At 44.3% G+C, this 263101-nt stretch overlaps 7 protein-coding genes across 16 annotated transcripts; 5 read left to right on the forward strand and 2 right to left on the reverse strand.

Annotated features, from left to right (window-relative positions):
- The first annotated feature begins 15336 nt into the window (after positions 1-15336).
- DNAAF5 (dynein axonemal assembly factor 5) lies at positions 15337-44513 on the forward strand. The gene is made up of 13 exons (XM_063143485.1): positions 15337-15895; positions 17796-17980; positions 18901-19025; positions 20888-21003; positions 23839-24071; positions 28098-28310; positions 28552-28695; positions 31251-31419; positions 33319-33466; positions 39003-39153; positions 41844-41991; positions 42650-42841; positions 43383-44513. The coding sequence occupies exons 1-13, from the start codon at positions 15337-15339 to the stop codon at positions 43526-43528; spliced, it is 2529 nt and encodes an 842-aa protein (XP_062999555.1). The 3' UTR covers positions 43529-44513.
- Positions 44514-55326: 10813 nt separating this feature from the next.
- SUN1 (Sad1 and UNC84 domain containing 1) lies at positions 55327-96081 on the forward strand. Of its 8 annotated transcripts, none has more exons than XM_063143299.1 (23): positions 55327-55570; positions 62588-62684; positions 66784-66984; positions 68485-68675; positions 72082-72108; positions 72196-72390; positions 74233-74355; positions 75993-76076; positions 76976-77086; positions 79288-79386; positions 80840-80933; positions 81421-81479; positions 82793-82938; positions 84297-84533; positions 85437-85523; positions 86834-86874; positions 87952-88090; positions 88684-88938; positions 90268-90352; positions 90853-90968; positions 92204-92371; positions 93260-93352; positions 93897-96081. In XM_063143299.1, the coding sequence occupies exons 2-23, from the start codon at positions 62608-62610 to the stop codon at positions 94008-94010; spliced, it is 2742 nt and encodes a 913-aa protein (XP_062999369.1). In that variant the 5' UTR covers positions 55327-55570; positions 62588-62607; the 3' UTR covers positions 94011-96081. The 8 variants fall into 8 exon arrangements, with proteins under 8 accessions (XP_062999369.1, XP_062999367.1, XP_062999370.1 ...); XM_063143297.1 differs by having other exon boundaries at positions 55327-55537; XM_063143300.1 differs by having other exon boundaries at positions 55327-55529; positions 62488-62684.
- A 3052-nt stretch (positions 96082-99133) lies between these two features.
- On the forward strand, positions 99134-121247 carry GET4 (guided entry of tail-anchored proteins factor 4). Its single transcript, XM_063143587.1, has 9 exons — positions 99134-99322; positions 110394-110472; positions 111925-112006; positions 113577-113726; positions 115225-115363; positions 116675-116815; positions 116908-116983; positions 118978-119050; positions 119864-121247. The coding sequence occupies exons 1-9, from the start codon at positions 99171-99173 to the stop codon at positions 119950-119952; spliced, it is 981 nt and encodes a 326-aa protein (XP_062999657.1). The 5' UTR covers positions 99134-99170; the 3' UTR covers positions 119953-121247.
- Positions 121248-129994: 8747 nt separating this feature from the next.
- Positions 129995-186147, reverse strand: ADAP1 (ArfGAP with dual PH domains 1). Of its 3 annotated transcripts, XM_063142915.1 has the most exons (11): positions 186055-186147; positions 176480-176610; positions 174031-174122; positions 169848-169930; positions 152469-152581; positions 148708-148854; positions 144092-144175; positions 141337-141399; positions 136636-136707; positions 135180-135408; positions 129995-133357 (listed from the first exon to the last, which is right to left on the reverse strand). In XM_063142915.1, the coding sequence occupies exons 1-11, from the start codon at positions 186137-186139 to the stop codon at positions 133329-133331; spliced, it is 1128 nt and encodes a 375-aa protein (XP_062998985.1). In that variant the 5' UTR covers positions 186140-186147; the 3' UTR covers positions 129995-133328. The 3 variants fall into 3 exon arrangements, with proteins under 3 accessions (XP_062998985.1, XP_062998987.1, XP_062998986.1); XM_063142916.1 differs by lacking the exon at positions 129995-133357 and having other exon boundaries at positions 135241-135408; positions 141303-141399; XM_063142917.1 differs by lacking the exons at positions 174031-174122; positions 186055-186147 and having other exon boundaries at positions 176480-176548.
- An 8604-nt stretch (positions 186148-194751) lies between these two features.
- LOC134409998 (cytochrome c oxidase assembly protein COX19) lies at positions 194752-199068 on the reverse strand. Its single transcript, XM_063143032.1, has 3 exons — positions 198945-199068; positions 197328-197439; positions 194752-195641 (listed from the first exon to the last, which is right to left on the reverse strand). Exons 1-3 carry the CDS (start codon positions 199024-199026, stop codon positions 195554-195556), a joined length of 282 nt encoding a protein of 93 aa, XP_062999102.1. The 5' UTR covers positions 199027-199068; the 3' UTR covers positions 194752-195553.
- A 21935-nt stretch (positions 199069-221003) lies between these two features.
- Positions 221004-236455, forward strand: LOC134410366 (cytochrome P450 2W1-like). Its single transcript, XM_063143596.1, has 9 exons — positions 221004-221213; positions 227504-227666; positions 228955-229104; positions 229658-229815; positions 231096-231269; positions 231978-232119; positions 232665-232849; positions 234550-234691; positions 235816-236455. The coding sequence occupies exons 1-9, from the start codon at positions 221016-221018 to the stop codon at positions 236004-236006; spliced, it is 1503 nt and encodes a 500-aa protein (XP_062999666.1). The 5' UTR covers positions 221004-221015; the 3' UTR covers positions 236007-236455.
- A 17674-nt stretch (positions 236456-254129) lies between these two features.
- TNFRSF13B (TNF receptor superfamily member 13B) lies at positions 254130-258050 on the forward strand. The gene is made up of 3 exons (XM_063143486.1): positions 254130-254241; positions 256089-256316; positions 257714-258050. Exons 1-3 carry the CDS (start codon positions 254130-254132, stop codon positions 257959-257961), a joined length of 588 nt encoding a protein of 195 aa, XP_062999556.1. The 3' UTR covers positions 257962-258050.
- Positions 258051-263101: the final 5051 nt, after the last annotated feature.

The following is a 263101-nucleotide window of genomic DNA, read 5'->3' on the forward strand; positions in this document are numbered from 1 at the left end:
GTTTCAGTTTTATAATAGCAACTTAGATTAGTTTTAGTTTTAGTTCTATCAAAAAATAATAATAATACTGATTTGGTTATACTATTAGAAACACATCATAGATAATTATGAAATTACTGTGAGGTGAACTATCTCCAGTTTAATAAGTTAATCATTCATATTTGGACAGTGGTGTACTTTATTGGAAGGAGAAAAATAATCTTACAGAAACCACTGGAAGAGCATGACATTGTGAATGGATTAATGGAATTTATTTACCAAAAAAATTAAACAGCCTCATGCTACATAGTTAAAAACTAATCCTTATTTCATGATGAATAACTTTTGGGAATAACTTTTGGGCTTTAATGTATCTTAAATAGAAAACTATCTTTAGAAAGATTCTTCCTCAAAAAGCATTTTATCCAAAAAAAAAATCCAATTTAAAAAATCCAATTTTTAAATTATTTTTTAAAAAAACCATTGATTTTTATCCACCCTGTTTGAAAACCCCAAAGTAAATGTTAGAGTCCCCTCAGGTCTGGAGGCCTTGCTGTCTCCCTCCCACTCCACTCTTCAGTCCTTAATCTCTCTCAGGGACCCCCAAAACTTCCATGTCCCCTTTTAAGACAAATCACCCATTCAAAATCACACACTCCAGAGCAAAGGTGTTGTTGTTGTTGTTTTTAAACTTTTGGTGGTTTAAAATTTTGTATATCTGTTTTTAATGTTCATTGTGCTTAACTTTTGTAAGCCACCCAGAGAGCTTTGGCTATGGGGCTGTATAGAAATGAAATGAAGCACAAGTCCTGGGTTCCCTCAGAAAAGAAGCACAAGTCCTGGGTTCCCTCAGTCTAAAGCCTTCAGCTACAGAAGGGGCCCAATTCCCCCCCCCTTCCCAAACACAGAAGTAAAGGGGTTTAAGGACCAGGGGCATTGCTTCAGTAGTAAAAGCACCTAGTTTGTGTGAGAAAATCAGCTTTGGAAAAACCAGTTCCAAATATATATATATATATATATATATATATATATATATATATATATATGCCACTTTGTAGCATTACAGACCACACAAAGACTCAAGGCTGAACATTTCTACTCAAGAGCAAACGCCTGCTCATGAGGAGAAAGAACCAGTCCTTTTAAAGTTTTTTTCCCCCTTCTTTTTTTAATAGCTGCTTTCAGTGCTGCAAAGCATGGAACAGGAAGAGACTGGAGGGGTCTACTCAAGAGAAGGAAGGACCAGCTGTGAATGCTAATGAGCCAGGCTCCGTTCAGCTGCAGCAACAGAGCCAGAGCACGCATAATCTCTCCGTCTTCCCCAGGACCTCAGTTAGGTGGAGAGTTTGCGCAGGGGAGAGACTCAAACGAAGAACCAGCCCTGCCGTGGCCTGCCTTCCCAGGAGCAGCGCAAAGGCCCAGCTGGCCCTGTGGGGCTGACTGGGCCACAGGAAACACCCAGCCCTGGGCCTCACCTGCATTTTACCTGCCTTCTCGCTCAGCCTGCCTGCTGACCTGGACTGTTTCAATCTGCAACTTTGCAAGTAAAGGTTTTCTGTTAGGGACTGTGTGGTGGCTGGATTGGGCCAGAGCCTCACCTGGAAGTGACACTTCAAAAAAAAAAAAAACTATCCCTGTGTTGTGAGCAGAGCCGCCTCGTGGGGGCACAGCTGGGCATAGCCACCTCATGGGGCACAGCTGGGCATAGCCGCCTCGTGGGGGCACAGCTGGGCATAACCACCTCGTGGGGGCATAGCCACCTTGTGGGGGGCATAGCCGAGCATAGAGAGCAGAATTACAAAAACTCAACTTTGTTTTGTTGCTTCTTTATTCATAATAGTTATATTGCCCAGTCATGTTTAATTGGGTTGCTTCAGGCAGCAAAATACCTTGGGCCAGACCTGGACTTAGAACTGTGTTACACACAGCCTGCATCCCCTACACGGGGATATCCCAGGCCAGTGAAGGTGCCCTAGGAAGCAGAGCAAGACCCTCCTTTGTGCGTTTTGAGGGTTTTAGTTGTGTATTGTGTTTTATTTCATGGCTCACTGTGAGGAATACTAAGTGTGGTGGTATTGCGTGAAACTACATGTGAGCACAGTTGTGGTCTTGATCACTCTTGATTCCTCTACTGAGGATGTGCTCAGGGGCGCCCGATTCCTAAATTCTTAGTGTAACTCTACTGGCGTCCTACTGGAAGTCCCACAAAGCCCTTAAAGGACTGGATTTCCTGATAACCCACATCCCTAGCCAGGAAGCGTACATCTAACAAGGGGATGTACGGCTGGGTCCAGGCGTTTGAAAATGCCTGAGAGAAGGGTGGGTCGCACTTAGGTTGACCTGTGCCAGGAGGAGGACAGAGGACCTGCAACCCCATGGGCTCCCTTGGACCTCTCATGCCACCCTTCTGGGAAGGCTGCCTTGAGTCGGGATGTGAAGCCATTATTGCGATGGTCCCGCTCCTGCCAAGAATCCTGAAGGTGGTGGTGTTCGGGGATGATGGGTCTGTCCTATGGCAGTCTTACTACGGAGTGTCTCAGGGCTTGATTTGACCCCCAAGCTTTTCAACATCTACACGAAACCGCTGGGAGACGTTTACCAGGGGTGCGGGCTGAGGCATCACCCATGACACCCAGCTTCACCTCCCCTTCTCAGCTAACAGAGGTGGGGCAGTTGGAGCTCTGAACCAGCGTGCGGGCAGGAGAATGGACTGGATGAGGACCCAATAAACTGAGATTCAATCCAGACGAGACAGAAATACTGTTTGCGGGTGGTTCATCATTCCTGTTTAGTGACATTCACCCTGTTCTGGCGGGGGGTTACAGACTTCCCATTCGGTGACGTCTGTAGTTTGGGGATGGTCATGGATCCGTCGTTGCCCGTAGAGGCACAGGCTCCCTCTGTGGCTCAGAGTAGCTTTCCATCAGCTTAGGCCAGGGAGGAACAGCTGCAGTTGTTTTGGCCTAAAACTTCCCTGATCCCCTGCCATCAGCGACGCTGGCTGGAGCTGATGGGGGTTGTAGTCCAAAACAACTGAAGTCACCATTTTTTTTAATTTCCATTTGTATTTTACTTGTGTTTTATTTTACTTTAGTTAATTTTTTTCTTTATTGCACCCAATCCCAAAGTTCTTCAAGCATTTAAAATAATAAAAAATTAAAATAGAATAAAACTAGCCGAGATTCAAACCATAGAAATAATTATACTAAACTTAAAACCAGCGAGATAGAAAATCACTAAAATTACTGTATAATAATATTTAAAATAACTAAAAAGAACTAAAAAAAACCCCTTTAAACAGGAGGTACTCTCAGCCCTGAGGGAGCCTGTGCCTCTACGGACGATGACGGATCCGTCATTGTCCCCAACCTGCAGACCTCACCCTTTAGGAAGTCTGTAACTCCCTTCCAGAACAGGGTGACTGACACTTAACCGGATAGATGAGCCACCCACAAACAGTATTTCTGTCTTGTCTCAATTGAATCTCAGTTTATTGGGCCCTCATCCAGCCCACTCCTCTGCCCATGCGCTGCTTCAGAGCTTCAACTGCCTCACCTCTGTTTAGCTGAGAAGGAGAGGTGGAGCTAGGTGCCATGGGTCATGCCTCAGCCCGTGCTCCTGGTTAACATCTCTCGGCGGTTTCATGCAGCTGTTGAGAAGCTTGGGGGTCAACTACAGCCCTGAGGCACCCTGTAGCAAGACCGCCATAGGACAGACCCATTATCCCCTGCCACCACCTTCTCTAAGGGGCATTCTAGGCCGGAGCGGAACGGTTGCAATACGCGACTTCACATCCCAACCCAAGGCAGCCTTCCCAGAAGGATAGCCTAAGAGGTCCAAGAGAGGCCATGGGGTTGCAGGTCCTTCTCCCAGCAAAGGACACAAGCAACAAGCAGACTTGCACGTCCCTCACCTGGCACAGGTCAACCTAATTGTTTCATAGCCTAGTCATGTTTTATTGGGTTGTGCCAGGTGGCACAATTTGGGGGATTGCTTCTGGCAGCAAAATACTTGGGCCAGACCTGGACTTAGAACTGTGTTACACACAGCCAGGTTCCCTTCATGGGATGTCTGAGGTTAGCCATGGTGCCCTTCCAAGTGCAAGGACTTAGCTGACTGCTTGCCTCCCCTTCCCCTTCATGGGGTTGTCTGACTTAGAGGGCTGTGTTTCACACAGCCAGCGTCCCCTTTATGGGAATGCCTCAGGTCATCGAAGTTGCCCTAGAAAGCATGGCCAGCTCCGCCTTCATGCATTTTGTGGTTTTAACTGTTAAGAAATGCCCAAAGTGCTTCCCTGTAAAGAGTTGGTTTGTGCCCTTTTTTAGGGTTTATCACACAACCCTACGTGTGTTTAATTAGAAGTAAATCCCAGTGTGTTTAACGGTGAAATGGAAGGGCACCAGGTTGGGGAAGGGTGGTTTAGAGGAGCAACGGTTGGCAGTGATTGGGTTAACCACTGCTTAACAAGATTCCTTCCTAGCTTCCTGGCTTGCAGATTTTGAGGACCAGGCCCACTCCCATCAATCCTGACCAAGTAAGACATGGTTAGTTCTCTTGCTTCTTTACTAGTAATTGTTTCAATATCTAGTCATGCTTTATTGGGTTGTGTGGGGTGGCACAGGTCAGCCCGGTGCCCTTCCAAGCCCGGCCAGCCCCTCCTTTATGGAGAACGTTGCGCTCTAAGTGGAGGAAGTTAGCGGACGTCTTTGCCCCCTCTTCATGAGGATGGCTGACTTAGAGGGCTATGTTACACAGAGCCAGCGTCCCCTTTATGGGAATGCCTCAGATCAGTGAAAGTGCCCTAGCAAACATGGCCAGCTCTTCCTTCATGCATTATGAGGGTTTTAAATGATGGCTCACTGTGAAGAATACTAAGAATGGTATTCTTGCGTAAAACTACATGTGAGCACAGTTGTGGTCTTGATCACTCTTGATTCCTCTACTGAGGATGTGCTCAGGGGCGCCCGATTCCTAAATTCTTAGTGTAACTCTACTGGCGTCCTATTGGAAGTCCCACAAGCCCTTAAAGGACTGGATTTCCTGATAACCCACATCCCTAGCCAGGAAGCGTACATCTAACAAGGGGATGTACGGCTGGGTCCAGGCGTTTGAAAATGCCTGAGAGAAGGGTGGGTCGCACTTAGGTTGACCTGTGCCAGGAGGAGGACAGAGGACCTGCAACCCCATGGGCTCCCTTAGACCTCTCATGCCACCCTTCTGGGAAGGCTGCCTTGAGTCGGGATGGGAAGCCATTATTGCGATGGTCCCGCTCCTGCCAAGAATCCTGAAGGAGGTGGTGTTCGGGGATGATGGGTCTGTCCTACGGCAGTCTTACTACGGAGTGTCTCAGGGCTTGATTTGATCCCCAAGCTTTTCAACATCTACACGAAACCGCTGGGAGACGTTTACCAGGGGTGTGGGCTGAGGCATCACCCATGACATCCAGCTTCACCTCCCCTTCTCAGCTAACAGAGGTGGGGCAGTTGGAGCTCTGAACCAGCGTGCGGGCAGGAGAATGGACTGGATGAGGACCCAATAAACTGAGATTCAATCCAGACGAGACAGAAATACTGTTTGCGGGTGGTTTATCATTCCAGTTTAGTGACATTCACCCTGTTCTGGCGGGGGGTTACAGACTTCCCATTCGGTGACTTCTGTAGTTTGGGGATGGTCATGGATCCGTTGTTGCCCGTAGAGGCACAGGCTCCCTCCGTGGCTCAGAGTAGCTTTCCATCAGCTTAGGCCAGGGAGGAACAGCTGCAGTTGTTTTGGCCTAAAACTTCCCTGATCCCCTGCCATCAGTGACACTGGCTGGAACTGATGGGTGTTGTAGTCCAAAACAACTGAGGTCAACGTTTTTTTAATTTCCATTTGTATTTTACTTTTAAATACTTTTTACTTTTAAAAAGTTTTATTTTACTTTAGTTCATTTTTTTCTTTACTGCACCCAATCCCAAAGTTCTTCAAGCATTTAAAATAATAAAAAAATTAAAACAGAATAAAACTAGCTGAGATTCAAACCATAGAAATAAATATACGAAACTTAAAACCAGCAGGATAGAAAATCACTAAAATCACTGAGTGTCTAATAATATTTAAAGTAACTAAAAAGAAGAACTAAAACATCCCTTTAACAGGAGGTGCTCTGAGCCCCCGAGGGAGCCTGTGCCTCTGTGGACGATGACGGATCCATCATTGTCCCCAACCTGCAGACCTCACCCTTTAGGAAGTCTGTAACTCCCTTCCAGAACAGGGTGACTGACACTTAACCGGATAGATGAGCCACCCACAAACAGTATTTCTGTCTTGTCTCAATTGAATCTCAGTTTATTGGGCCCTCATCCAGCCCACTCCTCTGCCCCTGCGCTGGTTCAGAGCTTCAACTGCCCCACCTCCGTTTAGCTGAGAAGGAGAGGTGGAGCTAGGTGCCATGGGTCATGCCTCAGCCCGTGCTCCTGGTTAATATCTCTCGGCGGTTTCATGCAGATGTTGAGAAGCTTGGGGGTCAACTACAGCCCTGAGGCACCCTGTAGCAAGACCGCCATAGGACAGACCCATTATCCCCTGCCACCACCTTCTCTAAGGGGTATTCTAGGCCAGAGCGGAACGGTTGCAATATGTGACTTCACATCCCAACCCAAGGCAGCCTTCCCAAAAGGATAGCCTAAGAGGTCCAAGAGAGGCCACGGGGTTGCAAGTCCTTCTCCCAGCAAAGGACGCAAGCAACAAGCAGACTTGCACGTCCCTCACCTGGCACAGGTCAACCTAATTGTTTCATAGCCTAGTCATGTTTTATTGGGTTGTGCCAGGTGGCACAATTTGGGGGATTGCTTCTGGCAGCAAAATACTTGGGCCAGACCTGGACTTAGAACTGTGTTACACACAGCCAGGATTCCCTTCATGGGATGTCTGAGGATAGCCATGGTGCCCTCCCAAGTGCAAGGACTTAGCTGACTGCTTGCCTGCCATTCATGGGGTTGTCTGACTTAGAGGGCTGTGTTTCACACAGCCAGCGTCCCCTTTATGGGAATGCCTCAGGTCATCGAAGTTGCCCTAGAAAGCATGGCCAGGTCCGCATTCATGTATTTTGTGGTTTTAACTGTTAAGAAATGCCCAAAGTGCTTCCCTGTAAAGAGAATGCTACACTTGAAGTTCAGGGATTTAGCTGTCTGGCCTACCTCTTCATGGGGACGGCTGACTTAACTGTCAGGCACGTTCACAAACATGTTATTTGGAATTAACAGGACACAGGCTTCTAATATGGAAGTCTGAGTTCAGAATGTATTTAAATAGTTCTCACAGAAAAGAGACATTTGCACTGAGATTGTTTAGTTGGCGGTTTAAAAAGGCTGTGGTAACTGTTCTCTGGGCGTTCCCTCTCCTGTTGGGGTCCAGCCCACTGCTGTGCTAACTGTCTTTTGCTGTGGGAAATAATTCTGTTGCTAGTGTCTCACTGGTCTCTTTGTCCATGTCTTTCAAATCCACAATACCTGGGGGAGCCTTGTCTGGGATTTGACTGTGCTTGTCAGAACCACACCGGCAGAAGCTCTCTGGGGACCACCATTCCAGCGTGCACCCAAGGTAAGAGACCTTTTGAAATCCCTATTGGTTTAGCCTCCTGTTTCAGATTACAGCGTGGGTCTGGATCACACTGGACTCCCAGCCCAAGACTTCTGTGAGACCCAGCAAAACAGACTTAGAAAAGTGGGCCTGGTCCATTGGAGGGGCAGATGAGGTTTGACATGGCTGGGCCCAGCGCAAAAGACAGGTCAGTAAAACAGGTACCTGAGGAAGCAAGTGAGCAGAGCTGTTGCTGACACCCATAGTGTATATGTACAAAACTTATGGGCCAGGACCTGCAAATTCCAGAATGTTTAAAATGTTCAGATTCTGTTTAAGATAACTAGGAAGAAGTTGAATGATTTGTGGCTTAGAGACAGGTAGAAGAAGAGTTTAAATCTGGCACATAGCAAAAGGTGTTGTGGAGCCTAGAGACAAGAACTGCGAAAGAAAGGGGAGGGAGTTTTCTCCTGCCAAAGAAAGAAAGAATTTTTAGGCTGTTGTATATTTAAGCTTCCAACATGATTATTTTTAATGCATCACTAGTATTGAATTGTAGGAGGAGTAGAAATGTCCGTCTCTGAAGAGTTAAATTGCATTTAGAGTTCAAGCAATTAAGAAAGAAACATTTTTTTAAAAGCCCACAAAGCAATAACAATGCAGAATCCATGGTAGATTCAAGGGCAGAGGCAATGGATGAGAACATGGTGTGAGCAAAAAGCAAAATCACCCTAGAATATGCCACTATTGTGGTCAAATTTGTCACTAGAAAATGAGTGTCCTAATAAGCCTGGCCAGCTTATGCAGACACCTCATAAAGCTAGCTGATCTACACTAAAGTTTCAAGATTTTCTAACAGCTACACTGTCTGCTAAAAAAATTACAACTGTTGTAGGCATGTTTCTTAACTAACTGCCTCACTATCCAGACCAACATGCTTTGGTTAAGTCCTTCCTCTTTAAGCAGAAAGCTATTTTGTAATAAAGATTTACTCACCACATGAAGCATTTCTTGATGCCCTAAATACGTTGTGACCTTGCTGCAAAGCATGGTGTGTGTGTTCTCCTGATTCCTCTTCATGAAATCCAACCTTCCAGCCTGATCACCTGGGTGTCTTGGAATTTGATGAAATCCCTTTTTTGCAATTAAGAAAAGGAGTATCAAGGATATCAGGGCACACCATGTTTCCAGGGAAGGGCAAGCTCATACCTTGTGTATGGTCTGAGCTATATGCAGTTGATAATGCATAATTACTCTAGTTAGCAATCTTTATGACATGTGGCCGGCCTCTGGCACTTATGAACAAGAGTTTAGTCCTTATGGAATCCTCATGGGTAAAGCAGTGACTCTCCCCTTAATAAAATTCAGGCCACTAACTAAACTCCAACTAACAGATGATCAAGTGTTAAGACTATGGCCATGCATTAATGAGGTAGTTTAAGGTTTTCATTCACAGATTAAAGACACCCGGACGAGCCCTGCCACGACTACCGGCCAAAGTCTGCATCTGCATCAAGGTTCTTCAGTGGACAAGAGGACCCTGGCACCCAGGTGGAAAGGTCCCTACCAGATCTTCCAGGATCCACACATCACGCTGCAAGAGGGCCGTTGACCCAGACTTCGCCAGTCAAGTGTAGACAGCAACCGAGGCGGCGCTCTCAAGGACAACACAGGCGATTTCTCCCCAAAGCAGCCAACAGCAGGTGTTGACTGCTTCTCCCAAGACCCAGCAGATCATGCCCCTCTACAAATACTTAAGAGCCATAATAATGCCCAGCCACTCGCCAGAAACCAAAAAGGTTTCATCCTACTGGTAGAGTTGGCAAAAGTCCAGTAAGAGCCAAATGCCAGCTGCACGAAGACAGACTTAGCCAGGCAGCCAACGATGACTGAGATGGCCGCCCTGTTCCAGTACTGTGGTTTTGTTCTTTTTGAACTAAGCTTTATGGGGGGGAAAGGAGGGTATAGTACAACTAAGTTTAACTGTAGCAGAAATAGATAAATTTACCAAACTATGTGCTTTAATTGTTTTAAACGTTAGCTGTTTTTATGCTGCACCCCCAGAACTCACCCCTTGCACCCCCGTTACACCTCTGCAACCCTAACATGCCCCCCATTCCGGCCCCAGAACCTGTTTTCAACCCCAGCAAACGTGTGGTGTAGAAGTAACGATGAGAGTGCTTCTGAGCATCTGCAGAGTGCTTTCAACACCCGCCCTGTATACACTTGGGAAGCAGCATTCCTCGGCTGACTTCACTTCTCAGTGCCTTTGCAGGGGACTGAGCGGCTCCCTTCCTCAACTATAGGCAGCCTTAGCTCAGCTGCAGAGCATAACCTTTGTCCGCACAAGGTCCCAAGTTCGATTCCTGTCCGGTCCAATTCAAAGGGTCTGGTAGCAAGCCAGAGGAAAGATGAGAACTTGCCAGTCAAAACAGATGGCACTGTGCTAAAGGGACCAGCGGATGGACTAAAAAGGCAATTTCATATGCCTGCATGTTCATTTATTTAGGGTGACCATCTGAAAAGGAGGACAGGGCACCTGTAGCTTTAACAGCTGTATTGAAAAGGAAATTTCAGCAGGTGACTTAGAACTGTGTTACACACAGCCTGCATCCCCTACACAGGGATATCCCAGGTCAGTGAAGGTGCCCTAGGAAGCAGAGCAAGCCCCTCCTTTGTGCGTTTTGAGGGTTTTAGTTGTGTATTGCGTTTTATTTCATGGCTCACTGTGAGAAATACTAAGAGTGGTGGTACTGCATGAAACTGCATGTGAGCACAGTTGTGATCTTGATCACACTTGATTCCTGTACTGAGGATGTGCTCAGGGATGCCCTATTCCTAAATTCTTAGTGTATGTCCAGGATTCCTATTGTAAATCCCATGAGCCCTTAAAGGACTGGATTTCCTGATAACCCACATCCCTAGCCAAGAAGCGTACCTCTAACGAGAGGATGTACAGCTGGGTCCAGGTGTTCAGAAATCCCTGTTTGAGAGGAGGGTGGGTCACTCTTGGGTTGACCTGTGCCAGGAGAAGGACAGAGGACCTGCAACCCTGTGGACATCTCATGCCATCCTTCTGGGAAGGCTGCCTTGAGTTGGGATGTGAAGTCATTATTGTGATGGTCCCGCTCCTGCCAAGAATTTTGAAGGTGGTGGTAGGGGATGGTGGATCTGTCCTACGGCAGTCTTACTATGGAGTGTCTCAGGGCTTTATTTAACCCCCAAGCTTTTCAACATCTACACGAAACCACCGGGAGACGTTTACCAGGGGTGCGGGCTGAGGCATCACGAATGGCACCTAGCTTCGCCTCTCCTTCTCAGCTAACAGAGGTGGGGCAGTTGGAGCCCTGAACCAGCACACGGGCAGGAGAATGGACTGGATGAGGGCCAATAAACTGAGATTCAATCCAGCCAAGACAGACATGCTGTTTGTGGGTGGTTCATCATTCCAGCTTAGTGACATTGACCCTGTTCTGTTGGGGGGGGTTTCAGACTTCCCAATCGGTGACGTCTGTAGTTTGGGGATGGTCATGGATCCATCATTGTCCATAAAGCCACAGGCTCCCTCAGTGGCTCAGAGTAGCTTTCCATTAGCTTAGGCCAGGGAGGAGCAGCTCCAGTTGTTTTGGCCTAAAACTCCCATAATCCCCTGCCATTGGCTATGCTGGCTGGAGCTGATGGGGATTGTAGTCCAAAACAACTGAGGTCACCATTTTTTGTTATTTCCATTTGTATTTTAGTTGTGTTTTACTTTATTTTAGTTCATTTTTTCTTTTTATTTACTGCACCCAATCCCAAAGTTTTTCAAGCATTTAAAATAATAAGAAATTAAAACAGAATAAAACTAGCCAATATTCAAACAATAGAAATAAATATACTAAACTAAAAAATGCAGGAGAGAAAATCACTAAAATCACTGAGTGTCTAATAATATTTAAAATAACTAAAAAGAAGCAAAAACATCCCTTTAACAGGTGGTGCTCTGAGTCACCGAGGGAGCCTGCGCCTCTGCGGATGATGACGGATCCATCATCGTCCCCAACCTGCAGACCTCACCCATTAGGAAGTCTGAAACCCCCTTCCAGAACAGGGTGACTGACACTTAACCGGATAGATGAGCCACCCACAAACAGTACTTCTGTCTTGTCTCGATTGAATCTCAGTTTATTGGGCCCTCATCCAGCCCACTCCTCTGCCCATGCGCTGCTTCAGAGCTTCAACTGCCTCACCTCTGTTTAGCTGAGAAGGAGAGGTGGAGCTACATGTCATTGGTGATGCCTCAGCCCGCACCCCTGGTTAACATCTCCCGGCAGTTTCATGTAGATGCTGGAAAGCATGGGGGTCAACTACAGCCCTGAGGCACCCTGTAGCAAGACCGCCATAGGACAGACCCGTTATCCCCTTGCCACCATCTTCTCTAAGCGGCATTCTAAGCAGGAGTGGAACGGTTGCAATATGTGACTTCACATCCCAACCCAAGGCAGCCTTCCCAGAAGGATAGCCTAAGAGGTCCAAGGGAGTCCACAGGGTTGCAGGTCCTTCTCCTGGCAAAGGACACAAGCAGGCTTGCACGTCCCTTACCTGGCTCAGGTCGATCTAATTGTTTCATGACCTAGTCATGTTTTATTGGGTTGTGTGGGGTGGCACAGTTTTGGAGATTGCTTCAGGCAGCAAAATACCTTGGGCCAGACCTGGACTTAGAACTGTGTTAGACACAGCCTGTATCCCCTTTATGGGATGCCTCAGGTTAGCCATGGTGCCCTTCCAAGCGTGGGCAGCCCCTCCTTTATGGAGAACGTTATGGTCTAAGTGCAGTAACTTAGCGGACTTCTTTGCCTCCTCTTCACGAGGACCGCTGACTTTGGACTGTGTTACAAAGTCATCACAAGAAGATGCCCCAGGAAGCATGGAGCTCCTCCTCCATGGAGAATGCTACGCTTGAAGTTCAGGGATTTAGCTGTCTGGCCTACCTCTTCATGGGGATGGCTGACTTAACTGACAGACACGTTCACAAACATGTTATTTGGAATTAACAGGACACAGGCTTCTAATATGGAAGGCTGAGTTCAGAATGTATTTAAATGTCTCTTTTCTCGTAGAAAAGAGACATTTGCACTGAGATTGTTTACTTGGCGGTATAAAAAGGCTGCTGTCACTGTTCTCTTGACAGGGCTCCTGTAGCTTTAACAGTTGCATAGAAAAGGAAATTTCAGCAGGTGTCATTTGTAGGTTTGGGGAACCTCGGGAAATTCCCTCTTCATCACAACAGTTAAAGTTGCAGGTGCCCTGCCTGCTTTTAAATCTAGTATAGCTCCTACACCTTTAACTGTGGTGATGAAGAGGGAATCTCACCAGGTCCTCCTTTTCATATGATCACCCTAAAATAGTACATAATCATAGAATCATAGAATAGCAGAGTTGGAAGGGGCCTACAAGGCCATCGAGTCCAACCCCCCCTGCTCAATGCAGAAATCCACCCTAAAGCATCCCTGACAGATGGTTGTCCAGCTGGTCATTTTAGGGTGGCCATATGCTACGGGGTTTGGCAGTGCTAAACGATATTACCCCCATATCCCTGGATTAAACTGGGAAATGGGTCAGTTTAGGAATCCTAAACAAGGCATTATTAAAAGAAAAACTTTTACATTATTATGGACAACAGAACAGTGGAAAAAATCAGATTCACTTTGAATACGACAGCAATGGTTGAGTTAGTTGGTTATACTGCTGGTTGATAACTTATATTTTTACTTTATTGTAATTATCAGTTTATCTTTATTGTTACATTGTCAGTGTTTTTATTTATTGAGATATCAAGATGTATTCTATTCAAATAATGTGACCAGGCCCCAGTGAAAACTGTTCTAATCTCACCACTAAGGCCATATTGTGGTTGCTCTCCAAATAGTGTACACATAAAAATCTGCAAACGGCTATGCCCGGAGTAAGACCTTCAATAGAAATTGACTTGTGAAAATGTAGTTTTATTTATTATTTATTGCAATTCTATACCGCCCAATAGCCGAAGCTCTCTGGGTGTTTACAAATTTAAGACAATTCAAAGCAAAACAATAGTATAAAGCCATAATATAAAATACAATATAAAAGCACAACCAAGATAAAAACAGCAGCAATGCAAAAATACAAATTTAAAAGAGCAAAGTTAAAATTAATTTATAGACACTTAAAATACCGGTAGAATAAAGAGGTCTTCACCTGGCGTCCAAAAGCATATAATGGAGGTGCCAAGCGAACCTCCTTAGGGAGCTCATTCCACAGCCGGGGTGCCACACCAGAAAAGGCCCTGCTCCTGGTAGCCACCTTATATTACATCTCAAGTGTTACAATGTTTTAAAGAGAGCTGCATTTTCTTGCTTAATATTAAATCACACTGAATAGGCCTGAGAAAAGATTGCTTCAGTAACCCAATCATTCCTCTCTTCTTTCTCCACCCTTACCTGGGAGTAACCCCTATTATTAAAAGATGCCTTTTTTAATGGTCCCTCCTCCTCCCTCCCAATCCCCTTTCCTTTTGTGTCGTGTCTTTTAGATTGTAAGCCTGTGGGCAGGGACTGTCAAGAAATACTTCTGTAAGCCGCCATGAGAGCCTTTTTTGGCTGAATGGCGGCATAAAAATGCTTAAATAAATAAATAAATAATGGTGTGCTGCTTTTAATGATGTACTAGTTTTAAATGTTTGAATTAGTTGTATGTATTTTAATGGTGTTTTTGGGTGGTGCCCCGCCTCGATCCAGAAGGAGAGGCGGGTAAATAATAATAATCTCAGTGAGGCTTGCTTCTGGTTAGGGCACAATCCTATGCTGGCAGTTGTAGGACTTTTTTCTGGTTAGAGAATTGCACCTTTTGCCTCCCTGTCTAATCTTTCTTTACTGCATATTTCCCATTTTCTGTTTAGTCTAGCACTAAACATTTGGATAGGAGCATTTCCCCTCCTATCTACAGTGTTCTTTAGCCATTTGTTTTTAACTGTGTATATTTATTGTTTTATACTGCATGTTTTTATCTGTACACCGCCCTGACATCTCAGTGATATAGAGCGGGATGTAAATATTTTAAATAAATAAATAAAATATTTCTTTTTCTAATCCAGGACCTTTTCCTTTTAAAACAATGGAAAATAATAATTGTCTTTTCTACTGGTCTTGTATTTCTACCATAAAGAAATTTGTACAGCAACTAAAAATACATGTTGATTTCAGATACAATGAATGTCTCACTTGTTCTTTATTTCAGCGATTTTAACATTAATGTATTTTGTAGAACAGGTTGGTGTTACTTGTGAGCTGTAGAAACAGACATGTGACCAAGGCCACGCCCCCTTGGGGGCAGATGGGGCCACCCCTTTGGGGGGCGGGCATGTCTCCTTGAGAGCAGCCGTATCGTCCTCCTTTTTCGTTTCCAAAATATGGTCAGCCTACCCCTAGTGCCCTCCAGATGTCTGGACTTCAACTCCCAGCAGCCCCAGTCAGTACAGCAAATGGCCCTGAATGCTGGGATTTGTAGCCAAAATATCTGGAGGGCACCAGGTTGGAGAAGGCTATTGTACTGTGTAGGGATTACTCTCATGTAAGGCTGCATAGGTGCAGCTGTAAAGATCATTCCTCTAACCAGCCCAACAGCTGGTTCCTTTGAGCCACTTCCTCGCTTTCCGGCGCTGCCGTAAAGCACCTCGCACGCCGTCGTAAACCCGCCCCCGGCGGCCGCCGCGAAGCCCCGAGCGAGTCCTTAGCAACGGGCCTAGCGGCTTTCCCTCCCTTAGTAACGCGGCCTAAAAGCATGGCGGACGAGGAAGGGGCCATCGGCGACCACCACCCCCGCTTGGCCGAAGTCAACCAGGCGCTGGCCCGGCACCTGAGCGGCCTGCAGGACGAGTCGCGGCAGGCCCGGCTGCGGGCCTTGGCCGGCATCCGGCAGACGGTGCTGGAGCAGCGCCTCTCGCCGCCCGTGCTGCAGGAGGTCTTCGGCAAGATGCTGCTCGGGCCGCTGACGCGCTGCCTGGCGGCCGACCCGGCCGAGCGCTGCCGGGAGCTGGCGCTGGAGCTGACCCGCCACGGGCTGAGCAGCGGGAACCGGCCGGGCAAGGCGCTGCCCTTCTTGATGCCGGCGCTGGCGCGGCGCCTCTGCCTGCCGCGGGGCGACGGCGAGCCGTGCGAAGAGCTCCGCCTCGGCCTCCTGCAGCTCCTCGGCCTCCTGCTCGAGGTGTGCGACGGCGACGCGCTGGCGCCTTTCCTGCCCGAGGTGGTGCGCATCCTGCACAGCGCCCTGCTCGACCCCTACCCGCAGGCCAAGCGCGAGGGCTGCGCGGGCCTCTCCGCCTGCGCCAAGGCCGTGCCAGGTGCGCCCCGGGGAAGGGGCTCCGAGGCCCGCAGGGACAGCCACCTCTCTCTCTCCCTCTCTCTCTCTCTCTAAATACTAGAAGCCATGAAACGGATGGGTGGGAGATCCAGGACAAACAAAAGGAAGGACTTCTTCACGCAGCGCAGAGTTAAATTACGGAACTCACTGCCACAAGATGAAGTGATGGCCACCAATCTGGATGGCTTTAAAAGGGGGTTGGATAAATACAACCGTGGCTACTAGCCCTGATGGTTGTGTGCTACCTCCAGTATTCGAGGCAGTAAGCCTGTGTGCACCAGTTGCTGGGGAACATGGGCGGGAGGGTGCTGTTGCACCATGTTGCTTGTTCATCCCTGGCGGATGGCTGGTTGGCCACTGTGTAGGTTGACCATATGGAAAGGAGGACAGGGCTCCTGTATCTTTAACAGTTGCATAGAAAAGGGAATTTCAGAACCTGGTGAAATTCCCTCTTCATCACAACAGTTAAAGCTGCAGGAGCTATACTAGAGTGACCAGATTCAAAAGAGGGCAGGGCACCTGCAGCTTTAACTGTTGTGATGAAGACGAAATTTCACCAGGTTCCCCATATATACAAATGACACCTGCTGAAATTCCCTTTTCTATGCAACTGTTAAAGATACAAGAGCCCTGTCCTCCTTTCCGTATGGTCACCCTGCCACTGTGCGAACAGAGTGCTGGACTAGATGGACCCTTGGTCTGTTCCAGCAGGGCTCTTCTTATGTTCTAACTGAGCAGCAACTGAAAAAGCCTGACCAGAAAGAAAATTTGGCCCTCAGCACTGGAGCCAAAGCCCAGGAGTCCCGAGGGTAAAATCCAACCTAAGCCCTTCTCAGAGTAGATCTACTGAGTTGCATGATTAACTTAAGCCCTATTCTTTTCAGTGGGGCCACTCGAAGTTGGACTCAGGTTGGATTTTGCCCCAGGTGACCACCCAGACAGTGACAGGTGTTAAGGGTAATAGGACAGCGGAAGCAGCCTCTCATGGTGCATAATTGTGCTATGAGTGAAGTGAGTTTAAAGTACAAAACTACACATGCTCAGAGTATATATCTAGAGAGAAGGGGCAGGTGTAAAGCGGCACAATACAAAGCCACAAGGAGGCTCTGGATTGAGTTTAACATATGAAATTTCACATGCTCTGTGTGTGTGTGTGTGTCTGTAAATCAGAGTTGGTGGACAATTTTGTTGCTCTAACATATCAGGAATGTTGAAGCTCTTTTAAAGCATGGAATGGTGGTGAAGAGAAATACAGGCTGTGTGCTTTACAACTGAAGTAATACATATGGCTGTCTAAAGAGGGGCCCATTAGACCATGAAGGCCATGGTCTAAAATGATGTAGACGCACTGCTGCCCCTAATCCCACTAACAAGGGCAGTAGCTCAGTGGCTGACTACACCCAGATTTACTGAGCTTCATTCGAAAAAGTGGTTGCATCCTGTGCCTTTTAACCATACTAGTCTTGAAAGCTTTCATGGACGCAGTCCGCTTCATCCGGTCCATGAAGTGTTATCGTCATTTGGCAGATTTATATAAGTGAGGTCAAAGGGAATTTGAAATGCCGAAAGTACAGACAGTGATAATTACCTTAACAGTGCCCATTCACAAAACAGTTGTTGGGCGATAACGCAGACATCCGTGCATTGGTGAGCTGATTAACACATAGTGTGATGATAAATCTTTATCCCTGTTCAAAGCACAGGAAATAGAGTTGAATCTTTTGATGAGTTCAGCAGATTTGTGTTGAAATCTGACTTTGAAGATTTTCTTCAAGAATGGCCACTTTAATGTCAGTGACGGAGTGTCCAGGAGATTGAAGTGTTCCCCTACAAGTTTTATATAGTGTGTAACTGATTTTTTCTTTATTTTCCCCTACCAGAACATTTTCACATGCAGTCGGAAAGCTTGATCAATCCCTTAATGCAAGCAATTTCCCATCCACACTATAGAGTCCGTGTTGCTGTCATTCAGGCCACGGGAGCAGCGATACAATTTGGCAATGCGAAGTCTTTGGATGATGTGCTTTCTCACCTAGCCCAGCGGTGTTTTGATGACATCCCACAGGTAACGTTACCTGATTGGGTTTTAATTTAGACAGGCCTTCCTTTACAGAGATATCTGAGAGACTGCATTTAATATTAGCATTGGATTCTTGAACAGCAAAGTTTAAACTCCCCCGTTTACTTACTAGAGACAATCACAAGAATATGACTTTTAAAGTGTCTCTCTCTTTTTGCAGGAAGAACAGCCAAGATTTATTTGCAAATCTTGAGCAATGGGTAGAGGTGACTGTAGAGGTGATGAATATAGTTGACATGTTAGTCTTATATGTGATATGGATGGTATAGTATTCTTGTGAATCTGTTAGGTTCCCTGTTACATGTTGTAAGATGATACTTTTGCTGTATAATGAAGGAATGGTTTGATTTGATAGAAATGCAATAAATCAAAAGCACAGGGCCCTGGCTCTTGCTTGAAAGAAAACCACTTTGACTTCAGTAGAACATACTTCCAAGTTTAGGGCGTTGATGGGACTAACCAAGCTTTGGTGCAGGTATGTTACATTAATATGGTAATAGATGACAGACATAGCCCTGTAATAGATTGTTGAATGAACGTCTGTGTGAGCCAACCCGAAACGTTAAAAAAAAAATCAGGGAGATTTTAGTCTATTCTAACAACAGCAGCATTCAATATCTGTTGAAATGATTGACACAATTCCTGTCCATTGAGCAATATAAGATCCACTAGTATGCTTGAACTCTGAACAGCTAATTGTTAGAAATTCCACCTTTGTAAGATTCAGCTCCCATATTAGATGGGAGCCCCCATTTTTCATATGCGTTCATGCTTTGCTTTTATTTTTTAGGCTGCATGATTCACTTTTCTCATGGGTTTGTTGAACAATAGCATGTCCTCACATTTTATGGGAGCAGAATATGTAAAACAGCCTTTTTTGTTGTTGTTTGTTTGTTTGTTTTTAGGTTAGGGAGGCTCTTATCAGTGTCGTTGGGGAGTGGCTGTTGCATCTGCGAGATCGATATTCTTATTTTCACAAGTTAATCCCTCTGCTACTCAGCGGCCTTACTGACGAAATACATGAGAACAAGTAAGCAAAACTCAGAATCCACAGTTTACACCATTTATGTGAGACCATATCCCTCTGTAAATGATAGGCTTCACGCATCTGGGTGGAGAGTAGAGACACGCTAGCTAGCTAACTCCGTCTCTGGCCTTAGCTAGACCTAAGGTTTATCCCAGGATCGTCCTGGGGTCATCCCTGCCTGCTCCCAGGATATCCTCTGTGTCATTTACATAAACAGGGATGACCCCGGGACGATCCCGGGATAAACCTTAGGTCTAGCTAAGGCCTCTGACTTCGCATGCTCCTCCAGACCAAATATATGTATGCATTGATGTGAACATCAGCAAAGGGGAAGGCTTTCTTTATACAGATGCATGTGGGAAGGCTTCTGCCCAGCCAGAAAACATGTGCGGAAGCTAATGTGAAAGCTTTGTGCATACGAAAGTTTCTCTTCTGCATTGGCGTCAGAGCATGGGTGTCTGAAGGCAGTGCTGTCGAGTTGCATGGTGGTGGGAGCAGGCTAGCTGGTGTGGCCCCACGCATTCAGCGAACGCATGAGCGCTGACATCTGTATGTGGCTATAAATGTTATTTATTTCTGAACAACAAGCTCAAATAAAATGTAGATTCTTAAACTTTACAGAAGGCGCTCTAACCTTCTGAATGCTATTGAATATCTCTGAGTGTAATAGGGACAAGAATGAAGCAAAATCCTTTTCATGCCCAGTACTAACATTTTATCCTGGGTTGGGACATACAGTTTGCACTACTGGTAAAATTTAGGGGGAAATATGACATTCTTTTCCCAGTCAAAAGCTACAATTTCCTGCACCCGATTGAGACAAAGACCTGGAAGGATCAGGGAGGGGTTTGCCCCAATCCTAGCAAGGCCCCACAGTATGCTAATGGGGCTTTATTCCTATTTTGGACTAGTTTACACCTGCATCTACATCATGATCGCTCATCGATGTCTCTCACCTGAATGCATAAACTGAAATGTTTGTTTATTAATTATTTATTTAATAGATTTGTATACCGCTTTCTGTATCTAAAAATTCTAAGTGGTTTACAAAGGAAAGATTAAAATGCATTAAAATACATAATTCAGAAACATGTATATAAAACTTTTATAAAAACATTAAAACTCATAAAAATAAACTGGGTAGCACAATCAGTCAAGGAAGGCCTGGGTAAAGAGATGGGTCTTTGATTGGTGCCTAAAAGAGGCACATTTGGCACCTCCCAAGTACCGGGTGGGTGGGTGAGTGGGGGGCATTCCATCACATTGACATCAGGCTGTGCCGAAGTGTTCTGTCTGTGGTGGGTGAACCCCTTTTGGCTCACTCACGCACAAGCTCACTTGATGAGTGTCACACCATGCAGTCATGATCTTGGGAAATGCTGTTGTGGTTAGAGATTGCCTCAAAGCTGTGCTTCCAGGTGAATTCAAAAAGAATATAGGAATCTGTCATATACTGAGTCAGACCCTCAGTCCATGCAGTCTAGTATTGTCGGCCCTGATCGGCAGCAGCTCTCCAAGGTTTCCGACAGGAGTTATTCCAGCCATACCTGGATTTGCCACGGATTGAACCTGGGACTTTCTGCATGCAATGCAGGTGCTGTGCCACTGAGGCCTTAGTTAGACCTAAGGTTTATCCCAGGATCATCCCGGGGTCGTCCCTGCTTGCTCCTGGGATCCCCTGTGTGTCATCTACATGAACAGGGATGACCCCGGGACAATCCCAGGATAAACCTTAGGTCTAGCTAAGGCCTGAGCCACAGTCCCTCCCTCTTAGGGTTCTAGGTTTTTAAAGTAACCTTTAAAAACATCTTTACATACGTTGATTATGACAGGCAGCGTTTGTGATGCTTTTGTTTTACACTTAGGGAACTGGCTTTAACTTACTGGAAGAAAGTAGGTTTGCAGTGGGAAAAAGAAAACGAAGACGATATTAAGGATAAGCTTGATTTCTATGCTGTGCCATCTTATTATCCTCCAGGATGTGAGTATAATGGAAAATGCTCAGGATTCAATTTGACTGTCTCAAAGTTATCTTCCCAAGTCTCTAATGTGTAACTGTTTGTTACAGCACATGTGAAGCTCTGTGTCTTAAAAAAAAAAAAACTGGAATAGAATACAAACTGAAATACTCTAAAACATTAATACTTTTAACATTATATTTTTTTTAAAAAACACTCTCTTCATTGCTTGTTTTTGTTATGTAGGTTTACTGGGGAAATTAATGGGTTTTATGCTATATTTCTGCCATTATTTATTATTTATACCCCACTTTTTTGGCTCCTAAAAAGGACCTCTTACCAGCCTTATGGCTAAACAGCAGATTTGATTGATTTAATCAGTCTCTTTGTAGTTCGAGGACATGCAATACTGTCCTCAAGGTACTTATTGTAAAGTAGGCATAGTAAGATGTAATAAAAGCCAAGAGGGTGATAGACGATAAATGGTTATACAGAAGAAATAGCCAGAGAGGAATACCAAGCATTCTGGGAGCTGCGTGAGATGATACTCTTTTCAAAACAAGTATAGATCACAAGGTTGGGCAGCACCCCAACTGCCTAGCTGGACTGGGTTTTCATGCATCGTGCCTTCTAATATCTTGTAATTGCATCTCCTATAAAAAAAGAAAAGATTAATAGCATGCCATGTAGCCTTTTAGACATTTGACCTAGTAAATTTGCCCCGTATCTCTTAAGAAGCTTAAAATTGTTTTGTTTTGTTTTTTTGGTATCGTTCTCGCTGTCTCCATTGACTGCAAAATTGTGTGGGTTAAGCTCTTATCCAGTTGCATGCAACTCAAAAGTAGCCAACCGTTTTGGCAAATGTGCCGCAAAACCAGGCCAAAGTATGAGAGAAGGCTGCTCCTGTATATAAACAGTGCTCTGGTGTTTTTTGTGTTTTGTTTTTAGTTTACTGAAATTAGAGAGTTTGTGTTACCCACATTAAGAAACAAACATAAAGGTTATTGACTAACCTTTATGTTTGTTTCAACAGCAATAGAAAAAACACCTTTGGGGCTCAATGCAGAGTAAGCTGATTGCTTCAAAGTCAGGTTCAGTAGGACTTAAGTCAGTTGCAACTTATTTGATCCATTGATATCAGTAGGATTAACTTTTCTGTACTAGGGCCCCCATTTTACTTTATCCAGCATTTGGATAATGTGTGTATTTCAATATCTGCTTGTCTTCTTTTTAAAAACAATGCGAACGATTTGAGAGGAATTGACTACTTCGCCTTTCAAATGCACACCCATCAGTTCTCTTCCCCACCCCTTCCTCCAAGGATTCTCTTTAACCCCAGTCCTTCTAGCTGCAAGCTAATGAACCTGACACCTCTGCCTCCCTGTGCTTTGATCTCACCTTGACAGAGATTGCAGGTGGAGTGGGTGGGGAGTAAAGAAAAAACTCAATGCCATCCTAACTTTCAGGTGACTTTTTACAGAGAAGTGGGGAGAAAATATTGCCTTAGGAAATGGGGGAAGACAGGTTAGGGGAAGGTGCATGGAGAGAAGCCTTTGACAGCAGCGAGATATGCGGATGAAATAGTTGTATTTGTGCCTTAGAAATGAAGGGAACTGTTGAAAAGGACCAGTCAAAATCTTTTTTAAAACTACGCCTCTGGTCAAATAGGATGCCACTCTCTATCTTTGTCTTCTCAGGCAAGATTTCTGCATTTGACCTCTTTGTTGTTTGCTGTCAATTTCCATAATCCAAGTGCTTTCTTCCATGACAAAAAGAAAACTATAGTTCAGAATGTCTTTGAAGATCCTTTCCTTTAAGTAGGTGCTTCACAAACGCTTCTGTGTTCTATATCCTGTTTAACTTTTACTTCAACTTAAAACATAAAATTATAGCCACACAAGCAGAGAATCATATGCAAGATGCTTCAGGGTTTTCTTTTGTGAGAGTTGGCGTTTTCAGTCAAGAACGCTTTCTCAAGAATGCTGCTATTATTAGAGTTGTATTTATTTTCGTTTCAAAAATGTATATCCTGCTTTTACATTTCTTTTAAAAAATATATCCAAAGTGACGCACAATGAATACTAATAAAAATTGGAACACATTTTAAAATACAGTAGATTTAAACAGTTAAATAGCAGCCAGACATAAAAATAAGAGAAAGCATCAAGAGTAAAAAAAAACCACATCAGAAGTGTTCGGCCATGGAGCTTGAAATTTGGAAATCTACATCATGGGCTAAATTTTGGTAGGTGTAACATTTTTCCTTTGCCTCGGAGATACGTTCTTGGAAACATACTGATACCACAAGGTTATAAAAATTAAGCCAGGAACATCAGAAGGTAACAGTGAGAACCTTCCTAGAAGGAATAAAATGGACTAGATCATTTTTGATTTTGCAATGCAAAAAGCCAGGAACAGTAATAAGGGGCATTTGGGCCATGCCACATATAGGTCACATTATGGGAAGTTTGTGGATCAGTTCGCACATGCAGAGGTGCTGTTAAAGAGCCATGCTTGTCCACTTCTATGTGCAGAAAGTAGCGTTTGAATTTAGAGAGAGAGACATTTACTATGATTCCCATTACCATGGCAGTTCTAAAAAGGGCTGTTGTGTTTATGACATAAAAAATGGTTCCCACATAAAACCATTTTTTACCCTGCTTCATCCATGCACATAAGTCCATTTTGCAGGTAGAAAGTTTGGCAGCAGCAAATAAAATGTGCATTGTGTGCACTGACGATGCTTTAGGAGCGTTTGTTGTAAATCAAGAACTTAAAAAACAATTCAAACATTTCTGTAAGCCCTTCCTTCTCATTGAATTCTGACTTATTTTCCTTGTTGAATTTCCCCAACCTAGTGGCTCGTCCAGAACTAGGATGTCGGGAGCTGGTGACCAGAAACATCTTCAAAATACTTCCAGGCCTCTGCCATGATATAACTGACTGGGTTGAAGGCACTAGAATAAAGGCTTCTCAGCTTCTCCTTATATTATTGCAGCATGTGGAGGACCACATTACACAACACATGGAGCTCCTCCTCAGGACCTTGTACCGTGTGTGCTCAGATGAGGAAAATGCCGTGGTTACGAATGTAAGTATGCCCATTTCATAGAATCATAGAATAGCAGAGTTGGAAGGGGCCTACAAGGCCATCGAGTCCAACCTTCCGCTCAATGCAGGAATCCACCCTAAAGCATCCCTGACAGATGGTTGTCCAGCTGCCTCTTGAAGGCCTCTAGGGTGGGAGAGCCCACAACCTCCCTAGGTAACTGATTCCATTGTCGTACTGCTCTAACAGTCAGGAAGTTTTTCCTGATGTCCAGCTGGAATCTGGCTTCCTTTAACTTGAGCCCGTTATTCCGTGTCCTGCACTCTGGGAGGATCAAGAAGAGATCCTGGCCCTCCTCTGTGTGAAAACCTTTCAAGTATTTGAAGAGTGCTATCATGTCTCCCCTCAATGTGACATGAGTTTTCCTGTGATATGGATTTTCCAGAAAGTTTTCTGCTGCTTTAAATTGATGGAGATCTGATTGAGCATGTTTATTTGGCGTATCTAGTAAATAAAACTTTTTAAAAGGCATATTCATTTTACATGCTGTATAAATATCTTAAAATGTTTATCCATAACTAAAAGGTAGGTAAACTGAGATATTTGATTTTGGGGTGGAGGGAATCGATAAAGTACACTTAGTGACCTGGTTTGTACATAATGACAACCCAAAATATGGATTTCATTGAATCTTGGCTTGTTGATATATGTGAAACCTGCACTATAGGTTGTCAACCACAAATAACCCAGAGTTCACAACCCAACAAGAAACCATGGATTTTCTTCTTGGTTTGTTTGTAGTTAACAAACCTATAGGTTGTAGTTAACAACCTATATTTAAATCATAGTGCAGGGTTCACATGTAACAGCAACCCATGATTCAACCCACAGATTGTTGTTCAGTTATTTGAGGTTGTTTCCCCCTCCCATGGTTTGTTTAACCCACAGTGATTGTGTGAACTGGTCTATATTCTGGGTTGTCATTACATGCAAACCAGGCCACTGTGTTATAAACGTTATATACAAACAAATTTGAAGATGTATTTGGAATTTTATTGGAATGCATTGTGTAAAATGCAACATATATCCTACTTAGAGTATACCGATTGAAATGAATGGGACAAGTCATTTTCTTACCATTCATTTCAATAGGTCTACTCTAAGTTGGATGTATGTTGCATTTTACTCCATGTAAATATTTAAGACATGACAAGTCGTTTTCTTACACATCCCTTATATTAATTAAGAAGAAGAAAAATGAAGGCCTCGAAAACAGTTCATTCTCATTTTAGCATGCCTGAATAAATGTGAGCATAAATATACAGTATATCGATGGTCACCTGAAAAAAGTTAATTGCAGCTTTGATTTTAGATTTTACTAATATTGTATGCGTTGCAATTTTAAGTGCATTATGTTGTTTGTCATTTTTATGATACAGTGCATTTTTAAAGTGATTTTTCCCCCCAATGAAAAAATATAGTAATGGGCAATTTTCTGAGAAATTTTCCATTTAGGAATACTTTCCACCTTTCATCTCTGTGCTCCATGACTGTTAACCTTAGTGAACTTGATGCATCTAGATCCTAGATGTCTTTCTTCCTGCTTACTTTTTGAATATGTGAGAGCTGATCCAGCAGGGCAGGCTGCTTCTGGATCATCCTTGCTGGATCAGGAAACTTACAGAGGCACCATTAAGCTAAATCTGTTTCTGTTCAATTTTTATACAGATCAATGATGAGGTTGTTCAAATTACACTTCACCTGTGGTGCTGGCCAAGCAAAGCATTAATAGCCTCTTAAAAATCATAAGCAGGAGATTAAAGTGTAAATGCCTTGGGGGGATAAATTCCATTTTCAAACTATGTGCAGTTCATGCCCTTTCTAGTTAATTTCACATGTTATCTCTTTCTCCCTCTCTCTCCGCTGCGTAATCCTCCCACAATATTAAAGTATGTGTATTCCATGTGATACCCTTAATCAGTGTTCAGACAAGGCAAGTTTATGTTTCCTTCCTGCTGTTTTCCTTTGTCTGTGGGGAAGAAATAATTAGTCCACTTTGTTATTTGCAATGGATGCCTTTTAAAACACAGCCTTAAAAAGTTGCATATGTTTGTTTTACAACACAGCATGTGGACAGTAAGAGGGACGTTGCTATGGAGAAAAAACGGTTTAAGGAACAGAGAAGACCTTATTTCCCATTTTATAACATTAAGGAAACTGAAGATGTTGTGTGTCCTTATTATGCAAAACTATAAAGTGTAAAATTGACAAAAAAGAGAAACTTGCATTTTTGACCATTTCTGAAAATTCATGATTGAGTTGGATGTTAATGGATATTTAACTAATTTGTGGTGATCCAGAGCCTATATGTGCAGGGACCATGAAAGAAAATTCCTGTCTGAAACTCTGGAGAAATGCTGCCAGTCAGTGTAGACAATTCTGAGGTGGTAGCCCAATGGTCTTGACTCAGTATAAGGCAGCTTCCTATGTTCCTATTGGCTGCGGTTGCACATAATGGTAAGCCGGCATTCCTAGTTTATCCCAGCTTACTGAGAACAAGCAGCATACTGGTGCATGTAGCCCATTTGCTCCCACTCCAATCCTCCCTTTGCACAAGTGGATAAAACTAACCAGAAAAAGATAACCTATCATGACTTCTGAACCTGGGATTCTGGTTTGTGGCTCCAAAAGAACCCAGGATTGTAAGCCAGCAACAACCCACGGTTTATTGTTGGTTTATCAATCGTGGCTTGCTTGGGAGCAACAAATCAGGATGCTGTGTTTGAATGTCACAGTAGGTTATCCATTTCTGGTTTGGTTTACTTACTTGTGTGAAGGGAGTAGTGAACAGCCTGCATGCCCTAGCATGCTGCTTGTTTGTAGTCAGTTTGGATAAGCCTGGAATCCTAGCTTATTGTTATGTGTGAACACAGCCATTGTGCATCTTCATACTTAGGCTTCCACTAGGGTGACCATATGAAAAGGAGGACAGGACTCCTGTATCTTTAACAGTTGCATAGAAAAGGGAATTTCAGCAGGTATCATTTGTATATATGGGGAACCTAGTGAAATTTCCTCTTCATCACACCAGTTAAAGCTGCAGGTGTCCTGCCCTCTTTTAAATCTGGTCACTCTAGTATAGCTCCTGCAGCTTTAACTATTGTGATGAAGAGGGAATTTCACCAGGTTCTCCATATATACAAACGACACCTGCTGAAATTTCCTTTTCTGTGTAACTGTTAAAGACACAGGAGCCCTGTCCTCCTTTTCGTAGGGTCACCCTAGCTCCCACCGACTAGTGTAGGAAAGAAGCAGCTTTCCAAAGGCTCCAGTTATTTACAGCACAAGTAGGAGATCCACAAGTACTTCTTATAAAATGCATAATGCTCAGCATTCACATTAACAGCAAGGATGGGGGAAAAAAGCTGTTCTCTGCTGAGAAGGCTTATGCTGCAATGCACAAGCAGATTTGAATGGCTTTCAGTCATGCTCCACCACTTCTCTTCTTCTCCGGCAGAGACGGAGATAAGGCTTTTTCTCCAAACGCAGTTCATAGCTTTTAAAATATTAACTACATTAAGGGAGGCTCGCTTCTTCCTTTTTGTCTCCTTTGGTAGAGTTTTAAATTTGGTGGAGAAAAGAGTTGCTTCAAAGGAACGCTTCTTTTAAAAAAAAGAAAGGAAAGAAAACCGAACCAGTAAATCCTGTGCAGACGTCTGCCTGATAGCAGGCTAAAAGATTCTGTTAACACTGGATGTTGCATACCTCATTTCTGTGTCTTCACAATTTTCTCGGGGAAGTTTGAGAGGCTGGTGTTGAAAGAAGGCATGTGAGCACTCATTCTGAGCTCTCCCAGTGCATGTCAGGGAAACGTTGTCATGCATATAATCGTGAGTGAGTGAAGGAGTGGCAAGGCCTACAAGGCAATTTCTGAGCCATTAAAAAAGAAAGAAAACAGCTGGTACCCTCCAGTGTGTGTGTGTGTGTGTTTTTAATGGCCATGTTGAGCTTGATTGGTCTTTTGCATCGTACAATCTGGCCAACTTGTGTGTGTGTTCCCTTTTATAGTGTGTGCAAGCGTCAGAGCTGATTGGAGCCTTTGTCAGCCCAGCAGTGTCTCTGAAGTTAATTGTCTCTGACCTCGAAAAAGCGCCCATGCCTTCTTATCTCATGATTCTAGCAGCGGTTCTACGAGGCTCTCCAAGGAAAGTCCTGCAGCCTCACTTGGTGTTCCTGGCCAACACGCTCTCCCGCCCTGAAATAAGTCAACGGTCTGAAGAGGTAAGGAGAATGTGAAATAAGCTACAACTAAAGAGTGCCCAAATCGTGGGAGGTCCTTGTACGTATTATCCCAAATAGGTCCTTAGGCATGCACGATCGGGGTTTTTTTGGCACCAATGGACTGTGTTCAATTGGGAATGTTTACATGACCAATCACCAGAGCACTGATTAGTTGCAAAACGGAGCGGGAATGACAACCAAGGCCTTGTAAAAACATTCGCTTTCTTTCCACGTTTGGTAGGTCTTTTACGTGGAGCAGTTGCTTCGCTGTGTGGAAGCCCTCATTGACGTGTGCCAAGCAGACTGTAAAGAAATAAGCCTCCAGCTAACAAAGGTTTTGGTAACAATTACAGCAATACCAAGTGCTGGACACTTCCACGTGAAGGTAATCTTGACAGAAGTGTCACTACGTAGGGTTCTTTGTTTCGTTTGATTAAGTGTGGCTCTTTCTAGGTGTCTTATCTTCAGATTTTCACACTTCGGACTGGAGCAGCAAAGAAAATGGTCTCCAAGATGCAGCAAATGCAGGGTCAGCAACTCTAGTCCCATGTGCTGTATCTGGCCTGCCAAAGCATTTCCTTTAGCCCACACAGCTCTGATGATTTATCTAGATCACCCAAAAGACAGAACTGAACCAAATCAAATCAGTGTCCAGTCCAGTCTTGTCTAAGTGACAACAGCTCTCCAGGGTGCTCAGCAGATGCATTTCCCTATTTGGCTACCTGAAATCTTCATAGTGTATGGGCCAAAGATTTGAATTTGGGGATTTTCTACATGTGAGGCATGGCTTCTACCACTGAGCTATGCCCGTTCCTATAAGCTGCCAGATGAAAAGCTGAAAACCGAGACTTACTTATCATCCCTAATTATGCACTGTACCATGTTTTCACGGCAGGATTTCAGAATACTATCTGGGCTTCATTATAAAACCTTTATTTGCAGCTTCCCTGAAGGGAAAAGATTATCCATAAAGAAGTGGTCTCAAAGGATGGATTTGTTTTAATCTGGAGCTAGCATTGTTGAGAAAAAACCTAAGAGGTTTTTCCAAAACTGTTTGCAGGGGGGAGAAGTAAAAAACCCAAATCAACCTCCCAACATCAGAGCAACCCTAAAAATACCTTGTATGGACAATATGCTAGGTTCAGGGTTATGTGTTATTAAAAAAATCATAAAGAAATCTGCTGCAGATTGTACTGGTATTTTTCATGCTGGTTGTGGCAACTCAGATTTTTTTTTCCATTTTCTTTCTGTGCTTAAAGGATGCAGGAGTGTTTTTTCAGTAGCTGCCCTTTTCACCTCAACGCCCATCCTAAACTTTAAAATGTTTCAGTCATTATTTAAAATCAGGCAACAGCCAAAGATGGCTTTGATAAAGACCGGCCTTCATTTTTCTGATTACTATCACACCCCCATAAATCACTTTCTTCCCAAGTCAAATGCCAAATAAATCAGGCGGCCATCTTTTTATAGTACTCTTTGGTGGCCTGAGCAAGCTTTGTTGCTGACATACTCTTTCGTTTAATGGCCATTTTACTTCCTGTTCTGTTGCTTCTAGGCATGATCATCTAAGCTGGTATTTATGGCCCTTGTCACACTGACAGGCAATTTCCAAAAAGTCGTAGTTTTGGAAGTTAAATCTAAAACTAACTTTAATGCAGGTTAGTTTTGCACATATATTTAGGAAGCTAGCAGAATACGTTGACATATGGAATGGGACTGTCTAGGCTTGTACAAAGCGATCCCGTCTTTTAGTCTGAGGATGTTTGGTTATTTGAAAGAATACATTCCTGATGGAACATGATTATGGAGAAACGTAGGGTAATTAGTCAGGTCTTAAATAGCTGTTCAGTGCTGATAGCATTCAAATAGACATCTTCTGAGAGTTCAAAGGCTTTATCCAGGTGATCAAAACATTTATTAGAATCCTGAGAATCCCTCTCTCTCTCTCTCCCCACCCCTTATGAATAGGTTAAGGCTGTTTTTTCTTAGTATGTTTTTTGTGGTTTTATGAATTATTGTTTCCTTGTTGTAGTCATGTTTTCTGAGGTTTTAATGCATTTTGTAGGTTCTGTTTTATTGTATTAATATTTTCTTGCAAGCACTTTGAGATTCTTCCTGAGTTTCTTCCTGGGTTAGCATGTTTGAATGCAGCTCGTTTCCCACAGAGTGGGTTATATTGTCAGAATGTAGCCAGGGTGGCATAATAATAATAATAATAATAATAATAATAATAATAATAATAATAATAATAATAATAATAAATTATTTCTTGCCCGCCTCTCCATTTTGATCGAGGTGAGGAACAACACTAAACGATAAAATACATAATACTCAATTAAAACATAATATACATTGTTAAAAACATCCTAAAAACATCCTAATCATGCCGTGTGGCTTGTTAACCACCCTGAACAACCCAACAACAAACAATGGGTTCTCAAGGTGGCTTGTTCGAGAAAATAAGCCACACTGCATGGTTAACAAGACACCCTGGTTGCATACAGAGAACACAATAATTCGCAGTTCAACGAACAACGCACAGTTCAAAACAACCCACACTCAACCACTGAGTGTGACTTCATAGGTTGTGTTAACAGCCCTTTAATGTATATTGGGCTAAAACAAGATTGACAGAGCATATTAAAGGGTGCAGTCAAAGAAGCCTAGATTCCTAGACAAGGATGCTTGTGCCTTGAAGGCAGAGGATTCAACTGCTATAAAAAGTGGCCATATAAAGGGACATTTGGTGCATGGCATAATCTGAAAATACAGCCAGCCGACTGTAATGTTATTAGTCAGCTAGTAAAAACACAACAACCTATGTTTGTAAGGTGTCGGTGTGTGAACAGCTCATTATGTAAGGAGTTGTTGTTGTTGTTGTTGTTGTTGTGCAAGTGTTTCTAAACATTGTTGTCCTTTTTGTCTTTCTACACCCAACAGTTAGAAGAGGCAATGGATGCATTGGCTGAGGTGCAGAACTTGGGAGGTGTTGTTGACCTGTACCGGCAACATATCACTCAGCTTATGGAATGGGTGTCCTTAACTTATCACAATTGGAGCTGCTACTCCCCAGAATTACTGCAGTTGGATGTAATCGCCACTCATTCAGGTAATGTGGACTGAGCAAGGTTATATTTACTCTTAAATTCATTGGCCAGTCTTCATTATTCAAATTAAGGCATGTTAGAAAATATTCCAGAATATCGTGATTCACTACCCTCCCAGCCCCCCAGTGGACAAAAAGTCTTGAAATGAACGCACTTTACTGGAATCTCTTAAATCTACAGCTTGGATATTGATATTGTTGCTTCTTCCTCTTTTTTCTGCTGTGGGATTATAGATAACAGATCTCTTTTATTCATCCAGGCTGCAATTCTATGCACATTTACCTGAGAGTAAGCCCTGTTAGCACATTAGGACTTACCTCTAAGCATGCATAAAACTGGTGGCACCACATTTTCATGCTTAAAACGTAAGCATGAAAACATTACCCTGCCCGATTCTATGCATTTTCTATGTTCACTTAATGTCAATACCATATAGCTAACAGAAACATTTGGATTTGTAAAACTGGGCGTGTCTGTTTAAGGCGTGCCCTTTAAATGTTGTATTTTACAACTGAGTGTTTTACATTGGAGCGGCTACATCACACTGGCTATGTGGGGTTTATATGGGCCAACTAGATCAAGCAGGCAGTGCAGGCAGCAGCAATGGAAAAATCATCTAAAGGCTCTCATAGGCCACATCTGGGCGATCATGCCTCATCTTTATAAGCTGAAATATGAACAAACTTTTTGCTGCAAGTGCAGCCCCTTATTCCTCTCTTTCCATGAGTGAGTGAACAAATCAGGAAGTGTTCCGTTAACTATAGTTTCCTGTTTCATCCAAACTGAGAAACTGTGGTTAACAACGATGGTACAAGCCAAGATAGGAAGCCATGGTTTGAAATTGGCTTAATATCCTAGTTTGTTCCAAACCCATTAACCATAATTTCCAGATTTGGGTAACATTGGAAACTATAGTTAAGAGACAATTCCTGGTTTGTTCATTCGTGCACAAAGGAGTTGCATGTGCACCCTCAAGCCTTGATACCTTGACTTATTAAGCTGGGCTATGATTGTCCGAAACAGCCCAGTTTGTGTCTTGCCCTCTTCCTCTTGTTGAGTCTCCTCCATTTCAAAAGCAAAGTAGTTTAATTCAGGGTGGATTTGATTTAAATCAATTTGATTTCAATCATGATTTAAATCACGATTTAAATCACTACTCAGAAAGACTCGATTTAATCATGTGACTCCCCCCCCCCCCAAAAAAAGTGCACTCTTCCTCGCTATATTTTACACAACTCAGAGTTACCAAAGACTCATTCTTGCTGGTATATTCTTAATATTTACAATCAGATGAAGATTTCATTTTTAGAATAGCAATTTTTCAGATTAGTTTTACAGTTATATCAAAAAAATATTGATTTGGTTATACTATTACAAACACGTCATAGATATAGATAGTTATGAAATTATTGCGAGGTGAACTATCTCCAGTTTAATAGGTTAATCATTCATATTTGGACAACTTTTCTGCTGTACTTTATTGGAAGGAGAAAAATAATCTTACAGAAACCTCTGGAAGAGCATGACATTGTGAATGGATTAGTGGAATTCGTTTACCAAAAAATTTAAACAGCCTCAAGCTACATAATTAAAAACTAATCCTTATTTCATGATGAATAACCTTTGGACTATAATGTATCTTAAATAGAAAACTATCTTTAGATAGATTTTTCCTCAAAAAGCATTTTATTAAAAAAAATCCGATTTAAATAAAAAAATCCAATTTAAATCAAAAAGTCTGTTGTTGTTGTTGTTGTTTTAAAAAAGTCATTGATTTTTATCTGCCCTGGTTTAATTTATTGTACTGGTTGTGCTTGTCTCTAGCGCTAAGCTTTTTGATGCAAATATACTGACTAATACCAGTTAGTACAAAACCCAGTGTTTCCACTTTTATTTCCTAGGCCCTGTAATAGGTGAAGCTCTTCAGGATTTTATTACCATTCTTAAAACATGCCTGCAGCCATCCAGAGACCCCCGGATGCGTCTGAAGCTGTTCACGTGTTTAGGCCAGTTGCTTCAGAAACCCAGCAAGACCATCAATTCTCAAGGGTAAGCACCATTTCATATTATTCAGATGCTTTGCTTCTTGGTCTTTCCACTTTCCACAAAGAGAAGGTGTGGTTTGGTTCTCTCGCAGTAACACCAGTTCTCAGATGTTTCTCTTCTGAAACTGTCTGATATAGAGACCCAGTCAGAGAATGTAAGCCTATGCGGCAGGGTCTTGCTATTTTATTGTTTTACTCTGTACAGCACCATGTACATTGATGGCACTATATAAATAAATAAATAAATAAATAATAATAATAATAATAATAATAATAATAATAATAATAAAGAAGGCTGCCAACGTTCACCAGCAGCAGTGTGGAAACTGTATGAAAATAATTGGTAACAGCACCAAGAGACCGAATACAAAAATGGAGAAACCCAAAGGCAGAATTCAGAGCTTACTGTAGACAGTTCTCCAATTGTGTCTAAATTCCCTCCCAAATTTTGCGTTATGGTTTTAGAGCTTTGCTCATAATTGTCTCTCCTGACCTGAACATACCTGGACATTGCGATCAACATCTGCCCCCCCCCTCCAAGTGCCACCTCCAAGGGAGGGTTGGAAAGCGGCTACAAAGGAGAGGACCTTTGCAGTGGTGGCCCCCCACTGTGGAAGACAGAGGCCTGCCTGGTGCCAATATTGTCGATCTTTCGGCACCAGGTCAAGACAGCCCTCTTGTCCCAGGGGTTGAATGATATATGATGGGGCATTTATGCCAGTTGTCTAAACAGGTCTAGTATTTTATTGAAACTGGTTTTAGCTGTCTGACTTGTTTTCAATTTTGGATATTTAAATTTTTATGCTGTATTTTTAATGCGGTATCTTATGAATAGTTGTAAGCTGCCCAGAGAGCTTCGGCTATTGGACAGTATAGAAATCATCATCATCATCATCATCATCTATGAAGCTAGAAGCTTCTTGTAGAAAAGGAGCTCATAAATTTTCAGGAGCTTAGCTGGAGATTTTCTAGTCACAGACATTCCCTGGATGGGGAACATGTGGCCCTCCAGATGTTTATTTATTATTATTAGGTATGCTGGCTAGGGCTGGCGGAAGTTGCAATCATAGAATAGCAGAGTTGGAAGGGGCCTACAAGGCCATCGAGTCCAACCCCCTGCTCAATGCAGGAATCCACCCTAAAGCATCCCTGACAGAGGGTTGTCCAGCTGCCTCTTGAAGGCCTCTAGTGTGGGAGAGCCCACAACCTGTTTGGATGAAACAGTCCAACAGCATCTGCTCTAGACACTCCAGAACAGCGTCTGTACCCCAGCTCTAGATTGCAGAAAGCTGATTTGACTGCAGAGCGATGTCCCTCTCCTGATCCATAAATCCTGACAGCGTACGGCAACAACATGTTGAAATATTATTGCATAGTGAGATTTGATTTATTTCTGGCAGGGAATTAAATGTGCACTGGATGTATGATGAGGAAATAAGGGGAAGCCCCCGAGGTAGATCAGTATTGCGAGGGGTGGGGCTGGCTTTGGGGGGAGGCACGGGAGGGTATTTTCAGAAGCTGCTGCTCCCAGCCTTATGCCGAGCTTTGGACACTAACTAAATCCCCAAGCGCTTGGGCTGGAGCCAGCCAGCAAGTCCCAACACCTGCCTAATCCCCTGGCAAGCAGCCATTTTTGTATTGTAACCCTTGACATTCTACAGCCTCAGGTAGGGTTTTTTGGGTTGGTGGTAGGGGGAGGAATTCTGTGGGGGGGGACTCGAATTACAGTGATGTCAGCGATTGCAAATCAGTCTTAGTAGCTATGTTGGCCCTAAGAACAAAAAGAGCAGGCATACTTTTTTTTTAAAAAAAAAAAAAACACCTCCTAAGGCTAATGTTAAGCTAGTAATGTTGAGCCTAGCAAAATTTGAACAGGAGCGGTGTTGATTGGATTACAAACTGTGGCTTTATTAGAAGGATCAGTGTCTTTTGCCCTACCCCCGAAATAGAATTCATATACCTGACTTGCTACCAAAATAAAATAAAATAAATAATTCCTTTAAACAGCATGTTTTTCAGAACATTTTAAAAGGCCAGGTGAGCAACAATTTCATGTAGGATTGGCACCTTTTCTCTGTCAGAGGCTCTGCGCCTTCAGCAGCTGCATGACGGACAGAAAACCATCAGGTGTAGCTATATCCATCACTTAACTCCTTGCTGGGAGAAGCTGTACCTGTTGATTTTCTGCCTATCTTGCAGCTGTTGTAGGTGCGATGCCTCTGTTGAGAAGAGCAATGTCGCAGGCTTCTTGGCGCAAAAAGTTGTCTTGAAGTCAACGGGAGCACCTGTGCAGGTTAAGAAATGAATAGCCTTAGGAGCCAATCCATTGAGTCATAAGGGCTCCTTTTAAAAAGCAATTTGTGATGCGACGATCGTCCAGCTCATTTCAGTTTCTTACTCAGGAGCAAAGGGTTTTCATGTGTCTTATGCTGGTATCCCAGGAAAAGTTCCAAAATTTGCTACCAATCTTCAAGAACTAGCTTTTCGGGGGTTTTTGTTTGTTTGTTTTGTGCCGAACCCTTTCACTCCTTCATTTTAAAAAGGACAATTTAAAATCATGTGCTGCTCTATTACGAGTAAACTATTCTTGAGGTCAAGTTTTTGCTGTTGCAAACCCAATAATAGTGCTTTATCAATGATTACTAATATGGGGTGCAATCCAGGTGCCCAGTGGGGAATGAAGGGTGCAATTTAAATCGCATTCTGAGCAACAGCCGTATTTAAACAACTAGGTTATCTTTTTAAGCAGGTGTGCAGTTTCTTTTAACCCTACAATAAACCTTATTTGACAGCTCTGTGTGTGTGTGTGTGTGTGTGTGTGTGTGTGTGTGTGTGTGTGTTTTAATGGTTCAAATTGATGGGCTCCAATGTACCATGTTAAACAGTTCATGAGCAGACATCCCATTTTGCTGAACAATTTGCCAATGTTAGTCCTGTTTTGCTTCAAGGATATTAAAAATAACCTGCTTTTAAATGTTATTCATCTTCACTGAGAGCATTCCATCGCAGGCGAGTAAGTGGCTCTGCTAAAGCCCACCCTTTGTGGGTTTGACACATTTTATTTAAGGGATTAAAAGAAGCTATTACCAAAAATGTGAGCTCTCCTAAGGGTCATTTAACATAGACCACCTGGGAGCTAAATGTAGGCTTGAAACAATTCCATCGTCGTTTCTTCAGTGTAGCTTTTAATAAGTATTATTAATAACGATGATGCAATGTGTGAATAAATGCAGTTAAATAATATCAAGTTTTAAAAGGTAAACGCAAGTTGGTCACATGACCATCAAGATTTTTTGCGGTTTTTTTTTTTTTTAGAAATTGCAGAGGGTAGCGGCTCTCTGCCTGTGGCCAGCTGCTATCCCTTGTTTTGTGTATGTGTGTCTATGTATTTTGCATGCAATGTAAATGTAATACGTGGGAGTGTTGGTAGCAGGTAAGAACATAATCCAACACTTTGTGGTGATTGCACAAAACCAGCTGTCCACGTCCAGGCGGCTGATACGCACAATGATTTCAAACGACCACCAAATGCCCAATTAGACATTAAATTGATTTGGATTTGAAAGCATAAATACCTTTATGTAGCTAAAGAGAACTGTGCACGTATTACTTGCCTGAGGAAATCAGATAATGCATTGGAATGTGCATCCACAGAGGGATGCCATTTATCCACACTGCTAGGATTTTGATAGGATGCAAATTTGAATGCGAATCCATGTTTTTGCTCAATTAAATCTCTCCGATATACCTTTTTTTTTTAAGCACTAATGTTAGATTGGGGCGAACGCTTGTTGAGTGGTTAGTTTTTATTTAAGCTTAGAGCTGTTCCTCTCCTCACTACTGATTCTTAAATGCCACCTGCTGGAGGAAAAACAGTACAGAGGATTGGGAAATCAATGTCGTAAAGGCCAAATCACAAGACCGTTGGTAGCGGCTTGGGATGATTGCACACGTGGACTCCCAGCCTGTGTGCAGTGGGTTGTGGGCATAATTCATGCTGCGTGAATCGCTGCAAAAGTGCTTTTTCAGGAATTGCCAAGACATTGTTCAATCATGGGTGACAGGCCAGACGTTAACCTGCAGCTGCATAATTGCCTAAAACAAATCTATTCGAAACTAAAATGGTTTGATATTGGAGGGTTTCGGGGCCCTGTACGTATTTAGATACTGCATTCTAAACCCTATGTAATACGTGGCCAGTAAAAACCCTTGCTTCGCAGACCAGTCTCAAAATAAGGCTGCTTAGGGAATCTGCCATTCCCATTATCTAAGTTTTTGAGGATTAACTTTTTTCTTTGAGATTGAGTAAAACATTATAGACATAGAATTCTGTATTGCATTGTTTGATGGGAGAAAAGAATCTGTACAGTGACGTGGTGCCAGAAGGAAGTAGAAAGATTGTCATCAACGGAGCAGGGAAAAAAATCTAGTTTCAAGTTTGTTGATTGATCATTGGTAATGTTAACTTTCAAGTTTTATCTTCGCTATCTCACTTTTGAATGTTCCCCAGATGTCACACTGTAGACCAAAGCCGTTACAAGAATTGACTGGTCCTTATTCATACTTTTGCTGCTGGTACTACAGAAGCACATTTGAACATCTAAAAAGTTTCTCCTGATTCTGGCTCATGGCACAGAGAAAAGTTGAAATTAAGTCTGAGAGAGCTAAATGTTTCATTTGTTGGTTAATCATATGACATTCACCTGATTCACAAATCATAACTAACTGTGGGTTAAACAACCCATAGTTACCCGGGGCCATGCCTGGGCGAGCGGAGTACACTGCTTTCCACATGCTTGTTTCCTCCAGTTTTACCTCTGGCTTTGTAAGGGCCCAGTTCCTGGGTTGTTGTCATGACGTAGGAACCCAGCACTGCAAACCCAGGTTGTGTAGGGTTAAACAACTGAAAGTTCTAACCCAACAAACCATGGGTTCAAACTCTGGGTTGTTTAACTCTTAACGACCCAGAGTGCTGGGTTCACACATCATGACAACAACCCAGGAATTGGATGTTCTTGTGTTGTTGACAAAGCTGGATGCAAAAGGAGGCAGTGAGTGTTCAAGAAGCCCCACGCTTGCTCCCGATGTACCCCAGTTACGTTCAAACCATGTCTCTTATCAAAAGGTGCATCTCCCCTGTAGCAATCATACTTTCTCATTGTATGCATTACAGCCACTTCTGGTCAATGTGGAGTGACCTGACCCTGAGAGACCAGCGTAAGGGGCCTATCAAGATGAGAAAGAATGTTATTGGCAGATCCCGGCGCTGAAAGGGTGCCTGTCTTGCCCTCTTTCTGAAATGCTGTTTATACAAAGCACATTTATTTTACCTCTGAAGAAATTGAAGTAATGAAATACAGTTAACATACGCTGTCATCAATTAGGGTCCGTTCCCCCGTGCTGCGTCTTTTTCATGCTCCATTCTTCCTGTTCTGGCTATCTTGTTTTCCAAGACTGAAAATGTGCCTTTTCATCCTCCCAGTCATTCCATCACGTCTGCACAAAGCTTTTATTCTGCTCCTCTTTGTTCTTGGCTTCAGGCAGTTTTGTAACTACCTTGAGATTGTGATAAAAGACATCCTGGCTCCTAATCTGCAGTGGCAAGCTGGAAGAACAGCAGCTGCCATCCGCACGACGGCTGTAGCATGCCTCTGGGCTCTTATTTACAGTGAACTGCTCTCTCCAGAAGAGGTAACTATCCCCCTCCTCCCCTGTCAGCTGTACCCTAAAACCCAGGAAGCAATAATGCTGTCCAGAAATGCAAATCTTCTCTCTCTCCATTTAAAATAAATAAATTAAATTCAAGCTGTTGCCAAAATACAGCCTAGAATGATGAATTTACACTATGGTTCAACCTCACAGTGGTAATAGGTAGAAAGGAGTTGGGAACTATTCACTTGCAAACAGGCCTGTATGGGAGAGGTAGCCCCTTCCTTGAATCTTGAGGTTTGTTTTTTCTCTATCTGTAAGTTTCTAGTCCCTTTACTCATAGCTAGAAGTCCCATTCAGGCAGTATTCAGTCGAGTTGCTCAGTAAGAAGCAAATCTGCTCCCACCTTCAGGCATCTTTGCAAATGAATGCAAGGGCACTGGACTGACTTAATTTTACTGAAATTATTTAGCAAGTTGTGGTGGGGGAAGGGGGAACGGGGTTTAAGGGCTTATATATTAGCGTATTTCCCAGCCACTTGTACAACTACATTTGCATACAATTAATGGTCCGCAAGTCTGCGGAATTTGCATGACCCAGAAGATGCTGGTCTGCTGCGGAGTCTGTATGTCAGATTCATAGAAATCCAAAGTCGTTTGAGACTGTTTCAGATTTTTCTGACATTCCTAGTTAACACTAACCAAAACTCCCATCCTAGCCACAATTTGCAGCCACAGTTCCAGTGACTCTATGGAGAACGTACTGTGTGAACTAGACGTATGCCAATAGATTTTGCAGCAGCACTTCTTCCAGCTGCCGTGATCATAAGACATTTAGCCATATCTGTGCACTGCCTGGTTTATGTTTCCATTTTGTGTGTGTCTTATGTGCCCAATCAAGGGCAAAGCCTTACTGCACGGAGGAGAAACAACTGTGTGAAACAGCCGTCTCACGATATCGTTTAGGGGAGAGGAGGGCAGAGACAAAGATAAGCTCAGCAAATCCCAACAATAAGATAGCAGAAGATGGATACAAATAGATCCTGGCTAGGTGGACAAAGGATTGGTGGACTTGAGTGATGCCTGAGCCTCTGAGAACAGAGGAAACAAACAATAGCTCACAAAATAGTTGGGAACATTTGCAGTAGATCGTAAGCAAGATAATTTGTCCCATGTGCCCAACCTGGCTCTGATTTGATCTTTGTGCTAAATGGTTTCTCCAAGCTGATACATGTTCTACTGCCCCTGTAGATAAATGAAACTGAAGCATGGTTGGGGAAGACAGAATGCTTTTGGGGAGATCCCCTGAATCAAACACTGCAAACGCAGGCGGGGGTGTTATTAACTCGGAAGCCTCAAATAGCAACAGAGGTGTTGCATGGCAGATCTGGAAAATGCGACATCGCTAGGCAATGGGGAAATGAGCCAATGAAACAGTGGGCCAACGTCCTTCAAAGATATGATACAACTTGGCAGAGGTGTAAGCCTGAGCACTTTCTCCCTATCTCTAACGTAAACTGTGTGGCTGAACATGAAGTCCCTACGTTTTTCTTTCATGACATTTGGGTGGTCTGTTATAAATGTGCTTTGACTTTACTATCTGTATTTGGATATTGTGGCTACTTAACCGACAGACAAAACAATTTGGAAGATTGGGCCACAAACGATCCCCATAAGGTGAACGCGGGACACATGTACACACCCCCCCACAGCCTTACATTTTCATTCAAACGGAAGCATTCTGTCACTTATTCAGAAATGAGAATGAATTTTAGCCCAAAGCAGGCTGCGGTAGGAGAGATTGGGCAGGAGAAAAATCGTGGAAGAAAGACAGGTATATATGGTGTTAAAACATGGCTGCAGGATGGGGTTAAGGTTGGTCTCAAGTCTCAGAAGGTTGAATATTGGTTTAGAGCATAAATTTGAACATGAGCACCACCTTCTGGAATATTAAAGAAATGCTAACGTTAAAGAATTTGACAGTCTTTCTAAATAATGGCTGTGTCAGGGAGTTGTTGAATTGCTTTCTTAGTTTTTAATCTATATGCATGATCATTTATTTATTTATTTTTGCGTTCTGGCTTTACAGAACTGTACTGTATCCCATGGAGTTGAAAACTGCAGCTATTCAGAAAAGGAAAAGGCTCTGAAGAATACTGAGCAGCATGGCTAATATCCAAAGAGCTACTTTAGGCACACCCAAGGGCTTGTTCTTGTTCCGTGGGATTTTTTAAATTATTATTTCCCCCTTTGATACCAACACCATCTCACGAACTGCATTTGAAAATCCTCTCCATTTCAAAAGCGTAATATTTATATGTGTGTGTGGTTGCTGCTATATGAGAAATGTAAATCCAGATCCCCCCATGCTGTTCTTTGGACCTTAGCAACAGGCCATTTTTATACAATAAACCCAAAAATAAAGAGATAAGGAAGAAGTGTGCTTGCTCCCTGCAGTCCCTTCCCTCCCTAGATCAAACACACATCCATCCTGAACTTCTCATTGAATTGTGCGCTTAAAGCAGGAAGGAGGAATTTTCTTAATTCCCTGTTGGGAGCCTTTCCCTTAAGAGATTTACCCTGTTAACATCTGCAACAGCCTTTGCATTTGGCTGAATCCTGCCAACTTGAATGGTTATAATAGGTTTGATGGCAGAAAATGAGCTGGTTGCAAGTGGCTGAGAGCTTTACTGCAGTACCTGTAACCCTGGGGTTTCATTTCCTTGTTTTCAGATGCTGAACGTCGGGGACGCGCTGATGCCTCAGATAATTGCTACACTGGACGAAGATTCCAAAATGACACGCTTATTGTCTTGTCGAATAATCCGCGTTTTATTAGATGGCTGTGGGAAACAGTTTGAACTCCGCAAAATTTATCCAGGTATGATATGCAGTGGTGGTGGCCAGTCTTGACTTTCCATAGTACGAGAATGCGCTGCTTCCGTGCTGATGAAAGTACAGATGCGTCCTCCTGTACCTTGGTGTGGTTTTTGGTTCTACTCTGCTACACTGTGCAGTAAGGAGCAGTGAGGTTGATGGAGACCAGGCCTGGCTCGTTGCTGTAACCAGGTCCATGGATCTCTCTATTCCTGCATAGTAACAAGTAAATTACAAGTAAAACAAGTAAATTACAAGACTTAAAATGATTTCAGAAGGGTCCCAGGGTTTTAATTATTTGTATGTTACAGGTTTTATATTATGTATGCTACTTAAGACTTGATATTGAAATGAGTGAGATTTAAGTTATTCATGACTAACTTAAATTCCATTCATCTCTATGGGTCTACTCTGTGTAGGACTTAAGTTGGATTTTACCCTATGTTTTCTCACGTATTTAGGATTTTAATTTTTCTGAACTGCCCAGAGTGCGTTGGCTGTTGGACAGAATAGAAATGTAATAAATGTTTTTAATTGTTTGTTTGTTTTTGTGAGTCATCTGCTAGAGCCTACTCAGCAAGGTATAAATATTAACTTGTGAACTTCTTCACAACGTAATTTCCATCTGTTCACGAGCGTTTATGCTGTTGCTTCTTTTTCAGAACTCTTGAAGCGCTTGGATGACGTATCGCATGATGTCCGTCTAGCAGCCGCTAAAGCCTTGATCAGCTGGTTCAGATGTATAAATGATGACGAAAATAAAGCCCTATTGAAAAGCAATATTGAGGTCCTCTATCAGGAACTGCTGGTTCACTTGGATGACCCTGACCAAAATATCCAGTCTGCTGTCTTAGGTAAGGCTTTGAATGAGTCGGGGGGGTGGGTGTTGTTTTGTTTTTAACAGGTATAATTCTCTTCTGGGTATAATATAAAGTATCTGATGCGCTTGGGGGGAAATCATAAAATAGTAGAGTTGGAAGGGGCCCATAAGGCCATCGAGTCCAACCCCCTGCTCAATGCAGGAATGCACCCTAAAGCATACCTTACAGATGGTTGTCCAGCTGCCTCTTGAATGCCTCTAGTGTAGGAGAGCCCACAACCTCCCTAAGTAACTGGTTCCATTACCGTATTGCTCTAACAGTCAGGAAGTTTTTCCTGATGTCCAGCCAGAATCTGGCTTCCTGTAACTTGAGCCCGTTACTCCGTGTCCTGCATTCTGGGATGATTGAGAAGAGATCCTGGCCCTCCTCTCTGTGACAACCTTTCAAGTACTTGAAGAGTGCTATCATGTCTCCTCTCCATCTTCTCTTCTCCAGGCTAAACATGCCCAGTTGTTTCATGATGCTCTTGTGTGAGAAACTAGTTTTCGTAATTGTAGAAACTTATGTTTTGCAGATATTTTAAAAGAAGGAGGTATTCTCTATCCGGACATCTTGGCAAAAGAAATCAAAGCAGTTGTGCAGAAACATCGCTCTCCATCCTACTGTGATCAGTTGTTGCAGCACATTGAATCAACAGGCTGGAGATATTCTGAATCATAAAGGTCTCAGTGGCAATGCACAAACTCTGCCTTATATTACGAATGGAGTTTTCCACATGTACCATACCAAGTTGTCGCTTCAATAAATGGAGCTGTTTAAGTGGGTACAGTCTGACTTTCATATACCTGTACAAAAAACTCTGATAGGCAAAAGATTTTAACTTTTTACAGAAAATACATGAAAGACATGGTCATGAATAAGATTGCTCCCTGTTCATTTGCTCTACAGTGTTTATTGAGTCATTAACACCTCTGCTGTTACACTTAAGATGCCCAAAAATGCAAATTACTATGTAGTTTGTGAGTTCCATATCTCAAAGAATTGAAGCTCTTTTGTTCAAGGACTTGGTGCCCTCCAGATCTTTTAGGAATCTCCAGTATTCCTAACCAGGTGACTGGAGCTACTGGGAGTTGAAGTCCAAAACATCTGGAGGGCACCAGTTTGGGGAAGGCTGTTCTAGGCACTCTTGTCTATAACCCAAGTGTTTACCAAGCAGCAGAATTAAAATCTATTTTTGGCCTTGGCGATTTTTTGTTGTTGCAAGTACTGCTGTTGTATTTCTGAAGCGTGAGACATTTAGATCCTGGGCCTAGATTGTCTTTACTGCAAAGAGGAGTGGCATTGAGCCATTGTGTCCATATGTGCCAGTTTCAATACGTGTACAAGGTAGTAAACTATTCAACAACAAATTGAAATTTTAGATAATCATACCTAACATCCTGAGCATGTATTGTTATATTGCTTTGGATTACGGTTGGATAAACACAGTATTGATCTGTGAAACATTATTTGGGAGTCTGCATCTAAGGACAGGATTCAATAAGGAAATAATGAATTAAAGGTTGGGAAGAACGAAGTAAGTAGTATTTCTTTCTTGATTTTCTTTACAAGTTGGCTTGCTGCAAATGTTTGATTTCTATACCTCAGTGCCTTTATAAATTGAACCATTGTTTTTCTTCATTGGTTTGTGCTGCAACTAATTGAACTCTTAACAGTATTTAGTTTTGATGAATTTTTTAAATGTTTGCTGTTTGGTTTCTTAATATACATTACATTTTGTGATAAAGTATGTATCTGTAGTATGTGGGTGTTTCAGCTTTTTCCTAAGCTAAGTTCTAAGAATGCTAGCAAAAAAGAAGTTGGCACTTACTATAGGGTTGGAAGAGTTTAAATAGATAGATATTAGTAAACACTTATGTATTATCCTCCCAAGATAAGGCCACATGGTTTTAGGATATTTAATCTGTACATCTAGACATTTTCTTGTTTTTAGGATCTGAAGGTTTTTCTGTAAGAGATATTTCACTTGTTTTTTGTTTTGTTGGGGGGAGGGTTGTGATTAGCTTGGATCCAGATTTAGTGACGGTTAGAAATCAATGGGACTTTAGTCATGATTAAATAACTAAGACTGAAACCAATCCATTGTATAGCTCCGGTTGCTCAAAAAAAAAAATCTCAGTAAAGTGGTCAATGGATTGGAAGACTTTTCCTATGAGAAAAAGTGAAAGAACTTGAGAGTTCTTAGTTAAGGAGGGGACATGATACAGGCTTACGATACATATTAATATTTCCAAAGTTCAGAGGTGAGTGCCATTGCTTATGTAGCCAGAATGGCACTGTCCACACAGCAAGAGGGGATTTATGAGCAAGCTCAGGGGGAACACCAAGGTTGGTAGAATAATAAGAAAAAACACTTTAGGTGGAAACGTCCTTACAGAAGAAAAATCCCTAAAACAGCTCAAAGAGGACCAAATGTGCCCACAAAATGGTGACTGACTATAGGTGAGTGGGCAGGTGGGGGTGGGTGGGAAGAGAACCTGGTGGGAAGGGGGAATGGAATGGAATGTCCTAGAGCGTGGTAAGGCTGGCTGACACACTGAGCAGAAAACAGCCCAATGCTCACTGGGTACAGAATACTGATTGTTGGGAAAAGATGTATCCTGGATGAAGGCGTACTGGCTGGCTGGAACACTGAACAATGAAATACTTTGTTGCAGGTCCCATGTGAAAATTAGATATACGTAGTACGGAGAATAGATTCCCCACCCCACCCCACCTTCAGAATACTAGAGCTCTGAGTCACCCAATGCAGTGGGTCCAGAATGGCAAAACGAAAATCTTATTTCACTCAATGTATCGTAGCACACAGAACATGGGGCTGCTCTTTAGGAAGGGTCTAGAGATTTCCCCCTTCACTCCAGGAGATTAGCCACAATTCAGAAGAAAAACATTCAGTATGAGATACTACCTTTGGGTGTCTGAGATACCATGCTGAACTCAGAGATAGGGTGTCGAGCCAGGGAACGACTGGATCAGCCTTCCTCAACTTAGTACCTCCAGATATTTTGAACGACAACTTTTCTATCCATTGGCCAGGTTGGCTGGGGCTTCTGGGAGTAGAAGTCCAAAAATCTATAGGGCCTTGTTGGGGACAGCTTTTCCAGACCATTGCAGAGTTCTGGCCAGCTGCACCCCCAGTAGGGACTTACTCTAGGCGTCAGACCATCACATCTCTGCTTCTTGGCCTAGTGATAATGCCCCTTATTGAGTGGGATGAATGTGGTTAACTTTAACTGAAGCTTTATTGTTAATTTTGTAAGACCCACCATCTGCCCTTATGTATTATGTATGCTACAGAGATCTATATTATCTATATCTAGATAGATATAGTGTTTTGGAGCTCACGTGAGTGAACACAACCAGCACGTACAAACCTGTGATTAAAGGTCGAGGGGAGCATGGAGGGTTAATCTCTCCGGGTGCACAGCAAGCCTGACCACACACCCTGCAGCGGCTGTCTATAAGCAGGCATATTAAATGCAAAGATGCACTTAATGTAATGTGTCACTTGTCACTCAGAATGAAGTTCAAGGTCAATCCAGTGCAGCAGCATCCATCAACAATACTGTACTATTTCCACTTCCGCAGTCAGAGACTATGAGAAACCACGATGAGGCTAAAAAGGGGTAGAACTGGGTCTTGTTAAAACAAGATGGATTGAGGACTTGGGTCAGTGACATAACTCAGCCATGAAGTTCACTGGGTAACCTTGTGTAAATCACTTGCACTCAGCCTAACCTACCTCACAGGGTTGTTATGAGGGTTTTTAAAGGGGGTGGGGGAGAAGCCACCCTGAATTCTTTGGAAGAAGAGTAGAGTAAAAGTGAAAATGTGCTAACCGTCAGGCAACTTGACTGCTATGAAGCTACCTCTCTGACACAGACTTCTGATCCTGATATAATATTCATCAGATGACAAGATAGGCTACATCCGTGCAAGCTATTGAGTGTAGCATCACTGTTGCACCCATCTACACAATTGGCAGTAATTTGTAAAACTGCCGCCTCCTTCCCTAACTGCATTTTTACACTGTAACAATCTGTAACATGGCAGCAAAATAGATTTGAACCTGAATGGGAGACTTCCTGGAAACGCTACACGTTTTGAGAATTTTTCTTTATTGTTACATTTTTCCCCACTCTTCGGGACATAGGAAGCTGCCTTATATAGAGTCAAACCATGGTCTGTGTAGCCCAGTACTGTTGAAACCGGCTGGCAGCAGCTCTTCATATCAGACAGAAATTCTTCCAGCCGTAACTGTAGATGTAGACAATTGAATTTGGGACCTTCTGCATGCAAAGCATGTGACCTACCACTGAGTTATGCCAACCCATCTGCTTCTTCCTCTCTCTCATCCTCACAATAATCCTGTGAGGTAGGTTAGGCTGAGAGATGGTGACTGCTCTAAGGTGAGTTTCATGGTTAAACGGTGATCTGAACCTGGGTATTCCCAGTTCTGGTCCAATATTCCAGTGGCAGTAGAAATGTAATAAATAAAAGAGAATAAAACATTCAATTTTTTTGCTCAGCCCTGACATCTCAACAGTGGAACACTTTCCCCAGGAAGGATCACCCTGGTGCCTATTTTATCATATTTCAGTACTAAGCAAAAACATTCCTTCCCTCTAATATTAGTTTTGTGCTCCTTTATGTCCTGTTTTATTTATTATGCAGTTTTCATAACATTTTTTTTAAAAAATGTATAGTATTGATATAAGTCAATTTGGGGGAAATCTTTCTAAAGGGCAAGGTATACATTTCATGATCAATTTGTTAAGGTTTATTTATAAAATCATAATGATTTTCTGCCCTAACAAGGGCCCTAGAGGCAGCATACAATTAAAATTACAATCAATACAATACATGTAATAATACAATAAGACCTAAACAATTAAAGGTCCAATGCTATGCATGCTTAGACTGAAAAAAAAGTCCTACAACTTTCAGCATTCCCCAGCCAGCATGATTTGTAAAATGGCACTTGAGGCGTCTGATAGGTATAATTAAAATGGATTAAAATTAAATATATGAAACAGTGATTTAGGACAAGATGGGCAGACTGCAAGCCTGTTTGATCTACTTTGTGTAGGTTGTGGCTTTTGGTTTTTTACTTGAACCCCCAAGATCCAAAAACACCCTTCGAACTAAAGCTTTCTGAGCCCAGGAATTTGTTTTGAGTTGCAAAAGCGAAGTGAGCTTCCACACAAAAATCCAGTTTGCTCCATTTCAGCAATATAATCTAGGTCGGGGCATGGGGAGTTGTTTTATTCCCATTTTATCGTTAAACAAGCCAGATTCAGAAATCCTTGCTAAAATACCCCAGATCACACACAGATCTACAGCTCGATCTAGACCCTTGATTTGAGGTGGGGGATAGCCCTCTGAGCATGCACACGGTCTCCCCACTCTAAACATGTACAAAGTTCTTTTTCCCACCTCACCCGAGGCACAGCCTTCCCAAAGCTTCTGCCTTCCAGAGGCGTTGGGACCACAACTCCCATAATCCCCGTCAGCTAGCCTTCCAGATACGTTGGACTACACCTCCCATGACACCCCGCTCAGCCAACCCCAAACCGGTACCTTCCACACGGTGTTGGACTATAACTCCCGTATTTTGTAAACCGCCCAGAGAGCTTCGGCTATGGGGCGGTATATAAACGAAATAAATAAATAAAAACAAAATAAAATAATAAAATCCCCTCCTCAGCCCGATGTGCCAAACTACCACTCCCACCTGAGCAGGTTTCCTCAAGCTCATGTCCTCCAGCCCCCCCATAACCTCCTCCCTCAGCCAAAATACGGGGGATTGAGGGAACTGTCGTCCCACACACATCTGGCGGCGGCTGCCGCCCATCCACATCTGGGGGCGTGAGGAGAGCGAGAGAAGGCGTGGCTTAGGAACCCCTCCCCCCACCACCACCTCCGTTTCCAGCGGCTGTTGGTCCCATTTCGACATGTAGCCGCCGCTGAGGCGGCCGAAGAAAGGGGTGAGAGAAGACACGGGAGAGGGCGGAGGGGGAGGCCCGGGCGGGAACACACACCCCACACACCCCTCTCCGGCTCGCCTCTGCCAAGCGGAGGAGGAGGAGGAGACGGCGGCGGCCCCGTAAAAGGCGCGAAAGCGACACGCGCCGCCGCTGCCGCCGCCGCCTCGACTTTCTCCTCAGGCGCGGCCGCTCCCAGCCAGAAGCGGCGCCGAGGCGCGCGCCCGCCAGGTAACGGACGGCTGAGCGGCGCCATGCGCGCGCCACGCCTCTCCCTCCTCTGCCTCCTGTGGGCGCCTCCGCTTCTCTCCTCCTCCTCCTCCTCCTCCGGCTCTGCTCCTTTCCTTTCTTCCCCGCCTCTTCAATCCCGGGGGGATCGGCGAAGGGAATCGGTGGGGCCGGGGAGAAGGAGAGGCGAAAGGCGACCCTCGCCCGCTCCTCTTCCTCTTCCTCCTCCTCCTCCCTCCTCCGCGGGAAGTTCCCGTCTCCCACTTCCTTCGCCTCAGCTAATTGCAACTTTGAGGGGGGATTCTGTTTTATTCTATTTTATTTACCTTTGATTTGTAAAATTTATTTATTTATTGCACTTATATACCGCTCTCATAGAGCCAGGGCTCTCTGGGCGGTTTACAGAAATTCTAAAATTAAGATAAAAACGAGTATACAAAATTTAAAACTGGCTCTCAAGGCGGCTGAAATGTAAACCGCCCAGCGAGCTTCAGCTATGGGGCGGTATATAATAACACTTATATACCGCTCCCATAGCCAGGGCTCTCTGGGTGGTTTACAGAAATTCTAAAATTAAGATAAAAACGAGTATACAAAATTTAAAACTGGCTCTCAAGGCGGCTGACAGGCGTAATTAAAATTTCATTAAAATGTAAACCGCCCAGCGAGCTTTGGCTATGGGGCAATATATAATAATAATAATAATAATAATAATTTACTTTTTGTAAACAGCTCAGAGACCCAACAGACCCACGAAGGGTACAATTGTATTCATGTTTAGACAGGAGGGGGAAAGTCCTACAACTCCTAGGGTTCCCCAACCAACATGTTTTGTAAAATTGCCACTCAAGGCGGCTGACAGGTGTAATTAAAATTCATTAAAATGTAAACCGCCCAGAGAGCTTCAGCTATGGGGCAGTGTATAAATGTAATATAATAATAATAATAATAATTAATAATTAATAATAATAATAATAATACATTTACCTTTTGTGAACCACCCAGAGACCCATGAAGGGTACAGTTGTATTCATGTTTGTGGGGGGGGGGAGTCCTATAACTCCTAGGATTCCCCAACCAATATGTTTTGTAAAACTGGCACTCAAGGCGGCTGACAGGCTTAATTAACAAAGATTAAAATACATTAAAATGTAAAACACCTCTTAAATACATTTAATTTTTGTGAACCGCCCAGAGACACAACTGGCCCACAATGGGTAAACTATGCATGTTTATACAGAAAAAAGTCCCACAATGCCCAGCATTCCCTGGCCAGCATAATGTGGAAAATACTTTTAGTTTAGTGGTAAAAAGCACCTATTTTGCATGTATAAGGTTAGGGAAGGGCTGTGATTTACTGGAAGTGCACCTGCTTCCCATGGAAAAGGTCCCAGGTACAATCCCTGGCATCTCCAGGTAGGACTGGGGAAAAGTCCTGCCTAAAATCTAGAGTGCCTCTACCAGTTAGGAATTAGTTGGGGTATGTGTGGCCTTCCAGTTTTTAGTGGCTTGCAACTCCCACCAGCCTTTGCCAGCATAGCCAATGGTGAGGGATGATGGGGGTTGTAGTCTAACAACATCTGGAAAGCCACACATTCGGAATCCCTGGTATAGACACCAAATGGACCATTGGTCTGACTTGGGACAAGGCAGGTTTGTATGACTGCCTCCATTCCTATGTTCCTCTACAACTTTTAAGACTGTCAGGAAATGCTCTTATTTTGGGCACCATTTTTGTGCAAGGGTGCAGAAAAAAGCATTCTCTAGCATAGAGACTCACCGAAGTCTGAATCTATGCATCTTCCAAAATCAGTATGAAATGCTTTTATTCAAGTGATTTTTTTAGTAACTGGTAATGGAGTGGAATAGTTAGTATACTGTTATCTTCCTTGAGCCCCTGGGTTGGAAAAGGCTATACCCAATAAATAAATAAATAAATAGGGAAGTAGTTTGAGATTAAAAGCATCCCGCCCCCATGTCTTTCATTAAGAAACATCTTTATTTCAGTAATTTTTGTGAACCACCCAGAGAGCTTCAGCTATTGTAGAAATGCAATAAATAAATAACATAAGAAACAAGGAATATGACGAGTTGATTTAACTTTTCAACGAGAGAGGCATAATTCTAGTGGCTTTATTTTCTAATAAAAAACATTGATAACACTTTCTAGACATATAACTATGCTGTGCATGTTCTCATTTCCCTGAAATATAACAAAAGAGCAGAAACTCCCCCCCAAAAAACTCTTTAAGTGTATTACATTCAGCCACACCCCCTCACATGGGAATGTGGCACAGTTAGTCCTGTAAAGATAATCCAGGCTCACGGGGTTTTAATGAAGTTCTGATTTGAACAGCAGCAGCTGGTGCCTTCTGTCGCCTTGGCAGATAAATGCCCTGTCTACAAAAGAGCAACAAACGGTTCTCTATGCCTTCACTATTTGTTGGTTCTTTGCTCCACTTTGGTCTGGGGGTTTGTATTAGACAGCTGGTAAACAAAACTACACTTTATCTGGGCTAAGGGATTTCCAAATGAAAAGATGCCCTTCTGGTAGCATTGGTACAACTGCATTGGATTGGCATCTTGCTGGACACTGGTGATGTATTTTTGTCAACAAAGGAGTGTTTGACGACGGTTTGCCTAAATGCCAGGAGACACATGGTGATGTCTCCAGTACTAATATTTTTTTATTGCTCTGGCTGCTGGAATTATAATGCTATTGGCGGTAGTGAATTTAATCTGTAAGGAACTCTGGAATATGGCATATTCTTGGGCTTTGTACCATGGGCATTTTGCATTAATGTAATGTTCGTCTTGCACATTGTCTCTGTGATATTAGTATGTTTACATGGTTCTGAAGTATAGATATGGACTTGGTGATATTGCAGTCCAGGCCAAAGAGGGGAACATGCTGGTGCCAGTATGACATTAAGAAATGGAAAATAAAGTGCATATGCAAATCTTTGAGGAGAATATAAAAACAAGCAGAATGTACCTAGACAGGTTTTGGTTGTGCAGTTATGGCACTAGAGGTCAGACATTACATTACAAAGTGAGAAAAGGCTGGCCTATTTACTCTACTTTTTTCTACAATTTTTCCATGATCATTAGTTATGTCCAAATCATATGAACTGATTATCAATCCTCTCTTTCCTTTTTTTTAACATAAGGGCCACTAAAGAAGTTAAATTAAAAAAACTTATATTGAAAGCACTTATACATAGATAGTTTATGTATAGATCTTCATGATAACTGCACAGATGCATATTTCATTGGGTGTATGTATGATGTGCTGAGACCAATCACACTTCCCATCATAGTGCATGTGTAGAAAAATGTTCATGTGTGTGTTCAGACATCCGTGTGAGTCTACATAGAGGTGGCAGGCCAATTCTTATTCCAAGAAACAAATGTGTTTGCTGTGTTTGGCCATGGCTTCTAGTGCAGATGCACCCAGCAAAACACACATGTGCAGTTATTGTACTATATGCAGATCGTTTGTTAAGCCCTATTTGGAAGCAATGCTTTTCATGTAAAAATTCTGTTGTGTTTGATGTGGCCTTGCTAAAAAGGGGATCCTAGCAAATCCCACCTGTACATAACTGTAAGTGAGAGAGACAGAGAAAGCACATGTGTGAGAGCTACTAATTCTCATTTCAGCACAAAGTAATTTAAAAAGAAAGCAATTGGAAACTGTGATTGGGAGTTGTAGTCCACATATAACTATTATTATTATTATTATTATTATTATTATTATTATTATTATTTATATAGCACCATCAATGTACATGGTGCTGTACAGAGTAAAACAGTAAATAGCAAGGCCCTGCCGCATAGGCTTACAATCTAATAACATCTGTGGAATGTTTCTTTTTAGCCTTTTGAAGTGAAAGTCTTAAACACTATCCTTTGTCCAGATTAAACAGAGGGCCTGTACTAACAAGAACATACGAATTGCTTTGCTGTAACTGACCAAAGATCTATTTGGTCCAACTTTTATTTATTTATTTGAAATGTTTATATGCAACTCTTCCACTGCATTTGCAGCACTCAGGGTAGCTTACGGGTTTTAAAAAACAAAGTCAGGAAACAGGTCAATCAACAATAACAAAAGTAAAAAGTAAAAGCAGAGATAAGGACAGCTGATATAACCAAACAAAAAATCCCAAGTAGGTGAGCCACAAAACGTAAGAAGAGCCATGCTGGATTAAACCAACGATCCATCTAGTCCAGCACTCTATTCTCAACAGTAGCCAACCACTTATCGACCAGGGACCCACAAGCAGGACACAGGTGCAGTAGTACCCTCCTCCCATGTTCCCCAGAAACTAGTGTTCAGGCTTACTACCTCCGATACTGGAGGTTGCACTTAGCCATCAGGACTAGTAGCCATTGATAGCCTTCTCCAGGAATTTATCCAACCCCCTTTTAAAGCCATCCGAAGTGGACAGATCTTGTGGTAGTGAATTCCATAGTTTAACTATGTGTTGTGTGAAGAAGTACTTCATTTTATCTGTCCTGAATCTCCCACCAATCAGCTTCATGGGATGACCCTGGGTTCTAGTATTATGGGAGAGGGAGAAAAATGTCTCCCTATCCACATTCTCCACACCATGCATAATTTTGTACGCCTCTATCATGTCTTCCCTAGCCTCCTTTTTTCCAAGCTGAACAATCCCAGCTATTGTAATCTTCTCTCTAAAAAGACATGGCACACAAGGAAAAAGGGATGGGAAAGGAAGAGGAAAAAATAGTCTTTCAGCGGGCTTTTGAAATAGCCCTTCTGGTGGTGATAGTTGTCAGGATTCTTCATGGGGGAGGTCTTTCACCATTAGGTGAGCTGCTGGTTTGGGTTTTGTCTGTTGCACTGTGGGAGACATTGGTATACATAGATATGCTGCCTCTGATACTCAAGACAATCATCATGACCAGTAGCCATTGCTAGCCTTATTCTCCATGAATTTTAAAGCCATCCAAATAAATGGGCATCACCCCATCTGGTGGTAGCAAATTCCATTGTTTAACAATGCACTGTGTGAAGAAATAGTTCCATTTATCTGCCTTTAATCTCTCACCATACAGCTTCAAGGGATACCTCCAGGTTCTAGTATTATGAGAGAGGTTTTTCTCCCTATCAGTTCTCTCCCTTGCTTGCCCTTTTTCTAAGCTCAGCAGTTCCCCTGTTCTGCACCTTTTCCAACTCTGTAATATCCTTTTTGAGGTGTGTTCAGAAGTGCACACAATACTCCCAAGTGTGGCCACACCATAGATTTGCCTGAGACTCACTTTTGGAAGGTTTTCACAACCTCTAGGCATAACAAGGGATCCCAACAGAAGTGGGAGAGGGAAGGGAATTGTTATTTAGACCTTGGATTAGGTATAAGACATGGGTGGATGTGCAACATCTGGCAGCAATGTGAGGCAGAAAGGAGAGGGGGTGAACAGCAGACCCCAGCACTTGAAAACTAATTAATGTCACTTTAGAGGCTGTTTGGACAGGCCACAGGGCTAGATGGAATGAATGAACTAGTGTTTCCAGATCCCAGGGACTCCATGAGTATGAAGATGTGAAGCATTTTAATATTTCACCAAAGGCCAGCTCTTACTTGTTGAAGTAGGGAAAGGCATAAAAATTAAGTTGTTCCAAAGCATTGGGAAACTGCTCCTGACATTCAAATGTTGTTTTGCATATGTCAGAATGTTAGAAAGAGCTGTGCAGAAAATTTATATATAAAAAACATTTCCTTGTGTGAGCATTGTTTAGCATTTTAATAACTGCACCTGCCTCCTTGCATTTATGTTATTCAAACCCCAACTTCACCAGCGTAGGTTTTAGCGGAGCTCTAGCTCCTACATCTGCAAAGTGGGAGGTGAACTTGTATTATAAAAAGCAGAGAGGAGCCTGATTCCCCCTCCCTGCCACGGCCGCCGCCCCCTTTTAACTAAATGGAAACATGTTGTCTTGCAGGTTGCTTAGGAAAAACAAAACAAAAACATGCACGGGGGGGGGGGGGCGATCTGCTGTGCAGTATTGTTGCTTCTATTTGCTAAAAAGTAAACGATGGGGATCAAGTCCCATGGAAATCTGTAACTATAAATAAAATACTGGAAAACGTTACCAGCATTTATATCCTTGAAGGAAACTAAGGGGTTAAATATTGTGGGCTGGCCAAAGTACCTTTGTCCAATAAATTCAAAGTCTGCCCCTGACTGACAATGGAAGCTTTAAGAGGCTGGATTAGATTAGTCTGATCCTTCAGGCTTTGTTGAGGCCGGGAAGCCATTTTGGGATTCTGCAGTGTGGAATAGAAATAATGTGCTGTCAACTCTCAAACTTCTTTTGAATTACTGGGCAGAAGATTGCTCAATCTTGGAACACAATGCTGAACTAAAGAATTATTCCTTCCTTCTGCGTGGGATGAATGATGCTGAATTTTGAAATGATCCAGGTTTGAAGGTGTACCTTTGCTGCTGTTTTCTGCTCAGTTGTGTAGGTCTCATAGATTTGGAGCTTCACCTGGCAATTTGAGTTTGATTTAGCTTTGCCAAAGTGAGGGGTTAACTTGCTCTGTTTAGTGAGCCTTGGTTAGCAACTAGCCTTTTAGTAAATGGGGACCTAATTTGATTAATGTACAGAACAAGTTGAGTTGTGTATATGTTTACAGCCCTGCCCCCTTGCAGGATTTCTAGCTTGCAAAGTGAAACGAGTCATTTTATCTGAAGAACGTGTTATAGACTCAATTTTTTAATAAACTCCAGCTCCTACTAACTACATTATAAGTATAATTGTGCCTCCCAAGTTCAGAATAAATACAAACAATTAAAATGTTGATACATGTTTTCCCATTTGACAGCCACAGTCTAATAAGTAATATTAGTTAAAGCTTGCACCAAATGCTGTATACTAGAGACGATTGAATTCTTATGTCAAAATAACTGATTTTTATATGCGATTGTTATTGCTTTCTGAAATTTTGTGCTAACCTTTTGCACTATAGTGCTTATTTTGTTATTTGCTTGTAGCTCTTTGCTTTTCAGCCTGTTCTAAATTGGTAATGTTGGAGGAGGCATGTGAAAGAGACTGCAAAATGTTAGATATTCCCTGTAAGAGAACACAAGTCGTACATTTTTGGGAGTGAACTATTCAGTGACTCAAATTAACCCCAAGCAGCGTGTAAAATCTTGAAGTAGCAGCAAAGTTTTTGAAGTTGCAGGCTGTTTGTTACTGCCCAGATTAACTATTTTGGAGCACATTTCTATGCATGTTTAGATAAAAGTCCTACAACTCCCAGCACTCCCCAGCCAGTGATGCTGTGTGGAGAATGCTGGGAGTTGTAGGAATGTTTTTCTGTCTGAACAAGCATAGGATTGTGCCCTTACTGTGTTGTAATAAGTTAGTCACCGGTTAAGTTTTGAGGAGTGGTTTGGAATGTGCATATTTTGCATATTATAGCTTGAAAATAGTCTAATTGTTTTGAAAGCGCTTTTGAATATTAAGTACCAATTTTTAAAACAGCACTATAGATATTTCTTTTGCATGTTTGATCAGTAACCATTTTAATTCTAAAGAGGAGACACATAGAGATATAAGTAGTGATGTTCTAAATGGTACCTGTTTTCTGTAAATATCTAATACACGCCTTCTCCAGCCCCTTTTCTTTATTAAAAGTGAAAGTAAGCTGGAATTTATTTTTTGGACCGTATTATGTCTGCACAGACAAATGTATAGTTTCGTGTGCTTTACCACAACCTGTAAATCGAGGGACAAAAGGAAAAGGATGTCCATGGTTCTGAATTCGTTAAGAGTTATCGTAGCTTTGAAATGTATCATGCGAGTTTCATGGACAGGTTTGTACCACTTCAACGTGGTTTTAACAGAGCATTCGGGTACCTTTTCTGTACTTCTAACTACTCTCAGCCCACCACCCAGACCTGAGGGGGTGGGGGAGGACAAGAAGAGCCCAGTTAATTGAGTTTTGACATTTATGCAAAACAGAAAGTGAAAAACTTGAGACCTTGATGGTGATGATTGATTGCACCCATTGACTTCTGTGGTGCCAATAATATTGTTTTGCACAGAGGGCCACATTGGGTTCATTGTGTGAGCCAGAATACATATTTTTTCAGGTTATATGACCATTTTTATGAAGTATTATATCACCCCACCTTCTGTACCCCTAAATGCTTAGCGAGGCTAGTGAGATTTCACCTACTGGCCTCACTCCTAATCTCAATGGAAAGCATGAAAGGGGCTTTACATGCATGGAGCTGTTCATGCGATTGCGAATTCTGTGTGACTATGTGTAAGACTGCACATGCATACAGTACCTTTCACGCTTGCACTGTCCCCTCCATGTGCTCGCTGAATGCAGTATTGAGGGTGAGAACATGGCTACTATCTCCTATAACTTAATGTGTGAGTAGGACCAGCATTTTTGAGACTTTTGTTAGATTGGTTGACCTAAAGTTAAATTAAAATGCCTGTGCCCTCTGCTATCAGGCAATAATCAGCAATTTTGATGTCCCTTCTGAGCAAGAGGCTGTTGCCATATTCAGTTTTTCTGGCTCTGTCTTCAAGTAGAGCAGGGCCTTGTTGCTGCACCCCTCATTTCTGTGGGTAACACTTTTTGGATGTCTCTCTTGTCCTGTTAGAGACTAAGGCCTTAGCTATACCTAAGGTTTATCCTGGGATTGTCCCAGGGTCATCCCTGTGCATCTAAATGACACACAGGGGATCCCGGTAGCAGGCAGAGACAACCCCGGGACGATCCTGGGATAAACCTTAGGTCTAGCTAAGGCCTAAGAAAAGGGAAACCAAACCATTTACTTTCTGTAGAGGCCCCCATTCTGCACAAGTGGTCTGATGTCTTCTCAATCTGTAGTGCAGGAGGGAGACTCCAGTCTACTTCTGCCTCTCTTCCAGACATCTTTCCCTTTTCTCCAAGATGGTCTAGCCAATACTCTTAAGTGACAAGTTGCTATCCTTGATAATATTTTGTGTAGATCAGACAAACCATTAACATCCCATTATCTTGCCCTCACATCAAACATTTTATTAGGAGCACATTCTTTACTTTCAACAGGTTCTCCATGTGGGAACTTTACTTAGTTCTGAAACTTCTCATGGGCCTTTCTTTTGAACTTCTGAGGACCATCCCTTCTTAAGAGTTTACTTGGAAAGTTGTCTTCTCGGTCACATTTATTTCTGCCAGGAAAGTGGAGGACATAAGTGCTTTGTTGGTTAGAAAACAACAAACTTGTGTTTCCTTTCTGGAAGTGAGGGTTGTGTTCAGAACCAATCCATGCTTCATAGCCAAGTTTAATTCAGGTTTCATATAAGTCAGAAGATTTCCTTGCCAAACATTGCCTGAATTCAGTTCACTCCAAAGAAAAACTTTGACGTAATTTAGACCAGCAGTTGTTGGTCAGAGAAGTATAGCATGTCTTTATCCTCAAGCTATATTTCCAAGGAATTAAAGTCAACATGTCTATGGCAGATGGGTCTCCAAATACCTTTTCTCTTTTTTACAGAGGACCCACTTAATCCAGGGAGCTGCCATTTCCTCAGTCTGAAGTATATAAATGCTCCACCAATTGACATTTTTAGGACAAAAACGGAAAGATGAAAGTAATACTAGCTTCTGGTGGGAGTTTCCAACAGCCTTGCTGACCATTGTTTCTAAAAATGTAATGGGGGCAGAATAGTCCAAAGAAGAAGTAAAATATATTTAGCAGGTTTTTTCTTCTTGGAAACTTTCCAAATGCCTAGTGTGGGAAAAGAATTCTAGTGATTAAACAGCTCATCTCTGACTTGGGGGAGGGGGGTATGCAAATAATAGCTATGTGCTCAGTTCCTGTAGAACTCAGTCGCAGCTTACTATACAGCTCATGTTTGTGCCTATTAAAAATCGTTGCGTAGTAGTCTAACATTTCATATGTGGGGTTCCAGGAGGGTGACGGCAGCTGTTAAGCAGCCAGGTTTAAATTAGAATTGTTGATGCAATGCTGCTTGCTAAGTAAGAGTGTCTTTTAGCTGTATTTGGGCCCAGGGGGAACTGTAGACAGAACCAGGTTTCTCATTTGTTCCTAGTTCTTTGTCGAGTGCACTGCTTTGCCATTTTATGTGCGTAAATACACTGGCCTGGTTTAGGCAACGTGTAGCCCAGTTACCCAGTGTGTAGCCCATAGACTCACGTGCCTTGTGCCTTCCCCTTATTCCCTTCCTTTCCCCAGCTAGCATTAACTATGGTTTAGCATTCCATCTGAACCAGCATAGCCGTAGGGGCTGCTAACCTTAGAAGACGGTTTCAACCTCTAGTTTGAGAGAGCAAACAAAAGTTAGTAGTAACTGGTTAAGTGGGTTCAGACAGAACACTAAAGTCTTCTAAAGGGAGGGTGAGAAGCGAGTTATTCCTGGTTGCTGAACCAATTTGTTGGGAAAACATGGCATCTAAACTGGGCCATACTTGCAGGGAGATGGCCCAACAACATGTGGTTTTATTTTTTCCAGGTACATTTGCTGCTGAAAATTTGGTAGGTTCTTATTTGAAAGATTTTTATTTTATTTTATTAGCTACATTTGTATATGCTACTCCATAACATAAAGTTCTTGTTTCTCAAAACTTCCTTCAAATACCTTGAGCTTTAAGAAACTGAAAGCTGATACAAGTTGGGAAGGGGAAATATTTTATTTCCTCTCTTCGGCATGATAATTATAACATCAAACAATGTCCTAATGTACAGACAACTTGGAGACAGGATATTTTGGTCAAGCAAGTACACTCTTTTCATTTCAAATGTCAGAACAAACAACGTGTTTGCTCTAAAATTTCTAGGAGATTTATTTCTGCAGATATAGGGAAGACCAAATGTATCTGTATGCTTTCCTTCTACAATTCTTGTTCGTAGTACAGGCTGTGAGGATTGCCCAAGCTCAGTCAAAATTGGCTGTAGAATCTTTTGTACATGGTCATAGACCTTTTAGAAACAGGTTCCCCAACCTACTTACTCTGTGTCCATGTGAGCATGTGTTGCTCAGGTGTTTCTTTTCATCAACATCTTCCCCCTGGTTTTGAAGGAAATTGCAGTTAATTAAATCCTGTGTCTGAGGTATTGTTGGTTTGGACAGTTTCTCATGGTCTTTATGTATTCTTAGTGTTTTTGCCTGGCAGAAGAACTTTCTTTCTGCTCTGGTTGCCTTTGGAGAGTTGTTTTCTCACACTGCTGAGCTGTGGTTGTGTGAACGCTAACTCTGCACTGTATGTGTTTGGCCATAGCATGAAATGCCTTGATCAGAATAGCAATCAAGAACATGCCTTTCCACTGAATTGCTTAATTCAGAAATGGAGTAAACTTTTCCCAATAAACACCTCTGCATTTGGGGCCGAACTACAGCAATAAAGAGAAATGTTATTCTTTTAATAATGAATTTTATAGTGTATTTTTATAGCATATTGGTGCAAGAGTTTTAACAAATTGAATCTTGTTTGGGTTACATGATATTTAACTCTTTCCTGCTATTTGTCCAAACTGGAACAAGGGACCATGCCCCACTTCTTATGTTAATTGTGGCAGCCTTCTATTTCTTTGCTTTAAATCTATAAAGAATTTTATAACCCTGGTAATTCTCTTTTTGCATTTGTCCTACATGCCACAGAAAGCTAGAGTTGAGTACTGCCAGATGAACAATTTATCATTATTGTGTCTTGGACAGTTTGGAAGAAGAAAAACACATTTTCTTCTGATTTCTTGGTATGGCAAAGTCTAAATGGTTTTCTATACATAAAAATTATCACCTTCAACTGTTCAACCTGGAAAACTTTGCAGCACTAGTATTGTGTCTTCTATCCAGCATTATGTAGGAGCATCACAAAGCTTTTTCAAAACTCCCATGTTCTGCCTTTTCAGTTAGTCAAGAGACCAAATCAAATTTACTGTGATTAAGGATGAACATTCTCAGTCCCAGAAAAATTCTAAATTCCTGAAACCCAGGCAAATACTATGTGTGTCTGTTAAATGGTTACAACCCTTGTAAAAGCTGGTGCCTAAAATGATACTAGTGCCGTATCTTCATGTTAGGGGCTTTGAGCCATGACTTAGCACTTCTTTTCCTGTTGAATTAACATGAGAGATTTGAATCAATGAGTCTTAAAAGAGTGCTGGACTGTCCCCTATATTTACTGGTGATGTGTGGGCCTTACAGCTAATATGTGTTAAACCTATCTCCAGAGCTGTAAGCTTTAGATGTATGCCTGATGTTATCTTTAGAACAGACTAGTTTTTGCCAAACCTGAAGGCACCTTTTCCCCAGGAAGTCTAAGAATATCCATCTTCCCTGGTAATATAGCTGAATGCTTTGTGGCGTTGTTCTTGTGCAACAGCCTTTCCTCTTAACAGTATTTCTTAACAGTATTTCTGTGTTATTTGGGTTGCTTCCCAAAACTTGCTGTTTTAAAATCTTAAGTAGTAAGATGTTGGCAATTGCTTAAGTTTTCAAGCTAGTATTTCATTTTTCTAAGATATGTTCCATTTTTACATTTACTAATTTTATACCAAGACTGAAACCCAAAGAGGTCCTTCAGGTACATCAAAGAGCATGGTTTTTTTCACTTGCCTCCTCTCCACGCTCAAAAGTGCTTTACAAACTGTTCTCAGTTTTAAAAGTAGCTTACCATGTGGATTTGGCTATGCTACTTGAAAAACACAAGTGCAAAGCCCCATTCGGTGTGCAAAACTAGTCATGTAGTACTCTAGATCTCAGTCCAAGCCTTTAAAATTGGATTGCTAAAAATCCTGAGCTGAACCAGTTACGCAGATCTAGCACTAGATTTGTGACTCATACATCTGTGACAGTTGGGGTGTATACACAAGCGCCTTTGCTGTCTTCCAGGCAATTAGTTGAACCAATTCCAGCAAAAACGAGCTGGCCCTTTAAAAACACAAGCAGAGCCATGCTCCCTCCCTTCTTTCCAGTGGCACAAAATGAAAGTTTAAAAGAAAACAGCTCGTCCTTAAATAAAACACATCACTTTTTGTTGACATAACTATTTCATTGGTGTTGTTCAAACACCTTAATATATATATATATTTACTTGCTCAGTATTATATGTGAATGAATTCCTGGAGCTGTTGGGAGAAAGGGGGGGGAAAAACCTGTTGCAGGTATTGTAAATTATTCCTTGTGTTTTGGTACAATGCAGTCAAATAGTACTCTAGGGTTTGGCATGATAGTGTTTCCGGGAACTTCGTGAACAGCAAACATAGTGTGTCTTAAGACTTTTGGACACGTCTCCGCAAAAGGAAGTGTTTGGTTCGTGCGACTTTTGATAAGGGGTATCTAACACTAGCAGTCACACTAAAAATGCACAGTACTACTGATGCCAATACGGTCTTTTCTTCTCCCTAAAGCACTATTTGCAATATTCTGAGGTACAGGCTGAACCAAGCAAGGGCTCTTCTTTTTCTGTCTTCGAAACTGTTTCAGAGATGTATTTTCAACTTTTTGCAGTATGATTTGAAACAGTGACCATGGATTTTTCACGTCTTCACACGTATACCCCTCCCCAATGCGTGCCAGAGAACACTGGCTATACTTATGCACTCAGGTGAGAATTTTTTTACTTGTGGAGAAGTGCATATTGTAAAACCTTGTTTGTTTCTGTGTTGTGGGTTTGGCGGTAAGTTTTAAAAGGAGAGGGGGGGAAACCCTGCGGTTGGTAAGAAATCTCGCTCTGCTTCCTATATGGTGACGAATGTGGCAGTTTGGGTTTACTTTTTATTTGTTTAATTATTTTTTACAATTGATTATAATAAGACAGACAGTGATTAAGACAGTGACTCAGGGTTTGTCAGTCACCTAAATAAAGAGCTTCAGAACCACACCTAGATACCATTGTTTTTGGTTTATAAATACAGACTGCGGTGGGCAGATGAAAATGTGTTTGTGCGCTGATAACATAATTAATATTGCTCCATATTTTTGCTGTATGAAGAAAGTTTACAGCAAAAGCATTCAGGGGTAACATTACCATTATCCCTTTGTACCAATAAGTACAAATGGATAACATTACCATTATATTCAAATGTACTTTTTGGCTAACTTTAATACTAACCTTTGTATGTGGTGTGGAATTGGGCTTAGAGTGTACTAATGATAATTTTGGCAGTCTCTAAATTAAATTTTTGAATTTTGGTAAATATTCTGCAGAAAGCTGCAGGAAAGCCATGTGACAGTCACACATGTATCTGTTTTATTACCAGTGTGTGCATTATTCATGTGCTGCTGCTGCCAATCCTTAATTTGCTGTACAAATGTGTGTTCTCCATGTAGGAAATGCACACCAGGTGCCTGATCTGATATCCAAGTATACACTTTTATTAACTAATACCCTGTAGATCACTCTGGCTGCGTTCACACAACACACTAACCCATACTCAGTGGTTGTGTGTGTTGTTGCTGAAGCATGGGTTGTTGTTGAACAAAAGCACGTGTTGTTTGAACGCAGCACGTTTTCTGCAGGGTGTCTTATTATTTATTTATTTATTGCATTTATATACCGCCCCATAGCTGAAGCTCTCTGGATGGTTTACAAAAGTTAAAAACAGTAAACATTAAAAACAAATGTACAAAGTTTTAAAACATAAAAAGCATAAAAACAACAGTATCCTTATAAAAACAGCTATTCTGGGGTCCGTTAAAAACAAATTCAGCATATGTTGTTAAATGCCTGGGAGAAGAGAAAGGTCTGAATGGAGCTCGTTTTCTGCAGGATGGCTTGTTAACCACCCTGAACAACCCGACAACAAACCCTGGGTTCTCAAGATGGCTTATTTGAGAAACATAAGCAACATTGCATGGTTAACAAGCAACCCTGCAGAAAACGTGCTGCGTTCAGACAACACGATAACCCACGGTTCAACAACCCACGCTCAAACACTGAGTGTGAATTAATGTTTTATGTGAACCCAGTCTATATTTTTCTACCTTCGCTACATGTTTCAAATATTGCCTTTAACAATAAGGTTTAGAGTCGTCCAGTTTGGATAGCACATTGGGCTATTGCCTGACAGCCCTTTCTTCAAGTCCAAGCCTAGCATGGAATCATCAGATATGCTTGAGCAGTCACTATGTCTCGGACATAGATCTCCTTCTGTAAAATAGGAATATTAGTGCCCTATCTCAGAGTGGTTGTGTGAGCTAAAGATTAGAAAGCGCTACTCATAAATTATAAGCAGTAGTTGAAAGCATTAAGGCTGTAATTGAACAAATTCACACTGTATTAATAGTCTTAAAGCTAAAGCAGTAGCTTTAACTGCCTGTTTCTTAGCTGCCACCTATTATTTAGCTAATCACTTAGAAATGATCTTGCTTGCTCACAGATTCCAGTAAAGAAGTGCAGATCTCTGAGGTATAGTTGAACAGATGGAAATACCTCCTCTAGTTAGCTAATGTGAGTTTTTCCTCTGTGAAACAGTCACCACTTAAAGAACTCACATTTTTGGAACTGGGTCCCACAGTATTTTAATGCAAACATGTCCATGCATGCATACAAGGAAATATGTGTCATATTGAACATGGGTGTGTTCTGTTTCATTGAGAAGCCAGTGCCTTCACCAGTTTTCATGATACATATAATGGATTTTTTTAAAAAAACATTGGCACAACCACTCTCCTCTTGTAGTGTATGTGTACAAAAGTATAATGTGGAAATTGTCCCCAGGTTAGCTAGGTCTGTGGTTTGTAGCCTATTAAGAGTTTGCTCTTATGTGCTATGTCAGTGTGAGGCCCAGTATTGGGCAAAAGGCGGGATACAAATAATAATAACAATAAAAATAACAATAATAATATAGTGGTAGGAATAACAGTTGTGAAGGTAGCAATGTTGTCATAGGTCGACCCGTTTGCCCAGGGCTTGATGAAAAGAGGAGGAAAAGTAAGAGGTCAAGCTTGCACACTGCTGAATAATGTTTCTACCCTCAGTACATCATCACAGATCATAATTTTCATGAAAATTATGTGGAGATTGTAAAATGGAGTCATCTGTAGTTCTTGTTTTCCAAAAGTCTTCCCTGCCACCTTTCATTATCAGATAAGCTGACCTTAAGGGAATTTTCCTCCTGGCCTTCATAAAATGATCAGTATTGGGAGATATCATCACGGGCTTGCAAATAGCTGGTCATCTTGTCAGGGGTAGAAGCTAAGAATTGTCCTGGTGACCAGATAAGCTGGCAAGAAAATGGCTCTTTCTTTCTTTCTTCCTTCCTTCCAGTGTGCCGCCAATGACTAACATAACATGTGTGGTAGATAAGTTTGATAACTTTTGTGGACCTTTTTCCACCTAGGAAATTCAAGATAAAAGATTAACTTTTGAAGAATCTTCCATAGATGTTTGTAGGACGTTGAGTGCTAGAGTAATAAGGTCTTATTCTGTGGTGAGTGTCAAACTGCATTTGAGAGCAATCTTGGCATATGCTATTAAATAAATAGGCATCTTTGCCAAGTGAACACAAATTGGGGCGAGTGTCAGCTGCCCTTCATGATTGGTACTTCAATGGTGTGTCTGTAATCCATCACTGGCAGACGCAGAATACAAACAGCTGACACATGTCAACAGTAGCTTGCTACATAAGAGACACCTGTTCAAATAGGCTGTTGCAAGCTACCTTTTAAAAGGCATAAACACGGTAGCCAAAGATGACCAGGAATTGCTTGCTTGTAGGTGAATGCATGGAATTCCATGCAGGTGAGTGATAGGGGGAGCAGAGGAGAGACTGAGCACTCCGTCCTTCCTCTTTGCCCAGCAAAGAAACCAGCTGTTTGGCCATCCTCTGTGCCCACCATAGAACTTTCCATCCCTCCTCTTCCAGCTCCCAACAAGCTAGTAATTTTTTGTTGTTGTTGTTCAGGTTAGTAACTTTTGTGGGAGACCTGGTGCACTTTAAGTAATTCTGCTCCAGCTGATCAAGGGCACAATACAATTTGGCCAGATGTTTCTGGCCTCGTTCCAACACAAGTGGCCAACCTTGGTCTGAGCTGTTCTGCTTCAGACACCCAATGGGAGAACTCACAGGTGCCTCCATATGCATACAATCCACGCACACGCAAAGCAAGGGTATCGGGGAGGAAGGGTTCTAGCCCAGCCTTCTCAATGATGTGCAGGGAATGTTTTTGTAAGCAAGAGCCTTCAATCATGTAAAATCCCACTTGCTGTTTGAAGTGATACAACCCACACTCCTCAGTGAAGGCCTGTGTGTGGTCCCAGGGGGTCATTCCCCACTCACTCAAATAGGCTTGAGCAGACCCCAAATTATTTTCAGACAAACTGGAGGTAATCCTCCTTTTACTTTAATCTTAAATTGATTAATAAATAATTGGACTTAGTCCTCCTCTGCCCTCAACATCTCCTCTGTTGTGGGATGTTGTCACACTAATGGAAGAGAAGATTGCCTTGCGGTCTCTTCCCATGTTTAAAGTTGTAGAAGTAATGGGAGAAATACATTTGTTCTTGGTTTTCCGTAAGCAGAAATGTAAAATTTTATTGGAGTACTTAATCTTGGAAGCTGCCTCATACCAAGAATTTGATTCAGAAACCAAACATGAGCTGTACAGATAACACAGTATCCATTACCCTGGCTCCCCTCTCCTGTTGAGCTGCCATAGACTGCAACAGATATGAAAAACCTTTTTCTATCTTTTTGTTACAGTTCAAGTTACTCATCAACTGCTCTGGATTTTGAGACTGAACACAAATTGGACCCTGTGTTTGACTCCCCAAGAATGTCGAGGCGCAGCTTACGTTTGTCTGCTACAGCTCATAGTGCAGCTGAGGATACTCACAATGAGAGTATCTTTGGGGCCAGCAGCTCCTACGCTGGGAAGAAGGCTTTTGCAGATCATTCGTCTAAGTAAGCATTTCTTTTGATAGCTCCTTCATGTACATTACCTAACTGCTGTCTCCATTCAATAAAATTTTGCCATTTTGCACAAAGTTCATGTTCTAGTTTCTGTTTTTGTTTCTATGTAGCATTGTCAAGAAATACTTTTGTAAGCCGCCATGAGAGCCTTTTTTGGCTGAATGGCGGCATAAAAATACTTAAATAAATAAAAAAAAAAATAAAAAAAAAAAATTGAAAAGCACAGTGCTCATTATTTTTCCTGAAACAGTTTTTCCATAAAACTTAGACGGAGAGTCTAATTGGGTCTTTGGTGGGCGAAAGGGGGAGTCCTGCTGCTCCCAGCAGTTCAGCATATTCACTGGTAGAACTGGAGGTGACACTTCAGTTTTGCAAATTATTGTGCTATACAATTGCTTGATGGGGCATATTTGAGATCCCTTCAAATTGTATTGGTTACTGCTTAATGCACTCAAGCCTCTAGTTGTACCTTCATATGGGCTAGTTTCTCTCCCCACTCCCCTTTCAGCACATGCTGTTATGGGTCTAAGTTCAAGATGAGTAAGGTAAACGATTGTTCGTGATGTGCACTTCTCCTCATAAAGAAAAAAAGACTGTTGTTTGTGCAGGCAACTCAGACGTACTGCGCTACTTCACCAGATGCAAAGAAGGACAGGGCTCCCTATACTTTAATTTGTAAAAGACAGAATTTAGCGAGTGCAGAGTTTCTCACCTCTGCGTAACAAGCTGTCCGTGCCTAACTTTCCCCCTCTGTACAACTATTAAGGCACAGGAAGCCTGGCGTCCTTTTGTATAAGGGCACTCTGTGCACATTAATGTAAGCGGCTTCTTCATTGCTCGGTGGCTCCCTTAAAAATAAAAGAGCCTGTAGATCTCTAAAACAGCAACACAAGCGGTCTGTATGGCATTTAGCCTTATTTTCAGACGTGCCAGTAGCAGTCACTAGTAGCAGCTCTGTGGTAACCAGGTGACTGGTTGAATTTCTGGACTGCTCAGCTGTATTAAAAACTTCTGTAACTGGAAATTCTAGTCATTCCTTTTTCTGGCTTCTGCATTTTACCTTCACTGTGGTAAACCTGCCATTCTTTTCAAGTTCCCCATTTAGTTAGCACTATTAATCTAAGAAAGCTGTGGCAGCATCAGTCAACTTATTCCAATCTTGCTTCTTTTAAAATACCTTCAGTTGGAAAATATTTTGCACAGCTCTTCTTTATTTTGGATCTTTTAAAAAAAAAATCTTAATCCTTAAGTGCTGGAAGGAGTCCCCCCCTCCCCATCTAAACATGCATAGGGTTGTACCTTAAGAGGGAGAAGGAAAACTGCTTTCTTTTGTTGGCATAGCCAGAGTAGCACTGGCATTATTAAGGAACTTCTGCTCAGATCTGATGCCTCTCTTCTTTCATCTCTCATCATATTAGAGTTATGATGCCTGAACTGTTATTTTGAAGTGAACTTTGCATGCTTATGCCTCCGCATTTCTTTTCTTTTAAGAATTACAAAGCAACGTAAAAGTGTGATGAAACAGTCCGGTTCTGTAAGACATACCCCAAGAAAAAATGTGCCCAGCTCTTCCATTTTTAGCCACAGTAGTTTCAGTAGCCGCACAAGTGATGGATCCTTTGTGTCAAACATGTTGGATGAGTCTTCAATTCAGGAGCAGACAGCTGTTGACCACTTCTGGGGTAAGTAACAATTTACTACTGTACATGTGTCCTTTGACATATTCATTCACATCTGTGGTGATGGTTTTAGCGAAAGGATAGGCTGCATTGTACTCAGTAAAACAGAATAGAGAAGGAAGGGTTATATATCTAGACCACAGCTAACTTTTGTTAGATGCTACAGCCAGTATTCATAAAGAACATAAGAAGAGCCCTGCTGGATCAGACCAAGCGTCCATCTAGTCCAGCACTCTGTTCGCACAGTGGCCAACCAGCTATCGGCCAAGGGACCAACAAGGCAGGACATGGTGCAACAGCACCCTCCCACCCATGTTCCCCAGCAACTGGTGCACACAGCCTTATTGCCTCAAATACTGGAGATAGCACACAACCATCAGGGCTAGTAGCCATTGATAGCCTTTGCCTCCAGGAATTTATCCAACCCCCTTTTGATGCCATTCAGATGGGTGTCCATCACTACAACTTGTGGTAGTGAGTTCCATAATTTAACTATGTGCTGTGTGAAGAAGTCCTTCCTTTTATTTGTCCTGGATCTCCCACCAATCAGTTTCATGGGACGGCCCCGATTTCTAGTATTCACATTTCCATGCATTTACTTCTGCATGGCCAAGAGACTTGGGATTTTGTCTTTTAAAGTCAGCAGCTGATACTGCCTGACAACTCTGTTTTGAAACAAAAAGGAGTTTCAAAAGCACTTTGTATATGACATGGAGAGGGGTCATAGTTCTGTGGATGTGCACTTGCTTTGCATGCAGAAAGTCCCAGCTTCAGTCCCTGGCCTCTCCAAGTTGAGCTGGGAAAGACCCCTGCATGAAACCCTGGAGAGAACCACTGCCAGTCAGTAAAGACAGTACTGAACTAGATGGACCAATGGTCTGATTCAGCATAAAGCAGTTTCCTATGTGGGTCTACAGTTCTAAGGAGAGAGGCTCAAAAATCCCTCTGACCACATAGAAGTGTTTGGATCATATGGATTCAACTTAATGTATTTTGAGAATGAGTAGTACAAAGGGCTTAACATAAAGGCTTACTATCGCCTCCAGTGATGTGGATATGTCTACAACAAAAAGTACATTTTGATTCTTGGAGCAGCAATGCCTGCCTGCAATGTGGCGGAAGAATCTGTGGGTATTTGTTTCCGAATTAATGACTAAATAAGGGACTGTGGACCCTCTTATTTAAAAGTGAAATCAATCCCTTAAAGTGTATTTTTTCAAATGCAAACATTGTAGCTAAGCACTGATCTCTGTGAAAGTCAAATATTCCATTTCTGTTTCTGCCTCTGAAAAATCATTTACTTCACAAATCATTGTACTATAGTGACCTTTTCAATAGAATGAGCTGACCTGTGTGAAACATAGAAGAACAATAGTTTGAAATGTCATGATTTCGACAAGACCCACAAAATATCTTATTTTTCTAGCTCATAAGAGATAGGAAGGTCTATGACTATGGGAAAGCAAAATTCAGTGACTGGAGGAGCCACAATATGTAAATTCAGCCTTCAGTCAGATTTTTAAAGTTAATTTTTAATATAAGTCTGTGTAAGAAGTGCAGATGGCAAGCCCCGTCTTAGAGGCATTCCTCCCTTCATTCTCACACGCAAGGGAATGAATGCCTCTTCTAAGATGCCTTCCGCTACAATATAAACATGTATCTTCCAAGAAACAGCAACCTGTTTTCTAAACTGTTACAGACCTTTGCTACTGTATGCAGATTTAATCTATACAAAACTCATTTGATCGACTAAGATTTCGTCTTAAATTTGTTGGAACCAATAACTATGTGTTAGATGTGTTCAGCTATAGCAAATAGACAATGGATGCAGTCTGTCAGGAAGTTCTGCACAAGCCCTATTGAAATGAAGAGGGGCTGCACAAGAACCATTCAATGAGGCTTGCACAGGAGAACTTCCTGGTGGGTTGTGCCAGTTGTCTACTACGGCTATTGGGCGGTATAGAAATGCAATAAATAAATAAATAAATACTACTGCATAATACTGAACACATGTTACAGATTGAATTTTGAGCACATATATAGCCTGTCCAGTTACTGATATAGCTTTGCCATTGCTACAGTGTTGGATTTGTTTCCCTCTGTTGTTTGTTTGTTTATTTATTTATTTAAAACATTTGTATCTCGCCTTATATCATTAAGATTTCAGGACAGCATACAGATAAAAGCATACAGTATAAAAAATAAATACGCACAGTTAAAACAGTTAGGGATTTTTCTTTTAAAGTCTCACTTCAGAGGAACATTTTTAAAACAGTACCTTTCAGATAAGTGTGTGTGTGTGTGTGTGTGTGTGTGTGTGTGTGTGTGTGTATTGCAATCCAGGTGATTTATGCTTGAAATAACAAAATGAATGGGGGATTGAACGTAAAATATTAGGAAAGCAATGGAAGATTTACTGAGATAGTCTTTTTTTTAAAAAAAAAATAGCCAGGTGCCTGAGAAATTAGAGAAGGGGGAAACGGAGGGACAGACGACTGTTGTAAAGCAGCTTACATCCTGGTTTCCTCTCAAGGAGGCATGCTGCGTGGGGATTGCTAGATTTGTAGAACAAGCTCATTAATTTCCAACTGGAGGAAGGTGCTACTTTGTCACTGTAAATTGACATCAAGGACAGATTTGAAAGAAAGCCTTCACCTAGGCTATCTTGAGAATATTGTCTCTTGGTATTTTGGAGTGTGTGCGTGTATGTGGGTGGGTTAAGAGCAAATGGGGAGGCTACAGAACCTCGGTAGACAGATAAGGAGTGAAATGTATAAAGCTTTTTTCCTTCCTAATAAACCTTCTGACTCAAGGTCTGACTCTGTTCAGGCCAAATTTCCACTTACTCCAGTGTAAGGAGTGCAGGACTGGACGCCAAAAAAGCAGCACTGCTCTCAGAAGATTTTGATCCTGTGTGAGCAGAGAAAGGTGCTGATGTAGTTCTAGGCTGTGTGCTACTTAACTTAGCCTAGTTGTAGGCCTTCCTTCGCTCAGGCTGAAGAAGCCTGTGCTAACTTCTAGTCCTGTATTTTAAGTGTTGATTTTGGCATTAACAGCCTTGTTTTACTACCGTGCGTTGAGCTACTGTTAGAGCAAAAAAGTGGTAACCAAGCAACAGAAACATCATGTGTTTCCAATTATCTAGCCTCCCCAATAGTCACATGGGAAATAAGAGACAGGTTTTTGTTGCTTTACATTTCCGCCTGGAAATGTAACCTTGTTTGGTAGATAACACAAACAGTTATTTTTAATGATAAAAAAAATATTGTCTTGTATGTAGTAAAGTTCTCCACTACGCTTCTCGTTCAATTCTAGAAATAGCAAAATGATTCCTTTTGGTATAGTTGTTAACTATGACCAAGAAATATGCACCTTCTTGAATTCAAATAAATAATCTCTTTATTTCTAGGTCTCGATGATGACGGTGATCTCAAAGGTAACAGACAGTACTTTTTATTCTTAATTGCTTATCTCCCCAATTCATTGGATTTTGTTTGTTAGGTCATTTATTGCAATTCAACAGGTAGAGATACTACGGTGATTCAGGCCAACGGGGAGATAGCAACAGCTGAGAACCAGACTGCACTGAGCAATGGGTATACCTGCAATGACTGCAGTATGCTTTCCGAGCGGAAGGAAGTTCTCACAGCGTACTCAGCTCATCGCATGCCGTCCTCAAGAGTCTACTCCAGGGATCGAAGCCAAAAACACAAGTCCGGTAAATAACGTTACAATAATCCTATGGGGTCCGTTGATATTTTGTGAACCGCCCAGGGGTTGGGCAGTATGAGAAAGCAATAAATAAATAAATATTGAGACATGGTGCATGAATCAAGTGTTTCTACAAAGCTGAAGGCTTGCTGCGTTTACACTTTACTCAGCAAGATTATTTCTGTTACTACTATAAACTTTTTACTTCGGTTCCAAAACGTTTTGCGTAGTTAGCATGTAAAAAATAAGTAACTTCACATTGCTTTATACTTCTTTCCTGTATCAGTTTGCCCTTTGCGCTTTTATTTTGTACAGGGATCATCTATCATATTTACCTTATGAAAAGTGTGTGGAGTTTATACTGGTTTAGAGCCTAGTCCTAATGTCTGGAGTGTTTGTAATTTGACAAAACATTCCTGGGGCATTTTATGTGTGACCATTTCTGGCACAAGGGAAGTTCCTGTGTGCTGTTGATCCCCTTTAAAAGAGCAAGGGATTCTTTTAAACAGAAAACTGATAGACCAAAGCAGCTTCTTAGAAACACCTGCACAGTAGAAATGTGTTGCTTCCTCCGAACCTGGTAGGCTGTCTTGATGGTGGTTTCACTTTCAGCACTGGTGGGTATGGCCACCTCCCACTACAGAAGTCTATTGTCAGGAAGGCCGCAGATGACCTTGCTCAGAAAAACTACATGGAACTTGTTTTCTTTGTATACGTTGTTCATATAGGCATTTGTAAGGGTCAAGGTTACCTCACACCAAAGCGAATTATAAAGAGAACTTGCAGTCACTTTATGGTACAGTATAACTTGGACACAGCAGGGTTTTGTTTTTAAATATGAGCAGATTTGTCGGGAAGAACATTGGCCTCGCACGTCTAAGTGCACAATCTCCAGAACTACTTTTCTAGCATGAGTGTGTCTAACAGTGTTCTGCACTTCGATGGTCTTTTCCAATATCCTAATAAAAGCAGATTATTAAGAGCACTTATATTAACAGAATCAATAGTGACATCACACAGTTAAAATGCTACAAACAGAAAAGTGCTCAGCAGACTTTTCTGTTTGTAGCTGAGCACTTTTCTGTTTGTAGCATTTTAACTGTGTGATGTCACTATTGATTCTGTTAATATAAGTGCTCTTTATAATCTGCTTTTATTAGTGTATTAAACCCTGTTTTATTGTCTACACCCTTAACTTTTTAATTGTCAACTGTATTGTTTTTTGGTTAAGGTTAGCACTTTTTGTTGTGCCTTTTCCAATATCCTCCATCCCTTTATTGTGGTATCTTTGGTTGGTGGCAACCTCAGTACAGATGGATTTAACAGGATAACGTGTTTCAGTAGAATTCAGCAGAATTAGGTCTGCTTTCTCCCTATTTGAATGTATCCCAAACGGGTGAGAAGACTTATGCTGAGACTGTGATGGAAGAAGAAGCTGTGAGCCGCTCATTCCTTCCATGACCTAAGTCAAACATTGAAGAAGAGAGTTTTTGTGGGAACATATTTTGTTCATATACATACTTGAGCATTTTAATTCCTAACTTGGCAAAGTGAAGACCAGAAACCAATATCTCTTCCAGAAAAACAAGAATGTAGGAAATATTTCACCACCTATTGTAACATATGACTAGTACCTGAGGGTATATTTCAGTAACTTGATAGAAACATTAAAACTATTTCTCATTTATTCTCCCTGTACTTGTGAAAGATGAAACTCCTTCTTGTTGATTTCATACTCCTAGATGAAGAATAAGCATCACACACCTCGCTAGATTCACTATGCATTTCCGCTGTGTTAGTCAATAGAGAATGGGGGGGAAATAACATTATACTAATGCTCTTTTAATAGGGGGCCTCCCTTTCTACACAAATAAGATTCTGCGAGCGGCCAAGTATACCGCAACATCTTTCACATCACTCATAGTGCAGCTATTTCAAATGATCTTGCTGAAGCTGGGCTATGATTGTAAAGGTACTTTTTGTTTTAAGCTTATCTTCCCTACTGTCCGTCAGTGTCACACACTTTTTTTTTTAAAAAAAAAATCCCACCTGCCTTTTTTGTGCGTGTACCTCTTCATCTATTTCACACTGCAATTTTATGGTGTCTTCCATAGTAATCTGGCTGGCTTCTTTCTAGCACTCACTTGCCCACCTAATATCTCTTCTCTTGGAAGCATCACTTTGCAGGTATGTGGCACTGGTGTGGGGTTCTCTCTTTTTTCCCTACCTTAAAATAGCTTGGGTGGTGTGATTTTTAATGAAAGTTTAACCTTTATTATGAAACTGGGTTATTTAACCTCATTACAGATAAAACCACTCTCTCTTGGCCATTATACTTCTCTTCTCCCTCCCTTTCTTTCTCTAGTGTTTATACTGTGCACTTACAATGTATATGCTTGCTTTAGTCAGCTGCTTATAACAGCCATAAAAGTACAACCAACCACTGGCTATAATTGGCTAGCTACTTGCATTTTTAAGAGATTCCCATTATACATTTTTACATGAATGCCTAAAACTGTAATGTGTGGGTGTGACAACTGTGTGTTTTGAACTGCATATATCATCCAAGTATGTGCCTAAGGGAACTGAGTTTGCCTGAAGCTTTTGTAGCAAGCACACATTGGCATTGGATAATATTCCGCTGGCAGGATTAGGTTCAGATCTAAAGAACCACGCATCTCATATCCAAGAGAGCTTTGGGATTGTATTTCTCAAGGAGCAGCCCCCTCTCCCCACGCCACGTGGCAAACGTGTTTTGAAACTGTAAAGAAAATTGAGATATGGCATGGTGGCTTTCGAATTCCAGCAGACACAGCCAGGCCCTTGAGAAGATCCTTGGATCCTGGCATTGGCCTGTCATTGCCTTGATGACCCTTTCTCATCAAGGTGTACTGGTTTCTCTGTCACTATTGGTTACCTGTAGCAAACAGAGGCGTACTAAAGCATTCTGTCTTCTCCCCACCCCCATCTTTTCTTGTGTCCTTGAGTCTCTATCAGTAAAACGAATATGTACGAAAAGTCAGAAATGTAAGTCTGATTTCCTTTTGAAGACATCTAGCAGGATAGCAAGTATAAATCATCCAAGGACATACATAGCTTTAGAAAGTCAGGCCAGCAAGAATCCCCCACCCCACACAATTTTTTTTTAAAGTTACCCATCCAGGTAATCTTTTAAGCATGCCTCTGAGTGAGTTTCTCAGGACTTCCTTAGCTTTCTAACAAAACAGAATAATTACTTGCTATTTACTATGTGCAAATAGGGAGGGATAATATCTATATGGGTACAATCCAGAGAACAGTAAGGCTTTAAACGTGCACACCTAGTGGAGTTTGGGACTTGTGCATCCACTGTCTGCCACCTGGCAAAAAAGCAACAACCCTTCTGCCCCTTCCCTAGGCATTAGGTGGCAGCCTGCTTCCATAAATAAGGTACCTTCTGATGCTGCATTGCAATTTGCCTCTTGAAGTTGCTGTTGAAAGAAAAAAACTAAACTCATGCATGCTGTTGGGCTCACCTAAGGAAGCCCTGTAGGTTGTATCTCCTCCGGCACAATCCCTCCGTGTGAAAATCTCTGTACTTTTATTTTTCATTTTTCTCCTGTGATGCAGCTCACTCTAATTACTGTGGAAGCATGAATGTAAAAGAATTTCTCAGGGAAGATGGCCACCTGGGCATGAATGGGGAGTCCTTGTGTAAGTATGGCTTGACCATTTTGATTTATTTATTTTCTTAAATGCTTGGGTTGTTGAGTGTTGGATGTTCCAATGCTATTCCATAGTCGGGGGCTGGGGGGGGGGGGGAACATTGCTTGTTGGCTGTGATTCATCTTCCCGCACTCACAGGAAGCTCCAGTTGTTTGCTTCGACACCTCCTAAGTCCTTCTCTACAATCGACTGCTTTAGCTGTTGTCTTTATAGATGCAACCATCCTATGGGATTTAGTTTTAATTACCACCTAAAGCAGAGGTGTTGAATTTCTTTCAATCTGAGGGTCGAATTCCATTTTGGAGCAGAGTCAAAGGCAAAAGGAGAAGGCCATTTAACCTTTTAGAATGCGGGTGGGGAGGACCTGCACAAAAGCCAGAAAACCACGCCATGATTGATGGTTTAGAGGTGGGGAGGAAGGGTTGATGCCCTCTGGAGAATCTCAGGGGGCTGGATTGGGATCACAGGACAGCTGGATTTATCCACAAGGTTCTGCACCCTAGACCTAAAGTAAGGATGGCTAAGCTGCAGCATGGGTGCCTCAAGTAGAACAGGCCACAGAGGTTTGTGGCATGTCTATACAGGTTCAGGTAGGCCCATGGGAATAGTCAGGCCTGGACCCTTGCCCAGCTCCTCTCCACTGCATTGCGGCTCTGCAGACAAGGCAAAGATGATGGGGAGGGTGGTTGCTTATGTACTGTAGCATGCCCTGTCATGGTACTTTCTCAGAACTACATTTGTGGCCCATCTGCTAAACTGTTTAGTCACCTCCGACTTAAGGAATATTTGGGCTGTAACTTTCTGTGATGTATTTGGCACACTTCTGTCTTGTTGCAGATTTCACTGGTGAATGTGTTATATTAATTGATTGTTACCACAACCAACAGGTGATGACTGTAAGGGGAAGAAACACCTTGAAACATACACAACAGCCCACATGCAATCCTCAAGGTCTAAAAGGGTAGCAAGGACCATTTGGCACATCTTTTCTTACGCAGGTTGACTTGCACCTTTTTGTTTCTTGTGTTTTGATTTCTTTTGCTTCATCATCATTGTAATCTCTCCATTGTTAGACGCTCTTGATGCTTTTTTTTTTAGTGCTTCCTTGCAAAGTAGATTAAACTTGACTCAGTTGTGGGGGCCTCTTAAGAATAGTGATTCTGTCAGCCAATGCCTGTCACCTCTTGCTACGATTTTAGGTTGACCCCTGTCATGAAGGAGGCTTGGAGCAGATAATCCTCATTCTACATATGCTGCAGAACTGTTAGGAAAGCAGAACACAGTAGCTTATCACAGCACTAAAGTTCAACTAATAGAATTGGAAAATAAGAATCTTTGGGAAGAGTGTTAATCTATCTTTTAGAAGAAATAGATCTACATCTACTTTATTTCAGATAAACAATGGTTATTAAACCTTGCGTTTAACAACTCACCTAGTAGCCACAGGCAATCAGGAATTCCACGGAGGTAAGTGAGCAGGCTGGTGAAGGAGAAACAATACTCTCCATCCCTTTACTGCCAAATCTCCAAGGTTTCTACTCTTGCTATGGAGGGAGGCAAGCCCCTTCCTTCACAGCTGGCCTGGAAACTGTGCAGGTTGATGAAGGAGGGACAGATCTCCTTCCCTCTTCTGCCCTGTTTGATAGAAGTCATTTGTAGTAGCTTGCATTTCAATGCTAGCTGCAGAAGATGGAGTTTCCCTTCCTCTTAAAGTCGCTTGGAAATGCAGACTACTAGCCTTGTAGCAGTCTATTAAAAGCTTTTGCAGGCTAGTAACTTTTCTGAGCTTATGTACAAGGCTGCATTATTATTTGTAGTAACATGCTTTCTGAAGGAGGCAGGTGTTAACTCCATCGCAATAAAGAATACCACAGAACTTGAATGTAAGCAGATAGAAAGAATTTGTTGCCAGTCTACACTCCCCAAGCTATTAAAAACATGGTTGGTAAAACAGCCACTGGAACAACTTTGGACTGGGTCTCAACATCCTTGAAGCTATTATATCTCCTGCAGCAAAAGGGAAATCTACAAATGCTAGATGAAAGCCATGAACATACATACAGATGCAGATCCCATTCATGACCACAGCTCCTTAATCCTAGTACCTTTTTAATTTCAATAAGGACAATGCAAAACCAAGTAAGAGCACAATCCTATATATGTTTTTAGTTGGAAGCAAGTCCCCTTGCGTTCAAGAGGACTTGCCTCCAGGAAGATGTGCATAAGATTGCTGCCTAAATGGCCCTTACATAACTTTTAAGGGCTAATGTACCACATTATCTGTTTCAGTGTGCACTGAAAACCCTTTTTTTAACTGTATACCTTGCAACATAATAAGAGCTGAGATAGTGGCTGCAGCTCCCTGGCGTGTCTTAGGTTGCAGCAAACCTGGGTTTGTTACCAAGTATCGTGTGAATCTGTGCAAAGGATCAAATGCTTTTTGCTGAAGGGGTGGTGGTGTGTGCCTTAGTATTCCATTGTGTGTGTGTGTGTTTTCAATATTCTGCCTTTTCTAAAGACCTAGTCAGATATTCCCTGAATCTGATAGGAAAGGGAATGAGTGCCTTCTTCACACATGCCCTAGCCTGCCCCACTGTTCCTGAGTCAAATGTTCAGGAGATCACAAGTATAAATAAACGAGGTATTCTAGCAGGTGAAATCTTACTTTATACCCATGGGAAGACGTGATGGGGGTGTGGGAGAGTGCCAGACCTAATATCCCTCTCACATGTCAGGAAGTCATGTCTGAATGGGCCATAAACTTTTATCTCTACTTCTGATAGCTTAATTTTCACGTTTTTCCATCTCAGTAGTTCTGTCTGTTTAAGACTTGTGTACTAAAATATTTCTCTCTCTAAATTATTTTTGTCAACTAGAATGACAATATAGAAATCATAATAGAATGATTATTAATTTATGTTTCTTAGCGGTGGTACTCTTTCAGTGAAATAGTATTTGCTCACTCAAAACCAGCCTTGCATTTTTAAGAAACATGCCAGTAAACTAATGGAACATAAAGCCTGGTAAACCTATCTGAGCAAATGCTTGTTTATAACGTTAGCTCCCATTTTTTGCTGCTATGATGCTAATGCCTTATTTTGTTCATGGATTTCAAGTCAGAGTGTGGAAAATAATAGCATTGGTTTGAACTGAAAATGGTTTGTATTTTCTGTGTTCATATTCATCTGTGTTGTACTAGGTTACTTCTTGCTGCATATGTTGCAAAGAATGGGAACGGCAGGATGGTTTGTGTCCAGGAAGGTTGTGTCACTCCTTTGGCTGGCTGTTGTATCTCCAGGTTACTATTATTTGTGTGTGTGTGTGTTTGCCGTTTGCATGAGTATTCTGCCTTTTGGATCGTACCGGCATCTTATAGTAGAGGGGATCAGCTGATTAATCTCAGGGCTGCTTCAAACACTACACATTTCCTACACAGAAAGAACATACTGTTAAGCTCAAAGGGGCTCATTTGCACTGTCCACATGCAAATGTGGTCAAAAATGGGATGTGGAGAGAGAAAGCAGTTCCTTTAGGCCAAAAGCCTCAGGACAGAACCTCTTATCTGGAGAGTCAGATGATCAGGAGCAACCAACCACCTTCCGTTTCCTACTACATAAATCCAGGTTCTAGTGCTGATATATACTTAGATGCTCATTACCTTCAGTCTCTCTCCATGGTCCCCAGAGCACCCTAAGCATCCTGTCTATCTACTGGCTATTTCTGTATATTCATTTAATTTCCATTGCCCTACCCGGCACCTGCTTTCCTAGATCCTGAGTTCCCAGCCCTTCTGTTTCGAGAAGAGAGGATGAAAGTTACGTGCGGACCGGTGTAGTTTTCACACTTCTGCCTACACGCGTTTAAATGTAGGAAATGCAATTTGTTTCGAGCAGCCTTTTGGTTTTTCCTGTCATTACGTAATGCTAAAATCTGTGGTGTGTTGGTGTTCATAATTTTTAATCATTCGGCATACTTCGTGTAATGCGTCAGCTTCCAGTATTGTGTGGCAAAATTGGCTAGTGGTGAAAGCAGATGACTTCTCTTGGAGATTGGGAGGGCTGATTCCCTATAATTCCATATAAACATTGATTTTACTCCCCCAGGGTTGCCATCGACTGAGTAATACTGTGAATGTGGCTTTAACATGCAAAGTTCATTGTTAGACTTGATTTGCTGCTTTACTAAACTCCTAGCTGCATGACTTTGTGTGTGCTGTTCCAGGTCACTAATATAGCCAAACGTAATGTGAAGATGCTGTGAACTGATTTGGTGTTGTTTTTCAGCTGCATGTGCGCGGTTACTTGCCAGTATCCATTCACTCCAAAAATCGATGTCCTACAATATCCTTTCTGCAACACTCGTCTGTGCTTCGGCTTGGTCTCTTCCTAAGTCAGTGGTATTCCAGGGAAGTTTGGATTTCCTTTAAAAAAAAATCTGTAATGATGGACAAACTTTCCCAGGAGATCACTCACCCACCATTACAGATCATCCCCTGCAATGCACAGCTGCAGGGGAGTGTGGGCTGTGTCCTAGAGCGCATCTCAGTTCACACAGGACAGCAGTGAGGCTCAGTAGGCCTACCCAGTGACTGTGTGAACTGAGTATGTCCTAGAATATGCCCCAGAATCCTCTGCAATGCACAGGTGTTCCTAGTGGACGTGTTGATATTGCTAAATTTCCCTGCGGGCTGTAAAAGTTTGAAGTGATTCTGTTGTATTCCCAATTCATCCAGCATGTCTATCCTCATCTAGGGAAGGCAGCTGCAGGAGTATTCTGGTGGCTTGGCACTGGATGGTATCAACTGGTTACCCTGATTTCTTTGCTGAATGTCTTTCTTCTTACAAGGTTTGTAAACGTTTCATATAGAATTTGATCCCATGTGTGTGGGGTTTTTTTTTAAAAAAAAAAAACCAATGTTCATAGATCCGGTTGTTTATTGTAGCTGCATTGAGCTGGTTTGGATGTCTCAGTTTATCATAATAGGATGAGCTGCAGCAGTCCCCCCCCCCCCTTCCCTGCACTCTCCTTTAGCCCAGCCATGAGGAGGAGGCTAGGAGCAGAATCCAATGGGGTGCTAACGCCCGTGCCAATTCTCTTGCACACACACACCCAACTCCCATCTGCAAGTGGAGCCCACCACTTGCGGAATGAAGATCTCACGCTTCCAGGGGCAACCAGAAACCAGTAAAAGCGCTTGTTTCTGGAATGGGGCAGCTCGGCGGAGCTTGCATAAAGGCAGGATATGAATATAAATAAAATAAACCAGCATGATCAGGCAACTAATTGCAATGACAAATGTGTTTACAGTGACATTCCTGCATCTGTTTTCCAGATGCCTTCCAAAGATGTTCAGGTTGTTGTTGTTCCTCCTCCCACTATTGCTGTTGCTAGGTGAGTGGTCATGTATCAGCAGTATGAGTCTGAATGCTTGCCAGCAGAGATTACCTGTTTAGAGTTGTGTGTGTATTCAACCTGCATGATTTGTAGCCCATCCAATTTGGACGCGAACCACCAGACATGTATGGCAGTTCGCCCAAAGGCTAGATTAATCTCTTCTTTCTGCCTGCCTAGGTCAGCAAAAGTGTGTGAGTGTTTGTGCACGCGTGTGTATGCATGTGTAGCACCTGGTGAGCCACAGTGCATGAGTCTGGGGTTTAAAATAAAGGTAGATCTGTTTGAAATGCACAAAATAAAATAAAAACTAACCCAATTATAGACCAAGGAAACTTAGATAATGTTATTAGAATAAATGTTCTACAAATATATCTCAATGTGTTTCGCATAATTTGGGAACGATGGGTGCTAAATGGCCAGTGGAGAAATTTCTGAATGGTAGCAGATACTCTCTTAATAAATTCCAGAAGGATGGCAAAAGCCAATACACTCTTTTGGCACTTGAAATGCTAGAACATTTATTGTCGCCTACACTTCAGAGGACTAGACTAGAAGCCACTTCACCAATGAAGTGATCTGTATAGTTGGTAGCTATGTATAGGGGCATAGGGGAGAGAGATAGCGTTGAAAGGGTTTTTAAAAAGGCGTAAGAAATGGCAGTAGTTCTATGCAAAGCACAAGTCAACCTCAAGGTCCAATCAAAGTAGATGTGATTCACTCCCACTATAACCAGAAAGTAGGTGTGGTTCTCTCCCACTATAACCAGAAGGTAAAGAGTGTGCCCACCTAGCAGCCTCCAGTGTTGAATTTGTGAAGCGCCAACAAAATCATGTACAGTACCTATGGAGAAGAGTAGGTTAATGGTTAATGTTGGAGGGCTGAATGATAATTTATTATTAGTAGAAGTGGTTAATTTGTGGGAGGGAGGGATCCTGAGATGCATAAGGAACATAGGAAACTGCCTTTAGACCACTGGTCCATCTAGTTCAGTACTGTCGGCACTGACTGGCAGCACCTCGCCAGGGTTTCAGACAGGTCATTCCCGGCCCTTATTTGGAGATGCCAGAGGTTGAACCTGGGACCATCTATGTACCAAGCATGTGATTTACCACTGAGCTACAATCCTTCCCCCATTGATCTTGGGTTTTCACAATTTAAATGTCTGCATTATGAAAAGTTACAATTTGTGAAGATGATTAATGGTTTATTAAAGCCAAATTATTTTATGAACTTAGTTATATAAAGTCATGAAATCTGAGTTCTTCTTAGCAGCACATTCCCTCCCGCTCCTTTCAATCTTATCGCTTCAGGTTTATGGCACTGGGGTCCTGAAGGTTTCCTTTCGTTATTGCCTGCTTTGAATTGGACAAGCTTACATAGAATGCACATGTGGGAAGACTCTGCAGAGATCATTGAGCCTCAACCTGATTCATCTTCTGCTCTTAGGCATCCAGATGTAAGCTATTTTGTACATGACTTAAGGCTTTTATTTCACAAGAGCATGTAATAAATGTCAGAAATCAGGATTACGTGTTTTCATATTTTGTAGGCATGTTCTCTGTTTACATGCTTTTGAACTTCATGCATTTTGCAGAATTTGGAAAGTTTAAAAACTTTGTTATAAGCTGCAGTGAAGTAGCAACCGAGATGAGCCGAGAGAGAGCAAAGTGATGGACAGTAGTGTCCGTTCTAGGGAAAGGCAGCTGTGAGTGTGGGGCATGTCATTTTTATAAGAGGACCCAGCTATACATCATGAATACTGGAGCCTTTCACAGATAATGACCCTTTTTAGATGTCAGCATTTATAGTTATTCATTCTATCAGATGTTAGCTGGTTAATGTCAAGGCTAATAGATTGCCCAGTTTGGTTAATATGAAAGAGAGAGACGGTGTTGGAGTGTGTATGGTGAGAAGGGAATACATGAGCTTGAGGCATGTTTCCAGTGACCAAACCATGCTTTGGCCATGATGTCTAAACTGGGCCACTGTCTGTCTTCATAGCCATCTCTGCAACATTGTTGTAGGATTTTTTTTAATATGATAGCCGGGAATCTCTGGATCCTACTTCAATAAGCAGATTCTGTTCAATGTCTCAGCTTTGACATTGACCAGCTACCCCTGGTGAATTAAATTGCTGGACTAAAGAATGAGCTCTGGACTCTTACACCCCACTGTGGTCTGGCTTGCACTTAATGCTAACCCAGGATTTTTTTTAATCCATGGCTTGTTGGCCCTACCCAACGAACCATGGTTTGTCTGTCAGATAATGGAACAAACCGAGGTTTGTTTCCTCAATCCCTGGGTTGTTTGTTTCCTTTGTCCTTTGCCTGCTCCCTCCCTGTATCACAGATGCCTTTGTGGCACTGTACTAGTGGCATGTAGAGCATCTGTTTTGGGGGGTCTGCCTTTGCCCACCACCTTTATAGCCTGGCTAAACAACCCTAGATTCTGGCTATTGAATTTTATGGTGTTGCATTTGTAATCTTATGAATGATGGGAATAAATCCCAGTATTTGGAATGACCTTCGAAGAGAGGTACTGGCCAGCCCTATCGCTTTCTACTTTTAAGCGAACAGTGAAGATTATTTTATTTCAGTAAGCCTCTCCTGAACTGTTATTAATCTGGATTAGCTGCTGCTGCTACTGTTTTAATCTGCTGTTCTAGTCTATTTTAAGGTTTCAGTGTTTAATAGTTTTTAAGTTGTATTACAATTTGTTGTGATTGTGGTGTGATTTTATTATTGTAATCAGCTTGAATGATTTTATGAGAAAGGTGGGATAGAAATCAATAAATATCCTTTTACAACGTACTAGGAAACCACGACGTTCTTTGATGCAGGTCGTATGCGTGAGCTGGAAAAGCAAATGGCCTCCATGACTGAGAGATGGCATCACCAGGATGAAGAATACACTAAAATGCTACTTCTGTTGCAAAACTTTCAAGATCAAGTTACCCAGATGAATGACAAAAGTGAAATGTTGGTACTCATAAAAAATGTAGTAGGCCAACATCTTAAAGAGATGAAAGCAGATGAAACGGCACGGCCAGCGGTAATTTGCTTGGAACTGTTCCTTGCATCTTAGGAATCTTAATGTAATGGTTATAGACTTGTCGTTAAAATACTCAATAATGCTTTTCTTGTAGGAGGTTGTTTAGGAAAGAATTGACATGGGAAATTGGGATTTGTGTGGGTCGGGTACAAGCATTTTCAGTTTGCACTGCAAGATAATAGTCTAGCAAATTATATTGTAGTTATTCTCACTGGAAGCGCTCCATTATCATTCCATTAGATCAAAGACGTTGGTTTAAGTGGAAGGATGTTAACATTAAATGCATGTTTGCATATAAAACTAATATACAGTACGTTCAGGACAAATTCTTATAACTAGCTTAGCGTTTGAGCTGCTGCATTTTTAGGCCCGGATGCAAAGAACAATACTGCTTCTGTGTATCAGATGGGTCTTGGACTTGTACCTCTTGACAACAGCTCTCCAGCCCAGCCCACCATGCCATTGTAAGGCGTTTCAAAACCAGTTTATAATATGCACAGGGAAGGGAGGATGGATATATCTGCTGTTCAAAGTATGTGTTCCAAATTCAAAGGGCAGTGAACAAGCCCCTGGCCATGCTCTCCTTTCAATTTCAGCCATTATCTGTAAATTTGCCAGATTTGACATAGAGGTATTCTATTCAAAGAACAAAAGGTAATTTTCAAGAATGAAATTTGAAAAGATACCATTTTACTATTTTCCCCATTTTGAGTAGCATTAAATCGCTCATCTAGTCCATCTTCTTAAGTATGGCTTAATAGTATGGACAGATTATTTTGGGTTGCATGTTTAAAATCTATGCAGAATTTAAACATGGGAGAAATCTCAAGAGATGTTTGCTTGCAGTCTTCTGGTAAATAATGCCTTTTTTTAAAAAAAAATCGTTCTGTTTTGTCTTTAAAGCATGACTATTTGGCCTTGCATCAGGATCATGAATGGCGCATTGTGGCTTTAGAAGACCTCCTTGCAAAACTCTCCGAAAAATCTGAGGTAATGGACTTATTTTTAATTTCTTCAGTAATGGTATAATTCTAAGCACACTTGATTAGAATGGGGCACTTCCAAGCAAATACACTTAGGAGAGGAATGTAAGAAGAAAAAAAGAGGTCTATCCATCTCTTACAGCTCTTCAATCTGTTTTGCAGAATGCCCCGGGCCCTTTGAGGTTTGTTAATTAAAAAATCTGTAATGATAGACAAGCTTCTTTGTCACCTCCTATCTTCCCCTTTAATGTATTCCCACAGAGAGTGTTTTGGTGTGTTGTAGGGTTTGAATTTGGTTCATGTTGAATGATGAAAGCCCGAAAGGCCTGGCCAGTGTTCTGTGTTGCACCTTCACAACTGGACTTGGAATCTTCTCCTATGACAGTATAATGACCACAATGCTGGGCTTGGGTATGGGAAGCGTATGCTCAAATCCTTGCTCAGCTATGAATCTCACTGGGTTGCCATGGGGACATTATAACCTTTCAATCTAACCTAACTTCATTGGATGGTTGCGAGGATAAAATGCTTCCCAGAGCCACTTAAAAGGATACAGAAATGTGCCAAATGTGTAGCTTTGTTAAGAGTGTCAGAATTCTTTTTATTCCCCAGCACTAGAAACATTTTTTCTAAAATATGGTACACCTCTTTAAAACAGTATTAGATTCAACAATTCTTGAAAGCTCTACAAATTAAGAAACGTGGTGGGATTATTGCAAGAGAGAATGGGTTTGATTAATCATGATTTATTGCGGATAAGCCTCAGACAAAAAGAGGGAAGGATTTTTCACTTACAAAGAGGCCCTAGTGAAAATAAGATTAGAAAACTCAAGTTCCGGTCATGTGATCAAGAGTCTTATGTGGAACTCCATATGTCAGGTATGGTATTGCTTGTTCACTGAAAGAAGGACTGTGCATTTCTTTCTTGTGGTTTATCCCCTTCCCCCGTAACCATATGTTGAGTTAATTGATGAGAGTTGGATTACAATAACAACCACCTTAGAGTAGTTTAAGAGGGATTTTTCCAAGTCACATGCAATGCCCAGTTGAAATCCAGCACTACCCTCCTTACAAGTGCCGTCAGAACATCTGAGCTTCAGTCAGGAATATATATAGCCTTGCATAGTGCGTGATATCCACTGGTTCCCCATTTATTTCGTTCTCTCTCTCTCTCTCTCTCTCTCTCTCTCTCTCTTGCAAGTCCCAAGTTTCTGTTTGGGAATTCTTTCTTCACAGTTTCTCTTTCATAGTTCTGATTAGGTGAGGTGGAGGCAGGAATGCATGTGGTTTAATAATAAATTTGTAAATTTTTTTCAGGGCATCCAAAAGGAACTTGAGCAAAAAGCAAAAATAGTGAGGTATGGCTTCAGCTATTATTTTGAACTATGAACCCTGCCACCAAGTGATTAAAAATGTAATGTAAACTGATTGTAGTAGTTCTTCTTTAACACCTGAGTCAAAGAAAGATGGTTGGTTTCACCAGGGGTGGAGTGGGATGGGGGGTTGGTATTGGATAGCCATTTGTGTGCTGCTGCTGTACCTTGCAATTAAATTCAAGAAATTGCTACAAAATTCTAGAAAATTATTCTATTTCACTTGACCCTGTTGGCCCTCTTACGTTAAAAATACCCTTGTTTGCACTGATTGAAATCATAGGCTCAGAAAATGGATTTTTAAAAGGCCTTATCCAAACTCACTTTGTGATGACTGTTTTGTCTTGAAATTATACAGTAAAGGAAATCTGACATTTCACCTCTGTGCAACTTCTTTGAAGTAGCATTAATTAGAATTGAACCTCCTTTTCATGCCAAATGATAGTGAATTCAATAATTTTATACAATTTCCTCCATTAGGTTTATAGAAACTAGAAGCCTATGGAAACCTTGCAAACCTTGCAAAGCTTGGACAGCTTTCCCAAATTAGTGAGACACAAAGGGTGTATGATTCACACTTCCTTCTGCATCTCATGGAGGGAGATACACATATCTGACCACAGCAAGTTCCCTTGCATGGACAAAACACACATCTCTCTCCAGAAGACATGTTCATATTCCCTCTCTTCAAAAGATACTCAGAAATAGTGACAGAGGTGCCAGGAGTGACTCTCCTATCTATGGGTAAATGCCCAAAGCGGTCTCTTGACTGCACTGCAAATAGTTAAACCAGTTTAATTCAGCAGTGGATCATACAAACATCTCTCTAAATTGCATTCACAACATCATAATGTAATCACGTTCAAATAATAATTTATGATAACGAGGGTTACTTTGTTTTACTTCGATATACTTTTGTAAGCCGCCATGAGAGCCTTTTTTGGCTGAATGGCGGCATAAAAATGCATAAATAAATAAATAAATAAATATGAAAATACAAATGCTCTCTTGACTGTTACTTGATGTTTGACCTCTGTCTTTTATTACCTGTTTGTGTATCAGTGACACCGATGAACAAAACCAGCATCTCTTATCCAAAATTAAGCATCTAGAACTTGAATTGGCTCATATGAAATCGGAGCTGCTAAATTCACAGGGATTGAAAACTTGCTGTGACACAATGGGCACCCTTAATGAAAAGGTAAGTTTAGAAGGGCCTCCTAATGACACTTTAACATCTTGTATTTGTGCACCCAGTTCTGCAATAGTATTTAGCATCCAATGTATGGGTTCTGGAGTGAGTCTGTTGGGCCTATGCACCAGAAGCATGTGAATACACATACAGCTTGCTCAAAAGACTGTGCTATAAGATGCAATTGGATTTTGGATGTCACAGGCTTGTCTACTAGCAGATGGCTGGTCCACTCAGTTGCTGAGGACAAGCATTTGGTTATAGTAATCTAGATTTTTGTTGGCTATCCCTGTCACTCCTTTTGAAGATGATAATAATAATAAATGGGATTAAAAATTGTAGGACTGTAATCCAAAGAGCCGTTTAGACTCACACAAGGAGCTTGTGCTGGAATTTTTCACATTTTCTTTGAACAGTTACTTAAATAACTAGTCTAGGAAGAAAATGTTTGTTCCCTAACTTATACTGGCTAAGGAATGCTGGGAGTTGTAGGATTTTTTTCTGTCTAAACATGCATAAGATTGTGCCCTAAATGTATATTACGCAACTTCTTTTATTTTAAAACTGATCTGAGGTTAACTCACCATACGGTCTTTTTCTAGGTAGACGCTCAGGTTAAAGAATCAGTCAGGTTCATGCTTTTCGGTAACCAACCAGGAGACTTGCCAGAATCGCTGCTTCAGTGGCTAACGTCCAAATTTGTGAGCAAGAGTGACTTGCAGGTTTTGTTGCGAGATTTGGAATTGAACATCCTCAAGAATATAACTCTCCACATGTCTGTCACAAATTCAAAGTCTGCTTCGGAGGTAGTAACAAGTGTGGTGAACGAGGCTGGGATTGCAGGCATCACGGAAGCGGTAAGCAAGAAATATTGTGCACTGTTGATTGGTTTCTGACATGCAATTTCTGTTAAAATAGCTCTTGTAATACTTAATCTTAAAATGTATCAAAGTGTAAGACAGTGCATGCAATTCATCTTTTACTAGGGAATGTTTTGCAGGAGAATTATGAATGTTCACAAGTTTTAGATACATAATAAAACAGCAGTGGCAGAAAGACAACAAATCATATTGGCTCCTTACAGACAAGCCATTGTTCCTTCATTTTTCTGATAATTTCTTAAAGAAAATTAAAACAGGCATGTTACTCTCCATAATTCACATTTCCCACACATTCTGGAATGTGTAATAGAAAACAAATACATCATTTTTTGTTCAGTATTTGAGTTTACATAAAATATATTTGTGTCTGTGGAAAACATAATAGTCTTATGAATTTAAAAAAAGACACACTGTCGAAGACCAGTTTAAAAGTAAGAAAATGAAGTTCATGTGTTCCATCAACCTACATAAAACTATGAGATATATATATATAAGGTTAAGGTTGCATCCAACCTAAATCACATTGATGTCAATAGGTCTATAAGTAGAACTAACATTGAATACAGACTATAACTTCCACAATCTCATTAAATGACGGCTTGGATCTAGAGATGCCTTTCCATCAAAGAAAGGGAGTGTGATCCAGTGGTCCTGCTGGCAACTTTCACCAGTTCTCCTTTTCCCCCTCAGTATCCCAACACACACAGAGAGAGACAGACAGACAGACAGACAGACACCATCCCTGTGCTGTTCTGGAGTGTCTCCAACACTCCAGAGCAGATCTACAAGGGAGAAAGGGGGAATTGGCAAAAATTGCCTCACCAACCCCTTCCACCAATAGGAGCAACCTGAGCACATAGTTCCACTCACAGGAACTTAAAAATTTAACACCCATATCTGTGTTGATAAATGCATATAATGCTGTGCTATCACACAGAAAGATACATGACCGATATAGTAATCCTTGAAGTAAGCAGTGTGCCTTTTTTTGAAAGCCTTCAGAGACAATTGCCATTTCTTCCTGTTCTGTAACTTCAAACAGTTCTGTTTTGAGCTATATTTGGTGGAAGTTTAGATGTGGCGGTGCTCATGATGCTGTTGGAGAACTTCTGACTTAGTCAGAGAGTGAAGTCGGATTGATGGGCCTTGTAATGTTGCCTTTAAAAGCATGTTTAAGATGTATGCAGTATAAAATAATTCTTCTGTGGCAAAAGTGCTTCTTTATTGGTATGTGACTTTCATCGACTTGTCAGAATGCTGAAATACAGCGTTGAAGTTTCCTTCCGATTTCTCATATATTTGCAGCAAGCACGCCTTATTGTCAATAACGCACTGAAGCTTTATTCTCAAGACAAGACTGGCATGGTAGACTTCGCTTTGGAATCTGGAGGTAAGTAATGGTGAATCGGGTGGGTTGGTTAGCCTGTCCTGTACCAGAGTATTAGTTCAACAATAAATACAAAAACATTTAGATCTGATTTTGATCGCACCTTTTCATGTTATCAAAGTTAGGCTGATGGCTATCAGAGAGAGGCCCTTTCCTGTGGTAGGCCCCAAACTCTGGGGCTCTTTCCCTGGCCATGTTTATTCAGCACCTAAAAGATAACAAATGAAGATGCCAGGCAAAGAATGCTCTATTCTCATGGCTTTTAATGGTATTTGGATGTTCTTTGTGGTTTAACCACACTTAAGAGGGAGCCGTCTTTATCTGAGTCTGTGCTTCTCCATATAAGAGAAAATAGTGGGCAGCCAGGGGTTGAAAACTGCTGCATTGGGCAGCAACACTTCTAGTATCTTTTCCCAAAGGCACATGCAGACTATATGCGAACTGCCTTATTAACAAACCTGAATAGTTTTAATGTCTCTCTGTGTGTTTTTTTCCTCTTCAAGGTGGCAGCATATTGAGTACTCGCTGTTCAGAGACGTATGAAACCAAAACAGCACTAATAAGTCTCTTTGGAATTCCTTTGTGGTACTTCTCTCAATCTCCTCGGGTCGTGATCCAGGTAATTAAAATGCTAGTGATATAAAAACACTTGCTGGTATATTTATGTGTTTAAGAGCTCAGGCCCTTTGTTCAAAAGGATTTCTGTGACTGTCTGAATTATAGATAAGTGTGTTTCCACTTCCTGCAGCAGTAACTTGGGTTGCTTGCATCTTGTTTGCATCTGGTGATCCTCTGCTTATATGGGATGAGCTAATCTTGATGTAGCTTAGTTTCCACTCCCCTTTTAGGTTTTCATCCCAGTAACCTTTTCGAGTCTCTGGCAAGAATTCCCCGATATAGAGCTTATTGCCGAGAACATTGGGGGCTAAATTTGTGAGCTATTTATAACCTGAGCCATTTAAATGCAAATCAACTTTCTGAAATAGGGGGGAATTGACAAGGACGCCAGTTTTCACTCCTGGTGTGGAGTACTTCTACCTGGATGCATTTTTGAAATGCAGTATTTTGCAGCAGGCTGATTTGCCCCTATAAATGCCGGGGCAATCGTCATGACTGCATCACTGACAGCAAACAACATAGGTCAGATTTGTGCTGCAGATATTTCACATTAGTCCTGACAGCTAATGATACACCACAGAGTACACAGACCTTGTGTGAGGATTTCTGAAAATAAAGACCGCAATTGGGTGAAAAGAAAGACCACAATTGGGTGAAAATAAAGACCGTGATTGGGTGCTCGCTTGCCATACCAGTGCAGAAACAAAGGAGGTGCACCACAGTGTCTAAACTCTAGTGCAGCCTTCCCCAACCTGGTGCCCTGCAGATGGGTTGAACTACATCTCCCAGAATCCCCCAGCCAGCTATGTAGTCCAACACATCTGCAGAGCACCAAGTTGGGGCAGGCTGCTGTAGAGGCATAGTATACCATCTGGCAAATCCAAATGGGAAGCCCATTGAATCTGTCTCCCACCTCACAGAAACGTGTTTCAACAATTTGTGCAATTATTATTTATATATGAAGCGGTCTAAAGTCCAAACTAGTGAACTTCAATCTGTGCCCCTGGCATGACTTTGCCACTGACAGTTGTAATTATATTATTGCTCTTGTGTTACTATGATTTTAAGTTGCTGAGTCTCCTGACTTGTGAAGTCAAAGGCCAACATGCAGCCACAGGGCACTTCCTAATTTTGCAATACGAAATGCATTAACCATATTATGCCAGCAACATATGTGGCACTCTAAATCTTTACTTAATGAACTGCGTCTTTACAACTTGTATTTCTTCCCTTAAGCCTGACATGTATCCTGGAAATTGCTGGGCTTTCAAAGGATCACAGGGATACCTTGTTGTCAGGCTTTCCATGATGATCTACCCTGCAGCTTTCACCCTGGAACACATACCAAAAACGCTTTCGCCAACAGGCAATATTACCAGCGCTCCGAAGGATTTTTCAGTATATGTAAGTCTTACCTTTGGAAAAATAAATGAGTTTTATTTAATAAACGAATTGGTTTTGCTCAAGTTCAGTTGAGCAGGATTTAAAATTGTGTCTCAAGGACTTTGAATAGCTCAGCATATTGCTGTATTATATAACCTATCCCAAATAAACTTGCTTCAGGACACTTCCCATAGGAAATGTTATTTGAGGGGAAGAATCCAGATTTAGGTGTCTGTAACAAGGGTTGTGGAAGTGGGCCTCCCCACCCCACCCCCTCCCCACAGCAACATCTCCAGTCCTCCAAAAATATTAGCTAGAGGATTGGGGGACCCTGCTGAGTGAGGTAAGCTGTGGCCCAGGGGTTGCGGAGAAGAGATCTCCCAAAATCGAACAGAGTGTCCACAGAAGGCAGATCTTGGATCCAACCCGAGATCTGTACAAGCAGTTGTAACAGCAAATTGCTTTTTAAAAGTCCTAAGTAGTTTTCAGTGTATTCAGAAAAATAACACAATAGGGCTTCCAGTAAATCGTAAAAATTAAAACCAGGAGATTGTATGTTTGTTATGTGTATTATTTGTTAAAGTAGAACTAACAAGTCAAGATATTATTTATGAACAGCTACTGTTGTACACAGACAACATTTCAGGCATTTTTAGCATTGCATCATAGTTATCCTGAGGCTCTGCTGCAGTGTTTCTAAAACACTGTTTCTTGTCCTCAAATTAGTAGGGTGCATTGGGGTGCCCTATCTCCTTCCCTTTATAACCTTTATTTTCTGTATCATGGTACTAAGAAACTGCATTCTTCTTTTTACGGACAGAGCGAGCGAGCGAGCCTGAAATTAAAACTGATTCTTGCCTATCTTCTGTGGTGAGAATTCAGAGCAATATTAAACATTTGTCTTGGCAGGGTCTTGAAAATGAGTATCAGGAAGAGGGTGTGCTTCTGGGCCAATATACATATGATCAAGATGGAGAGTCACTACAGAAGTTCCAAGTAATGGTATGAAAACATTTCTAGAAGATACAGTTGTAAAACATACCTGCCTTTTGCTTCTTTTTATTTCCCCCCATTTCTATATTCTTGGGGCTTTTCTACAGTTCCATGGTAATGGTCCCATGGAACTCTAGCATGAAAGTACTATTAGGCCCTGATTCTTTTACTAGTAATGCCTGTAAAACAAATAACTGGATCATGCATGTATTGAGTAAAATGCAAACATTGTTTGTACCGGCCTTGCAGTTAAGTCGACAAAAGCTGCTAACAAGCCAGTTTTATTAGCCAATCTTTCAAAGAAGCCTAGACACCGCAATAGAATGAGGCTGTCCGTACTAGGAAAACGCTATATTTCAACCTCCCCTAATTGCAATTTCCCACCACCACTATTATTGTGTAATCTGATTTTATAACAAATAAATTTGTGGGGACTGATAGCCCTGCCTTAATTGCAAGGTGTGGATATTTTACAATAGAACTTACGCTACCAAGAAATTACTTTTTTAATTAGACCCATGCTAACTTCTAAATCCTTCCTCATCTGTTTTAGGAGACAACTGAAAAAGCATTCCAGATAGTGGAGCTAAGAATATTTTCCAATTGGGGCCATACAGAGTACACATGCCTCTATCGGTTCAGAGTGCACGGGAGACCTGCTGAATGAAAACTATGTATGCTTTCCTACTTCTTGTTGTACATTTTTTCTGTCTATATGTGTATATATCTATCTATATATATATATATAAAGGGAAAGCCTGGAACACTGGAATCCTTAAAAAGATGAGGATGTGTAATGTGCAGCAGGTTCTATATTCCTCCTCAGCGATGTGTAGAAGACTGCCAACAGCATTGTATACCAAATCCAATGGTTATTTGCTCGGATGCTCAGTTTGTAACTGCCAGACAGCTTGATATTTTTAATGTGTTCATTTCTGAGAAAAATATTGCATGCCAACTGCTCTCATTTGCAAAACCCAGTTAATACCTATTTTATTACTTCAGAATATAAAGCTTTTAAAACTCTTTTTTTTTTTTTTTTTGGCAGCTAGGAATCTGTTTTTAATATTGGGGCCCACTTCCAAACCTCTACATAATTTTTTAAAATGGCCATGGATGCAATCTGTATCATACACTGGTTACGCAGTTTCCAATCATTTTCATGGGGTTTCTTGAACATCCAGCAAAAAGTCTTCTTGCAGTGATGGGAGACTGTGTGGTCCCAGAGGTTGGTGCATTTCCTCTATAGACACATTTTGGGCACAACTTCCCAGTCCTGAAAGCCACTTCATGTGCTTCATAAATTCTCAGCAAGATTTTATACCATATACTTTTGAGGAGTAAGTGTGCCTGAAGCATGCTTTATTCATCTCCTGGATTTAGAACGTCTTTTGCTTTAATATTATATATAGCAAGAAAAGAATGGAGCCAAAAGCCATTCAGAAACCAGACTGGTAACAAGACTAAGAATCAAACAGAAAAACAAGTATCAATAACAACTGCTTTAAAAAGAAAAGTCTTAAAATTTTGACTTTTTTATCTTCTTCTTTTGAACAAGTTGTTGGTCATAGTAGCTAGTAGCAATTGAATGAGTTAGAATGTTGCCTTGTATGTTAAGAGTGAATTTGGCCAAGTGTTTCAACATAAGGTCAGGCAGAGAAGTATAACTTGAATGAAGGAGGAAGAGGTCACATTTAGAAGAAATGGCTGAGATGGGATTGAATTAGAAGGGCTCACAAGATTAGGTGTTGTGCAATGAGAGATAATGAAAAAGAAATGTAGACATGGAACCGGATTTAGATGATGCTAGAAATGCTAAACCTTAAAGTAATCTGCAAACATAGTTCATGGCTTCAGCATATTCACACATTCTGTTTTGTGTAGTTTACCTTCCCAAAGCCTCACTGGGTTGCTGCTAGTCTCTGGAAAGCCAGAGGAAGCTTCACTAGATTGATTGTGTGAAAAAATCCTCAGAGTCATGATTTTCACATCAGTTCTCCCAAAATCCCCATCTGTATTTTTTTTAAAAAAACTCACACAATAACAACTTCAGGTCTGCAGCTGAAGTTTTACAAGAACTCTTGTGGAGTGTGGAATTTTCCTTAAACTAACTCATCATACAGCTCAGCATCCTTTTAAAATTAATTTGCAAATCTCATTAGAAATCTGTTTAGGAAAAAGATCTCTTAAACTGGTGGTGTGCAGAAATTTTACCTTATGGTCCTGCTTTTTTGGAGGATCAAGTTATAATAATATTTTTTTGTATTCTTTTTGGAAAGACAAGTTGCTGCTGCCTGGTTCTCTGAATGGAGTTAATGTATGTTGCCCAGGAGTCCATAAATATTTATAAAAAAGAGTTTTATTTCCAGAAGACCATTTGTTTGCCTAAGTTCAGCGAGAAATCAAAACAATGGCCAATTGAAGAGCTTGCTAAAACCTGTACAGGTGTTTAATAAACTCTACATTTAAATATATAAATCAGAATTATCCTGTATAAACCCAAATTTGGGGAGCTGAGGGAGTGGGGAAATTTTGCATAACACTAACTTATTTTTAAAGAAGCGAGATAGGACTTTGTGCAATGTATTTTTGTAAATGCTTTTTCAAAATATTTGTCTCTGGTATCCTTTGCTGCCTCCAAACTGACAAGAAGCTATTGAAAATGTTTAAGAGTTTTAATTTTTTTGAAAACGCATGTAATATTTGGAACTAAATAATAAAGTTTTCTTTTTTTGGTATTTTTGCTGAGTGCCTGTCATAACTTGGTAAATTTGTTATACCGTAGAAAAACAGCTGCTAATCATCTCATTATAGTTGTTAAATGCCACATGATTTGTTTCCAAAAAGAACGAGTATATGATTGTGTCACAGCATAAAGCACTGGCATGAATGTTTATGGAAAAGCAAAATGTTACACTGCTTGAAGGATTCCAGCCTCCCCCAGTCTGGTGACCTCCATATCTTTTGTACTATAGCTTCCATCATCGCTAACCATTGGCCGTGCTAGCTGGGGCTGATAGGAGTTGTAGGCCATAATATCTGGAGGAACCCAGGTTGGGGAAGGCCTGGATTAGGCAAAACTCGTGGAGCATCGGTCTTTCAGTGACTATTGGCCATGACAATTAAATGGAACCTCCACCTAACAAAGGTGTTACCCCTCTAAGGTCCAGCTCTTGGCGTGGAGGTCAGGAGGCCATCACTGTTGTACCCTTGAGCTTTCCAGAGGCATCGGTTTGACAGCAAAGGAAGGAAACACATGGGCGCTCAAGTATTTACATTTGATATAGAAGTTCACATAGTGATTTCATTACTTATTTGTTACATTAGTATCCTGGTCTTCAAGTCAACATTCTCAGGGTAGCAAATTGGGTTGGTGTGGGATATTTTATTTTTTATTACATTTTATAGTGCCCATTAGCTGAAGCTCTCTGGGTGGATTACAAGACAAGGCATGGGAGGAGTTATGTTACTCAAGACTACTTCACCTAGAGTATTTATTATATGGTCATGGCATTTGTGCAGCCATATTTCATACAGCCATCCCAGCAGCAATGGTTGCACTGTGTGAGGGAGTACAAAACATTGTTCTTTTAAGAGCTGCAAAAATATAACCCTGCAAAAGTAGAACCTCAAGGCAAGATGGATGGGCTGAATGCAGCAAAAGAGTAAGAAATGGTCATTTGTTGTGCAAACTCTGGCAAGATAGTTCATGCCAGTTTCCGTTCAGGTGTTGTACCTCAACACTTACTGCTGGTGTACTACTTTGCAAAAGAAATGGTGTTTGTGTACAGTGGAAAGTTTAAAAGAATCCCCCCCCCCAATCCCATTGCAACTTGGGGCACAGCTGCTTTGAAAAGGGAGTAGTGGGAACAGGAAGAAACAACAGGAGATGCAATGCAGATCTGCATCTCATCTTGGTTGGCCCTCAGTCTCATAAATCTACTGAAAATGTGGGGCAGATATCAACAAAACTACACAACAAAAATAAGTCTGTTTTATTTAATCTGGTCGAGTCATGTACTGAACATAACATCTGAAGGAACTTATGTAGGGGAACATTTTCAAAAAGACAAGATAAAGGTGGCTGTTGCATTAATTTTATTTTTTAATTGTCAAAAGCTTAGTGCTATCGTGCATTACCAAACCCAGTTTGCTTTTCAGTAATCTTAGCTTTTCTATGACTCGGCAAATATGCATTTTGGTTAGTAACTTCAGGAGACAGAACAAAAATGTGCTAGGAATAGCCGTGTTTGATAGAGTTGTTATTTGCGGCCTTTGTCATATAAATATAACCTGCATCTATCGGAAAAGAATAGTATCCTTGAAGCATGTTCAATATCTGACAAACAGATTCAATCAAACAGGTTTGGTTTCTTTTGCAAATGTGAAGTTTTATTAGAGTAGTCTGGCTGGAGCGTTGTAATACAGAGACGCCCTGTGCTATTGTTCATAACAATAACATTAGTAGCTTAACAGTAGGATCAGCCTCCATGACCTTCCACTAGCGATGAAGGTAGTAGCTTTCTGGTTAACTCCCAAATACAAAGCACTGCCTTGTAGGTTGGAATTAGTTCTGGATGAACTCTCACCCAACTGCTGGTTGTTTTTTAGCCTACCCTCGACTTAGGGTGTCCATGCGAAAAGGAGAACAGGTCTCCTACAGTTGTATCGAAAGGGGAATTTCAACAGGTGTCATTTGTATGCATGCTGCACCTAGTGAAATTCCCTCCTTGTCACAACAGTTAAAGCTGCAGGAGCCTTATTGACCCAGATACAAAGATGGGCAGGGCTCCTGCAGCTTTAACTGCTGTGATGAAGAGGGAATTCCACCAGGTGTGGCTGTGATATGTAGATAGAGAAGGGTGTGTGTGATGTGCAGCTGTCCGTCTTTAAGAGGTCTGCAGCTGCTAGTCGCCAGGTCGTCATCGAAGGCCTGGGTGGGGCTTCTGTTTCATGCACTTTCTGGCGTGGGCTTTGCTGCAGAGAGTTTGGTGTGTCGCTGTTCCAGGAGGTTTTAATAATAAAGGAATCCTGCAAGGAAAAGGCTCTGAAGTTATTGCCAGGTCCTCTGGGGGTAAGCAGCAGGCTGAGCAGGTAAGCTCACCCCTATGGTCCCTATGCCTGAGGGATACCACCGTGGCATGCATACAAATGACACCTGCTGAAATCCCCTTTTCTATGCAACTGTTAAAAGATACAGGAGCCCTGTCCTCTTTTTCATATGGTCGCCCTACTTGAACGGCTCCTGGATAATAAGAGTCTTAAACTCTTGGAGGAAAAAAGGCGGGATATAAACGTAATAAATAAATTATAAATAATAAACACTGAAGCTAGTGGGGCTTTCCCCACACATTCACCATGGGTTCCCTGAGTTATTATTTCTAATTTTTCATGGATAGATATACGCATCAGCTCATGCAAATTGGTATCCTTCTCTTTCTCGGCAATGGCTCCTACTGACTTGGGAATAAAGCCCCATGAACCTCGGGGGGGCTTTACTTCCGAGTAAACCCCACCGACTTCACAGGCGAGCTTCTCTCCCTCCGCCTTGAAGCCCAACGGCAGCGTCGTCATGGAAACGCCGCCGGGGGGGCTGCGTCTCCGCGGAGTCACGTGATGAGGCGCGTCTCGCGTCACACCGCCGGGCTTTCTGCAGGCGTGTCCCTCGCCAGCCGCCGTCCTTTCCGCCATTGTCGGGTAGGCGGGGCCGACGGAAGCCGAGGAGGACGGCCGTCGTCGTCGTCGTCTCCGCCGCCGTACGTAGGCGCGTGCGTGGCGTGAGACAGCTCCGGCAGTGTCGCCTGGCGTCCCCCCCCGCCCCGCAGTCATGGCGGCGGAGCAAGAGGCCTTGAAGGGCGGCAACAGCGGCAGCGGCCGGAACCGGGGCGGCGTCCAACGCGTCGAGGGCAAACTCCGCGCCAGCGTGGAGAAGGGGGACTATTATGAGGCGCACCAGATGTACCGGACGCTCTTCTTCAGGTAACGGGGCGCCTCCCTCGCAAGGCCCCGGCTCTCCCCCCCCCCCTCGCCCCCGCTCTCCCTTCGCCCCTCCTCTTTCCAGACGCTTCTACTCACGCGCCAGCGGTCGGCCACGCGCACCAGCAACCCACCCCCGCCGCGGCCGCCGCGCCCTTTCCCCAGTGCTATTGGCTGAGCCTCTTGCCCTTCTCGGGCATCCGAGCCCCGATTGGTCGGGGAAGAGGAGGGGCTCGCAGGGGGAGGCTCCTGCGCAGGCCAGAAAGAGCGAGGAAAGCGGGCTGAATAAGGAGACGGGCGCCTGGAGCCCTGTGTCTATGTGTATGTACGTAGATGTGTAGTTACGTGTACACACACACACACACACACACACGTATACACGCACACAGATCACACATATGGCCTTGAGATGAGCAGTCCAAGCTTTGGGAGCTGAGTGACAGCAGGGAAAAGGGGCTGAATAACGAAAGAGCTGTGTGTATGTGTGCCTTTGTGTGTGTGTGTATACATGCACACATACTTACATGTATGTATGTGAATATAGATAGATATGTGTATGTGTGGACGCACACAGAGAGACATACACTCATAAGATGGGCAGACCAGGCTTTGAATGAGGGCAGGGAAAAAGGGCTGAATAATAAGAGGTGCATAGACCCATGAGTGTTTGTACACACACACACACACACACACACACACACACGTGTGGGTGGGTGGGTGTGTACAGATCTATATGTGTACATGTATTCCAATCATATACATATATTCACATTAGTCCTGCCATAATACCCAGACAAGGAGTCTTGTGGCACCTTAAAGAGTAATAGATATTCTATTATATAAGCTCTTGGTGAATGGAAAGTGTTGGACAAAATCATGGAGGGTACAGGTCTGTCAGAAGCTGTTAATCTTGATGGCTAAATTGATCCTCCATGTTCAGGAGCAGTAACGAGAGAACTATGCACTGGGGGAGGGGGGCAAACAACAGATGTTGCCCCCTTACCTGTAATCTTCTAGTATAAAGTCTATTGCAACAAATACTGAAGTTTATGCCATGATAAATTTGTCTTTAAAGTGACACAAGACTCATTCGTTGTTTTGGGTACATCAGACTAAGAGTGCTACTCCTCTGGATGATTTATGGCATGCAGTCATGTTAGAGTTACATAGGTAGCGTAGGCAGGTCTCTGACTCCAAAGGGGTTACAGTCTAAAATAGTGGAGAAATAGAAGGAATGACGAGGGCAGGGAGGGGAGGATATGGACAAATGCCATTATGTTGGCTGCAGGAACAATTCTGCGTCCCCTAGACAGAGTCTAAGGGGGACATAGGATTGATCGGTTTCCTGACTCCAGGCTTGGAGTCAGGAAACAGTGTCCCCCCACTTCCCCTTGTAGCCAGTGCGGAGAGAACCATGCCGGCTACCTCGCCACACTTGCTAAACAGAGCATGGAGATGGGTGGGAAGGAGGCGTTACAGGGAGGGGAGCCTGGGGAGCAGCCATACAAGAAATCCGACAGCCGCCCCAGCCTCTTTCCCTCCTCTTCCCCCTCCCCAAAGCCTCTGCTAGATGGGCGAAAATGAGTTCAGAGGATTACAAGTACCCAGGGCTCATCCCATAGCATTGTATCCTTAAAGCTTGGTAACAAAGTGGAATGAGGATTAGTGATATAGACACAGAAGAGTATAGAGAAAAAAACTATGGTTTGTGTCTCAGTAGGCATATGCTGCTTTGTCCCTTTTAGGGTCGGGGGGGGGGATCACAGCTTAGTTCTTTGCATGGAGGGTGTCCCATATTCAACCCAGGCATCTGCAAATAAAAGGGTGGGGTAGCCAATGGTGGGAAAGACCTCTGTCTAAGAGCTGCTCCCAGGCATGGTAGACAATATTGGGCTAGATGACAGACAACCACTCTGACCTTGTGATATAAGGAAACTTCCTATGTTCCTAATAGTGGAACCAAAAGGTCACGGTGTGCAAGAGGTACACTGACATTTCTATGCAAAGCTCAAATGTATATAAGATAAGCACACATTTCAGTAGCTCTGTTGGCCTGTCACAGCAAACAAAAAGGGGACTTGTGGCATCTTAAAGATTAACATTCATTTTGGAAGTAGCGTTTGCATGTGCCTTCTTTGTCAGATGCATGATTACACTCAGCGAGCAATACATGGTGGGAGAAAGGTGAACAGTGGAGGGAAAAGTCTGTGGAATGAAAAGGCTGTGTAGTCTGTGACATTTCTGTGCAAAGCTCAAATGTATCCGAGATAAGTTCAGTGACTATTTACAAGAGCAGTTATTGGAGTTGAGACCATCTTCTCAGCTCTTTTCTGTGTTGGTTGGAACAGACTGACAAGGCTGCTCTTGTAGAATCTCTTAAGATACTAGACTTCAAATCATGGAATGATTTTGGTAGGTCGGGGATCTATCAAAAGGGCAACGCTGCATCACGCAACTCATAATTGACATGTGGATTTCAGGGCCACAAAATGTGGTGATAGCCACTAGCTTTGGTGGCTTTAAAAAAGGAATAGACAAATGTAGAGCGAGTAGATCTTTTATCAGCTAATAACCTTGAAGCAGTAGATCTCTGAGAACCAGATGTTGGCAGGGTGAACAAATCACCTTCATGTCCTACTCACAGTGCTGCTCATAGCTGAAAAACTGCTGAACTAAATGCATCTTTGCTCTGATCCAGCAAGTCCATGTTTATGTCATTGTGGCCACCTTTTCTTAATCCAGCAAGGAGATAGTAATCTTAGTAATACCTGAGAAGGAAAAGGTATTTTTTTAAAGGCTAAGAAATGTATTGTTGTACGTCAGCTGAATGTCATTTAATCAGATGTATCTGGCAAAGTGGGCTTCAGTTTGTCAGAATTCGCACTGCAATAAATCTATTTATTAGTCTTTATTTGGAGATGTTTTGAAATCAGTTGGCATTTATTTGCGAATAAGGCTTGGAACTGAGGAGTTGGGGACTCTGTTCTTGTTACAACAGACTTAACACGGTTGTCTTTTTTAAACGGTTGAGTTGAATTCCTAAACTGCCCCACCCTTAGAACTGAGGGCAGATAGTAACAATTTTAAATATGCCACAATAAAACCAGAAAAATAAAACACACCGTTAATGTATCACATTACGTTTAAAAAATTTGCTTCACTCCCATCAGTTAAAATTCAGCCCAGGTAGTAAACCTTCCCAGAAATACTCATGCTTGACAGCCCCATCGACACACCCCTGTTTTTGGTAATATGCATAAGATTAGAGTTATGGATAGGATGCACTTGGCTGTCCCTAAATATTGTGATTGTCTGTTATGGAGGAAGTGGTCTATAGGGTTTAAGCTATATGCAAGACATTACCACTTCACTTGTGGTTAGTCAGGGGTAACAATCACAGCAGGTTCCTGTGACTAATGTGGATTTGGGTCCCCATTTTCATCTGTACAGAAAGTTTGGGAACAAATCCACTCTGGTTTATGGATGTGTTTGATGGAATTGCCTGAGAGTTAATAAGTAACCTTTGATTCATTATCTTCAACATGCGGTCAATATCCAAACTGGAGCACTGGGTGCATGGAGAGAGCAAAATAATGTGGCTATAAGCTGATAACATCTGGTGGTCGCGTGGAGGACAGGTCGGGGTAGAGAACTGGGCCTAATCTACACCAAGCAGGATATTGCACTATGGAAGCGGTATGGAAGTGGTATGTAAAAGGCAGGAGCCACACTACTGCTTTATAGTGGTATTGAAGTGCACTGACAACTGTTGGGGCCCACTGACACATGCCATACACCACTTTCATACCACTATATCCTGCTTGGTGTGGCTCCTGCCTTTTATATACAGCTTTCATGGTGTAATATCCTGCTTGGTGTAGATTAGGCCGTAGTCTCAAAGTAAAAGAAGCCTGTCACAGGAGTGGGAGAAGGGACTCAAGGTTGTGAGAGGGATGGGAATTTTAATTGCCTTCTTGAGTTAGTGGCTAGAGCGGGATGGGGGCAGTGAGGGGTTTTAAGTGTGTGAGCTGAGCTGAGCACTATCACTGATCATGTATCTCTGCAGAGGCCTGATTGAAACAGTATTGGTCCAAGCCCAGGTTATGTGGGTGTAGGGGTAGAGTTCCTCCATTTCTATAGCCAGAAACCCATAATGATCCCCTTGAATCAGGCCAGCTGAGGTGGCAGTTTAATACACACTCCTCTCAGGTTGGAGTTGATAATAGAATACTCGGAGTGATCAAGTTTTGAGTTTCAGGGCATTGCTTAGAATGAATAATTTCAGGGCATTTTGGAAACATGAGCTGTTGTGCAGAAGCCATTTTGAGGTGGAGTTAATGGCAATTTGCTGCTATGCGATATGAACGGATGATAGAAGCTTGCCCTCACAAACTGCTTCAGCTGTGCTGGAAGTATTGGTGGAATCAGCACCATTTCTTGCCCCTCTACAGATTTACTACTTTAGATAAAACCAGTGCTTTGTCATGCTGCCTTCCCTGACTTCTGCCTGGTAACAGCTACATTTAAAGGCAAACATTGTTTCCTAACCCAAATGCCATTTATTCTTTAGCACTACTGTGATCTTGGAGCAGATAGGAATAAACCTGTCCTGTGCCAGGCTGCCAACTGTACTAGGGCTGGCTCATGATTAGACCGAAACTCTTATCGGTATAAATAACATAATTAAAACAATATGTACTGTACAGTTGATGTTAGAGCCAAGCTCTTCTCACAGCTGAGAGGGCTGCAGATTATTCAAAATGAAAGCAGAGATGGTTATAGCGCAGAGTTTAATTGTGAAATGTAGGAGTTCCAGCTCTTCTAATGACAAAATTAAAATGCACAATTGGGTTCCTTGTTTTTCTTAAAATGACGCACATGCCAGGGTTGGTTGCATTCATGATCTTTTCACCTTGCCTGATTTCTAGTTCGTTTTAATAGTTTTTTATATGTAGCTGCCCTTCCATTGTTCAGGGCGGTGCCCGTAAGTTTTTCCCGTTCACAAACAACCCTGTGAGAAAGCTTTGGACAAGAGATAGAATCATAGAACAGTTGAGTTGGAAGGGGCCTATAAGGCCATCGAGTCCAACCCGCTCAATGCAGGAATCCACCCTAAAGCATCCCTGACAGATAGTTGTCCAGCTGCCTCTTGATAGTGACCAGCCAAAGGCTACTGAATGAGCTTCACATTTGAGCAAGGGTTTGTACTCCCTGCTTGCTTCTCTCCCAACTTCCAGGGTAGATAATTCTGTTAGTGTGTCGCAGTAAAAACAACTCGTCTTCTAGCACTTCTAAGACTCACAAATTTCTTACGACCTAAATTCTTGTTTCTTTGTTTCACTTGAGCTGGAATTGATAATTGCATACCTCCATTTCCTTCTTTATTTTCCTCTGTGCTTTCTCTTTCACCCAACTAATACAAAGCCTTTGGCAGATTTGAGAAATTGGAATATTTGGAAGTGACCAAAAACTTGAAATTCAGAGTATTGTTTGGAAATGAATTCAAGGCATTCTGAAAGTATTGGATGTTATACTGAAGCCATTTTGCAGCACATTCAGTTCACTGCACCACACCCTTTAGGTGTTTTAAATGGAAAATAAAATGAGGCTGCATTCCTTAAAAGGTTGTGATCTCATGTGTCATAGGAGCAGCTTATGAAAGTGGGATACACAACATGATGTAAAAAAAAAAACAGGGCCTAGCATGAAGAGGGGGGAAATCAATAGTATTTTCACATCTAGTTTGAATATATTCACCCCAATCCAGCTCTAGCCCTGAATAAAAATCATATTTATGCATCACTAGTTGCACCAGAATGTGATAAAATCTCTGTGTTGTTGAGCATAGTACAATATGGATAGTCAATATTCACACCTAGATGTGCATCTGAATGTTCCTCTTAGATCCAGAATTCCTGATACTCACACACAGGTGTGCATCGGCACATGAACCTTGTTATCCAGGTCAAAGTAGTTGAAGGAGCTTATCAAAATACTGAATACACCTTAAAATTCTGTTTATAGATGATAAAATACAGGAGGGTGTATATGTGTTAGCATTATAGAACTTAAGTGGCAAGTTCTATTTGTTTAAGAGAGCCTTGTGTGGCGCAGAGTGGTAAAGCAGCAGTTTCTGCAGCTGAAACTCTCCCCACGGCCTGAGTTCGATCCCAGCGGAAGCTAGTTTCAGGCAGCCGGCTCGGGTCGACTCAGCCTTCCATCCTCCCAAGGTCGGTAAAATGAGTACCCAGCTAGCTGGGGGAAAGGTAATAACGGCCGGGGAAGGCAACGGCAAACCACCCCGCTGTAAGGCCTGCCAAGAAAACATCAGCGAAAGCTGGTGTCTCTCCAAGAGTCAGTAATGACTCAGTGCTTGCACGAGAGGTTCCTTTCCTTTCCTTCTATTTATTTAAGTTAGCCTTATAGAGCTTAAGTGGCAAGTTTTATTTATTTATTTGTTGCATTTATATACCACACCATAGCAGAAGTGCTCTGGGCAGTTTACAAAAATTGCAACAATATAGTCATGTTCAACGTGTTATAGAGTTAGAAAGCAGTCTTGATTTTATTTTATTTTTTCTGTTCCACCACACCACCCATTCTAGCATGTTCACTTACAGTGTTGGGTTTGTTAAGATTATAAACTTCTCAGGACCTTTAGTATTTGAATGTTGGGCTTCAAGGATGACCTTGAGTTTGTGTTGACAATGAAATGAGAGGAATTAGGCCATATCGCAGCAAGTTTGGCAAGGTGGTTTTGGGACACTTATGATGGTTTGGACAGCAGTTGGTCTTCATGTACAGTAGATGCTTTCAAGCGCTGCACAGCAAAACCTGTGGTTGCTGTCTTGTCCCCAAATGCAGGGCTAACCCTCTAAAGGACAGTTTTGCTGCACCATCTGTAATTCAGAGGATCTGAGAGGTGCTTGTTCCTGTATGGTTTATCCCTTTATGTCTGCTGTGTAGGTTCTCTAAAGTAAATTGATGAAACAAAGAGATTATGTATTGTGAGTTATGAATTGGAGGAAAAACATGATCTGGATGTTCTTAGCTGTGCCAATATTCCAGAGCGGTAAGAAATGATTCATTCTCTGGACTCCTAGCAAATACGCTCAGGATTATAATTAAGTCATGACTGGAACTGTGATAATGTGTGTGCTGCACAAATTGTGTGCCAAGAAAAATGGGATTCGGTGACCTCTAAAACTTAAGCATATTTGGGCATAATGCATATTTAAGACTGGGGGGAAAGCCCTACAACTCCCAGCATTCCCTAGCCAGCATGGCTCGCTGAGGGATACTGGGAATTGTAGGACTTTTTCCTATCTAATCATACATAGGATTTAGCCCGTAATCAGATTTGTGTGCCTATGAGATTTCGCTATTGCCTATCATCACAGACAGCTGAATGGTTTAGAAACCTATGTTTAAACAGAAGAAAAAAGTTTATGTGCTTAAAATGCTGAACTGGCGTGACCCTGAGCCAAAATGGAGAGGAGGCACAGACCAATTCACCCCTTGAAAATTGCACCCTCCCCCCATTTTGGCAGTAATTCAGAGGGGCCCAGAATCAGAGCAAGATCAAGAAGTACTGTCCTCTTTGGTTTGGTTTTGTGATACCATCATTTAGCCCAATCTTATAGACTACCTGGCACCATGACAGTATCATTCTGACTACATGATCCCTGACTGGATCACGGACTCAGTAAGGAAAACCTTTTAAAAAAATAACAGTACTCCAAAGCAGCATCTGGGAGGATTAATAAGCAGGAGTGAAAGAGCGCAAAGAATCACAAGATTGTGGGAGTGTTTTGGTAAATATTTAGTGGCAGAAGACTTGTTGCATCCTTGTGCTTTGGGGCAGTTATTTTACATGGGATAAATCTCTCCTTGCTAGGCTTCTCGCAGATACTTTACTAAAATTACCATGGACGCTACCATTTTTCTATACATACCTCTTATCCTCGGATCTAGAAAGAGACAAAAGACCTTTGGATGAGAGAGGTTAAGGAGCACTGTGCGATGGGTTTTTCATACAGTCAAACAATAGGACCTTACTTAAGCAGAACTGTGTTTTCTGGCGGTGGTTTCCAGAAAAAAGCTGGTTGTTGGTTGGCATAGAGTACCTGTTCTGGAGGCCCTGCGCAGTCAGGGATGCGTGTCTCTGTCATGAACAGGAAGCTTCCGAAATAAGGCAGACCCTAGGAAGTATGGCGTCGCTTGAAACATTAAGGTGTGTGATTGCAGGATAGGGAACCATGGATGCTGATAATGTGATAAGTGCATGAAGATTGGGGCTGTGTCCTAGGGTGTGTTCAAGCCGCAGTCATGAAGGTGGACAGATGTGTCAGCACCTGCCGCCGGCATCATTCATCTGCTCTGTGTCACACTAATCTCTCGCTCTTCCCTTCCCACCCACAACGCTGGTGTTCGTGAGCATGGGATCCCCCAGGCCATGCAGAGTCCATATGGCAAGGGCTGCGCTGTAACGATGCGCCAAGGAAAGGGTACCCTTTGAAGATACCCGCTGAGCTGGCTTCCTGTGATTCTGGTTTGGCACGCTCGTACCCAACTGAGCTGCCCATCTGTCCAGATGTACTGTGGCTGTCAGTCTTGCCTGCTGTTCTGCCAAGTGTCACGCCTCGCTTTGGGATGCCGCAGCCTGAAGGACCCCTTCATTGTAAATGCAGTGCGCACAACCGTGATGTTTAGCTACAATTAGAGGATTGACAAATCCAGAAAAACAGGAACCGGCAATGGAACGTGGTGGCGTTTACAAGCGCATTGCGTGGACAACTTGGGGTGGAGCAGGCTAGGTCCAGGTTAGGCATCCCCGTCAGCTGATGCACCCATTCTCCTCCTGCTTGCATTGGCCTCCAGGCAAAGAGAGCTTCTTTCTTTGGAGGCCAGCGCTGTGGGGAAGACGCCAACACGGATGAGCTATTTTTCATCCCAAAAGCCGGGTGCTGCCGCCAAAGGCCGCCAGGGAGGCATCAGCTGATTGCGAACTTAGTCCATAAATCCTGCTTTCTTTTTATGTGTGGTGAATCTTTATTTACATATTAGGCGGTTGGGTTGAGTGCGGGGAATCTTTGCTATTTCAACGTTTTATGCCAGGTTCACGTTTTGTGAACCGCCCAGAGAGCTCCAGCTATTGGGCGGTATAGAAATGTAATAAATAAATAAATAAGCCTGCGAGGGCAGCATCTCTTGACTAGCGGCGCAAGGCTGGGGCCGTCCGCTGTTAGTGCTGGGAATCCTTTGCAGCTGCCTGCCTTAATAATAATAATAATTTATTTGTTACCCGTCTCTCCCTCTGGATCGAAGCAGGGTACAACACAAATAAAAGCACAATAAAATACATATAACTAATTAAAACATTTAAAACTAATACATTATTAAAAGCAGCAAATTATTAAAAAGGCATCTCAAAATTCAACTGGGTAGGCCTTGTAGGGGAAGGAGTCTGTTTTCTCCTTCCTTCCTTCCCTTTTTTTTAATGGTGTCACAACCTTTATTTTGTTATAGTATTCTGTTTACAAGTTCAAGCACACAAAAATCTACTGTTTACAAATTCAAGCACACAAAGATAGACTTGCTTTGGTTGTTCAGTTAGCATGAGCATTTGTGACTTACAGCCCTTGTCATCAGAGGCTGTAAGTGGAACTGGAGGCTTTGAGTCTAAAAAGATAGTTAAACTGGTAGATCTACAGCAAGCTTTTAATTCAACATTTACAAACCACAAGGTGCACTAAGAGTCTTTATAATGTGCATAGAAACCATAGTCCCTATTGAGTCTCTGATTAACACAATCTTATTTCTTTTTTAAAAAACAATGTTATTGTTTCATAACCATATATGACATAAAAGCATTACATAAAGACATTACATCTAAGAGAAATGAACACACAAGGAAAAAGGGGGGGAAAGGGAAAGAAAGGGAAAAAGAAAAAAAGGCAACAAAAAATAAGAAGAAAGAAAAGTCTGCTTTCTCCTTCCAAGCAAAATAGGGGACGATGTTCCAATGCCTACTTCACCTTTCACTAGGCGGGTAACTGTGTGAATTGGTCTGCTGAGATGAAGAGCGACTGGTAGTTATCATTCTATAAATCTTGTACAGGGTCCCCTTCCATCGGTGTGTCTGCTTGCTTCAACAATCCTTCCGTCTAGGGCTCCTTTGTGGCTCTAAAAGATTGCAAAATGCATTTTTGAACCCTGCCCTGAGTCTCTATTAATGATGGAAGCAAATCAGGCCAAGGCCCTTTTGTCTCAAAGGGTAAGAGACTGTGATACACAAGTTCTAAGATCTACAGAACCTGCTCCCCTCTATTCTTAGGTAGTAACCCAAGATTCGGAATGGCAGAAGCGAAATATTTTTCAATGCTTAATATACCCAAATATCGGCGTGCGCTAACTCTGGCAAGATTTAATGTCCTGCCATCTACTCTGTTGCAGGGGAGGTTTCAGAAAATCACTTTTCACGATCGCTTGTGCCCATGTGGAAGCAATGAAATTGAATCGGTTGTCCTCGTTTAACTCTGTCGTTGTTTTTATACAAAGATTAGAGAGAAATTATTACTTGACACCAGTTTAGAAATTAATGCAGTTCTTCATTGCTACAGAGGACAGAGTCACAGTTGAGGCTTTTGCAAAATTCTTTTTGAATGCTATGAGAATAAGGTTTCTCCAGAATTGGTTCTGCTGCATACTTTTCAAATCTATGTAATTTTGCCCTACTCTCATGCATGTGTAAAGTCTGGTCGGTGACCGTAATAAAGTTGATGATGATTTTCGAACCTTTGAAAGCTGAACTCCCCGCATGATGTTGTGGATACCCTTCACTCTGTGTGTATGGGGAGGGGCCGTGGCTTAGTGGTAGAGCCCCTGCTCTGCACACAGAAAGCCCCAGTTTCGGTCCCCGGCATCTCCAGGTAGGGCAGCAAAAATCCCTGCTTGAACGCCCCCCGGAAGAGCCGTTGCTGCCAGTCAGTGTCAACAATACTGGCTAGATGCATCAGGGGCCTGACTCATTTATAAGGCATCTTCCTATGTTCCTCTGTGTGTGTTTTTGCAGGTACATGTCGCAAGGCAAACACGTGGAAGCGAGAGAGCTCATGTATTCCGGGGCCCTGTTGTTCTTCAGTCACAACCAAGTAAGACCCGTTCAAAGTTTTGTGAAGATGATGCCATAAATAACTAGTGCTAGAAGGTGGGGGTGCTGAAAGCAGCTGGGTTGTAGCCTGTTGCAGTGATTTTTAGACAGCCCTGGTGCTCTGCTATTTGCGCGCTCACCTTAAGCATGTGGCAGCTACTCCAGGCAAGCATGGTGTGGGCAGAATGTACCTGCCATGCGCCGAGCACCTGTGATCGCCTTGTCTTTTTATTTATTTATTTATTTATTTCATTTATATCCCGCCTTTTTTCCTCCAAGGAACCCAAGGCGGAGTACATAATCCTCCTCCTCTCCATGTTATCCTCACAACAACAACCCTGTGAGGTAGAGGTTGGGCTGAGAGTCTGTGCCTGGCCCAAAGTCACCCAGTGGGTTTCCATGGCCAAGTGGGGACTAGAATCTGGATCTCCCTGACTCCCAGTCCAACACTTTAGCCACTACACCACACTGGCTCTCTCCCTTTAGTAGCCCTTTGAAGCTGGGAAAGACGCAGACCCAAACCACAAGTGTTTTAATATATGGTGTTGAGTGCAGGACAGTGGAAGAAGAGAGAGAGAGAGAGGAGCAGGCAGAGACCATCAGAGCCTGCTGCAGTTGGACACCCACCCACCCACCCCAGGGCTGAATGTCATCTTGACCCTGTGGGGAAGAAGAAGGAGCTGTTGGTCTGCCCCTCCATTGGGAGATGAGAGGGCAGAGCAGGGCCTTCCCACCAGCCTGAACATTCTCCTTAATTTCTTTTTATTTTCTCCCTCTTCCCTCCCCATCCCCTTTTCCTTGTGTGCCATGTCTTTTTTAGAATGTAAGCCTGAGGGCAGGGACTGTCTTCTTTACTGATCAATTGTAAACCGCTCCAGGAGCCTTTTTGGCTGAGGTGTGGTGGTAAAAATACTCTAAATAAATAAATAAATGCTGGACTGGCTGCTTAGATTCTCCTCCTTCCTTACCTCCTCTTTCCTCCTCCCAAAGCCTTAAAGGCATATAGAATCTTTAGGGCTAAACGGGATAGCAGCTGATTCAGCAGAGCACAGTGCCTCGACTCCACACACACACACACACACACACACACACACACACACACACACACCATTAAAGAGACCTTTACAGCTGGGAAAGACAGGAGCTGAGTGGTTACCTTGGTGGAGCAGCAGCCACCGCCCCAATGAGGCATAACCTCACCCTAAATAATTACTTCATAGAACATTGCAAAATCTCTTTGCTCGTAAAGGCAGCAACCTTCACCACCACGGTTGTACAGGCTTGAATAAAACAAATTCAGATGAATCCAGAGAATTAGTCCAGCAGCAAGTTAACAGCACAAGGTGAATGTCTCTTCCAAAGATAGGATTTGTCACTTCCCCCTCTTCGTGTGTGTGTGTGCGCTTGCTGCTTAGTCGTATCTATTTGGCATTTCTTCTTCTGTCTTTTCTAGCAAAACAGCGCTGCTGATCTGTCCATGCTAGTTCTAGAATCCCTGGAGAAATCGGATGCAAAAGTGACAGATGCGCTCTTAGGTGAGAGGTTCCTCCGTCTGTCTTCGTCGCTGTGCTCCTAGCGTTCTGATGCGTAACCCGTGGTGTTGTGTCTTTCGATACCTTTTTATTGCGGTCCCTTCTCAACCTGAGCTGGAAGAACTTGGGAATTGTCTTGCTAGAACAGACCAATTTCAGTCTAGTCCGACAGCAGCCAACTGGGTGCCTCTCCAAGCTCACAACAGGCCATGAGCCTCGTAATCAGTGTGTTTCTGCCTCTGCACACTGACATTTATAGCTATCTTGGCTAGAGGCCTCTTCTAGACGTACAGGCTGCCTCCCACTGGTACCCAAATCACTGGAAAATAAACTTTTAATAATGGCCTGACCGTGCTTCTGTACAAGCATCGCTGTTTGTAGGTGGAGCGTGATCTTTGGCACTGTCCTCTCCCCAACACAGGCACAACCTGTAATGTCTGCACAATAATTGGCCTCTTTGCCGTTTTGATGGACAGCCACGTCTCCATCCCGTCCTCTTGGCGATGTGCTCAGTGCCCGCGGGTCGACCTTTTTGTCCTTTGCTTGTCTGATTCGGTAAGCATGCCGTTGATAATGCTCTTCTCGCAAGCTGCCCGTCTGGAAATCCTGTGAAGAGGGGTGTTTTTTCCTTCCCCCCTTGACTGCTGATCCCAGGGGGTTTGTGAACGGGATGAAAGCTGGCAGTGAGAGAGTGTGTGTTTCGTAACTCACCTGTCTTGCATCTCACCGGCGGCATCCTCCTGGAACCATGCTCCTAACTGCAGCCGTTGCTCCTGGACAGCATCCTTTGACTGGTCTTCTCTCTGCCTGCCTGGGATCGGATAGTTTCAGGACATCTTTGTTAAGCCATTGGACAAGATGACTTATTTTTTCTCCATCACTGGTTAGGAAAGGTCGCGGTTCCTGGCACTGCAGCAGAGAGGTCATTTAAGTGGTTCTTCCTAATCTCTACACCAGTGGTTCCCAAACTTTTTCAGGTAACCGCCCCCTTGGTTCCACAAACTTATGCCCAGTGCCCCCTCCTCAATCCAGACATGTATTAATACCGTTTAAGAAGAGTCCTTTTAACGGTGAATTGAAATGTTTCAAAATCGCCAAAACGCTACTAAAGAGACATACCCTGCTTGGTGTGTCTCTTCATTAGCATTTTGGTGCTTTTGAAACATTTCAATTCACCATTAAAAGGACTCTTCTTAAATGGTTTTAATACATGTGTGGATTCTTCCCCTATATGGCTTGGGACCAAACTACCTTCTCCTATAAAAATGTCCCTAAGTTTTAAGACCTTCTGGAGAGGCGCTTCTCGGAAAAGACCACCTTGAGCGCTCCCCTACCGCCCCTTTGCCTCTTAACGCTCCCCTATGCAATCCCACCACCCCCAAGGGGGCGGTACCGCCCACTTTGGGAACCACTGCTCTAAATAAAATCATTTACATTGTTAAGAAATCTTAACTAAGTGTCTTGAGAGTTCTTTTCTGGCAGGTGTGTTAAAGCAAAGCACAAAGACACTGTTGCTATAAAAACAAAAGTTAAAACTGTTTGCCTAAGCCTTGCTTGTTGTGATTGCTTCTAGAGAACTTGGCGAAAGTGTTCAGCTTGATGGATCAAAACTCCCCCGAAAGAGTAGCCTTTGTGTCGAGGGCGCTGAAATGGTCCAGTGGCGGATCTGGGAAACTTGGGCATCCGAAATTACACCAGCTGCTAGCCATCACGTTGTGGAAAGGTAGGAATAGGATCAGTGTGATTGGGCGTTAAGTCTTGTTCTTCGAACGCCTCCTCCCGTATGTATCTGCCCGGACCTTAAGATCATCTACAGGGGCCCTTCTCTGTGAGCCCCTGCCAAAGGAAGTGAGGCAGGTGGCTACTAGGAGGAGGGCTTTCTCCGCTGTGGCACCCCGGCTGTGGAATGAGCTCCCCAGAGAGGTCCGCGTGGCGCCTACACTGTACTCCTTCCGTCATCAGCTGAAGACCTTTTTATTCTCTCAGAATTTTAACACTTAATTTTAACTTAAATTTAAATCTTACAGTTCTAACTCTGAATTTTAATCTTATATCAATTTTGCTGTGTGGTTTTTATCCTGGTGGTGCTTTTTATACTGTATTTTGTATTTGTGCTTTTAACCTGTGGGTTGTTTTATGATGGTTTTAATTTTTGTGAACCGCCCAGAGAGCTTCGGCTATTGGGCGGTATAAAAATGTAATAAATAAATAAATAAATTCTTCGAAGTTTCCAGATACGGTGGCCTTGGGCCCCCAAGTGTTCTGTGTACCAAAGGAGGCTTTGAAGAGCAGCCCCTGTGTTACACGTCAACCACTTTGGAAACCAAGAGGGATTTTTAGATAAGGCGTGGCGGAGAACATGTCTGCTATTGCAGGAGAATGTGCAAAATCCCACTGGCCATGTACAAGCCCTTGGGCATGCTTAATATAGCTCTTTGGAGCCTGGCCTGCATCTTCTAAATGTCTTATTTTTATTCTACCTTGGACAAGCTTGTCACAGAGTGGAATAAAAGGTCTTGGACAGTTCTGCCCCACTAAACCCACGCCAGCCCCATCGCCAGAGATTACGGCAACTTAGATTAGCGTGTGTTCGGTGTCTGCTTTATTTTTAAATCCAGGATGAACACACTCCAGAGATAAATTAGAAACTTGGCAGCATGTCTCGGTGGATTTTTTTAGGAATCTGATCCCTCTTATCCACAAAATGAATCCTGCCGAACAGATTTGTGCTAGCATAAGATATATTTCAAATCTTCTAATTCCATTGCAAGGCATTCAGTTATACCATATATTCTCAACTTCCAGGTTGTTCATAACCGGTCCTGCTGCCCTGCCCCCCCCCCCGCCCCCCCATCATGCTGTGTTCCGAGAAAATCTTAGTCTTTTACACAGTTCCACAAATTTGCTCAAATTAGCTACTGATTTAGTCTCAGATTTTGACATTTCTATGACAAGCAGTGTTTTTGTATATGGAGGAGGGAAACATGTAGGCAGAGAAGTGCTCATAAGGGGAAACTGGGTATGCAATCTTGCATGTTTCTAACCAGCAGTTTCCAAACATGTTTCAAGCTAAAAGGGCTAGAAACTTAAAATTAAAAATAAATAAACCTAATCTTAGAGAAGACAGCTTTTATTATTATACCCCTGGGGAAGAGGCATAAACTGCAAACTGATTTATATTGCTCTCTCTTTTTTTTAAAAAAAAAACCCTTCTCTTTTAGAGCAAAACTATTGTGAATCCCGATATCACTTCTTGCACTCCACAGACGGTGAGGGATGTGCAAACATGCTGGTAGAATATTCCTCATCCAGGGGGTATCGTAGTGAGGTGGACATGTTTGTAGCTCAGGCGGTGCTACAGTAAGTGTCCTGCTCTTACCTTGTTTACGTCTTTGCCTTTTGGAGTGTTTTGCTTTGTTTAGCCACAAGGGAAGGAGGAGCTGTAAGATATACACATTTTAAGCCATAAAACTTAACAAGAAGTTGAATGTGGGCCTAGCGCTCCTCAGATTTGTCTCTCTTAACTTGTTTTACCAAGACGTTTTCAAGACGCTGAACTAGAATAGTCCAGTATGTCAAAGTGTTTGCTGTTTCGTTATATTTATGTCCTACCGTTCTGCACTCAAGTTTTCACAATTCAAAATAATGGCTCCCATATAAAGGGGGGAGGGGGGAAGTTATAGGGAAGGTAGAGGGAAGGCCGGTAAGTTCAGGTACTCTGTCCCTTGCATGAGATGGTTCTTGGAGGCGTTGAGCCAAACAGCAACTGTGGTCTCAACTGAGCAGAGGATGGAGGTGGCTCCTGTTTCATCTCTTCCTCAGATGAAGAAAAGGCACGGAGGAGAATAGTTCTAGATACTGAGCCGGCCATTTGGAATTAACATTTGTAGGCTGCGTTTGAAATGTTTACAGCGTTTGCAAATATATTATCCCAGTAATCCCCACTACAACCCTATGGGATAGGTCAGTTTTATTATCCCCATAATTAAGTTTGGGGTCCATGTGAAGCTAAGAGGATAGTGAAGCCGGCTGTTGAGAAGGGAGCCCACGTGAGTTTTGAACCATGGACTCGTTGGCTCATACGCCGCGCTCAGTCACAATACTCCCGACAATGGGAACATCCTCCTCTCTTGCCATGATTGTTCCATCTCTGAAATAGGAATAACCAGCGGTTATTGTGAAGGGCAGCCAAGCCTTTAAAGACACTGCCTAAACTCTAACAGACCAAAACTCAGTAATACTTTTCCTAGAACTGATACAGTGGGGCTGTTCACACATCACCATTAATTAGCTCATGATTTGTGGAGACAAGTGTTGTGTGTGTGAGCTGCATCTACCTTCTGTAAACAACCTCCAATCAGCCCTATCAAAGGTTGTCAGCATGACATGCAAACCCAGGACACTGGGTTGTTCAGGGGCTAAACAACCCATTGGTTAACCCAATAATAAACCCTCGTTTAACTGCTGGCTTGTTTAGCCCCTAAACTATCCAGTGTTCCTGGTTCTCAGGCCACACTGAGAACCTCCGATCGGAGGTTGTGTCCATAAAACGTAAGCAGTTTGCAGGCAGCAAGAGTCCCTGCAGATTGATTTGCCACCGTGACTTGCAAACTGGGTCCGTGTGTAGTCCTTCCTTAAAAACAATGGCGTAACTTACGTTTCCTTTTTCAGATTTCTCTGCTTGAAAAACAAAACCAGTGCGTTAGTGGTTTTTACAACATACACACAGAAGCATCCTTCCATAGAAAGGGGCCCTCCCTTTGTACAGCCATTGCTCAACTTCATTTGGTTTCTACTGCTGGCAGTTGACGGGTATGGTTTTACTTTCCTCATCCAGCATGAAGGCTGGCTGCCCTTTTTGCCCTTCAGCCTGGTTTTAAGTTGTTGTGTCGCTTCTCTTTTAGAGGAAAGCTAACGGTATTTACAGTATTGTGCGAACAGTATCAACCTTCCTTGAAGAGGGATCCCATGTATAACGAAGTAAGTTGCTTTTACGCTTGTAGAACGGCATTCATTTCCCTAGAGTTCCCTTTGTATCATTTTGCAATCCCACATGTGACCCCTGCTCACAAGACAATAAACCAATAACAGTAAAATGTAAGCTTTCCATCAAAATCAAAAAGCTGCCTGTTGAACTCACTAGCTTCCTAAGAACATCTGCATCTTAAGCACAACGGTGGGGATCAGACAGTATATAAATCATTTCTGAGCAAAACCAGTTTTGTCTATGCTGGCTGGGAAGTTGCTGGGCGTTTTCCTCCGACTTATCCGGAGGGCACCAGGTCAAGGAAAGCTCCCTTAAAGCAGCGGTCCCTAACTGTTTTGGCACCAGGGACTGGTTTCGTGGAAGACAATTTTTCCACGGACCGGGGGGGGGGGGGCGTTGAGGGGATGGTTTCGCTCTCCCAGAGCAGCTTCCGGCCGGGCGCCCCATTCCAAAGCCGCCCCGCCCCAGCGTCCTGGCTTCTCTTCAGCTGGGCAGGCGAGATCGCGCCCCACGCCCAGGTTCGCTGGGGTGGGAGGTTGAAAGCAGCTCACCTGTGCGACCTGGTTCCTAACAGGCCACGGACCGCTCCCAGTCCGTGGCCCGGTGGTTGGGGACTCCTGCCTTAAAGCACAGCATAGGGATTTGCCTTCATTTCTGTGGCCTGTTCAGACAACACACCAAGCCATGGTTAGGCCACTAACCTTTTTGCAGCAAATGGTTAGTGAGCGTGTTTAAACCGTGGTTCTGTAGCCACCAGGGTTAGGAGTGGGTCACACGACACACTAAACCATAACATTTCGCTCAAAATGCTTAACTACGCCCTCTCTCTTGGCGACAAGAGAGAGGGCCTTCTCTGTGGTGGCCCCCCAACTGTGGAACAAACTCCCTGAAGAGGCCCGCCTGGCACCGACATTGTCATCTTTTCGACGCCAGGTCAAGACTTTTCTCTTCTCCCAGGCATTTAGCAATATGTAACAACCGTGGGTCTGGGTTTTTTGGCTCATTGTTTTTAACGTTGTTATAGTGGTTTTAAACATATGTGTATTTTGCTTGTTTTTGTGGTTTTTAATCTTTGTACATTGTTTTTAAGTGTTTTTATCTCATGTGACCCGCCCAGAGAGCTTCAGCTATGGGACAGTATACAAATGCAATAAATAAAATATAAATAAACCAACGTGGCTTAGCGGGTCATCTGAACAGGGCCAGTGTGTGTTTTCAATACCGTTTTAGAACCCCGAATAGGGAAAAAATACTTGTATAAAGTGAAGTGCAATGAACGCTTCAATTACATCTCAGTAAGCCCTATTGTAGGCCAGTATTATTAGCCACAGCTTTCCCGTCAGGATGCAGGAGCGGAGAGGCCAACCTCACAGCCATGGTGCTACACCGGAGGAGTAATAATACAAAACGTGTGCATGGAGGTGGGGAGCTGCAAACTGGGTGAACAACACCGACCCTGTTCAAACAACACATTAAACCACGATGATTAAGCATTTTGAGCTACACACTGTGGATGAGCGTGTCGTGTGAACCATGTCTTAGCGTGTCGGGTGAACTATTCCTAACAACGGTGGCTACATAACCACGGTTTAAACACGCTCGCTAACTATTTGCTGCAAAAGTGTTAGCGGCCTAACCATGGCTTGGCATGTCATCTGAACAAGGTCACCATGTGTTCGGGGTGCAGGTGGGGTTTAAGAGCCAGCAGCGATAAGGCCATGCCCATCTCCCTGGGGAGGGAGTTCCAAAGATGTGGGGTCCCACCAGGAAAGCGCTATCCCTGTCTCCCTCCAGCCTAACGGCTCTTTGCTGATGGGCCAGAGAATAAGGCTTGTGATGCTGATCTTAATTCATGGGCAGGCTCATACGGGTGTGGACCGTGGTTTGGATTGTCGTCTGTGGATCATTCAAGCCCTGGTTTGGCACGACGTCTGAACTGAACCAGTGATGACATTCCCTTTTTTTTTCCCTCGTTCTTTTTTTTTAGTACCTAGACAGAATAGGACAGCTCTTCTTTGGTGTTCCACCCAAACAAACATCATCCTATGGAGGACTACTAGGTGAGTTTAAAATAAAGGACCAAAGTGATTATCTTCGTGAAAAAAGACAGCAAATTCTAATTTGACGTACGTTATTTGGCAAAGATTTAAGGCTTGTAAGAATGGATAGCTTTATGTGAGTTTTACTGTACATCTTACTGGTGGTGGTCCACTTCTTGTAAGATCATAGAATCATAGAATAGTAGAGTTGGGAGGGGCCTATAAGGCCATCAATTCCAACCCCCTGCTCAGTGCAGGAATCCACCTTAAAGCATCCCTGACAGATGGCTGTCCAGCTGCCTCTTGAAGGCCTCTAGTCTGAGAGAGGCCATCACCTCCCAAGGCAATTGGTTCCATTGTTGTACCGCTCTAACAGTCAGGAAGTTTTTCCTGATGTCCAGCTGGAACCTGGCTTCCTGTCACTTGAGCCCATGATTCCGTGTCCTGCGCTCTGGGATGATCGAGAAGAGATCCTGGCCCTCCTCTGTGTGACAACCTCTCAAGCTTTTGAAGAGTGCTCCCAGTTCTTTCAGTCTCTCCTCATAGGGCTTTGTTTCCATGTCTGTGTCTCTGTTTAGAAAGGTACTTGCCAGTTTGGGTGGAACGAGGGTTTCTTGCTATGTGTTTGAGGCATCACCGGCATCTCAACACTGGAGGCCACTGCCACCAAATAGCGGATCGATAACCACCATTCCACACGCACTGCCTGTCTCTCGAATACCGTGTGGGGAACTCGCCCTTCCGCCGGACTCCAGAAAACGACAGTGGCTCAGTTCAGACATCAGCCGGTGGTTAGCAATGACGTTTTCCCCTTGTCCTGTATTTCCATCCTAGGCAATCTTTTAAACAGCCTGATGGTGGCTGGGGAGGAGGAGGATACGGAAGACGGGCAGGAAGACAGCAGTCCCATCGAACTGGATTGACCTCTTCCAGAACTGCTCGGAATCCGACCCACGTGCTCACTTCAACCTCAACCACCACCAAAATAGACACTTTGAGAACGAGTCCTGCGATTGCTTCTCAACAGGTCAAAGGGCTCCCTCTGTTCTGTTTAAAAGAAGGTTGCTGATGTTCATAATGTTTTGGTCTATATTATTTATGTAAAAATGCAATGGGGGTAAAGCCAAGAGAACAGATTCGGTGCAATCGTTAGCAGGCCTCTGACAACATTGACCGGTGACGGACTGAAGCGGAGCCTTCCCTGCGATTCCGTAAGCGGTATTTCCTCTTCTCGCAATCACACTAAATAAAGCCGAAACATGCATTTGTTGCTTTATATTTAAAGAGAGAGAGAGGGGAAAGAAACACCCTACGTTTTTGTGTCAGCGAACTTAATAAATTGAAGCGCTTGATTGTCCCAGAGGGTTGTCTTGAAAGGCAGGGGCTGCAGTCGCTTGAGAGGGTTATCGGTGGAGCCGGTGCCAAAAGCATTTTGAGACGAGCCAAAGAAGATGCGATACGAATCGAAAGCCCAAGCAGGAAATACCAAAATTGCTTCCATTGTAGAAAATGAGACCTCTTGGTGAGTCAGGAAGTTTTGTGAATAGTTGTGTGCACTGTGGATTGGCTATAGCATCTTTAAGGTCTTGCTCCACTGTAAAATATGTAATTTAACACCAGTGGATCACGTGAACACCGGAGGCCGAGTCAAAGTAGAATGTCTCTTAGTCCAGTAACACTGTATGTGGTATGTACTGTGGCTAAAATCTTTCGCCCTGGGAGATGGCTTAATTCTGTGACGGTTCGGCTATCTTGCCACGACCCGGCCCCAAACGACGACATTTTGGCAGACAGAGCAGGCAAATATTTGAAACAGGGTGAGCTTTGACAAGAAGGGGATGTTGCTGACCTCTCAGTTCTTTCTTGTTTGATATTTATTTTTATGGGATGATATATGGGTTCATTTTAACACTTTATGTAAAAAAAAAAAGAACAAAATTACAAGTAACTGCAAACCACATGCTAGGCTTAATATAATTCTACATCTTGTCTCCATTAATACACAACGCCAGATGTTAGTCGTATGATTAAAAGATGAAAGCGAGGGGTGGGGTGGGGGAAACACTTTATTTTTTCACATTTAAAATAAAAAGGCTTAGATTAATACAGCGATCATGCATGAGGGGAGATAATACATTTTTATTTACTGTAAAGAAAAAATTAAAAAGGATGAATTTGTGTTAATTGTTGAGTATTGAATAAATACTTTATACTGGGATCTCCAGTGCTCTTGGCTTTTGAGCATGGTTGTGGATCAGCTATTTTAAAGACCTCTGATGAGGACTTTAAGCAGTGACTCTGTGGGGTTTTCGGTTTCTCTAGCAGCCAGCCCGGCTTGTGGGTGGTGGCGCGCCTCCTAGATCCATCCCTTCATGGATTCCAGAAGATGCTTGCTTTTCGGTGCCTTTCCGCAGTCCAGGGCCTGTTGTCTTAGTATCTTTCGTATTACATAGAATGATAGAATAGTAGAGTTGGAAGGGGCCTATAAGGCCATCGAGTCCACCTCACACACAACACATCCACCCTAAAGCATCCCTGAGATAGCTGCCCAGCTGCCTCTTGAATGCCTCCAGTGTGGGAGAGCCCACAACCTCCCTAGGTAACTGGTTCCATCGTCATACTGCTCTAACAGTCAGGAAGTTTTTCCTGATGTCCCGTCGGAATCCGGCTTCCTGTCACTTGAGCCCATTATTCCGTGTCCTGCGCTCTGGGATGATCGAGAAGAGATCCTGGCCCTCCTCTGTGTGACAACCTTTCAAACATTTGAAGAGTGCTATCATGTCTCCCCTCCCAGTTCTTTCAGTCTTTCCTCATAGGGCTTTGTTTCCATGTCTGTGTCTCTGTTTAGAAAGGTACTTGCCAATTTGGGCAGAACGAGGGTTTCTTGCTATGTGTTTGAGGCATCACCAGCATCTCAACACTGGAGGCCACTGCCCCCAAATAGCGGATTGATAACCACCATTCCACACGCACTGCCTGTCTCTCGAATACAGTGTGGGGAACTCACCCTTCGACCGGACACCAGAAAATGACAGTGGCTCAGTTCAGACATCAGCTGGTGGTTAGCAATCAAGAAGAGATCCTGGCCCTCCTCTGTGTAACAACCTTTTAAGTATTTGAAGAGTGCTACCATGTCTCCCCTCCATCTTCTCTTCTCCAGGCTAAACAGGCCCAGTTGTTTCAGTCTCTTCATAGGGCTTTGTTTCCAGACCCCTGATCATCCTGGTTGCTATAGGCGATGCACCTTGCAATTCATTGCATGTCAGAATAAAAATAAAGCCCAGGGGACCTGCAAACAAAGGTTGCGGTGTGGTGTACTCCTGTTGGTGTTCCACTCAGCCAGCCTTGCTTTTCTCCATGGTACTCCGTTCTTCTACCCACCACCACCTTTCTGTCCCCTCCCACCCCGTTATCAGCATTCTGTGACCCCTGAGCAGCCTCAGTCCTCATTGGATCGTTTGTGGGGGAGGGGTTGTACTTCTGCAAATATTGGGATTTCTCAGCACCTCTTGGTACCTCCCTCGTTGGTCAGGGTGGTGCCATTTTGGCCCCACAAGGTTCCACACTCACCTCTGAATTTTGGAAATCGAGGGAATCGCCGGTCTTAATTTCTCTCTCAGGTCCCAGCAAAATGGTTGATACAAAGTAGTTTTCCCTCTCTGCTTCCTACTTCTTTTTATAACTTGGATAAATTCCTGTTGGCGAAGGCTATCTATGGCTACTAGCCCTGATGGTTGTGTGCTGCCTCCAGTATTGAGGCAGTAAGCCTGTGTGCACCAGTTGCTGGGGAACATGGGTGGGAGGGTGCTGTTGCACCATGTCTTGCTTTGTTGGTCCCTGGTCATCAGCTGGTTGGCCACTGTGTGAACAGACCTTGGTCTGATCCAGCAGGGCACTTCTTACGTTCTTACATCCTGCTTCTCTGTAAAATTTTGGTCTTGTTTGTTACAAACTGCCTTTCCGGTTCTTAGAAGCCCGCGCTGAGGATAGATTCCCTGGATACCATTTTGTTTGCAAACTCCTCCCAGCCTGCTCACAAAGGCACGTGAAATGTAGGGATCAGGTAACTGCGAATAGGGCGGCATCTTCTGGCAGGGGGTAATTTGCAGACACGAGAAGAAGACATAATATGGATTCCCAGGCAGGCGGCGTTTACACCTTCCCCACCTTGAGACGGATGTGTATGCTTCAGGTTTTGCAATAAGCAGCCGTTTCCTGCAAGAAATGCAATATAATGTGTGCATCATATTTTTGGAGGATTAAAGAGGAGTGTGAGAGGCAAGAAGACATGGAAGGCTTATGCTCAAAAATCAGTCTGAAGTGTAAACTGTTTAATATGCAGAATCATGATTATCCTTAAAATCCTAAAATGGAGGATAATATTCTACCCGTATTGCAGCTGGGATCTGAAAGTGAGCAAGTCGCTTTTTGCAATTTACCTGGGGTATTTTTTGGCCGAGTTCAACTGTGTGTGTGTGTGTTCCATCCCATGCTGTTTGTGGTAACGCTACCCCAGTGTGACTGTCCCTGTCGACAAAGGCTACAAATGCATTTTGCAGCGTCTTGGCTTAGGCAGACGTATTCTAACAGGTCCTACTGGTGGCTTCCTGTCAGGAATAGAAAGCGCAGCGTTGGGTCTTGTAGTTTAGCTAAGATTTAGTTGGAAGTATTCTGGAAGGCTTTTGAGCTTGTTCAGCTTCTGAATGGTGTTCTCGGAGCAGAGATGGAGGAGTACCCTTACTCCCCGCAAGCCGCCTGCTTGCCCCGGCCTTGGCAGCGAAGCTGTCTGTGAGAAACTGATAGAGAAAGGTTAGGGGTTTGCAGAAGGGTCGCTCAGATTGAAGCGTCATCTTGGTGGGCTGAGCAGTGCCGCTCTGTTTGGACTGGGGCATTGCCGAAAAGCCAAAGCCCCTCTCTGACAACTGGTCTGGAAGAGGCCTACGCCTCCCTTTTTAAGCTGGTGCACAAGCGAGGAGCCCTTGCTAGGAACATCTGCACTGCATTTCTCGGGAAACATTCCTGATTGGGGCCATCATCGTCTGAGACTCTGGGGGCACTCTGCGCATGCTTCCTCTGATCTGGAACTTTGGATGACTTAAGAATTTGCCATGAAAAGTACTGGGAGGCTTTTCATAGACTTGAACTCTCGTTTGTTGTGGATTGTATGTTTTTGTTTGTCGTCAGCTCAGTGCACCGGCAAACCGGGTGTGATCATTGATTGCTAGACCTTCCCTCTCCTCTGCCTAGACTCATGCAACGAGGGGCGGGCCGTGCGGAAGCTGTAGCACAGAAATAATAATAATAATAATTTATTTCTTACCCGCCTCTCCATCCTGATTGAGGTGAAATACATAAAATATTGATTAAAAACATAGTATACATTGTTAAAACTTCCTAAAAGCATCCTAAAATTCCACTGGATAGGCCTGCCGGAAGAGATCAGTCTTTATAGCTTTCTTAAATGCTAAAAGACTGTTAAGTTGACGAATCTCCTCTGGCAGGCCATTCCAGAGTCTGGGAGCAGCAGACTGTGGAATGGTTGCGCTTGAGGCTTTAAACCTTGATCATGTTCCCTTTGAGTTACCAACGTATGATCTGAGTTTGGACCACCTCTCTTTGGGTGGTTTGTTAGACCTTTCAAGAATCTGATTGCCTGAAAGATCATGTCATGAATCATCCCCCTCCCTTGTACGGGTTTGGAACCCGCGTATGGATTGTCCTTGTGTTCAGAACTGTGGAGATGGCAATGGAGAAACCACGTTGATGGGGATCTCATCACGGTAGAAGTGATTAGCGTTTGACTGTTCTGGAACTTCTTGGAGCCTTTAGCTACTGACCATCAGCTGTATGATTTCTAACATGCGTCACCATTAAACTTTGACCCGTGAGATTTCCTGCAATAAAGAATCCTCACTGATTTGGGTGTCCTGCGTCAGTTTGCCAGAATGTGTGTGTGCGTGAGGAACTGGGAAACCCTGACACTTCCTATGGGCCTGAAGAGACCCGACGATTCCCACCCAATGAGTTAACTTCTTTTGGAAAACCGACCCGGATTGCAGGAAGTCTGAAGTAGTCTTAATGAGCTCTACAGAATCAGCGCCCTTAAGACTTGTCGACACTTCGATATAGCAAAACCATGCCTTTTGACTCTGGATTTAAGTGACGCAGGGCTCTGGGTTTTTAATCTCCCATCATAAAGGTGTGTTTGGATCTCTGCTTCCCCTGCAAGGCTGAGTTATAAAAGGGGGGCATATTTTGCAGTTGAGGATAAGGGAGAAGTTTTCCTAGAACAGTGGCTTTCGTGTAGTCTAACTCTAGGCAGTCCTCTCCACATTGTCTCAGCTGCTGAGGAACCCTTGCAGGCCTGCCATGGGGCACCAGCTTGTTGTAGAAAGCAGTTCTTTAGCACATTCAGGGGCACTCATGTCAGGGACATTCAGTGATTGATACTCACTGTTGCTCTACTCGGAATTCAGTGTGAGCTAGAAGAGAGATGGGTGGAATTCAGGCTGCGCAAATTTAGGCTGTCCTTTTGTGCCGTGTCCCCTAAACCTGAGGGCAGGGCCTGTGCCTCAATTTTAACTCTTTGTGTAGTATCTAGAATGTTTTAGGTGCTTTATAATATAATACAGCTATAGATTGCAGGGGAGGGTTATGAGAATCGGGCAAATCGTCTTTCAAGGAAATTGATCTGTCGCTAGCAATCCCCAGAGTAGCCTTGGAGAAATGATTGCATTAAAGGTTCACAGTGTCACAATGAAAACCTGAAGTGCATGCCCATGTACCGTACGACCCGCTGCTGAGAACGCCCAGCTGCGTGGTGGGAAATAAGCCATTTCCTGGGAGGCTTCCTTGCCTGTTTTGTACATGCTTGTGTCGAAATTGCAATCTATTTTACAGTTCTTATGCTGATTTAAAAGTGTTTTTCTGCACATGCACACTCCTTGCTGACATTTACCAGCTTTCGGGTGGGGCGATGGGGGGAGTTGTATAAGCAAGGAAAAATCCCACATGTTGGGAGAAACGCCTCCAGCCGAGCCCAGGCTAAATTCCTATTTCGAAAACTGTCACATGGGCGTCTTTTCCTGTTTTATTTTGGATCGCTAGGTGGTGCTGAAGCCCCGGGTTTTCTCTGCCATAAACGAAAGGGGCACTTTCTGTGAGCCCAAGCCCCCTTACGGTGTGTAAGGAAACCCGTTCTCCTTTTCTCACCCTTCTGGGGCTGGGCTTGTCTCTGAAAACCAGTCAAGAGCAGAAAGCATTGCACTCAGTAAAGATGGACCAATACGATTTGAAACAACACCCCCCTGTTCCTTCCTACGATTCCAAACAGGCCTGGCAGCTTCAGCACATGTGCAGAGTGCTGCTCCATGCAAGGGCTTCAGACTGGCTCCTTCTCAAGGGTTGTGCGTATCGGAGCTCTGTGTATGCGTCAGGGTGTTTGTGGACCTCTGGATGAGTCTTAATCTCTCCATGCTAATCTGAAGGCTGTGCTGCAGCACCTAATAATGCTCAGTGTTTGCATCGTGTTTTATGACTATTCGAAGCACTTAAAACCCATTCGATCACCAGCCTGATTCAGGTGAGCCTCATCCCCCCTGTATTACAGATAAAGGAGAGAGGATCGCTTGCCTTAAAAGGCCACCTAGCGAGATGATTTCCCATCCCACTTGGGACTTAATTAACTTAGCCATGCTTAACGTGGTTGTGTAATCACCGATTACTGTGATGGTGAATGGTCACACTGCAAGCTGTGATTGTAGAGTCACAAGCTGCACTTTCTTTCTTTTTTTTTTGACTTTCTTTTCTGTTTGACGCCTTTCTCTCTCTGCACCAGCCATGGGAAACCTCTGCCCCACTCAAAGCTCCCCACTCGTCCACAAACCTCTCCCCACCCCCATGACCTCCCTCCAGGCAAGGTGAAAGCTGTTACCTCCAATCAGCCATTGATCAGAGGTAAGAGTTCTTCCTTGCTGGGCTGTGAGACGAGAGCGAGCGAGAGAAAGTGGATTCCGCAGAACGAGATCGGTAAAGCATAGAGCCGTTCACCTCTCCATCCGTCAAGTAGGATGCCTAGGCTAGCATCCCTTCCAGGTGTCAATTCAAGCATCCGTTGCTTGACAGCTCCAGAGGAGGAGATTTTCACTGCCTCCTTAGGTTAGGCAGCAGTTAGGATAAATTTCCTGCTATTTGAGAATTTTGTCTCAGTGTTTAAAAACAGCTTGGCCCTCTTCCTCCTAGACTTTTAAATAGGGCTAACAATTTTGTGTCTGTCCGTCCCCCCCAATCCCCTGAGATACCGTTAAATATTTCAGAACTGTCCCGTCTATCATCCTCTTTTCCCTTAAGCTAAAAGTACCCATTTTCTTCAGCCTCTCACTCGATTTGTATTCAGGACCTGCACAGCGCTTCTCTGAATCCTTTCCTGCTTTATCGTCCATTTCAGCCGGTGATGCCCAGGACTGACCTGCCACGCACAGGTGCCCAAAAAATTGGGATTGACTGCTTTAAACCTGCCGCTTGACTTGCTAATCTTGGGAGAGTTCGACTGCTTCGTCACCAGTTTCCCCCATTTGGCATCAAAGGCGCCTCCCTGAAATTGGGCTGCAAAATAGCTGCCTGGACTCTGTAAGAAGCCTTTGCGAAAACGACGCAGCCCAGTGAGCGTTGGGAAACACTTCCTGGGTTGCGAGGGCCCTTGAGAAATGAAGACGCCCGTTGTGAAATGTCGGAAGCTGCAGGGAGCCCGCATGCGAAGGACTCCTTGACTGCAGCGAAGGTCGCAGAAGTAGCTTGTCAGGGGGGAGAGCGAGGCCCTCTCCGGGGCGCTTATGCCTTGCACTGCTGTTGACCCAGAGCGTTAGAAGGAGGAGGAACTCAGTGCGGCGCTAGGACAAAAAGGACCCAGGCGGTGTGTGATTCAAAGCAGACCTTGCTTGCTTGTTCCTCCTTTCCCAGCTAGCTTTTGTGGAAAGGAGGGCTCTTGGTGTGTGATTCCCACCACCCCTTGAGCTGGGAAAGGGGAACATGAGCACAGCCGCTCCTCTGCCCCTGTGGATCTGGCTGTCGCTAGGCGCTCGGGAAAGTCCGGCTCCGCAGATGTATGGGCCCCTAGCTGGCTCTGGGCAACTCTGCATTACAAGGGGGCACCCTTAGAGGGAACCGAAAGCCACAGCTGGAAACGTACTATTCCGTTCCGCACAGATTCCTGCAAGGCGTTCTCTGCCCCCTGCCATCAACATGCCTGCACCCGCGACCAGCGGAGCTTTTCTATCATTCCTGACCTGTGTGCCTATAATTAATAATAATAATAATAATAATAATAATAATAATAATAATAATTAATATATTTATTTGTTACCCGCCTCTCCCTCTGGATCGAGGCGGGGTACAACACAAATAAAAACACCATAAAACACATAAAACTAATTCAAACGTTTAAAACCAGTGCATCATCCTATGCGGCAGGGTCTTGCTATTTACTGTGTATAATCTGTACAGCACCATGTACATTGATGGTGCTATATAAATAAATAAATAAATAAATAAATAAATAAATAAATAATAATAATAATAATAATAATAATAATAATAATAATAATAATGGCATCTTAAAATTCAGCTGTGTAGGCCTGCCGGAAGAGAGAAGTCTTTATGGCTTTCTTAAATTCCAGAAGACTGTTAAGTTGATGAATCTCTCCCAGGAAGCCATTCCACAAACTGGGAACAGCAGAAGAAAAGGTCCTCTGGGAAACTGATGTCAGCCTTGTTTTTGTTGGCTGGAGTAAATTCTTCCCAGAGAACCTGAATGTGCGGGGTGGATTGTACGGGAGAAGGCGATCCCGCAGGTAGCCTAGACCCAAACCATGTAGGGCTTTAAAGGTGCCTGATGTGCATTGACTGCCTTGCAATCCATTTCCATGGGGGTCACTCGGCTGCATCTATGCCCCTAGTATGATTGGGTCAGCCAGTCCCTCCTTTTCAGACAGGTTGCTTAATGTCTCTCTCTCTCCCTGCTCCTTTTTTCTAAGGAGGGTGCCTGCTGTACCTCTGCATGATTCCCAGCTCTGGATTCGCTGCTCTTCCTTTCTGTGTCTGCTGCACGGCAGGGAACACTGCAGTGGCTGCCCATTGATTCTCTGCATGACTTGTTGGCTGGCCAGCCCATGCACTCACTCTTCTGTGGGCAAGTAATTCCTACTCTTTCACACTCTGGAAAAGTAAAACTTCGGGGGATGTAAGTAGTCCTCCTGTTTCTGTTTATTTTTAAATGTGCTTCGGTAGTTGGGCATTTGGAAAACTATATCCCCGTCCCCTGCACTACCAAATTTCTTTGCCCCACAAATTTAACCAGACATCACTTCTGTTGAGCTGACAGAATAATAATTTATTGGTGCAGATGACATTTAGTACCACAGTTTTATTAGCAGCAACATAACAAATGTATACAACGGACAAGGGGAGTTTAGTTTACAAAAACACTGACTTAAGAAAGAAATGCATTTTTTTTGACACTTAAATTAGACTCGCTTCTCCCACCTTTTCCCTTTTATTAAGGTGGGCAAACGTTTCAGAGAAGGACAATCCGAGGCGCTGCGATATAGGATACCGTTCTCGGCGTTCAGCAATGTCTTGTACGTAACATGTAGAAATTTGTAAGGATTGTATTTGAGGCGGTGGGGAGCAGGGATGAATATAACCCTGCTCCAGGGAGATGAAACCCATTGGCAGAACGGACAGATGTCAGCAAAGGAGGAAGGCTGGTGATGAAACTACTCTGCTGAATCTGTCAGTATAAATCTAAGATAGGTATGGCTACAACTGGAAGAGAGAGTGAGCCCATTCAGAAGAACCTTAAACCATGGCTTTAACTATGGTGGTTAAGCCAGAAAGCCGGGGAGTGCTCAGAAGACACCTTAAACCATGGCTTTAATCACGGTGAATAAGGCTTTTTGCTTTATGCCCTTTGGGGGGCCTTTTCCTATGTCAACAGGACCTTTCCTGACAACGGCGGCAAACCGGGTTTCCATTACTCGGAACGTCCCCTCGGTAGTGTCACTCCCCAATTCATTCCTCCCAAACGTGCTTCAGGTATTGGATGTTTGGAAAACTCTTGACCTCCATCACGTTGCCTGCGCCACAAACTAGCAGGAACGGACATCCCCATTGTGTGAGCCTCATCCATTCAGCTGCTTTTGCCCAGGTGCCGTTCATTTGGAAGGGACTTTCCGGTAGATTATTTTGGTTTTCTCCGGAGGAGGAGGTGGGCCTCCAAGGTGGCGATTTCTGGTGCCAGAAACAAATGGCGTATTGAGGCTCTGCCCAAGGTGATGAAAGGATGCAACCTAATACAAGACGAGGCTAAACTTGAACGCAGGTATAGAGGAACAGGTAATTTGGTGATGGACCAAGAGATTTTGAGGCTCAGGACGAGACGGCATCCTCCACCACCACCCTTCCACGTACAGACCAGCAGCGGAATCTTCTTTCAACACGGGCGATGGACAGCATCCTTTACCAGAGCTAGGCTGGGTAAGGAGGTGCAGCACGGACCGACGGCCACGCACAGCTCTGTCATGTCATGCCTCGCCACCCCAGCATCTGCTGCCTGAGGCAGCCGCCTAACTTTACCGAATGGTAGGGCTGGCTTTGTGTGGATCAGAGATCTGGACGCTCCAAGCAAGTTGTGAACGGTCATCCTGATTCGACCGGAAGTCTGCATCCGGAAGCGAATGCAGAGTCTGATTTGAATATACATTCCTATTGCAATGATGATCGGGATCCAATGGAGTGGCGTAGAGCATGTAGATGGGATGGGGTATTCAGGTAGACTTCCCCACCTGAGGTCACCTGGTTATAGAGTGTGATTACCTGTGTGCAATTGGAGCCATATCAGAAACCTGAGGTCATGCTGGCTGAGGCCAATGGGAGTTGGGGCTCCATCCACACCTTGAAGGCCATAGGTTCTTTACACCTGGTTTAAACCAGGGTTTGAATACACTCAATTCTATGATTCTATATTGGTTTTCCAGCACATTGCAGAGGGATTCTAGATGATCCTTGTGGTCCCTTCCAACGCCACAATTCTATGATTCTTGACACGCTACTTGTCATTTTTGCCAGACCTTCATCCACCCTGGGCTGATGCTTGGCCTTGATCCAACACAAATTCCAGGAGCGCTTGGAGACCGCTGATTTCAGGTAGGATAAGATCACCCAATCTCTGCTGGATTATGCCCACAGTGTTTATTCAGTGTCTTCTGTCTCTGCGGGACTTTGCCACCAACACAGGCTCATCTCCGGGCTTTCAGACAGGCTAATGATACATCACGCTCAAATTGAGCATATGCATTTTTTTAAAAAAAATCTATTTGGGAATAGCTAATTTCTTCTACTTCGTTAGAATTCACGCGGACGTATTTGCTCTCTCGCAAAAAACAACAACACCAAAATCCATCACTGGCAACATTTCTACACACATCGCGAAATCGTACAAAAATCCGAACTACGGGTGGCGACTCGTCCGAGTTTACTACCAAGATGGGGCGCAACATTCTCCAACATCATGGCAGCGGTGTGCTTGTCAAAAAAAGTGGCAGATGCACGGAAAGGCGGGCCAGTGGCTTTGAGGACAATAGGTGTGGAGGTTGGAGGAAGCCTTCAACCGAAGACACGGCACCACCTTTGCCGTCCCCTTAGTCTGAACTAGGATCATTCTGGCCCGTGCTTGAAAGACGCAGATGCTAAATTTTATATAATTTGCACATATAGTTCCAGAATAATGTGGCAGTTGCCACGCAGCTTGGCTTACGAGTCGACTGGGCAGTGAAATCTGGGCCACCCCCTGTCTGCTCACCCCGGTCTCTTCGGTTAAAGGTGCCCACGGATGGGTCCCTCTCTTGCCCTATTTACTGGGCGTTCTGGGACTGCTGCTACTCCACAGAGTTTAGGGTACCTTTACCCAACCTGTTGCCCTATGGCTGTGTTGGACTACAATTCCCAGAATCCCCAAGCAGCTATAGGCATTGTAGTCTGACACACCCTGGAGAGAACCAGGTTGAGGAAGGCTGGTTCAGCAATCAGGTGATACATGAAAAACTGCACAAGGCCTCTTGCTTAGCCAAAATTGGTCTCAGAGTGGCCTCATGCACTTTTTTTTTTTTAATTATTTATTACATTTTTATACTGCCCATCAGCCGAGGCTCTCTTTGGAAAGGGTTAATCCATTTCTAACAGATCACCTTCAGTGAGTTCTCCCTTCCAGTGGCCGAAGCCCTATTCCCCCCCCCCCCCCGCCTCCCAATTTTCTCAGAACAATGGGCTTTGCTGATGTGATAAGGTCAGTTCCATGTTACAATGCAGAAGCATAGAAGAGACTTTGGAAATGACTCTCCAGCCCTATGGCTGTTTTCATGCCTGCAGGGTAAGTCTGCATCCATTTCCCCATTCACGGACCACTGCAATAACCCAGTGAGCTGGTAATTCCAATGCATGGGGACACGACTCAGCCCAAGTTAAGCACTTTTAAGCTCTATGGGATCCAATGGAGAGGCTGAAGCGTCAAGCTTCCTTCCACGCGAGCCCATCCATGTTCTGTGATTCTATACTTCCCCCCTTCCCGGCCCAAAATGAGTATTAGTGGCTAGCAAAACAATTTTATTAAGTGATGGCTTCCTGGGTTATGAAAACAAGATGGTGGTTCACTTTTTCAGCGACATACTCCTTTCTGGTTGACACAGTCACAGATTGCAGAGTCAAATGCTAATGAATTAACGCTGTTCATTACTGGTGGATTTTGGGGGGAGGGGAGTCATGTTAATGGCTGCCCTCCGCTGAAGATATAACCTCGGTCGCTGAAGAGGATGACGGGCAAAGGTGCGTTATCCTTACAGTTTAGCCAAGAGGAAAGGGCAAGAACAGCAGCATGGGAGAGACCTTCTCTGCCCCCCGCGCCAACGGCATGCTCAGTCTTCGGGACAATTCCTTACCTAATAGAGCGAGGAGACGCGCAGGATGAATGTGCAAAGTCAACGTCCCCAAGAGAAGTGCCTCAAACGGCCCGAGAGATAAAAAACGGCATCTCCCCTAGCTTAGGAAATGCATTTATTTTTCCTAAACGTCCACTTGGGCTCCGCAGAACCATCGTCCATGGCACAACCGCCGTCGTTAGCACCTTCCATCTCCTAGTCCAGTGTGAGTCGCTGAATATTTTGTTGTCGTGAGCATTGCAAAGAACAAACAATGTCATTGTGTGTTGTAAACAGATTTTCACGTCTTGGTTCTGCCCAGCCTGATGCCGCTAAGGTTTATGCTTGAAATAGGCTTCCACTGGATTTGGGGAGGGGGGGGGACAGAGGGGGAGATAAGAAACAAAACAAAACATTTACATTAAAATGGTGGCTGCAGCCTCCCATGGCTTAATCGGTTGGGCTCTTCCATGAAAAGCCTTTTGTTTCTTAAAAAGACATCCTGCTCAATGGGACGACACATTAAAACTATTTTAGACATAAATAATCACATAAAAACTGTAGGTGGCAGGTATTATTTTAGAAGAGGCATTCGCCACACTGGGACTGTTCACACAACAAGTTAACTCAAACTCGGGGGTCGAGTGTGGGTAGTTGTTAAACCGTGGGTTGTTTCTTGAACCGTGAGTTACTGTGTTGTTTGAACCCAGGACATTTTCCTGGCTTGTTGGGTTGTGGTTAACAAGCCACAGTGCATGGTTAAGAGCCCACCCTGTGGGGAAAGTCCTGGGGTCAGACAACACGCTAACCCATGGTTCAATGACCAGCCCACACCCAACCCCTGAGTATTAGGGATGTGCTCCGCTTCTCCTCGGACCGGAGAAGCAGGAGCGGATCGGGGGGCTTCGCCACCCCTTAAGGCGGAGGCGAAGAGGATTGGGAGAGCTGCGGAGTGTTGTGGAGCAGATCGAGGTGAAGACGGATCCTTCGCCTCGATCCGGAGCTCCGCAAAAAAGGTAAGTGGAGTTTACCTTTTTTGTGGTTGAGTCCTCAGGTGGTTGAGTGCTCAGGCTCAGTAAGTGGTTGAGTCCTCAGGCTCAGCTGAAGCAGACGTGGGACCGTGGACGGATGCAGGTAAGGGAGAGGATGGAGGGGGGGGTTTCCTGGCCTTGCCGCCGCCCATGCGGCGACGGCGGCAGAGCTAGGTAATGGGGAGGGGGGGTCTTACCTGTGTCCGTCCGCGGTCCTGCGGCTACTTCAATTGAGCCCGAGGACTCAACCAGGAAGTGTAGGCCGCAATCGGGGCCTACAGTTCCTGGTTGAGCCGCGGGCTCTAGTGAAGCTGGGATGGGCCACGACGGACACAGGTAAGGGGGAGGAGGGCCTTACCTGACGCCACTCCCCGCCACTGCGGAGCTCCGATTCGGAGCCAGAGCTCCGCAGCAGCGCGGAGTGGCCCCCAGGTGGATCGAGGCGGGGCGGAGCAGGCCCAATCCGCAATTTGCGGATCGGGCCGAAGAGGATCGGGGGGGGGGTCTGTGCACACCCCTACTGAGTATTGGTTGGCGTGTTGTGCGAACCCAGCCAGTATCTCTTGTAAGAGGTGCCAGAGCTAAAATAAACGAAGGAAGCATGCTTCCTCCCATCCAGCCAGCCATTTTGTTCATAGGCACATGTCTGCCCCCAAGCAGCAATTTGCCTCACCTCCAAGCTGAAATGGAACAGACCCAAGGACTCTGCACCATGCTGTTGAGCTGAATGTCTAACTCCTAAGCGCTACAGAAGGCATTTCGTGAAGTGCAGGTTTATGAAGCCTGCGTTGCCTATATTTCAGTCCCCGTCCCCCACCCCCCATTCCCCATTCCCAACCAACGTCTGGAGAAGTCTTTGGAGGAGGGCTCCGGCTCCGTGGTGGAGCTCCTGCTTTGGGAAGGCCCCGGTTCCAGCCTCCAGCATCCCCGGCGAAAGAAGGATCAGGTAAGCAGGAGGTGGGGGGAGCGCTGCTGTCAGTCAGAGCGCACAATACTGGACTAGATGGAGGAATAGGGCAGAACCTTACGCTGACTGGGTTCGGACAACACGATAGTCAACTCTTCCCTTTAGCAGCACGTGCCGGAGACTCAGTTCTGCACAGCGCGAGGCTCCACCACCAAGCCCCGGGGACGCCGCGTCTCCGGCCTCACCTGCGTATTCCTGCGGCAGCATGGGCCTCCCAACCACTTTCTGAAAAGCCGTCATCCACTCCCGCTGGTCGCTCTCCGTCTCGCAGGCGAACAGGAACTTTCGGTCCGGGGTGACGATGGTGATGCCGTGCTGCCAGTGATTACCCTGGGTGGCCAGCGGGAGCCCTTCTAAGACAGTGTAGCTGTTCTCTTTGCTGCCGATAAAAACCTCCCCTCTGGCAAAGGCGTCCTGCGCGGGCGACAAATCAAAGGGGTCACCTCTTGCGGCATTTTGCAAGGCACCGGGGAGGTTTTTCAGAGGGACACAGAAGGCAACGGGGTTTGCTCAAAGTATGAGCACAGCCGTGGAGAGGAGAGCATCTCAAACACAGGACGGAGCAGGGGGGTGGGCAGGGATTTTGACAATGGAACCGATGCCCTGGAGGGGCAATAGGGAAGCAGCTTCAAAGAAGCCCTCGGGGGTGGGGTGGAAATGCCAGCGTAGTTTAGCTTAAAGCTGTTCCTGCCACTAACTAGGAGAGTCGTTCCAACTTTTCAGAATAGGAAGCAAACAATGAAAAAGCCGGAAAGCCGTCAAACGACATGGAGAAAGACGGAGTGGCCACCTCAAGAACCAGATCAGGACCATGGGAGGGGCTGGATTTGGTCCTGAGGTCCCTCTCTGTGCCGGGGTGCAGTGCAGGTGGCAGGGGAGATCTCCAAAAATCAAACAGAAGGACCGTTTTGCAAAGCGAAACACCTTCTCTCGCAGAAGGCAGATCCTGGATCCAACCCCAAACAGCCCATTTAAAAACACCCCTCCCACCTCCAAGTGAACGTCGTAGCAATGCACTCAAAAGGCAATTGTTTTGCAGCGTCCCGATTCCCGGCAGCTATGTCAGAAGAAAATTCAGAGAGAAATACAGCCCGAAAAGGCAATGCTGCAACTGATGGTAATTTATTCCACTGCCCATCTGTTCTCCCATCATCTCTCCGCTTATCTGAAATCTGAGCCCAGCCATTCTTGTCCTCGCTGCCCCGGCCCGTGCAAAAGTCGAGTTCCCTCCTTCCCGTTTATTGCAGGGGGAGTGGAAACTCTTTCAGCCCAAGGGCCGGATTCCATTTCGGAAAAGCTCCCAGGGGCCGGATTCCAGGGGCGAAAGGAGGCAGGCCAGCGACAAAAGGGGCGAGGCCAAAAGGACAGCCTGTTTTAAAAGAAAACTCCTCCTGTTCTGAATCATGCCTGAAGTGTGGCATTTCTACCTTTTAGAATGGGGGAAATCCTGTAGCGAATCCGGGAAAACTTCATCAGTCAAGGGATGTGGCCTCCCCAGAAAGAACCAGAAGTCCAGCACCCGACTTCCTGTGCGGCACATTTGGGGAAATGGAAGGTTTTGGAACCACCAAGTCCAATTCCTGGGCTTTCACAAAAGACAAATGCAGATGTTTCCAGGCCAAGCACAAACACGGGTCTTACCAGAGGATCTTTGAAATACATTAGCCTTCTGTCGTCCATGGTGAACCAGCGCTTCTTGAAGCCTTCTGTTTGCTAAAGAATGGGAAAGAGGGATTAAACCACGAGAGGGGGGGACGGACATTAGCATTATACGCGAGCCCTCTTCAGGGCTGCGCTGGCTAGCCACATCCCCTGCCTCTGCAGCCAGCCACGTGTTTCGGTGGTTGTGTGAAGGGCACATTTGTAAGCAATCTTAAGCTTCGTCCAAGGGGGCAGGAGCCGTGGCCAATCAGACTCAGAGACGTCGGTACACAGGGAAGGCCCCCTTCACACGATCGCCAAATGCGTGGTTGCTGGCAGCAGGGGCGTGGCTAGCAAGTATGTTCTTGCTACTCTCTCCCGGATTTACTATGTTGGACAATAATAACAACTCCGCATGCTTCCAGACACTAGGGCAGAGCTTTCCAAACTCTTCATGTTGGTGACACACTTTCTAGACATGCATCATTTCGCGACACAGTAATTCAGTTTGACTAGCAAACTGGAGGTTAAACTAACCCCTTATAAGAGATACGGACACATACATAAATTGTAATAACGAAATGTATGATGGGGACACAACATATCTCATGAAAACCTTTCAGTTATATTTTTAAAAATATGTGATTTGCAAGATAATAACATACATTTCCAAGTCTTTTCACATTGAACCAATTTTGTCGAGCTGTAATCGAGTGGCGGGCGAAATTCCTGGACCCATGGAATTTCTTGAATGCGTCACTTCAGGTACAGCCGCATCACTGGAAGTGACGCGGAATCAGCTGTTTCGACCCGATTATGCATACTGCACGTGCGCAGTACCTGTGTGATCCCTCGACCGTGGTGTGCATACACGGATACGACGGAAGGGGAATATACTAGTGCACCATACTAATCGGCACCTTTGCTGCGTAAAAATGCATGCAAGTTGGTATTGCTTATTTCACATAGACTCAGAGGTTTCTCATTACGTTCACGTGACACACCTACACACTGCAGCTGACACACGAACGTGTCGCGACACACAGTTTGGAAAACTCTGCACTAGGGGGTGCCCTGTAGTTTGATCAGTTCCTGTTTCCTGCTCCTCCCCTTCCTGTTCCTTTTCCCTCTTGCCTCCGCAACAACAAGCCCCATGCAGTTTCTCCTAAGAGGAAGCAAGTAACCATAATCTTATGCCTTCGTTTACTTAACACTCACACACCCAGCCTTGGGCTGCTTGTACTTAAACCGTATTAGATAGCCTTCTCTGATGGTGTGTGTAAAAGCACTAATAAAAGTAAGTTGATTTGAATTTCTTTTAAACCGCCTCTAGCTTGTGTTTATTGCCTCCGATACGAAGTGTTGTGTTGCCACACTTTCTCTATATAAAGCAACTCTGCTGTAAGTCACACCAGACTTTCCAACATACTGAAAGCAGGGGGTGGGGAAAACTGAAACTAACTGAAAACTAACAGCACTACACGTCAGTCACATTCACATAAATTAGTGTCTGGAAAAAGAGGTAAACTAAAACTTAATTTAGTTAAACATTTTGGCTTTTGTGGCTTGTGCAACTGACAAAGGCGGAAGCCAAAAACGTTCAGCTAAATAACATTTGACTTCAGTGTTTTGTTAGTCATATGCATACCACAAGAGACACACACATACACATCTACTGCAGTTTGGACAGCCAAGGAGGGGGAATTGTTAGAGCACTGAGCCTGGGTTCAAATCCCAGCCATGTTATCACTGGGAGACTTTGTACTAGTAACTCCTTACAGCCTAAACCACCTCACAAGGTTGTTGTGAGGAAAAGACTGGGGTCGGGAGAGAACTATGTCAGACATCCTGGACTTTTTGCAGGAGGAAATGAGAAATAAACTTGGACAACAATGATGATGATGATTGATTGATTGATTGATGGAGGAGGAGAAGGAGACGACAACGCCTTGTCAGGACACTACATGTGCCACCTTTCTGAAGAAATGCATAAAATGCAGAATGTGTAGTTGGGCACAGAATTCAGCTCCTTAAAAAAAACCACTTCCGTATTTTAAAAAGGCAACAAGTTTCTAGCCCTTATTAAGATGTGCATGAAAGTGTGTGGGCGATGCCTGTGTAAATCTCACAAGGTGGTGGTCTTCAGACCCCTGCATAGCTCTGCCCCACCCCAAGAGTTATTACATTCTTTTCAACAATGCTACCCAGGTTTGAACGACTCTACCTTCCCAGGACAGTTTGAATTAAAATCTGCTTCAAATCCTTGATTTGTTAAATTTACAGCTAATGAATTGGTTGAGCACAGACAGCCTGATTAAAATGATCTTGGCTGACGGCAACGAGAAAATAATTTCTCAGCACGCCTCCCTAATTAGGATGGATACGGAGAAGTGCGAGGAGCGAGATTCGTCCTATCTTGGGACCCCAACTCAAATAGTTAAACGCCTCTCAGTTTGGCAGTGAAATCGGCCTGCCAAAATAAGGGAGTTGTTCCTACAGACCCAGGGGGAATAACTAGCAATGCAGAAGGACATCAGGTTGTAAATCAAACAATACATTTTTAAAACAAACAAAACATAATTTTGGGTTGTGAACCGCTCAGAGAGTTTCGGCTATCATAGTAAATAAATATCGCCAGGGAAGAATCTGTGAACTTCTCGGGTTAACAGATGAGCTGAGATGTTAGTAAAGAAAGAATGGAAATTGACCGGCTCATGGTCCTAATAACACCAGGGTTGGTTCCACGCCGGCCCTGGAGGAACGGAAGCGTGACGCTCAGCTCTGTCCTTCCTCCCACCAGCCTATTTGGGAGACGATCCCCCACACTCCTCCACCACTAGCCTGCTAAGAGGCAAGGATCCTGCAGAGGGTGGAGGGTGGCTGGCTTCTCTTTCCAGCAAGCATGGAAACAGGCAAATCAAAACAAAATGCAAGCCGGTAACATTTGTGGGCTCCTTTGGAAGGTGGAGATAAATGTACAAGTTTGCTCAATTTGCACAATAGTAAGAAGGCTGTGGAATCCAGGTGTTCTGCATGCAGGATTTGGGGGTGCAGATTTTTTTTAAAAAATTGTGCGGCTCAAGAATGTAAGCACAGCCGGTGGCGGAATGGAAAATCTTGATGGCTGGCAGCAGTTCCGTCCCCCTCTCTGGATGGTATAGGTCTTTCCTAGAGCAAATGGGTCTTCATGACCTGCTCAAGGCCACTTTGCATTATAATAGGAATCCTTCGCAAGCATATACTGTGGCAGGGGAAATCTTATTACCCCATCCAACAGCTACTGTGAGGATCACAGTTAAGTTCAGAGGAGGCAAGGATGATGCCCTGAGGAAGGATGGCGGACGAGGGAGTGCCAGGGTGGTGTCCCTGTGGGTCCTTGCTCCGCTACACCACCGTGCACGGCCCTTGCTCCAGACTGATTTAAGAACACGCCATGTATGACCTTCCTTCTCTGAGGCTGTTCAGTCCCACACAGTCAGACGGACACAGCTTTGGCCTGCTATTGGAGGCTAAACTATTATGAGGTTTCAGCTGTCTGATATGTGTACAAAGCAGTGCAGGCTGGTGGCTGTGAATCCGCTCTGGGTTTCAAGTCAGAACCAGTGCAGCATTTACATATGTGGTGGGAATGTAAACATGTGCAAAAGTTGTGGAAGATGGTGTTCTCTGAGATTGAAGAAATTGTTGGAATGAAAATAGAAGAAACACCAAGAGTTGCATTACTCTCACTACATGAAGATTTTCAATGTAGTAAAGAAATCAAGGAATTGATAACGAATTTACTGACTGCAGCAAGGTTGATTGTAGCTAGGAACTGGAAGATTCAAGGTGATTATTGTATTGAAGAGTGGTATAAAGAAGTATGGGAAATTGCTATTAATGATAAATTAACATGTAACATAAAAGTGAGAAAAGGTATAGCAAAAACAAATGATTTTGAGGAAATTTGGAAGCAGTTCCTAATATTTGTGTTTTCTAAGGGAAGTGGGAAACCACCAGCAGAGGAGGTGTTAAGATTTTGGAGACAGGAATGATCCTGGAGGGAAGGGGGAGCACTTGTTATTTGTTGAATTATTTTGGATTATGTTATGATAAAGCATTATGTGTTAACAATTGTATATTCAAGTAATTTGGTGTATTAGTATGTTAATTGTTATGTTGGTTTGTATTTTATGTAGTAATATGCTAAAAAGACCATAGCCCTTTTGGGGTTATGCATCATGACCCCCATATTGTGGCAAAGACCTACCAATGCTCTGTTTTTATAAGTGGTTTTTTAAAAATATTTCCTAGGTCTGCAGTGTGTACTAAATTTCAGCTTTCTAGATCCTGAAGAAGCAGCCTAACCATTTATCTTTGGGTGTTACGACTCTCCCATTTTAGACCAGCTATGCACCAAGGCCTCCCAGCCAAAATAGGTATGCATGACGGGACATTTTAAGCGGTCTATTTCCAGTTTACAACATAGCGCAACGTGGCCCACAGTAAACAGTGCAATATGCAGGGAACATGGCTGCATCAAGAAAGCATCTCAGCAAGGAACACAGAAGGGCACCCTGAAGCGCTTGTGGTTAGCACACGTAACGTGAGACATGGATTAGGACATTGACGACACTTTTTTTTTCCACCCCAAAGTTTCTAAACAGCACAATAAAGAATATACTTGCTTTTGGCATAAACAGAAAACACAGCGTGTCCCACCTTTGGCCCAGTTTTTTCCATGTAACCTTCCTTCAGGTAGTTCCTAGTAAGCTTTGGCACCAGCTAGAGGTGGGGAGAGAGAGAGATGACATACAGAGTTAGCGCAGAAATGAGACGCTGGGCGGAAGGCATGCCGAGGGGACCAAAATACCCTTGCACGGGTTTAAATAAAGCGCATTCTCGGACAGCACCCTCATGACAGAATGAGATACTGCGATACTGGGGAAGGACCTGGAGTTTAGGGAACCTGAAAATCCAAACAAAACAAATAAAGCGTGCCTACCACTCAAACCAAGAGCATTTTTAAGGTGAAAACTGGATTTTTTCGAAGGCATGCACCAGAAAAGACGGGCCCTTTCCTTTGTAAGGAAAATTGAACGTCCTAAAATTTGACACAGCACTAGCTGCGTTCAAAAACTTGCTCAGCTACAACGCTCCGCTCGCTTTGAACAAGTCAGAGGCTGCAATTCTGTGCACACTTACCTGAGCGCAAGCCCCGTTGAACTTAATGGAGCTTCTTTTTCTCAATAAACATGACAGGATTGCGCTCCCTCTCTCTCGGAGACTGGCTCATCATTTAATCCCCGACGAGCTGCGGTTCATGCAGCAGGTCGGACCAGGCCCAAATCACGCTGAGGCGAATTGGGGCCTATTCAGAAGCCTCGATTCGGCCTCCGAAGTGGGTTGGGGGGGTGTCCTTTCACAGCCCTAATTTTAAGCAGATCAGCAGTGATTTCTGATTCTTAATTGTTTAATGATGGCAGTGACAAAATGCCTCTTCCTGCTTCGTCTTCCAAATTATACTGCTGAAACGAAGAAAGCTTGCGGTAACCAGGAGAGCATTTCTGTGTGTAAGGACTATGTGCTCCATTCAGTTCTGGTCCTCAAAACCAATTTCTGGGCTCAGCATTCTTTAATTCTAAGTGCATATGCCTTTTTCACCAGGTTCCAGTTGGTGGATCTCGGTGTTCTAGTAAGGAGAAGGAGAAGATCCTGCATGTGTGACGTTTACCCACTCCTGCACAAGGGTTTCTACCAGAGCTTGAAATGCAGACGGGGGATTCACGCAGCCTGATTCTCATTACAAACAAAGCCTCAGTGTGGGCGGAGAAACCAGCCCGTTCCAAAGGCAGGCGTTTTCCATCAGCACAAAATCTACTGCAATGATTTATATTCCAAAAGAGAACATTCAGCCAAGCTTAAGTGCTGATCAGCTTTTTTTTTCTTTTCCCCGCCAAGGGCAAGAGAAAAGGCAGCATAATTTTTCTTCCGCCACTTAGGTGCTGCGGCCGCGGGATTAAAGCCAGCCCAGCCTACATCCTCCACAAGACTCCAGGATTCGGCTCTGCTTCTTCCCACTCCTGATGGACACTTCCTGACCACTCGGCTAGAAACACCTACTGATGAACCCCTGAGACAGTCTTCCTCAACCTGGGGCGCTCCAGATGTGTTGGACTGCATCTCCCAGAATGCCCCAGGCTGGGGCATTCTGGGAGTTGTAGTCCAACACATCTGGAGTGCCCCAGGTTGAGGAAGGCTGCCCTGAGATGAAGGAAAAGATGCTCGAAGCTCCCTCGGAGAAAATGAAATTGCTTGCTTGGCTATTATGGGTCTCAAGTGAGGAGTTGTGGAAGAAGAGGGGGGAAAGCACCACGAAAAGGCTAGCTCTGGTGCTATGAAATGTCAAAAGACGTTTCTTCATTTTTCTTATCCAAAATATAAAAAATGTTCAGGAGCTATAAGACATTCATCTGGGGAAAGGTCCATATATTGTATTAGACTATGAGTGTTGTTTCCTTTTATTTAATTTTAAGTTGGATGAACTCGTTTATAATGTAATATAACTTTATATATGTTTTACTTGAACGTCTTATAGCTCCTGACGAAGGATCCCCAGATCCGAAACGTTGAGCGTAGTACAAGTTTGGTTTAAAGTTTTTTGAACATTTTTTATATTTTGGATAAGAAAACTAAAGAAACCTCTTTTGACATTTCATAGCACCAGAGCTAGTCGCCTCTTTTTTCTCATAGTCTCAAGAGAGGAGCCTTTTATGGGCCAGGCACCAATGCCCAATTTTTGCTCTTGATGGCAAGAGCAGTTCAGTCAGGGAACCAATTACCCAGTGGGGTGGTGGGTGGGCTCTCCCTCGCTCGAGGTCTTCAGGATCCATCCATTTGGGATTGACTGGATGTCCTCCAAGACCCCCTCTGACTCTATGATTCTCTGCTTCTATGTGAATCCTGTTGTCCATCCTCTCTCAGCCTGAACCAGGGGTCTCCCCGACTTTTTTGACCCACAAGCTCATAGAGGAAATTTGAGAAACTGCTCTGGGCACCACCACAAAATGCCTAATTAGTGGATCACTGCTTTGACTTCTATACTTGTCACATCTATAGATCTTAGGCTGCATCTTATTTAGTAAAAAAACCCGTTGGTTTTGTGTCTATTAGACACCGCAACGTCTTTTTAATAAGGGATCAGCTAATTGCAGGCGGCGCAATTTAAACATACATTTTGGCAATGTCCGGTATCTGCTTCTTTTGGGGAGGAGGTGATTACACAGATAAATTTTGTACTGGAACAGTCTTCCGTATCCACAGGCGTACAGGCTCTTTTACGTTATTTACTTGCATCATGGGAATTAACATGAAATGGTCAGCGTAAATGGATTTTGACAGCCAGAAGGACTGATATTGCAACAACATAGAAGCTATTAATCAAAGAAAGAGAGACAAGAATGAAACGGACGCTCACGTCAATGTCACTCGCTCCAGGGAACGCCACTTGTAAGTAATGGAAGCGGGCGGCGCGGAGAGCATTGAACCAGTCCACCATTTCCTGAGAAGAGAAAAACAACAGCAGTAAGGAAGAGATGCAAAGCCAAATGCAATTGTCACTTCCATTCACGCCGCAGCAGGCTTGCCTCTAATAACGGGGGTGTCAACGTCTGCCTTGCCCCCCTGGGAACCCGCCAGGGGCCGCACCCCACCAACCCAAAATTCCAGGCATGGCTGAAACTGCAGTTGGATTTGCCGCACTGGCAGCAAAAGAGGTGGTCATTTTGCTTGAAAAGATTTTGCTTTTAAGAACATTAGAGCATAAGAAAAGCCCTGCTGGATCAGACCAAGGGTCCATCTAGTCCAGCATCCTGTTCCCACAGTGGCTGGCCCACAAACAGGACAGGAGTGCAACTGCACCCTCCCACCCATGTTCCCCAGCAACTGGTGTTTTTAGGCTTACTGCCTCTGATACTGGAGACAGCATATAGCCACCAGGACTAGTAGCCATGGATAGCCTTCTCCTCCAGGAATTTATCTAACTCCCTTTTAAAGCCATCCAAATTGGTAGCATCTTGTGGTGATCTTGTTTGCAAACAGAACTGAACTCCTAGGAGGCTTCTGCAGCAAGAGACGTCCAAACGAGGTTTGATCACTCAACTTCCCTGCCTTGTTCATGGGGTTTTATTGGGCGTCCAGACGACGTCTTCCATTTGGGTTGGTAGCGCTAGAAGCACTGGAAATCAAAACTGGAGCGGCCCCATCTGTTTTAATTTCAAATGCTTTCCATCAAGTTGTAAAGGGAACCACGGGTGTCACTCCTGCAGGCTTATGTATTTTATGTATTTAATGCTTGCTGTTGTTCCTGCCTCGATCCAATCGGAGAGGCGGGTAAAAAATTATTATTATTATTATTATTATTATTATTATTATTATTATTATTAATCGCCTTCTCCCGTACAGTCCGCCCCGCACACTCAGGTCCTCTGGGGAGAACTTATTTCAGTCAGCCAAAACTAGGCTGACATCAGTTTCCCAGAGGACCTTTTCTTCTGTCGCCCCCGGATTGTGGAACGGCCTGCCGGAGGAGATTCGTAAAATTAACTCTCTCTGTGATTTTAAGGCAGCTTTTGAAGACAAGCCTTTTCCGGCAGGCCTACCCAGATCAAGGTAAAATCAAAAATTTTTAAGATGTGTTGATTCCTGTACTAATGTTCCCCGCCTCGATCCAAAGGGAGAGACAGGTAATAAATTATTATTATTATTATTTGGTTCCAACTTTCAACATAATCCTATGCATGTTTACATGGAATTAAGTCCTCAATGGGATTTACTTCCTGGTAAAGGAATTTAAGATTGCAGTCCTAACTGTGTATTCTGCTGCTATTTTAAACTGCCATGTTTTTTGTTAATGTACTGTGGATTTAGGCAGCAGTTTAATGTTGTTTTGCATTTTGTTGGTAGCTCCGTAAGCCATTTTGTGTACTTTGATTTTTTTTTTAAAAAAAAGGTGGGGGATAAATCAAATAAACAAATACATCATCATCATTTTCTTTTGAACTGAAATTCTGCAAAATGCTGTACATGATATATGATAGAAATTTAATGATAAAGCAGCAGTTTCTGCAGCTGAAACTCTCCCCCACGGCCTGAGTTCGATCCCAGAGGAAGCTGGTTTCAGGCAGCCGGCTCAGGTCGACTCAGCCTTCCATCCTCCCGAGGTTGGAAAAATGAGTACCCAGCTAGCTGGGGGAAAGGTAATCATGGCCGGGGAAGGCAACAGCAAACCACCCCGCTATAAGGCCTGCCAAGAAAACGTCAGCGAAAGCTGGCATCCCTCCAAGAGTCAGTAATGACTCAGTGCTTGCACAAGAGGCTCCTTTCCTTTTCATACAATTATTATTATCATCATCATCACCATCATCATCTATCTCTCTTTTCTTGCTCGTGGCGATTATTCTAAGCTGACATGACGGGCTTTACCAAGTCATGCTGTCTTTTACTGATTCAGGAATCTTCTGACTATTGAACATGTTTTAGGCACAACTGCTTTCTGGATGTTGGTGTGGATGTATTTTGGCAGGCCCAGTTTCTGAAGGTTTTCTGTGTTGTTCTTTGATGCGATGCCGATCATGATGACGGTGATGGGTGGTGTAGCGAACCGACACCATTTTGCTTGTCATCTGGCAGAATGTCGATTCAAACAAAAGCCCTCCACAACACTTCATCTGTACAGAACTTTAAACAAAATCTCCCTGGACTGTCCGATCCCGAGGGCGAGAATTTGGCCTGCAGAGGGCGCCTCAGTCACAAACGGGCGACTCTTGAACTCAGGGGAAACTGAAAGCTGCAGAGCAACAAGGTCAGCAGTTTTACCAAATCCGTGAATCAAAAGTCTGGCAAGTGAAGTTTATTCTTGAACGCTTTGGAGGGAATGTGTGCTATGAACTTCCCCTCCTGCCCCGTCAAAAAGTTTCCTGTGTTGCAAAACCCAGGAAATCTAACCCTGCTTTCTACGCCTATCTTTCCCGTACTGTTCTGGGTCAAATTCAGCTCCAGGTAGTTCCAGGTAGCCGGGCTTGACTGCAGGGTTGAGCAAGCCGCTCTGCAAAGCAAACGTTGGGCAATCGTATCGCCTTGCGAATGAGGCCACACCATTGCCCAATCCAGGGCTCATCTGGAAGTCCCCCTTGCAGTGCATTAAAGACGCACGCATTTCTCGACGGCAGAAGTTTTGGCGTCACTGGCAGGTGCCAAGTGGACCTTAGTGCACGGAAGCATATGCTGTAAGAAACGTGTTGTAAGGCTGAGGGGACCACCTGGGCACTTTGTCGTTTTTGCTGCAGGGGACAAATCCTGTAAATCATTAGTAAAGGCTTTTATTTCCTAGAGAGCTCGTGTGTGTCTGTGCGTGCGCGCTTTAAAAACACACACACACACACACACACACAGACCTAACCTGACCCTGTCCTGTTCATAACCTCCTTTTCATAGGTCACTGAACCCACCGGAGAAGGAAAAAAAAACCTGACCAATCCTAAAACCACTTAATAGGGAAGAGGTTCTACAGAATTCAGGGACATTTGCCTCTTGAGTCAACTTGCGACAGGACTGAAGGAGTAACGGCTCATCCAGCAGCTGTACCTTAACAGCACAGCCCTGTCCATGTCTGCTCAGAAGTAAGCCGCACTGAGTTCAATGGGGCTTCCTCCCAAGTGAGTGTGTATCGGACTGCAGCCAATTTTATTCCATGATATCATCTGTTCTGCACCGCACTGCACTCCGTTCCATTTCTATCAGCTTATCAAGATTCAGGAACACACCGCTGCAACCGTTCCCCGGAGACTGAGTCTCGCGCTGCACTGAGCAACGAACGGCTAGGTGCTGCGATTGAGCCGTCAGCCAGGAGGCTAAAGCAAAGACACCAATCTGAAAATAAATCGCCAGCTTTCGGAGTGAACAGCTGCGGCTCCTGGTCATTGGAATCCAGCCCCCATCTGGATCAAGGCGTTCTGATTGTATTGTATTGTATTGTATTTCAAAAGGTTAGTTTGGGAGCTCACGTGAAGGCGATGTGGATCCAATCGCACATCCTCCAGCGTTTCACAGATGGAACGAAAAAACAGGGACACACTTTTATTTCTAATGCCCCTGTTCTCCGCTATTACACATTTGTAAGCCTGCAATGCTAAACCCGCTTAAGAACATCAGAAGAGCCCTGCTGGATCAGACCAAGGGTCCATCTAGTCCAGCTACAGAAGCTCAAATCCAGTATGTCAGCACAGGGTCACAGTTCCACTTCATCTCAAGTGCGAAAGAAAGGAAAACCCCGTAGGGAAGTAAAAAATAGCCAAAGGCAAGGGTGGAACCAAGTTTAGTAAAACTTTTACTAATATTATTGTTGAAGATTACTTGGTTCCACCCTTGCCTTTGGCTATTTTTTACTCCACTTCATCTCAAACCTAGAAAGCCTGATCTTTCGAATTTTAGGATTTTGTGAGTGTCACTGTCTAACCAAATTCATACGAGCACCTATTGTCTGCACCGGGGGAGGGGTGTGTGTGAACGTCTTTTGGACTGAGGGCTGAATTCAATTTTGGAGAAGCTCTCGGGGGAGGGGATTCTGGTGGTGGGCGTGGTCAAAGGCAAAGGGGAGGAGCCAAACCCCAGCATATTTTAGCTTAACGCACTTACTACCAGTAACTAAATCTTAGGAGAGGGCATTTCAACTGCTCCGAACGGGGCGGGATTGTACAGAAGCTGAGAATCCGCCAAGCAAAAGGGGCGGGGCCAAGGGAAATGGAGGTGTGGCCATCTGGGAATCCAGAAGACCCGGATGTGAGGACTACAAGAGGGCTGGATTGGGCCCACAGGGAGGCTGGCCCTGGGCCTGAGGTTCTGCCCCTCCTGCTCTACGGACGATCTGCCTGGCTGATTCATCACTAGGCTTGCACAATGTCCCCCTTCACACAAAAAACAGCAGTGCTGGGAAAGCCCAGCGCATGAGCCCTGCCGCCACATCGTCCCGCCCCGCATCACCTGCGCGCAATGACTCTTAAGGCCCCGCCTCCTTCCTTACTTCAGCGTTCCCACCTTGCCATCTTCATGGTAAACAAAGATGTTCCTCGTGCTGTTGTCTTTCAAGTATGTGATTTGCAGGCCGTGCGGGTTCCCAATTTTCGCCGGCTGGAACGTTGCGTTTAGATGCTCGATCTTCATAATTGCTTTGGGTTCTTTGGCCTGGGAAGGAGGTGGGGGCAGGGGGAAACACACAGTTGCAATAATGGGCCAGAGCGAAGGCAGCAAACAAGACCCAGAGAAACACAGGCTTTCCAGACAAAGAGCATTTTTTACTGGGGGTGGGGGGAAATGGCCCTGATCCAGCACCTCCAGGGGGAAGAGGGTGATGGGGTGAGTCCTCCTCCCTGCACAGTCTCCTCTCTAGCAGCAGTGGCCAAGAGGAACTGGGGGTGCGGTTGCCCACCCCTGCTCTGCTTCTTTGATTACCGTATTTCTTCGATTCTAAGACACACCTTTTCCCCCATGTAAACATCTCTAAAAACATCTCTAGAATCATGGGTGCCTTTATTATTTCTTAGAATCAAAGCGCTTTTTTTTCTGTTGGTGGTACTGAAATTAGTATGCGTCTTACAATTCATGGCGTCTTACAATCGAAGAAATACGGTAATTTATTCATTGATAGGATTAAAGGCGCAAACCTAAGCATATTTAGAATGCTGGAATTAACATTCAAAGCCCTAAACAGCTTGGGGCCAGGTTACCTGAATGATCAACTCTTCTCATATGTACCTGCCTGGACCCTAAAATCAGGTTCCCTGGGAGACCCCACCAAAGGGCTGGGTGGAAGAGTAGGTCTGGCACCTACACTGTGCTCTTTTTGGCGCCAGGCAAACACTGTTTCCTTTTCCCAGGCATTTTCGTTTTTCAGTTTCTGTTGTGAATCCGGTATTGCATTTAAAATCTTTGCACCGATGCAAGCTTCTATTTGATATACACACTTCAGTTTTAAACTTCTAAACTTTTATATTGTATTTAATCATCTTGTATTTTATGGTTTTAATTGTTGTGAACTGCCCAGAGAGCTTTGGCTGTTGGACAGTATAGAAATGTAATCAATCAATCAATAGGGGAAAAGGTCCTACAACTGTCAGCATTCCCCAGCCAGCATTTTTTCCATCTAAACAGGCACAGAATTGCACCCGTATACATTTCTCTGTATCTAATTAGATTCCCCAAATGGTAAATAATAAGAAGAAAGAAAAGTAAGAAGACACTTAAAAAAACTTGACAAAAACAGCAGAGATCACAATTGCTGGCTGGCACAAGGGGAAGGCAAGACTGAGAACTGATCTAGAGGTTAGAAACGACCTTGAATGCATCTACGTGTGGAAGGCAAAGTTTGAAGCCGGGTCCACATTGTGGACTAGGAACCTGCTTTGTTACCAGCATGACATCTGGTTTCAAAGTCCTGCCTTGCATCGCAGGAGGGCAGCTGGCTAGCGCGTGACCGACTTAACCCAAGCTGGTGTGAGGCCGCGGTCGTCCCACCCTGTTTTCCGTCAGGGCAGGGCACCACCTTGTCCCAAAGTTCTGCAGCACACGAGATCGGCAGAAGGGTTCCCTCACTCATTTCATCTCCAAGTGAGCAGCTATTAAAGCGAACAGGAAAGCCCCTTGTGTGCAAGGAGCTCTTTGCAGACGCTGGAGCCTCTGCATATGCTGGATCAGGCCCTTTATGGGACGAGAGTTAGAGGCCTGGAAAAAACCCAGAAAAGCAAACAAACGTCTCTTCCCTTTCCCCCCAAGAGTTTTGTGTTGTTGTTGTTTTGGTTTTCTGAAAAAGATCAGGGGGGATGGAGACCTGGGGGGGGGGGATCTACACTACTGCTTTAAAGCACTTTAGAACAGTTTTGACAACTGTTGGGGCCCAGGACACACTGCATATACAGTTTTCAAAATGTTTTTAAAGTGCTTTAAAAGCAATAGTGTAGATTCCCCACCCACCCCCGGTTGTTGTTTTCTAGGCCTCCACATCTCTATCCTGCATGTCTCCAAAAGCACGGAAGACAAACAGGAAAAGGATTCTCCTTACGCCTTCAGGTTTAAGGTAGGTTAACAACACCGTCAAATACATCCTATATTTAAAGGCATCCGATCAAAAAATGGCAGAGGGGCGAGAAAAACGTTGGGCAAGCAAGGCGTTCAGTGAATTCACAGAACAAGAGAGTTCCCTTTATTGGGGCGGATGACATCAGCTCTGTGGCAAAGCCTTTTGAAACTCCCCTCGTGGGGGAGAGCAGCGGACTCTCACTTCCCGAAAGGGTGGACAGCAGCAACGTCACAGCACATATGCCCAAGGCAGGACCCAGAAAAGCTCCCGTTCCCAGCTGCACAATCCTAGGCACATCTGCCCTAAAATAAGCCCAGCTGAACTCACTGGACGCTATATGCAGGTGAGGCAGTAAGGCTGCATACCCCAGTTGCTGGGGAATGTGGACGGGAAGGTGCTGTTGCACTGTGTCCTGCTTTGTTGGTCCCTGGTCAACAGCTGGTTGGCCAATGGACTGGATGGACCCTTGGTCTAATCCAGCAGGGCTCTTCTAATGTTCTTAGGATTGCAGCTTGGAAGTGCAAGCTGCAATCCTAAGGGGGGGAGGGTGATCGTGAGAAGAACTGCTCTCCTGGAAAAGAACTTAAGGCAAGTCAGCAACGATGGAAGACGGTGAGAGCCACAGTTTCCTCCCTGGGGAATCCCGCCAGGCCCAGTTGCTGCCTGTTTTCTGGGGTGTGGCCCAAACCTGGCTTTCTCAGGTCACGAGAGACAGAGAGGATGAGGAACAAGGACAGCTGAAGACCATGAGGGTGGGAAGGTGGACTCACTCGCCCATGAGGGTGGCTGGGCCAAGGGCCCTCCAAAGCCTGGAGAAAAGGTGATTTAACGATTTTATAGGGCAGGAGTAGGCATGGGAGGGCGTTTGCCGAGGGCAGACACCCAAGCAGGGCCCCACTGATAAGATATGTGCCATATTTATATATTGCTCCTTGGATAAGGATTTCGGAGCGGTGAACAAAGAGAATAAAAAAACAAAACATAACCAGCATAAAAACACCATTAAAATGTACATTTTTAAAAGAACATAGAAGGTTAGGCAGGAAAAAAAGTCCTCCAATTCTCAGCATTCCCCAGCCATCATCATCATCATCTTCGTCATCATCATTATTATTGCATTTATATCACGCCTTTTTTCCTCCAAGGAACCCAAGGACATAATCCTCCTCCTCCTCCTCTCCATTTTATCCTCACAACAACAACCCTGTGAGGTGGGCTGGGCTGAGAGTCTGTGACTGGCCCAGCCACCCAGTGGGCTTCCGTGGCCGAGTGGGGACTAGAACCCGGATCTCCCGACTCCCAGTCCAACACTCTAGCCACTACGCCACACTGGCTGGTAAATGCTGAGCGCTGTTGGACATTTTTTCTGTCCAAACCAGCATGGGATCGCACCCTAACCCTGAGGCCCACCCTAAGTGTGTGAAACTGAAACAGCCCTTTCTCCCCTCCTTGATTACCCCTGCCTCTGGCTGCTTCCTTCCCTCCCCTGGGCGGTTTCTCTCGCGTCACATTTGAGACTGTACCTTCCTTGGGGCACGGCCTTGTCCACACGTACCACACCCTGTGCCCCCCTGATGGTGCAATATAAATAACAAATCACGAACCAATGAAGAACCACAATCCCACGCCACGCCCCACACCGGCTCTGACCCATTGGCTTTGCCACCTAGCACACCCCCTCGCAAGAAAAAAAGCCCCCCAAAATGCCTCCCCGTGCTCTTACGTCGTTTTTGTTGTAATACTTCAGGGCGCCCTCACGTTCTGAAAGGACAAACTTCCTGCTCAGGAACTGCCCGTTGTCACGGCCTCTCTTCCAAAGAAATCCTTCCCGGTACCCTAGGGTGGAGAGGTAACAACAACAAAAAGAAATGTACTCTTCGGATGAGAGCGGACAAGTTTTGAAAAGAAAACGAGACTTCCTTTGCACGCACAGAGAGAGATGACGCATAATCCCTCCGGCAAGATGTGAGGTCTGTGATCTTTGTGCTGCCAGCACGAGGAGATGGCTATTAATGTCTATCCAGCAGAAGGTGGTTTTACGCTTTCCACTGCGGACGTAATAGAAACGGTGTTGAAGGGGTGCTGATGGAGGAGCAATTTAGTTATGCTTTATCTAGGGACAGCTATACAGGTCTTTGATCTTTGTGCTGCCAGCACGAGGAGATGGCTATTAATGTCTATCCAGCAGAAGGTGGTTTTACGCTTTCCACTGCGGACGTAATAGAAACGGCGTTGAAGGGGTGCTGATGGAGGAGCAATTTAGTTATGCTTTATCTAGGGACAGCTATACCCTGTTGGGTGGCCACTTTTATACCACGGGGTTTTATTTAATTTCGAAGTAGAGTTAACCAACTACGGGCAACAAAAAGAAAAAGGAGGACGTACATGATAATAAATCGAAATCACTGGAGGAACAAAGGAATACACTAATTGGAAATCTTGGTCTATAACTGATATGCTTATGGAACATTTACCGCAAAGTGGCCTGCATTGGAGCTCAGGACCGAGCGCTACTAAAAACACAAGTTGTACAACATATAAAAAGTGTGAGTGCATTTGTGTGGGTGTATTAATAGGAAAAAATATAGCCGAATTTTATCAAATGTTTGGGGTGGCCACTTATAAATGGCTAAAAAAGAGGAAATGCATCATCAAAAAAGGAGTCAAAAGAGGGCATAACATTTACATACGCTAATTCTTCCGTATAGTTGAGAATTTAGACATTATTGTAATTTAGAGCACGATCCTATGGAAGTTTAGACAGAAAATGTCCTACAACTCCCAGCATCCCCCAGGCAAGATGGCTGGCTGGGAATGCTGGGAGTTGTAGGACCTTTTCCTGTCTAAATATGCATCGGATTGTAACCTAAACTTCTGAATCTGGGGGTCCACTTTCTATGTTTACTTTGCAAACATGCACTGCTACAATGAATAAGGCACAAACCATAGAATCATAGAATAGTAGAGTTGGAAGGGGCCTACAAGGCCATCAAGTCTAACCCCCTGTTCAATGCAGGAATCCACCTTAAAGCATACCTGACAGATTTTTTTATTTATTTCATTTATATCCCAACCATTTTTCCTCCAACAAACCCAAGGAGGCGTATATAATCCTCCTCCTCTCCATGTTATCCCCACAACAACAACCCTGTGAGGTCCATTGGGCTGAGAGTCTGTGACTGGCCCAAAGTCACCCAGTGGGTTTCCATGGCCGAGTGGGGACTAGAATCCGGATCTCCCGACTCCCAGTCCAACACCTTAGCCACTACAACACACCAGCTGTCCAGCTGCCTCTTGAATGCCTTTAGTGTGGGAGAGCCCATAACCTCCCTAGGTAACTGGTTCCATTGTCGTACTGCTCTAACAGCCAGGAAGTTTTTCCTGATGCCCAGCCGGAATCTGGCTTCCTGTAGCTTGAGCCCAATTTTAAACAAACTTCTCTGGAAGTAAGCTTCCCCAGTATTCAATGAGCCTTACTCCCCAGTAAGTATGCGTAGAATAAGCACTTCTGACACTAACACATCTCTACGGCAGCCACTGCGGTGTAGTGGTTGAAGCAGCTTCCTCAGCTAACGATCACGCGAGCTGGGGGATGAGGGAGAAAGCTGTGCCAAGTTCAAGATTTTGTTCTTGGTGTGGAAAGCCCTAAACAACTCGGGACCAAGATCCCTACCTGACCGCCTTCCACTATATTTATTTATTTATTTATTTATTTATTGCACTTATATACCGCTCCCATAGCCAGGGCTCTCTGGTCGGTTTACAGAAATTCTAAAATTAAGATTAAAACGAGTATACAAAATTTAAAATCCTAAAACACAGAACATACACACATAAAGCATTAAAAACCGTTAAAAAACTAAACATGTGGGTGATTAAGATGTGCCACTATATGCCTGGGCAAAGAGGAAAGTCTTAACCTGGCGCCGGAAAGATAGCAGCGTTGGCGCCAGGCGAGCCTCGTCAGGGAGATCGTTCCATAGTCTGGGGGCCACCACCGAAAAGGCCCTGTCCCTCGTTGCCACACTCCGAGCCTCTCTCGGAGTAGGCACCCGGAGGAGGACCTTAGATGTTGAACGTAGTGACCGGGTATATTCACGTCAGGAGAGGCGTTCCATCATCCAGGAGGACCTCAAGGTCTTCTAAGGAGGTTCCTGTTGATCATTCCACAGCCAACGGAACATCGCTAAGTGGAAACGAATGAGCAGACCTTCTCGGTAGCAGCACCCACCCATGGAAACACCCTTGAGAGAAAGTGCGTCGCGCTTTAAACGCCCCGGCTGAGTTCAATGAGTTAACTGGGTACAGGATTGCAGCCTAAGTCTGCTGCCTCCTCCTTCGCTCCATCTTAAGACTAGGACCAGACGCAGAGTTCGTGGCTCCAACATTAAGCTGACTTTCTCTCTCTCTCTCTCTCTCTCTCCCACCTCCTTTGCTTAACATCCTGGCTGACGAAGAGTTCTAAAGAACTCAAAAGCTCGCTCACCATTTGGTGGCTTTGGGAACGGTCCTAATACAGCTATTGCCCCATCATGGATGTTTAAATTCGACGTTCACTTGACCTGGTGGTACATTTCAGGCTTTCACCGGGACGTGTCCGTTTCAAACATCACGTACATCGGTGAAAGCCTGGCCATGTATAAGGCGCAAGCAAACGAATACTTCCCAGGACAAAACAGCTTGCTATTCAAGAAAACGAGCCGTTTAGACCCCGAAACGTCAAAACTCAAGATGTGCAACAGTCAGCTCTGAAGCAAACCTACCAGTTTAATCAACCGTATCCAGTGGGCATCACCTGTGTACCTGTCTCTTTTCTGTCAGCCTCCTCAAAGGAGAAATCCATTAGCCTCCTCGTGATCCCGCATGTACCAGGCCGTGCAGAATTAAGTAGCACTCCACAACGAATCAAGCAAAGTTGTCAGGCAGAAGGAAAGAGGAAACGGACAAGAGAATAAAGCCGTGATGGACAGAAAGTAGTTCCAGACCTCCTGAAAGGTCTCTGGATAATCTGCACAGATTTCTGAATCTCAATTGTTAAATTATAGCAGCAACGAAATGACTCTCCCCTCCCCATTAAATTATACCGCTGCAATGAAGAAATGTTGGAGTAACCAGGAGCGGACTCAGTGATACGTCTTAAACTTCGGGGTCATTCATTCAGGAGGAGAGATTCTGTAAGGTAATTGTGGATCCGTGTTGCACTTCATCAGGTCCCCAAAGAAAACTGCATTAGATGATTCAACAAGGATGGGAAACCACCAGCCTCCAAACCCACCCCTTGTTATTTCCAATCTTATATCGGAGATAACAGCAGGGATGTGTGTAGCAGAGGGCCCAGCCGGTGCTTGGACGAGTGGCTCCTCCCAGCGTTAGCTGAGTCACTTCAGTCGCTGCCCCCGTGGGGACAACACACACCACGTGAAGCCAAGGACTTGCCCGTGCAGTGCTTTCCTGCAGTGGGGAGGAAGCAGCACAGGCGAAGCACCCCAGCTTAGGCGGCGGCTGGCCATGACCTCTGACGTCATCTGGCTTGTGAAGGGCCAGGTGGGTGGGGAGTCATGCGCCCCATTACCACCCCTGCGTTACAGCAAGGTAAGGAACATTTGTGCAAATGCCCTCCCAGCCCTCCGATGGGGATGCAGTAATCTCTTATCTGCCCTCTTGGTCCTGCTGGCTTTCTAGGACTGCCATTATTTCAGCAAATACAAGATCCAGGCAATTTGACATACGAGCATGAAAAGAAATCTGAGCTATCGGTCCCCATCCAAAGCAGGGGCTTTACTCCCAAAATGTGGTCCAATTTTTCCTGCTGAAGCCAGTGCGGTGTAGTGGCTAGAGTGTCGGACTGGGAGTCAGGAGATCCGGGTTCTAGTCCCCACTCAGCCATGGAAACCCACTGGGTGACTTTGGGCTAGTCACAGACTCTCAGCCCAACCCACCTCGCAGGGTTGTTGTTGTGAGGATAAAGAGTAGAGGAGGAGGAGGATTATGTATACCACCTTGGGTTCCTTGGAGGGAAAAAGGCGGGATAGAAATGCAATAATAAATAAATAAATTCTGGAACGACTGTTTGCTACGATATCGTCTATATTCGTTCTTGAACGGCAACTGAGCAGTGTACAAGCTTTCCCCACGGATCCTACTTTTGCCACCTTGAGCTCAGCTTCCACGAGGCCCTTTTGCGGAGACCGGTTAGCGTCCTCTTGCCCAGAAACGGTCTGGGCTAGGGAGATGGAAGTCGCTGATTGAATTGATTGCTTCCACAATATCCAATTAACCCACTCGGGCTGCCAACGATTTATTCAATCAGAGGCAATTAGCGCTCAAATGGCTTCAGCCGTGCCGGGAAAAGAATCCTGCAGAGGAGGGGTGGGTGACACTATTCGAGGTGGCTACAACTGGCACTAAGCTCTCCCTGCCAAACACACAGGCCTGCGGGCGGGAAAGCCGGAGTAGGAAGGGCAGGGCCGGTGCTACCATAGAGGCCACTCAGGCAGCCGCCTAGAGCGCCAAGCTAAGAGGGGCACCGGGCATAATGCAGCACTCACGCATGTTGGCTGTGAGCTGGCCTGGCCCGAGGATTCAGCTGGGCCTGGGCGGGTGAGATGGCGCCCCGCACCCGCCCAGCCAAAGCGAAGATGGGGACGCTGGGGTGGGGCGGCTCCACGTTCGGACTTCCGGAACGCGCCCGGAAGAGAGAGAGAGAGAGAGAGAGAATGAGAGAATGTATGGGTGAATGGGGTGCATGGGGTCTTTGAGTGAATGCATGTGTTCATGCGTGTGTTTGTTTGGAGTGAGTGATGCTGAGTGTGTGTGTGCGCACATGTGTGAGTTGGGGGGATGATTTGGAGGTGATATTCCTATTAAATAATGCATTTTAGACCCATAGACGGTCCTTTCCAATTTGTTTGCTATAATTGGCATGACGTATTTCTTGCACTTTAAAATAAATTTAGCAGTTTCAAGTTTTGTGCTTATCTTTTCCAGGAAACATATGTTCTTAAAAATCAAAATTGGCATTTTTTTTTGGGGGGGGGGGTGTGAAAGTAGCTCACCTTGCCTAGGGCGCAAAATAGTCTGGCACCGGCCCTGAGGAAGGGACACAGTCCAGCCAAATGTCAACGTTTTCAAATGGCGGCCAAAGGCTGGACACAGCAAAGCCGGTTGTTGGCTGAAGTGCCGGCAGGAAGAATGGAGAGGGGGGTCATTCTCCCCCACCCAGCCCAGAAGGTGTTTTCGGACTCCAGTGGTAGGCTGATGAGGTTTCTCAAGCCGAGGCTTTGAGTTTGTGACCAAACTGGTTTTGAGGTGGAAAGAGAGCCCTTTCCGTTTAATGCCTAAAGGGGAACACGACGCTCAGAGAAAGAGATCTCTAACAAATCGCCAGCACTTACAGAATTCCTCCTCACCCACCCACCCACCGCCTCCGCTGCCTCGTAGCCGAAGGAACATTTTGCAAAGAAAAATTGATCGTTTTGGCTACCCAGGTGCTGGAAATCAATACAGTGAAATACAGCCAGAAAAACCAAAGTGTCTTTCGCGCTAAGCTGTCAGATGAAGCTTAGCAACACGCCCAGGGCCTCCTGTCTTTTCGAAAAGATTAGAACATTTCTTCTATTCTTGTTTTAAGTGGATTTTTTTTTTTTTTAGGGGGGGGGAACATAGTTGGTGTAGAAGATTTGGGTCTCTCTTTCTCTCTCTGTGCAATTTTATTTTTTTAATTTAAAACATTTCTACGCGGCTTACACAATAACGTATCATGCAATAAAATACGAAGTTGCATTAAACGTCCGAACGATTCAAAGTACCAGGTTGCCTCCACCAGTTTTATGCCGTCTGAGGAACCAATCTCATATCGAATCTGACTGTCTGGGCCATCTAGCTCCGTTATCGTTTATCTATCTATCCCCATTTTTACCCCACTTTTCCTCAAAGCAGCTGAAGGCAGAACACATGGTTCTCCCACCTCCATTTCAGTCGTCACAACAACCCTGTGAGGTAGGTACAGCTGTGGGGCAGCAACTGGACTAAGGTTATCCAGTGAGCTTTTATGGCTGAGTGGGGATTTGAACCCGAGCATTCTCTAGTATGGTGCCCTTTAGATGTTTTGAACAACAAGGTCCGACATGCCTAACCACTAGCAATGTTGGCTGGGGATGCTGGGAGTTGCAATCCTCGACATCTGGAGGGGCAGAAGGTTGGGGCAGATCCTGGCACGAAAATGTGTTTTGGATTTGGACGCTCATGCACAGCTCCCTTGATGCTAGATAGTTAAAACACGCAAGAACACCTAAAGCCGTGAGGCCTTCTCCTAGAAAGCATGCAGTGGTGACTAGAAAAACCGGTGACTAGAAAAACTAGCAGCTTCTCTGAAAGAATCATTTCCCCTGCAAGGCAGGGTGATGTAATGGATCGAGGCGCTTCAACCTCCTCCCTCCAGCTGCCCTGCTGCTTGTAAAAGAGGCACCCGTGCCTCATCAGCGAGGCCTTATTTCCTCCGTATTGCTCAGATGGGTAATTTCAGTGCCGGGTGCCAATTCTGGCTCTCCTGGGCTTTCCCATCCCCCAACCCCCAGCTCTGCATACCCTAATAAACTAGCTGTTAAACGAGAAAAGGGATCTAAAAATATTTAAACCGAACAGTAAGAGGCTGTCCGTGGGCTGCTGCGCCTGGGTACACAGTTTATTTCAGCTGCAATCTCTTTCTCCAGGACGGAGATACATTTTATTTATTACCTGTTTCCCCAGCTTTTGCTGTCCAAAAGGGACACATCAAAGCAGCTAACATTTAGTCATTAAAAATACACCTATATAGAAGAAGGAGGAGGAGGGAGGAGGGAGAGGAAGGAGAAGAGGAGGAGGAGGAGGAAGAAGAGGAGGAGGAAGGAGGGAGGAGGAGGAGGAGGGAAAGGAAGAGGAGGAGGAAGAAGGGGGAGGAGGGAGAGGAAGGAGAAGGGAGGACGGAAAGGAAGGAGAAGAGGAGGAGGAGGAAGAGGAGAAGGAGGGAGGAGAGGAAGGAGAGGAGGAGGGAGGGGAAGGAGGAGGAAGAGGAGGAGGAAGAAGAGGAAGGAGAAGAGGAGGAAGAAGAGGAAGGAGGAGGAGGAGGAGGAGGAAAAGGAAGGAGAAGAGGAGGAAGAAGGGGGAGGAGGGAGAGGAAGGAGAAGAGGAGGGAGGAGAAGAGAGGAGAAGAGGAGGAGGAAGAAGGAGGAGGAGGAGGCGAACAAGAAGGAGGAGGAGGAGGAAGAGGAAGAAGGAGAAGAGGAAGGAGAAGGGAGGAGGAAAAGGAAGGAGAAGAGGAGGAGGAAGAGGAGGAGGAGGCGAACAAGAAGGAGGAGGAGGAGGAAGAGGAAGGAGAAGAGGAGGAAGAGGAAGAGGAAGAGGAGCAAGAAGGAGGAAGAAGAAGGAGAAGCAGCAGCAGAGCATACTGCAGTGGAACAAGAATACACTTGGGCAGCCTCACAAAAATGCCTGTGTGAACAAAATTGTTTTTTACTTGGCCACAAAAGTTATACCACAAGGGCAGCAGCAGCGGATCAGGGGCCTTGGAGCTGCTGGGGCAGAAGGAAGGTCAGGAAAAAAAAAAGGAGAAACAAGTTCTCAGGATGCAAACATTGTTATTACAAAGCCCAGCTCAAAGGCCTTCTTCCGGGGGGTGGGGGGGTGTTGTTAAAAGGTGACTGCAGAATTCTCTCTAGCAAGGTCATTGTCTCAGTGTTGCTGGAGAGAATCCTGCAGTCATCTTCTAACAACCCCCCCCCACCCCCCGAAGAAGGCCTTTGATTGGACACAGGCTGAAACGCGTTGGGCTTTGTAATAATATTAAAAAAGGCTCACATCCTGAGATCTTGATCCTCCTTTTTTCTGACCTGACTTAAATGCTCTCCTTCTTCTGGCCGAAGGAAGGGGCGGCTGCTAAATATTCTATTGAGATGGTTTGGGAAGTACAAGAGAACATCACGGGCGACGTTTGGAGAAAGTGTACATAGTTTTTTTTGGGGGGGGGTCTCTCTGCCATAAGCGGGTGGGGGACAGGCAGGGGGTCACAGCCCCATCTGCCCCAAATATAGAGACACCTCTAAACAGATTAATCTGAGAGGCGTCATAGAATCATAGAATCGTAGAGTTGGAAGGGGCCTATAAGGCCATCAAGTCCAACCCCCTGCTCAATGCAGGAATCCACCCTAAAGCATCCCTGACAGATGCTTGTCCAGCTGCCTCTTGAATGCCTCTAGTGTGGGAGAGCCCACAACCTCCCTAGGTAATTGGTTCCATGGTCGTACTGCTCTAGCAGTCAGGAAGTTTTTCCTGATGTCCAGCCAGAATCTGGCTTCCTGTAACTTGAGCCCCTTATTCCGTGTCCTGCACTCTGGGAGGATCGAGAAAAGATCCTGGCCCTCCTCTGTGTGACAACCTTTCAAGCATTTGAAGAGTGCTCCCAGTTCTTTCAGTCTCTCCTCATAGGGCTTTGTTTCCATGTCATTGGTTCCATTGTCGTACTGCTCTAACAGTCAGGAAGTTTTTCCTGATATCCAACCGGACTCTGGCTTCCTGTAACTTGAGCCCATTATTCCGTGTCCAGCACTCTGGGATGATTGAGAAGAGATCCTGGCCCTAATGGCCACTGACAACTTCAATCAGGACTAGTGGCCATTGATAGCCTCAATGCCCTTTTAAAGACAACCAAATCGCTTGATTTCCACAATTTATATCAATGTGGGAATGCTGCTTTCTGTCCAAGGTTTCGGTCAGGCAGCCACGCCTCCCTCTGGGATCAGCTGTCATGGGGCCAAGAAATGTGGGTCGGTGGGTGAGCGGATTGCTCTCTCTAGGACCCTTTGGTACTCCTGCATAACTCAAGGCTCACCTAAGCGTGTCCCTTCCTCCATGATGGCGCCATTTCGGTCTCAATTCTGTCGACGCGCGAGCACTATCAGAAGGAGCGACGGCACAGAATTTGGATTTAATTATATATCATAGAATCATAGAATAGCAGAGTTGGAAGGGTCCTACAAGGCCAATATCACCTGTATGCCGATGATACACAATTATATCTTTCATCTCCGGAACTTTCTCCAGATGTTCACGATCGTATCTCGGCATGTCTTTCAGATATCTCAGCCTGGCTGCTTCATCGTCGTTTGAAACTTAACATGGCAAAGACTGAACTGCTAGTTTTTCCTCCTAAACCTTCTCCTCACCTCTCATTCTCCCTTACTGTCAACGATGTCACGCTTACTCCGGTCAAGGAAGCTCGTAGTCTTGGCTTTATATTTGACTCCTCGCTCTCCTTTACTCCTCACATCGAGGCAGTAGCTAAATCCTGTCGTTTCTTCCTGTATAATATTGCCAGGATTCGACCATTTTTGTCTGTCTCTTCTGCCAAGACTCTCGTTCACGCACTGGTTATCTCTCGGTTGGACTACTGCAACCTTCTTCTCTCTGGCCTTCCTTCGTCTCACATCAGTCCGCTGGTCTCTGTCCACCACTCTGCCGCTAAGATCATCTTCTTGGCCCGCCGCTCTGACCATGTCACTCCACTTCTGAAATCTCTTCACTGGCTTCCAATTCACTCCAGAACCCAATATAAACTTCTCCTACTGACCTTCAAAGCTCTTCACGGCCTAGCTCCTGCCTATCTCTCCTCTCTCATCTCACACTATCGCCCCGCTCGGGCTCTCCGCTCCTCCGATGCCATGCTTCTCGCCTGCCCAAGGACCTCCACTTCCCTTACTCGGCTTCGTCCTTTTTCTTCTGCTGCCCCTTACGCCTGGAACGCTCTTCCAGAACACTTGAGAACTACAAACTCAATCACTGCTTTTAAGACTCAGCTCAAAACTTTTCTTTTCCCTATAGCCTTCAAATATTGAGTTTGTTCTGACTTTACACTGTTGGTTTTGCCCTACCCTGTGCCTGTTTACACTTCCCTGTGCCTGTTTGCATTCTCCTTCCCTCTTTATTGTTTACTACAACTTATTAGATTGTAAGCCTATGCGGCAGGGTCTTGCTATTTACTGTGTTATCTGTACAGCACCATGTACATTGATGGTGCTATATAAATAAATAATAATAATAATAATAATAATGAGTCCAACCCCCTGCTCAATGCAGGAATCCACCCTACAGCATCCCCGACAGATGCTTGTCCAGCTGCCTCTTGAAGGCCTCTAGGGTGAGAGAGCCCACAACCTCCCTAGGTAACTGATTCCATTGTCGTACTGCTCTAACAGTCAGGAAGTTTTTCCTGATGTCCAGCTGGAATCTGGCTTCCTTTAACTTGAGCCCGTTATATAGCGGACCCAGCCCTCTAGCAGCAAAACTGCTTCTTCCTCCCCCCACCCACTCACAGTGCCCACAGAGTCTGCTTAGCGTTCCCCAAAGCATCCTTCTCGTCAGTGTTGCCGTCCTTTAGAACAAAAGGCGGGCAGATCCGCAGCGGCCCCGCCCAGCTTTGTACAGCCAAAAACGGAAACAAGGGGCTTCTATACTCAATCTTAAGTGGCCGGTGGGAAGCGGCAAATGCCGACGTTGTTGTCAGGCCGCGCCGTGTGAAAGATGCTGCGTGTGGTGCTTGATGGAGCCCCGGAGACACCAGCCACCGCCATGTACCCAGCTGCGCCATTTCCACTTCGAGGCCCACGGCTTCATTAACAGCAATGTTATTGTTCAAGCTGTCCGCGGGATGGAAGATGGAAAGCTAGCCATGAAAGCAGCTTATTTTACCCATTTCTCCATCGTAAACAAGAAACGCATCGTGCACCCTTTGTCCCCGTTCTCCGACTACTACGGAAGATCTGACTGAGCGCAGGAAGCTTCCTTGAAGGTTCTACATGGCCTTTATCAGCTTAGGCTGATATACCAACTGCGCCCTTATCTGGACAGAGATCGCCTAGCTACAGTTATCCATGCTCTGATAACCTCTCATTTGGATTACTGCAATGCATTATACGTGGGGCTGCCTTTGAAAACGGTCCGGAAGCTTCAGCTGGTACAAAACAGGGCAGCCCGTTTACTAACAGGGACTGGCCGACGAGATCACATCACACCAGTCCTTTTCCAGCTTCATTGGCTGCCAGTCCAGGTCCGGGCCCGATTCAAAGTGCTGGTACTAACATTCAAAGCCCTAAACGGTTTGGGGCTAGGTTATTTGAAGGAACGCCTCCTCCCATATGTGCCTGCCTGGACCTTAAGATCATCCACAGGGGCCCTTCTCCGTGAGCCCCTGCCGAAGGAAGTGAGGCAGGTGGCTACTAGGAGCAGGGCCTTCTCTGCTGTGGCACCTCGGCTGTGGAACGAGCTCCCCAGAGAGATCCGCCTGGTGCCTACACTGTACTCCTTCCGTCGCCAGCTGAAGACCTTTTTATTCTCTCAGTATTTTAACACCTATTAACTTAAATTTAAACTTTGCTGTTTTAATTCCATATTTCAACCTATATCAATTTTTGCTGTGTGGTTTTATCCTGGTTGTGCTTTTTATATTGTATTTTGTATTTGTGTTTTTAGATTGTGGGTTGTTTTTATGCTCGTCTCGATTTTAATTTTTGTGAACCGCCCAGAGAGCTTCAGCTATTGGGCGGTATAAAAATGTAATAAATAAATAAATAAATAATACTTCTCAACTCAGAGCTATTAACCTGGCCCATCAAGGGTCAAATTAATCTGCGATCTCTCCCCAACCGCACCAGCTATACGACGGAGAACTCATAACTCAACGGCGGAGCATGCATCTCACAAAGAGAGGGTCCCAGGTTCAGTCGCTAGGATCTCCCGTTAAAGCAAGGGTAGAGAATCTGTGCCCTTGCAGAGGTCGTTGGGACTCCGACTCCCATTAACCCCAGCTCACATAGCAAATGGTCAGAGATGATGTAAGTTGTAAGAGGCCTTAGTTACATCCTGATTGGACTACGGTAACGTGCTCTACGTGGGGCTGCTGTTGAAAAGCTTTGGGAAACTTCAGCTGGTCCAGAATTTATATATTTATTTATTATATTTATATACCGCTCCCCATCCAAAGGTTTCAGAGTGATGATTGGGGGGGGGGGCAGTATATTGTTTTTCATTGGTTTTAATCTTATGTAAACCACCCAGAGCGCTTTGGCTATAAGGTAGTATATAGGGTGACCCTATGAAAAGGAGGGCAGGGCTCCTGTATCTTTAACAGTTGTATTGAAAAGGGAATTTCAGCAGGTGTTTTTTGTATATATGGAGAACCTGGTGAAATTCCCTCTTCATCACACCAGTTAAAGCTGCCCTCTTTTAAATCTGGTCATTCTAGTATAGCTCCTGCAGCTTTAACTGTTGTAATGAAGAGGGAATTTCATCACGTTCTCCATATATACAAATGACACCTGCTGAAATTCCCTTTTCTATGCAACCGTTAAAGATACAGGAGCCCTGTCCTCCTTTTCATAGGGTCACCCTAGCAGTATAGAAATCATCATCATCATCATCATCATCACCACCTGGAAGGTCACATTCAGCCTCCCCTAGCCTGCCTCCTAAGTTCCTTCAACGCCACACTGGAGCCCCTGCCTCTAGCCTTTCCTCATAAGGAAGGCGCTGTCAACCCTCTTCTCGTTTTTGCGGTCCTTTCCTGCGCCACTTTAAGCTGCAAAAGCCACAACAGTGAGAAACCTCGCCGCTCCAAACGGCCTTTCCGCGGCCGCCTCCTGCCATCACTTTGTCTGCTTGAGTCAAAAATAAATCGTCTGCAGCGACGCCACGGTACGCTAATAGAAATATCTGCCCTCGGAGTAAAAGGAAGACAGACTATTTCTGTCGCACACGTTTTCGGGGCTTTATATACTTCTTGGAACCTTCTGCGAGTGAAACGGAGAAACACCGCAGACTCCGTTCCTCCTAATAAAGACGTGTCTTTGCACAGCGACGTCAGCAAGATTCGCGGGGCCTTTGAAGGCGTTCCGTGGGCTATCATTGCTGCAATCTTTGTTGTGCATTTTTAAAAGAGGAAACACCATCATTTTTGCTTGGGAGGATTTTATTTTTTCACTAGATAACGGCGGGGACAGCCTAAGACTTTTTGTAGCCTGAAGTGAAGAGCATCCCATGCGCAAAACCTGAACGAACAAGCATCCCTCACAGCATCTGAGGGTAGCAGGCTAGCTTTAGGGGAGCAGGCCGTGAGAAACACACAGCTCTGTCTTCCCACACACCCATCCTCCAGCAACTGCCACCTGAGGCAGCCACCTCACTCTACCCAACGGCTGGGCCGGCCATGGATAAACGGTAAGTGGAGAGCATGGGCCTGAACTTTCCAACATCTTCCTTCAGCTCATACCAGGTTTTTCTCCCCCCTCCCTGCATTTCATTTCCTGGGACTGAGTACCAAGGACCAGCTTGACTCTTTAAAGCAGGAGTGCAGAACCTCAAAACTATGGGCCAAATGAGGCTCAGCTGCAGCTCCGATCTGGCCCTCCGAGGTTTCATGGGTGGTGTCATAGAATCATAGAGTTGGAAGGGGCCTACAACGCCATCAGGTCCAAACCCCTGCTCAGTGCAGGAATCCACCTTAAAGCACCCCTGACAGATGGTTGTCCAACTGCCTCTTGAATGCCTCTAGGGTGGGAGAGCCCACCACCTCCCTAGGTCATTGGTTCCACTGTTGTACCGCTCTAACAATCAGGACGTTTTTCCTGATGGCCAACTGGAATCTGGCTTCCTGTAACTTGAGCCCGTTATTCCATGTCCTGCACTCTGGGAGGATCGAGAAGAGATCCTGGCCCTCCTCTGTGTGACAACCTTTCAAGCATTTGAAGAGTGCTATCATGTCTCCCCTCCATCTTCTCTTCTCCAGGCTAAACATGCCCAGTTCTTTCAGTCTCTCTTCATAGGGCTTTGTTTCCAGACCCCTGATCATCCTCATTGCCCTCCCCTGAACACGCTCCAGCTTTTGGGTCAATTTTGGGTGCATAAGGATCCCCACCCTCCGTCCTTCAGAAATAAAACCACTGAGAAACTTCTCCTATGTCATGGCTTTGTTTAACTCCCTTGGAAAAGTGCAATATCCAAAATCTTCGCCTGTGGCTACAGTTACAGATGGGCTGGGCTAGGAAAGCATTCCCTAGAACGATGCAACTTTTCAGCGAAGTATTCGGTTTCAATATCACACACACACACACACACACACCCCTTTAAAATTAACACAGCTGACATGGATAAAAAAGTTATAACTCCGGGTCAGCAGCAGGGCCACTGAGGCATTTAATCATTTCTTAGGCAGCTCGGGGCGTCTCCTCAGAGCAAAATCAATGAGGCCAATTCAGCCATTCATGTCGGTGCTTTGAGGGGAACCAAAGGATCCGGGTTTATTTAAAAAATGAAAACACCAAGCAAAACCTCAGGTCTGTAAACTAAGAACCACCCAAACCATGAAGCAGAGTAAATTGGTGGTGGCGATCATTTTTGCCCAACTGCACTGCCTCTGCCCCTCCTCTGGTGGCCAGAGAACAGCTTTCAAATCAGTACTAGTTTCATGCAGCAACATCTCCTCCAAGACACATACATATAACAACTCCTTCTCAGGGCCTTCTTGGTGGCCGCTCCCAAGCCCTGGAACTCCCTGCCGAGGGAGGCTAGGCTGGCTCCCTCTCTGGTGTCCTTCGGCCAAGAGGCAAAGAGCGAGTTCACACGGCACGACAACCCATCTGGCGAATAAGCTACGCGGTACGGTTTATTTTTGGAACGACACACGGTGCGCCTGACAGTGCTTACTGCGGGGTGGTTCGCCCTCTCCTTCCCCGTCAGTCCTCCGTCCAGGAACCCACGATCGTGTACGGCAGAACCCGTCTTGCCTGCCCACTCCATGGCTTAAAAACAAACGAACAGCCCCAACAGTTGCGCAAATGAGGCTGTAATATTTCTTCCAGCCCCAGAGATGTGCGGAAATGTGTGTGTGTGCGTGCAATACACAAACACACAAACAATTGTGTGTAAACTGTAAAGACACATTTAATGTCCTGTCCAATCCCTTCGTTCTTGGTCTTTCCTCTCAACACCACGCTACTGTATTGTTAATACAGAGAAGGTGGCAAGGATGACTTCATCCCACGTACCTGTTTCCCTCGAATTATCCCCTACAGCGCTAAGCTGTCACTGTTGTTGTTGCTACCAGGCGACTAGATCCTTTGCATACCAGGAAATGGGTTTAAGGAGGGAAATGTAAAAAAAAAATCATTAAAAAAAATCAACGGATGACCCAATCCGATTCAAATTTGGTATGCTTAAAGCTCTCCTTAATATCTATTACTGTGCCAATTTTGATGTCTTTATCTTTAAAGCTTACGCAGGTGTAAGCATTTGTTTAATTTTTCTTCAAATCCTGCTCCTGCGCCCCAGTGGCCGCTCGGAAAACAACAAATGATACGCTCGAAAACTAGTAGCAAAATACAGCGAGGCTTTTGCCTTTGATGCGCAATTAAGGCAGGATGCATGGGAGTACTTCACAATAAAAGCAGATTCTAAGCTGGAAAACTTCGGAGTCCTTTGCACGCAGTGCTCAGTGATTGCACAGTATAACGCTGGTGTGATAAAGCTCTTGGACATATTGTGCCCACTGGTGCTCCTAGGCACGCCCCCTGCAAGGTGCACCCAAGAGAGAGGTCTGTCACTCCATTCTACGGAGTGGGGCTGCCCCACTGCAGGCAGGAAGAGGCAGATATAAAACTCTGTTCCTGGCCTATTCATCTCCCCGGCTTCCAACTGTGTGCTCTGCGCTGGTTAGCGAAGTGTGCCCCAAGTGGCTGAAGATGTACCGCAGGCTTCAACCACAGGGGGACATTTAAATTAATTTAAATGCATTAATGCATTGCAAAAAGGACATAACCCCAAGGTACACAGCCCTAAGTTCCCTTTCACCAAGTTTCAGTTGTCTAGGTTTCACAGTCTCGGAGTTACGATGGTGATGGACGGACGGACAGACACGCATCTTCTTTTATTATTATAGGGTGTGTGTTTTTTAAAAACGCCAAAGGCAAACCACATTTGTCGCCTGGCCCCAAGTCAAATGCCAACCGTTGGGGACCGCATGATTGGCGTTCCCGAAGAAACGAAAGCTTGGAGACGCCCTTTGGGATGACGAAGCGGAACAGCAAATTTGTGGCAGCTGTCTGACATACAACGCAAAGCCTCCAAAGTTTTCTTTGCTCTGCCGTCCCCAGACGGACATCGCCTCTCACTCTGTTCAGTGCTGTTCAGTTCCATTCTCCCCCGTGGCCCTGAACTGGAGAAATTTCACTCTGGAGACTCAGCTAAGGTACAACTGTCCGTCAAGCTGTGGTAGCTTTGGTCTGAGGTTTGCAAACATTTGACAAGTCTGTCTCCCAAAGGCTCTGCAAACGCAGGCTTCTAAAATAAAGGGGGGGAGGGGGATAAAATGGGGTCCCACTAAACATAAATACAACTTCTTCAAAATGCCTGCCGAAGGGATTTTGCTCAGAACGACAAAAAAAAAAAGAGAGAGAGAGAGAAGCGCATTCTTTCTTCTTTTTTATGCAACTGCTACTGCAAAGATGATTAGATACACAAAGAATTACTCCAGGGTCCAGAAGAAGACGGAATTAAAATCTCCCAGCAAGCAACTGGAAATGAAGGCGATGTTACTATTAGTATTTGGAACTGGGCAACGTAATCGTCCTTCGAGGCGTTCAAAACAGATTTCCTGCACGCCGAGACCTTAACAAAAGAATTGTCATTTGTGAACCGCTGAAATTACAGAAATACACCAAAATGAAACAAAAAGTGTGCGCGCGCACACAGACCTGCTTTGGGGATTTCATTCATGAAAGGCAAGATCTTTGAACCCGGCTTGTTCTCATAAATCATTAGGTCAAACAAACCACAGTTCTCTGGGTTTGGACATCACAAGGAACCCTGGTTAATTTAAAACCGGAAGCTGAAACAACTGACCTCTTCCTCATGAGTGAGAAAGAAGAGAGGAGAGAAGGAAGCACGTGAGCCTGACCCTCACCACGGCTCATTCACGTGGTAGAAGCAACGCTTTCCCACTACATCTGGAACGGGCCTAAACGCATGCAACTAAATGAACAGCAAACAGCAACGTTTGTAACCAGAAAACTTTCTCCACTACCTGCAGAATAAGGCTCTTGCTTCTCAATGTAAATGAATTCCTTCCTCTCATATTTGGCTCTGATCCATTGTTCTCGTAGCAACCTGTGGAAAAATAAGTAAAGAATATGGTCAGGATTGAGCCAGGAATTATTAATTCTCCACAGAAAGTAGGCATTCTCCAAAAATAAGATGGGAGGCGGGCTGGCATCCTGGTTTGGTTCCTCCGTCTTCTTTTAGCAACTTGGACAAAAATAAAACAGAGTCCTTCCCTAAATACACAACTGATGGGGATTTTTTAAAATTTTATTTTAACGGAAAAGGAAAGGAAAGGAACCTCTCGTGCAAGCACTGAGTCATTACTGACTCCTAGAGGGACGCCTGCTTTTGTTTTCTTGGTTTGCCATTGCCTTCCCTGGCCGTTATTACCTTTCCCCCAGCTAACTGGGTACTCATTTTACCGACCTCGGAAGGATGGAAGGCTGAGTCGACCCAAGCCGGCTGCCTGAAACCAGCTTCCGCTGGGATCGAACTCAGGCCGTGGGGAGAGTTTCGGCTGCAGAAACTGTCGCTTACCACTTTGCGCCACACAAGGCTCTATTTTAACGGAAGGACATTGAAAAGAAACCAAAGTTGGCTCACCAGTCACACCAGTAAAATTTTGCCGCCATCATACAATTTGGATTTAAAATGGAGGTCCAGAAGGAAATATATTTTTCAGGCTGGACAGTAACACACAGGTCAATTTTCATAGGAGCCGCAAATTGCTGGGATCAAAGAGCCATCCCAGATGTTGTTTTATTTATTTATTTTATTTATTATTGGATTTATATCCCGCCTTTTTTCCTCCAAGGAACCCAAGGCGGCGTACGTAACCCTCCTCCTCTCATCTCCATTTTATCCTCACAACAACAACCCTGTGAGATAGGCTGGGCTGAGAGTCTGTGACTGTCCCCCAGTCACCCAGTGGGTTTCCATGACTAAGTGGGGACTAGAACCCGGATCTCCCGACTCCCAGTCCAACACTTTAGCCACTACATCATGCTGGCTCTCAGGCTTTATGGGGACAGGGTGCCTACGGGTCACCTAGGGCAGTATTATTGGACCAAAGTACACATGACAGAGACCACATGTGAGTGTGGAATGGACCACACACACTTGGGATTTCTGTTTGGAGGGGAGGGATAGGGCTTCTCCATGGCATGACTTCTCCCCCCCCCCCAATTGGGAGATGCCGAGGATTAAACCTGTGACCTTCTGCATGCAAAGCATGAGCTCAATCCCTGAGCTATGCTACAGTCCTTCCTGACCGCAGCTTGGAGGTACCCAGACCCACCCACCCCTGGTCTTATGCAGCACATTCTCCACCCTGCTCTGCTTCCCCCTTTGGCTCACCACAGGGCTTCCTGAAAAAGATCTTTACGAGGGTTCCTCCAGCGCAGCACAAATGTTTTAGCAAATACGCATTTAACTCATCTGCTTCCTTTCATACCCTTCAGAGCCCCGTGAGTGCAACTGGTTGGACTCTGAACAATGTGCTAGCGCTAGGGACGTCGGAGGTAAGCCGGTCGGGGGGTGGCGCTCAAGAAGCTTTCATCCACTCGGCCCCCGGACTCCAACTCACCTTCTGCTAGATGGCCCAACTTGGGCCAGCTGGTGGATTTTCTGCGTCTTTTAAAAATTTACGCAAATGGAGAGTTGCACAAATTTGCAGCCATGGGTTTGTGTATTGTGCGCCAAGTTGGGGCATAATTTGTGAAATTTGCACAAAGTTCAGCCAGGATTTGCACACGTCTCAGCTGCAAATTACACAAATCGTGCCTGCAATTTGTGCAAATCTCTATTTGAGCAATTTTATTTTAAAAAACGGAAATGGTTCCTGGATTTCCGGGGAAACTCCATGGCTTGGCCCGCAAATGATGGTTGCTGTTCTGCCCCAAAAGGGTCGGATTTCGCAACGACAGACATCCCTAGCTGGAATAGTGCCAGCCACAGGTTTTAAGAGGGCCCTTGGCAAGACAGCCTCAGCAATCCCCTCGCTCAAGGAGTCTACCTTCTCTCTGAGCTGCCTATCCTTGACTCCGGCCCTGTGTTTCAAATCTGCAACAAACTAGAGTAGCTTTCCCAAGCTTTCCCTCCTCCAGAGGGTTTGGACTTCAACTCCCATCAGTGTCAGCCAGCATGGCTAATAGTCAGGAATTCCGAGAGCGGCAATCCAACGCATGCTGAGGGCACCACATTCTGGCAGGCTGGGCTAGTCTAAGGCTTTAAGCCCTTTGCCTCCAGGAAAGTAGGGAAAGGCTCACTCCCGTGTACGCCTACTGGCGCTGCAAGGCCCTGGACCGCAACACAAGGGCCCGTTGACTAGAAGTGCAAAGATCAAGCAGCCTCTGCCAGAGGTTGGCCTGTTCCTTCCCCCGCCTCTTTTCTATCCCGAGAGAGGCTAAATAGGGTAGAGGAACATGAATAGCGTTCTGTCCAGAAACTTCCAAGAAGCTGTAAATAACTTACTGGGCTCAATCCAAGAGCGAGGATGGAATTTTTGCTGCATTTTCTACTCAAAGATCAACAGAGAGAGAGAGAGAGAGAGAAAGAAAGAAGACCATCTGAACCAGTGAAGCCCAAAGGATACCTGAGGATAGAGATGTGGTGCCATGCCTTCACTAGAAGAATCCTCTTCAGAGGAAAAAATTGGAGCCTCCAGAAACCACGGGGATACCACATCAGTCACTGAGACAAGACCAGGAGGAGCCTGGGCCATCGAGGGAGATTTATTTATTTAATTAATTTATATACCACCCCATCGCCAAAGCTCTCTGGGCGGTTAAAAACAGTGAACATTAAAAAAGTATACAAAATTTAAAGCCATCAAAAATATAAAAACAACAGTATAAAACAACAGTATCCATTTAAAAACAACAGTTCTGGAGTCCATTAAAAAAAAAAAAGTTAGCATATGTTGTTAAATGCTGTTAAATGCCTGGGAGAAGAGAAAAGTCTTGACCTGGCACCGAAAAGATAACAATGTTGGCGCCAGGCGAGCCTCGCCGGGGAGATCATTCCGTAATTGGGGGGCCACCACTGAAAAGGCCCTCTCCCTTGTTGCCATCCTCCGAGCTTCCCTCGGAGTAGGCACTCGGAGGAGGACCTTAGATGTGGAGCGCAGTGTACAGGTAGGTTCATGTCGGGAGAGGTGTTCCGTCAGGTATTGCGGTCCCAAGCCATGTAGGGCTTTATAGGTTAAAACCAGCACCTTGAATTGGGCTTGAAAACATATAGACAGCCAATGCAAGTGGGCCAGAATTTATTTATTTATTTATTTATTTATTACATTTCTATACCGCCCAATAGCCGGAGCTCTCTGGGCGGTTCACAAAAATCAGTGTTATATGTTTGAACCTTCTGGTTCCAGCTATCAATCTGGCCGCTGCATTTTGCACAAACTGCAGCTTCCGAACCGTCTTCTTCAAGAGAGGCGTTCCATCAGGTATTGTGGTCCCAAGCCGCGTAAAGCTTTATACAGTAGGTTAAAACCAGCACCTTGAATGGCTCCAGGTTCTTCCCTGATGGGCGATGGACGGACTCTGACTCTGGAGCAGAGGCTGAGCACCCCCCTGAACCCCAGGAGCGCCATCGCCTCAAGCGACAAGCTAGTAGGCCTCCTGTACGCAGGCGTGCTCACGCGCAAAGACGGTCTCCACAGGAGAAAGCAACTCCTTCTGAGTAGGGCTCTTGGTGTTATTGCATGAAATTGATTCTAGCAATTTGGATTGTTTGTACCGTCTTAAGCATTTTATGAACTTTTTTATAAGCAGTTTTGACTTTCATTTATAAATGCGGGCAATGCATTCTTTTTAAAAATTAATTAAACACATTTATGGGTTTTTTTTAAAAAATAACCTACACCTTTAAACTGGCATTTCTAAAACCTAAGACAATTCGATGGGTGTAATAAGGAAAGGAAAACAAAGGTATTGATTTCCCCTGCCACGTCCGGACGCACAGACGTTATTCGATAAAACTCCATGCAAGGCCTCCCCCAGGCCTTCCACGAAAGGCAGAGATTCTCAAGGCCTTTTTCATAAGTCAGGCTCCACTGAGGAATTAAAAATGTGGCAGATACAAGCATGCACACACAGACACACACAATTAAAGGCGGTGCAGTGGAACGCCAGCTTTTCCCCTGCCGCTGCGGCTATACTTACGCGCAATCGGAAAAATTTGGCTTGTAATAAAACGGTGGGATTTTTGATTCGTACGTTGCTTTCGATGCACTGTTTCCCGTTGAAGCCATGAACTACAAAGAGAAGGGGAAAAGAAGTCTGGGTTTTTGCAAGAGAGAGAGAGAGAGAGAGAGAGAGAGAGGGAGAGGGAGAGAGAGAGAGAGAAGAAACGGGGTGCCCAAACTCTATAGCAGCCTTCCTCAACCTGGGGCGCTCCAGATGTGTTGGACTACAACTCCCAGAATGACCCAGCCAGCTGGGGCATTCTGGGAGATGCAGTCCAACACATCTGGAGCGCCCCAGGTTGAGGAAGGCTGCTCTATAGAATGTATTTGAGCAGCAAAGATCTTTCTCAGCAACGTTTACTCAAACGATCACACCACAGATTTAAAAATGCAGATTTGTGCAAAAATTTCTCCCCTCCTACTGAAGGTCTGCTAAGCAAATTGATGAATATGGGCAGGGGGTGGGGGAACCCTTTGTGAATGGTTCTCTGATCAACAATCAACTTTTAAAAACACTGCTATGCTCACCTTGTTTCCTGAGAGATAAATCGCTCTGGGGTGGGTGGTGCAGCGGTTATGCAGGTTTGGATTCATTTAGAACAGGGGTGGACAACTAGTGGCTGTCCAGATGTTTGGGCCTACAGTTCCCATGGTCCCACACCACTAGCTATATTGGATGCAGCTGATTGGAGGAGGACCACAAGTTGCCTCCCATGCTTTAGGGGGACATTTCTGGAGACTTTTCAGCTTTGGGGTGATATTTACAGAGGTACAGACTGAGCTTAGGTGGAGGGCCCAGTTGAAACACCGCCAACAGACAGCCAAAGAACTCTGTTCCCACTTACAGAGACCAGATTTTAAAATAAGAATTATAAATAAATAAATCTAATGCCCAGAGGCAACTATTAAGGGTATTTCATTTCATTTCATTTATTATATTTCTATACCACCCCGCAGCCAAAGCTCTCTGGGAGGTTCACAAAAATTAAAAACCATTAAAATGCATTATACAAAGAATAAAAAGAAAGGTGTTTACATAAAACATGTAAATAGATAACACACACAGAGAGAGAGAGAGAGAGAGAGAGAGAATATCTATCTAAAAACAATTTGTTAAACCATTAGCCAAAGAAAATGATTTCTAATTGATTCATCTAACTGTTTAAATCAATTAAACATGGCAGCCTTTAGAAAAATGGAACAAACTCAGAAATAGCTGGAAGCAAAAGCTGTTTGCTGATGCATTTGGATGCGTGTAAAGGGATGGTGTGGAAAGGTAATTTATTAGTTATTTGCAGAGTCATCCTATGGTCCCTGGGAGAATGTCCCAGAGTACAGGACATGGAATAATGGGCTCAAGTTACAGGAAGACAGATTCCGGTTGGACATCAGGAAAAACTTCCTGACTGTTAGAGTAGTACGACAATGGAACCAGTTACCTAGGGAGGTTGTGGTCTCTCCCACACTAGAGGCATTCAAGAGGCAGCTGGACCACCATCTGGCAGGGATGCTTTAGGGTGGATTCCTGCATTGAGCAGGGGGTTGGACTTGATGGCCTTGTAGGCCCCTTTCAACTCTACTATTCTATGATTCTATGTCCAATTCCCCATCTCCCATGACCTCAAGAGGGGGAAATCTGAGATTGGATCCTTGCCTGCAGCAAAACAGCAGTCTCGGACAACCTCAAAGACGTCATGAAGGGGGTATTTCAGTGGGTAGGGAAGGCAGAAGAGGCCATGACCCACAGAACTTAGGGCCTCTCCATCGTCAATAAGGTCGGTCAGCTACGTGGGCTCAGAAACTCGCTGAGCTGAACGTTTTATTTTTAAAAAGTAACACGTCAACTCCATTGTTCCACCTTATTTGGCTCTTCCCGGCTGGGCATTGGGTAAACAGAGCCCTCTGATCTATAGGACTGCTCTCTTAATAGATTTATATCCCACCTTTTTCCCATCACAACGGTATCCTTTTAATACCGTGTCAGGGTTAGATGAAGTACAAAACCAACTTATCACCCTTTGTGATAAGAGTTGGAAGGGGCCTACAAGGCCATCGAGTCCAACCCCCTGCTCAATGCAGGAATCCACCCTAAAGCATCCCTGACAGATAGTTGTCCAGCTGCCTCTTGAATGCCTCCAGTGTGGGAGAGCCCACAACCTCCCTAGGGAACTGATTCCACCATCACACTGCTCTAACAGTCAGGAAATTTTTCCTGATGTCCAGCCGGAATCTTGCTTCCTTTAACTTGAGCCCATTATTCCGTGTCCTGCACTCTAGGAGGATTGAGAAGAGATCCTGGCCCTCCTCTGTGTGACAACCTTTGAAGTATTTGAAGAGTGCTATTATGTCTCCCCTCATCTTTAAAGACCCGACTTCTTCGGGTCTTTAAAGATGCAGCACCCTCTCCCTCTCGCAGGGGCACGTACCTCAACTTGCACATTGTCCCATTCATCCAAACGGACGGATTTCACTTTGCTGACATGTGGGATGTTGCGATGGTTCCCTGAACAATATAAACAGATGAACACCCCTAAAGTGTGGGAGGCCCAGTCTGGATCTACGAGTCAAAAGGAAACAGAATATTATTATTATTATTATTATTATTATTATTATTATTATTATTATTATTTCTTATCCGCCTCTCCCTCTGGATCGAGGTGAGGAACAACATTGAATACAAAAATATACAATACATCAAACTGATTAAAAACATAAAACCAATACCTAGAATCTTTTAAGACATTTTAAAATTCGACTGGGTAGGCCTGCCGGAAGAGATCCGTCTTTACAGCTTTTTTAAATTCAGAAAGGCTATTAAGCTGGCGGATCTCTCCCGGCAGGCCATTCCACAGTCTGAGGGTGGCAGAAGAGACGGTCTTCTGGGTAATACCTGTCAGCCTAACTTTGACTGACTGAAGTAAATTCTTCCCAGAAGACGTGAGTTTGCAGGTCGGGTTGTACAGGAGAAGGAAATCCCGCAGGTAACCTGCAGCCAAGCCATATAGGGCAGTGGTTCTCAATTGGGGGTCCGTTGCACCATTCACATATTCACCATTCATTTCTGGAGTCCACTGACGACGAATTCCTACCAGAAGTAAAATATACCATCCCTGAGCACCTGCATGATTTAGCGACTAGCTTCAGAGATGACTTCCCTGCACCTAATCCTGAAAACTCATGGAGAAGGAATCCTTTTGAATGTGGTGATGTACAACTAACAACTCTATCTGCGGAAGAGCAAGACGCACTTGTTGACGTGCCTTGTGATGATTCATTGAAATCATTTTTCAAAGAATATAGGCTGAACCAATTCTGGGTGAAGGTTTTTCCCGATTATAAGAAGTTAGGTGAAAAAGCTTTGAAACATCTAGTCCCCTTTTGTTCCACATATCTTTGGGAACAAACATTTTCGACATTTTGTTATGTGAAGAACAAACATAGAAATCGGCTCGATGTTGATCCAGATTTGAGATTAAAAGTAGGAAATATTGAACCGGATGTGGAAGGGATTGTTCGGGACAAAAAGAGGCATGATTTCTCCCATCACATTAAGGTTTAGTAGCTGCTAGACAAGTCATAATTTGTTCAATTGTAAACTAGACATTAGTAAAATTAAATTCGTCTTTATATTCCTAACTAAATCATTGTCATTTTTGTGTGGTAATATCACAAATTTTATGGTCTGTTTTTTAGTATCCCTAAAATCCTTTGCTTATTAGGGGCTACCCCTTATTTTCTCCAAAAAATTGCTTTGCACAGGTAAGTACCATAGAGATAACAATTTTTTCAAAAGTAGGGGGTCCATGGCTTGGCATTTCAAAACAACAAATGCTCATCTGCAACAGGAAGCCCTTTTATACCCTTTCCTGTCCAGGAGTATCCAATGGACAGCCAGTGTGGGCGGAGTCAGGAACGGAAGGTATTTCACCAAGAGTCTGTGACCTGCAGTTCAGCAATTCACCACACGGGGCAGCAGGCTCCTAGCCAACAGCTCCCGATCCACTATATTTCATCTGCCGAATAATGTACTATCTTTTTATAATGAGAATATACCCCGTTTTTTGCAGGGTTTTTTTTTTTTAATGACAGCAACAACAGAGTGCCTCATTTTGTTTCCAAGGGTTCAGAAGCTTTAGTGCCAATGGCTGGCTCTTGCCGCTTCTGCACACAGTTAATTGGCTGAACCATAAGATCACCGTGAAGCCGCAAACCATCGCGCTTCTACGCACCTCGACGTTTTCAAGTTCAGGACCCCAATTTTGCAGCGGGCGATTATGAAAAGGAACCACGCGGCTCCGATGCTTCCGGTTAATAGGAAACCTCCACCACAGCTCACAGAGCCCAAACGGCGCTCAGAACAGAAGATAATTAAATACGCCGTAAACCGTGACCCCTGGAAAGCACTAATAACAATCCAGTGCGAGAGAGAGGGGTGGGTGTTTTTTTTTTTTTTTGCCAATTGAAGTAATTAACTCAGGAGAACGCACATCGGGACCAGGTGGGTTCCCACCACTGTGCACAATTTCCAGCTTCTGAGTTTGCGAAGTGTCGTATCTGCAGCTGCTGAACAGCGTTTTGGAAGAGTAATTTCGTACTGCTGCAGAAATCGCATATATAAGGTTGTGTTTTGCAGAGCTAGCAGGGACGGAACAAGGTATTTTGCTGCATGAGGCAAAGGACAAATTGGCACCGTCCCCCACCCTACGTCAAGGGAAGGCCTGGTTGGACATATGCCGACACCCAGGCCTCAGGAAAAGAGCCCCCTGGACCTTCTCCATCACTGCAACTGGCTTGTTCACTGGCCTCTCGCCCTGGCCCAGACAACAGTGGTGAGGAGGAGGAAGAGGAGGAGGAGGAGCAGATGCCTTCTTGCTCTCTGGCTCTCTGCCAGTTTAGCAAGAGAGAGGTACCCACGATGCACTCCGATGCATTGTGGGAAATTAAAATGGCCACCTTCCGAATTTCTGGGGCCTCCATCTTAAGAAGGGATTTGCACCCTGTCAAACCTAGAGCAAGCCGTAAGGAGATTTTTAACAGACCATTGACAATCACTGAGCCGATCTCTCTTCCTTCCTTCCCCCTACAAAAGTTTTAGATTCTAGCTATATCTAATTTTATCTAGCTTTTAAAGATAAAAAAGGACTACGAAGGGTGACTACTGTTTTCTTTGGTGCTTCAGAAATCATAAAGGAATGACAGCAAAAAGGATGTGAAATTACTCTCTTATTAAAGTAATTGAGGAACTGGGGTTGATGGAGGATTTCAGAACCTCGCTAGATTATATTAATTATATTATATTATTATATCATAGAATCATAGAATGGCAGAGTTGGAAGGGGCCTAGAAGGCCATCGAGTCCAACCCCCATTTCATTTCTCTACCGTCCAATAGCCAAAGCTCTCTGTGCATTTCATAAAGTAATAAATTCATAAAGTAATAACATACAAATATAAGGAGACAGCTTAAAACACAGCATAAAAATTTATATATATAAAATTTAAAAGCTGTTTGTCTCCGGTCGGGCGCCAATTTTGTTGCATTTCTACATTTGGCCCATGTGATCCAATCACATCGAATGCAGAGACGCAATGGAATTGACCTGTCCACACACACACACACACACACCACCCGGGGAAGCTAATGGGAAGGAGGCAGCCAGGTTTGTGCAGCTAATCATGCAGAGATGCAGCAGGCAGACCCCCTCCGTCTGCAAGCATTTCGATCACGGCCCGTCTCAAGGCAGGCTGATATCTCTCTGCCCGTTCTCTCGCAGCACAGCGTGGCTGAGGAACCGCTGCTCTGGGAGCTGGACACGTTCGCTCCCGGCAAGGCAAGGAGAAGCTCAAGGAGGTCATAACTGCAGTCTGATTCACGCTGTGCCCTGCAAGGTGACACTCCTGTTAGGTTATTAAGGTGATGCAGCAGTCTCCACTGAGGTGAAACCGTGCTGTTGGAGCAGAAGTGCAGGGCAAAGAAGAAGAAGGCGACTCCGTGGTAGCCAGGGCTCACCCTGGTCTGTAACATTCACGATCAGCACTACGTGGTCAGAGGCAACCCCACTGAGATTGAGAGGGTGGATCACGCTTGACGGGGGCTCATCTCTGCCCTCATTTTTAGGGGCATTTTTTAATTCTGTCCTCAAGAACTCAAGGCGCTGTACACCAGCACTCCAGAACTTCGGGGCAGAGAACCAAACCTGATCGTCTGGAGGCCAAATCCAGCCCTTCAGGTTTTCCCAGGAGGCCACGCCTTTCTTTTGGCCCTATCTCCTTTGCAAGCTATCATTTGGATAAAGCATCTGCTCTGAATGCAGAAGGTCCCAGGTTCGATACCCAGCATCTTCAAACAGGGCAGCAAAAACTCCTGCCTGAAACCCTGAGTGCTGCTGCCAGTCAGTGTTGACAATATTGGGTTAGATGGACCACGGTCTGACTCAGTATAAGGCTGAATGTTTCCTCCATTCCATTCAAAAAGGTTGAAATGCCTCTCCTAAGGCTTACGGATTTTCTGCATAAGGCTTTTGACCCACGTCTTTACCGGATTCTTTGCGGGATTAGGGTCAGCTCTTTTACACGTGTTCCCCCCCCCCCGAGTTTTCTTCCTCTGTCTTTCTACACATTCCATCACACAACCACTAGGTGGCACTGTGGTGTAGTGGAATGGCAGAAATACACTAGGCTTCTAGAACGCCATTGAGAAAAATACCAGGCTTTCCTCGTTGGTGGGGGAAGCAATAATCGTGGCAAAACACAGGAGAGGCTCTGAATGATGACAACATCATGTAAAGGACCCACAAACTAATGTGAGTGAGGAATCACTCACAGCACAATAAAAGCCTTGTGTAGAAAGGCTCTTAGTTACTAGCAGTAAGGGTTTAAAACTAAAATACCCTGGTATTTTAGCACCACCCATTTTTCTTTCAGCCCTGCCCACACTGGAATGCCCCTCCCATTTCTCTGAAATGGAACCTGACCCTTGGATTGCAAGAGATTCTTCACCCTGGTGGACATGGTGCTTGCTGAAGGCCAAACCACAGTGACATTAAATGGGTCACTTATAGTTGCAGGGATCTTTTAACAATTTATTTATTTATTTTGTTATATTTATATACCACCCCATAGCCACCCACCCAAAAAAACAGTCATTTCGCACGGGAGGGAAGTAACCATTGGTGTCAATGGAAGCTTCCTTTATAAGCTAATGGCAATTTGTGTGGGGGGGAGTTGTTCGTCCTATGCTGTGGGAAGGAGAGGGTTAAAAAACACCTCCATGTAGCGCAGTCCCAATCCTGATCAGTTTTAAAAAGCATATACGCAATGCAATAGGGTGAGTCCTGCTTAGAGTAGACCCATTGAAATGAATGGGACTTGTGTTAGGCATGGTTAACTTAAGTCCCATTCATTTCAACGGATCTACTCTAATTAGGATTCTGTTGGATTTTACCCTATGTGTTTAATGTCACGTGTATTTCTGAAAACCTTGGGGATCTCCGGAACGTGCCACTACTTCCCTCTGGTTTCTCAGTACCCTTCTTTTGTCTACATAGTCATCAGCACTCATCATAGGAGTTTGCTTGTAGAAGGACTATGATGAAGCAGCAACCTCTGAACATTTGGGAGCTTTTCAACACCGGTATTCAAAAGACGAGCAAAGTACTGTATCACACTCTGTCATCAGCCTGTTCTTAAGTATAAATAAGGCATCCAGGCTCTCAATGAAACATAAACTTTCCTCCTCACCACAAAGTAATTTATAAATAAACACTTGCCCAGTCACCTCTGTTAAGTATCCCAGTCATCCCATAGCAACCAGTGAGGCTTTCCAGAAATTAACCATTTTTATACATTAGCTCCAAACTGTTAGCATAGACAGGTATGCTGGTAGTCAAACTAGTATGAGCCGTTGTGGATTAATCACTTCCAAGAATTACACACACAGAAAGCATTTGTCCTCCAGTGCAGACGCAAATACATTTTCATGATGAATCCAGAAATACTTTGGAGAAGACAGACGCATGCTCTACAAATGTTTTGAAATGCTTATAGTCAGGCTGGTATAATCCTTTGGGATCTAATCACTTCCAAGGATTACAAACACACACACACACACAAAGCATCTGTCCTGCAGACACAAATACATTTTCATGATGAATCCAGAAATACTGTAGAGAAGACAGAAGCATCTTCCACAAATGTTTGGAATGCTAATAGTCAAGATTAGTCAAATCCTTTGTGGGCTAATCACTTCCAAATATTACACACACAGAGAAAGCATTGCTCTTGCAGACACAAATACATTTTCAAGATGAATTAAAAAAAAAAAATAGAAGACAGAAGCAACTTCCACGCCAGACTATTTTGCGCCCTAGGCAAAGTGAGCTACTTTCACCCCACCCACCCCCAAAAATGCCAACTTTGATTTTCAAGAACATATGTTTCCTGGAAAAAATAAGAAGCACAAAACTTTAAACTAATAAATTTATTTTAAAGTGCAAGAAATACGTCATGCCAATTATAGCAAACAAATTGGAAAGGAACGTCTATGGGTCTAAAATGCATTATTTAATAGGAATATCACCTCCAAATCATCCCCCCCAACTCACACACGTGCGCACACACACACTCAGCATCACTCACTCCAAACAAACACACCGCATGAACACATACATTCACTCAAAGACCCCATGCACCCCATTCACTCATACATTCTCTCTCTCTCTCTTCTGGGCACGTTCCGGAAGTCTGAACGTGGAGCCGCACCTCAGCATACCTGGCTTCAGTTCGGCTGGGCGGGCGCAGGGCGCCATCTCGCCCGCCCATGCCCAGCTGAATCCTTGGGCCGGCCAGGCTCACAGCCAACGCGCGTGAGTCCTGCGCTGTGCCCAGCGCCCCTCTTAGCTTGGCGCTCTAGGCGGTCACCTGAGTGGCCTCTATGGTAGCACCAGCCCTGCTTCGACAAATGTTCTAGAAGAACCTGTGAAACTGCCTTATACCGAGTCAGAGCATTCATCCATCTAGTTCAGAATTATCTACACCAATGAGTAGTTCCAATATTTCAGAGAGAAGTCAATCCCATCCGTACCTGGAAATGCCAGGGACTGTGCCTTTTGCAAGCAAAGTCTGTGCTCTACCATTGAGCTACGGTCCTTCCCTAAAAACAAAGTACACTTCTAGTCCTCACTGTTCTAAATAAAGGGCTGATTTAAATATGAAGCTGCCTTATACTGGATCAGACCATGGGTCTATCGGAGAAAGACTGTAACTGAAATTGCCAGAGATTGGATCTGGGACCTTCTGAATAAAAAAAGTATGCTCCATCCCTGAAGACACAAATCTGTCTAATTTTATTTTTTATTAAGCCTGCATCATTTGTGTTCATTTGGTTTTAAGATACTCGACCCACGGCTTACCGTGAATCTTTAAAAAGTTAACCCAGTAATGGCGCTAACTAACAGCACTGTGCTGAAATGTTCTTAGCTGAGTTTATTTAACCAGATGAGGAGCAAAGTCCAGCAAACCATGTGGTTATCAGAGGCCGTTGCCAACAAAGAGCATCGAGTTGTTAAATTATTATTTTATAGACCTTAGCTGGAGCAGGAACACTCAACAGCCAGGGAACTCCACCTAATTTTTATAGGGAAGGCGAGGCACGGCAAACACAACGGCACACAATTTCCGCCCGTCTGAGGGTTTAGTTGGTTAGAAGGATTTTCATAGAATCATAGAATAGCAGAGTTGGAAGGGGTCTACAAGGCCATCGAGTCCAACCCCCTGCTCAATGCAGGAATCCGCCCTAAAGCATCCCTGACAGATGGTGGTCCAGCTGCCTCTTGAAGGCCTCTAGTGTGGGAGAGCCCACCACCTCCCTAGGTAACTGGTTCCATTGTTGTACTGCTCTAACAGTCAGGAAGTTTTCCCTGATGTCCAGCTGGAATCTGGCTTCCTTTAACTTGAGCCTGTTATTCCGTGTCCTGCACTCTGGGAGGATAGAGAAGAGATCCTGGCCCTCCTCTGTGTGACAACCTTTTAAGTATTTGAAGAGTGCTATCATGTCTCCCCTCAATCTTTTCTTCTCCAGGCTAAACATGCCCAGTTCTATCAGTCTCTTTTGTTGGGGTCTGAAACCATGAACGGCAAACGGAGCAGACTAACCTTCCCCAACCTGGCGCCCTCCAGGTGTGTTGGATTACAACTCCCATTTATACCTGTGCCATCATGTTTGGGGATAGTAGGAGTTGTAGTCCAACAAATCCAAAGGGTGTCAGGTTGGGGAAGATGCAGGTAGACAATCTGAGGCCACGTTGAGCTGCTATAAAACAGCTTAATGGTTTCGTTCTCATCAAGATCTCTCTCTCTCTCTCTGTCCCTTTGTTTCTTTTTTTGCCCTGGCAAGTGCTCACTGCTTCTGCCCGCCAACTCCACCGATTTCAGCAGGCGTCTCCTCCGTTACCAGGATCAAATCTGCACTGCAGTTCATGACAGACAAGTCCCAAAGTAGCATCTGCGATGACATCACCACGGAGAACTCGAGGATGAGAGGGAGGGAACGGGAAAAGGGGTGTCTCTGAGCGAAGAGGACTCCCCCCGTCTCTCCTCATTTGCGGGGTGGGGTGGGGTGGATCCCGACCTTTCCCAAAGGCAGGAAGGTTGCCAACTTAAACAAAAAAAACCCAGCACCTGCGCCTTTTACACCTCTTCGACCGGCAGACCTTGGGCAGGGATGCCAGCCAGCCTCTCGGTTTCTGCAGATCCAAGGGGCGGACAAAGGGGCAGAAGTGGGTGAGGCGAGGGAGCGGCTTTGGGGGTTTCCTCCAGAGAAGTTGGCAACCTTCGCTGACACCCATCTCCCTCGGTGGACAATGGGCTATGTGCCTCCTTACACAGGACGAAGATCGCTCAGGACATCCGAAAGAGACCTTTCCTCACCCAGTCACCCTGGGCTCGCATCCCACCTTCCCTCTTCTCCTTCCTCCGAGACAGGGCTTGGGATGGCTCCTCAACTCTGCCACCCCCCTCTCTATTACCTTCTCGGGGATGTATTACAGGGGTAGGCGCCCCCATTTCTCCCAGGAATTTTTGGGGGGTGCATTCTTGGTTACAGAGAGCCTCCTTCCTCCCATTCCTTGTCCGAAACACCAAGTCCAGCAGCAGCAGCAGCTGAGAGCTTTCTCCAAATCTACAAGCTACCGGTTCCTCTTTCCTTTCAGCGTCCTTTCCCCCAACCCGGAACCCTAGAATGGGAGACCACCGCTCCCATTCGCCCCAGCCAGTTGGGCTAATGCTTGGGGACAATGGGGGCTGTAGTCCAAAAGAGCTGGAGGGCACCAAGTTGGACTTGGAACCTCAGTTGAAATAGTGTTAAGAAAGGGGGGGGAATGGGGGGAGAGGAGGGGAGGGGAGCTTCACCGCCCCCCCAATTTACAACCCTATAGGCTCAAACACTGATCCCTTTGACACATGGGGGAGAGGATGGGAGGGGGGCTTCACCCACCCACCCCAATTTACAACCCTATAGGCTCAAACATTGATCCCTTTGACACATGCATCGAGCCCTCCTGAGCTCCAAAAGCAATTTGATTGGGATGGGGGGGGGGGAGAAAAGTTGAAGGGGGGAGGCTTTGCTATGGGGGGGCTGTAGCCACCCTAAAAGTTCTAGGTGGTCACCCCAAAAGTAGGAGGGCAGCTCCATCTGCTTTGCAGGCCTTTTAAAGACAAAATTGTAAGCCGTTTGTAAAAAAAAACCCAGTAAAATAAAATAGGGGGGCAGAAAAGATTTAGGGGTGCGGCAACCCCTTATCACACACCCCCAGCCGCTGAGTGTGCAAAAGCCGAGCAGGTGCCTGCCATGCCCCAAAGCAGAGCTCACTCCAGATGTCCCTCTCCATCCTCCAAAGAGAGGGGGGGCGATCGACCCCACCCAAGCAAAGAGCCACCCATCTTGCGACACCCCCCCACCCCACCCCGGGGGGTGGGGGGAAGAAAAGAAAAAGGCACTTTCTTACCGGGAGCATCACAGTCGGCACAGATGTCGTTGCCTTCTTTCTGGAGCAGCGCTAGCAAAGCTTTCTTGCTCCTCTCTTTCGCCATGGTGGGGGTGGGGGGGAGGGGGTGTCTGATCCTGAGCGGTGCAGGGGCAGCGGTGGCGGGGAGGGGGGGGTTAGTCAGCTCACAGTCCGCTGTCCGTCCTCCCCTAAGCGGTTTTCATGGAGCTGAGTTCTGCTCTGGAGGAGGGGAGGGGTTGGAGGACTGCAGGGCTGTAGATGGGATGGGGAGGGGGGGTTGCTTCATTTAGGAACACCCCCCACCCCGCTCTGGGGGAGGGGGGGTGTCTAGCAGCCCTTAGGGGTGGGGGCCAGGAGAAAGGTGGCGCCTCTGGTCCTCCCCTGCCTTCAGCATCTCTGCCCCCAGGGCTCCGCCAGCCAGAAGGGGAGCCCCTCTTTGCCCGGGGGAAGGTTCCGCCTGCCTCCAGCCCAAAAGAGCATTGCACCTTCAATAAGGCAGAGAGGAAGAAAAATCCATCCAGCGGTTCTCACAACCACCTCCCCGAAGAACCGAGTTTGGCCCAAGGGCGACCCCCAGTGGCCGCAGCCGCTTCCTGCAAGCATCAGCATCTCTATCCCGCCCCAGACCAGAACCTCACTGGGCTAGTTTGCAACAACGGATAAAAATACAATATACATCAGAATGAAAATTCTAAAAAAAAAAATTAACATGGGGGGAATGAAAAATGAGTGTTTTCGCTCGTTTCAGGGCTTCCTCTGTGAAGTGCTAAAGTTGCACAAAGCGGTGGATCACGCTCACACAACAGGATCGCCAGAACCCATCACTTGCGCAACAGAATCTGCGCAAAAAATCATTGTGGGCGTAAGTGGCCCATGGGATGCCGCCCTATGAGGCTTGTTTCTGACATTTTCACCCCTGGCATGGTAAATGTCAAGCCATGGAAATTAAGTTTAGACTCACAAATGGCACTTAGTGAATTTTGAAATCTACTGGGAAATGCCAGAATTTCCTGAGATTTCCCCCTGTGCCTCTTGAAATCTTGAATGAAAGCATTATTTATTAAAATCTTAAAAGGCTGAAGTTCAACAACTTTCTAACCCATCGATTCTTGCAACTAAACATAATTTTTTTAGGCCTTTATGAAGTCACTTTAAAAAGGACGCACCAATCATACACACAGTATAGACAAGAGGGGGACAAAAGTACTACAACTCCCAGCATTCCCCAGCCAGCCACGCCGTGTAGGTCATACCCCAGAGACAGAGAAAACCACTGCTATAAGACCTGCTTCTAAACCTGCTGCTGTTGAAATAATACACATTCGTACACTTTTAAGGGAAATGCGCTACACCATAATGTAGCGACAGGGCTTTTAAATTCTGGTCAGTTTAAATCAGTACAGGTCTGGCATGCCTCATTACACAGTAAACTATTATAGAGCAATCATGTCCCACATCCAAAGGCCCTTTCTCCTGGAAATGACTACAGCGTCATCATAGCAATGCAGAACTGAGCGGGGAAACGGAGAGATCAAAGGGGAGGGGCTTTGGGGGAAGGGGTGGAGCTTCAGGAGGGAGGGGGTCACCCTGACGTCATCCATTTCCAGGGGGTGTCCCAAGAGGCAATTCAGCTATCAGAGCCAAACCAGCTGCCCACCTCTGGCCTATGTAGTTCTCAGTATGCTGCTGAAATTCATCATTACTTAGAATGGGTATTTAAAATGTATGAATGTATCTTGGTTTAAAAAAAACCTTGAGCTTCCATGGGTGTTTATAGATTCTCTAAAAAAAAATCATTTTTTAAATCCAGTTGCTAAGCAATCCCTCCCCTCTTCCCACATGCCATGTCCCAGGGGGCACAGAGAGAAATTTATACCTTGCCATAAAATTAAATAAAACGCTAACTTCAGAACAGCGAGACATTGACGAAGATCAGTCAATATTAACAAGGATAATTTCAACGAAAAGAACCGTTCAGTTTTGAGAATCTTCCCACTAGGCAGTGACGATTCACTCGGCAGCCATTATTTTATTTATTACACGTTTTTAGAATGATGTTAGTATGTTTTAACAATATATGTTATGTTTTAATTCAGTTTTATGTATTTTACCATTTACTGTTGTTTTCCGCCTCGATCAAAATGGAGAGGTGGGTAAGAAATAAATTCTATTATTATTATTATTATTATTATTATTATTATTATTACTACTACTACTACTACTACTACTACATTTATATCCTGCCTTTTTTCTTCCAAGGAATCCAAGGCGCTTTACATAATCATCATTATCCTCTTCACAACACTTGGGCCACTGCAGCTAAAGGTGACTCATAGATTCAGCGTGCCGCTTCACCTCCTTCTGTTCCTGGACAGGCTCAAAGCAAGACAGCTGGCATCAGTTCCTGATTTATATCACAACCTCTCTTTTCAAAAAGGGAAAAAAAAAAAGGCCAGCGGTTAGCCAACGCCGATTATCACGGAAGCCTTCTGCATCAGGAAGAGCAGAGAGGCGAGCTCTACGCAGGAGACCACGCAAAGGGCCTCTTGTCCTGGAAATCACGCCTGCCTTTCGCTCAGTTCCAGGCATTCAAACTCTTCCTGTTCTGAGGCGCAACCGTCCGGGAACCGCTCCTGGAGGCATTAGAACGGATCGATTCCAAGACCACGCGGCCTCTTCGCTTCAGGGAACCCAGAGTGCAATTAAGCCAGACCGTGTGTGTGTGTCTGTCTGTCTGTCTGTCTTGCACGTCCCTCACTGAGCAACAAGGGAACGGATCCACCAGCGCACGCAAGTGCCAAACATTTTGTAGAGCGGTGTTGAATCTCAGCCCTGTGAGCCAAAACTGCCCACCGCAATCCAGCCTCTGGGATGCCCCAGGGGACAACACCCTCCTCGCCCTAGTCCCACTTCATGTCGCCCAGATCATTTCGTGATGTCCCAGGGTTGCTGTGTTTTTTCCCCCACATTCTGAAATGTTGAGATGCCTCACTCAAGGCTTCGTTACAGGCAGTAAAAGCTTTAAAATAAAATATGCTGGATTTTCGCTCCACACACTTTGCCTAGAGCTCCATCTAGGCCCTTGAGTGCGTCTCTGAAATTAAATTTGGCCCCTGGGCTAAAACAGCTTCCACACCCCTGATGTAGAATCATCAAATTGGAAGGGTCTTCGTAGGTCATCTATTCCAACCCCCTGCCAATGCAGGAAATGCACGGCTGTGCAATCTCTGGGCTCTTCTAAACGAGAGATTTATTGCACTCTCGCAATTGGCCACACACAGCAGTTTTCAGGTCAGTTTCATGATGTCGTCCACAACCAGGACATCTCCTGCGGAACTCTCTGGAAATCACGGGATAAAAAGAACCACTTTCAAAGTGGTAATAGTCGGGAAACAGCGGAATCCTCCACTGCTAGATGGTGTCATCTCAACAGAACTAAATGGAGGGGAAATAATGCAGCCCATAACAATTGCGGCAAAAACTCAGGAAGCACAAAAACTCCAGGTAAACATGATTTTCCTTAATGTAGAGATGCTCTTAGCCAGTGCTGAATATTTATTTAATAATATGCTTATACCACTTAATATCCTAAAATCCCTTAGGGGAACCTAAGCATCAGGTAACAGGTGAAGGAAAATTCCCTTCTCTACCTGACACCCCGAATTGCTGCTGTCAGTTAGAACAGGCAAATATGAGACGGGGAAGTATAAAGCAGTTCCCTACAAAGGATAGCACATCAGTTTCTTTGGATTGCAGGGCTACCAGCCAGATATGTAGAAATCACCCAGGACTTCCCTGGGAGTCCTGCACATTCCCAAGAGAGCAGGTCTGCAAACTAGGGGTGAAGAGGATTGACGAGGAGAATGGTGCTCTTCACATCAAGTCAAAAAATTATACCGGCAGCTTCGCAATGATGCTGCAGGTTTGGGGCAGTCTAAAGAAAGTCATTAATAATGCAACCTAATGAGGCATGGGGGCAGAAACACCCATAATTTATCACTGAAGACTGAGGTCATTGTGGATCGATAGCCATGGAAAACGTTGCGGAGGTGAGTCAAGGAACCTAATGGGGCTGATAAAGACCAGCTGCTTCTGTTTATTCGTATTACCATCGAAGTGCCATTCAGAGTTACGCAGTGCAGTGGCGGCTCAGGGTTTTTGAGAGCCTGTGAGCAAGACATCATCAATGGCCCTCCTTCCTCAATGAGTCCTACTTCCATGGTCACCAGCTCCTCCTCCTGCTCCTCCTCCTCTTTCTCATCTCTAGGGAAGGGGTGGGAAATTGGAGGCCCGGGGATTCCAACTGAGGTCCCAATTCAACCCTCTGGTATTTTGTGTATCTTTGACACTGCCCCTTTTGCCTTCAACCTGGCGTAGAATCCAGTCTCTGAGAGATTCCCGGAAATTGAATTCCACCCTTGGGCTGAAAAAATCTGCAGGGGCAGACAATGAACATCCTAAGATGTAGGCAGAGCCCAAATTCAGGCCTCCCAAACTGGCTGGGGAGAATGGGAGCTGCAGCCCAAACACATCCAGAGGGCCCCAGATTGTGAAGGGCTGGAAGAGAGTGTTGGATCTTCTCAACCATGCAGCTCGCTAGGTGGAGTCCTGGTAAGTCCCTCTTCTTTGATCCAGGGTAAATGAGAGGAAATGGTAATGAAGGCGAAATCAAGATCATAGAATCCTAGAATAGTAGAGTTGGAAGGGGCCTATAAGGCCATTGAGTCCAACCCCATGCAGGAATCCACCCTAAAGCATCCCTGACAGGTGGTTGCCCAGCTGCCTCTTGAATGCCTCTAGTGTGGGAGAGCCCACAACCTCACTAGGTAACTGGTTCCATTGTCATACTGTTCTAACAGTCAGGAAGTTTTTCCTGATGTCCAGCCGGAATCTGGCTTCCCGTAACTTGAGCCCATGATTCCGTGTCCTGCACTCTGGGAGGATCGAGAAGAGATCCTGGCCCTCCTCTGTGTGACAACCTTTCAAGTATTTGAAGAGTGCTATCATGTCTCCCCTCAATCTTCTCTTCTCCAGGCTAAACATGCCCAGTTCTTTCAGTCTCTCCTCATAGGGCTTTGTTTCCAGACTCCTGATCATCTTGGTTGCCCTCCTCTGAACACGCTGCATCTGCATCTTTCTTGACGTGTGGTGCCCAGATGTATGCCCTTCTGATAACCTGGAATAGTAGAAAAATCCATCTATCCTGTGTCAATTAAATCTAGAGGTCAACGTTCTTCTCTCAACTTTAGTCAATGATGACGGTGTTTGTGCGTTCCTCTAATCACGCGCAGAGTGCCTTCCACGCTCCAGCAACGAAAGACGACCAGATCGCACCTCTCCAGTAACCGGGCAGTGAATGAGCAGCTTTTGCAGCTCAGGACGTGTGACTTCCAAACAGGCCCAAGTGAGTCCGAATGCAATTTCTTCTTATGCGTCAGACCTTTGTACGCCCTTTTAGTCTTTCACCCAGAGCGCTCAAACGCTGACGCCGGCACATCACGGAGAGAAGCGCTCTGAATTGCCAGAGATGACACCATTTGGGAAAGCGAAATGGCATTTGCCCACAACTGGCAGCTGGCCTGACTCATTTGGATTACGTCATTTGTTTCATTGAACCGGCGCGGGAGCCGGTGAGCAAATGGAAACGTGATACGAACATGAGCTCATTGTTTACCCTTGCCCTAGTACGACTGTCAGCGAGAGACCATCTCCTCCAGGATAAAATTAATCAGACGCAATCCAGTGGACTCTTATAGCAGAGGGGGAGGAAAACAGACCAGTGAGACAAATAGTCTCCTCTTTGTGGCTTCACCGGAGGAAAGGGGAAGCACGTGAGTCCAGAGTTTCAAACATAGTTTAACGTTACATGAAAAACAGTCGAGTGTGACTGAACCATAGTTAAGGGAAACAAACCATGGTTAAGCAATGGCCCATTGTTGACGTAATGCTAACCCAGGGGTCCCCAAACATTTGGGTTCAATGGGCACATTTAGAATTTTGTGCGAGTGTTGTGGGCGCTCGCACAAAATGGCTGCCGTGGCGGGGGGGGGATTCGTCCACTCATAAAAATGGTTACTACGCTGTGCACGGCCAGCCACAAAACATTCTTTTCTCAGAAGACAAACTGGTGAGACTAAAAGAAAAGTAACTTGCCCTAGAACCTAAGTAAAAAGCAGAGATGCGGCCTGATGCACAAAAACACAATTCCGAACCCAAATAAAGGCCCTGTTCAGACGACACGCTAAGACACAGTGGTTAAGCACTCTGAGCTAAACATTATGGCTTAGCATGTTGTGTGAACCATTCCTAACTATGCTGGCTACATAACCTCAGTTTAAACACACTCACTACCCATTTGCTGCAGACGGGTTAAACAGCCTAACCATGGCTTAGCGTGTTGTCTGAACAGGCCCAAAGATGACATGGGAAGACAGCACTTCATGTTGTAGAATGCCAGCCTCCCAGTTAAAACAACATGTTTTTAAATTAAAAATAACATCCTGATAAAATAAAAATCAGAAGGGGCAGGGAGCCTGGCAGTCACAAGCTCTCTATGTGCACCTTGATAGAGAGACAGCATTAAACCATAATTTAGCGCTTTGTGAATAAGCTTCAGGATTACAAGTCTCTCTCCCACATCCATTTCTTCCTGTGGCTCTGCTGTGACGAAACCAGAACCATCCCCTTCCACTTTTAAATTAACCAGAGTTTCTTGTTTTGTCCAACTGGGGGAACCCTGATTTGTTTAAACTATGATTTGCTAAGAAGCCATGATCATAAACCACGGTTTGACTCTGGCCTGTTGCAACAAAACAGAGTTATCCCCAGTTTAGCCAAACAACAAACTCTGGCTAGCTTAAAACAGGAAACGGATGCTTCCTGTTTCTTCCTAGCGGCTGACCTAGAGGAGGAAATGGGGAGAAGCGTGTGGGCCCAAGTCTTCCCATGGCTCCTTCCTGTAGGGTTCAACCATGGTTTAGCATTATGTTCCAAACAGGCTCTATGGAGTTAAAGTGGCTCAAGTCGCCGCTGCTGTTCCAGCCCTTCAAGAACCAAATATTTCTCCTTCCATAACATTTTCAATACCATTTGTCCCTGTGCTTTATCTTAAGATGTTCCAAATGGTGCAACTAATGGATCTTTCCCCCCTAGCTGACTTGGGACAGCATGTTAGCTATTTCTCTCCATTTATTATACAGGATAAGATCTAGCAGACACCCTGTTGAGAGAGAAGCCACCATTGTTGAACCAACGCCTCCGTGCCGCCACAAGCGCCTTAAGGTTTCCATGATAGCCTGAAGCGAATTCTCAGCATAATATCCAGAGAGCAAGAAATGCCATTTATCTTCTTGGGAGATTATTTTCATATTTTCAAAGTATTGCTCACTTTGTGTTCCAGCCACAAAATCTGATGCAATCGCTTCTGCATCATATTCATCTCACTAAGGACTGTTTCACACAATACACAGAAACAAATCCAGGGCTTGTATCCAGCGTGAGTCCAACTTAAGGCCCATTCAATCCAACAACTCTCCTGTTTGCTGGTGTGATTTTAACCACCGAACAACCGAAGTTCTCTGGTTGTTGTACCATACATTAAAAACACTCAGCACAAACATTACAAGAAAACAAAAATAAATATAAATAATAACAGATTAAAATCAAGATAAAATCAGCAGCAAAGAATAAAACCATTACAACGTCAGTTAAAACTGGCAGGGGAATGGAATGCTAAAAGCAGTAACAACAGTTCTTAAAATGCCTGGGAGAATGAAAAGCTCTTCACCTGGCATTAGAAAGATTACAATGTTGGCACCAGGCGAGTGTCTTTGGAGAAAGCACTACATTATTATTATTATTATTATTTATATAGCACCATCAATGTACATGGTGCTGTACAGAGTAAAACAGTAAATAGCAAGGCCCTGCCGCATAGGCGTACATTCTAATAAAATCATAGTAAAGCAATAAGGAGGGGAAGAGAATGCAAACAGGCACTGGGTAGGGTAAACAGGCAGAGGGTAGGGTAAAACTAACAGTATAGAGTCCAAACAATAACTGGGAGCCACCACCGAAAAGGTCTTCTCACTTGTCGCCACCTGCCTCACTTCTTTTCAATGTCCTGAATCCATTTTGGGTAAGTTTCGGAGCCAACCAGAACTCTGAAACCATCTCCCCAAACCATCTTCAGTGTTCTCACTGGTTGTGACTCAAAAAAACAGAGTGGACTCACAGCCTCGTTGACATCAGAGTCACCAGCCCCCACTGATACAAGCGGTACGTATTATGGCTAGAATCCAGCTCAGTCCCATTTTAGCAGATAAAAATCCAAGGGCTTAAAGCTATCTTTTAAATAGCCCAGGTGTGCTCGTAATGCACCAATGGCCTCCCAACATTATTGTTATTTATTTATTTATATAGCACCGTCGATGCACATGGTCTGGAAGAGAATTCCAGGCATAAGGAGCGGCAAGAGAAAATGGACAGGGACGAGGAAGGGCAGTCGAAACCCAAAGGTGGGTAAGAAACATAATGTTCGATGAACGACGAGCGCAAACACAGCTATAACATGAAAGAAGAGAAGAAAGGTAAGGAGCAGCTAAATCGTGACAAACTTTGAAACGCGTCGTGCAATATTTGAAAATAAAGCCAAGAAACCAATCCCACACTGGTACTCACGTATTTTGGAAATAAATAAACAATGTCATCATTTTTTTTATTGAATCAAACCTGTGTTACCGAATTATTGAGCTTCGGAACAAAACAGCAGCCAATAGCTGAAAGAGCTACGAACTGGAGAAGAAGAGCTGGATTTAGTAGGAACACACCAACTTTTTCACAATGAATCTGCCTGATCCAGGAGCTACCACTTATTTAATAATTTCAGAATAATTTCAGCACAACTTATTTTATGTAAGAGCCTGGAATTCATTTCAGGGAAGAACCTCTGAAACGCCCAGGAGATGAAAATTCTGAATTATTAACTTTACCACTAAAGCTAACAAAGTCATATTTGCAAACCCATTTGCAACAAGCAACCTGGTACCCTATGCATGGCTACTTTGAGAAATCTTCACTAGCCAGCTCAGAGGGCTGGGAATGATGGGAGTTGTAATCCAATGCACCTGGAGGACACCAGGTTGGAGGAGATACCTGGACACCTGGACCTGTACTTCTTAAGAGCTTGTGAGGTTCATTTGCACTTCTATGGAAAATATCTTCTCCCATGCTAGACCGCACAATCCCATATGTCTACTCAGAAGCAAGTCTCATGCAGCTCAATGGGCTTTATTCCCAGATAAGAGGGTATCCGTTCATGAGATTTCTGCGTAAACAGGTATAGGATCGCAGTGCAAATCTTCTACTTGGTGAGTTTCAGCATCCTATTTCAAGACACATTCCATTTTAGAACAAAGTGTAAAATATACAACGTACAATATGCACTACTGCAGAGTTGACGCTTTCCACAAGAGAACCTCAGGCTTGGTTGTTTTCCCTCTTACGCCGTCTCAGGCTGGGCTCCTGATTTATCTTCTGTCAATTGTTTAAATCCCAGTTTTTCCAATGGCTCTTTGACCATAAGGTCCCTAACGAAAGAAATAAAAGGTTGAGAAAGTATTAGACTTGAGTGTGGCATATGTAGCAGTGACATTTTCTAAGGCTGAACCACTCTGTGCCCTTTAAAACAAAACTCTTAGAAAGAATCACAGAAGCCCCCAAGTGTGGTCTCTTTTTTTAAAAAGCAATTTTCTAGTCCATATGGATGTAAACATATGCTTGAAAATATGTGGAATGGGCCAAAGAATCTGTCTTCCTCTTCCTAAGAGCTGTTGAAGTCCTTATAAGAGTAAAGAAATATACTTGGGAGCGTGTGGCAGTACTTGATGAAACGGCTCTGGAAATAGTAGCTCCGTAGCTTTTTGCTCCTCTCTTTGGCCAGCAGAAGAATTATGTGAACTAAGAGAAGTCATGCAAATGGCTGAGACAGGGGGTTCAAATCCCTGCTCAGCTACTGTCAGCGTCAAGTAAGGCCAGGTCTATATGTTACCCATCCCTGTTTAGAGTCAATTCTGATTCTTTCCATACCGCCACATCAGCAACAGCTCCACACTCCTGACTGTGGCAAATTCATTTCTAAGTCTGAACATCCATTGGGGCCAATGCATAGGAGTGTTGCCCCTTAACCAGGGATTTAAAGGGCCGCTTCCCCGGTGCGTTAATAGCCAATCAAACACACGAGGCTGGAGAATACACTTAATCCATTTACTTCAGATACTGCAGTATGGGGGTGCTCTCCGGTTCCACAAGATGGAGGCACCCAGAACAAAGGAATCTCACAGTATATATAGGCCCTGACTACAAGAGGGTGTTAGTCTCTTTCTAACCCTTCTATTGGTCAGTTCTGGATTAGCAAGTTAAGTTACATTCAATTTTCAAGTTAAGGTGCACAATCTCAATGAGTCATAGGTTACATTCGATGCTCTATTGGTCGAAAGTTTTTCTCTTTGTCTGCTAGGACATGATGTCCACCATTAAGGAATGCAAATTGGCATGTAGCCACCCTTTGGCAGAGGAGCCATCTTTAACCCTTGGCACATTACATTCATTAGAGAGATGAAACCTCTCCCTGGGGCCATCAGGAGGACCAGTGACCTTTTAAAGCAGAGGTGTGCAATCCATGGGCTGCAGGCAGCCCTCAGACAGTTTCAGTACAGACCATGAAACAACTCTTCCCAAGGGTCTTCTCTAGCAAGGGAAAGCCTGGGATATTCCTTGCCAGCATTAGGACTAGCAAGGGAGAACCGTTCCCTTATTTCTGCGGACGTTTGTCTCGTGCTTGCTCCTAAGAGATCAGAGACACGGGAATGGTTTCCCTTGCTAGCGCTAGCACTGGGCAACGCGTGGGATTTCCCTTGCCAGTGCTAGCACTAACGTGGGAAACCCTTCCTTCATCTCCTATCTTTCCTGAAATAGTTCCTTTATCTCTCATCTATCCGAAATACCTGATGCGGCCCTGGCAGGCTGAAAAGGCTGTGCACCCTTGTTTGAAAGATATGCCAGCTCCAGTTTTCTGCAAGGAAACACTTATTGCCAGCAAAAAACATGGAAACCCACTGCACCCTCCTAACTTTACAGAAAGATAATAATAATGTCTGCAGAATCGGAGACCCAGCCAGCGCTGACCACCCAGCGTAAGCTGATCCAGCCCCCAGCAGAACCAGAGCAAATATCCATGAGCTGATATGAAACTTGGTGAGAAAGAATGCACTCACCTTTCCATCCTGCATTCTAAGTATTCCTTTGATTCCTGCCTGCACAAAGCATTCTCAAAGCTATTCGCCTGCAGACACTTCATGAATTTTTCTTTGAAGGCCTTACATTCACCTGGAATAGAAAGAAAGCACATTTTTGAAAGAAACGAGATGGACGTGGAATTAGCAGTGAGACAAAACAGTGCATCTGCATCTCCCGATAAGGATGTGAAAAGAGGGGGAGCTTTTCAGTCTCCCAGAACGGTCTGGAGCCAGCCTTAAGGCTGCCACGCTCCACTGGGAAAAGGTGTCAAAGGTGTGAAGAAGCCGAATTGATGGGCTTTAGCAAATTTGACACTGCAGAACCTGGGAGTGGCTCCCTTTAGATGTTTACTTACACCATTGATCTTGCTATGTCTGCTCTTCTTCCTCCTCTCAATTTTTTTTAAAAAATATGTATTTCTATCCCACTCATCCTCCAAGGAGTTTAGGGTAATGTTCAGCTGTAAAGTACCTAAGAGTGCAATCCTATGCATGTTTAGACAGAAAAATGTACTACAGTTCCCAGCTGGGGAATGCTGGGAGTTGTACAAATTTTTCTTGTCTAAATACGCATAGGATTGCACCGTTAGACACACTAAAATCAATGGGACTTAAGTTAGTCATGACTCACTTAAGTCCCTTTGATTGCAATGGGTCTACTCTGACTAAATTGGGATCCAACTCACTGTCTGTAAATGGCTTAAACTTCCAGTAAAATTTTAAAAAGTCACCTGCCAAACCTGCACAAATTTACCCCGGAGTAAGTCCCAGTGAGCACAGCAAGCTTTCCTTCTGAGTATACATAGCTAAAAATAGGATGGGGCTACAAATGTGAAAAACAGTGGAAGAACAGCCATGGGCAGATCTACACTCCTGCTTTAAAGCGCTTTATAACAGTTTTAACAACTGTATATGGAGTGGGTCCTGGGCCCCAACAGTTGCCAAAACTGTTATAAAGTGCTTTAAAGCAGTAGTGTAGATCCTGCCCAGGTGTCCTCTTTTACTGAGATCAGTCCTCTGTTTGAAAGCCTGCCAGAGGCCCATTCGTTACTTAAAAGCATTCCCTGTTTGAAGGTTAAAAAGTACCGTAGGAATTGTTGCCCCATCAGCAGGGCAACAATTTATATTTTATAAATAAAATATTTATCTTATTTAAATAAATAAAATATTTCAAGTGAAAATAATCATTCATAAATTTGCATCTTTACATATAAATAAGTATATGCAAATCACTCCCCTCTTTTTGGGGGGGGGTGGATCTCCTGTTTCGGCCTTTCACCCAAGGCAGCAAGTCTAGAGTGTGGATGCAGTCGAACACAGCCGGAATTTCTGTTAAAAATGGAAAGCTATCCTCCCCTATGGGCAAGGAGTGGCGTCGCTCTATCCTTGACGCCTCTATGGCAAAACCCTCTTATCCACTTCGCATGGGGAAGAACTCGATTTCAAACCGGAAGTGGCTGCGACGCTTTTTCTCCTTATCTCTATGGAACTTGGGTGAAGACTCGCGCGTGCGCACTTGGGAGGCGGAGGAACGAAGCAACGGGAGACGGGTATACTCCCGCGGGGGGGGCGGGGAGAGGACGACACGACCCTCACCGAAATGGTCTAAAGGGAAAGAGCCTTTGTCCGGCGGCTTCGGCTTGAAGCTTTTACTCCCGAAGTTCATAGCCGTCGACATGACGACGAACCCTCCCTGCAACTGCTGCGAAGACCGAAGCTCGGCTCGCTTCCGGGATCCGGTTTCAAAACAGGCGATGTCGTAGAGTGCCGAGCCAGGCCAGAGCAAACAAGAGCAGAGCTAATCGAGCAGGGCGGAGCCAGACGCTTAGTCCACGCCCCTTTTATGACCAACAGTCTCAGAATGTTGACACTGGGCTTGAAATTCCCTCCTTCCTTTCTCCTATAAGGAGGGGAAAAAAGGATTCTTGATGTACCTTAAGGACTGATGGATATATTTATTCATTCATTCATTCATTCATTCATGACATTTCTACATTGTCCAATAGCTAACGGTCAAGGGTGTGTGTCACAAAATTAAAATCAGGGGAAAAAATAGAATATATTATTTTATTTTATTAAAACATTTATATCCCACCCCATTTCACAAGGATCTCAGGGTGGCGTACAGATAAAACTTTAGGATGCAAGTCTATCATTCCAGCCAGTAAAGAAGTCCTATAATTCGCAGAATGCCCCAGCCAGCATCAGATTGCTCCCTTAAAGTATTTATTTATTTATTGGAAATATTTTTATCCCAGTCCTCAGCCAAAACAAACAAACAAACAAAAAGGCTCTGGGAGCAGCTTGCTAGCAATCTGGGAACAGCCCTTGTCCACAGGCTTACAGTCTAAAGTGACAGGACACACAAGGAGCAAGCGAAGGGAGGGAAGAGGAAAAAATTAAGAAGCCTTTCACCAGATTTGACGGAATGGTCACCACCCTTCATCTGCCTATGTACAATTTTGTGTACAACTTTGATAAGAGTGTACCAAGAGCTCTTATGCAACAAGTGGAACATGATTATAAAAGAGAATGGCCACACCCAGGGGAGGTGATGGCCTCTTTCCACTTAAGCAAATCCAGGTTTTAAATACCCCCGCAGGACAAGCTGCATCTGCCAAAATTCCCTCTTGTACAGAGCTGTTATATCACATTTGCACCTCACCCTTCCTGCCAGGAACTCAGAGAAGGGGTTTCCATAACAATAGCCTAACAACAATCCTGTGAGGTAAGAACATAAGAAGAGCCCTGCTGGATCAGACCAAGAATCCATCTAGTCCAGCACTCTGTTCACACAGTGGCCAACCAGCTGTCAGCCAGGGACCCACAAACAAGACAAGGTGCAACAGCACCCTCCCACCCATGTTCCCCAGCAACTGGTGCAAACAGGCTTACTACCTCAGATACTGGAGATACCACACAACCATCAGGGCTAGCAGCCATGGATAGCCTTCTCCTCCAGGAATTTATCCAACCTCCTTTTAAAGCCATCTAAATGGGTGGCCATCACTACATCTTGTGGTAGTGAGTTACATAATTTAACTCTGCGCAGTGTGAAGAAGTCCTTCCTTTTATTTGTCCTGGATCCCCACCAATCAGCTTCATGGGATGACCCCGGGTTCTAGTATTAGGTTAGGAAGAGTTGATTGCTTCCACACTAGAGTAGTTTAGGGCACAATCGTATGCATATTTAGATAGGGGCGGGGGAGCCTGGCTGGAAAATGCTAGTAGTTGCAGGGCTTTTTTCTGTCTGAACATGCGTAGGACTACGCCCTAATTGGACACGGGCTAGTTCATTACTCTTGCAAGTGCCATCTACATCTGCCAACTCATTTTTAACTTGCTGGGGTCTGTCTGTTACAGCTTGACCTCGGATAGCTTTCATACTAACACGTTTTATTTATTTGCAAGGGCATAAATGTTGCAGGGGGGGCAATGGGGCTCAAGCCCCCTCCAGATCCCCCTGCCTTGCAGGTTGCCATTGGCAGGCTCAAGTGACAGGCCAAGCCGATTCTTCTGTCTTGTCTCAGAGCGTCATCACACAGGGGGAAATCGCGTTGGCTTACTGTCACTTCTCCACCCGCGCGTTTGTCCCTCATTACTTCTTCTTTTGAAAGAGGAAATGAATAACTTGTACATGGCCCATTCAGTGAGCCATTTTGATCCCGCCGCTTCTTCTGCACGCACACCGCAGGAGATAGCAGCAACGTTCATCATTAAAAATAAGTCGGACTTTCTGGGGCGTTGTTGCTTTTAGTCGCGCAAAGAAGGCTAGAAGGGGCGGGAGACACACGACGTCGTGAGAGGGACTGGCGAAAATCCGTGAGTGCCCAGTAATGAGCGTGCAATAAAACACTCGTCTGATGCAGCTCTCAGTTTCAGCAGCGGCTGCAGAGGACTGAATGGATTATCTACAGGGTGGAGGCTACAGAATTCCTTACTAGCCCTAACTGGAGAAGCCGGGGATTGAACCTGCGACGTTCTGCATGCAAAGCACATACTTTACCACTGAGTCACCATCCCTCCTACACACACAAAGCTGGGAGTAGGTCCCACTGACCTCATTGGCGCTTTCTTTTACTATTTATTTATTTATTTATATATATATCACTCCATATCTAAAATAGATTCCTTTGAGCCGATATGCATAGAATTTTTTTATTAATTATTTTTTATTTATTTATTTATTACATTTTTATACCGCCCAACACCCAAAGCTCTCTGGGAGGTTCACAAAAATTAAAATCATGAAGAGCATAAAAACAACCAACAATCTAAAAACGCAAATACAAAATACAATATAAAAAGCACAACCAGGATAAAACCACATATCAAAATTTGATATAGGTTAAAATATCAATAGGAGCTCCTTCCACAGCCAGAATGCCACAGCAGAGAAAGCCCTCCTCCTAGTAGCCACCTGCCTCACCTTCTTTGGCAGGGGCTCACAGAGAAGGACCCCTGTAGATGATCTTAAGGTCCGGGCAGGTACATATGGGAGGAGGCGTTCCTTCAAATAACCTGGCCCCAAACCGTTTAGGGCTTTGAATGTTAGTACCAGCACTTTAAATCGGGCCCGGACCTGGACCTGGATTTATCGCATTTTTAGTCTAGTCTCTTCCGGCAAGCCTACCCAGATGAATTTTAAACCTAAGAATTTTAAGATGCTGTGATTGTTATTTTAGTATTGAATTGGTTTTATATGCTCTTTTAACTAATTTTATGTATTATATTGTGTTTGGTGTTGTTCCACGCCTCGATCCAGAGTGAGACACGGGTAATAAATATTTTATTTATTTATTTTTATTTGTTTATTACATTTTTATACTGCCCAATAGCCGAAGCTCTCTGGGGGCTCACAAAAATTAAAACCATAAAAAGAATAATAAAACAACAAACAGTCTAAAAACACAAATACAATATAAAAAGCACAAACCACACAGCAGAAATTGATATAGGTTAAAATATGGAATTAAAACAGCAAAATTTAAATTTAAGTTAAATTAGGTGTTAAAATACTGAGAAAATAAAAAGGTCTTCAGCTGGCAACGGAAGGAGTACAGTGTAGGCGCCAGGCGAACCTCTCTGGGGAGCTTGTTCCACAGCCCGGGTGCCACAACAGAGAAGGCCCTGCTCCTAGTAACCATCTGCCTCACTTCCCTGGCAACCTGCAAGGGAATGGGGATCTGGAGGGGGCTTGACCCCCCATTGCCTCCCCTCTGCAACATTTATGCCCTTACCCCGCCCCATAGCCAAAGCTCTCTGGGCGGTTTACAAACTGCACTGTAACAATCCAATAGTATCTGCACACCTTTTCCTCCTTGAGTAATCTGGCTGGAGAGCTAAGTTGCTGATCTTAAACAATGCTTATAGATGCTATGATGATTCATCATTCCCCAAGACTATGATGTATCCCTTTTGCATTCCATTCAATTATTATTATTATTATTATTATTAATGTCCTGCCTTTTGCCCAATACAATAAGTAGATTTGCCTGTCTAGTGAATTGGCGTCTATGGTTATTCGTGAATCGTTTAATAGTGCTTACTAAACTATATAATACGTTTATTATGCCGGTATTGAAATATCTACTTGCTCTGGGGCTTGGTTATCTCTGTGCAGCCTTGAGTAGCGCTCAGCCCCATATCCCACCCCGGAAACTGAAATGTGTTTAGCCCTGGTCACTACCAGCTACCTCATATTATTCCTCGTCTCCTTTCATATCATTTCTACCATTTGCTTGTTTGGCTGACAGAGAGCCAGTGAGCAAGCAGGCTGTGTTGTCTCCTGCCTCTCCTTTTCACCACCACTATTGTCTGGGCCTGAGTGAGAGGCAGGTGAACAAGCAGGTTGTAAGGGTGTGACAAGCAAATTCTCTTTCCTAGATCTCTGTCTCTCATGCAGAAGTACGCAAGCAGCCCTGCCATCCACCTCCCCTGGATCCGTGAAGTCTGGGAAGAGAAAAACCCGACGACTGGCAATCCGATTCCATCCCAGCCAGTCACCCACATACTGACTCCAAAAAAATCCCCAGCTGTTTGTTACTTTTTCCTGAAGTCAATATCAGGAAAACTTGTATTCTTGACTTTGCTGTATATCAGCCAGACAGGAAGAACACATCCTTCCTTTGATAATAATAATAATAATAATAATAATAATAATAATAATAATAATGGTATTTCTTACCCGCCTCTCCATTTTGATCGAGGCAGGGAACAACAGTAAATATAAAATACATAAAGCTGAATTAAGAACACAATATACATTGTTAAAACATCCTAAAAACATTCTAAAGACATCCTAAAATTCCACTGGATAGGAAAACCTCAGGACCCCTGACTAGGCAATTTGGGAATAATCAGAGCGGGCTTCTAGGACTTTCCATTGCTTTTGCCTTTGGGGCACTTATCAAGAACAAAAAGTAACTTTTGCACCGGTTGTAGCTGCCATAATAACAGGGCATTGTTTATGTAGAATAGTTTCATTTTGGAATATTTATGGGACTTGTATCAATCGTGGGAGGGAGGGGGGAAATATGAGTTCATCGTAGCAACTCTGAATGTATAAAGGTTTGCTGTGCGGGGGTGATGGTCAGAGGGTCTGCTCTTCAGCTTGCTGGAGGCGGCTTTCTCCCACAAGTGTAGTCTGAATAATAGCCTTTGTTTCAGGCCTGGCCTGGACATCGCTTCCTTCCTACCGGACCGGAGAATTTCCCTGACAATCGAAGAGTCCAGGTGGCTCTTGCTAGTCAGCCCCTGCTCAGGTACGGACCCTCAACGGATCTCCACCACACCTCCCAGGTTATTAGACAGTCTGAGAATCGGTAGCCATGTGTATATTGTAGAAAAAGGAATCTATAATATGTTTTGTGTTTTCAAGGTTAAAGTTCTCCCGGTGAGAACAAAATAAAAATGCAATATAAAATTTGTACAATCATGAATAACATCAACAGATACACAAGTCCAGAGCCTAAATTACTAACCAAAACAGTAGCCATAAAAAGTCTATGCGAATGAGGAAGTCTTAACAATATACTTAAACGAGGAATAGTTTCTGGGTCTGATGTGCTGCAGCAAGGAAATGCTGCAAAATTTCAGGGCTAGTGCTGAAAATGTTTGTTTAGTCATGTCCACTAACGTAATGAACAATGGAACTAGCAAAAGATTGTCTGTAACGGACCTTAACGAGCGAGGAGTTGGGATAGGTGTGAATTCTGATAGTTTGGGTTTTGGATGAGAACTTCGCAAATGTTGCCATAAATAGGACAGAAAGAACTTGGGATCTTTAAAAAAAAGAATTGAATGTAGGAGAAAGAGAAAACGACATGTTCATTCATCCTGAGCCGAGAGGTGCATCCTTGCTTTCTCTCAAATATCCTGGACACAGACCATAAAAGCCTTTAAAGGTATCCGTGGCAGAAATATCACCTGTTACTACCTGTCAAGTTGGGTTTTGTTTCGTTTTCGCTATGGTTTGTGCTTTGGATTGCTCTGCCATTCTAGGGCTTGAAACTGTAAATGGAAAAGTACGCTCAGTTCAATTATATAACCATCAGCTTATACAGCCTGAAATATGAGATCTTTATTATGTTGTTCCTGTGACCGTGAATAATTGTTTTTTCTGGGTTTGTGAACAAGTGGATACTTACTATAATACAAATAGTGCTTCTCAATTTCACTTCATTATTACCATTTACCAATAACATGATGCATGCTGCTTCAAAAGGCCCCTACGGAACAGGGGGAAACACACAGTTTGAGATTTGTTGGTGCAACATCAGATTACGCATCTAACAGCACAACCCTTTCTTTTAAAAAATAATAATTGCCGGATTAATTGGGAATGCTTGTTTATTCAATTAAAAAGGATCATTTGGTTGAAAGCAATTAACGTTTGCAGGACTGACATTTGCAGCTAGTGTGGTGGAGGGGTTAGTATGTCAGACCAAAAATAGGGGAGACATGAGTTGAAATCTGTACTCAGCTATGAAGTTCCTTGGTTGACGGTAGACCAGTCACTACCTTTCAGCGTCTACTACCTTGCAAGGTTGTCGTGAAGATAAAAAGGGAAAGAGAATCATGTATGCTCTCCATAACCCCTTTAGAAAAAGAGATTTTTTTAAAAAAATAAAATAATAAACACCCTATTTGTATGAAAGTAAAACTATTTGATACTACAAAATTACAAGCTTTCAGAAGAATTAGTCGTATTAGGTCTTAGGAATTGACAACCAAGTTCCAAATGGACGGGGATGATCAGGGGTCTGGAAACAAAGCCCTATGAGGAAAGACTGAAAGAACTGGGCATGTTTAGCCTGGAGAAGAGAAGATTGAGGGAAGACATGATAGCACTCTTCAAATACTTGAAAGGTTGTCACACAGAGGAGGGCCAGGATCTCTTCTCGATCCTCCCAGAGTGCAGGACACGGAATAATAGGCTCAAGTTGCAGGAAGCCAGATTCCGGCTGGATATCAGGAAAAAATTCCTGACTGCTAGAGCAGTACAATGATGGAACCAATGGCCTAGGGAGGTTGTGGGCTCTCTCATCCTAGAGGCTTTCAAGAGGCAGCTGGACAGCCATCTGTCAAGTATGCTTTAAGATAGATTCCTGCAATAAGCAGAGGGTTGGACTCGATGGCCTTGTAGGCCCCTTCCAACTCTACTATTCTATGATTCTATCTTTTCTAAAGGAAGGAGAAAACACAGTTGGCTATGGATTGAAAGTGACATGCTCTGTTAACAGTGCGAATTTTGCAAGCTGCAAAAATTAATGGCAAAATATTTCAAATTAGAATAAAACCCAAAGGGCTTTTCCCTCTTAGACATTTAAGACAGAAGGTGAATTCCTCAAGAATTCATCCAGGAGTTCAAAATGATAACCCAGCAAGACTATCACCCTGTAAAGAGACCGCATACCAAGTGCTTGTGTTGAAAAAAGGAAAAAAAGAATTAAGTCTTTAGTCCATTTTAACTTTCAGATTCTGGAAATAGAGTTTACTCAATTCAAGAAATGGTACAGTTGTCCATTTTAAATCAATTGAATTTTATAGAGTGTATCCATTGATAGTATGTAAATACTATGTAAAAAAATGGCACTAAACAGGACTTTTTGTTAAAACGAATTCACTACCTAACTAATGGTTGATTTTGGCATTCAAACTATAGACATGGGAAATGCACAAACCCTTGTTAATCTTCATTTATGAGTCTATGGCACCATGAAGACAGATGAAGCCAATTGTTGCAAGGGTTTTAACATCCCACTTAACAAGATGCATGAAAACAAAAGGGAGAAATCGGAAATAAGACATTTGTAGCTTCATCCCACTTACCTGTTTCCCTCGAATTATTCCCTACAGCGTAACACTGTTGTCGTTGTTGTTGTTGCTAGCTAAATCACACCCTTAGGAGCGGCAGCGCTCCTAAGATTCTTTGCATACCAGGAAAGGGGTTAAGGGGAAGAAATGTAAAAAATCATTAAAAAAATCAACGGATGACCCAATCCAATTCAAATTTGGTATGCTTAAAGCCCTCCTTAATATCTATCACTGTGCCAATTTTGATGTCTTTATCTTTAAAACTTACGCAGATGTAAGCATTTGTTTAATTTGTACTTTAAACATACCAAATCATCCTCCTGCGCCCCCGGTGGCCGCTCAGAGAACAACAAAAGATTTGCTCCTAAAGAGTTAGTAAAATACGTCGGTTCTTTTGGCTAAGAAGCACAATTAAAGCAGGGTGCATGGGAGTACTTCACAGTCAAAGCAGATTATAAACTGGAAAACTCTGGAGTCCTTTGCACGCAATTCACAGTGATTTCACAGTATAACCCTGGTGTGATGAAGCTCTTGGTTGGCTTTTGAAGCCCATGAACATTCGTTGTAACCCTGCATGCAACAGAGCAGGTAGTAATCTTGTTTAGTGGCTGGGCAGTCCTCTAAAGTTTCTTTTAATGGCAGAACTTGCTAAGTACATCTAAGACGTTTAATGGCTTGTGTGTGTGTGTGTGTTTCCCAAGGATATAAAATTAATCCCAGGCTTAACTTTTAAAATTAGGATCCCAAAGTAGTGTTTTACTGGAGGAAGGGATGTTTCCACACCTAGGCTACCAAGAAATCCAATCAACAGGATTATGCTAAATAGAAAATGTCTTAAGTTGCTCTGAGGCGCAACTTCTTGTAAAATAAAACAAACGTTGAACTCCCCACAAAGAGGCACCACAAAGCTACTGTGATACAGCAATTAGATTAGAGCTGGGGATATTTGTGCGGAGGGAAAGGGGGAACCTTGTATGCTGTCCTAAACTCTTGGAAGGGAAGGTGGGGTGCAAATATAATGTGAGAGTCAGAGGATCTGGGGAAAACAGTACCAAGCAAGTCCTGACAGAATGAGACCTAATCTCTATAATTTGCAGCAGTGTTGCATATGCTTTGCGTAAACTGATCCTGGAGTTTTTCTTGATGTCGATCTGTGTTTATACATTTGCATCCCATAGGAAGAACACAATAAAGGAAACTTCCAAGAAACGTGATTCAGGGTTATGTTCTAGGGTTGCTGTTGATCCAACAAAACCACAGGCAATGGCCCAGTGGTTGTACAGAAATTTCTGGGCTATGTATGACCGTGCAGGCCCAAAGATTGTGAGGATGTCCCAGACAAGAGAGCATTGGTGCCCCCCTTTAACCAGCAAGAGGAGGAGGGAAGCACCCCCAAAAGGTGCCTGACTCATGCAAGCAAGCCAGTTATTCAATATTGTCCTATAGGGTTATATTTGGATTTGATGTCTGTTTGAAGAAGCATGATTAAGACGAAGGAGGAAAGCAAGACCAGTGAATGCCTTTGTTTGAATGCATAGCTCCCTCAAATGTCCTCGTTGGCCCAATTGTCGCAACATCTACAGCTGACCAAGATTTGTGAATCATCTCCAGTGGATAATCTCGAATTGGTTATAATTTCCCGTTGGTCAGTTTTGTTGCCACAGTCTCTCTCTCTCTTTCTCTCTCTCTCTCTCTCTCTCTCTGGGATGGTCCTACCATAAGGCAGAATGAGGCAGTTGCCTTAGGCAGCAGATTCTTGGAGCTGTCAGCAAGATATTGAAGGACAGCCTGTCCTGCACTCCCTAAGTTAGCATGATACCCTCAGGTGTGGTGTGGTGTCCCATCACTAGTGTCAAAGAAAACTATGCCTGTCCTGTGGGCTTTTGCATACAGAATGGGAGAGGAGCCATTTTGTTCTTTGCCTTAGGCAGCAAAATATCTTGGGCTCACCATGAGCGCTCTCTCTCTCTCTCTCTCTCTCTCTCTCTCTCAGAACATTCTTGTAAAACTCCCAGCAGTAGCAGAAGGGCTTGGACAAGAAACCTTGCTGGAATAAACCTTATCTTGATGATAAGAATCACAAACATATTCCGACACTAGCATAGGGGCCCTGAAAGCTAATCTCTTCATGCACAGGTGAGTTCTACAATTGATCCATGAGATGCAGGCATGGCCCCTTCATTGCTACCTTGGTTGCCCCATTCCTCTCACATTCGTCCTATCCTTGACCGCTTTCTCCATCTTTGTCTAATCCAAGACTGTAAGCCCATCCATACAGGGACCATTACACCTTGATCTACTATACGCTGCCTAATCCTGGGATCTCCAGTGTGGTGACTGCTGGCACCAATGTTTGCACAGAAGTGCAAAACAATTGCTTTTCTTATGCAAACTACAGTCAGTTCAGCAGTGCCTCAAGTTACAATCAGAATTGAAGTTTCTAGACAGCTTTGCATAATACAGAACCATTTAGGCTACAAGCAACTCCCTTTGGTTAACACATGATGTTAGATAGTTGAAATGAAAACTGGCCACAACCATCAATTCAACAAACTGAGTAGCTGGTTAAGGCCCTTGCCAGCGTGGCCAGGCTTTTGGCTATTGTTGGCATGGGGGATGCTCAAGGCTCACAGGGGAAGCTGGTAGCAAACGCAAAGGAGGAAGAAAGTAGGACCTTGGATTGCTCCAAAAGGATCCTGCTGGCTGGAACTCTCTCCTACTACAACAATAGGAAGATGTTGTCTCAGCAAGGAGCTACAATCATCTGAAATTTTATGTAGACTGACAAGACCTATAGTATGGTAAGCTCTCCTGCTCCTGGAGGAGCTGACTGGATTGTTAAAGGGCTCTCACCTGGTTTTGCAGCCTGAGACTTCTGCAAGGCTGGGCAAATGGAGGTTGTGCCAGAAACTCATCCTCTGAGCCAAATAAAGGTAAAAAGTCCAAGTGGTTTACAGGATAGACATGTAACAATTTGACACACGTACACACAATAACTAAAACAGGAACATTACCATTCCATTTCCAACACCACTAATACTACTAAAATTTCCAATACTACTACTACAAAAAAAAAAACATACAATGCAAAATATAGAACACAGAGCAGCAGCAATTAAAAGCAGACTGAATTTAGTCCATGCTGACTGGGGCATGCTGGGAATTGTAGGACTTTTTCTGCCTAAAGATGCATAGGGTTATGCTTTCAAGCTCCCTGTGGCAGTAACTAAATCTTCAGAGAGGCGTCTCAACCTTTTGGAATGGGGGAGAAAGACTGCATAAAAGCATGGAATCCAATCAATCATCAGTGGTTGGGGGAAAGGGGGTGGAGCTAAGAGAAGTGGGCATGGCCATCTGGGGAACCCTGGAGGGTTGGATTGGGACACACACACCCCAGAGCTGAAATTCCCTACCCCTGTTTTAAAGTTTGTCATAAAGCTACATCAACCAACTGCATTAACTCAAAAGCCTAACATAGTGGTTCCCAAAGTGGGCAGTACTGCCCCCTTGGGGTGTGTGGAATTGCATAGGGGGGCGCTAAGAGGCAAGGGGGGGCGGCAGGGGGCGCTCAAGGTGGTCTTTTCAAGAAGCGCCTCTCCAGAAGGTCTTAAAACCCAGGGACATTTTTATGAGAGAAGGTAGTTTGGTCCCAAGCCATATAGGGGAAGAATCCACACGTGTATTAATACCATTTAAGAAGAGTCCTTTCAATGGTGAATTGAAATGTTTCAAAAGCACCAAAACGCTAATGAAGAGACATACCCTGCTTGGTGTGCCCCGCCACGCTGGCTGCAAAACAGAGGCGTTCGCTCTCTTTTCCCTCCCTCCCTTGGCAAAAGCTTCAGATTTTGAATAAATATTCAATTAATTGTTACTGTTTTGAATTTTATTGTTATTATCTTCCTTAGTGGGTCATTGAAAACAGCTATTCTGAATAATACTTTTTTATAGTGTAGGGTAGGGGGCACTGAGCATGAGTTTGTAGAACCAAGGGGGCGGTTACCTGAAAAAAATTGGGAGCCACTGGCCTAATAGAATAAAATCACACAAACATTTCTAGATAGCAGCCCATTGGGGAGGGGGTAATCTTATAAGGAGATCTACTTTTATTTTCCAAGTTCCTCCAGGCAAATATTAACCTTTCCAGTGCTAGGAAACGCCTGCAAGACAAATTTGATCACGAAGCGTAATACCGTCACGAATGAAAAGAAAAATACCAAGAAAGCAAGAGACGTTACTCTGCCTGGCCACACCTGTGGCTTTTGCTGAGGCGAGTGTGTATAGCATCATGTCCAGCTGTCATTGAGTGGGAAAACAATGTTTAATATGTTTTTGTTTAAATGACACTCACCTCTCCTGCGTTAAAGAAAGCTGTTTAAGGTACGCACATAATCCACCCCCAAATTTTTATCAGGTACTGGAGGCTTAAACCTAAAGCACAAAGCACTGAGTGAATGCATCGATTGTCAAAATTGCTCTTATGATTAATACACAAGCCTCATACTTAACTCGCCTTAAAAGCATTGAGATAATGCAAAGACTGATCTGCCTTCAGGCGAGATCCAAGTATCTGAGAGACAGCGATAAATCCTGCATTTGACAAACACAATCTTTTCTTGTCCATGACTGGAGGAACCAGTGTCAAAAAATGAAACAGACATCATGTTCTGAAAAACCCTTTCTCTGATGCACAGCGCAATCCTCTGCATGTTCACCTGGAAGGTAAGTCCCACTGCCTTCAACAGGGCTTACTCCCAGATAAGTGTGCATAGTGGCTGTGTTCATACATAACGCTAATCCATGGTTTATGTTAACCATGGTTTGTGGCTTCAACAATGAATTTTCTTGCCAGCTAACAAACAAACCATAGCTTGGTTTCCCTATTTTGGGGTGGGTGTTTTTAATCAGGTACAGGAGGCTTAAATATAAAACATGAAGCACTGAGCTACTTGCCACCTTGAGGCTCAGCATTGGACAAAATGCAGGATGATGATGATAATAATAATAATAATAATAATAATAATAATAATAATAATTTGAGTTTGTTTCTCTACTGCCCATTTTGCCAGCCTTCAGAGTTGTTTCATTTTCAGGCTGCTCTTGCAGTGTGCTTTTAGGGCAGACAAGCCAAAAATGAACCTCTCTTCTGGGTTCAGACAACACCACAAGCCATGGTTTAAACAAACCAGACTCCTGCAAAAGCACCTTGGATTGCTCCTTTAGATTTATTATAGGTTATGACCTATAAAGCTCTATATGGTTCGGGTCCAGGTTATTTGAAAGAACGTATTCTCCCTTATGAGCCTGCCCATGCTTTGAGATCTTCTGGAGAGGCCCTTCTTTCAGTCCCACCTTCTTCACAAGCACACTTGGTGGGAACATGGGAGAGGGCCTTCTCAGTGGCTGCTCCGGTGCTCTGGAACTCTCTTCCCGGGGAAGCTAGGCTGGCTCCCTCCTTGATGGGCTTTCGGAAGCAGGCTAAAACTTTTTTGTTCAAGCAGGCCTTTGGAGAATAATCCAGCCCTCTATCTATGTTAATGTCTTATAATTTTGTTGTGTATTTTTTAATTGTTTATGGTTTTGTTACCCTCCCCCCGCCCGCATGTATATTTTAAACTTTGTAAGGCCGCCTTGAGGCCCAGCATTGGGCAAAAGGCGGGATACAAATAAATATAATAATAATAATAATAATAATAATAATAATAATTAGATTTCTGACTGGTTCTGACTGAAATCCGGAGTGGATTCACTGCCCCACTGACATCGGAACCATCAGCCTCCACTGCAACAGATCATACTTTAAGGTAAAGTTGTCCCACCTACTCGAATGGCAAACACATACACACACAAACACACACACACACTGTGTGTGCTCAACCAGAGAGGCACGTAGACTCACCAATGCCAACGCAAAACAGAAATGTTCTCTGGACAAGAATGTCTTGTCATTACAGCTGCCGCGCATCAAATTGTCTTCTCACCAAGGCTTCTCTACACCCCCTGACCTTTTTACAAGACAATTTCGGCTTGTGAGGGAAAACATTCTCACTGTCAGTCACGGGCAAAAAGCCAAAGCGGTGAGAAGTGCATCTCAGCAGACAAAATCCTCCCAGATGATCTATGTCCTCGGCTCAGGATTATATGATTTGTAGTCATAGAATCATAGAATAGCAGAGTTGGAAGGGGCCTACAAGGCCATCGAGTCCAACCCCCTGCTCAATGCAGGAATCCACCCTAAAGCATCCCTGACAGATGGTTGTCCAGCTGCCTCTTGAAGGCCTCTAGTGTGGGAGAGCCCACAACCTCCCTAGGTAACTGATTCCATTGTCGTACTGCTCTAACAAGCAGGACGTTTTTCCTGATGTCCAGCTGGAATCTGGCTTCCTGCAACTTGAGCCCGTTATTCCGTGACCTGCACTCTGGGAGGATCGAGAAGAGATCCTGGCCCTCCTCTGTGTGACAACCTTTCGTGTGTTTGAAGAGCGCTATCATGTCTCCCCTTAATTATCTCTTCTCCAGGTTAAACATGCCCAGTTCTTTCAGTCTCTCTTCATAGGGCTTTGTTTCCAGACCCCTGATCATCCTGGTTGCCCTCCTCTGAACACGCTCCAGCTTGTCTGCGTCCTTCTTGAATTGTGGAGCCCAGAACTGGACGCAATACTCTAGATGAGGCCTAACCAGGGCCGAATAAAGAGGAACCAGTACCTCACGTGATTTGGAAGCTATACTTCTATTAATGCAGCCCAAAATAGCATTTGCCTTTCTTGCAGCCATATCGCACTGTTGGCTCATATTCAACTTGCAGTCTACAACAATTCCAAGATCCTTTTCATTTTTAGTATTGCTGAGCCAAGTATCCCCCATCTTGTAACTGTGCATTTGGTTGCTACTTGTCCTGACTTTGGGGCCTTGCTGGCCCTGCTGTACCCTTGGGACCCCCAAATGTATTTTCCTAGAGCTCCAGATCTGTTCCACAGAGCCCTGGGTGTCCATTGGTCTCAATGGAAGGTTGTTGCTTTCTCTCCATTTCATTATCAATTATTGGAAAAGATTGACAATTTTTGAATTATTTTTTTTTTAAAAACCGACATTTTCAAGGGGATCATAGGCAGGGAGGGAAAGTTTAACTCTCTCCTTCCCATGTGCTACAACACTCCCCCATCCCCCCAAAATATCCTCCCCTGCCTAGCAACGATGCTTAAGGAGGGGAGACGTTTTTCCATTGGTTTGGGATGATCTGGGTCCGGGAGCAAATTAATTGAAGAATTTAATTGATTCGAGAAGATTTGGGTGAGAAATTAATTGGCTGACTTTGCCTCCTGGGTAATTTAAATAAATACTAATAAGTATTTCTAATTTGGCATATTAGGATGCTTTCAAAATAGTTGATTTAAGGACACTGAAAAAGAGGACACATGGACACCCAGAGATAAAGATATCATGAGGTTTCCGTACATCGCTGTCTCCTCAAAGCTTTTCATCTTCATTGGCCGGGATTCCAATTATGTGGGGAAAATTAGGGGGGCATTAATGAAACCCATGAGCCTCATCTTCTGATTGCTTTCCCCCCGCCATTTTAGCCACATCATTATTTATTTATTTGAGCATTTTTATCCCGCCTTTCGGCCAAAAAGGCTCTCAAGGCAGCTTACAAAAATATTTCTTGACAGTCCCTGCCCACAGGCTTACAAGCTTAAAAAAAAATGACACAAAAGGAAAGGGAATTGGGAGGGAGGAGGAAAAGCAAAGCAAATTCAGACACCACATCATTGCCCCATGGTAGCCTTCAGTTTGTTGATTTTTATTGATCATCTCTGTTTTCTGGAATTGGGTGGATTATGTACTTACTGATTTTTAATTGTATCCACTTTGTGTGTGTGTGTGTGTGTTTTTAATCTTGTACACCGCCTTGAAACGCTTCCACCCTTCAAGGAGGCCTACAAAAAATGTCAAATAAAATAAAAAGTAGCAAAGCCCCCTCCCCACCCAGACCTTCCGGTGCCTCTGCAATTCTAGCACTGCAATTTCCACCTCTTCCCATCATGCCTGCTGCCTGAGCTTCCACTGACTCATAAGAAAAGCGCATTTGCTGTTTCAGACATCAACATTTCTTGCTTCCAGATCAAAGGCTATGTCTCCTGAGCAGGTGTGAGCTTCCATACCTCTTTTAAGATGAGGCAAGACAAATAAATTCACATAGACTGCTCAATCGCCTCCAGTTGTATTAGACTTGCGCAAATCTTTGCACTATGTTCCCTTTATCCTTTTCCCATCCACCAATGGGATTCAACCTTCACATGGGGATGTCAGAGAATCTATTTGGGGGTAAGGGTGGGGGGAAGTCAATTAGTTTTCCTAGGCTCGCTTTCCTGCCCACACACCCTCCAACTTCATTTCAGTTCATGCTGAGGCGCTCAGCTCCTCTGCAGCGAGATGGGCAAGTTTGGAGATTTTCTGGGAATTTTGTGCATTTTGGGGAGGGAAGATTCTGCAATCTGCAAAAGTTTCTGAGCAATCTCTGCAAATTATGGGCAAAGCTATGCGAATTATGCAAAATGTGGCCGAAATTGTGTAATTTGGCAAATCTGGCCATAGTTTTGGCAAATTTGGCTGTAATTTGTGCACGTGGCTCAGAAATTTGAGCAACTTGCATAACCTTCCCTAAATAAATTGTGCCAAAAAAATTCCTTGAGTTTGATGAACAGCCCGCAGATGCGAAACGAGTTCTAAACGCGGCAGAACTCGGTCAAGCCAAAAATAGAACTGGATTTCCCAGCAACAAAAATCCCTACCTTCATGGCAAATTTGGTGGGAATTGAGAGTTGGTATTTTTCATGCCCATCGCAGGCAGTTCTGGTTTGCAGACTCACCCGGGACATGCAAAGTCAGGAATTTGGTTTGTCTGCATTCTTTGGAGAACTGCTAACGTAGGAGATAGGAAGGCCACTCTCCATATTTAAACTCTTGATGAAACTTTCCAAGTCAAGCATTGCAAAAAAAAATAAATACATTGCAGCCGGCTGGAGCGCCAACCGCAGAGAGAGAGAGCGCCGCAGGGCACGACCTACATACAAAGTGAAGAAATCAGATGGAGATGTAAAACAGAAAGTGTTGAGGCACGATCATTAGCAATTAAACATGTTTGGCTGTTCTGAAATCACTTGGAACATGGGATTCAATCAGCTCCATTCTGCGACTGCATTTCACAGCTGAAGAGAGGATGGACACACAGGTCAGAGAAAAACGGGAGTCCCAGAATACCCGGCAATGCTGCCCAGCAATCTTCTACCCGATGGCTCACTAAGGAGTAAACAAGTGGAACCTGCAACAAAATGTTACATGGCGAAGTGCTACTGTTCAGGGTTCCAGGAAGCCAGACAGCCATGCCCTTCCCCATGGTAGAAAGGGGTCGGAGCTCGGTGGCAGAGCCTCTGATTTGCATGTAGAAGCTCCCAGGTTCAATCCCCAACATCTCCAGGTAGGGCTAGAAACGAATATTGCCTGGTATTCTTACAGAGCCTCGTGTATTTCTGCAATTCTGCTACACTGCAATGCCACCTAGTGGTTGTGTAATGGAACATATTGAAAGGCGGAGAAATCAAAAACCCGGGAGGAGGAGAAACGCATGTAAAGGTGCTGATCTTAATTCCGCAAAGAATCCGGACGTGGAAGCCTTAGTACCAATGCCCCGTATTGGGCTGTTTTGGGTGTCTCTAACCCTAACCCCTACCCCAGTTAGAGATTTTTCCCCCTTAAAGTCTTTTTGTTTGTTTGTACTTCTGCAAACCTTTAGGGTTTCTGATGACAATTCCCTCTTGTATGTGGTTGGTACCAGTTGGACTATGTCAGTACGCCATTATCAGTATAGAAGTTACAATTAACTTTGAACATGTAAAGCTACCAGTTTTATTTCTGACTGTTTTGTAGCAGTCCCCTTTCTCCCCTTAAGTCACTTCAGCACATTTCTGGCTACAGGTCTGCTGAGCTTTATAGTCTTAGGGTTCAGTTGCCAAAGTCTGTTTCAATACAAGAGTTTAAGAAGTTCAGAAGCGATGAACAATCCCATACACGTCTATTCATGTCTTCTCACAAGTTCAACGGGATTTACTTCCGGGAAAGCGTGTATAACTTAGCCTAGAGTTGGCCCAATTCCCCACCACTAAGTCAAAGTATACAGTCAGGCCGGCCAAATTGTTTCGGCCCCTGAGGCAGAAAATTCCCCACACATCTCCCTCCCTCCCTGGCCACAGAACTATGGCTAGGTCTACATGAGTGCTTTTTATCAGTGTTGAAGTGTGCCAATATCCATCTGGGCACATTAGGCATTCCATATGCTGCCTTTCTAGCACTATTTCCTGCTTTTTATTCAGAATTATCCAAAAGAACACTACAGACGTCATTGTGGGTGCTACGAGGTATCAATCTGCAAGAGAGAGGGGATCCATGATGGGATCGAATCGCTATGACAAGAGCTATAGATCTGGCCTACAACAATAAAAAAAATTAAATTAAACAATTAATTAAACAATTAAACAAAAATTAACAATTTGCTGCCCCAAATCAATTGCCTGTAGTGGCCTCCTCACTCTGCCCAATGGTAGGGCCGGCACCGCTCAGTCCGTGTAAAGAAAAGTGTAAGCTCTTTGCGCTGAGACATCACTCTTCTGTACAACTATTATGCACAACAACAACCATATTTGTTAAGAACATACAATGACCCCTGCTGGATCGAATGAACGTCCCACCTAGTCCACCCAGAGTAGCTAAACAGGTGAATCTGGAAAGGCCACAAGCAAAGCCAGCGTGAAGGGTAGGGACGATCAGACATCTGCCATCAGCCACTGACAAAAGCCTCCTGGAGTTCCTCCTCTTCTTCACCCTTGCAACCTGCTTATTCATCTGCCTCTCGCTCTGGCCCAGACAATGGGGTTGGGGAGGAGCACCCAATGACACGGCCTACTTTCTCCCTGGCTCTCTTGCCTGTCAAGCAAGGAAGTGGCAGACATGATGAGAAAGAGGAGGAGGAACAAGAGCAACTGGTGACCATGGCGGTGGAAGGTAGACTCAGTGAGGGAGGGCCCCCCATTGATGATGTCTTGTCCAAAGGCCCTCCAAAACCTGGAGCCGGCACTGCCCATAGGCAGGACATGATAGCAGTGGCACTCCCTCAAAGTTGCCCCTCAGGAACTGGGGTGTCCCATTTTACAGACGACATGCCTCTATTTAAAGGGCTGTCAGAGGATCCTCCTCGGTATAAAGGGTGGTTTGAAGATTAAAAAAAGGAACAGCCGCAGGGGCCTTGAAGTTGGCCACCCACGGCTAACACCGGGACAGCAGATGGAGCAAGCACATGGGTCACAGCCAGGGCCAACATCAAGGGTAGGCATGGGTGGGCACCTACCAAGGACCCACACCTCAACAGGGTCCTACTGACAAGAACCCACTGGAGTTGCTCTTCCTCTTCACCATGGCAACTTGTTTTCTTTGCTTTCCTCTTGTTCCGGCCCAGACCATGGAGATAGCAAGGAGCAAGAGATGCCACCACCTGCTTGCTCGCTGGCTCTCTGCCTACCAAGCAAGCAGGTGAGAGCCGTGATGGGAAAGAGGAGGAGGAGGAGGAGGAACAGCTGGTGACCATGGTGGTGAGAAGGTGGACTCACTGAGAAAAGGGCCCCCCTGGGCATGTCTTCCCTAAGTGTAGGGTGACCATATGTAAACCGCCCAGAGAGCTCCGGCTATTGGGCAGTATAGAAATGCAATAAATAAATAAATAAATAAATAAATAAATAAATAAATAAAATATGGAAAGGAGGACAGGGCTCCTGTATCTTTCACAGTTGTATAGAAAAGGGAATTTCAGCAGGTGTCATTTGTAGGCATGCAGCACCTGGTGAACTTCTCTCTTCATCACAATAGCTAAAGCTGCAGGAGCCCTGCCCTTTTTTGTATCAGGTCACTCTAGTAAAACTCCTGCAGCTTGAACTGTTGTGATGAAGAGGGAATTTCACCAGGTGCTGCTTGTATATAAATGACATCTGCTGAAATTCCCTTTTCTATGCACCTGTTAAAGATGCAGGAGCCCTGTCCTCCTTTCCATATGGTTACCTTACCCAAGTGCCCCCAAAACCTGGAGCAGGCACTGGTCAAAGCCTCCCCCATCATAGTGAGAGTTATTTTATTCTTCTGTTCTCTCCTTTTCATAGAGATGAAAGGACTGGATTCATTTGTCCTTTGTTCTTTACCCGGGGAAGTTTTAGCCTTACTTCTGACTCTTACTCAGAGTGGTATATGGGCCACCCTCGCCATGGATACACAATCTTATCTAACTGAATCCCTTGCAAAGTTTGTATGCCAAGCTATAAAGATGTGTAAGCAGAATTGTCAAGGGGTCCTGGTTGTTTGGATTTTGTCTTCATCTTGCTTACATTTTCCAGCAATCAAATATGCACTCCTAGTGAGCTGAGTCTTCTTACCCTTGTATTGTATGGAATGTGGTTTTGTTTTAATTTTAAAGTATGCAGACTTTTAATAAACATGATACTGACTGATTTAATTTTATCTCCGAATTTGCATCTATACATATAAATTAGCATTTGCCAAATATTTTGCAAATCCGTGTCCTCTTTCCCCCTCTTTCTTGGTGCTACATTTCTTCATTTTCTGTGATAGAAGCAGCCATCTTACCACCCACATAGCTGCACTTCAGTTTAACCCCAGAAACAAAAAGGAAGGAGATCCAAGGCTTTACCACACCAGCCTGAAATTCCGCCTCCTTGCCCGGGCTTTCTACTTCTGGTTTCTTTGCGGGATTACAATGGGATCCTTTACACGGCAGACATGTGATTTGAATTGAAACTTACTTTCTCAGCAACGTTCTATTTAGTTTCATTATACAGCACCATCCAGTGGCTGTATTATAGCACAAAGCCATCATTACACACCGTCGATATCTCACGTTAACGCTTGTTATCGGCTTAAGCTCTGATCTTTCAAAAGGCGGGATGAAGCTCAAAAAGCATGGGAGACGCTCTGGAGGTTACATGACATCATGTAAAGGACCTGCAAACTTCCATGAGTGACCAATCACGAGCATGCAATAAAAGCCTCGTGTAGAAATGCCCCAGTCATGGAAACAGTAAAATGTAGTCTGGCTTGGACAAGACACTCTCCCATAGGCTCCCTTCCTTAGTAAGTTCTACCTTTTCACCGCCATTGTCCCCAGCTACTCTTGATCCTTGTTCTCTTCTCGTCATTGCTCTCACTTGCTTGCTGGACAGGCAGAGAGCCAGGGAGCAAGGAGGCCGTGGTGTCTCCTCCTCCTCCTCCTCACCACCTCCGTGTCTGGGCCTGAGAAAGAGGCAACTAAACCAGTAGGTTGCAGTGGTGAACAGCAGGATCAAGTCTAGGGTTGAAGATAGAAGAAACACCAAGAGTTGCATTACTCTCACTATATGAAGATTTAAAATGTAGAAAAGAAATTAAGGAATTGATAAAGAATTTGCTGACTGCAGCAAGGTTGATTGTAGCTAGGAACTGGAAGATTCAAGGTAATTATTGTATTGAAGAGTGGTATAAAGAAGTATGGGAGATTGCAATTAATGACAAATTAACATGTAATATTAAAGTGAGAAGAGGTATAGCAAAAACGAATGATTTTGAGGAAATTTGGAAACAGTTCCTAATATTCGTGTTTTCTAAGGGAAGTAGGAAACCACCAGCAGAGGAGGTGTTAAGATTTTGGAAACAGGAATGATCCCGAAAGAAAGGGGGAGCACTTGTTATTATGTTGAATTATGTTGGATTATGTTATGATAAAGCATTATATTTTAATAATTATATATTCAAGTAATTTGTTAGGTATTGGTATGTTAATTGTTATGTTGGTTTGTATTTTATGTAGTAATAAATAAATAAATAAAAAAGGATCAAGTCTAGGGGGCTGTTGTCAGTGGGCCCTGCTATTCTGCAGCCCCTCAGCACATGCCCGGCCATGCCCACCCTTTGCATCTGACCTGGCCCCACGTCAGATTCAAAGGGTGGAAAGACCTTAGGATTGCTAAGGGCCCGCTTTAGTACTTATTCCTGCATCCACATGCAAGGCCTGTAACCTGAAACCTCCTTCGCTTTCCAATCAGAAACTGCTTAGACCACATTCTCCAGAAGTGTTTAAAGAGGGTGGGGTTACAGCATTTACTCAAGGTCTTTGCACATTTTTGTGGCAATCGCAAACCAGAAATAAAAAGCTAAAGGACCGGTGGATAGATTGCAACGAGATTACTATTTCCCGTATTCTTTCCGGACAAGTGACTCCGTATCTTTCTTTTTTTTAAAAAAAATAATAATTAAAAAATGCTGTTGCTAAATTTATTTCTCTCTCATCCTGCATCCGCTTGTCTGATGTGCGTGCTGATCGTTTTAGCTTCACTCTGTTTTCGAAGCGGCTCAAGAAAATCAGCTTTTAAATTGCCGCCTGGTCCAATGCCACTTCCAGTCATTGGCAATCTACATTTGCTGGACATTAAGAGGCAGGACAAATCCTTACTGAAGGTAAGAGAGAAAGAGAGCTTCACAGGAGTTCTGCTAAAGGTCTATTTCTGCAACTGCAGTGAAAATGTTGTAGCCATAATAATAATAATAATAATAATAATAATAATAATAATAATAATAATGATGATGATGATGCTGGTATTAACATTTAAAGCCCTAAACGGCTTGGGGCCAGGTTATCTGAAGGAACGCCTCCTCTCATATGTACCTGCCCGGACCCTAAGGTCATCCTCAGGGGTCCTTCTCCGCGAGCCCCTGCCAAAGAAAGTGAGGCAGGTGGCTACCAGGAGGATGGCCTTTTCTGCTGTGGCACCCCAGCTGCGGAACGAGCTCCCTAAGGAGGTTCGCTTGGCACCTACATTATATGCCTTTAGACGCCAGGTGAAGACCTTTTTATTCTCCCAGCATTTTAACAGTCTATAAATAAATTTTAACTTGGTGTTTTAAATTTGTAATTTTGCATTGCTGTTTTTATCTGGTTGAGCTTTTATATTGTATTTTATAGTATGGTTTTATACTGTTTTATACTTTGAATGTTTTTAATTTTTGTGAACCGCCCAGAGAGCTCCGCCTATTGAGAGGTATAGAAATGTAATAAATAAATAAATAAATAAATAAATAATCGCAGCAGCAGCGGCTTTTGAATTCTATTTCTGAGATAAATATACCAGTCTGGTGGGATAATGCTCAGGTGTAGGAGAAACATCAATACGAAAGACATTTTGTTTAGAACTTAACAGAATTGTTATAGAATTACCCTAGAGTAAATAAGGAACAGATTGCAGTCATAGAATTTAAAATTGGTGCCTCTGGATAACATCCAATATTTCCATTTCACCTAATTGAGGTGGAGGACAGTTTATATATTAATTTGATGCCTCCTACCTCATTGATGGCTGTTAAGTTAGCGACATTCAAAGCCCTAAACGGCTTGGGGCCAGTTTACCTGAAGGAACGCCTCCTTACATATGTACCTAAGATCATCCTCAGGGGTCCTTCTCGGCGAGCCCCTGCCAAAGGAAGTGAGGCAGGTGGCTACCAGGAGGAGGGCCTTCTCTGCTGTGGCACCCCGGCTGTGGAATGAGCTCCCTAGACACTTACATCACACTTTTTTTGATGACGTGCGATCTTTTGACTTTCCCAGTATTTTAACAGTTTACCATCTTAGGCTTTTAACTTTGCTGTTTTAAATCTGCCTTTTAAATCTATATAGATGTTTTCATTGCTGCTCGGTTTTATCCTGGTTGCACTTTTAGATTGTATTTTTACATCGTGGTTTGTTTTATACCTCGAATTGAACGTGATGGTTTTAATTCTTGTGAACCGCCCAGAGAGCTTCAGCTAATGGGTGGTATATAAATCCAATAAATAAATAAATGAAACAGGCATTTATATAACAGACATTGAATTCCGGGAAGGCACAACAGCTCCTTCGAATGACTGATGTGAATGAGGAATGCACCCTGTGGTTGTGTGCTAATTTAGTTGTTAGGTGAGAGGACCTCGACTTGCAGAATGGAAGCTTCCCTTGGTCTCCTTTCCAATACAGCCCTACAATTCTACCTGTGGGGTGGTGGTGGTGGTGTTCTCACAACCCTCCAGAGCAGATTTGCAGGGCAAGGGGAAAATTTGATCTGCCATCCTACCGGCAGAAGAACACAACCCTAAGTGAGCTGAAATCACAAGAACAAATTAGTCATGGCTCAAATCCCATCAGTTTCAACAGGAACTAAGAGCCAACTCATTTTGTCTGGATCCAACCCATGGTTTCTTAATAATGATAATGATGATGATGGTTTATGGGCTCACATAGCACCACCCATCCTGCTGTTTTCGGTGCCAGTTTTGCTGTTGGTTTTTATTGCTGTTTTTACTGCGTTCTTTTATTGTGTTTTTTTAATCGCTTTTAATGTTGTGTTGGTTTTATGTGTTTCAATATCGTACGCTGCCTCGGGAGAGCTTCTGCTCTGAAAGGCGGCCAAGGAAATGTTTAAATAACTAGAATAACATAATTAACATAACTAATGGGCAATATATAAATGCTGTAAATTAAGAGAGGGGGAGTATTTTGTGGTCAGAGAGATATATGACACTCCCCCTCCCACTCAACACTTTGCAGGCTAAATGATATCTGGGGCTCTGCCAGACAGCTTCATTAAGGTAAAATCTAACATAAATCCTACTTAGAGTAGACCCATTGAAATGAATGAGACAAATGATCCAGGACTAACGTAAGCCCTATTCACTGGGTCTACTCTATGTAGGACTTACGTTGGATTTTAACCTTTGGTTCCCCCACCAAAGGACCAGGTGGGTCATTGATGAATTTTAAACCTAAGAATTTTAAGATGTTGTGATGGTTATTTTAATATTGTATCAGTTTTATATGCTCTTTTAACCAGTTTCATGTATTGTATTGTTGTATTTAATGTTGTTCCCCGCCTCAATCTAGAGGGAGAGGCAGGTAAGAAATTTATTATTATTATTATCGAAGCCAAGCTGACCAGGTGCATCCTTTGTGTGCTGCAAGCCACGCGGATCTAGTTGCTCTGCGAAGGAGGTAAAGCGCACTCAGCCGGCTCTTGAAGGATGCCCTGCAAGAAGGAGGGTCTGGCAGAGGAAGCCCAAATCTCCGCAGGCCAAATTAGGTTTGTGGGCCAGAGATTGGCCACCCCTAGTGTAAACAAACGAACAAATAAACTCTGCATTGCCTCCCTCCATCAATAAGGGCAAGAAACCAATCTATCCTCCATCAATCCTGTAACTACTTTCTGCAGTGGGGAAGAAAGGCATTGCTCCTCTTCTGTCAATAGGGATCTTTTGCCACTAGTGTATAAAGCCCATGTTACCATGGGCACTAACAGTACTGCTCTTTTTCTGCTTTTCTGCCTCGCATCAAAGAGGGGTTTGTGAATAAAGCAAACATGGCTCATGCATAGTGAATCCCCCTTCCGACATTTACATGTGGTGTGGCCATGCCCCTCCTTCATCTGCCCCGATTGGCCGCCTTCGTCTCCATCCCCCTATCCCGCTGGCTGCGACAGCCTATCCGTGCGGCTCTGCCTGGGGCCTGGCTTCATACCACACTGATTGGCTGAGCAAGGCTGACGGTCATCCCACTGGTCGAAGGGCTGCCCAGCCTGTTTGATGCAGGGGAAAATAAGAACATAAGAGCCCTGTTGAATCGGACCAAGGGTCCATCTAGTCCAGCACTCTGTTCACACAGTGACCAACCAGCCATCGGCCAGGGACAAACAAGCAGGACATGGTGCAACAGTACTTTTTGTGACGCGCCCAGAGAGCTCCGGCTATTGGGCGGTATAGAAATGTAATAAATAAATAAATAAATAAATAAATAAACAGTACCCTCCCACCCATGTTCCCCAGCAACTGGTGCACACAGGCTTATTGCTTCGAATACTGGAGATAGCACACAACCATCAGGGCTAGTAGCCATGGATAGCCTTTGCCTCCAGGAATTTATCCAACCCCCTTTTGAAGCCATCCAAATTGGTGGCCATCAGTACATCTTGTGGTAGTGAGATCCATAATTTAACTATGCGCTGTGTGAAGAAGTCCTTCCTTTTATTTGTCCTGGATCTCCCACCAAACAGTTCCATGGGATGACCCCGGGTTCTAGTATTTTGAGAGAGGGAGGGAAATGGCTCCCTGTCCACATTCTCTGCTATTAAACCTCGAGGTTTGACCATTTTCGAACTTCCAAAATGTTCTGCACATCTACACTGCTCAAGCTTCAGTTTAAAACAAAAATTAACAAAATCGGTCTAGTAGATCTCAAGCAATAAAATTTACAGTACTGGATTCTTATATAGCTGCTGATGCTGTCCAGTACTGAGGATTATTTATTAATTAATTTATTATGTTTTTAATCTGCCTAACACCAAGAATTCTCTGTTGTACAGGTTTTATAATCATATACTCCAACTGCACGTATTTACCAGAAATGGTAACGTCATCTGGTTTACTTCGCCTTGTAGTACTATCTATTGAAAATCAACCCTTCTCTCACCGACCTGACCCTGCCCTCTTCTTCTATTCTTTCATTCTATTCTTTGGTCACACTACAGTGTGACGGAAGCTTATGAACTGGCTTTTATTATATATGAAAGACGTTGACTTAGTTATTCATTTACTCATTTTCCCCACCTTACCCCTACTTCGGCTTAGAACTGCATAATAATAAATGTGATTTTTGGCAAATTATGAAAGCCGATTTTAAAAGCCACTCCAAAACAACAAGCAAACAGCAGTTTTCTTCAAAATCACTTGTTGGTTTAGTTGTTTATTTATTTACTTACTTATTTCAACGGGCTCAGGGGAGAAATGAAAAGTGGAAAATATATGACTGCTCAAGAAGCTAAAACCAGACCCTTCTGCTGTGTTAAACAAGCCTTTAAATGCCACTTACCATTGTTTGCAGATCTCATAGAGATAAGACGCCTGTCAATCAACTAGAAGTCTGCAGCGATTTCTCTTTTCCTTGAATTTAGTTGCAAAGTCTTGCAGAGTTTGCTTCAAGTTACCGTTTTCCAGTAATGCTCTTCCTTTGCCTATCAGGCCGGGTTTTGTTTCTTAATCAGAAAACGTATAGACCCGGTTTCTACGACACGCACTGTGTAAGCTGCTGTCCACGCAGGTGCCATTTGGAATATGCAACCACCAACGGGGCCACATCGTGTCATGCAAACCCAGCCATCAGGGGTTATGCAAAGGTGCCATGACTGAAAAGATGCTGTCTCTCATCACCAACTTCCTCACTTCTGAATCTGGGAGCACTCTGAGTGGGGCCTCAGAATAAGATCTCAATAGTGAGGCGGATTCATAGAGGAGCTTTAATCCAAAGCCGAATGAAGACATTTTACTGCCTGAGGAGAAGGACAAGATGGCGCCCCAGTCCACACGCAGAAGCCGATTGGACTGGCAGTTGAATACTTACTTCAGGACTGGCAACGGCACAGCATCCTCCATCACATGTGGGGGGACAGGTTATGTGGCGTATTGAGCTCAGCCCTCCCAACAGAAGGAACTATTAATGAGTTTCTGAGGAACAGACAGGAGGCTGCCACCACTGCCCCCCCCCTGCATCTGCCACCTGAGGTAGTCGCTTCACTCTGCCCAATGGTAGGGCCCACCCCACTTTAATCTCTGTGCCCCCAGCTTCTCCCCCCCCCTTTACCCAGTCTTACTTATAACCATAGGGCACTGCAATAAAAAAATTCAGACGCAAAAGTAACAACAATGAGCCGATACACATTTTAAAAAACTTCCCCTCAGAACTTGGTAAAAAAAAAAAAGAATATTTCACCTCATATATATTGTTATTATTATATATTTCATTTCTATAGCATCAGATAGCTGAAGTTCTCCGGGCAGTTTACAACAGTGTGTGTGTGTGTTTATTATTTATTTATTTATTTATTTATTGTAGCACTTTTATCCCACCCTTTAGCCAGAAAAGGCTCTCAAGGCAGCTTACAAAAATAATTCTTAAGACAGTCCCCGCTCACAGGTTTCAATCTAAAAAAACATGACACAAAACGAAAGGGGATTGGGAGGGAGGAGGAATTTTTTAAAAAAATTTAGGCACTAGATTCTTAGCTGCAAATTTCAGGAGGTCGTGGACATAGTGGAAGGGCTGCCACTTCCTCTCTTCTCCCTCTAATAGCCTCATACAGATCCAGGCATGATGGAGAGGTGCCTGGCTGCTGCTTCCTTTCCCTCTGATGGCTTCAATGTATCTCAACTGATAATACTGAGAGCCAGTGTGGTGTAGTGGCTAAGGTGTTGGACTGGGAGTCAGGAGATCCGGGTTCTAGTCCCCACTTGGCCTTGGAAACCCACTAGGTGACTTTGGGGCCAGTCACAAACTCTCAGCCCAACCGACCTCACAGGGTTGTTGTTGTTGTGAGGATAAACTGGAGAGGAGGAGGATTATGTACGCCGCCTTGGGTTCCTTGGAGGAAAAAAAGGCAGGATATAAAAGCAATAATAAATAAATAAATAATATCAAATGTCAGCTGAGATACGCCTTGCTTTAATTTAATGAACTCATTGATATATCTGGTGATCATTGTTTCTAAGTTTTAATTTTGAGGTTCCAACTGTGTCTTCTCTATGAGTCTGTATTTCTGAAATTTATTTGCTATCCCTTGGAAATGTTCAGTGGCCTTTGTCTGGACACAATAAAAGCTGACTGAAATGTTGATCTGGTATGCATGTATGGTTTTATTAACATGCGGAGAGAACTAAAATACCTGCCTACCTTTCAGCTCGCCAAAAAATATGGGCCCATATTCACCGTCCATTATGGATTCCAGAAAGTGGTAGTACTAACCGGCTACGAGGCTGTGAGGGACGCCCTTGTGAATTTCACAGAGGAATTTGTGGACAGGCCGTGTATACCGATATTTGAACAGATTCAGCATGGAAATGGTAAATCAATAACCAAAATTGGCTTAATTCCTGCTTCTAACCAAGACACACTTTTATGAATCTCCTTTGAAGTCTTCAGTACCTCAGAAAACTAAATTGTTTTCTGTGGGATTTATTTGGTGCTAATCAGTGGTGTAGTGGTACATTTTGAAGTGAAAGTGCTCATTATCAGTGTCCCACAATCCAAAGGAGAATCCAAAAAAATCAGACACCTGTGTTGATAGATATTTAAAAAACACACACACACAATTCTAGCCATTTTTACCTCCACCCGGGAAAAGTCTTTTGAAAAGCTAATGGGTCTTCATTGCCCATTCAAGACCAAAGGACCCCAAAATACTTTGCACTGCAACAGGGACAACTCACAACAATACATTCTTCCTGAGAAAATCCACTTAAAATTACTCCCAACTTCTGAGAGGATAGCAGCTAAGCTCAGTCGTGGGTCTGAAGTGGGTGGCACTTGATGTCAGAGCTAGGCAGAGTGAAATGTCTGCTTCAAGCAGATGATGTGGTGTGCAAATTGTTAGTTATTTAATTTATTACCATTGTATTTTAACTCCTAGGGAGAAGTGCTTCTGTCTTGGTTTGGCCCTGTTACTCTCCATGTGAGGTGGCTTTAGAGTTCAGATGGCAGCAACAGTTTTACCTCATGGCATGAAATCATGCTAGTGGGCATCGCTATTACAATAGGATCCTTTTCAGAGTAATAAATATCTCAGAGGTGTCACAAACTTGTCCGTAGTTCTAGATGTGGATTAACCATTAATGCTAAGTTTACTAAAGAATATAACACCCGATCCGCTTAGGGTAGTAGTGTCTTTCCTTTCCAGAGGGAACCAATTCCTGTTTTTAAAATATGGGTGAAGGCTACAGCCCTTAGAGCATAGTGGTTAGTGTATTGGACTAGAACTGCAGAGACCCAAGTTGAAATTCTTGCCCAGCTGTTTGCCTCACCAGGTGTCCTTGGCCACACAAGTTCTCCTGATTAAAAGTATTTTAATGTTTATTTGTTACATTTATATCCTGCCTTTTTTCCTCCAAGGAGCCCCCTCTTCTCCATTTTACCCTCACAACAACCCTGTGAGGTAGATTAGACGGCGAGTCAGTGACTGGCCCAAAGTCACTCAATGAGCTTCTATGGCTGAGTGCAGACTAGAACCCGGGTTTCTCCAGTCCCATCCCAACACTCTCACCACTACACCACACTTGGCTAATAAATAACCAAATGAAACAAACTCTCAATCAAAATGAGTGAGACCAGGTCTTATATGATCTATTCCATCAGGGGTTTTCTTTTCCACTGGAGAGCTGTGGAGAACGACCCGAAAAGTCACGATGTCCAGCATGCACAGCCTCGGGATGGGGAAGAAACTCATAGAGGAGCGGATAATTGAAGAACTTGATTTTCTTGTAGAGAACATTAGATCTTTCAAAGGTGAGGTGGGGAACATGGAAAGTGAAGGCAATTCCTGTACCGGCTTAAAATCCACAGATTCAGTGGACAGTGAACATTAAAAAGTATGCAAAAATTTAAAACCATCAAAAACATTGCTGTTGCTGAGGGATGTTTTAAACTGTTGATAAGACATTGATCCAAGACAAACTGCAGGGCTGTTGGAGGAATGGGACCGCCCAATGGCAAGGGTTGTTGTACCGGATAGCTACTTTGTCGCCTCCAACTGTATAATTTCTTTTTCAACAGTGCAGACGGAGTTGAAAATTTGCACTGGCACCTTAGACAGCAACTAGTTTTAGAAGAAAGCCATGTTGAAGAAAAACTCCACACATCATCCACATAGTGGACCTATAACAAATTACATTATCGCATTGCACCTTTTCTGCCTGTTGAGTTGGCTGGTACTCCTCAGTTTTGACCCTGGGAACCTCCAGCCACTTGATTTAGGCATTTCTTACTGTAAACAATACATTTTTAACTGACGTTCATTGGATTATGTTACACTTCCCTTATTCTCTGCTTCTCTCTGAAGGAGAACCTTTCAGCCTCAGAACCTTTAACGCTGCCCCAAGCAACGTCACCTTCGCTCTGCTGTTTGGGGAGAGGTTCGACTACAAAGATCCACTTTTCCTCACTCTGCTAAAACTCATCGATGAAGTTATGTGTCTTCTCGGATCTCCATATTTGCATGTAAGCAAACTTTGTCCATGCAGCTATTATTTCCTACACTGATAATGAACTAGGCGATCCAACCTAGATATGATGAGGTAAGCCTCCACGTGTCTTTCCCGTGCACATATAAAGTGAGAGGTGAGGAAGAGACCTAGTTGAAGTGATGGGTGCTTGGTAAGGGAGAGAGAAAAGGGGCGTCCCCTTTCTGGCTTCAGACCTGCCCCCACTGTTGGCATGTGGACTCTGACAGATCACCCCAAGAAATGCAGCCCTGCAGAGAAAACGGTCCCTTTAGAGTTATACATTTTACACCTAGTCATGGCCAATAGTGGCCTTGAATATTTTTTTTTTAAGCCCAGATTTCCTCTTGAATAGTTCTTGGGTTATAGCATTAGTGAGTAATAGAAAACCCATGCAAAGCCAGCAGGAAATATGTTCTTGATTTTTTCCTAAAGCAGACAGGTACAGGTTAGGAGAATTCAGGACTATCCTAATCCTAGTTTAAAACTATACTCATTGTGTTCCTGGTAGCTCGGAACAATCCTTGCTCCTTGTGATATTTGTGGAGGAGGAAGATAATGGGAATACCCTCTTCCTAGGACAATACCCTTACTAGATATTCAAGAATAAAAGCATAGAGAATCCCCACCATAAACCCACTTGGAGATTGTCCTGGCTAGGCATAAGGACCAGAGGAAGTGGACAGCACAATGACACTCACTGTCTGTTCTGAGTCACACAAAACAAGGCACATCAGTCAAGGCAGGACCTTGGAGAGCGCACTGTCTGGAGTATTCTCCCATAGGGAACTGTTGTCTCAGCAAAGGACTGCAGTCAACTGAGGCATTAAGAAAGCCGGCAGAGCCTGGTCTTTCAGAGGCTCCACCCCTGCTGGATGCTGGCTGCAGTTCTTAAAGGGGCAGTGTCTGTTTCTGCAGACTCCTGCTCTTGAGTGGCTGACGGGCAAGAGAAAAACTGCAGGGAAGTCATCCTCAGGGTCAGGTGAAGGGAGATCTATGTCCTTGGGGTGGAATGGTATAGAAGGTTGTGTTGGGGGCTCCCTTGAAGTGGACTCACCTGTCTGAATCAGAGTCCTCAAGGCAGTGCAAGCCCTCAAAACCAACAGGCATAACAAAGATATGTGCAACTAGTGTTAACAAGACCCATCTTAACACTCTCTTCCCCAAGAAGAGCTTCTGTGTACCTTACTTTTCAAAGTAACTGATGTTTCTTTCTCTTCTCTCTCTCTCTCTCTCTCTCTCTCTCTGTCTTTATTTTTTTTAATTGCTCCTAACTAGCTGTTTAACTTCTACCCATTCCTTGGATTTCTTTTCAATGCTCACAAAATGTTACTAAAAAAAATTGAAGAGGTCCGGGTCATCATAAGAGATTACATTAAGACAAGCAAACAAGATATCAACGCCAACAGTTTCAGAAGCTACACAGATGCATTGGTCTTAAAGCAACAAAAGGTATTTGCTGATTCAGAACATGAGTTTGAAGACTATCGGAAGGAACCTACTGAATCAGAGCAAAGATCTATCTAGTCCAATATTCTGACTCTTAACAGCAGCCATCACAATCTAATAGACATGATACAAAAGGAAAAGGGAATAGGGAGGGAAGAGGAAAATAACATGTTTCGGAAAGTTAGCCTGTTTTGACTAAGGGTCTTCCTTAAGGGGAAAGGAGCTTTACATGACTTATTCTGATACATGTTCTTGAAGGAGAGACTGAAAGAACTGGGTATGTTTAGTCTTGAGAAGAGAAGATTGAGGGGAGACATGATAGCACTCTTCAAGTACTTGAAAGGTTGTCACACAGAGGAGGGCCAGGATCTCTTCTCGATCATCCCAGAGTGCAGGACTCAGAATCATGGGCTCAAGTTACAGGAAGCCAGATTCCAGCTGGCCATCAGGAAAAACTTCTTTACTGTTAGAGCAGTACAACAATGGAACCATTGACCTAGAGAGACTTTCCCACACTAGAGGACTTCAGAAGGCAGCTGGACAGCCATCTTTCAGGGATGCTTTAAGGTGGATTCCTGCATTGAGCAGGGGGTTGGACTTGATGGCCTTCTAGACCCCTTCCAGCTCTACTATTCTATGACTCTAAGTGAGCAGAAATTGGTGTGTGTATTTTGTCCTTAATTTCTATTATCTGCTCTACCCATACCTTAGGACATGAGCAAGAAACACAACCTTTTTCATGACGACAACGTGGTAGCATCCATACTGGATCTCATAATGGCTGGAACAGAGACCACCGCGACCACATTGCAATGGGCTGTTCTGCTGTTGACAAAGTACCCAAAGGTTCAAAGTGAGCTGCCATTTCATTGCCTAATCTAGTTTTACTCTCTAAAATGAATTCGGACCTTGAGCTAAAAGAGGTTTTGTATACCTCTGCCGTGTCTGATTATGAACGTGTGTACACTTGTTATATAGTTTTGAAGTCGAATACTTCTAAATTTTACAGGCTTTGGGGGCCCTTTTTGAAATACAACTTATAATCTTATAAATGAATGCAGGAGGCATGGCATGGAAAGTTAATAATTCTCTTGTCAGATCTGAGAACGTCGCTTTGCTTGGACCAAGCCAAAGCAAGTGGACAGAGAAAAGGTTTTCGAATGCAAGAAATGGAATTGTACACAGTTTCATACAATTGACTGCTGTTGTTGCTGCCGGTGGTTTTATTGTGGCTTTTATTTCTATTTTATTGCGTTTTTCATTTTACAACTTTTAATGTTTTAACTGTTTTTATCTTTTTTTATTGCTGTAAGCTGCCAGCTGCCCTGAAAGGCGGCCAAGAAAGGTTTTTAAATAAGTGAATAAAATAGAATTGGGTTTTTTTGTTTTTTGTTTCAGAGAAGATTCAAGAGGAGATCGCAGAAGTGGTGAAGCCGGGCAACTGGGCCACATATGAAGACCGGAAAAACATGCACTATACCCATGCGGTGATCCACGAGGTGCAGAGATTTATCACCCTTTTGCCGCATGTCCCGCGCAGTACATCAGTTGACACTCATTTCAGGGGCTACTTTCTCCCAAAGGTACCTACTTCCAAATATATGTATGTATATATGCCTGTGCTCCATCCTACTTTTGGTAACTGAAATAAACATATATTTAGATTGTGATAGAGGTTGGATTCAGGTGCAGTTTACAGTGCAGGTGGTGCCCGCATTGAAATGACTGGAGCCAGGTGTCATGATCCCAAGCCACCACCCACAGACCTCCTCGCCAACCGGCGAGGAGAGCTCAGGGGAAGAAGGCGGGGTGGAGAGCCACCCCGCCTTCTTTCCCAGAGCTCTCCGTCCCAGCCGGCGAGGAGGTCTGTGGGTGGCGGCGGCGGCGGCAAAGACGTCTCTTCCTCGGCTCTTCCAAAGGCAAGTTACACGATCGCTTTCACGCCGCACTGGGGTCGCTTAGAAGCGGTCTCGGTACGACGTGCGGATTCCCCCCTGGTCTGCTCTTGTCCCTTTCACAGCTGCTCAGTCCACTGAAAAAAACAGATGAAGATTTTTGTGGCATGAAGATGAGCATTTCACTTACTAATGACCTTGGGCCAGGCAACTTATTTCCCCCATGCATTTGCTCCTCCTGAATTCCCAATTATTATGAGTGCTTTTCTTTTATCCGGAGCATTCTTTATAACTGTTCAGTGAAGAAATTGCCCCGCTTAACGACAGTTAGAAAATAACTGTAAAGAGAACTTTGTGTTTTAGCATTGTTCAGTTATCTCTAGTTAATTTTAACAGAGAGTTGCAATTTGGTTTGGCTGAAGTTCTAGTTCCCATTTGGCTGCTTAAAGGATCTGCATAAAACACACTGAAGAGCAAAGGGGAGGAGATGGGAAGGGTGGAGGAACAAGATGGGGGCGCGGAGGAAGAAAGTTCTGTTTACCAGAATAAGTCTTCAGCCTTCCCCAATGTGATATTCTCCAGATGTCTTCGACTATGGGCTTTTCTACACAAGCGCTCATCATTCCCTACTCACAGTTGTTTTCAGATTCTTTAGACAATGTCGTGTCTCTCCAGTTTTGCTTCTGTGTCTAACTATCTCCAGAGAGGGCTTTTTTAGAGCAAGAAAAATGCGGTATTTAATTGTAAAAGTGAAAGAAATCACAATTTCCACTTGTGTATTTGTGCTATTCCTCTATACCACAGTGCCACCTAGAGATTTTGTGGCAGAAAAGCAGAAAATGAATCACTCCTCGTGTAGCATTGAGATTTCAGTTCTGCAACGAAACCAAACATAGATGCAGCCAATTAACAGCCTTATGTAGAAAAGCTCTACAACTCCCTGAAGACTGGGGATGATGGGTGTTGCAGATCAACACATCAGGAGGCCAGTAGGTTGGGGTTCTGTTATGTATCCTTGGACTACAGAGAGGAAGATGGAGTTGCACCCTCGGAGCCTTCCAAAGCAATCAAGGTTGTCCCTAGGCATCTCCCCTCGCCCCGAACCCTGATCTAAATCTGGTTCACACATGCAGGTTCCTCACTTAAAGACACTACTTAATCACATTGACATATTTGTGTGAATTAAGCACCATGGGTAAAACCCTAAACCTGATGTCCAACAGCTCTGATTTAGGCCAACTGCAAGTCCCATTGGCCCCAGGCAGAATGACCAATGATCAAGGATTATGGGAGTTGCAGTCCAAAACAACTGGAGGGCACTGGTTTAGGCTCTAATCCCAGTATTTCCACTTGGGCTTACAATTTCCCCCTCCCATTGTGTATTCCAGGGCACCATGGTGATTCCTTCCCTCACCTCCGTTCTGCTGGATCAAAAACACTGGGAGACTCCGCATGAGTTCAACCCGAACCACTTCCTCGATGCTGATGGGAAGTTTGTCAAGAAAGATGCCTTTGTCCCCTTCTCCTTAGGTACCTAAGGGGGGTTGCGTCTGTCTTCAAGGCACAAATCTGTTAGAAGATTGCAAGGTCCAGAGACCCAAGAAAGCTACTGTAGCTTTAGTAGCTGCAAAGAAAAGAAAATGCCACCAAGGTTAACTCCTCCTGCCAGGTCAGAGCTGTGACACGGAGTGGGGGGAGAAGCTGCATCTTGTGAAATTCTTCCTGCTATGCACCCTGTCCTGATCCGGACATCACAGCACATTATAATTTGTATGGGGGAGAGAGGGGGATATTGCCACAAGCCTGTACCAAGCACTAGTACCTCAAAATTATGGCCTTGCATTCAATGCTTTATATATATTATCATCCTTCCAACAACCTTGTAAGGTTGACCAGTATCTGACCTGCATAATGCAAATGGGGGTGAGGCTGAGACTGGTGTTTGCTTAAGGCCACAGAGGCCCTGTTCAGACAATATGCTAAACCATGATGGTTAAGCGTTTTGGGCTAAATATTATGGCTTAGCGTGTCATGTGAACCATGACTTAGTGTGTGATGTGAACCACTCCTAACCATGGTGACTACATAACCACAGTTTAAAAACGCTCACTAACCACTTGCTGCAAAAGGTTTAGTGGCCTAAGCTGGAACGTCTTCAGAGGAGGGCAACGAGGATGATCAGGGGTCTGGAAACAAAGCCCTATGAGGAGAGACTGAAACAACTGGGCATGTTTAGCCAGGAGAAGATTAGACTGAAAAGAGACATGATAGCACTCTTCACATACTTGAAAGGTTGTCACACAGAGGAGGGCCAGGATCTCTTCTCGGTCATCCCAGAATCATGGGCTCAAGTTACAGGAAGCCAGGTTCCAGCTGGACATCAGGAAAAACTTCCTGACTGTTAACAGCGGTCCGACAATGGAAACCAATTACCTAGGGAGGTCGTGGGCTCTCCCACACTAGAGGCATTCAGGAGGCAGCTGGACGACCATCTGTCAGGGATGCTTTAAGGTGGATTCGTGCATTGAGCAGGGGGTTGGACTTGATGGCTTTATAGGCCCCTTCCAACTCTACTATTCTATGACCCCATCATTCTTTTTGAGGCTTTCAGCTGCAGGATCCAGAGAAAACCTCATCCCTTGTTGTTCTTGCAGGGCGCCGGAGTTGTGTTGGGGAAAGCTTGGCTAAAACGGAGCTATTTCTGTTCTTCGTGGGCCTGCTGCAGAAATTCACTTTCCAACCCCCACCTGGGCTTACAGAAAAGGACTTGGACTTGAATGTCCCTGAGACGACGTTCACGTTGAGACCACAGCCTCAGTTGACTTGTGCCGTTCCCCGCGAGTAAAGAGGACATTGTGGCAAATAATTCACACACACTGAGGGGGGTGAAACATCTCATATAGGGTATTCCTTTGATTGAGCAAGTGCATTGGGGCCAATTCTGCAGCACACAGCCCATTTGCTATTAGGTCTACCCTTGAGAAGCAGAGACCAAACCAGTCCTGACAAATTGACCGCTAACATATCAAGGATCAGAATTGGGTCTGATGCTTTTTTAACTTGTTCATAAATGACTTAAAAGTTAGTGGTGAGTTGGTGCTGGTAAAAAAGGGGGGATTGTGAAGAGCCCCAAAAGGATCTTTCAAAAATAGGTGAATGGGTAATACAATGACACATTCATTTTGTAATGGGTGAAGTGCACGTTGGGAGAAATCGAAATCACAGGTGCATGGGTGGAGTCTGAGCTGGCTACAAACAACCAGGAAATGGATCCTGGGATTGCGGTGGAAAATGTTGACCCAGCGTGCCGCAGTTGTTTTTTTAAAAAAGAGGCAAATTCCATGTTATGGATCATTAGGAAAGGGATCAAAAATAAAAATGTTGCAATGCAAATCCATAGCACAACCACGCTCGGAAAACTGTGTACAGTTCTGGTTGTTACATCTCAAAAAAGGGTATTGCAGAGCTGGAAAGGGGGCAAAACAAGACATCCCAAATGATCCATAGGCTGGAATGACTCTCCTGTGTGGAATGGTTACAATATCTGAGGATTTTTAGTTTAGAAAAAAATAAGATCTGTGAGGCCTGAGTTTAATCCACACACCTTTGGTGATTCCAAACAAGGCTTTTATGATGCTATCGACCTTCCTCATTTACGGGAGCTTAGGTTGTCCTTCTACCTGTGACCTTCCTGAGTTTCCTTACCACTTTCTCTATCTTTTTCCTTAAAGCAGAAAATCTGTTCAGGAGAAAAAGCTGGGCACAATGCCTTATAATTGCTAGTGCTAGTAGCCCTCCGTCTAGAACTATGGCTACTAGCCCTGATGGCCATGTGCTGCCTCCAGTATCCAAGGCAGTAAGCCTGTGTGCACCAGTTGTTGGGGAACATGGGCTGGAGAATGCACGGTGTCCTGGGCAGGATCTACAGTACTGCTTATAATGGTTTATAAGGGTTATGACAACTGTTCAGGCCCAGGACACATTACATATACTGTTTTCATAACGTTTTAGAAGTGTTATATCCTGCTTGGCGTAGATCAGCCCCTGCTTTGTCAGTCCCTGGTCGACAGCTGGTTGGCCACTGTGTGAACAGAGTGTGGACTAGATGGACCCTCGGCCTGATCCAGCAGGGCCCTTCTTATGTTCTTAGAATGGCCTTACCCAACCTGACACCCTCCAGATATTTTTGACTACAGCTCCCATCTTTTCTGACCATTGACCATCCCGGCTGGGGCTGATGAGACTTGAAGTCCAAGACATCTGTAGAACATGAGACTTCTTCTTAATCACTGCGGCCACCCAGTGGCCAGATAAGCAATAGCCGCTTATCGCTTCTTCTGTCTCTCCCTTCAATCAGTTCCCAATACAGAAGCCTCTGCTGCTGCCTTGTGTCTAGTCTATGTCATAGCAACCTCTTCCCGCAGCCTTTCATTGCTGCTAATTGACAGCTGCTTTGCTTCCCGTCTTCTCCGGATTGGAAATAGATTGCCGCTACCAGGAGTGCTTCCAGAAGAGGTTTTGATGTGCAGTTAACACGTCTCTTCTGTGCAATTTTACGGGGCATCCAAAAAATGGCTCCTTCCATTTTTTATTTTCTTATCACAGAAAATATGTTAAGCCATCATGGGAAAGAGGAGTAGAGCGGTGCTATTTCTTTGCAGGCGTGGAAAGGAAAATGCGTGATGGAGGCAGGTTGGGAGTGCAGTCCCTGGAGAAGCTGTATAACATTCTCTATTGCTTACCATGTATTTCTGTTTTCAGAGGCATGTCTGACGTGTTGTCCGAACCCAGGCAGACCATGGGTTCTTTGAAGGTTGTTTAACCCTCAAACAAACCCGGCCACCTGGGTTCGGACCACTCAACAACCATGGCAACTCAGGGTTAAATATTCAAAATGGCTGCTGGCACACACCGCAATGCAACTCTCCGTGGCTTATTTAAGCCGCATTTTATGATTGTCATGAACCGCCCAGAGAACGATAAACAGAATAAAAATGTAATAAATAAATAAATACATCCTCACACCATGGGCCTGATCCAGCTTAGAGGCTAGTTGCTAAAACCCAAATCAGCGACACGTTTGAAAAGCCGTTCCCTGCACCCCGTGAACAACCTGTTTATGCACGGCCTTTTCAGTGTGTTTTCCCAACCTGTCATCTACCAGGAACGGAGCCCAATTCTTGTAAGCTTTGCTGCGGAGATGACTGAATCATATCACATTTCTGACCAACATTTTTGTCTGTCTGCTTGACATGGTTGAATTTCACCCGCAGGAGTTTCCGTCATCCTTCCCCCCCCTCCCAAAGGGGGGCACTTCACTGCTCTGGGGGTTTCAGTTGACCATTTTTAGAACACCGGCTTCCCTGACATGGCTGACTGCCTTCCTCAGTTGAGTCAGAAAGCTGCAAGGTCTTTCTCATGCCAAAGACCTGAGCCTTCACAGCTGACAGGAAGACCTGCAAACCGTTTCCCATGATGCCGTGCTGAGTAATGGAGTCTGAACTCTTTGTGGGTTGCCAAATACTCCGAAAAAGGCTTAATTCCAAGCCAGGCCCATCGGAAACTAGGCCTTGGAAGAACCAGTTTCCGGTGATGGAGCACTGGCTTGGAAAAGCCAAAGTAATCACAAGTTATTATTATTTTTATAATAATAATAATAATAATAATAATAATAATAATAATAATTATTATTATTATTATTATTATTATTATTATTATTATTATTATCATTTATATACCGCCCCATAGCCAAAGCTCTCTGGGTGGTTTACAAAAGTTAAAAACAGTGAACATTAAAAAGAAATATACAAAACTTAAAACCAAAGATAAGATTGGCTCTAAGCTAGGGTGACCCTATGAAAAGGAGGACAGGGCTCCTGTATCTTTAACAGCTGTATTGAAAAGGGAATTTCTGCAGGTGTCATTTGTATAAATGGAGAACCTGGTGAAATTTCCTCTTCATCACAACAGTTAAAGCTGCATGTGCCCTGCCCTCTTTTAAATCTGGTCACTCTAGTATAGCTCCTGCACCTTTACCTGTTGTGATGAAGAGGGAATTTCACCAGGTTCTCTATATATGCAAATGACACCTGTTGAAATTCCCTTTTCTATGCAACTGTTAAAGATACAGGAGCCCTGTCCTCCTTTTCATATAGTCACCCTATCTAAGCATGCATAAAGTCCCACCTACTTCTCAACCAGAATCACCACAGATCGAATCCCACAGAGCTGGAATTAATTAATTGGAATTATAGCTCAGTGTGGCCTCCAGTTCAGTTTCAGGTCCAGCACTTTTGAGGAATACGGAGGGCACTGATACATCGCCAAAAAAGAGGAAACGCAGCACCAAAACGGAAGGCGCCGATTTGTATATAATCTGCATACATCGATTTATATGTATAGATGGACATTTAGAAAAAATCACTATAATTTAAGTAGAAATCAAACATATAAGAAATGCCATGCTGAATCAGACCATGGCTCCATCTAGTCCAGTTCTCTGTTCACACAGTGGCCAACCAGCCGTTGACAAAGAGCCCACAAGCAGAACATAGGTACAACAGCACCCTCCCACCTATGTTCCCCAGCAACTGGTATACAAAGGCTTACTGCATCCAATACTGGAGGTAGCCCTTAACCATTAGGACTAGTAGCCATTGATAGCCTTCTCCTCCAGGAATCCCCCCCTTTTAAAACCATCCAAATTGGTGGCTATCGCTACGTCTTGTGGTAGTGAGTTCCATAGTATAACTATGCACTATGTGAAGATGTCCTTCCTTTTATCTGTCCTGAATCTTCCACTAATCAGCTTCATGGGATGACCCCACTGGGTTCTCGGATTATGAGAGAGGGAGAAAACTTATCCCTATCCACATTCTCCACACCATGCATGATTTTGTACACCTCTATTATGTCTTCCATAAGCCTCCTTTGTTCCAAGCTAAACAATCCCAGGTGTTGTGACCTTCCCTCGTAGGGGAGATGTTCCTGCCCCTTGATCAGTTTAGTTGCCCTTTTCTGCACTTTTCCCCCCAACTCACCTTAGTGGAGATAACTGTAACCAGGTGACCTTTACACCTGCTCAGACTTCTCTCCAGGTGCTGCCTGCAGAAGGGCAATTTCAACGTCTCTGCTCCTATCCCTTCTTACGATTCTTTATCTTTAAACCAAGCTTGGACTGGACCGCCCTTCAAATAGAGGGCTGCCCTCTGTAAAGCACGGCACATGGCCACCCTAGGAAGTGCTATTTCTCAATAGAAAATATACAGGGATAGACCCCAGTTTGCCTGTCTCTTGCAGATTGGGCTTTTGGGACTGATTCCGCACAGTGCGCTGGTCCTCATGAACATTTAATCCTTTCAGTCTAAATGAAGTCTCTGAGTTGCTGGAGAGTTAGGGTCCCTTAGGCCAGGTTCTTTTCTTTAAAGAGAAGCCAGCAAAACAACAAGCCTACGTGTATTGGAATCCCAGAGCCATTTAAAAAAGGAGGGAGAAGAGAAGCAACAGTGGGGTGGACCTTTGAGCATAGAGATGGGAAGAGAGGTGCTTTATTCTTTCCTCTGCTCCAAGTCATTCCTTGCACACACAGCGCAAACATGCACTGGCACCCATTATGAGTCAGACCATGGGTCCATCTAGCCCAGCACTGTTGACACTGACTGGCAGCTGGGAGTCTCCAGGGTTCGAGGCAGGAGGTTTTCCTGCCCTACCTGGGGATCGAACCCAGGACCTTCGGCATGCAAAAGAGGTGCTCTGCCACAGACCTCCTCCTCCTCCTCCTCCTCCATCAATTTCTCCAATCCCATTTTAAAGCCGTCTGAGTCAGCAGCCAACACGACCTCGTGTGGCACTGACCGATGGTGACTCCCCAGGGTTTCAGGCAGGATCTGCAGAAGCCGATGACTGAATCTGGGACTTTAAGCATGCAAAGCAGGTGCTCTAACCACTGGGCTATGCTCCCTCCCTCATGCACACACGTAGCAGAATGAGGTAGAAATGACGTAGAAGAGAACGCAGCCCTTCGGAGTTTAGATCAGGGCGGTGGGCACTGTGGATACATATGTTGTAGAAATCTACAACACTCTCAAATAAGTTTGAATTTCTATGATCTACAGATTCCACAGTGGACCAGCTTTTTCTGTTTCATGCAGATTCCGTGGACTTTTGTCTTGGGGTTTTGTTTTGTTTTCACTTTTGAGGGGGATTTGCCCGTGGTGCGCATGCGCATTTGCAAACACACTAAATTCTCATACAGAAAATCCAATTCCGTCAAAAGAGCAGGCGACGAAACATAAGATGCATAAAACCCCACAAAACACAGGTGGAATAGATTTAACAAAATCCGCATAGCCCTCCAGATGTGCCCCTCCAAATGTTGTTGGACTACAACCCTCATCATCCCTGACCAGTGGCCATACTAGTGGAAGCTGATGGGAGTTAGAGTCCAACAACATATGGCTACAGATTCCACACTGCTATTTCAGATGGTGGATTTCGGTTTTGAATACCCTCTGTGTAAAAATTAATTATTAAAAAAAAAAAACTGCAGAAAGAAAGCTAGCACATCAGGGAGAAATGTTCTCACTCCAACTCTTTGCCTGCTGTGCAGGTTTTCGGTTTGCAAGGAGGTTTTGACTTCAAGGAGCATTCAGAAAAGGGGTTCCAGTCAAGTACAGCCTGAAATGGTATAGTCCTGGACTCTCCACCACCAGAAAGTCTGCTCTATGTGTAGACACACGTCACCCCATTAGTTTTACCCAGTGCCTGTTTACCCTACCCTGTGCCTGTTTTCATTCTCTTCCCCTCCTTATTGTTTTATTATGATTTTATTAGAATGTAAGCCTATGCGGCAGGGTCTTGCTATTTACTGTTTTACTCTGTATAGCACCATGTACATTGATGGTGCTATATAAATAATAATAATAATAATAATAATAATCATGCAAGTTCCCACTACTATGGATGACACACCTGACCTCAGGCAAGCAGGAGGAATGGATTTTCTGGCGCCGGTCCATCCTTTGGCATTCCAGCATTCTCCCACCGTTCCCAACTCCAGTTATGTTTATAATAAAAATCACAAATAAAAAACAGAGCCTTCAGCGTGGTGGCGCCCTTCCTGTGGAATTCCCGGCCTCTGGAGGTCAGGCAGGCGCTAACCTTGTACTCCTTTCGGCGCCTCCTGAAAACATCTTTTTTCCAAGAAGCCTTTCTTTAACATGCAGCCTTGGATTTCTGTTTTTGCTTCTTTTAAATTTTGTTTTGACTGTTTTATTCTGTTTTTATTTTCATTTTACCTTGTACACCGCTCCGAAATTTTCCAATGGGGAGCGGTATACAAACATTCTAAATAAATAATAAATAAATAATGCAGAAAACTAATCTGCCAATTTCAGGTCTGGTGATGTGGTGAAGCGAAAAACAGAAAAAAAGAAATCCTCCATCACCCCACAGATGATAGTTTCATAAACCAAATGCTACTTTTCCCTCCTCCCCCTGCTGCCCCACTCCCTAAACCAAGCACTGCAAGGTTGGCAAATGCCGAACTGAATCATAGGGTGTGCTGCTGCTGCTGTTGTTGTTGTGCAAAACACTCCCTTCCTTTCTCTCTTTCTGCTGCTTCTCAGAAGAAAACAAACGTGCCAAAAAACCTTTTGCATTAAAGGCCTCCGGGGCTTGCCCGGGGGTGGGGGGTGGGGGTAAGGGATGGTGTGGGAAGGAACTGAATTATTTTTGTTTCAAAACCACAGGCAGTACAGAAAGATGGGTGTTTGGTTTCGCATCACCTGGGCACTGGAACACCCAGTGCCTGCCATTAAGGTGACCTAAATCTTGAAGCAGAATGCCAAAAGCATACCCTCCAACTTTTCAGGGGTCAAGAAAGGAGCAGGCTTGTCCCAAAGATCACTTTGTGAGCCAGCGGAGCAGCTGCAGGTGTGTTTAGATCGGGAGTGAAACTATGGCACCTGATGCGGTGATGGCAACCGACGCCGCACGTCATAAGAGCTGTGCGGCCGGGAACACACAAAGGGACCGATATTGCACTGGGATCCCTAAGTTCGGGGATGGGGGGAGGGAGAAGAGAGCTGTTCCTCCACCCAAACCAGAGTGACAGTCAAAGGACCACCTTCGAAAAGCTTTCGGAAACGTCAGCTGGGCCAGAACGTTGCGGCACAAGGAGCACATGACTACCGGTTTGTTTAGGGCACAATTCAAAGTGCTAATTATGATGGTTGGGACCAGGCTACCGCATGCTCCCATACAGGCCTCGCCAAGTTTTAAGGTTTTGTGGGGAGGCTCTTATCTCGTTCCGTTGGCTACTAGCCCTGACGGTGATGTGCTACCTCCAGTATCCGAGGCAGTAAGAACATAAGAAGTGGCCTGATGCTGGTCCAGACCAAGGGTCCATCTATCTATTTATCTATTTATTTATTTATTTCACTTATATACCGCCCCCATAGCCAGGGCTCTCTGGGCAGTTTACAGAAATTCTAAAATTAAGATAAAAATGAGTATACAAAATTTAAAATTCTAAAACACAGAACATACACACATAAAGCATTAAAAACCATTACAAAAAACTTAACATGTGGGTGATTAAGATGAGCTGCCATATGCCTGGGCAAAGAGGAAAGTCGTAACCTGGCGCCGGAAAGATAGCAGCGTTGGTGCCAGGCACGCCTCGTCAGGGAGATCGTTCCACAGTCTGGGGGCCACCACCAAAAAGGCCCTGTACCTCGTTGCCACATTCTGCGCCTCTCTCGGAGTAGGCACCCGGAGGAGGACCTTAGATGTTGAACTTAGTGACCGGGAGAGGTGTTCCATCAGGTATTGTGGTCCCCAGCCGTGTAAGGCTTTATAGGTCAAAACCAGCACCTTGAATTGGGCTCAGAAACATACAGGCAGCCAGTACAAGCGGACCAGAGCAGGTGTTATACGGTCGAACCTTCTGGTTCCCAAAATCAATCTGGCCGCTGCATTTTGCATGAGCTGCAGCTTCCAAATTGTCTTCAAAGGCAGCCCTACGTAGAGTGCATTGCAGTAATCTAACTTGGTTACCAGAGCATGGACAACTAAAGCCAGGTTATCCCTGTCCAGATAGGGGCGTAGCTGGGCCACCAACTGAGGTCACCTGAGCCTCAAGTGACAATGATCTAGTGGTAGTTGATCTAGTCCAGCACTCTGTTCACACAGTGGCCAACCAGCCATCGGCCAGGAATGAAGAAGTAGGACATGGTGCAAAAGCACCCTCCCGCCCATGTTCCCCAGAAACTGGTGCACCAGTTGCTGGAGAGCATGGATGCTGTTGCGCCATGTCCTGCTTGTCGACAGCCAGTTGGCCACTGTGTGAACAGGGTGCTGGACAGATGGACCCTTGGTCTGATTCAGCATTGCTCTTCTGATGTTCTTGTGTTCATTGGAGGCATGTTTGGTGGGACGATGAGACAGGGCCTTCTGGGTGGCCACTTCCAAGTCCTGGAACTTCGTACAAAGGGAGACTACATTGGCCCCCTCTCTGTTGTCTTTCCACTGTCAAGCAAAAACATTGTTTTTAATTGATTTGATCTATGTTATGTTTTAAATAAGATTGTTTTTGATCTGTATTTTATTCTTGATTTAATCAATCCATCAATCATTGCCTTGAGCAGTGATGGACCTCTCAGATCTTCATTTACTAAGAAAAACAAGATGGAGAAGAGCAGGGGGTGTAGTGATAAAAGAAGCCACACCTGGAAGAATTTCCCCTTCTTAAGAGACCAGGAGTCCTGGCAAGGATCAGACTGGCAATTCACACCCTTTCGCCATTTACAAACCAAATTGATTTTTTATTTTCTCCAGAAAGAGCTGGATAGGTGAGTCACGTAGGACTTCTGCATCCCCCTGGGGACCGCTGAGAAGAGCCCCCCCCCCCAGTTCAAGAGTTTGTTTGTTGGGTTCATTTGCATCGAAAGGATGCGAGGGAAAAACCCCAGGAAGCACACGGTAGAGACTCTAATCAAATCGAGCACTAATAATAAACTCCTCGAGGCAGGACCAGAGTGACTGGCTCAGGTCTCAAAGGGAGATGACCCACAGCGGGGAGAAGCTCAGCTAAAGACCAGGAGAGGGGGAAAGTGTAAGTAAATCCCTGCTTCTTTCTTCGCTTAGGCGGTGACGGGCCAGCAAGGAAGCAGGCTGAAGACTGGCTTGTTTAACCTAGACTCCCTAGTGCAGGAATGGGCCACTTGCAGCCCTCCAGATGTTTTGGCCTACATCTCCCATGAGTCCTAGCCAGCGTAGCCGATGGTGAGGAACGATGGGAGATGTAGGCCAAAAGATCTGGAAGGCCGCAGGTACCCGAGTGGGTTCTGTTACGCCCAGATGTGGAAGCAACTCTTCTAACTTTGAGAGGTGCCTTGATGTGAGGATTTCTCCAAGGGCTGCTTTTTCTATATTATAACTTTAATTCAGAGGTCGTGCCCTTGGCTTGCTGCACTTGCATGATGTCAGTGTGACGATGCTGCCAGGTTCTGAGCAGCAGGCTGAGGACCTGTATCAGCTCCAGATGTTTTATTGGGAGGCATTTGGAAGCAAGGGCAAGATGCCCTCAGTTGTTCCCCTCCTGCTCTCTGAGTGGGCCCACCTTCTCCTTGCAATTGTCAATGCTTCCTGTTCTCTTGCTCTCTCCCTCTGGGCCCAGTCCACTCGGCGGGAGAAGGGAAAGCGAGCTGAGGATGCCATCTCCATCGCTTCACTCTTGACACTGCTTGCATGCTCAGAGAAGGCAGGGGAACGAGCAGAGACAGTAAGGAGGACCACCAGGAAGCTCTGGGGACAGGGATGGCCCTACCATTAGGCAAAGTGAAGCAGTGGCCTCAGGTGGCAGATGCAGGGAGGTGGCAGCAAGGGGCTGGAAGAGAGACCTGTGTGCTGGGTGGCCTGCTCTGCACCCCCTAAATTGCCTTCAGGTACAGTAGAGGATGCTGTCCTATCATCATTGCTAACGGCAGATTCATCTGCCATTCTTCGCATGAGAGTAGGCACCATCTTGTTCTTTGCTTTAGGCAGCAAAATGTCCTAGGCCAGTCTTTGAGGGGAGGTCAACTATGCTGACAGCATTATAAAAACCAATTGGTGCATCATGGCACACTTATAATGCCACCTTTTTCTGTCCAGGCTCCGGTGAGTCTTTGAGAACAGAAGAGAACTCTTTAAATCCCTGGTGAAATTCCCTCTTCATCACAACAGTTAAAGCTGCAGAAGCTCTGCCCTCTTTTAAATCTGGTCACTCTAGTATAGCTCCTGCACCTTTAACTGTTGTGATGAAGAGGGAATTTCACCAGGTTCTCCATATATACAAATGACACCTGCTGAAATTCCCTTTTCTACGCAACTGTTAAAGATACAGGAGCCCTGTCCTCTTTTTCATATGGTCACCCTACTGTAGATTATGTCTTCCTACACGTGTTATTAAAACCCTCCCAGAAAAGTGTCATGTCGTCTGCAAAATCCAGACCTTTGCTCTCTTTTCGCTCCCTCCCAATCCTAGAAGTTTCAAGCTTCCCATTTAAAGGGGCAACGCAAAGCATGGGAGCTGAGAATGTAAAAGGGGCCATGCTTTGCATTGCCCTTTAAATGGGACTAATATAGAAAAATAAAAGATTTTCAATATTATATGCATATTATTTGGAATGCACCTTTTGAGTTAGACTATCCTGGGAAGGGGGGAATTATATTCTGAACAATGGTGAAAGGGGGGAATGGAGCAAAAAAGGTTGAGAACCACTGCTCTAGAACAATGCTAGGCCTGAAGCATTGTGGTGGATGCAAAATGGTGGCCACAGCTGCAGCTACTGCTGTTTGCAGTGGGTGGGAAATAACCCGGGGGGGGGGGTGGAGAGAAAGAAGCTGTGTTACTGGCACTTGTAATGATGAACCCCAGCTTTTTTCTCACCCTGGGGAAATTTGGTGAAATACCCTCACCCCCCTGGCTCCGTTTCTTTGCTTGCAAATAAGGGTGGAGAGTTTTGAGAGGCCATTTGCACAGCCCTGTGAACTAACAATAAAGCTGCATTTAGCATTAACTGAGATGAATTTTCTCAGGTATTTGCCAAGCGTTTTCTTTTTCACCCCACCTAAACGATCGGAGAATTCTGGCCGAATACTCTCTGAACGATAGTCAGAAAAATGCTCTCCTCACTCATCTCCCCCAACACAATTTCACCAGCTATGAAGCCCAGAGAACTTCGGCTATGGGGCGGTATATAAATAAAATAAATAAATAAATAAAGTGGAGAATTTTGGGGGGCCGTTTTCGCCAAGAAAATAATGCATTCTGCAGTGTCCCATCTACTTTCAAACTGTTGGGAGGTTGAGCCTCCAAAGACATCGCAAAGGCAAATGCGAGAAAAATGAGGGCAGCGCGTACAGAATAGTGGACACATTTCAGGCACAGGTATTGTGAGAGGAGATGAAAGGAAACGAGATTGACCAGGGTGTGTGGAGAAGCTATTTGCATTTCCCAACTCTAAAAGCTGCACCGGCTGTGGACATTCCGAACCCATAATAATCAAACCACTTCCCCAACAGTGATGGAGAGACCTGGGATTCATCACCACCACCAAAAAAACATCCATGTGCTCATTCTCACACACGTACAAACACTGGTTGTTGTTTTTTACCTGACTCTATCCAGCTTAACATAAAGAATAAGCCAGAAAGCTGTGCAGCTTTGGTTTCGACCAGACCTTATTTTGAGAGTATAAGTTCGTCAGAGCTTTCAGACCAAAACCAGCATGAGTCGCAACTAGGCAGCCAACCATGTCGTATTCAAGATGACAGAAAGCTCATGTAGGCCTCAATGAATTGCCCGCTTGTGACAATTTTCCTTCCGTCCGTCCCCCCCTCACAAAACCTGGAGTGTTATTCAGCCTGGACCCAATGCAAGTCACAATGCAGAATTCTGTTTGTCCCACACCTCTGAGGAGGTCCAATTATCAACATGCTTTAAAAAGCTGTGGTTACTTTTTCTACAAGCAGGGTTTTTTTTTTTACACTATCAGCTTTACTTGGTGAATATTTAGTAGTTATTCAAATTTTAAATGCACAGGTCTTTTCTCTCAATGCTTTCTCTAATTGTCAAAAAAACCAACAGCAACCCAGAAATCTAATAAAGCCTACACCACAATAGTAGCAGTTAAAATTACCTTTCTTGAGGGAACTGAGGAGGTCAGGAACCATTTGTTTATTGCAGAGAATCCCAAGGGTGCACATTCTGTTCACTGGGTAGGCCTGTTGGCTCTTTTTTTTTTGCCAACAGATGGGATGCAGCCTAGAACTAAAAGTGCAGCCTAGTACTAAGGTTGTAGCCTAACAGCCTAGAACTAAGAAAGCGGCCTAGAATTAAAAGTGCAACCTAGCACTAAGTTTGTGGCCTAACAGCCTACAACTAAGAAAGTGGCCTAGAACTAAAAGTGCAGCCTAGCACTAAGGTTGTGACCTAACAGCCTAGAACTAAGAAAGCGGCCTAGAATTAAAAGTGCAGCCTAGTACTAAGGTTGTGGCCTAACAGACTAGAACTGAGAAAGCGGCCTAGAAGTAAAGGTGCAGCCTAGCACTAAGGTTGTGGCCTAACAGCCTAGAACTAAGAAAGTGGCCTAGAACTAAAAGGGCAGCCTAGCACTAAGGGTGTGGCCTAACAGCCTAGAACGAAAAGGGCAGCTTAGCACTAAGGGTGTGGCCTAACAGCCTAGAACGAAAAGGGCAGCTTAGCACTAAGGGTGTGGCCTAACAGCCTAGAACTAAGAAAGCGGCCTAACAGCCTAAATTTAAGAGTATGGCATAGAATTAAGCATGAGGCCTAGAGCACAGCCAGTACTCTCCTGTGGATCTGCACTGTAAGCTTGTCCATCATCATTACTATTCTTCTCACCGAGTAACCCCAGGTTTCACCAGAACACATTTTGAAAGTTACATTATACTGAAATAGGGTGACCATATGAAAAGGAGGACAGGGTTCCTGTATCTTTAACAGTTGCATAGAAAAGGGAATTTCAGCAGGTGTCATTTGTATATATGGAGAACCTGGTGAAATTCCCTCTTCATCACAGCAGTTAAAGTGCAGGAGCTATACTAGAGTGACCAGATTGAAAAGAGGATAGGGCACCTGCAGCTTTAACTGGTGTGATAAAGAGGGAATTTCATCAGGTGCTGCATGCATACAAATGACACCTGCTGAAATTCCACTTTCAATACAACTGTTAAAGATACAGGAGCCCTGTCCTCCTTTTCATATGGTCACCCTATACTGAAAACCAATGCTAAAAAGTCAAGATGCCCGAAATTGTAGTTGCTGACACAGGAAATCCAAGTTGGATTCTACACGGTGGTTTTTTAAAAAATGTAATCAAAACTAAATAGTCAATTTGTTTCTGTTAATGACATCATTTTAGGCTGCCATTATGAGGTGGCATTTTTTCATGGTTCCCCCATTTAACACACATGCACACAGAACTTGTAGCACATCAAGGAGAAAGGTTTCAATCCAACCCGGCCTCCTGCCCCTCTACTTGTGGGGAGTTTTCCTAAATACAAAATGTGCTCTTTCACCTACAGGCTGAAGTGGTACAGTTAGGGTGGTCATGTGTCCTAGGGCCAATCTACACCAAGCAGGATATAACACTTTTTAAATGGTATGAAAACGGTATATGGAATGTGTCCTGGGCCTGAACAGTTGTCATAACCATTATAAACCGTTATAAGCAGTAGTGTAGATCCTTCCCTAGTTTACAGGGGACAGTCCTCTATTTGAAGTGCTGTCCAGTTCGAGCCCAGTTTAAAGATAAAGAACCGTAAGATGGGAAATTTGTCAGTTTCGCTTTCTCCCACATTCACTTTTTTAAAATCTGAAGTTCTTTCCCAACATTTATGAAGAAATTGGTGAATTCCAGTTAAGTTCTAATCAAGATAAATGAACAGAACCAACGTAGAGGGCCCCAGGTTGAACCTGCTTGCTATGAAGCTTTGAAAGAAGATAAACTAACTCATCGCCACAGATATGGCTGCATACTCTCAGAGCCCTTTTCCCTGGATAGATCTGTCCATTTTGCTTCCTACCACATTAAAAAAAAAAATCTTTTAAGTTTTTCCCATCCTGCTTATGAATAAAATTGCAATTTTTGGTAAGATCAGAATATGCCGAGAAGCATTCTGAACCACACTCATACGCATACACGGTGTAGAGGCTTTTTCACAAGAACTCTAAACGTTACCTTTTAAACTCTCCAGTGGTTGAGCACCTACTTTGCATGCAGAAGATCCCAGATTCAGTCAGAGTAAACAACACTGAGCTAAATGGAACAATAGTCTGAACAGCTAGAAGGCAGGTTTCTGTGAGCCCGTTTCTCATTATGTCCCTGGTTTGTTTGTTTGTTTATTTATTTATTTATTTATTTATTTATTTATTTATTTATTTTATCCTGCTGTGTTTAAATGTTTGAGTACTGGATATTGGTTTCACCGCATTTATTATCATTTGATCTTTTGTCTTGAGCTGCCATGGAAGGAAAGGCAGGATATAAATTATTTTAATTCATAAATGCCTATGGTCTCTGAACATAAGAATTTAAAGAATAGTCCCGCTGCATCAAGCTGAAAATACCTGTTTCCTACAGTGGCCAGCCAGCTACCTTTGGGAAGTTCACCAGTAGGAGAGGAATGGAATCATACTTTCCCACTCATGCCCCCCACTGATTGGTATCCTGAAGTATATTGGCTCTGAACTTGGAGGTAGCATACAGCATCACCCTCAGCTAGGGTGACCATATGAAAAGGAGGACAGGGTTCCTGTATCTTTAACAGTTGCATAGAAAAGGGAATTTCAGCAGGTGCTGTTTGTATATATGGAGAACCTGGTGAAATTCCCTCTTCATCACAACAGTTAAAGTGCAGGAGCTATACTAGAGTGACCAGATTGAAAAGAGGGCAGGGCACCTGTAGCTTTAACTGGTGTGATAAAGAGGGAATTTCATCAGGTGCTGCATGCATACAAATGACACCTGCTGAAATTCCCTTTTCAATACAACAGTTAAATATACAGGAGCCCTGTCCTCCTTTTCATGTGGTCATCCTACCTCAGCCAAGTAAAGATTATCTGGTCCCCTAAAGGTCTCTAGCCCTTTCACCATTGCTGCCCCTATCTGCAATATATTGCCACCTCTCTTTTTCTTTGAATCAGGGATGGGCAACCTTGGAATCTTGGCCAAATTTCATGGAGAAGGAAGGGGTGGCAGAGAGAGAGAGAGAAAGAGGGTGTTGTGTGTGAGAAAAGGTGATGATAGAGAAAAGGGTGTGTGTGAGAGAGGGGGTGGTAGGGAGAGAAAAGGAGGGTGACAGAGAGAGAAAGGGGGATGGCAGAGAGAGAAAATGAAGGTGGCAGAGAGAAAATGGTCTGGCCCTGCACCATTTTTATTCTAGCTGTGTTCACTGCTACCATATGGCCCCTGATGAATTACACCTGAGAGAATATGGACCTGAACCGAAGAGGGGGTGGGAGGTTCTCTACCTTTGCTTTAAATCCTTCCTCAAAACCCATCTATTCACTGTGGCCTTTGGCTTAGTCCCGTAAACCCTTCACAGCTTTAAACAGATATAACTGCATTGGCCCACATTCTTCTTCACCCCCACATTTTCCTCCTCCTTGTCAGTCTTGGAGAGTGTATGCATCTTGGGAGCAGAGACCTGTCTCTGCATAATTCTGTGAGGAGCCATGCAGGCTGTTGGGACTAGATAAGAACAAAAATAAAAACCTGCCCTGCTGGATCAGGCAGAAGGTCCATTTAGCAGCCTGACAGAGGGTCCTAAAAATCAGGGCACGGATGTTAATTGCCAGTGCATTGTAGCATCATTCAATGTTCAAAAGGCATTTACTGCTGCTCCTTCTCATCACCATCCTTGCCTGGGCCTGAGTGAGAGGCAGGAGAACAACCAGTTCGCAATGAAGAGGAAGAGCACGTCTGGGGGGGCGGGGGGTAGGATGTGGGCCCTTGACAGGTGCCCAAACATTCCTACCCTTGACACCAACTTCTGGTACAGGAGCCCCTTTAGATGCTGAGTGCTACATTTTCTACCCTCTTGCAGAACTAAACTTTCCATAATAGCTTTTTTTCCATTATCGAGTAATGCAGCTGCAGGTGGCCACAGGTCACGTACAAGCCCAGGGGGAGGGTGGGGGGAGGGAAGGGGGCAGTTTGACCCCTTCTTTTCCGATCTTTTCTCCACCTCGTCCCCAAAGACTTTACCAAGCTCTTTTTCTTCCTAGGAGGGGAAAGATCTGGAGGAACTTGTATTTTTCACCTCTGGCACAGAAAAGCAATGGGGGCAAATCTGAGAAAACAAACAATTTTGAGCAGCAACAACAAATGACTGGGAAAAAGAAAAGATGAAAACAGCTCTTCCTCAGTTCAATTTGAAACCACCTGCAGCTGCTTTGCAAGACAGAATTAAACCTTCATGGAGGGTGCGGGAGGGGGAACAGGGCCCACGCTCACACATGTTCTGCCCCAAGTTATTCAGCGTTCTTGGGGTGATTTCAGGAGAGGCTTTTATGGTGCAATCGTCTGGTCTGGAAAATGTTGCAGGTGCCATCTTCCCCTTGTGACTGTCCCATGCTTTCCAATCTCTTCTCCTTTTTCTTACCAGAAAAATAACCCTGCTAAGGAGAGAAAGATGAAGCAGCTACCTTTGGGCATTTGTAGTGCTTGGAGCACTACAATCTTCACCGATCTTTGATTTCTTCAGTCTGGTGTTTACAACAGAGTTTCTACTTTTACAGATCTCTGCAGGTCAACAACTGGGTCTCTGGCAGACCATGCTTTGCCCAAAGGAGCAGTACTGGGATGAGCTCTTACGGAATTGCTTCCCCTGTAGGGTTGCATGTCACCCACTCAGGGTCAAGGGATGCGCCGATGTCTGCAGTAAGTATTCAGAACGGGGTTTTGTTTTGTTAGAATGCTAGTGAATGGGTTGGAATAGACCCTAGTTGGATACAGCACGGCCTTCAGAGCAGTTAAGAGTAGGACCCATTGCACCTCCCCCATCTGAATGAAGTCATGCAAATTCCCCCCCCCCCAAAGCTAGGGACCTGCCATGACGCACCTGTGTAGTCCTTGGAAGGGAGGGTCAGGTACATAACTCTGCCTCTTGGTCTGCCAATCTCCCCAGTTTCAAATTGTGTACACTGCAAAGCTATGTGCTGGTTAGGGAAATGTGCCTAATGGCTTAAAATGTTCCTGCAGGGTTTTGGAGACAGTGTTCTGCATCTTGGATAGCACCTTTAAACTTCTGGCTGATTCTGATTGAAAACCAGAATCGACTCACAGCCCTACTGAAATCAGAGCCACCAGCCTCCACTGGGTATTAGGGCCAACCAAACGATCACCCCAAAATGTGCAGCCATCTTGCATATTTTTCTCGATCTTTTGCTTGATCTAATGAAGGTATTACACCAATAGGGATATATCCCAAAAAAGGTAGATTCAGGAAGCTGGGTGTCCCCCTCTCCAGACTGCTGTCAAGCACAGAAAACGTTATTGATTGATTAAAATACTGCTATATTGCTTAATATATTAAAATCCGTAGGTTAACAAACCTTTGCATTTATAACCACTTCTTTCTGATAATAAGCAAGTTTGCAACATCTCGATAGTATGGCAACCATGTTTGATAGAAATGGGTATCAAGTTTCACTGGACATGCTGGATTTTTTGGCAATCCAGAAGGCTCTAGGTTGCAGTGGAGGGAGGGAGGTACAGCACTCCCTCTTTCAACTTTAGAGAAAGTCAAGGATGCTGCTGTTCCCATGGTTACATGATGCGGTAGCCAATGAACTGCAGCCTAGATGAAGATTGGATGGAGCCTCTGGGAAAAAAATGCTGACTGTTCTCTCTTTTATTTAACACAATGGATATTTGTCTCCTTCCTCTCAGTTTCCATGGACTGCAGCAAGCGTGTGGGCTTCTTCTACGACGAGCTCCTGAGAAAGTGCATCAATTGCTCTAGCGTCTGCGGACAGCACCCCGTGCAATGTCGACCATTCTGCAGAAGTAAGAGCCTAGAATGGATCTCTAGCACACACGCCCCAGAAAGAAGGCAGGGCTCCGTTTTTCTCCCTGAGTTTTCAGCCCAAGAACATGAGACATACTCTGTGCCTCTAGGAATATAGAGAGGGCCTTTCCCACCCCCACAGAAAAACTACAAGTCGCCATTCTGAAATCTGGGATCAGGTTGCAAAGCTTCCATGTCAGAAGATGTGCATGGGAATTGGAAAATGGGGCAAGGGATAAAGCAAACATTTCCATGCTATTGGTGGTTTAGCTTAGAACCCAAGGTAGAAAGCGGGGGACAGTCTCCCTAAACTAGAGTGCCAAGTGATATTTTGTTGGCTGATCTTATAACAATACAAGCTATTTATCCATCTGTACCAGGACTGTCTACTCCTTGGGTTCCTAACATGATGCTCCCACGTGCCAAGACCCTCTACCTCTCACAATTACACACACACACACACAGCTGGCCCTCGCATGAAGCAGGGTGTAATGCCTGCATCAGGCAACAGAATGGAAAGAGTAGCAAATTGCATCACTCCCTCACTCCTGCCAGCAGGACCCACTGCCATGGCCAAAAGTCAGGAATACTAGGGTTTGTAGTCCAAAACATCTGGATGGCAACTGGTTGGGGAAGGCCGCTATAGAGGACAGGACTAGATCTAACAAGCTTAGGTTACAGATGGGTAGATCTCTGAACATCAGGAAAAACAGCCTTGGGACTATTCATATGACTTGACAGACAACCATGGGTGATTTAATCCACCACAGCCCACCCATGGTTATTTAACCCACAGTGAGGCTGAGGGAGTACGTGGCCACCATTTTTATATGCAACCCCCAGTTGGGGAGTGGTGTTGTGCGAACATGGCAAGGGTAGGTTATGTGAGGGTTACACAACCCTCGAATATTCTAGGTTGCTGTTACGTGTAAACCAGGCCTAAGAGTGATTTGACCATAGAATCAGTTACTTAGAGGAGAGGTGGCCTCTCCCTCGCTGGAGTTTTTCAAGCAGAGCCTGAACAGCTCTCTGTTGGGAACACACTAGTTCTAGATTTCTTGCACTGGGCATGTTCAGGCAGATGTTTGACGCTTTTAGCCAATTCCCACCCAGTTGTTTCATCTGCCACCTGTGTGTTTTTAACTGTTTGGATGAATTGCTTCGGATTTGTTTTCTTTATTTTTAGACTATTGTAAACAAACTTGGGTGTATGTCTATGGCGCGCACCATAGCTCAGTGGCAGAACATGTGCTTTGCCTGCAGAAGGTCACAGGTTCAATCCCAGGCATTTCAGATATCTAAGACCATGAAGGAGCTGCTGCCAGCCTGAGAAAACAATGCTAGGTTAGATGGACAAAGAAGGCTGATCTGGTATAAGGCAGCGTCCCTGTGTATAATCAGAAAGGCAGATCGGAGCTTTCTTACAAATAAATAAAAAGCCCAGTCAAAGAACACACAAGAACGGGACAGGGAACCAGTTTGTCACTTTCTTAGCGTAGCCTTGCAAATAGGTCCATACAAGTTACTAGCCTACCTAAACAGTGTTAATAGCCTGCTAAAAGACTAGTAGTCTTCATTTCCAGGGCATCCCTTCCTTCATGGTGAGCATGGAAAGCAACTGGGCTAGTGGAGGAGGGACTGAGCAATCTGTCCCCCCTCCTCTCAGCAAATGCACCTGGTTGTGGGGAGATCTCCTGGGTGGGGGACAGGCAGGGGTCACTGCCTCATTCTCCCCAACTATAGATGCCATAACTATGGCCACTTGTCAACGAAGTTCCACAATACTATTGGGTAAACAGCTGCTAACAATCTCTCTCTTTCCACTCCCCTACCCATGGACTTCCAGAAGATCTGGCAACCACTTTACCAGTGCCACCCGCCCTCCAGGCTGTGCAATGCAAGCTGGATGGGTCTTGTAACCAGCCGGTCATGGTCTACCTGACCTTGGGACTCTGCTTGTGCACCTTGCTCTTCTCCTTGCTGTTGACCTGGAATTACTTTAGAAGGTCAGGGGAGGACATGACCTGCCGAGCCAGAACTGTGGCTTGTCATAAAAACAAGGACAGCACGAAAGGTAAAGACTTCCTGTAATTTTTATACTGGTTGAAGAATTGGGATTTCCCTGCCTCACCTCCTTAGCACAGAATACACCCACACTGTCCAGCATCGAATTAGGCCCAGTCTATACATTTTAACCTGCGCAGGTTTACAACACATTCCAATGCATGTCAACTCAAAAGCAAGCCCTATAGACTTCAGAGGAGATGTACTCCCAGTTGTGTGCCTAGGATTGCAACCCAAGTCTGTGCTTAAGGATTTTAACTGATTTTATCCTTGCAGTTGTCTTTTATCACTCTGATATTAATGCTGCCCAACAAGCAGAATGAAGGGCAACATGCAAACGTTTTAATAAAGAAATTAAAAAAAAAAAGATTGGGATAGCACAATCCTATATGTATTTACTCAGAACTGAGACCCATTGAGTTCAATGGTGCGTACTCTCAGATAAATGGGCACGGTATTGGAGAAAAGGCAGGTTTTTGAGGAGGGATTTGCAAGAGGGCAAACAGATTTTCCAGGCTACTGGATTGTTTAATCCCTCTGTTTGAACAGAGATGCAAGTGACGCAAAAAGAAGCAGTTGCCTAGGCCAAGAGTAGCAATGCCCCTCTCAATCCACTTTCAACTCTGTAAAGCGAAGGCTGGCAATAGTTTATTTATTTATTTATTTATTATTTATTACACTTATATACCGCTCCCATAGCCAGGGCTCTCTGGGCGGTTTACAGAATAGTTCATCAAAGAATGCTCAGCACCCTCACTGGACTACAGTTCCCAAGACTGTTTCGAGAGGAATCCAGCCATGCTTGTTGCTGTTTATTCATTCAGTCGCTTCCGACTCTTCGTGACTTCATGGACCACCCCACGCCAGAGCTTTCTGTCGGCTGTCGCCACCCCTAGCTCCCCCAAGGTCAAGTCTGTCACCTCCAGAATATCATCCATCCATCTTGCCCTTGGTCGGCCCCTCATCCTTTTGCCTTCCACTTTCCCTAGCATCAGCCTCTTCTCTAGGGTATCCTGTCTTCTCATTATGTGGCCAAAGTACTTCAGTTTTGTACTTCAGTACTTCAGCCATGCTTAAACGTGTGTAAAACTGAGAGTGTAAATACACACGAGGGCCCCGGATTTCAGTTCACAGCTGAGATATTATTTATTGGTTGCCTTTTTGTCCTGCCTCAAAGCTCAGAGTGATGGACGTGGTTCTCCTCCCACTCGCCCTCAAAAACCACCCCTGTGAGGTGGGGTTAGGCTGTGTGTGCATGACTGGCATGATCACCCACTCAGCTTCACAGTCGCATGGGAATTTCAACCTGGGTTCTCCACACTTCTAATCCAGTACACTAACCGCTACACTAACACAGGCAACTTCTGGGACTACTTCTGCTTTAATGCACATGGGCTTGTTTTCCAGATCATCTAATGGAAGCAAGGAGCATGGGAAGTGAATCCAGTGGCAGCCAAACCCCAGAGCCTGTCGAAACCTGTGGGTTTTGCTTCCCTGAAGCAAGCCCCGCTGTTCAGGAAACCCGGGCGTGTCACAGGACTTACCAACTTGGGATGCAGAGGGATGCTGCTGTTGCAGGAACAATTCCAACCCCTGAAGATGGCCACTTCCAAATCATATGCTCTCCCTCACAAGAAAAGATGCAGACGACCTGAGCCGAGCTGTGATTGGTAATGAGATACTAAAGGAGCATGTTCCCACCCCAAACCCAAAACCGTTAGAAAGCTGCTTGAATTTCTGAGGTCCTTTCGCACACACAACTCCTAGGGATATGCCTTTCCTTAAGGAGCCACTTACTGCAAACTGCAAAATCCGATATGCAAAACATTTCCTGGACTATACCACTTCTGAATGTAGGTAGCGGCGATAATGGGAGTTCTGCATGTCTGAATTCTCCCCCATGAAAAAAACCTTCCTTGCATATAGAAAGCCAGCACCTCAGGGAGAAGGGTAGACACCGCAAGCCTGACATTTGCCAACCACTGACTTGCAGTGACATCTCCACGGCTTTAGAAAGAAGTGGACACAATCCCAGAAAGAAGTGGACACAACTACCTAACTTAGCATTTCTCTTTCAAAAAAACTAAACACACACACACACACACAGCAACCACCACTCAAGGTCTGTTCACAGGAACAGGACAACACACATGCACCGGAGCACTTGAATGTAATACCCACATTTCTATAATCTGAAATAAAAATGCCCATTTTCCGCAACATGTGCCATCGTAATCTATTCACAGGCTCAAAAAAACGCACGTGCACACTGTTACGAGATAAACACCCAATCCTAAACGAGTTAAGAACACAGGGAGAGCTGTGCTTCGCACAGCGAGGCAACAGGCAGTATCTTGAATTTCCCAGCTATTCCTTTTAGGGCTCTCCCCAACCACTTCAAGGCATCCACCTTCTCCCAGCACACATTTGAGTGGGTAGCAAGCAGGTGCTAGTAGGTGGCCCTAGTGGTGAGTGACAGCAAGGTGTTGAAGGACAAAACTCTCCTCTCTCTGTGTTTGTGATTTTTCGATGCCTCTGAGGTTTCTTGTCTATTACTTGCTTGCGTGCGATAACTATTGTCACATGGCAGCGAAGGTTTGGGGTTTATTTAAAGCGATTGCCATTGTTGGGATATACGCAGAAGAGAGCAGGCTGGTTATTGTAATCGTGTCTTCCTGCTTCAGCACTGGAGGACGGTGCCATCATGCCGTTTGTCTTGGGGAGTGAAATGTCTTGGCCGGCCGGCTTGCTTGCCACAGTAACCAACCAGATGCCTCCAGGAAGCCTGCCAGAGGACCTCAAAGGCATACTGCCTCCAACCATGTTCCATTGAGCCATCATGTAAGTTTATCCTCCTCCATCAACTCATCCAAACTCCTTCTAAAGCCATCTGAAGTCAATGGCCATCAGCAGCGATTTCCTCAGCACGTCCCACCATGAAGTTAAATAATTACCACCGATTTCTGTGAGGGTAACTTGCAAATTCTTGTGTGCTTAGCATGGCAGCTGGAAGGCCGCTCTTTCGCCTCCTCAGAAGAGCGTTACGGAACGAGTCATCTTCAACAGAACTGCAAAGAAATCCTATCGTGGCAACGTTGCCGGCTTTTTGCAATCCTCCCAAGTGCATCAGTTCAGACTTCTTTTGTCATGGAAGGCTTCATTATACTCAAACGTCCTTTACCTGGATTGTCTGTAAAAGCCTCGACATCTTTCAGAGGAGGATCTCCAGGGTTATGATAGCTCAAAGACACAATTTCCATTGCCTTTTGAGAGGTAGGTGGAGCGCAGTTGCAGAGTTAGGGCCAAAGCTAAATGTTACAGGCCAAAGTGTGTAACACACTCTGTGATGGCATTTGCCCATCCTCCAAAAAGCAGATTTGGAAGGAGGCGGTAGGGAGACACAGATGTGCTTCTTCTTTGCTCGTAATCAGGGTTCCAACCACATACTTGGAACTCCAGGGAGTGATGAGAAGGCAATTTGGAGCAGTGAGAAAAGGTTAAGCCTGCTTTGCTGCTGCTCATCACCCTTTTCTTCAGGAAAAAAAGGTCATTCAGGGGTACTTAACCCCACATGTGGTTAACATATGGTTAGCTCCTTAAGAGCTGCAAGTTGGCAAATTCAATCTCAATCTAGCCAGTCAAATTAGGTAGCTTTGGGCAGTCTGTTACTTTCTCAGCCTCAGTCCCCACACCCCGTATCAGCAATATAGGAATAAATACTGGCCTGCTTTACAGAGCTGTTGTAAGGATTACTGACAGCCGAATAGTTGCAGGATTCTTTCCACTACCTGCAAGGCGCTTGGAGGGTTGAGCGCAAAAATTGTGTGCGTTGTGTGCTTAACTCTTTCCCTGCCAGCCAGCTCTCTGCTCAAAATTGCTTCCCCATTCTTTTCCCCACCCATGGTTGCGGGGGCAAAGGGAAAGAACCCTCTAACCTTTTTTCCCTTAGGAGAGGAAAAACAACTGGGGAGATTTGGAGTGAACACATGGCTAGCAAGCAAAAGGTTAAATAAACCCCATCTCCTCCACTTGAGATCCCAGCCGGAATGAGCAACATTCAGCTCTTCAGATGTTTTGCTCATTTTTCATCAGACCTAGCCAATGGTGAGAGATAATGGGTGTTCTAGGCCAAAACATCTGGAGGACCACAGGTTGCCCACCTCTGTTCTAGTGGGTGTTTTGTCTGGTCGTGGCGGTGATAGGGGGAAAAAAACTCTTGAGGGAATCAAAATCACACAACCACATGTAATGTATAGTCTGCCCCCAAGATAATGCATGCAGAGTCCTTTTAAATATGTGAAATTCACTATATAAATAGGAAGCATTCTGATTAAAGGCAGACCACACCCCAGTTACCAGGACATTAACAACTCTCCCATCTCCTTGGGCTGAAATAGTCTGTAGCAGAACAAAAAAAAATGATGAGTACCAGTATAAATAACACACATACCGAGCCTGTGCATGAGAGCAAATAGAAATTAGTGTTAAGGTAACCAGGATGCTATTTAATTCAGAGTCCGCTCACCCTCGGACAGGCCTCCCTCTGGTTACCAGGCAACTGAAGCAGAAAGTACTGCCCATGCGTGCAAGCGGATGCTAGAATGGCAACTCTTTCTTCAGCTTTCACAGTGATGGACTGGAGGGAGAAGGCCACGGTGCTACCGGATACAATGCAACCTGCCTTGTCCAAATTCTGAATGCACATTGCTTGTCACGATTGCTTTCAAAATGATAAATGGAGCTGGGGGAGGAGGGAAGAGAAAAAAGGTTTGGAAGAGGCTAAAGCAAACAACAGCTTCTCTTGATTTGAAAAGCACAATTAAAAAGAAAAATGGGGGAAATATAGAAAGGAAAATGGTAGCCTAATGTACCAGCTTCAACAAAATCAAATATGCTCAAAAAAGGGGCAGTGCAAGGAGTTGTTTTTTAACTATTATTCTGCCGTCTTTCTAGGGTGGGCCTGTGGAAGACTGAAAATATTTTCCCTTCCTCCAACTTACATTTTGACCCTCTCATTCTGTGGTTTGTAGACAGGCTAGGCTCCTTGGCTGTTTCACTAAGGGAGTAACTGCTATGCCTCTGCAAGCTGAAGCTCCAACAGTAAAGCTACAGGAAAATTCAGAAAAGGTTAGCAAAACAAACAGAAGAACAAAACCTAAAATCCACAAGGGGGGAACTACAGTCCATTACTAGCATCATGTGGGGATAGATAGTAGCAGCCCAAGATAAAATATACTCCAGGGTGGGGGAAGCTGCAAAACACACGAGAAAAACCAAAACACCAAAACCAAAACAGATCTCTTGCTCCATCAACAGATGCCCACGATCCAGGCTTACAAATAGCTAGGGGGATTTATTTGCAAGGCCAGCTGAATCAGACCCTTAAGTCTGTTTTGGCCAATATTCTTGTCTTTTGGGGGAGAGGATGAGAGAAGGATCTTTTTTTCCAGTTGGTAACAGACTAAACAAAAAATCAAGGTAGCTGGGCTGGTCCAGGAGAGAAAAACACCAACTAAAACCCACAGTTGGGCAATACCTTTAATAAGACCAAACAAAATGACATAGAAGTGTGCAAGCTTTCTAGTTCTGCAGAGTTCTTCATCAGGATAGGTCAGCCTTCCCAACCTGGTACCCCCTCCAGATGTGTTGGACCACAACTCCCATAATCCCCAATCATCATTAGCTGGGAATTATGGGAGTTAAATTTCAATACGTTTAGAGAGCACCAGATATGGGAATGTTGAGCTAGGAGGTAGAAAAAGCAGAGGATGGGGGAAGAAACAGAAAAGTCAAAAAATGTAACCAGATGTTGTAGCTATGAGGTCTGCAATTTAAACCCAGTCTCCAAAATGGAGATTTGCAGTCAGAATGAATTAGTAGGCATAGCAGGTATCAGATTACATCTAGAAATGCATTTTGGGACAAGGAAGCAATGTCTGATCTTCATCGCTGAAGACATCAAAGGCTGGACGCAACTCAGATCCGTATATGACGTTACCTTGCTTCTTTCAGCCACCTAGATGTGTTTTACCTATCTAGCACAGTACAACTTGCTTCCTCCTAAAAGCATGTTTGTGCTATAGGGAAGAGTTTTGTCTCAGTATCAAAAGCAGAAAAAGACATATCTCCCAATATTCTGGTTCTATGAATGCAGGTGGATTTAGGGGGATTTACAAAGAGATGGAGAGTTTGCTGGCATCTTAGTATGACTGACCTAATGTGCACTTTCCACACCGATATGCAAATGATGCTTTGGTTTTCCCATTTCTACAAATTTTGCATTGCAGTTCTCCCCACCCACCCCTAAATGCACGAATTAGGAGAAATTGCATACAAAAATACATAATTATGGAAAAAAGTCTTGCAAAAACTCATGTATTGGGGAGATATGCTTGCAAAAATGTGTAAATAGCCTACTGGTATTATTGCCTCTCCTCCCAAGTCCTTTTGGGCAGGCAGCAGCAATCAGAACTAAGTTTAAGATCCCTCCATTACCCTACTGGAGACTGTTTGGAGTCCCCACCCTATGACCATAAAAATTAACAGAGATACATGATTAGGTGTTAAAGGCACTGGTATGCAAGGACTAAATTAACAGTGAAACAACAGTCTCTCCCCTTACAGAGAAACGTTACTCCCAGCCATCTGGGGTAGTCACAAAGCGATTAAGTACATACATTACAGCGAACACACCACCCCCTCAGAATCACTAAATATGTAGATTCATGAGAGCACTGTGCTTCTAAAAAGTGTCCCAAATCCTTGCCAATCTATTAGTACACAGACGCCACCTTT

The sequence above is a fragment of the Elgaria multicarinata genome, chromosome 17, assembly GCF_023053635.1.
Source record: "Elgaria multicarinata webbii isolate HBS135686 ecotype San Diego chromosome 17, rElgMul1.1.pri, whole genome shotgun sequence".
In the NCBI taxonomy this organism is placed as follows: domain Eukaryota; kingdom Metazoa; phylum Chordata; class Lepidosauria; order Squamata; family Anguidae; genus Elgaria; species Elgaria multicarinata.

Bases quoted from the DNA above. Each gene is read 5' to 3' on its own strand.
- LOC134410366 (XM_063143596.1), top strand. From the start codon at position 221,016: ATGCTGTTGCTAAATTTATTTCTCTCTCATCCTGCATCCGCTTGTCTG. The intron at 232,120-232,664 runs GTGAGCTGCCAT...TTTTTGTTTCAG, and splicing joins AAAGTACCCAAAGGTTCAAA to AGAAGATTCAAGAGGAGATC. The intron at 234,692-235,815 runs GTACCTAAGGGG...TTGTTCTTGCAG, and splicing joins CTTTGTCCCCTTCTCCTTAG to GGCGCCGGAGTTGTGTTGGG.
- DNAAF5 (XM_063143485.1), top strand. From the start codon at position 15,337: ATGGCGGACGAGGAAGGGGCCATCGGCGACCACCACCCCCGCTTGGCC. The intron at 28,311-28,551 runs GTAAGGAGAATG...CACGTTTGGTAG, and splicing joins TAAGTCAACGGTCTGAAGAG to GTCTTTTACGTGGAGCAGTT. The intron at 39,154-41,843 runs GTAACTATCCCC...CCTTGTTTTCAG, and splicing joins AACTGCTCTCTCCAGAAGAG to ATGCTGAACGTCGGGGACGC.
- ADAP1 (XM_063142915.1), bottom strand. From the start codon at position 186,139: ATGGCGAAAGAGAGGAGCAAGAAAGCTTTGCTAGCGCTGCTCCAGAAA. The intron at 144,176-148,707 runs GTGGGAACGCTG...TTCTCTTCTCAG, and splicing joins TTTACCATGAAGATGGCAAG to GAAATGGTGGACTGGTTCAA. The intron at 135,409-136,635 runs GTAAGACCCGTG...TCGCCCGCGCAG, and splicing joins TGTATTTCAAAGATCCTCTG to GACGCCTTTGCCAGAGGGGA.
- TNFRSF13B (XM_063143486.1), top strand. From the start codon at position 254,130: ATGGACTGCAGCAAGCGTGTGGGCTTCTTCTACGACGAGCTCCTGAGA. The intron at 254,242-256,088 runs GTAAGAGCCTAG...ATGGACTTCCAG, and splicing joins ATGTCGACCATTCTGCAGAA to AAGATCTGGCAACCACTTTA. The intron at 256,317-257,713 runs GTAAAGACTTCC...CTTGTTTTCCAG, and splicing joins AAACAAGGACAGCACGAAAG to ATCATCTAATGGAAGCAAGG.
- SUN1 (XM_063143299.1), top strand. From the start codon at position 62,608: ATGGATTTTTCACGTCTTCACACGTATACCCCTCCCCAATGCGTGCCA. The intron at 72,391-74,232 runs GTAAATAACGTT...CTCTTTTAATAG, and splicing joins AAGCCAAAAACACAAGTCCG to GGGGCCTCCCTTTCTACACA. The intron at 82,939-84,296 runs GTAAGCTATTTT...ACAACGTACTAG, and splicing joins CTGCTCTTAGGCATCCAGAT to GAAACCACGACGTTCTTTGA.
- LOC134409998 (XM_063143032.1), bottom strand. From the start codon at position 199,026: ATGTCGACGGCTATGAACTTCGGGAGTAAAAGCTTCAAGCCGAAGCCG. The intron at 197,440-198,944 runs GTGAGGGTCGTG...TTTCTATTCCAG, and splicing joins TTTCCCTTTAGACCATTTCG to GTGAATGTAAGGCCTTCAAA. The intron at 195,642-197,327 runs GTGAGTGCATTC...TTCTTTCGTTAG, and splicing joins TTAGAATGCAGGATGGAAAG to GGACCTTATGGTCAAAGAGC.
- GET4 (XM_063143587.1), top strand. From the start codon at position 99,171: ATGGCGGCGGAGCAAGAGGCCTTGAAGGGCGGCAACAGCGGCAGCGGC. The intron at 112,007-113,576 runs GTGAGAGGTTCC...GATTGCTTCTAG, and splicing joins AGTGACAGATGCGCTCTTAG to AGAACTTGGCGAAAGTGTTC. The intron at 113,727-115,224 runs GTAGGAATAGGA...CTTCTCTTTTAG, and splicing joins AGCCATCACGTTGTGGAAAG to AGCAAAACTATTGTGAATCC.